Genomic DNA, 235,647 nt, shown 5'->3' with positions numbered 1-235,647 from the left:
GATTTTCACTAAACAAAACTAGTGTTTGTACTTGGGTTCTAAAAGTCTAGATTTGTAATCTATCTCTCTCTCTCTCTCTGTGGCGATAGGATGATTTTATGTAGTCTGTGTCCATGTGAATAGTCTGTGTTTTTACGGAAGCAGACGGTGTCGGTGGATGTAGGGAAATGGGAAAATGTTGATGCTAGTGTTAGGGTTCATTTTACGTGTCCTGAGTGCTATGGTTTAGGGTTCAAGATGTTGGCTGAGACAGCAATGGTCTGAAACTGTTACTGTGTAATTATCAATGTTAAATAAATAAAGTAATTGGTGGATTACCGCTCATTCCATGGTCTGAAACTGTTGTTGGTATAGCCTCTCTTTTTTTCCATGCTTTGTTTTTTTCATCTGCAGCAATAAAATATGTCGGTGATCGATGAAAATGGCAACGTATCGGTTTCAGTGATGATCGGGAGAAGAACTTTTGATGGCTCTATTGAAGAACGTTTATGGAGTTGATGATACTGCCTTTGAGCAGAAGACAGTGATTTCGGAGATTCTGGTTTTCCCCACTACGGATTAGCAGCAAAGCGGAGCAGAGCATGTTCTTACCCAGACCAATGGAGGGGTTTGACTCCATCATCATCTTCACCCTTTTTCTGGTTGGTATTCTTGAGGTATCACAATTATCTACTGCTTCTGCAGACTCGTTCGCCTCTAGTCATATATATATATATATATATATATATATATATATATATAGAGAGAGAGAGAGAGAGAGAGAGAGAGAGAGAGAGAGAGAGAGAGAGAGAGAGAGCTAACTTCACTCCATTTCAACCCTCCGTTAATTCATTCGACTCCTTGTTTTCTTTGTCTTGAAGAAAGCATTTTAATGGGGAAGTGGGTAGTAAGTTGGGAAGAAAGGAATCAAGAATCATTCGCCTTCCGCCACAGTAGAATGGCCCGGTGTCTCAAACTCACCCTTTTTGGTTAGGTGGCGAAGGGGTGGATTTAGTTCATTAGTTGCCCTATTCGTATTGGACTCCCTGATTTTGTCAACAAAATCCTAAAGATCCTAATCGCAATGTGGTGATGAGTAGTGATGAGTAATTCTAAAATGCAGAAGATTGCCGTCTCTCTCTCTCTCTCACACACACACACACACACACGTCCATTGGTGACAAAAACTGGACTGTACGTGATTTAAGCTTTTGCTCTCAATTGTGGCTACGCGAACTTTGCTTGGACCCTTCAATAGGTTTATGCTTTTGCTACGAGTGATACCTGTGGCGTTGTAAGGGTGGTGCCCATGTGGAGGTGGATAAGCCTTGTGTTTGTTAGGCTGTTCTTTCATTCCTTCCTTGATGAGACAAAAACTTTGGCCCCTCTGTGTCAGGAGTCGGGGACATAAAAAAAAAACTAACAAGCATCAATGGCGTGTGCCCACGATAAGACGGCGTGCAAGGATCCAAATGCTTCCAAGCAAGTGGGTCCATGGGACGGGAACGGGATATACAACCCATAGGATTCAGGGACACCCCCTGGAGAAATCGCCCATGGTTTGTTTCTGGCACGCTTTCAAGGGTGTACGTGCACCTAAGCCTAGCCAGCGCAAGCCCTCCAAATGTAATGTTGTCCGTATAATTTTTTTTTCAGGAGACTAGCTTGTTTGAGTTGAAGTTCAAGTTTGGCTTTAACTATGTTCCTTTTACAAGTCTGAACGGCTATTTACCGAGCAGCAACCCTAGACAGATTGCATATGAGCAACATCTGGATGGAGTCTTTGTTTTCATTAAAATGGTGTGCTCAACAAATAGACTTGTACTAGGACAAAGCCAGTTTAGCGTGGAAGCTCAAACGAGCTAAGAACTATGCTTGAATTACTGGTCTTGCGATCCGTACATAGGATCAGTGGATCATTTTCCTTTTATTTTCTATCAGGGTCCTTTATATTTTTCAGTTGAATGATGTATAGGTTCAATAGTATACAGTTTTGTGAAGTCAATTGATTTACCAATTTCGTGGCCATACATCTAGGCAACCTTGGCAGATCACCCTCCGGACTGGCGCTCCTACCGGAGGATTAAATATAGAACGCCTTTAACACAGAAATCTTCCATACAAATGCTGCCAAGAAACGGCCTGTAATTGTTGCGCTACATCAGGGAGCAACAAAGCCTCTCTCTCTCTCTCTCATTTAGAATCTATAACTTCCATCACACATTCCCACAAACTAAAAGACAAGTAATATATGACCCATACATGCTCAAAGTTTAGATAGATTCATTTTGCAATATCCTGGACTTCAAGTCGCGGTGGGAACAGTGGTGGCAATGGCAGAACTAGCTGGACTTAAGCTGCTGGAGGGGAGGTGGTAGGGTCACCGGTGGTGGTAATGGAAGTGAGCATGGCGGTTGCTTAGGAATAGCCGGCAGCGGTGGGGAAGGGTTTGGGAGAAAATGCAGGGTAAGAGAGGTACACAAGGCGGTGGTGGGGAAAGCTAGCGAGATCTCAACCCCTATGTGAGGATAAACTTGAAGAGATTCGTTGGCATACCGAAAATGGCTGGGCGATTACCGAGCGAACTCAAGCTGAGTTGTTTCGGTGAAGGCAAGAGAGTGCCTACAAAACCAGTTACTCGGAGCGCATTGAGAGAGTTGTAGCAGCCCCAAGAGATCGGCTGAACACTCTCTACAAGCGAAGGCATGACATCGACTTGGGTGTTGACTTCAACGGTGGCCAAAAGCGACACCCGATCAAATTGATTTTTGGGGGCCATCACATAAGTTCGCTTGAGGAATGGGTAAGAAACCTAACCTTGAAGTTCTTACTTCAGCTGGTGAGAATGTGCGTGAGTGGATCTTTCAACTCAAGCACTTCTTTACCTATCATAACGTGCTCCCGAATGCACGTATTGCCGAAGTAGTCGCCCATCTTGAAGGTAGCGCTCTCCGATGTTATGAGTGGCTTAATCTTGCACGTGAAAAGCCCATATGTGTTGATTTTGAGGACCGAATCATGAAAAGATTTAGCAAATACGATAGTGGCCTTTAAAGGCCCCAATCTTTGCATGATAGTTTTACGGAGTTGAATACCCCACCGATAGATTTCCACCAGCGGTGATTCTTCCTCCAGCAAAGTCATCACTAATGCCACAATAGTGCACCATGGAGTGAGAGCATGTCCCGTCAGATCGAATGCCCCAGCCCGTTGAGAATGCTTCGATATGCAGTAGGGCAAAATTGAAGTTTTCTCAACTCTCTCTCTAATTGTCCTCTTCTCTCTCTAATGTCTCTTTTTCTCTCTCTTTCCTCTTCTCTCTTTCTCGTTTATCTCTCTATTCTCCCTTCTCTCTCATGATTTCTGGTCCTCTTTGGACCCTGCAGCATATCAGTTACATAAGGGCTGGACGTCCATCCCCTTCACTCAATCTCGAGCTCCCCCAATGCCTGGATCATGCATTTTGCTTTCCCAGCGAGTCAGGTGGTCTCTCCACATTGCAAATTGTGTGTTCAAGTTCTAGAACGTGGGAAACTCTATTTCAACCTTTTATAGACCTCTAAGGTACCTCTACAACCCTTCTTTAGCCTTAGATTAACTTTTATCATCTTGCCAGGTCCATAAAATTCTTGATTTTTTTAAACTGATAACCCCTGACCGTTAGCAACCTTTCTGCGTGTTTAGATCATATCCCATACCCTCACACACATTCTTAGGTATCCGTAAAACCCTTGGACCAAAGCTCTTCAATTCTATACACTTGAAATGCTTGCCAGAACTTAAACCACACTTACTCGATTTAGCCATTTGACCATACTTTTTCTATACCTTTCAAACCACTGAGATGTATCACGACATAGATCCTGGGATTGCATGGCCACAATATATTTTTATGAGTTTGGGTTTTGATTTGTTTTTTTAATGGCTTAAATGTTTGGTTATGGTTTTAGGTTTTTCATGTTTCTTTTTTCAAATAGCATTAGACATGACATCAATTTTTAATTAGGTATTTATGTCTTTTTTTTAATCAACATTACACAGATTCCATGAATGCATGCTTTGTTTTGGTTATTTTTTCAATTAACATATTTACAAATGATATTTGTTAGGGATTTTTTTCTTGGTTTTTTTACCGTGAATTTGTGCCCACTTTAGTTTAGATTACTGGCTTTGCCACTACATTGAACTAATCTGGTAGGGGCAGCTCGTGATTGTCACATGAAGGGATGTCATGAGTTTGAAACCCATGGGTGCACATTCCTTGTGGCAACACTGAAACTGGTGAAACTGGTGTACTCCCTAATGGGCAAGAGGGACCTGGGGTTTTTATACTAATGAGTTTGGGGGGTGAGTGAGATGGTTTTTTCCTGGTTATCCAAAAGAATATGTATATATCCATTATTTAAAATGGAGGCTCACTAAACAATGTTGCCATATGATAGGCAATCTCAAGAGATTAATGGATGCCTCTCATCAATAAGTTTCACAATCTCATGCATGAAGCCAAATCCTATCGTGTTAACCATGCCAATAAGAGGAATTAGGGACTTGTCACGTATGACAAGACACATTGAAGCTTTCTGCTATATTAAACATTAAATATTCATATCTTTTTGTTGGAAGGTGACTGTTAGCCCAATATTTTTGGTGTATGTCAATGTAAATATAATTGTGTGTGACTTTATCTTGCTCTCAAATTTTTTAAAGAAAATAAGTGCATTGTTGTGTCGTGGCTACTTGAGCTACACTCCACCAAAATGCACTAAGTGGTAAACCAATTTTTTTAGAAAAGTTTTTTGTTAAATACTTTATGCAATATCCAACATAACATGTAGAACATGTGTGGAGGATAGCATACTTTAGACCTTCATGCTTATCAGAAATAATTATAAACTCTAATATATCTTTATATTCATCGTAACATATGAGTTCTTCCTTTACATGCTTCAAAAAATCACACCCATGAATCCTTCAACTCCATATAAACATCTACAAATACTATCAGAAATATCTTACCACAATAATCAATACTATAGATCGACAACAATATATCGATGTATCTTCCTTTTAGGATCTATCATAAGAATTAGAGGGCATCTTGTTAAAAACCATCGATGCTTGGCTAAAAGGATAAGAATAGATACTGAAATTGATCTTTTCGATCAATCTTAATATACCTTATGATCCTTGGTTAGCCCTCATTAAATGATCAAAATAGATGAGAAGCATCTTGAAGGACTCTTTGAATAAACTATAAAGTGCCCCTTTAGTAGGACTCTTTTATCGTGACTGATATCATTTATGATTTCTCTTAGAGTTATCTTTAGGTTATCGTATATACGTTTGTGAATAACATTTGAAATTCACTTGGAAGACACTTTTTTTATCACAAGGTTGCCCAGTGATCCACCACATGTATGCTCGCTTTGATACTTTTTCACTTGAAAGAACCTTATTCTGCGCACCTTTATGCAATTGATCTTATAAGACCCTCAAATTTTCTGAGAAAATTATTCATTTTATGCTAGAATTTCAAAGTGTATATATATATATATATATTCATTTGATTCAAACTTTTAAAACATTTTAGGATTTTTATTACCAACAATATTACGTTAAAAAGAGTTTTTCTTTTTAAGAATGATAGAGAATTAGGAAATGTATTCAAACTTTAAGTTCAAAAAAAAAAAGAGAAAAGAAGAGGTTTTTTTAAAGGAGTCAAAACGGAATTTAATAAAACTAAAAAGCTGATGTTTGAATTATTGGAGAGGTTGGCACACAACCAACGTCTCCCTAGGGCATTGGCACACTCTAGGGTGCAGCCCATGTCACTTTGAAAAGATTCAAAAAAAAAAGAGATGAAAAGTCAAAAAGCCTTAAAATGGGCCCAAATTTAAGGAGGAAAGGGGGGGGGGGGTGTTCAACATGGACCGTCTATCCCTCTCTCTTAATCCCAGCCACCCAATAGCTTTATAAGGTTTTGGCTAAGGGGGAAGAGAGAGAAATCCAAAACTGATTTGGTCTCTCTCTCTCTCTTCCCTCCACTCCTCTCTTCTCTCTTCGCTCTCCTCTCTCCCTCTCCCTCTACCAAAATTTCTGAGTGTGTGTGTGTCTGTGTGGTGGAGCTCCATTCCAAGAAGAAGCACAATATCTTCTTCTCATTCCTCATTTCCAAAAGCAAAGAGAGTTTTTTCTTCTCCATACAGTTTTAGTATTTTCTTTCTTCCTTCTTTTGGAAAATGCATGTTGTGTAGATCAAAGTAGGTGGTTGGAACACACCCTTGCTGCTAGAAGCAAGGGGCTGTTGTTCCAGCACCCCCAACTTCCTTGTTGTCTCGTTGGGTGGCAGCCGGCTGGAAGGGGTGAAAGCCGTACCTCCTCTCATCTCCTTTCTTCCCTTCCACCTCGGTTGCAGCCCTATTTTTGAGCGATAGGGGTTCAGACCAAGGTCTAAACCACCCGGTTCAGACCTGATCTGGTTGCAGCAGGTGACCTAGGCTGACAACAAGCGGGTCAGCCTGACCCCCCTCCCCTTCCTTATCTTTTTCTTTTTTCGCCATTTCTTCTTTTCTTTTGCGTGCAGCAGCGCCTGGCTGCATGTCAGGCGGGTGCTTGGGACTGGCCAACACCCTGTGCAGGTGTTGTGTCCGGGTCCCTAGCACCCGGACTCCCTCCTCCCTGTAGCTAAAGCAGCCCCCGTGCCTTGGGTGCCCTATTATAGCTGTGGCAGGCTGGCTGGCCCAACCCAGCCCAGCCCAGCCTGCGCACCCTATGCGTCAGGTTGTGTGCTGGGCATGGCAGCATCACACCTAGTCTGAGCCACCCTGGCTCAGACCAGGGCGTGATCTTTTCTCAGACCTGAGCAGGTCTGGTCCCACCTGGACCAGACCTAGTAGCACCCACCGGTCTCACGGTTGGGTGCCCGGACAGTCACTGTCCAGGGCAATCCTTTGCAGGCCGCAAGGCAACACTCTGTTGGCCCTGCACCTGCCCTACAACCGCGCCCTTTCCACTTCCGGTTGGCGGCCTGTCGGGCTGCTACTATGCAACTTGCAGCAGGCCCAGTTTCCTCATGATTGAGACAATGCTTTGACCTACAAGTGAGGCTATCGCCTCTACCGTTGCGGGTCCGCTTTGGGCAACACCATTTCACAGCACTGCGGACTGCGAGTGTGCGCTGCCTTAGCATCCATTTTTCTGCCGATATGGCAGCGGGTTGCTTGCATCTCGTAGCAGCCCAATGCTGCCCCACTTTCCCCGATTTTGGCAAATGTTTGGTGGCTTCGTTTCCCGCACAAGTGTTGCATGCGCGAGGTACTTTAGTTGGGTTTCGTTCGCACTTGTACGACACGAACCAACACGAAGAATGAATGTGTGATTTTCAAAATTTTTGGCTGCGTATGTTTCAAGCTACCGTGCAGCCACATATGTACTCTCGCATAGATATTAGCGTACGTATGTTGAAACACAATTGCCACTATTCGAGTTCTCACAAGAAAGGCGTGCCAAAGTAATTCCCGTAAATAGGTTGCACAATATTATCGCACATCACTCACACATCATGACACGTGCATGAGAATCCTTAGTTAAATGGCGTATAAATGATGACAACATGAAAGAAATACGTTGCAAGTATGTAAACGGCCTTTGCACTTAATGGCATCAAATGCGATGCAAAAAGGCATGTGATGTGACACAAAATTGTAAATGTTTATTTGGCCACAATTGTAAAATAATAAATAGTTGGCTCACGTATTTGATATTGTTGCCTACTTACACTTTGCACTTGCACATCTTGATACAAATGCAATATGAAATGTGTGGTTAATGCGATTTACATGTATGTGAAATTGATCGAAACATGTTTGAGTAAAGTTAGAAATCTCACACATTTTGGCACATCATGTCACTAAACTAAAATGTGTTGAATTAAGTTTGTTTGTATATCAAGTGTCTGATTTTTGCAAAAGTTCCTATTATGCAATAGAGGTTTAATGGAATTACGTGCATCTATAGTGGACACTCAATGTACACTTGATACTTGGTTCATCCCGAATGATAAGGGGACATGGACATCACAGTAGTGTTATGATACTTGTTTTGCGTATATGAATGCTTGTTTGAAACTTTGTGGCGAGTTGTGTTGGGCATTGGGCCTTGATCGTGAGTAGAGCTCACTTGTGCTCGTTGTAGCATAAACCCCTATGGTCGCCTTCACAGGCGAAGAGCTCTTTTTAGGCCAGGTGAGGCTAGAGCACGTGAATGGGCGGGCTAGACCATGAGTGTTGTTTGTATTGCCCTGCGGGGAACACAAGGCCAAATGGGCCTAAGTACCTCGAAATGAGGAAAAGTTTACTAACTGAAGCCCTAATAAGATAAATCGTCCTATTACCCATTTACAAAACAGTTTACCTTGGAGATGGTGGATGGTACCACCCTGATCGACCGATCGATTTCACAACACGTTTAAGGAGCAAATGCGTCCTTTGACCTTCAGTCACTCAGAGTTAGGGAGGTCGAGATGACCTATTGAGGTGTCTCAGCTACTGCAGTAGTGTGGATTGCAATATGTTACCTGTGTGAGGTTTTCTCTCAGTTGCGAGCCGTTCGCATGAGGTTTACTCGGTTTGTAGGTACTCCGGTTATCACATAACATAGAATAATAAACGCCGACGGTATTTTTTACAGAATATGAGGTTTCTTTACGTACCTGAAAGACTAATCAAGACAGAACAATTAAACTAACTTGCTAACTACTGATTTAGGCATAAATGCTTATGTCGTAATTTAATTCCCTTGTTGGTTAACTGGTGAGTTGTTTAGATACTTAATTCAATGTCTTGCTTATCGTTCTTTACTCGTGACTGTTGCACTTAGTTATTTTAAATATTTTTTTACTGTTCCATCATGCTAAAGTTAATTATGCCATTATGATAGTTAGCCTTGTTGATATCTGCATGCATGTTACTACTGCTTTGTTTTTATAAATGTATGGTGAAGATATTACCTCACCAACTCGCAAGAGTACTGACTCCATTTTATGAGGATACATGTGATGACTGCTAGGGCGCGATCACGATGACTTACGCGGTCTTTGAGAGACCCCTTTTGTAACTAAATTGATGTATATCTTCGGTCTCATTTTGTAAATCAAGTGTGGAATAAAATGTTTCTTTTTGTTGTTCATCCTGTAACCCACTCAAATTGTCCAACTGATTTTCCTTATATTTTTTTTTGCTTGTATAACGTTTTCATAAAACTAAAAATTCCTCTAAAAATCTAAGGATTTTACAAGTTGGGATTTTGGGCGTTACAGATCTTTCATGGGCAAACAATTGTACTATGTGGATTCAATCTCGTGTATACGACAATGACTCTATTATCGCAGCTCTTCAAAAAATTTATTTTATAGTCATTTCTGATGGCATGATCTTTCAAAAACTGACGACAATGTTGTAGATCATTAAACCTTTTGTCGATAACAATTTTTCGATCGTTTGAGTTTGTTGTTAGCCACTGAAATTGTTCACTATCATTAAGTGGTTTGTTACACAATTGCTCATATAAATAAAATGTCTCCACTTTAATGATTTTCAATTGTTTTTCTTTGTATAAAAATCTATTGAACGAGGACCTATTCAACATCTCATTAGTGTAAAAACATAAAACAAATTTTATGTCAACAAATATTCATATAACTTTTACAATATACCAAGGCTTCAACTTCTTAAATGTCATTTGTGCATCGCTTTCATTCACTTTTATTTGTCTCATGTCATCCTTGTCTTTGTCCTCTCTTGTAACGACCCCAACTCATATCCATTGAAAAGGCGGATTTTTTTTTAGTTGCAGAAATCTTCCCAGAGACCTGGGGTCCTTACAGTTCCAATTTCAGCTGGATAACCACAAACGAACTTACATTTATCATTCATAACCAAACAAACCAAACTCTTTATTAATGAATCAATAAGAGTCTCATACTCAAGTCAAGAGTGAAGTAACAACTGCAGGAAATAACAAGAACTAAAAGAAACAAAAAGTAGAGTCACTCTATCCATAAGTGAAGCAGTCTGAAGCAAGTGTAACCCTCGTATACTCTTAGAAATTAGTCGACTTCACTGATTACCTGCGGCTGCAAAAAATCATAGAAGTAGGGTGTCAGAACCGAAATCCTGAGTACAAGTACTTCTAATTAAACAAGTGAGCATAACGAATACAAATAAGATTTCATGCAATCATTTTGAGGAAAACAATTATGATAATTTCATAATATAATTAAGCATTCATGCAATAGGGGACAATTTCTAAGCATGAAGGAACATTTAAGCACTAGCAGGGATCACAATTTAAGTAAGCAAGACATTTAACATGCATTAAAATCTAAGCATTATGCATCCACCAACATATAATAATTAAGCAAAAAGGTAAAATATGCATGTTCTAATATATAGCAGGAATATGCATGATTTATGTACAATGCATGAACATTTCATTATCTTTCATTAAAGTTTTCATTTCCATATGCATGCCCTATTAAATACATACAATTTAAGTTCCTCTTTTTAATTACTGTTGCTCGCGGATACACCAAACGAGTAAAATCTTTGAGGTCAAGTTAGGTTCTTAGGGTAGCTTAACACACAATTTGTATTTTATACTGAGTTCCAAACTTAGCCCTCGACCGATATCAAGAAACAACACCATCCGTCGGAACATTAGAAAACAACATTTAGTGTCGGGAACACTTAGAACATCAGCATCTACAAGTGTCATTTTTCTTGGTATACTAAAACAATAGTTGTGTCTACACACCACCCCCAGGCAAAGTGACAGACTTTCCCTAAAACCGTGGCCAGGAGAAGAACCTCAATATCGGGTTCAGGGACAACAACAACGCACACAGAGTTTTTGTATCCTCACGGTTTCCCCAAAACGGCAATATCCAAGATTCTCACACTAAAGAATGGACATCAAGGAAACATAAATTACACTGTTCTTTACTTTCTTTTTATCTTGTTATTAATTCATCTCTTTTACATTTGCAAATCAATATGCAAAAATTAATAATATAAGTTTGCAAATCAACATGCAACCATAAGCTCACAAATCGGCATGTGCAGCTCTTCACGGTCTACCACCCATGACAACAATAGAACAACGTAATTAAAACCATAATATAAATGTGATTTTTTTGCGATGCATTTAAATAATTAAAGAAAGAGCAACCAAAGCTCAAGGCTCTCCAAGCCTGTGATGATTAATTTAGACCATCGATGCATCATACGCAAAAACCATAACAACTTGCAATCATGCTTCCAAATGCATATTTATATATGTCAATTTAACCATGTGCATGATATGTCACATTCATATGCATGTGTTCATCATTCATGTGCATGTGCCTTTACAAAATCATTCCACATACATGCATTCACTCATGAATCATCTCAATTGGGACAAGTGAACAACTCATGCATTTATGTATATGCGAAACACACATCACTGCATGTATGCATATGCATTTGAAACAAACTTCATATAGTATGATGCTTAAGCATGTCACATCAAGTCAAAGCATATAAATAATTCCAAATCTTGACATGTCTCGAGAACCAAAATACATGCACACCACACATTTTAGAAAGTTATATACACATTCAGAAATGCAAACATGTATCATGTGTATGCCACAAAAATATTCATAAGCATGTCTTTGTTTAATTCGGATGCATACTCAAGTCAAATGCATACTTTTGTTCATGAACCAGTTCCAATTAAAATATGTGAACATGCACACCATGAGGTACGTGCCAAAATACATTAATTCCATGTATGCACATGCATATACAAGCAACCTTGCACTAATGTCTTAATCAAGCATAACATGTCGATTCTAAGCATAAGAGAAACATCATTTTTTCCTTGATTTACCTCTAGCAAAACATGCATACAAGTATATAAGCATGCGAGTGCAATAACAATAAACTTTCATGATCCATGTTTTCAATACATGCACATGTTCATACATTCATATGCGTAGAAAGAAAAACTAAATCTTTAACACATGTAAACCAGGGAATAACATGAACACTTTTCATATGAGAATCTGCATATAGCCATATGCAATTTGCTGAGTCAATGAACTTGAAAACAATTTTCCAAACCTAATCATCACCTAAGCATTGATCTTAATTGTGCCTAAAAAAATCAATTTTATAAGCATCGATCAAGTCGTTCAAACTATGTCCAGCATGAACCAATTCAAGAACAGAAAACGCAGATTAAGGTATATATATACAAGCATAAATCTTGATCATAACAAACAAAAATAAATCTCGATCATAACCCAATATGAGTCCATTTTTGTATAAAAACCCCATACACAATTTTTTTATGTGTAAAGAACCGAAAACACCCATATAAAAGAGGATCTATGGATCCTCATCCATGTAATTTAGATTGAACACATAGAATCACTCTTTAACCATGGATTTGCACTAAATATTGCATGAAAATCGAATCAGTATTCAATTTCTCACATGATTCAAAAGAAAGAACCTGTACCTCAGAATCGACGCTTGGGAACAGCTCAGGAATGCCGATGGCGAGGAACGGCTCAAGCGGGGGTCGTCGGCCGAACACTTCAAAAAATACGCAGTTTTCATTTCATTATAACACATATCTACTTTTGTGTATGCACAATAGTGTGTGTAGCAAAAGTATGAGTACAAATTTTGTTCATATTACTTAATCTCAATACCAAGCAAATCATAGGCCCACATATTATGAAATTTTACTGTCATATGGTTTTCCCACAAACTTTACTTATACCAGAATTTTAACAAAATCTCCAAATGGGCCAGGACATGATCACAAACTAGCAATCGCAACCCGCACAAAACCAAATAGCAGTAACAAGTTCCAATGATGTATGTTGGTGCACGCACACGCTACCTATGGTTGATCAGTCTCACAAAGATGGTGCATAACTGAGAAACTAAATAAATAAACAAAGAGTCTGAACAAGAACTTTAACTTACAATCTTGATATTACCCAAACCACTAAATAACCCTAGAATTGGGTGACAAAAAGAGAAAGAACCATCACAAAAGAAAACAATCTCCTTATTCGTATGTCGTTGGACCCCACTGCATATCTGAGGAGTCCTATAACCTAAAAATAGGTAAATCGAGGGATGTCAGGCCGATATCCCAATTTCCTTTCATGCCAAAACCAAAGTTTCTGTGTATATATGTGCAAAACCTTATTCACGCAGGTTAAACCCATATAAATGGGCTAAGCAATGCTACTAGCATACTTGAGACCTATGCACTGCAAAAAACCCTCGTAACCTGAAACCAAAACCCCTCTTTTTTTTTATTCTTGGCAGTCAAAATCTAAAAGCTCCTGAAATCTGAGCCCCATAGCCTGTAAATATTTTGAATCACCCTCCTTCTGAAATTCTAAAATCCCTCAAATTAGAGATTTGGGGTTTTCGGTAACATAAGCCCCAAAGTACCCCTTACTATTCAAATTAGGGCTTCCCACATCGACTGCTCGAACACACTCAATATCCAAACAAGTAAAAATAGCAGTAAGACCTACCTTTCCGAGCTTTTTCGACATCCTGGAGGATGTTGCTACCGAGAGAGGGTGGTTCACCGGCTCTGGTTGCTCCTACCGCCGTGAAGGGCCCGATCGAGAGACGATGGTCGGTCAGCCCTGTTGTTTCTATTGCCGCGACACCGATCGAGAGGGAGAGAGAGAGAGAGAGAGAGAGAGAGAGAGAGAGAGAGAGAGAGAGCGCAGAAGGAAAAGTGATGTAGAGCATCCAGAGACAGAAGCTGATTTGGATCCCAATCCAAATCTCCAGACCCGTTCCGGACATCACTACCCAAGGTGATCCACATGCTTGCAGGACATCCGTAGTCCTTGTTGATCTCCTAGTTAGCCGATGCTCGTTGTGCTCATTTTTATTGTCTTGATTCCATGGTGGAATCGTATTTTGGACTTTGTTTCAACAATTGTCGTGTCATGTAATCTTTTTTTTTTAGTTTTAGGAGCCAGATTCTACGAATTCGGATAGTTCTGGTACCCTGTAGGATCTTTTTGTGGTAGTAGAGGGTGTATGGGGTCAAATGGTAGTTTTTATTTTTTCGCAAATTCGCTTCTCTAATGTATTTTGGTGCATGATCTATTTCGTTGCTCGATCCGAATCTGAATCGAGATCCGTATTCAATGAGGGATCCTAGTTGGTGCCACATAGGTGTGGTCCATCTTGGACCTCATTCAAATTAATTTGACCAGCCCAAAGTCAAAAAAGTAATTGTTGGAGATTTATTAGCCCTTGGCAAAAATGAGGCCCATGCAAGCTCATTTTTTGCGCAAGGCTTGGGAAGGCCCATTGCCTCTTTAATGTGGCCCTTCCCAAGCACCAAGGCCTTTAATTAGGGGAGGTCGACCAAGGGGTTGGAGTCTTTTTCTTCATTTTGAAAAATCGTGAGTTTTGGTGGCTGAAATTTTTCTTAAGTGTGGATATTTGGTGGAAGGTTGCTTGGAGAAGAAGGTGAAATCATGTATCACCTTGTGAGTGTGGAGAGTGAGCTTTTGAGAAGTCATTCTTGTGGTGGATGTGATAACTTGTTCGTGGTGGCTGAAATTCATTCATACGGTTCGTGGTTCATTTGTGTCATCGGTTGCTTCCCAACGACGGCCATTATCATTTCCAATCTGGATATTATCCTTGGTTTCTTTGTTCCAGTCCTTTGCTACTTTTATTCGCATTTGTTTTGTGATTGTTCTTGATTTATCGTTGTTAAGTTGTATTGGATCATTAAAGAGTTGCGAATGCATGATAGAAGTGTTTTTATGTTATGGATTCTCTATTTTGATCTTGAGTTTTCTTGAAATATTGATGTGTGTGAATGAAACTCGGATCTTGTCAAAAGACCAAACGTTGTTACGAGATAACAGAGGTGTCTCTGATAAAACTGCCGTGTGGGGCTCATTTTTGAACGGATTTTTGCGTTCTTTAGCTTTCTAGAAAGCTAAGACAATTTACTAGAACTTTGTAGTTGAATATTTTTCGAGATTCATTCATTTGAGCCTCTGAATCTGACTGTCAAAATGTTAGACTGACAGAAGTCCACTATCATTTTTCTGTTACAGAACCACAGTAGTTGTGTTCGGTATTCTCTCGTTATTGGAAGATTCCCTGCATGAAATTTGTTTTTTTTTTATTCTGTGAAAAGTTAAGATCTAAACCTACATCTTTTATGGTTGAAGATTTCATTGAATGATTGTCTTTGTTCTCTGAAAATATCATTTTCTGCTAGTTGTTTCGCTTGGAGATTTTGTTTCATGCTCGTTAGATATTATCATTTTATAACTTCAAAAATTTATAGCAGATTGTAGGAATATCAAAAAATTATGATCTTTAGTGTTCTGAAAATGTCTAGATCTGACCTTTATTTTGTCAGTTGTGAGTTTTTGCAAACTTCAATGTTTGAGGGGTCAAAAATCCCTTCGAACAGTCTGTTTGTAGAATCTGATAGTCTGTGTTGGACTTGTTTGGCAGTCCCGGTTCTGAGTTCGTGGAACGGACATTCCTTCTTCGAATCCGGTGTTTCTGGATTCGTTGAAAAGTTGTGTGAGTCACGCACAACTTTCATTTGGATCATTTCTGTCGAAGTACAATGCTTGGGTCCCGAAAACCCGTCTCTTAGGGTTCCGTTCAGGCTCTGTATCGTATAAGCTTCTGCGTGCGTTTGGATCTGTTTGGATCCTGGATCGGTGTGTACCGAGTCCACATTGTACCATTGCATAAAAAAGGGGTGTGGGAGGAGATGGGGTTCGGGAGAACCCCCTATATAGGAGGCTGCCCGAAAAGGGAGGATATTTCCTCCCCCTCCGGGTGGTTGTGCATACCTCCCCTCCCTTTTTACGATTTTGCAAGTGTTAGGGTTCTGAACCCTAACACGCCCCTTTTATCGGGCAGCCCCTTATCGAGCTTCTTTCCTTCTTTTTTTATAACACTTATCAGTAAGGGGGCGCGGCCCAGGTTCGGGTCCCAGCTGTAGCGTGGATCCATGGTTTGCTTGAAATGCAGATCCATAGGTTGGATCCTACTGTGGATTCCTGCACTACCTTATATTTTTATATTCGTTTTTTTTATAATGACATTATCCACTTTATGGGTCCTGGATCCGAGATTTGGATCCCAGGCCCAAATCAAACATATCAAATTAATAAATAATAACAAAAAATTTGTGGTTATTACATCTCTCTTTAGCATGATATAGTCATTATCATTGATAGCATTTGATTCTTCACTAATTGACTATTCGGTTGCACATAGTAAATTAAGATTCATCATATCTATCGCTTTTAACCCATTCATGCATTTAACATTCCTGCATTTTCAACATTCAAGACTAAATATATATGCAAAAATACAATAATTGTACATGTATCTCATGCATTAATTAAACTTATACCTAGCTTTATCACTAACACTGGCTTGCGGACATGGTTCTCCATCCTCTGCAATGATCCTTTGATTGTGCACAACATCAATTGTTTGTTCTTCATTGCATGCACATCGAAGATCAATGTTTTCAAAGGATTGGGCTCGATCGATGGTGCCTGAGATAGATGTACGTTCTCTGAAGGATCTTCATTATTCCATTCATTAACTGCTTCTTGTTCAACTCCCAAAGCAATAACATTTTTTAAAATTTTGTGAGAAATTACGTAAACGTCGCCACTAAATAACATTGATTCTACGTCATCGTCATTCAAAACATCTATCCATAAATGTTGGCCATCTAATTTGGAATCTCTCTTATACCAAAGACTAATTGACTCTTCCACATATCTTGTTCTAATAGACATCAAGGCTATAAATTCTTTATAACTATTGTTTTTAGAGATCAGTATAGATCTTCAAGTAGGGTGATCATTGTTACAATATTATATTTTAACCCTTTTAGAGGTCATCATTATGTGCCTATGACAATCACATAACATATATAATTTATCTTTAGAAACTATCAGTTGAGAAAAAGACATCCATATATATATATATATATATATATGAAAAACCCTAAACAATAAACATAAAGAAACTCACAAAAAAGATCAACAACAACCAAACACAAATAAATATATACATATAAACATCCACAACATGTGATCGTTAAATGATGTTTCAAAAAAATTGGTTTAGCAATTAAATATGTGCTTACCGAAAAAAACATTGTCAAAGATTCTGAAATACTTGAGGATGAAGTCCTGCCAGAATAGTTGTCGAAAAAGTCACTGTCGGGAAGCAGGATGATGACCATTGGTTGGAGACCACAAATAATCGTAAAAAATTTGGATTGCAGAGTTTTATTTTTTATACTCACGAAGTTAGCACATAAATTATTTGCAAACTTTGTGAAGTATGTGCGAGTTGTTTGCAATTTTTCGAAGATTGAGAGTAAAACAAGGTTCGCATAAAATTATTTGCGAACTTCGTGACATATGTGCGATGTTCCAACATTCGAGATTAATAGAAAGTTTGCACATAAATTTTATATGACCTTCGTGATGTTCGTAACTTAAAACGTGTGGATCTCCTTTTAAGTGTTTGTTTCTCTTACCCGATGAGCAAAGCGATATATCACACAAACTTTGCCAATTCCGCATATGCGAGGGTTAAAAAGGTTATAGTGAAGTTGGGTATTTGTGATTTTGGACATATGAAGAATAGCGAAAATTATAAGGCATTTGTGGAAACAAGTCATTTTTCGTGCATTACGGTCATTTTCCGAATAAGTAATGTGGCATCAAGTTCCTGTATGACATAGTGGACACTCAATATTGGTATTGTAATATTAATTTTCGTAACCTATGCTTTAGCTTGTTTTCAAGTATGTATTCTTCTTCTATAAGCTTAATCTGGCTGTTTAATTCCTACTTTATCTCTTTTACTCCTGCAAGTAAGACTAACAGGATTTACAATTACCCATGCCAAAAACATGACTACATGCAAGACCTAAAACGTTCTGCATTTTGTTAGTGTTTCAATCGTAATGGCTAACCGTGGTTGTATTTTATAACTCAGGTGTCAAGCAATTTGGTTTCACTCATCCCCTATGTCATCCTTATCGTAATATATACACCCTCTGGGATCTCATTGATGGAAGTTGCGTTGATCAAATATGAGAAACCGACTCTTGGATTGTGTTTTTTGACAATTTCTTTAAATAAAAGATTCTTACATTTTTACAGCCATTGAAATTTGAATCATCAGAAAATCCTGAACACAGGTTGGATTTTGACAATTCAAATGCTGATATTCACTTAATGGACCATGTAGATCACATGTATGGGTCAGATTTGATTAAAACAACTTGCAACAATAGGATCCCAAGATAGGGTATGACGATAGGGTTGACATAGGGGATGAGTGGAATCGAATTGGGTATTGAGTTCAAGGTTGATCTGATTAAGATCTTGGTCAAGGCGATCAAGGTGGCCCTGTCCAGATGGTGGACCCATATGATGTTATGACCATGCCTAAATAAGATAATGTGGGCTTATCATAAATCAAGATCTTTAATTTTAATTCTCTGAACTGAATTCAATTGATATCAAACATGGCAGTAAGGTGTTCGTTACATTTTGACCGCAAACTAGCTCCAAATCTGCATTTTGTCAATTCTCACAGAAAAACCATGGTACAAAAGTATCGTTTTGTTAAACAAAAAACAAAAGAACAATTCTATTCTATTCTATTAAAAACTTGGGGGATCAAACAGGTCCCTCCAGCTAAAAGCAAGCAAGTTTCCATAAGAGCGTATTATTAAAATCAAAGCATTTTCATACCCTAATAGAAGGGTGGAGGTGGTCCTGGTGGTCCATAAAACGGCGGACAGCATCCACCACAGCATGCCTCAAAAATCCAACAACAGCACAATATTTGTAGCCTGAAGAAAGCAAGAACTCCAAAAGCTTGATCCAATCATTCTACGAAAATAAATAATAATAATAATAATAACAATAATAATAATAAGAAGAATAGTAGTAGTAGTAGTAACAATAATAAAGAGGGCTATGATGATGTTAGACCTTGCAGCAGGGCTCAACACAAAAAGAGACTTTTTCTGTTTAGCTTCATTGATGCATAGCTACATCAACGGTTAGAAACTAAACTTTGATAAAATCTGCTCAATATTGGATCTCTAGCACATTCTTAACAATAGAGTACTTACATCTGCTGAAAACACCCGCCGAAGCCAGAGGGCCCGAAGTAACCCAGGATTGGTGGTGGAGGTCCTCCCCATGGACCAAAAGGATCTTGTGGAAATGGTGGTCCGAAGCCAGGTGACCCAAAGCCAGGTCCAGGAGGTCCAAAACCAGGCCAAGCTCCTCCAGGAGGTCCAAATCCAGGCCAAGCACCTCCAGGAGGTCCAAATCCAGGCCCAGGCCCGCCAGGTCCGAATCCAGGCCCAGGCCCAGGCCCACCAGGTCCAAATCCAGGCCCAGGGCCGCCAGGTCCCATGGTGCTAATGCAGAGATCTCTTTCTTCCCTGTAATCTCTGAAATATGATAAATGTACTCTTAGGCTCACCAGTTGGAGAAGATGGGGGTATCTAAATTGTGGATTGTATGAAGCTACCATTCTTCCTTTGACCAGCTGGTTTAGGTTGAGGTCTCGTGTTTGGTGATTTCAAACACTAATTATAAGTTAATTCATAATTCAACCTAAAAGTCAAGTTCTCATCGTGCCATTCTGCCACTTGTACAAATTGGGAGATCAACTTAAGTGCCTGGGTATGTGACAGCCAATCACATGACAGCATTCCATGTGGGGCTTGCAATCTGTAGTTGTCGGCCCCATGCAATGCTATCATGTGATTGGCTAGTGTCACATAGCGGGTCACTTGGCAGCTTAGATCTCAAGTCATTTGGAGGTTGCAAAGGGGTGGACATTTGAGGGAGCGAAAACTTTGATATCTTTGCAATTGGCAGCCGTGGCAATGGCGGAAAAGGTACATAAGGCGGCGGCAGTGGTGGTGGTAATGCAGGAGGTAATATGAGCACTGCCGGTGGTGGTGATAGAGGAAACTGTGGTGGTGGGTGTGGGCGTGGAGAAGGGAAAGGAAGAAAGGGGATTGAGAAAGGAGGGTGGGGAAGGGCCACAGCCCACAAGTCCCAAACAGGTACTGGAAAAGTGGGCCACGTGTTTGTCCTCTGTTTCGTCGGATCCTTGGTTGTCTACTTTGGCCATCAACACCGCAGCACTCCAGCAGCAAAAACACAATAATCAGTTGGAAGAAGAAAGTACCAAAGCTGATCCCCTTGTTCGTCCCCCTTCCCCCCCCCCATCTCCATGGCAATGCACTTCACTCTTGGCCACTAGCTTCTCAAATAGATGTGCATGCATGCGGATATTATGACGGTGGATTTCCTTTTACCTATGTGGGCAGTTTACTTTTAGTGATTCAGTTGGGATTTAATGGTAATCCCTTGTTAAACGTGCCTCGATGACTCAAGTCGATGCATTTATTTCAGAGTTCCGAGGGGACCTGTTTTTATTATCAATGAAATTATTCCATGGAATAATTGCTCACACATACAGAGGATGGTAAGCTTGAGTTCAGGCGTTTCTTTTCCAGTTTCTGTTTGGAAACTGGTAGCCAGAGGGAGTACATGCATTTGCAAAAGTGGTAGAAGTTACATCTGGGATGTGGTAGTTACCAAAGGAGAGACGGCCACACTTCCTCCCCCAAATGCATTAACTCGTCTTAGCTACCAATTTCCAAATATCCACCACCAAAGTAGTTTGCCATGCTTCTACAGTGTATAAACTCCCATCTGAGCTACCAGTTCCCAAACAGTTATAATAGAAAATGATAAAGTCATGGGGATGTTGTGTAAAACCCGAAATTTTTTGTTACAAAATATTTTAAAATATGCAAATTGGGCCTAGATCCACATTTCGGATCTAGGACTCATAAAGGGGTAATTAGGAATACATAATATCAAACATGATTTAATAACATTAATAATAATAAATAGATAAAATTTTAATTATAAAATTTATTTATTTTTATTAATCCGAGGATCCACAGTTGGATCCATTTGGATCCAACTTGTGGATCCATATTGGTTGGGGTCGGGTCTCGGGTCCGGGCCCGAGCCGCGCCCTGTAGCAGCCCTTTTAAAAGAAAGGGGCAACCCGATAAGGGTTGCCCGATAGTTCAGGAGCCGAAAACAGAAAGGGGGAGGGGGGGGTTACGCAGAGTGTAACCGACCCCACACCCCTCGGCAAGAAAGGGGGGCTTGGGGCCGATAAAGGGGGAGTGGAGAGGGGGTTCCTGCCCTCTTCACTCAGTCCCTCTCTCTCTCTCTGTTAGTGTGCGCACGCCGGAAGGAGGGTCTTGTCGCCGGCGAGCTTTGGCCACCAACAACCACTGAGGGCCGCGGCAAACAGTAGCCACACTCCCTGTCACGGCAGCAGGGAAGGGCGACTCCAGCCAGCTCGATACTTCCGCCACGGCAGCCTTCGATCGTCGGAAAACTAGCGAAAATAGGTACGGTGCTTCTAACGAATTCGGGTGAGGGATCGAACAGGGGTTCGATTCCATGTGGGGGTTTGAGGGTAGGATTTGGGGTTTATGTCAACCCTAAACTTAAAACCCCAAATCTATGATTTGCGGGTTTCGGATTTTTCCTTATGAGTGGTTCGAACACGTGTGTGTGTGTGTGGGGGGGGGGTGTTACCGTGAATAGCAAAACAAAAATTTTGTTATTTCGGTTGTATGGTTGTTGGAAATCCACCGTGAGGGGAGGATCTGGGGTTTAAGTGCTTGGGGAGCCCCAAACCGTGAACCTTTGGTAGTAAGGTGTTTGTGCTTTTACATAAATATCGATTTCAAGTATGCCTTTTGTTGTTGTTCGAAATTCCTTTTTTTGGGATTTTCGATTATAATGTAGGATCTGTTGGGATTTCTATGTAACTTTTATTTTCAGCATGTTGTTATGCTAAAATCTCTATCTCTTGGAAAATTTTGTATCCAAAGGTTTCTCTGTTAGGCTATTGAAAAAAAAAGGGGAATCTTGGCCATGCCCAAGGCTGGTGCAAGACAGTATGAACGACACATTCCTTGTTGCTTAGTATATGATTCACATTTTGTTTTCATTTTATAACACCAAGGGGCTTTAATATGTATATACTGAATATAGGTTTAATATGAAAAACATTGAATCTGCACATTTGAACTTTGTATTATCTGTTTATGCAATTACTCAATAGGTTATAAACTCTTAATGCAAAGGTATGACCATCTGTGACCTAATCATGTATAGTGTTAGGTTCAAAAATTGAGTAATCATTAGAAGTATATTTGCTAAGATAAATATCGGTTAGTGTTAATTGCCTACACTATTATGTTATGAACAATTTGTGTTAATTGAATAGTCTTTTAATGTTAACAGCATGCCTCTATACAATTTGTGTCAACTGACCAGTTAATAGAATTGTATACCCTGTGACATTCTGATTATCATACCCCATTTTCTAGCATGCCATGTTATCCTCTGCAGTTGAACTGTATTGCAACAGTATGGCCTGCTTTCGCCATACTGATTTTTATCGCACCATTATGAATTTCTTTCACAGCTCTGATTTTCTTGAAACAGTAGGAATTGACTTCACTTGATTAAAATAACATTGACTATTGGATTTTGTATTAGGTTACACCAGATCATTTACTTTTCCCTACTTATGAATATTTGACATAGCTCTCTTGAATGTCTTATACTATTAATATGATTTCAAAGTTTGTTTGGTGGAGGTGCATACATGATGTGAATGCGTGCAGCCCTGACATATAAATTTCTAGATCCGGTTTATGTGCTTGTGTGTGGGTGATAACTCATGCAATTAATGGAAGGTTTCATGTATCTACATTATGGGACATGTTTAATTATCATGCATGTATGATTTGGTTTCAAATGCATGTGCATATATGGGATCGAAGTCTATTGGCATGTATAATCATGCATAAATATTCCCATATACTTATGAAACTATGGATGAATGCATGTGTGTTAAGCGATTACATGAAAGCACTTACACAGGAATGGTTACACATGCATATGACTGCGAAAGCTCATGCACATTGTTAAAATGGTATGAATGAATGTGCATGTGGAATTATGTTGGTATGATTGCATACATTGCAAGTTGTTATGATTTTTGCATACGATGCATCGATGGCCTAAATGGACCATCATCGGCCTGGAGAGCCATGGGTTTGGTTTTATTTTACTTATGCTTTTAATTGCATCACTTGAACCACATAAGATGGTTTGGCACATTACTACATTGTTCTAGTGGTTTATACGGGCTGGAGTCCCGAATGGGTCCCCGCAAGGGAGGACGCGGGTTTTCACTTTACTTTTGCATATGGTGTTGCAAACTTAAAGAATTAACTTTAATAAAAAATATAATGAATAAGAACAGTGTAATATACATTCTGGGATATCTCATCTGGAGTATGAGAATCTTAGATATCCGATCTTGGGGAGACTGTGAGGATACAAAAACTATGTGTGTTGTAATTTTGTCCCCTGAACCCGATATTGAGGTTCTTTCTCCTGGCCACGGTTTTAGGGAGAGTCTGTCGCTTTACCCGGGAGTGGTGTGTTTGACACAACTGTTGTTATGGTACCAAGGAAGTGACACATGTGGGCGTGGGGTGTCCCTTGTGTCCTCAACATTAGATGTAAAGGTCTAATATTACGAAGGTGATTCGGTCGAGGGCTAAGTTGGAACCCACTAATAAAATACAAATTGTGTGTTAAGCTACCCTGGGAACCTACTTGACCTCGGGGATTGTACCCGTTTGGTGTATCCGCGGGCAACGATAATTAAAAAGAGGAACTTAATGTTGTGTGCATTTAATAGGGCATGCATATGGAAAGATGAAACTTAAATGAAAGATAACAGAAGAAATCATGCATTGCACATAATCATGCATTTTTTCTGTTATGCATTAGATCATGCATGTTTGAATCATCCTCTATATCATGACATGATTTGGTGGTAGCATAGTATTTATTGAAATCATGCTGCAAGGTTTAATTATTTAGTTCTTGATATATGGTACTGCTTTACTGTTCTTGACTGGTGAGCATATGTAAATGTTGGTAGGTATGGATATTTGAATGTTGTAAATTTTATATCTGCACTCATTCAAATCATTGCATGAAATCTTATCCATGTTTTTTGTCTCACCTGGTTTCTTTAGAAGTAGTTGTGCTCAGAATTTTAGTTCTGACACCCTACTTTGTTGGTTTTTCACACGACATGGTGAACAGTGAGGTTGAACTGGCTACTGGGGATGAATAAGAGTCATACTTGAGCTTGTCAGCTTCAGCAGGGGATATAGTGGCTCTATTTTTGCTTCTTTTAGTTCTTTTTACTTTCTGCAGTTGTTACTTCACTTTTGAGTTGTGTATGAGACTCTTATTGATTCATTAATAAAAGAGTTTTAGTTGGTTGTTATGGATGATGATTGCAACTTCGTTTGTGGTGGTTGGTCTATCCAATGGAAATTGGAACTGTGAGGACCCCGGATCTCTCGGAAGGTTTCTGCACTGTTTTAAAGAAAAAAAAATCTGATTTTTCAAAGGTATGAGTTGGGGTCGTTACATGTTGCCCTTGCCAGAATCTTAATGCTGCAGAATTTAATTTCCACGAGGGGAAGTTTGAGGTGCAAGTTTGTTTTGGTCATAGTTGGGATGAGTAATCACAGCTGACAATTCAAAAGTTGTGATTGTTGGTCACAAGGGTAACCAACTTTCACAGGATTCGAGGGAGAAGCATTCTAAAGTGAATCATAATCACAACTTGTAGCTTCTCCTGTTTCACTAAACCTGAGAAAGTGATGTGATTGTGATTTTTAAGCACAAGAAGCTGATGAAATCCAAAAATCACAATGTGCTGCAACTTGCAAGCATGCCCAAAGTGTTGAGAAAGCGTTGGATATCCCACCTAAACGAGCCAGGATCAGGTGCCATCACATGACACACTTTGAGTGTGCCTCTGCACCTGGCTGCCCTCCATATGCTTTTGGGCCCCACAACTGACAGACTGTCAGACAAAAATGGAGGGCACCAGGTGCAGCGACACACTCAAAGTGTGCCATGTGATGGCACCTGATCCTGGCTCCGCCGAAGCCTTGCTTCCATGGATGAAGGGGCACATATAGTGGCAGAAATGAAGCAACATGTTGTAGAATCTGAACACTTATTGCATCACAAGCTTAACCTAGATACATGGTTGTAGAATGCAGTTGGATTCTTAGTAGGTAAAGGAGGGTTGGATCTCGAGGCCACAGACCAACTTCAAGGGAGAATACAAGCTAGTTTTTACACAGTTTCTCATTCTTGAGGAACTTCCAAATGTGTTATGGGAGACATGATGGTGTTCATGTTGACTGTAATCTACTGTCTACAGCCAAAAGTACGACCCCCATGGGGCCTTCTTTTCAATCAAACCTGAGGATTTGCATCCTGAATTCTACCAGAAAAATCTAATGAAAAACCACCAAAAGATAAGAAACCTACGCCTATGAATTTCAGATGGAGCAACACCAACCTTCCTCTCCAACACCAAGGTATGACAAGAATGTTGGAATTGTGTCTCAAAATTCTGCATTTGCCGAGCTTATACTCTTGATCATGTTTGACTTGTCTTTGACCAAGCCACCTAGTAGGCTAAGCTTATGGTCGCGTTTGATTTGACTTTGACTTTCTAAACTAGATAATAGAGATATTAATTAGCGACTATGTCACAGAGACTCGGCAAAGCAGGTGCCGCACCTGCGTCGGCGTGACATGATGCGGGTGCAGCACCCGGTGTGGTCAACACGACCCTGGGTGTGGTCAATGCACCCAGGGTCATTTTTGTCCACATTTCATACATTAACCCCCCCCCCCCCCATGAAAAGGAGTGATTAGGGCAATTTTTTTTTGCCCAAATCACTCCTCTCCTCTCCCGCGCAGCCCTCTCCTCCAGATGCCCTGACGCCACCTCCGCAACTCCTCCTCTCCCTCGTCGCAAATACGTTCCTCTCGCTCTCTTCTTGTGTTGGCAGGGGAGGGACCGAGCCCCCCCTGCGCCCTCTCTTGCTCTTGTTGGGTCGGCAGGGAAGGGTCGAGCCCCCCTGTGCCCTCTCTTTCTCTTGTTGGGTCAGCAGGGGAGGGGCCCAGCCCCCCCTGCTCCCTTTGTTTTCGACAGGGGAGGGGTCGAGCCCCCCCTCTCGCTCTCTTGTTGGGTTGGCAGGGGAGGGGCTGAGCCCCCCCTGCTCCCTCTGTTTTCGACAGGACCCCCCCCCCCCCCTCTCGCTCTCTTGTTGGGTCTTCATAATATCGCATGCTAGCAAATACATCATTCTTTTCGTAATTCATCTCATGCACCATATGAGTTACATGCATGTGATCATGCGAGTGCAACAACAATATAAATTTCATTATTCACGTTTAGATTATATACACATGCATAAAAGCTAAACCTTTAACATATGTAAACCTAGAGACTGTTAAAATTTATGTACTCATATATATATATATATATATATATATATATGTGTGTGTGTGTGTGTGTGTGTGTGTGTGTGTGTGTGAAATACTCGATAAGGGTATTTTAGTCATTTTACATAGTTGTTTTAGAAACAACTATTTTCATTAAATAAGTTATTTTTTAATTTATTTTTTATTTTTTTTACATTTAACAGTTAACATTGTCATAATATCATTCATCATGCATGCAGTATATCAACCTAAATATCAAATTATCAATCAAATAAGTAAAGCAATTACATAAATCAACCTAAATATCAATCAAGTAAGTAAAGCATAAAAGAACTAAATTACATACCAAAGTATATCCTGATGAAGTAATGGATGTTAATAATTTTCTTCCTCATCATCAAATGCATCATTAGAAGGAATACTGGGCTCAGCTAAATCCATGTTTGTTATGTTGAAATCATGCTCTCCCTCGAAGTCACACTCTTCTAGGTTTACATCCCAAAATTTGGATGTTCCTTGTCTGCGTTACAAACCCAATTTGAAAATGTTAAATACAATACAAGTATACAAGAAATAATCAAATAACTAAGAGAGCAAATTAGTACTTGTATTCATCATTGCTTCGCGAAAATAATCGAAGATTTGAATGAACATATATTAAATCCCCTGCACACTTGCTGGTGAGTTTGTTTCTCTTCATGTTGTTGATTTGAGAATATGTGCTCCAATTTCTTTCACAACAAAATGAACTAGCAGGCTGCGATAGCAATCTTAATGCAAGACGTTGGAGAAGAGGTGTTTCTGATCAAAATGGTGACCACCATGTGATAGGATCTATATTATCTTCTTCTCTCGCGAATAATGTCGGTCCATATAATCTCGAAGATGAAAATTTTCCAAACTCTTATGTGATTTGATGTAGAAGATATGCTTCTGGAAAAAGTCTTGTCATACACATATTTCTATGTATTGATAGCTCTGAGTCTAAATTTGGAGGGACACGACCAATACCACCAGCCCGCCACTTATTTGCATAATATTTTGGATTAAGAGAATGTGTCATGCAATGCAAAGGAGTATTTCTCTTATCCCATCTTCTGACTAAAATTGAATGAATATGATTAAAAAAATCAGAATCATCCAATGTAGGATTTTTTTTCTTCATGCTTGAAAACTATAGCTTGTATTTTTTCAATCATATTATCCCACATTTCATAAACTCTGTGAAGCATGAGCTCATCCTTATCAACTTCTCTTAACATTTCCCAAATAGGTTGCGTAAATTGAAGAAAGTATACCACTATGTCCCAAAACTCATCATCAATAATGATTTTTTTAATTTCTTGAGTCTTGATATCAGCAACAGCACAATAGAATGTCCAATTTTCATCAGTCACCATGTTAATCAAAGCATTCTTCACTCTTTTAATCTTCTTCACCATCACAATGATGGACGCAAAATGTGTTTCAGCGACCTTCAATAATTTCAAGTCAGAATGTCTATTAAATATAGCATTAGCACGATGGTGGTTAACAACAAAATTCCTAATGCTTTTGACATTTCTTTCTAAATCTTCAATCCATGAACATAAAATATATGCTTGTGAATTTTCTTCTTCTTTGGGGTTGCAGATGCTCTTTAGGGCTAGATTTAAGTTGTGTGCTACACAGAGAGTCCAAAAAATATGAGGGTACTCACTCTCCAAACTCAACACTGCACTTTTACAAACTGTAGCGTTGTCTGTAATGATTTGTACAACTTTCTGATCACCCACTTCTTTTATCACTTCTATAAACAATCCCTTCAAATACTCTGCATTTTTATATTCCCTAGATGCATCAACTACTTTCAAGAATATTGGGTCACTAAGCGAACAAGCAATGAAATTGATTAATGGACGTCTTTGAATATCTGTCCATCATCGGACACAATAGAAACTCTATTTTGCTCCCATGAATATTTTTTAATCTCCAGCAACCTCTCCACATTTGCCCTCTCTTCTGCAAGAAGTGTGGTTCGTATTTTTTCTGAACTTGGAAGCACATAACCACTCAAATTACAATTTGCCAAGAATGTTATTAAATCCTTCCAATAAGGATTTCTAGCCGCATTGAATGGGAGTGAACTAGAATAAAAATACCACCCAACTTTTATATCCAATTCTTCTCTTCCATATGTATTGAATGATGCTTGTATCGTTCCTCTACCTCCTACGTTGACTTTTTTTTTTTTCAACATCTTCTTGATGGCTTGCAAATGACACACTAACTGCACAATAATCGGTCATTGCCTTTTTCTTCTCATATTCTTCTTGTATTTTCTTGTATTGTCTTCGCATTGCCTCATCAACTTTTCTGCAAGCTGAAATGCCATGTCTTGGTATCTTCAACAAATGAGTCTTCACTCTTGTGTAAGACCCAACAAAATCTCTTTCGCAGAACTTGCATCAAAATCTCTTGTTTCCACCACCTCCTTCTCCAGTTTTTGCAAGTTTATCTACATGTACCCATAGTGGCCCCACATCATCAATCCCACTGAAACTATCAGCAGAACTCACATGTTGGGATGAGGATGACGCAAGTCCTTTCCCTTTATCTGTCATTTTTATCCTAAAAACACACAAAAAAAATACATTCAAAATTTTAAATCAATTATACAAACTGGCATTATCTTAATATAAAATCACCAAGGAGGGGGGATCTGCCCCTCCCCTGCCAAAAACAAAGAGCAAGGACGGGGGCTCGACCCCCTCCCCTATCGAAAACAGAGGGAGCAGGGGGGGGGGGGTCCTCCCCTACCGAAAACAGAGGGAGCAGGGGGGGCTCAGCCCCTCTCCTGCCGACCCAATAAGAGAGCAAGAGGGGGGGGGCTCAGCCCCTCCCCTGCCGACCCAACAAGAGAGCGAGAGGGGGGGGCTCGGCCCCTCCCCTACCGAAATTAGAGGGAGCAGTGGGGGCTCAGCCCCTCCCCTGTCGACCCAACAAGAGAAAGAGAGGGTGCAGGGGGGGGGGCTCGGCCCCTCCCCTGCCGACCTAACAAGAGAAAGAGAGGGCGCAGGGGGGGGCTCGACCCCTCCCCTGCCGACACAAGCAGAGAGCGAGAGGGACGTACTTGCGACAAGGGAGAGGAGGAGCTTCGAAGGTGGCGTCGGGAGGAGAGGGTTGCGTGGGAGAGGAGAGGAAAGGAGTGATTTGGGCAAAAAAAATGCCCTAATCACTCCTTTTCATCGGGGTTTTTTTTTAATGTCTGAAATGTGGACGAAAATGACCCTGGGTGCGTTGACCGCACCCAAGACCACACCTGGTGCCGCACACACACCCGCGTCGATGCGGGTGCGGCACCTGCTTTGTCGAGTCCCTGTGACATAGGGAAGTATCTAGACAATTTTTGTCTAATGATGAAAAATACTCTAGTACATTTCTTGAAATTTTGAGCAATTAAATTCTTTGCCGGTTGATGGCACTCGTTTAAAGGGTCCTTCAGAGATGATATGTACATCGAGGGGAATGGGCTAAAGCCTATTAAAAGCAAATACTTGTGATGGAAACCCAACCACATGATATGGATCAAACCAAGTCTAGTGGTTCAATGGAAAGAACAAGTCACCAGAATAATTAGATGAGCACTTATATAAATATAAAGAGTATCTTTATCTTATTCATGATGTCAAGTGCTTAAAACATGTGATCTTTAGGATGAGTTTATATGAAACTCTTAATGAGATTCATATGCCTTATGGTTGAGGTATTTCAAACAGGTTTATCACCTTTGGCATAATCACCTATATCACTGTGAAGGTGGGGTCACCTTCAATAATACTTAGGCTTGTCTCTATAGACCCTTAATGTGCAACTTCATATGTGGTAGACACATATCACCTGAAGTGAATGTGTGTATTACGGGGTCTAAAATGTCCATTAGGTCCAGTCTTATAATAACAAAGTAACACTAAGTGAAGGTTCAAACCCAAAAGGTACTCTCATTTATACACAAAAACTTCATGAGTAACTTTACATTTTCTATAATTGTGATCCAAGCAAGGATTGTTGGAATTATGTCTCAAAATTATGCATTTATTGAGCTTATACTATTGATCTTATTTGACTTGTCTTTAACCATGCTACCTAGCTAGGCTAAGCTTATGGTTATACTGGATTTGACTTTGACTTTCTAAACTAGATGATAGAGGTATTGAATAGTGACCATTAGGCTCTTAAATGAGTTAATCGTTACCTGACCATTGACACTTAATTGAGATGGCCACTAACCACAAGCCATTAGACCATTATATATTTATTTGTGACCGTTGAACTTTTATTCGTAACTATTAGACATTTATTCATAACCATTAAAACATTTATTCACTTAAGCTTATATATACCTAGAATCCTTTGTGATTTGCATCTCTCATTCTCTTGTTTCCTCATCCCTTATATTTCCTATCTACAGCTACTCAAAGGTGATTATGTTGTGGTAGGTGGCCTCCATAGTGCAAGTTGGGGCCATGTTTAACGCGAGAAAGCGTAGCTTAGTTGTATCCTGGAAGTAAAGTTGCAATCAACCCTATTGTGCCAAGGACTTGATCCTAGAGGGGCAGTTGTTGCTTTAAAGAGAGTGTTCGTATGCATGCCTCCAAGCAAATTCCTTGTGAGATTGAGAATATGTTTCAGCATTTTTTTCTAACAAGGAATCAAGGGGAGGAAGGAGGAACAAACCGATCCAATCTCCAGCTACAACAAGATACTACTCTCTCTCGCTCTCTCTCTAATCTTGTCAAACGCCCCCTTCTCTCTTTTGTAATAGAAGCATTTATAGTGAGGAAAGTAATTCTTGGGTGTGAGCATTATTATGTTCTAAGTGTTGCATTTTTCTGTTGCAATTTTCTCTTTTGGGTGTCAGTAGAGGATTCGTCTGCATATCTCATTTCAATAAACAACAAAATTCAAAAGGAAAACTGTTTATCTCACAAGTTTCCAAAGAACAAGCATAGAGCAATTACATGCACAAATTCTCAGGTAGAAAAGAAAAAAACGTGTAGCTTACATTTTCCATATTTTACACAAAAGTCCAGACAGGCCCTCCTCATCCATATCATTTCTCAAAAAATACTACTTAGGAATCCCCTGCAATCCAAGAAATATATATCATTTTTTGGCATTCACAATCTAACTTTTATAGCAGAAGTATACTGAGAAAAATAGAAAAAGCAACAGTTTTTTATACCAAAATCCAGAAGTTGACTTTTCAAGGTCTCTGCAAGTTTAAAGAGAAACCATAAGGGTACAATTTTTGAGATAGGAATAAAATGATGACTTGTAGCACTCAAAACACAACCATTCTTTAGGAGTTCACATTTGAACAACGCATGAAACTTACCTAGGTTTTCCCTCAAATGCATCATTAATTTGTTCCGGTGTAGGTCTCTCAGGGAATGTAGAGATAATGACATATCTTTCCTTTCCAAATGACTCATCAACCCTTCTATACAGTTCATATCTGTATGGATATGACATCCTGAAAAAATAAAAGCAAAAAAGCCAAACAAACTTAGATGATTTCAGACCTTACAGAGAGAGAGAGAGAGAGAGAGAGAGAGAGCTTTCAAATAGTCAGGCAAAAAATTTTTACCGCATGTATATCAGGGGATTTTGATGTTCAAAATCCATTCTTCAAAGTTCTATTTAATCTAAAGGATTATTTTTCACTATAAAAACTATACTAAATTACTTGATTTGAAATATATCAACTGACGTAGTTATCCTCATCATCCTCATATTGATCACAAGTTGTCTAAAAAGTAAGATTAGCGGTAGTCACTATAATACACTAAATGCTATGAAGCTATTTTCAGACAGTGTAAGAATCTATATCAATTCAAAAAGTGCTGCAATTATCTTGTTACGCCTCTCAAAATATTCATTTGAAACAATTGGATGCTACAAGTGATTTCTTATGCGGAGAGGTAGATAAATGTACATACAGAGTTCAGCCTAATGGTTTGCAACATAATGCTGTTCACTTGAAAACTCAATTCACTTCATTGCACAGGCTTCTAGGCAATGATATCATAAAAACCTGCTTCACAGATTGTATCTCGTGTTCATGAACCATAACAACTATTTTATTTATTTCAAGCATAGTAGGAGCAATGTAATTTTATTCACCATATATGTTGATCGCATCCCATTAGCAGACAATGAATAGGCAAGACAATTAAAAGAACCACTGTCTGACTTCATACTTCTCCAAGAAAGAATATGAGAAAGTACGTGACAAAAAATTCTTAGACCCCTAGTATTTCTATAACAGAGATGTATATGCTTGAGAAATTTGGCATGCCCAATTCCAAGTTAGATTCATGATGTGTTGGAAAATCTATCAAATTTAGGGGCCGTTTGTTTCAGGGATGTTCTCTGGTGGACAATGATGAAGAAAGGTGTTTCTCTCAAGTACATTAGTATAATTCAAGATATGTATGAAGGAGTAGTAACCAATGTCCGCACTTGTGGAGGGGTGACAACCAATTTTCCTATAATAGTTGGGTTACATTAAGGATATGCTTTAATGATATTGTTTTGATTGATGAGTTTAGAGTTGGGGTTAATGCTAAGTTAGAATTATGGAGACAGACATTGGAAGCAAGAGGTTTTAAGTTGAGTAAGAGTAAGACATAATACATGGAATGTCGGTTTAGTAAACAACGAAGTAGTGATGGAAGTGTAGTGAAGCTTGGTGAGCAAGAAATATCGGTGGATGATTGTTTTAAATATTTGGGATCTATCATTCAAAAGTATGGAGAAATTGGAGATGTAAATCATAGGATAAAGGTTGGGTGGAGGAAATGGAAGAGTGCAACTGGAATGTTGTGCGATCGTAGAATGCCATTGCGGTTGAAGGAAAAGTTTTATAGGACGACTATTAGGCCCGCTTTACTATATGGTACAAAATGTTGGGCTGCCAAGAGACATCATATTCAAAAAATGAGTGTAACTGAGATGGATGTGTGAAAATACAATAAAAGATAAGATTCGGAACAAGGAGATACGTAAGAAGGTAGGCGTTGCGCCCATTGAAAATAAGATGAGAGCGAATCGTTTATGGTGGTTTGGACATATTCGACGAAGGCTTAATGATGCTCCAGTTAGAAGGATGGAGAAATGAGAAAATATATTAGTTAAAAGAGGTCGGGGTAGGCCTAAGAAGACATGGATGGAGGTGATAGGAAAGGATATGAATGCTTTGAATCTTACCGAGGACATGGCATTGGATAGAAATAATTGGAGGAGAAGGATTCATGTGAAAGATCCAGAATGATTTTCTTTTTTGGTTCATATTGCCGACCCCAATTGTTTTGGGATGAAGGCGTAGTTGTTGTTGTTGTTGTTGTTGTTTCAGGGATGAGAAAGAGAAACACAAATCCCATGGAATTTGTGCTTTACATGGTAGAATCCTGTCAAATAATTTTCATAAGAAACAAACTTGTTTTATGTTTGTTTCATGTTAGTGGGAAACTCACAATGTAAGGTGGGCCCCACATGCAAAAGTTAACATTTTTTCATTTATTATGACTTACCGTAAGAGAGATGGTTTCATTTTGAATGAGGGAAAAAATTGTTGGGGCCCACATGCAAAAAGTAGGCTTTTGCATTTATGAAAGGAGCCCATTGTCAAAAAAGTGGTGGGAAGTTTGTTCCCGAATGGGGGGGGGGCATATGGAAAGGATTTCATATGAAACCCATAGTCAACGGTATTTTGGCTTCTCATTGACTGCGGGTCCCACCAAATCCAAAGCTTCAGCATGTTTGTTTCACCCTATGAAAATAGTGTGAAACAAATGCTCCCTTAGTACCAATATAAGACCTTAGAATATTTTTTTTTTTTAAGAAAGTACTTTCAAAATACAATATATTGAAAATAATGCAATACTTGGTGAATATATACAGTGAATGTAACGCCCCAAAATCTAGGATTTATAACTTTTAGAAGAATTTAGAAAGCTTTTGAAATCATTCGTTTATCAGAGTTTTTAAATAATAATTCAGCAAAAAATGGTGTTTGAAATAGCAAGTCTCTGGACCTTGAGCGCATTACAGTGCAAACTTTCTCTCATAAACAAATTTGCAACCCAATATATTTATTGAAATAAAAAGAAAAAACGGAGTTTTGGTAACACAATTTTAATAATTCAGAGTTTAATCAAAAGAAAGATTTCAAAGAAACTTTATACCAAATTTACCAAAATATCTTCAAGAGCAAAACGTCAGGGAAAGAGTCTCATCTTGATCATGTCATTGTGCCATCGCATGTCTTGAACAAATCCAATTATCACCTGTGCCCATAAAATGGGTCAGTTTCACGAAAAACTGGTAGGTGTACAAGTGAGACAATATGAAACTAAATAAGCAATAATCAATGTGCAATACTTTATATCAAGCACAATTGGTTGATTTACTCAAGCAAGTAAGCATGAGCAATAAATTATGCAAATGAACAAGTATCTCTAATATAAACAATTGAGTTAAGCAACAGAGCAATTAATTGTGTAATCAAGTGAGCTATTAACTATCACAAGATAAAGATTCATTCATCACAAGATATACACAACTTCACGACAAGTAGATTAATTATAAGATGCAAGCATATTGCACAACAAGCAATTCTATTAATCACATTATATAAACAGCTTATAATGTAACGACCCCAACTTATCCCCTTTGAAAATGCGGATTTTTTTTTTTAAACAGTGCGGAAAACTTCCCAGAAACCCGGGGTCCTCACAGTTCCAATTCAAACTGGATAGCCACAAACCACAAAAGAACTTGCAATTAAAATCCATAAACTAACCAATACCTTTATTCATGAATTAAGAACTAATCTCAAAATAAAGTGTTTGACTCAACAGAAAGTAATGTAACCCTTAATGACAATAAGCAAATAACAAGAACACTAGACTGAAAAACCAAAATAAAGAGCCACTCTGTCCACAAAGAAGACTATCAAAACTCATTGTGACTCCCGCGCCTTCGCAGTAGCTGTCGACTTCACTGATCACCTGTTCCTGCGAAAAACCAATGAAGTAGGGTGTCAGAATCGAAATCCTGAGCACAGCTACTTCTTAATGAAACAAGTGAGATAAAGAGTTAAGATGAGATATCATGCAACAATTGAGGGAAACACATACAAGACAGTTTTATATCATTTGAGAAACTATTCATGCCACAATCGTAAATGCTAAACATGCAAAGACATTAAGGCAGTAGCATGTACTAAGACTTCAGCATGCAACACGAAATAAACATTAAACACTTATCATCATGTAAGGATTAAGGAAACCATTCAAGTATGCATGCTCTAATGCATAACAGGAAAATGCATGTCTTTTGTGCAATGCATGAATCATTTTATTTTTTTCCATTAAGTCTTTTGTTTCCTTATGCATGCCTTATTAAATGCATACAGCTTTAAGTTTCTCTTTTTAATTACCGTTGCCCGCGGATACACCAAACGGGTACAAACCCCGAGGTTAAGCTAGGTTCCCAGGGTAGCTTAGCACACAATTTGTATTTTATTACTGAGTTCCAACTTAGCCCTCGACCGAATCACCTTCGAAACATTAGACCTCCACATCTAATGTCGGGGACACAAGGGACACCCCACGCCCACAAGTATCACTTCCTTGGTACCAAAAACAACAACTGTGTCAAACACACCACTCCCGGGTAAAGTGGCGGACTCTCCCTAAAACCGTGGCCAGGAGAAGGAACCTTAATATCGGGTTCAAGGGAGCAAATTAAGCACACGGAGTTTTGTATCCTCACAGTCTCCCCAAAACCGGATTTCCAAGATCCCATTCTCCAGATGGGAGATCCCAGAAGGTATATTACAATGTGCTTTATTATTTCCTTTTATTAAAATTTAATTTCTTAAGTTTTGCAACATCATATGCAAAAAGAAAGATAAAAGCTCGCCTCTATCTCGCGAGAGCCATCACAGGACTCCGGCCTGTGGAAACATATAGAACAGTGCAATAAAGCTGAAATATTAATAAAGTATGATCTTTGGAATGCATTGAAATGAATAAGGGAAAACAATTCCATAGCTCGGGTTTATCAAACCCTCGATGATTCATTATGATCACCGAAGCACCAATGCAAGGACCATAATCATATGTGTGCAGTGGTATCAACATGTTTGCAAGGTATAGTCATATATGTACCAATTTAATCCATTGACAATGAACATGAAATATGACATTCCCATATGCAAATTGCACAACCCACGTTATACCCCTTTCCCTGTGCATATGCATGGCATGCGCATGCATGCATCTTCATGCAATTATTACCACATATGGTTCTAACCATGAATTGTATTGAGATGAACAAAAGAGCATTCATGTATTTATGTATATATGCAACAACACATGTTAAGTCCATCAATATGTAAGCACTCAAAACAACTTTATCATGGGATAATGTGTAAGCATGTTCCAACACACATATAAACCACCTCAACTCCTAACATAAAGAGAAATAAAACTGTAGGTACATAATTCATGCTCAAGATTTATCATGCATCAAAAGATTAGAATTTTAACTTTACCAATCACATAGCTAGGCCCTGTTTTCATATGCTAACAACCTATGTTACTAACATGGCATGATTCCCAGCATAAGAGAAGTTTTGTAATTAACAGCACAGCCCATCCGACCCTATCGGCTGGGTGTGACAGCATATACACAGGCCCAAAACAGAGACTGTGTATGCTGTCCGGAAACGTATCACAAAAGGGAAGCCATATGCTAACATCCCTGTTTACATATATACATATATATGTATATATATACATATATATATATATATACAGACCTATATATATGTATGTGAAAAGATTAAACCCAGCCCAGCCGACCCCATTGGCTGGGTCTGGCAGCATATTCACAGGTCTAGTGTGGACCTGTGTATGCTGTCAAAAACGACAGCATAATATATTTCGAAAACCACCATTTAATTACTTTATATATATTTTTTTTTCTAAAAAGGAACACACCCAGCCCAGCCGACCCTGTCGGTTGGGTTTGACAGCACATTCACAGGCCCAGTTGGGCCTGTGTAAGCTGTCAAGAAACCCCCCACCTATGCAGAAAATACATATATAACATTTTTTTTGTTTTTCAATGCCCAAGGCTCCAAGTCAGCACCCAATCGACTGGGTCGACTGGGCCTGCCCTGGTCCTGCCAAAACTAGTACCGCACCCAGCCAATCACTTGGCTGGGCCTGTCGGCTCGGCCAGCAGCTGGCAGTCAGCCGAGTGTCACTCGGCTGGCTGCCAGCCAGCCAACCCATCAGCCGAAACCCCAAAAGCAAAACAGATTTCAAAAATTTTATATTTTTTTTTGTTACAACCCTGCCCAGCCCAGCCGACCTTGTTGGCTGGGGTTAACAACATATACACAGGCCCAGTGTGGGCCTATGTATGCTGTCAACAACAACAGCATAAAAATTTATTTACGCAAAACTGCCTGCAAATGATATTATGTGTTTTTTTTTTTTAAAGAACACACCCCCGCCCCAGCCGACCCTGTCGGCTGGGTCCAACAGCATGTACACAGGTCCAGTTTGGACTTGTGTATGCTGTCAAAAACAGCAGCACCCCTGATCACGCAAAACTGATTTTCTTTTTAAAGAAGATACCCAGCCCAGCCGACCTTGTCGGCTGGGTCCAACAGCATGTACACAGGTCCAAACTGGACCTGTGTAGGCTGTAAAAAACAACAGCACTACAGATTTCAAAGAACTGATTTTTTTATTAATTCATATACCTTTTTTTTTTTTAAAAGAGAATACCCAGCCCAGCCGACAGGGTCGGCTGGGTCCAAAAGCATGTACACAGGTCCAGTTTGGACCTGTGTATGCTGTCAAAAACAACAGCATACCACCGATTTTGCAAAACTGCCCACGAGTATATCATATATATATATATATATATATATATATATATATATATATATATATATATATATATATATATATTTTTCTTAAACAACAACAATACAACATATGCGAAAAGGAATAACGGGGGAAATCGAGGGTCCACTGTTCCTCTATGGATTTCCATCAAAAGATGCATGGAAAATCCAATCTTTACCCTATTTCTCATTCGTTTCAAGGAGTACCCGTACTTTTTTGGAAAAAAAGAGAATAGAGGTTGTGGAGGGCGTTTGGGCTGAGCTTCGATGCCTCCCACCTTCTTCTTCCACCTCCTGCACTCCTCCTCTCTCTCTCTCTCTCCCCTCTTTTTCCTGTTTTTTTTTCTCCAGCCAAAAGAAAGAGAAAGGGCTGCCCCCCCCCCCTTCCTTCTCCTATTAGTAGCTGGAAACTCTTTAGAGAGTTTCCAGATTTGGTTCTCCCACATTAGGGAGTTTCCAAAATTTCTTGGACTCCTCTCTAACAAAATTTTTGTTGACTTTTTGACCTACCTTACTTAAAAGGTATGGAAACCTCTAAACCCCTTTTAATTAGGGAAGAGGGTTAACCCTAAACCCTCTTAACCCAAATCCCGAAATTAATAAAAATCATTAAATTAATAAATTTATTTTTTTGAATTTAATTATTAATAGGTATTCAAAAGTTCCCAAAATTGGTCATGTTGACCATGGAGACTTTTTATATGCTAATAACCCCAATTTAAAGCTCCCAGCTGTCGGATGCGAGAGAATCGTTTACGGTGGTTTGGACATATTCGGCGAAGGCCTAATGATGCTCCAGTTAGAAGGTTGGAGAAATGGGAAAATATATTAGTTAAAAGAGGTCGGGGTAGGCCTAGGAAGACTTGGATGGAGATGATAGGAAAGAATATGAATGCTTTGAACCTCATCGAGGACATGGCATTGGATAGAAATGATTGGAGGAAAAGGATTCATGTGGAAGACCCAAAATGAATTTCTTTTTTGGTTCATATCGCTTACCCCAATTGTTTTGGGATGAAGGCGTAGTTGTTGTTGTTGTTGTTGTTGTTCAACAAACTGCTAAAATTTTAGAAAAATGTGATTTCTGGGCCAACCAGAACTCGGATTTGAAAAAGTAAAATACCATTGCGCTCCGAATTTTGAGGCGCATCCAATGATATATTACATGAATATCAAATTCCGAATTTCGCCCAAAAATAACCCGAATTTCGCTCGAATTTAAAAGTTGAAATTAAAACTCTTTGCCACACTTCGATTGGCTTGCCTAGACCCTGTTGATGAGACTTGGGTCAAACCCAAACTCCGAGACCTCGGTCTACAACTCGAGCCTCAAACGATTTTCTTACCAGACTTAGCCAAATTTCAAAGTTTTCCTGAATTGACTAAAGTCCGAAAACACGAGATCTTACATCCCTACCCCCTTAAAAGAATCTCGTCCTCGAAATTTGAACGTACCAAATAAAAGATGATAGTGTTGACGCATATCTGCCTCAGGCTCCCAAGTGCATTCATCTAGCCCATGATGCTGCCAACGCACCTTTACGAACGGAATCGTCCTACTGCGTAGTACTCTTTCCTGACGTTCCACAATCTCTATCGGCTTCTCGTCCGTAATTAAGTCAGGTTGTACCTCGATCGCCTCATAGTGGATTACGTGTGAGGGTTCAGGTACGTACTTTCTCAACATCGAGACATGAAAAACATCGTGAATCTGCGAAAACTGAGGAGGAAGTGCTACCCGATATGCTGTCTCTCCGACACGTCCAAGGACTTCGAAAGGTCCCACATACCTAGGACTCAACTTTCCTTTCTTTCCAAACCGGAAGATACTTTTCGTGGGCGATATTCGAACAAACACGTGATCGCCTACTTCAAAACTAAGCTCTCTACGCCGCTCATCGGCATAACTCTTTTGCCTACTTTGGGCTGCAATCAACCTTTGCCAAATTAAACGCACCTGATCCGCATAGTGATGGACAATTTCTGGGGACTCCATTGCTCTCACTCCAACCTCATCCCAACAAACCGGAGATCTACACGGTCGGCCATACAGTGCTTCATACGGGGCCATGCCAATACTAGCATGAAAGCTATTGTTATAAGAAAACTCTGCAAGCTTTACATGTTTGTCCCAATCACCTGCCCAATCCAAAGCGCACGCTCTCAACATATCCTCGAGTGTTTGAATCGTCTGTTCTGACTGCCCAATCCAAAGCGCACGCTCTCAACATATCCAAAGCGCACGCTTTCAAAGTTTTCCTGAATTGACTAAAGTCTGAAAACACAAGATCTTACATATAAGGCAAACAGTTATGCTAGTCATAAGTTATAAACAGTTTGTAGATTACGAGCTGTAAACAATTATACAACAAGCAGTTTATAAGTTGCATGTAGTAAGCAATCACACAACAACAGTTATATTACTCACAAGATGTACGCATACATTAGTACTAGTTGTAAACAGTTCGTAGATTACGAGCGTAAAGCAATCACATTAATCATAAGATGTAAACAGTTCATAGATTACGAGTTGTAAGCAGTCACATTTGTCATAAGATGTAAACAGTTCATAGATTACGAGCTGTAAGCATTTACACAACAAGCAATTCTATTACGGAGTCAAAAAGTGATGTGAACAGGATATTTATTGTTTCGATATTAGCTGGACTGTGGGTACGCACAGACGCGAAACATAGAAACAACCGAGAATGATCTGAGGGTTTATTATGCCATGTATTTTTTATAACCCGAATAACTCACTGAATCCGCTCCTAAGGGGACGGTCAGTGACCAAGAGAGGATTCCCCAAAAGTCACTCGTTCAAAGGATGCATCCAACTTCTGCAAAAGTGCTTGAAGCTACCTTTTGTAACCCATTTCTCCTAACTCCGATAACTGGAGAAGGCGAGTCTTTTGCCTGAAATAGTCATTAATGGCTTGTCCATCGGAGTTTTTGTACCATTCATTCTCTCTCTTGATGAACTGTGGTGAACGGGCACGACAGGGGTTTCTTAACCGTCGCCCCATTCTACATGCTCTGGTTCATTAAACTCACTCAAGCATCTTGCCTATGAGAGCGCATAGTCACCATTTTGTGATTTCAACAATGTGGCATTGCACGCTTCGAGGTTACCAGACCTCTCATCCTACTCATCATAGTACGCATCATACATGTTCAAAAGTACAACCACGATGAGAGCGGTCAACTTGTGAAGGTGAAAACATCACCATTATGTGATTTCAATCACATGCCATTGCACGTTCGAGGTAAACATAAACCTCTCATCCTACTTGTCGCAGTACGCAACGTACCTGTTCAAAAGTACAACCACGATGAGAGGGGTCAGGATTTCTACAACGAAATCCCCACAACATTATTTTGTAAAAATACATAGTGTAATCATTCAAGTTTAAATTTGACATGCTCTGATCCTTTAGACCGACACGAGCCTCTTGCCTCTTAGGCGAACAACAACATTACATGATTACAATAATGTGCCAATACATGTATCGAGGTGACCACAGACCTCTCGTCTTACTCATCGTAGTCCAGCCATGATGCACATGCCTAAAAGTACGACTACGAAGAGAGGGGTGTGGGTTTCTCCAAAAAAAAAAAAAACCAATAGCATAATCTTGCAGAAGAAGCATCTTATTTTGATCATGATTTATCTTTCGAACAGTGGGTCATGACTTTTAAAACAAATAAGTGAAACAGTATACGTTCAAAGCTGCACTTAAGTGAGTGCAAGCCAATAAAGAGCAAGCTCGTGCCCATAACAATGCAACGGCGAAACAAGAAGCAAGACTCGATGTGTGAAACTACACATCGAGTGTAAGACACGCTAGCAACGCACGATGTACGAAATTGTACCTTGGCTAAGCAAATGCGTAAGGTGACTCGCGAAGTACGAAGTCGTACCTCGATTAAACCAAAAGAGTAAGCAAGTAAAGTGCAAGAGCAAAGCTTGTGCGCAAAGCGCGACGACAAGATAAGAACAGAACCACATGCAAGAGCAAAACATATGCGTAAAGCACGACAAAAAAGGAAGAAACAATACATGCAAGAGCAAAGCATATGCGCGAAGCGGGGTAACAAGGTAAGGACGAAACGACACATGTAAAAACAAAGCCTGTGTGCGAAGTGTAGCGGCAAAGTAAGAACAAAGCAAAGCATGTACACGAAGTGCGGCAACAAAGTAAGGACGAAATAATACATGCAAAAAGTGTAAAAGCAAGCATGTGCACATAAAGCGCGGCGGCAATAGAAAGCAATAAGGCAAGAAGGTAAAAAAGTAATTTTAATTGCTTAATTTAAGTTCGTCCATTGTCCTTTATCCAACTTTTCCCTACCTTGGGGGGGTTGTGGTTCTGCGTACGACGACGAGCGTAAGTGAGGACAAGCTCGGACCACAAAGTGCGAGCGTGCTCCGTTGCGCAATCTGCGAAGGTACAACATGTTAGTACGAAGAAAAAATGAAAGAAGAGGAAGGGACAGGGGCGCAGCCTCTGCCCGCTGTTCAGCTTGCAAAAGAAACAGGGACAGGGGGCGCACCCCTGCCGGCCTGTCGAAAGCAAAAGGGGCAAGGGCACGGCCCCTGCCTCCGACCGTTGGCCTGACCAGAAAGAAAGGGGAGGGTGCAGCAGCACCTTCCCTCTGCCAGAAGGGACGAAGGGAAGGCAACGTGCCCTCCCTTGCAAAGGAAAACGAAAAAGAGGGAGGGGATCTCCCCTGCCTACCAAAAAAAAAGAAGACAGGAGAAGGCGGGGGGTGAAGCCCCTGCATGACCAAAAAGGAGGCAGGGGGCTCCGCCCTTGCTTGAAAGAGAAGAAAGAGGCAAGGAGTCTCTCCCATGCCTGACGGAACATGAGAAGAGGCAGGGGCCTTGCCCCAGCCAAACGAACCACGACGGTGGCAGGGGCTTCGCCCCTGACTGACAAAACACAGAGAGGCAGGGAAGGGGTGCTCGGCTATAACGCCCCAAAATTTCGAACTTGTAAACCTTTTTTAAAACGGTTTAGAAGACTAGAAAATCTTTTTTCTTTTCAAAGTTTATTTATAAATTCAGCAGAAACATGTCTTTAAAAGAAAAGAGGGCAAGTCGACAATCTTGGGTACGTTAGCTAAAAGCGCATAAATGACAAAGGCATAGCTTGCAAATATCTAGATAAAAACATTCGTATTATAAACAGCTTTAAGTTGTACAAAATTTGGATTTCCTTAAGAAATCCATAACAAAAACCCAAAACGATCAGGACAAGAGTTGCGAGTGGTAACAGTGGATCTTGAAGACATCTCGCAATCGCGTCATCGCCTGCTAAGCATCTAATCATCACCTGTACCCGTAAAATGGGTTAGTTTCGTGAAAAACTAATAGGTGCACAAGTAGACAGAAATGTCTGAAAGAAGCATAAACAATTAATTATGCATGATGAGTAACTAAGCAGTTATTGAATTAACATGAGCAGTTTAATAGCATGTGTGAAAGTCTAACTAGCACATGCTACACATTATATCAAAGCATTTAACAGTGAATTGAAAATTACTGAGCATTAAGCAAAACAACAATTCTATGCTTAATAGGTAGAGTGCACAAGTTACTTTATGTTTCATCATTTACTGGCCTGCGGGTACACGTAGACGCGATTCGTAGAAACAACTTAGTGTAACGACCCCAACTCATCCACTCGAAAATGCGGATTTTTTTTTTTTTTTTTAAATATTCCCAAAGACCTGGGGCCTTTACAGTTCCACTCACCGCTGGATAACCACACACCACGATAGAGCTTACACTTATCTTCCAAACCAACATCAAAACATTATTCATTTATTGAAAAACTGATAAACATGTCTAGAGACACTTGCATAATGAATTACTGAAAGTGCAACATCAATTAATAGAACCAAAAAGGAAAACAAAAGTAAAGCCATGATGTCCCTCTAAGATGTATCCAGCAAGTGCGTAACACCCGTGACTTGCCCAGACACCAGTCGCTTCAATGAGTTTCTGCTCCTGTGAAAACCATAAAAAGGAGGGGTCAGAAATCCAAAGGATTCTGCGTACAGATCCCTCTAATGAAAATAAATGAGCATAAAGAACACAAGTACAATTTTATGCAATTCTCCTTGAGGAAAAGCAATTATTACATCTACTCAATCCAACTTAAGCATCCATGCAACATCATTTAAGTATGCATAAACTTTAATCAATAACAGGTATTCACTTTGAGTAAGCAGGGTATTCTACATACATTAAAGAGTAGCCATCACCCATCAACGACATATATCAGGGAAAAGAAACAGACCATGCCTGATCTAATGCATAGCAAAATTATGCATGATATATGTGTAATGTATGAACACCTTATTTTCTTTTATTTGAGTTCATGTTTCCATATGCATGCCCTATTAAATGCATACAATGTTAAGTTCCTCTTTTTAATTCCATCGCCCGCGGATACACCAAACGGGTAAAATCCCCGAGGTCAAGTTAGGTTCCCAGAGTAGCTTAGCACACAATTTATATTTTATTACTGGGTTCCCACTTAGCTCTCGACCGAATCACCTTCGGAACATTAGACCTTCCACATCTAATGTCGGGGACACAAGGGACACCCCACGCCCACAAGTGTCACTTCCTTGGTACCATAACCTCACAGTTGTGACTAACACACCACTCCCGGGTAAAGTGGTGGATTCTCCCTAAAACCGTGGCCAGGAGAAGAACCTCAATATCGGGTTCAGGGGCAACAACGCACACGGAGTTTTTGTATCCTCACAGTCTCCCCAAGACCGGATAGTTAAGATTCTCATACTCCAGATGAGATATCTCACAAAGTATATTACACTGTTCTTGTTTCATCATATTTTTATTAAAGTCGATTCTTTAAGTTTACAACCCCATATGCAAAAGTAAAGTGAAAACCCGCATCCTCCCTTGCGGGAACCCTTACGGGACTCCAGCCCGTGAGGACAACGGGAACAGTGTAGTAGTGTGCCCTACCAACTTGTGTGGTTTGAGTGATGCTATTAAACATATCATTTTTACATTCTCACTACGTGTATTACCTCCATCACATATGGGTATCCACCAATACATATCTCCTGTGAGTATGTGCACGCGAATAAACCCCGCAATTTCGCATACTTATGTTAAATGAGACATCAATAGTCTAGTAGAAACATGACTATACATTTTACACGCATACTCATAACACTACTCATTCCCATCAAAATGTACATCTATTAAAAACTCATACTCCTCCTGTCAAACCGAACAATATATCACTGAAGAAGAAAAGCAGGAATCATATATTATTTTATTTTTTTTATTTTTATTTTTATTTTATAAACAAATCCAGCCCAGCCGACCTTGTCGGCTGGGTCTGACAGCATATGCACAGGCCCGGTCTGGGCCTGTGTATGCTGTCAAGACCTAAACAGCATAAAGAAAATCCCCTTTATGAAATTCTGTATATATATTATTTCTTTTTAATCCTGCGAAACCCAGCCGACCCTATCGGTCGGGCCCAACAGAATACACACAGACCCAGTTTGGGCATGTGTGTGCTGCGAGTAAACAACATCTTACATGTTTAACAACTATTTATGTATATATTTTCCTATAACATCTGTACCACAAGCCAGCAAAATCAAGTCATTCATCACATGGAATAGACTACAGATTTCTCTCTAATTTAACTGTACCATGAAGACATTATTTCGATAATATTCAATCATATGTAAGAAAAATAAAGAAAGCAAGAGTGTGAATGGATAACATGATTTCAAGCCCATCTCAAGCGAAACTCCATCCTGAAAGAACATGAACTGTACTATCAGCCTAGTGTGATCTCAGCCCACGACAACAAGGTAAAAATAAGCAGGCCAATATACACAGTTGAAGTCTTAAACAAAGCACAAGCTGCATTGTAAAAAGGCAATCCAACATAGGTTCATAAACACCCATTACTTGGTGGAACAACTCAGCGTGAACCCGACACGGATGTGTCCCTAATCATATGTAGAATTCTCCCCCTACTTCCATTTAGACTATTCCAGAATATGCAAGAAGCTACGCAGGGTTTTATCCATGGGTCCTAACATAAAAGGAATCCCACTACCGATACCCAGCCCATAGCCCCTTAAGAAAGTTTCTTAACGTAAGCCCACAATTCCAGATTTTTCCTTTACAGACAAACAAAAATTATCACTATTGAAAAACATGCACAGGCTGATCAAATTTATGAAACATACAAAAAAAGAAATGACTAACGTCACATTCGAGTCAAAGATGTCAATGCACTTATCAATGCCAAGCAAGAACATCAGAATACTGAACCTAAAACCCTTTTTTTTTTCTTTGTTTTTTTTTTCTTTGCTTTACCTGAGATCCCAGGCCAACACCCAGCCGATTGACTGAGTCGGTTGGGCCTGCCCTGGCCTTGCCACAACCAGCACCTGTACCCAACCAACCGGGTCGGTTGGGTCCCTGCCAAAACTAACACCACGCCCAGCCGACTGCGTCGGCTGGGCCTGTCGCCTACCACCATCAACTAAAGTGATGACCCCAAATCCCCTTTATTTTTATTTTTCAAGGTTTCCATCCTAAGGAAAAACACAAAATCGAACCAGGGTTTCGATTTCTCATCCATTTCCATGAGAGGGGATCCGTACCTCTTACGGTGATTTTCCGGTGGCCGGAGACGGCTGTCGCAGAGGGGTGCCGACTGGTGACGCTCCTTCCAACCGCCGTGAAGGGAGATGCTCGAGGGGCCCTTGACGCCTGTGGTTGGCCGGTGATGGGCTCCTTCCTCCGGCGTGCGCACACACAGCGAGAGAGAGAGAGAGAGAGATCTTTGGGGAAACAAAAGCGAGAGGGGGAAACCCACCCGAGAGCCCCCCCTGCTTTTGAAAGGGATAGCCCGACAAGGTCGGGGCCGAACCTCCCGCCGGCGGCTGCGCCTCAAGGCCTCCTCCCCCATGCGATACCGTTAGGGTTCTCTCTCAGAACCCTAACCTCTGAGTCCCTCTTTTGCTCCAGACTTATCGGGCAACCCTTATCGGGTTGCCCCTTCTTCTACTTTTTTTTTTCCAGATTTTATCGGGCAACCCTTATCGGGTTGCCCCTTACACTTATAAGCCCTGTTACACAAGGCTCGGCTCGGGTCCGGACCCGAGACCCGTAAGCCAACCCCAATGATATGGATCCACAGTTGGATCCAAATGGATCCAACTGGGGATCCCCAGATTAACCTTATAAAAAAAAATTATTTTATTATTTTTATTTCCTTTTTTGTTGACACTATTTATAACTGCTTGCCCCTTTATGGGTCCTAGATCCGAAATGTGGATCTAGGCCCAAATTGCATATTTTATTTTTTTGAAATATTTTGTAAGATAAACAAAAATTTAGTAGCAACATTTTTCGGTTTTTACATCCTTTCCCCCTAAAAAGAATTTCGTCCTCGAAATTAGAACGTACCAAATAAATGAGGGTACTGCTGACGCATAGCCGCCTCAGGTTCCCAAGTGCACTCATCCAGCCCGTGATGCTGCCAACGCACTTTTACGAACGAAATCGTCCTATTTCGCAGCGTCTTTTCTTGATGGTCTACAATCTCTGCTGGCTTTTCCTCCGCAGTCAAGTCAGGTTGCACCTCGATCACCTCATAGTGAATCACATGTGAGGGGTCAGGTATATATCTTCTCAACATCGAGACATGAAATACGTCATGGATCTGCAAAAACTGGGGAGGGAGTGCTATTCGGTATGCGGTCTCCCCAACGCGCCCGAGAATCTCGAAAGGTCCAACATATCGAGGACTCAGCTTCCCCTTCTTTCCAAACCTGAAGACACTCTTCGTAGGCGAAATTCGAACAAACACATGATCGCCTACCTCAAACTTGAGCTCCCTGCGTCGCTGATCAGCATAGCTTTTCTGCCTGCTCTGTGCTGCAATCAATCGCTGCCGGATTAAACGCACCTGGTACGGGGCCATGCCAATACTGGCATGAAAACTGTTATTGTACGAAAACTCTGCCAACTTCACATGTTTGTCCCAATCGCCTGCCCAATCTAAAGCACATGCTCTCAGCATATCCTCAAGCGTCTGGATCGTACGTTCTGACTGTCCATCCGTCTGCGGGTGGAACGCAGTGCTAAACTTCAATGTTGTGCCTAAAGCTTTCTGAAGCTGGCGCCAAAATCGAGATGTGAAACGCGGATCTCGATCTGACACTATCGAACGTGGCACCCCATGAAGTCTAACTATCTCATCAACGTAAAGGTTGGCCAAACTTTCCAAACTCTGACTGATTCTAATTGGAAGGAAATGGGCACTCTTTGTCAACCGATCTACTACTACCCATATGGCATCTCGTTGTCGTCGGGTCGTAGGTAACCCTACTATGAAATCCATCGAGATGTCGTCCCACTTCCACTCTGGAATCTCAAGTGGCTGCAGAAGTCCACCAGGTCTTTGGTGCTCAATCTTCACCTGCTGACAGGTAAGACACCGGGACACGAACTCCGCGATGTCCCGTTTCATCCCATTCCACCAATAAGTCCTCTGAAGATCTTTGAACATTTTAGTAGAACCAGGGTGAACGGAAAATCTCGATCTGTGAGCTTCACTCATCAGCTCTTCCCGTAACGCTTTTGGAACCCACCATCTGTCTCCGAACATGATGGTTCCGTCCTCCTCTCGACGAAGCTGCGCTTCTGGCTTTTGGGCACTCTCACAAAGCTTCTCAAAATCCGGGTCGGCTGACTGGAGCTCCTCGATCCGATCTATGATCTCCGGTCTTGCCTGCATCCCCGCACAAATGATGCGTCCAGAATCTCCTGCAAATGGCTGCCATCTGACCAGCTCCTCGACCAAATTCCAACTGCGTCCGATCAGGCTAGCAGTTGTGACCGTCGTCTTTTTGCTAAGTGCGTCTGCCACCACATTCGCCTTGCCCGGATGGTAAGCGATGGAGAAGTCATAATCCTTCAAGAACTCCAACCACCTCCACTGCCTCAAATTCAAATCCCTTTGAGTGAAAATATATTTGAGGCTCTTGTGATCGGACATAACCTCAAATTGTTCCCCATAAAGGTAGTGGCGCCAAATCTTTAATGCGAAGACTACTGCCGCCAACTCCAAATCATGCGTGGGATAATTCTTCTCGTGTACTTTCAATTGTCTAGAAGCATACGCTATAACCTTGCCATGTTGCATGAGGACACAACCCAGTCCGGTCCCGGAAGCATCACTGTACACAACGAAACCACCTGCCCCAGAGGGCAATGTCAAAACGGGAGCAGTGGTCAACCTATTCTTCAACTCTTGAAAACTGTCCTCACATCGAGGTGACCACACGAACTTTACTCCTTTCTGTAACAGTCGAGTCATAGGGGCAGCTATACGTGAGAAGTCTTGAATAAATCGACGGTAGTAGCCCGCCAATCCCAAGAAGCTTCTGATATCAGTCACCGTCTTTGGTTGCTCCCATGACAACACAGCCTCCACCTTGGCTGGGTCAACCTCAACTCCTCTCTCGGAAATTACGTGACCGAGAAACATTACTCTATCAATCCAAAACTCGCACTTTGAGAACTTAGCATAGAGTTGATGTTCCCTCAGTGTTTGTAATACGATTCGTAGATGTTCTCGGTGTTCTTCTACACTCTCTGAGTAAATCAGAATGTCATCTATGAACACGATGACAAACGAGTCCAACCACAAACTAAAAACCCGATTCATCAGGTCCATAAACGCCGCAGGGGCATTTGTAAGTCCAAAGGACATCACTAGAAACTCATAATGCCCATATCTGGACCTAAATGCCGTTTTTGGAATGTCCTCCGTCTTGATTCTCAACTGATGATACCCAGAACGAAGGTCAATCTTCGAGAACACCTTTGCCTTCCTCAGCTGATCAAACAGATCGTCAATCCTCGGCAGTGGGTACTTGTTCTTCACCGTCACTTGGTTTAGCGTACGGTAATCGATACAAAGTCGCATTGAGCCGTCCTTTTTCTTAACAAAGAGGACTGGTGCACCCCAAGGGGACACACTTGGTCTAATAAATCCTTTGTCAAGAAGCTCCTGCAACTGCTTCTTCAATTCTACTAACTCTGCAGGTGCCATGCGATACGGAGCTCGAGAAACAAGTGTTGTTCCAGGCACTAGCTCGATTGAGAACTCGATTTCCCGATATGGCGGTAAGCCCGGCAAATCCTCTGGAAAGACGTCCGGGAACTCACGAACAACATCTAACTGCTCCAAGGGTGTCGCCTGACTATCTTGAGCAGAAACACTGGCCAGAAACATCATGCAACCTTGTTTGTGGTACTTGAGGACCTTCAAAGCTGAGACGACTCTCACCCCGTCGGTCGGTCTCGTTGAATGACGCAATAACGTAGACAAATTGGGACGCTCCAAGATAACCTTCTTACCCCGACACTGGAGGGTCGCATTATGCTTGGGCAACCAGTCCATGCCCAAAATGACATCATAAAATGTCATATCTAAAATGACCAAATCGGCAGACAAATCATGGCCTTCTATAACCACACAAACTGCTGGGAAATATTTCCCGCAGGAGGAGGATGCACCCATGGGTGACCACATCCAGAGCCCTTTCGAGGCTAGAAGGTACCAAATCAAGCAACTTTGCAAACGAAGAAAAAATAAAGCTGTGTGTTGCACCAGAATCAAACATCACACGTGCAAAGTGTTCAGCAACTAAGAATATACCTTCGATCAGATCAGACTGATGGCCCTGAGTAGCTGTTGTAGCCGCGTAGACTCGCCCATTGGTTCTGCGCTGATCTTGTTGTTGTTGTTGCCTCTGTTGTCGCTGTTGTGGTGGTTGCTGTCCTCCCGGAACCGCAGGCTTGTTCGGACAGAAAGGAGCGATGTGCCCAGGTTGCTGACACTGAAAACAGACCCCCTTGAACATAGGGCAAAAGCCAGGTTGATGGTTCTTGCCGCACTTGCGACACACTGGCAGGGCCCTTCCCTGTTGCCTCTGCTGCTGGAATCGATTGTGTTGTCGCCCATCATGGGTCCGTTGTTTCTTGCCACCTTGAACCCTTCCGCCTGCTGGTGGATTCTTCCTTGCCGTGCCCGAAAAACCATCTCCATTGCCACCCCCTTTCTTAATTGTAGCCCTGGACTTCTCCCAATCTTTAGTCAGAACGGTAGCCGACTCAATCGCATCGGCCAAAGTAGTAGGTCGACTCGTCAAGACGCGGGTCCGCAACCCATCCTTCAATCCGTGCACATACTTCCCCGCCCTTGCTTTCTCACTCTTGAAGAGGTTCGGACAGTACCTCTCGAGGTTCCGGAACCTTGTAGTGTAGTCCGCTAGACTCATGGTCCCCTGAGTCAAATCGAGGAACTCTCGTTGCATCTGTTCCTCGGCATAGGAGGGAAAGTATGCATCCAGAAACTCCTCTCTGAACGTCTCCCAGGGAATCTCGTCCCAGTCAGCGAACTTCACCCTTCGCAGGGTGTCCCACCACTTCTTGGCATCGCCCTTCAAACGGTACGTGCCAAAAGATGTCTTTCTGTCCTCAGGGACAGATAGGACGTCGAACGCCCGCTCCACCTCCTCAACCCAGTTCTCCGCTGCCTCTGGGTCTGTCTTTCCTGAAAAAGTTGGCGGATCCAACTTCAGGAACCTTTCGAAGAAAGCGCCGCCCACGTTTGGAACAACATTGACAGGTGGGTCGCGAGTTGTTGCTTGTGCGGCTGCCTGTGCAGCTGCCAAGGCAACCTGTGCCGCTTGAGCAACCTGTGCCGCCTGCGCAGCCTGTGCCGCTTGCGCAGCCTGAGCCGCTTGCACGGCCTGTGCTGTCTGTGCCGCCTGAGCCATCATGGTCTCGGTCAAGGTGTGGATGGCTTCCATCATAAAATCTCTTTGCTCCTGCCAGTTTGCGGGAGCAGCAGTAGAAGACGAGGCACCTCTGTGAGTATACGACATCTACAACACACGTGCATTTCACAAATTAGACCCTCTCTGATTCTACCCCTCTTGGGTTGATACCGAACAACTATATATTTTTAGTGTATTCTATAATAAAGTTTACTCCTACATACAATCAAGCATACTAAATATCAATGCTTAGATAAAAGTACTTAAATAACCTTATCAGTGAAGACGACTGCTCTGGAGTACGAGGCACGACTTGCTGATACTTCAGGACATGGCTCACTTTCAAAAATTAAAATTTATTGCAAAAATGATGATAAAAGTGTAAGATATTGTGGTGGCTCTGATACCAAACCTGTAACGACCCCAACTCATCCACTCGAAAATGCGGATTTTTTTTTTTTTTTTTAAAATATTCCCAAAGACCTGGGGCCTTTACAGTTCCACTCACCGCTGGATAACCACACACCACGATAGAGCTTACACTTATCTTCCAAACCAACATCAAAACATTATTCATTTATTGAAAAACTGATAAACATGTCTAGAGACACTTGCATAATGAATTACTGAAAGTGCAACATCAATTAATAGAACCAAAAAGGAAAACAAAAGTAAAGCCATGATGTCCCTCTAAGATGTATCCAGCAAGTGCGTAACACCCGTGACTTGCCCAGACACCAGTCGCTTCAATGAGTTTCTGCTCCTGTGAAAACCATAAAAAGGAGGGGTCAGAAATCCAAAGGATTCTGCGTACAGATCCCTCTAATGAAAATAAATGAGCATAAAGAACACAAGTACAATTTTATGCAATTCTCCTTGAGGAAAAGCAATTATTACATCTACTCAATCCAACTTAAGCATCCATGCAACATCATTTAAGTATGCATAAACTTTAATCAATAACAGGTATTCACTTTGAGTAAGCAGGGTATTCTACATACATTAAAGAGTAGCCATCACCCATCAACGACATATATCAGGGAAAAGAAACAGACCATGCCTGATCTAATGCATAGCAAAATTATGCATGATATATGTGTAATGTATGAACACCTTATTTTCTTTTATTTGAGTTCATGTTTCCATATGCATGCCCTATTAAATGCATACAATGTTAAGTTCCTCTTTTTAATTCCATCGCCCGCGGATACACCAAACGGGTAAAATCCCCGAGGTCAAGTTAGGTTCCCAGAGTAGCTTAGCACACAATTTATATTTTATTACTGGGTTCCCACTTAGCTCTCGACCGAATCACCTTCGGAACATTAGACCTTCCACATCTAATGTCGGGGACACAAGGGACACCCCACGCCCACAAGTGTCACTTCCTTGGTACCATAACCTCACAGTTGTGACTAACACACCACTCCCGGGTAAAGTGGTGGATTCTCCCTAAAACCGTGGCCAGGAGAAGAACCTCAATATCGGGTTCAGGGGCAACAACGCACACGGAGTTTTTGTATCCTCACAGTCTCCCCAAGACCGGATAGTTAAGATTCTCATACTCCAGATGAGATATCTCACAAAGTATATTACACTGTTCTTGTTTCATTATATTTTTATTAAAGTCGATTCTTTAAGTTTACAACCCCATATGCAAAAGTAAAGTGAAAACCCGCATCCTCCCTTGCGGGAACCCTTACGGGACTCCAGCCCGTGAGGACAACGGGAACAGTGTAGTAGTGTGCCCTACCAACTTGTGTGGTTTGAGTGATGCTATTAAACATATCATTTTTACATTCTCACTACGTGTATTACCTCCATCACATATGGGTATCCACCAATACATATCTCCTGTGAGTATGTGCACGCGAATAAACCCCGCAATTTCGCATACTTATGTTAAATGAGACATCAATAGTCTAGTAGAAACATGACTATACATTTTACACGCATACTCATAACACTACTCATTCCCATCAAAATGTACATCTATTAAAAACTCATACTCCTGTCAAACCGAACAATATATCACTGAAGAAGAAAAGCAGGAATCATATATTATTTTATTTTTTTTATTTTTATTTTTATTTTATAAACAAATCCAGCCCAGCCGACCTTGTCGGCTGGGTCTGACAGCATATGCACAGGCCCGGTCTGGGCCTGTGTATGCTGTCAAGACCTAAACAGCATAAAGAAAATCCCCTTTATGAAATTCTGTATATATATTATTTCTTTTTAATCCTGCGAAACCCAGCCGACCCTATCGGTCGGGCCCAACAGAATACACACAGACCCAGTTTGGGCATGTGTGTGCTGCGAGTAAACAACATCTTACATGTTTAACAACTATTTATGTATATATTTTCCTATAACATCTGTACCACAAGCCAGCAAAATCAAGTCATTCATCACATGGAATAGACTACAGATTTCTCTCTAATTTAACTGTACCATGAAGACATTATTTCGATAATATTCAATCATATGTAAGAAAAATAAAGAAAGCAAGAGTGTGAATGGATAACATGATTTCAAGCCCATCTCAAGCGAAACTCCATCCTGAAAGAACATGAACTGTACTATCAGCCTAGTGTGATCTCAGCCCACGACAACAAGGTAAAAATAAGCAGGCCAATATACACAGTTGAAGTCTTAAACAAAGCACAAGCTGCATTGTAAAAAGGCAATCCAACATAGGTTCATAAACACCCATTACTTGGTGGAACAACTCAGCGTGAACCCGACACGGATGTGTCCCTAATCATATGTAGAATTCTCCCCCTACTTCCATTTAGACTATTCCAGAATATGCAAGAAGCTACGCAGGGTTTTATCCATGGGTCCTAACATAAAAGGAATCCCACTACCGATACCCAGCCCATAGCCCCTTAAGAAAGTTTCTTAACGTAAGCCCACAATTCCAGATTTTTCCTTTACAGACAAACAAAAATTATCACTATTGAAAAACATGCACAGGCTGATCAAATTTATGAAACATACAAAAAAAGAAATGACTAACGTCACATTCGAGTCAAAGATGTCAATGCACTTATCAATGCCAAGCAAGAACATCAGAATACTGAACCTAAAACCCTTTTTTTTTCTTTGTTTTTTTTTTCTTTGCTTTTCCTGAGATCCCAGGCCAACACCCAGCCGATTGACTGAGTCGGTTGGGCCTGCCCTGGCCTTGCCACAACCAGCACCTGTACCCAACCAACCGGGTCGGTTGGGTCCCTGCCAAAACTAACACCACGCCCAGCCGACTGCGTCGGCTGGGCCTGTCGCCTACCACCATCAACTAAAGTGATGACCCCAAATCCCCTTTATTTTTATTTTTCAAGGTTTCCATCCTAAGGAAAAACACAAAATCGAACCAGGGTTTCGATTTCTCATCCATTTCCATGAGAGGGGACCCGTACCTCTTACGGTGATTTTCCGGTGGCCGGAGACGGCTGTCGCAGAGGGGTGCCGACTGGTGACGCTCCTTCCAACCGCCGTGAAGGGAGATGCTCGAGGGGCCCTTGACGCCTGTGGTTGGCCGGTGATGGGCTCCTTCCTCCGGCGTGCGCACACACAGCGAGAGAGAGAGAGAGAGAGAGATCTTTGGGGAAACAAAAGCGAGAGGGGGAAACCCACCCGAGAGCGCCCCCTGCTTTTGAAAGGGATAGCCCGACAAGGTCGGGGCCGAACCTCCCGCCTGCGGCTGCGCCTCAAGGCCTCCTCCCCCATGCGATACCGTTAGGGTTCTCTCTCAGAACCCTAACCTCTGAGTCCCTCTTTTGCTCCAGACTTATCGGGCAACCCTTATCGGGTTGCCCCTTCTTCTACTTTTTTTTTTCCAGATTTTATCGGGCAACCCTTATCGGGTTGCCCCTTACACTTATAAGCCCTGTTACACAAGGCTCGGCTCGGGTCCGGACCCGAGACCCGTAAGCCAACCCCAATGATATGGATCCACAGTTGGATCCAAATGGATCCAACTGGGGATCCCCAGATTAACCTTATAAAAAAAAATTATTTTATTATTTTTATTTCCTTTTTGGTTGACACTATTTATAACTGCTTGCCCCTTTATGGGTCCTAGATCCGAAATGTGGATCTAGGCCCAAATTGCATATTTTATTTTTTTGAAATATTTTGTAAGATAAACAAAAATTTAGTAGCAACATTTTTCGGTTTTTACATCCTTTCCCCCTAAAAAGAATTTCGTCCTCGAAATTAGAACGTACCAAATAAATGAGGGTACTGCTGACGCATAGCCGCCTCAGGTTCCCAAGTGCACTCATCCAGCCCGTGATGCTGCCAACGCACTTTTACGAACGAAATCGTCCTATTTCGCAGCGTCTTTTCTTGATGGTCTACAATCTCTGCTGGCTTTTCCTCCGCAGTCAAGTCAGGTTGCACCTCGATCACCTCATAGTGAATCACATGTGAGGGGTCAGGTATATATCTTCTCAACATCGAGACATGAAATACGTCATGGATCCCCAAAAACTGGGGAGGGAGTGCTATTCGGTATGCGGTCTCCCCAACGCGCCCGAGAATCTCGAAAGGTCCAACATATCGAGGACTCAGCTTCCCCTTCTTTCCAAACCTGAAGACACTCTTCGTAGGCGAAATTCGAACAAACACATGATCGCCTACCTCAAACTTGAGCTCCCTGCGTCGCTGATCAGCATAGCTTTTCTGCCTGCTCTGTGCTGCAATCAATCGCTGCCGGATTAAACGCACCTGGTACGGGGCCATGCCAATACTGGCATGAAAACTGTTATTGTACGAAAACTCTGCCAACTTCACATGTTTGTCCCAATCGCCTGCCCAATCTAAAGCACATGCTCTCAGCATATCCTCAAGCGTCTGGATCGTACGTTCTGACTGTCCATCCGTCTGCGGGTGGAACGCAGTGCTAAACTTCAATGTTGTGCCTAAAGCTTTCTGAAGCTGGCGCCAAAATCGAGATGTGAAACGCGGATCTCGATCTGACACTATCGAACGTGGCACCCCATGAAGTCTAACTATCTCATCAACGTAAAGGTTGGCCAAACTTTCCAAACTCTGACTGATTCTAATTGGAAGGAAATGGGCACTCTTTGTCAACCGATCTACTACTACCCATATGGCATCTCGTTGTCGTCGGGTCGTAGGTAACCCTACTATGAAATCCATCGAGATGTCGTCCCACTTCCACTCTGGAATCTCAAGTGGCTGCAGAAGTCCACCAGGTCTTTGGTGCTCAATCTTCACCTGCTGACAGGTAAGACACCGGGACACGAACTCCGCGATGTCCCGTTTCATCCCATTCCACCAATAAGTCCTCTGAAGATCTTTGAACATTTTAGTAGAACCAGGGTGAACGGAAAATCTCGATCTGTGAGCTTCACTCATCAGCTCTTCCCGTAACGCTTTTGGAACCCACCATCTGTCTCCGAACATGATGGTTCCGTCCTCCTCTCGACGAAGCTGCGCTTCTGGCTTTTGGGCACTCTCACAAAGCTTCTCAAAATCCGGGTCGGCTGACTGGAGCTCCTCGATCCGATCTATGATCTCCGGTCTTGCCTGCATTCCCGCACAAATGATGCGTCCAGAATCTCCTGCAAATGGCTGCCATCTGACCAGCTCCTCGACCAAATTCCAACTGCGTCCGATCAGGCTAGCAGTTGTGACCGTCGTCTTTTTGCTAAGTGCGTCTGCCACCACATTCGCCTTGCCCGGATGGTAAGCGATGGAGAAGTCATAATCCTTCAAGAACTCCAACCACCTCCACTGCCTCAAATTCAAATCCCTTTGAGTGAAAATATATTTGAGGCTCTTGTGATCGGACATAACCTCAAATTGTTCCCCATAAAGGTAGTGGCGCCAAATCTTTAATGCGAAGACTACTGCCGCCAACTCCAAATCATGCGTGGGATAATTCTTCTCGTGTACTTTCAATTGTCTAGAAGCATACGCTATAACCTTGCCATGTTGCATGAGGACACAACCCAGTCCGGTCCCGGAAGCATCACTGTACACAACGAAACCACCTGCCCCAGAGGGCAATGTCAAAACGGGAGCAGTGGTCAACCTATTCTTCAACTCTTGAAAACTGTCCTCACATCGAGGTGACCACACGAACTTTACTCCTTTCTGTAACAGTCGAGTCATAGGGGCAGCTATACGTGAGAAGTCTTGAATAAATCGACGGTAGTAGCCCGCCAATCCCAAGAAGCTTCTGATATCAGTCACCGTCTTTGGTTGCTCCCATGACAACACAGCCTCCACCTTGGCTGGGTCAACCTCAACTCCTCTCTCGGAAATTACGTGACCGAGAAACATTACTCTATCAATCCAAAACTCGCACTTTGAGAACTTAGCATAGAGTTGATGTTCCCTCAGTGTTTGTAATACGATTCGTAGATGTTCTCGGTGTTCTTCTACACTCTCTGAGTAAATCAGAATGTCATCTATGAACACGATGACAAACGAGTCCAACCACAAACTAAAAACCCGATTCATCAGGTCCATAAACGCCGCAGGGGCATTTGTAAGTCCAAAGGACATCACTAGAAACTCATAATGCCCATATCTGGACCTAAATGCCGTTTTTGGAATGTCCTCCGTCTTGATTCTCAACTGATGATACCCAGAACGAAGGTCAATCTTCGAGAACACCTTTGCCTTCCTCAGCTGATCAAACAGATCGTCAATCCTCGGCAGTGGGTACTTGTTCTTCACCGTCACTTGGTTTAGCATACGGTAATCGATACAAAGTCGCATTGAGCCGTCCTTTTTCTTAACAAAGAGGACTGGTGCACCCCAAGGGGACACACTTGGTCTAATAAATCCTTTGTCAAGAAGCTCCTGCAACTGCTTCTTCAATTCTACTAACTCTGCAGGTGCCATGCGATACGGAGCTCGAGAAACAAGTGTTGTTCCAGGCACTAGCTCGATTGAGAACTCGATTTCCCGATATGGCGGTAAGCCCGGCAAATCCTCTGGAAAGACGTCCGGGAACTCACGAACAACATCTAACTGCTCCAAGGGTGTCGCCTGACTATCTTGAGCAGAAACACTGGCCAGAAACATCATGCAACCTTGTTTGTGGTACTTGAGGACCTTCAAAGCTGAGACGACTCTCACCCCGTCGGTCGGTCTCGTTGAATGACGCAATAACGTAGACAAATTGGGACGCTCCAAGATAACCTTCTTACCCCGACACTGGAGGGTCGCATTATGCTTGGGCAACCAGTCCATGCCCAAAATGACATCATAAAATGTCATATCTAAAATGACCAAATCGGCAGACAAATCATGGCCTTCTATAACCACACAAACTGCTGGGAAATATTTCCCGCAGGAGGAGGATGCACCCATGGGTGACCACATCCAGAGCCCTTTCGAGGCTAGAAGGTACCAAATCAAGCAACTTTGCAAACGAAGAAAAAATAAAGCTGTGTGTTGCACCAGAATCAAACATCACACGTGCAAAGTGTTCAGCAACTAAGAATATACCTTCGATCAGATCAGACTGATGGCCCTGAGTAGCTGTTGTAGCCGCGTAGACTCGCCCATTGGTTCTGCGCTGATCTTGTTGTTGTTGTTGCCTCTGTTGTCGCTGTTGTGGTGGTTGCTGTCCTCCCGGAACCGCAGGCTTGTTCGGACAGAAAGGAGCGATGTGCCCAGGTTGCTGACACTGAAAACAGACCCCCTTGAACATAGGGCAAAAGCCAGGTTGATGGTTCTTGCCGCACTTGCGACACACTGGCAGGGCCCTTCCCTGTTGCCTCTGCTGCTGGAATCGATTGTGTTGTCGCCCATCATGGGTCCGTTGTTTCTTGCCACCTTGAACCCTTCCGCCTGCTGGTGGATTCTTCCTTGCCGTGCCCGAAAAACCATCTCCATTGCCACCCCCTTTCTTAATTGTAGCCCTGGACTTCTCCCAATCTTTAGTCAGAACGGTAGCCGACTCAATCGCATCGGCCAAAGTAGTAGGTCGACTCGTCAAGACGCGGGTCCGCAACCCATCCTTCAATCCGTGCACATACTTCCCCGCCCTTGCTTTCTCACTCTTGAAGAGGTTCGGACAGTACCTCTCGAGGTTCCGGAACCTTGTAGTGTAGTCCGCTAGACTCATGGTCCCCTGAGTCAAATCGAGGAACTCTCGTTGCATCTGTTCCTCGGCATAGGAGGGAAAGTATGCATCCAGAAACTCCTCTCTGAACGTCTCCCAGGGAATCTCGTCCCAGTCAGCGAACTTCACCCTTCGCAGGGTGTCCCACCACTTCTTGGCATCGCCCTTCAAACGGTACGTGCCAAAAGATGTCTTTCTGTCCTCAGGGACAGATAGGACGTCGAACGCCCGCTCCACCTCCTCAACCCAGTTCTCCGCTGCCTCTGGGTCTGTCTTTCCTGAAAAAGTTGGCGGATCCAACTTCAGGAACCTTTCGAAGAAAGCGCCGCCCACGTTTGGAACAACATTGACAGGTGGGTCGCGAGTTGTTGCTTGTGCGGCTGCCTGTGCAGCTGCCAAGGCAACCTGTGCCGCTTGAGCAACCTGTGCCGCCTGCGCAGCCTGTGCCGCTTGCGCAGCCTGAGCCGCTTGCACGGCCTGTGCTGTCTGTGCCGCCTGAGCCATCATGGTCTCGGTCAAGGTGTGGATGGCTTCCATCATAAAATCTCTTTGCTCCTGCCAGTTTGCGGGAGCAGCAGTAGAAGACGAGGCACCTCTGTGAGTATACGACATCTACAACACACGTGCATTTCACAAATTAGACCCTCTCTGATTCTACCCCTCTTGGGTTGATACCGAACAACTATATATTTTTAGTGTATTCTATAATAAAGTTTACTCCTACATACAATCAAGCATACTAAATATCAATGCTTAGATAAAAGTACTTAAATAACCTTATCAGTGAAGACGACTGCTCTGGAGTACGAGGCACGACTTGCTGATACTTCAGGACATGGCTCACTTTCAAAAATTAAAATTTATTGCAAAAATGATGATAAAAGTGTAAGATATTGTGGTGGCTCTGATACCAAACCTGTAACGACCCCAACTCATCCACTCGAAAATGCGGATTTTTTTTTTTTTTTTTTAAAATATTCCCAAAGACCTGGGGCCTTTACAGTTCCACTCACCGCTGGATAACCACACACCACGATAGAGCTTACACTTATCTTCCAAACCAACATCAAAACATTATTCATTTATTGAAAAACTGATAAACATGTCTAGAGACACTTGCATAATGAATTACTGAAAGTGCAACATCAATTAATAGAACCAAAAAGGAAAACAAAAGTAAAGCCATGATGTCCCTCTAAGATGTATCCAGCAAGTGCGTAACACCCGTGACTTGCCCAGACACCAGTCGCTTCAATGAGTTTCTGCTCCTGTGAAAACCATAAAAAGGAGGGGTCAGAAATCCAAAGGATTCTGCGTACAGATCCCTCTAATGAAAATAAATGAGCATAAAGAACACAAGTACAATTTTATGCAATTCTCCTTGAGGAAAAGCAATTATTACATTTACTCAATCCAACTTAAGCATCCATGCAACATCATTTAAGTATGCATAAACTTTAATCAATAACAGGTATTCACTTTGAGTAAGCAGGGTATTCTACATACATTAAAGAGTAGCCATCACCCATCAACGACATATATCAGGGAAAAGAAACAGACCATGCCTGATCTAATGCATAGCAAAATTATGCATGATATATGTGTAATGTATGAACACCTTATTTTCTTTTATTTGAGTTCATGTTTCCATATGCATGCCCTATTAAATGCATACAATGTTAAGTTCCTCTTTTTAATTCCATCGCCCGCGGATACACCAAACGGGTAAAATCCCCGAGGTCAAGTTAGGTTCCCAGAGTAGCTTAGCACACAATTTATATTTTATTACTGGGTTCCCACTTAGCTCTCGACCGAATCACCTTCGGAACATTAGACCTTCCACATCTAATGTCGGGGACACAAGGGACACCCCACGCCCACAAGTGTCACTTCCTTGGTACCATAACCTCACAGTTGTGACTAACACACCACTCCCGGGTAAAGTGGTGGATTCTCCCTAAAACCGTGGCCAGGAGAAGAACCTCAATATCGGGTTCAGGGGCAACAACGCACACGGAGTTTTTGTATCCTCACAGTCTCCCCAAGACCGGATAGTTAAGATTCTCATACTCCAGATGAGATATCTCACAAAGTATATTACACTGTTCTTGTTTCATTATATTTTTATTAAAGTCGATTCTTTAAGTTTACAACCCCATATGCAAAAGTAAAGTGAAAACCCGCATCCTCCCTTGCGGGAACCCTTACGGGACTCCAGCCCGTGAGGACAACGGGAACAGTGTAGTAGTGTGCCCTACCAACTTGTGTGGTTTGAGTGATGCTATTAAACATATCATTTTTACATTCTCACTACGTGTATTACCTCCATCACATATGGGTATCCACCAATACATATCTCCTGTGAGTATGTGCACGCGAATAAACCCCGCAATTTCGCATACTTATGTTAAATGAGACATCAATAGTCTAGTAGAAACATGACTATACATTTTACACGCATACTCATAACACTACTCATTCCCATCAAAATGTACATCTATTAAAAACTCATACTCCTCCTGTCAAACCGAACAATATATCACTGAAGAAGAAAAGCAGGAATCATATATTATTTTATTTTTTTTTATTTTTATTTTTATTTTATAAACAAATCCAGCCCAGCCGACCTTGTCGGCTGGGTCTGACAGCATATGCACAGGCCCGGTCTGGGCCTGTGTATGCTGTCAAGACCTAAACAGCATAAAGAAAATCCCCTTTATGAAATTCTGTATATATATTATTTCTTTTTAATCCTGCGAAACCCAGCCGACCCTATCGGCCGGGCCCAACAGAATACACACAGACCCAGTTTGGGCATGTGTGTGCTGCGAGTAAACAACATCTTACATGTTTAACAACTATTTATGTATATATTTTCCTATAACATCTGTACCACAAGCCAGCAAAATCAAGTCATTCATCACATGGAATAGACTACAGATTTCTCTCTAATTTAACTGTACCATGAAGACATTATTTCGATAATATTCAATCATATGTAAGAAAAATAAAGAAAGCAAGAGTGTGAATGGATAACATGATTTCAAGCCCATCTCAAGCGAAACTCCATCCTGAAAGAACATGAACTGTATTATCAGCCTAGTGTGATCTCAGCCCACGACAACAAGGTAAAAATAAGCAGGCCAATATACACAGTTGAAGTCTTAAACAAAGCACAAGCTGCATTGTAAAAAGGCAATCCAACATAGGTTCATAAACACCCATTACTTGGTGGAACAACTCAGCGTGAACCCGACACGAATGTGTCCCTAATCATATGTAGAATTCTCCCCCTACTTCCATTTAGACTATTCCAGAATATGCAAGAAGCTACGCAGGGTTTTATCCATGGGTCCTAACATAAAAGGAATCCCACTACCGATACCCAGCCCATAGCCCCTTAAGAAAGTTTCTTAACGTAAGCCCACAATTCCAGATTTTTCCTTTACAGACAAACAAAAATTATCATTATTGAAAAACATGCACAGGCTGATCAAATTTATGAAACATACAAAAAAAGAAATGACTAACGTCACATTCGAGTCAAAGATGTCAATGCACTTATCAATGCCAAGCAAGAACATCAGAATACTGAACCTAAAACCCCTTTTTTTTTGTTTTTTTTTCTTCTTTGCTTTACCTGAGATCCCAGGCCAACACCCAGCCGATTGACTGAGTCGGTTGGGCCTGCCCTGACCTTGCCACAACCAGCACCTGTACCCAACCAACCGGGTCGGTTGGGTCCCTGCCAAAACTAACACCACGCCCAGCCGACTGCGTCGGCTGGGCCTGTCGCCTACCACCATCAACTAAAGTGATGACCCCAAATCCCCTTTATTTTTATTTTTCAGGGTTTCCATCCTAAGGAAAAACACAAAATCGAACCAGGGTTTCGATTTCTCATCCATTTCCATGAGAGGGGACCCGTACCTCTTACGGTGATTTTCCGGTGGCCGGAGACGGCTGTCGCAGAGGGGTGCCGACTGGTGACGCTCCTTCCAACCGCCGTGAAGGGAGATGCTCGAGGGGCCCTTGACGCCTGTGGTTGGCCGGTGATGGGCTCCTTCCTCCGGCGTGCGCACACACAGCGAGAGAGAGAGAGAGAGAGAGAGAGAGAGAGAGAGATCTTTGGGGAAACAAAAGCGAGAGGGGGAAACCCACCCGAGAGCCCCCCCTGCTTTTGAAAGGGATAGCCCGACAAGGTCGGGGCCGAACCTCCCGCCGGCGGCTGCGCCTCAAGGCCTCCTCCCCCATGCGATACCGTTAGGGTTCTCACTCAGAACCCTAACCTCTGAGTCCCTCTTTTGCTCCAGACTTATCGGGCAACCCTTATCGGGTTGCCCCTTCTTCTACTTTTTTTTTTCCAGATTTTATCGGGCAACCCTTATCGGGTTGCCCCTTACACTTATAAGCCCTGTTACACAAGGCTCGGCTCGGGTCCGGACCCGAGACCCGTAAGCCAACCCCAATGATATGGATCCACAGTTGGATCCAAATGGATCCAACTGGGGATCCCCAGATTAACCTTATAAAAAAAAAATTTATTTTATTATTTTTATTTCCTTTTTGGTTGACACTATTTATAACTGCTTGCCCCTTTATGGGTCCTAGATCCGAAATGTGGATCTAGGCCCAAATTGCCTATTTTATTTTTTTGAAATATTTTGTAAGATAAACAACAATTTAGTAGCAACATTTTTCGGTTTTTACACTTAGACTAGTTCGGGCGTCTGTTATTCTATGTATTTTGAATAACCCGAATAGCTAGTTGAGTCCTCTCTTAAGGGGACGACTGTTAGCCGAGAGAGGATTCCCCAAAGGCGTTCGTGGCTACGGATGCATTCTACTTCTGCAGAAGTCCAAAAGATCTACCACCTAGGATAATGCCTGGTAGTCCCATCCCCTAACTTCGATGACTGGGGACACTGAGTCTTTGCTCGTATAATGGTTGTTAACAACCTGTCCATCGAAGTGTGTGTACCAATCTGTCCTCTCCCTTGACAAACAAGAAACAAATGGGTGTGTCAGGGGTTACTTAACCAACGACACATTCTACATGTTTTGGTCTTTTGACCCAATCGAGCATCTTACCTGTGAAGGCGAAAATCAATCAATCTGTAATGTGGTTTACCAATGTGCTCATAGCACTGGTCGAGGTCGTATGACCGTCTCAAACATCCGTCGTATTACTTGTATGCCATGCATGTCTATGAGCACGTTACGAGGAAGGGTTCTAGGTCCTCAATAGGAGCCTTAACAACATAATTTGCAAAGATATAATGTCATCATTCTAAACTTTTGAAATGACCAATATCATGTGCCAACTTATGGCATGTGATTTTCTCGAATCTCGCATTCGTTATCGTAGTGTCAACATGCAACGCAAATTTTGACACTGATAACGATAAACGGTGAATGCGGATTTCGCATGAGAAAATTACGCTCACAAGCTTGCTCGAGTCCCGGATTTTGGGAAAACTCGAGCTGCGCCAAAAATACTAAACAGAGTAGAAAAACTACTCCTTCCGAACGCTTTGATTCAGGAAAACCATCTGTGATGGCGCAATACCCAAAGCCTCCAGTGTTATTGGTAAAATTGTTCAATCGATGAATCAGGTTTCTTACAAAGGACACTTCCATCATCGAGGTTGCAAAGTTTAAACCTTGCTATTCCTCGGTCGCAGGCGCGAGGGAGGTGCAAGCCTACGCACGTTCCCTGAGTTTGAAACTATGAAACTCCGTACGAAGAAATGCTACAGGATAGTGTGTGCGATGGCAAGGTGAAAACAACAACAGTAATGCAAAAACACAAGAGCATGGGCGCGAAGCGCGACGGCAAATTTAAAGACAGAAAGCAGGAAATGCGAAAGCAAAAGCCTGGGCACAAAGCGCGACGACAGACAGGGAACAAGAAATGTGAAACCAAAGGACAAGGATCGCGAAACCGTGTCCTTGAGCTAAAAGACAGAAAGTAGTAAATGAAGAAACAAAAGCTTGGGCGCAAAGCGCGACGGCAAATTTAAAGTCAAAAAGTAGGAAAATGTGCAAGTAAAGGACAAGGATCACGAAATCGCGTCCTTGAGCTAAGAGCATACTTATATACTTATACGTATATAAATATATATTTTCATTCTTCCGGTCTTTAATTATTTAAGCTTGGTTCAGTTATTTAAGTCCTTGTGCAATTTTCCCTACCTCGGGGTGTTGCGAGAAAGAGGTCGTCTATGAAAGTAAGTGATTGCCAGTTCGGTTCGCGGGGCGCGTATGGGCTTCGTTGCGTAACTGTAAAAACATGATTTTTTAGAAGGCAAATAAACGGGCAAAGGTAGAGAGGAGACTCGGCTTCTTCGCAATATAAGGCAAGGATCAATGGTCCCTGCCGACTTGAAACAGAATGGGGTAGGGTCCAATGACCCATGCTGCCAAAGGAAACAGGTGTAGGGGCCATCGGGCCCTGTCGGATATTTAAAGAAGGGCAGGGGCCATCGGCCCCTGCCGGGTTTATAAAAAGAGGGGCAGGGGCCTTCGGCCCCTGCCAGACAAATAAGAGAGGGGGCAGGGGCCATCGGCCCCTGTTGGGTTTCCAAAAGGAGAGGCAGGAGCCGAAGGCTCCTGCTAGTTTTAAAGGAAGGGTAGGGGCCATCGGCCCCTACCAGAAAAATGGGCAGAGAGAGGGAGGGCAGGGGCCAAAGGCCCCCTGCGGCTTTCAAAAGAGAAGGCAGGGGCCAATGGCCCCTGTCGGTCATTGAGAAAAAGGGCAGGGGCCGGCCCCTGCTGGTCTTAAAAGAGGAGGGGGGGGGGGGGGGGGGGGCAGTGGCCAAAGGCCCCTGTCGACCTCGACAGTTATCGGGGCAGGGGCCCCTGTCGATGCTTTGGAAAAACAAGTAGGGGCCCTTTGGCCCCTGCCTGCAGCTGACGGGAAAGGAAGCAGCGAGAGGGAGGGGACTCACCTGAGGCTGCCGGAGAAGAGGGAGGTCGTCGGGGAGGTGGGAGGTCGTCGAGCGGTGGTTGTCGAGATGGGAGCTGAGAGAGCCGACGGATGAGGGTCGTCGGAATGGGAGCTCGCCGGAGAGGGAGACGTCGCCGGCGGGGCTCGCTGGAGAGGAGAGCGAGGGAACGAGGGAGAGATGCAAAGAGGCGAGAGAGAGAGAGACAGGGATCGGGGGGGAGGGGTTCCAGACCCGACCCGGGTCCCAATTTTTTTATTTTTTTTTCAATTGGGTTTTACATCGGCTACCTGGCCGAGCCCGACCCCATTGGGAGAGAGAGAGAGGTAGCAGGGAGCAGGAAGGGCCTCGCCCTCCCCTGTCCAAAGAGAGGACCAAGAGAGGGAAAGAGGGGGGTGCCCTCCTGACAGAACCAGAGGGGAGCGAGGCCGTCGACGTTGGGCGAGCTCCAACGAACAGAAGAGGACGAGGAAAGGAGGAGAAGAAGAAGAAGACAGAGGACGAAGAAGATGAAGAAGGAAGAGAAGAAGACAACCATGAGGGAGAGGGGGGTTACCTGTCTGAAGGTCGTCGGTGTGCGGCTCCAGCGAGCTGAGGGAGCGATGGACGCCAGTCGGGGCTGCCTGGGGGTCGTCGGGGGTGTCTGTTGGACATGGGGTGGAAGAGGGTGACAGCGGTGGTGAAACCCAGAGGGAGGAGACTGCCGCCGGCGAGGGCTCTGGCAAGCCACAGGCCGGCGGCTGGAGATCGGGCGAGAGAGGAGAGAGGACAAGCGGCGCAGGGAGGCAAAAGAGGGAAGAGGGTTTTGAATGAAACCCTCACCCTTCCCCTGCGTTGCCTTATAAAGGCACGGGGGGTCTCAACCCTAACGGGTTGCGGATCCGGATCGGATCCAGCCTGGGTCCAAGGGGTTTTTTCTGGGTTTTACAGAGAATATATACATAGACATACATGCATGTACATATATACATTTATACATATATATATAGATAGATAGATAAATGTATGTATGCAAACACACTACATACACAAGTGTGTGTGCATGTGACGACAAACAGAGATATATTGACTGCATGAATAATTTGCTTTGTAAGTTTTACAAAAAAATAAAAACTTAAACATTTTTAGTTTTTTACTAAAATACTAAGATTGCTGAAAGGAAAGTTATCCATGTTCTAAGACATTTTCAAGATTAAGGGATGAACAGGAAACATATTAGGTGTCTATAGAATGTACAAAATGTAATATAACATTTAGGTACCTCTTACAGTTGTACATAACAAGTCCAAGCATTATAGTAAAAATAGAAGAGCAATGAGTATATAAATCCCATCTATTTCTATCGGTACACTTTTGGAGCCCTTATGTACTGAAAAAGCAAAAAAAATGTAGAGTAGACCTTCCAAAAATAAAAAAATAAAAAATAAAAGCATGTTCAGATACATAAAAACAAGCAATGATATGCATGTTAGAACTCCTGCAGAAATCAAAGATGAGAGAGAGAGAGAGAGAGCTCTGATATTGTTGGGAATCGGCAACCAGTATCCTTCACACAGGTTGTGCTAATACTTCATTAGCCTTAATAGGGTTACAATAATTTACACATGGACAAAAGTGCCCCTGTATTAGTAACTCATATTACATTAAAATACAAAACCTGGGAATGGATATGGATCCTTTATTGAATGGATCCATATCCAGCCCATATTCTAATATATTCTAATATATTCTAATACCCTCCCTCAAGTTGTGCATGGGAGTGAACCATGTACAACTTGTTCTTCAGATACCAGAAACTGTGACTTGTAAGACCTTTTGTAAACATATCGGCAATTTGGTCTTCTGAAGGCACATAAACTGGTTCAATCTCTTTGTCTGCTATCTTTTGTCTGATGAAATGTTGATCAATCTCGATATGATTAGTTCGACTGTGATGAATGGGATTGAATGCAATTTGTATAGCACTTTTATTATCACACATAAGTGTCAAATTTGAGATATCCTCCCCCATCTCTGTAAGTAGATGCATAATCCAGGTCACTTCTGCAGTGGTGGCTGCCATAGATCTATACTCTGCCTCTGTGCTAGACCCCTTGCCACAGCCTTCTGTTTTCTGCTACTCCATGAGACAAGATTTTTTTCAATGAAAACACGGTATCCTGAAACAAACCTCCTCTCATTTGGATCTCCTGCCTAGTCTGCATCCGTATAGGCCAATATGTTATGTTTTGGTGACTTCCATGAAGATTGAATATATGTAAGTTCATCCCCTACTGTTCCTTTTAGATAGCGAAGGATGTGTTTGACAACATCCATGTGACCAGTCTTTGGTTCATGCATGAACTGAGATATTTGATTAACAGAATATACAATGTCTGGTCTAGTAAAAGTAAGATATTGCAACATACCCACTAAATTGTGATACTTGACTGCATCAGGATATAACTCACCATCACAAATATTGAGCTTTTGGTTGACAACACTAGGTGTAGATAGAGGTTTACAATCTGTCATTCCTGCTTTAGCCAGAAAATCAAGAGTGTATTTGTGTTGAGTTAATGACATTTTGTTATCTTGTCTGTCCACCTCTACACCAAGAAAGTATCTCAGTTCCCCAAGGTCTTTCATTTTGAACTGCATACTCAATAAAACTTTAATTTGTTGAATGTGGTCTGGAGCATTATTAGTGATCACAATATCATCAACATATATGAGTAAGAAAACCAGGGTGGTATCATTCCTGTATATAAACAGAGAATGATCTAGTTGGGAACGAAAGAAACCATGCTTCTGAATTTCTGAGAAACTTTCGAACCATGACCTGGAAGCTTGCTTTAAACCATACAAGGCTCTAGTTAATTTGCATACATACTCTTTTGGGTCTCCCTCTGTATAACCTTGACGTTGCTCCATGTAGACCTCTTCCTTTAAATTTCCATGAAGGAATGCATTTTTAACATCAAGTTGACTAAGGATCCATCCATGTTCAATTGCCAACCCAAGTATGATGCGAATAGTTCCCATTTTCACCACTGGGCTGAATGTCTCATCGTAATCCTGACCATATTCTTGAGTGAAACCCTTGGCTACAAGACGTGCCTTGTACCGTTCAATGCTACCATCCGGTTTATATTTAATTTTATATACCCATTTGGAACCAACAACATTCTTATCTGGAGGACGGCCAACTATCTCCCATGTTTGACACTCATGAAGTGCCTCGATCTCCTCATTCATCGCATCAATCCATTTGTTGGATTGGACAGCTTGATGAAAACCAAGTGGTTCATCATGTTTTCCAATCTTGGATAGAAAATTTTGAAAGTTCATAGAAAAGTTGTCATAACTAACCCATTTTCCAATAGGATGTCTTATCCTGCCTGATCTTCTTGGTGCTTCTCTGTTATCGGGCAATGCAACGTGTTCTTCAGCAGGTACATTTGTTTGCTCTCTGGGTCTCCTGGTATACACATTACCTTTGTATCTCAGACATGTTGTTTGTGATGCATCATCTGAAACCGTCTCACCATGTATGCCTTTAGGGGTCCAAATAGTATCTTCGGCAGTATGTGAAATAAGTTCAGCACTAAGCCAAGGATCATACCAATTACCAGTAGCATCACCATATTCTCGATTGTGATTTGTTTTATTTTCCAGAAAACTATTTTCATCAAAAACAACATTTCTGGAAATTCTAATCTTCTTATTGCAGGGTCATAGCACCTGTAACCCTTATGTTCATCTGCATAACCAACAAATTGGCATATAGAGGCTTTGTCCTGAAATTTAGTTCTCATGGATTTGTCAACGTGTACATAACATGTGCATCCAAAAACTCGTAACTCATCATAATCAGGATGTGCACCAAAGAGAACATAATAGGAAGACTGATTTTCAAGGATAGGCATAGGAAGACGATTTATCACATGAGTGGCAGTGTGAAAAGCTTCTGTCCAAAGACTAATGGGCAAGTTACAACAATGCATCATACTCATTGCACTTTCCACAATATGTCTATATTTACGTTCAGCAATTCCATTTTGTTGTGGAATGTACGGGCAAGAAACTCTACGATGTATCCCATTATCTTGAAGAAAATCTAAAAATTCTTTGGAGGAACACTCACCACCTCCATCACATTGGAGAATTTGAATGTTTTGGGAGAATTGAGTTTTAACATAGGCATGAAAGTGACGGAAGATGAGAAAAACCTCTGATTTGTGTTTCATAAAGAATATCCAGGTAAAATGAGAGAAACTGTCAATAAAAGATACATAATATTTGCTTCTAGAAGAGGAAGGATTGGGGGTTGGGCCCCAAACATCAGAACATATTATTTCAAAGGGCATGGAGGTTCTTTTATTTATTTGATGAAAAGGAAGTACATGACTTTTACAGACCTGACAACTGGGACACATTTTATCCTTCAATGAAGGTAAAACAGACTCTGAAAAAAGACCATTGGACACTAACTTTTCAATAAAGACTTAACTACAACGACCAAGACGAGAATGTCAGAGATCTGGCTTATTACATTTGGATATACTTAAGACGCTTTTGGAGACATGATCAGACTTAGGCTTCAGGACATTGGAGACTGAATCTTCATTGAAGACATACATGTTTTCACGTCGCTCTCCTTTAGCGAACATCTCCTTCGTTTGAAGATCCTTGACAAAGACAGAAGTAGGAGTAAATTCCACAGATGAATTGGTAGAGTCAACAAGCTTAGAAACAGAGATAATATTTTTCTTTATATTTGGCGCATGAACAACATCAAATAAAGGAATAGATGACTCAGACAAAGGAATGAGGACATTGCCTATATTTGAAATAGGGTGGTGAGTCCCATCTCCAGTTACAATATTAGATTTACCAAGATAAGGAGTCAAAGTAGATAACTTACCTGCATTGTCAGTGACATGAGCTACTGCCCCAGAGTCAACATGTCATATTCCATCATCACTCTGTTTTAGATTCAAGTTCGCCATCGCAGATAAGAGAAGATCCTTAGCATCATCACTGACTTGAAATGTACCTACAGTTCCTGATGTAGCAGCATTTCTATTATTTTGTGTTCTATTCTGATTTTGTGAATTGAACCAGCAGTTGACTTTGATGTGACCACGTTTGTTACACTGGTAGCATGTGGGAACATTTTTTGAAAAACTGACATTGGAACTTGGTGTAGGTAGTAACCCACATCTACCCTGGATTGGAGTTCCCCTGTCGCTGCCACGTCCTCCTCGTGAACGATCAGCTATTATCCCTGTGGCAAGAACCTCGTGCGTAGATGATTGTCCTGCTGAAGCATCAGACATGCTTTTTAGAGTCATCTCGTACTGAAAGAGTTTGGCACGTAATTCTTTAAAACTGAGTAGCGTAGGTAGGCACAATAAAGACGTCACAAGAACATGATATTCTGATCCCAGAGCATTTAGTGTTTGTTGCACCTTTTCTTTATCTAACACTAGATATCCAACCATGGCTAACTGATCTGTGATGCTTTTGACTTGATTTAAGAATTCAATGATGCTCATTGCCCCTTTTTTTAACATCTGAAATTCGCGTTTGAGAAACAACACTTTGGCCTCCGATATCTGAGAGTAGGTCTGAGCTAAATCCTCCCACAAAACTTTGGATGCGCAATCATCAGGAATGGAAATCAATACTTCTTGTGATAACATGGAAGTCATGTATGCGACAAGGGCCTGATCGCGCTTCATCCAAGAAACAAATGCAGAATTGCGAACAATATTCGGCAATCCTCCATCCTCTTTGGCTTCGGTTGTGATCAATTCTGGGGGCATTGGAGTGGAGCCATTCAAGTGACCTGAAAGGTCTTGACTTCGAATAAAAGGAGCAATTTGCCTTTTCCAAGTCAGATAGTTGTTTGTAGTTAGCTTTTCTGAAACTAGCTGCCCCAGGAAATTGGAAGAAAGACCCGAATTGGCTGAAGTATCCATTTGTAGGCTTGTTGGCAACTTTCTCCCTTTTTTTTTAATAACACTAGTGGCTGAAACTTGGTTGTTTTATCATAAACTGACACAGTTGACAGAAATCGTCACAATGTCACGACAAGAGAAATGAGAGCTATATATATAGATATATAGATTTTTTTGAGTGTATGGAAAGTTTGACAGAAAAAGAATGAGGAAACGAAAATGAATGAGGATACCACAGGCAGATTCCTGGTTGGAAAACCAGGGAACTTGACTTTACTAATATGAGAATATTAGATGTTAAATATGATGAATCAACAGGAAACTAAAGAATAGATTTTCACGACAGAAACTAGAAAAATAGATATTAGAAGATGATGAAGCAAAACAAATGGAAAACTAAAAACTCGACCAATAAATTTTCACGGTAGAAACTAGAAAATAGATATTAGAAGATGATGAAGCAAAACTGGTTGGAAAACAGGAAACTCGACCTGTTTAGAAGAGGGCTTCAGACTGGGCTGTTGGGTTCGGCTGAAGAAGATGAAGGGGACTCGGCTGAAAAAGATGAAGGATCTTTCTGTTGGGTTCGGCTGAAGAAGATGAAGGGGACTCGCTGAAGGATCTACTGTTGGGTTCGGCTGAAGAAGATAAAGGGGACTCGGTTGAAGGATCTCAGCCTCTGAATGAGAAAGACTCGGCTGACTGAAGAAGAGATAGAAGACGTGCTTTCCACGTTCCTGATGAAGAGATTTTTATGCCCAAACCAGTCGTTGCTCTGATACCATGTCAGAACTCCTGCAGAAATCAAAGACGAGAGAGAGAGAGAGAGAGATGATATTGTTGGGAATCGGCGGCCAGTATCCTTTGTAAAGAAGCGGCTTTGAATATATTGGGTTCAATAATGAACCAATACACATGCACATGAAGTGCGAATATACCCACTAAAGGGAAAACACAAGCACATAATGTGCTAACACATAAACCCACAAAGGGGCAAAAATGCCTATAAGGCATAAGTTAATATCATTGAAGAAAATAAGGGTGTAACACCCATTACATGGAGCAAAAGCTCCTTATTGGAGTGAAGAATACAAAGGGGAAAGCCCCTATTTATAAGCACAAAAATGGACCACCTTTGGGGCTCCCAAAGGAGACGTTACGTCTCTATTGGGAGGCCCCCAATATGGTATGAATACGAAAAACAAAAATAAAAAAACAGAAAATAAAAGAAATATTACAATGCATATTCCAATTGGAATATGTGTAAAATGACAAATTACAAGAATACCCTTGAGGGTATTTTAGGAAGAGAAAATATATATATATATAAATAGAGATACGTATACATATATATATGTATACGTATTTTTATATATATATAAATATATATATGTACATTTAAGGATTATATTTCAACATACATATATGTGTACGAGTACACATATTTTAACATCCTTCACACAGGCTGCGCTAATACTTCATTAGCCGTAATAGGGTTACAATAATTTACACATGGACAAAAGTGCCCCTGTATTAGTAACTCATATTACATTAAAATACAAAACCTGGGAATGGATATGGATCCTTTATTGAATGGATCCATATCCAGCCCATATTCTAATATATTCTAATAATGCATGTACAAGCATGCAGTAGATATCACTTTGAGATTAAGAGTGTAACTCAAACCATCAGTAGCTTCGTCTAGAGTCTTATACAAGCATGAAAACTCTCATCCTATCAGGGAGTTACAATTCTGGCAGAATAAGTTGATCAAACTGCAAACATTGAAAAAGCATATGAACTCAAGCAGTTTTAAGTCAAATATTACCTAAGTGCAGCCATGATTGGATACAGTGTGCCCGCATAGTAAAGAAGTCGGAAGAGATAGCAATTTTGAAATGCCGATGCATATTCCAGTCTCTTATCCCTTCCCATAGCCTTCAAATCAAAATGACTGTAAGTAACTATTAGATTTCCCTTCTGTTCTCTGAAATGCATTTAGCTACTAGGAAAGGTGAGGCACACATACTTGCATTATTCCACTTGAACTTGGTAAATCCTGAGCATAGGCCCCAAAAACATACAAATAAATAAGTGCAAGTGAAAATCAGTAGTCTAAAACTACAATGTGCATTGTAATGTTCAGCTACTACCTACTACAATGATCAAAGAAGTAAACCATAAGACAGGTGAAAAATATAAGGGAAATTGACATGGAAGGCACAGATAACAGGCACAATAGGAAGAAAGATAATGCTGTGGACTACAGTGTATGGAGAATTTCTTATTTAAGTGCATCAATACTGCAGTTAATGAGCATATACAGCACTGCTAGACATGAATTAAGCAGATTCATTCAACCAACCTTCAGAAACTACACAAATAAGGAATAAAATACAGTGACTGGCATATTAACACACAAATACAAGTAGAGAAGAAACAGAGTCTATGGTCCTTTGGGTTTCTTTCCTCTCATTTAAGCAAAGATAAAATGTTTCAATAAACCAAGTCAAAAGGCTACAATAATGAGCCAAATCTTCAGTGACATACTGGTTACAAATGTAACAAAGTTAGCGACCATTAATTGTCTGAATAAATTCAGAATATTATAGAGAACCTTCTTCATCTAAGCACATAACTTTTTTTTTTAATTTCAAGAATTCCATTAAAAAAACTAGACACAAGTTTCCCTTCCACAAACACGATTTCAGCGAGACTGTCCATTTCAGTTTCAAACATCTATATCCAAACTGTAAGGACAGACTAGGTCATCATGGGGTGCTTTGCAGAATGCCCATTGTTAAACACGAACCCACAGTTTACTGAATTCTACAAAAATGAGCATGGAAGGAAAGCAGAAATAGTAAAATCATGTCAAATATGCTACATGAAATGAATTATGTAAACATTCAAGGTTTTGCATGTTTATCTCATATGTGTCCATTTTGTTAAAATGTAATATTAGTTGTAATTACTTTAGTTTTTTAGTTTAGTTGTGTAGTCTAGTTAGAACATAATTAGGTTAGGTTTTTACTTTTTTATTTTTGACTTTTTTGGACCTCTTGCTTTTTGACCAAGTCAAAAAGCAACTTGGAATAGAGAGTCGTTGGACTCCCAACAGCTCTAAATAGAGCCGTTGGGAGTCCAACGACTCTCTCTTTGTAATATCACGAATTTTCATACTTAGTCATTTTATGATTTTTCCGAAATTTGGCCAAAGTATAGAAGAAAAATTGTTTGAAACTCGATTTTTAAGCTAATGCTTTTGAATCTGGGCTTGGCCTAGGTCTCATCAGATAGGTCTAAACGAGCCATTTAAAACGTAAGAAAGAATTTTATTTTTGACCTTTAAATTCAAGCAAAATTTGAGCGAAATTCGGGTTATTTTCGGGTGAAATTCAGAATTTATATTCTTATAATATACTGTTGGATGTGTCTCAAAATGCTGATCGCAACGATATATTACTTTTTAGAATTTGAGTTCCGGTTGGCCCAAAAATTGTATTTTTTCGAAAAAGAAGCAGTTCGTCGGTTTGGATCCGGATTTGGATCGAACTGGATCCAACAGTTTTGATCTGAATTAATATGGATTTGGAATCTATCCAAGACCCATATTAATCTGGATTTGGTTTAGTCCAAATTTCATTTGGATTTTAGAAGATGGATTTGGATCTTAGATTCAGATCCAGATCTAAGTCCATACTCAACGATTTTATAGCTTTAAATTCATTTAAAAGCTTTAATTTGGAGTTAAATAAGGTTAAGAAGTCTCCCAAGTTAATTTGGCTGTTTTTGAAAACTTAGATAATTAATAATTAATTAATTCTCTTTAATTCCGAAATTTTATTTTAGGAATGTTTAGGACTTCTTAAAGGAGTTCTTTTTCATGCCTAAGAAGGCTATAATAGATTTTAAAAAGACTTTTTAAAAAAAATAGAAACTTTGAAAAAGTCAAACATAAGAGAGTTGAAAAAAAAATTGAAAGGGAGAGGGAGAATCCTCAAATGAGGAAACTCCCCATCTCCGGTCCATCTAGAAAGGGCTGGAAAAGGGGGGGGGTGTCACCCCCTCTTTGGCCTACTTAAGATTAAAAAAAAATAAAGAGGAAAGAAAGAAAGAAAAGGGAAAAAGAAAGGCGGAGAGAGGAGAGGAGATCAATCTCTCCAGCCGTCCGGTTTTCCACCATCATTTTCTTATTCTTTTACGATCTATGGTAAAAGGTACGAGTCTCCTCTCTTTTGGTGGAAATCCATGGTTAAAGAGTGAATCTATATGTTTCACTCTAGAAAACATGGATGAGGATTCATGGATCCTCTTCCATGTGTGTATTTTTTATTCTTTTCACTTTTTCAAAAGAGTAAATTTCTTTATATGATAAAGCAAAATTTTTATTTAAGGTAGATGTGTTGTTTAGAGTTTCTTCTTGATGAATATCGATTTTCATGGATGTGTTTTGGTTTTATTCAGCTTTTCACAAGAAAGATTTTGTATATGCTTATTTACACGATAAAACAGAAATTCTAATGAAGTTAAAAGTTGTACAATACGTGCTTTTTCATTGTAAATTGATTCCCATGATTAACCCCATGTAAAGGTAGTTGGATGTATTCATTTATGTTTGCATACTTAGATAAAAGTGCATATGCAAACAAGTTGAGGGTGATCATGGCCATGTGTGCATAGTTGCTTCTTGAATCTGTACATGCATGCTAATTTGAATGGAAAGATGAAAGATAAAAATTCTGCATATACGTGCAACTTGAATGCTTATTATGTTCAGACATGCAAAATCAGAGTTAAGCATGAGTTTCTGTGCATTTTTATAAGCCTGTTATGACCCGGCAGACTTGCACAGGATCAGCCTGTGCAGGGTGGCTGCTGGGCTTGGTTTCAAAAAAAATATTAAGAAAGAGTTTCTAATAAATTTAAAAAAAAAATGAGATGGTTGGGCTGGCTGGCAGCCAGTCGAGGGAGGCTCGGCTGACTGCCAGACCCAGCCAAGTGACTCGGCTGGGTTGGCTTGGCCAGCCTGGACTGGCAGGACTGCCAGGCACAATCCAGCCAAGAGGCTGGACTGGCACAGGCCTGACAACTCACTGCCAGGCCCAGCTGGGTCTGATCAGACCAGACCCAGCCGACCAGGATCGGCTGGGCCTGATTGGGACCCCAGCCGACTGGGTGTTAAGCCTCCTTTTCCAAAAAAAAAGAAGGGAAAACAAGCAGAAGATTTAAAATAATTAAAAAAAAAAACAAGGACATGCTTTGGGATGGCTGGCAGCCAACCGAGTGGACCTCGGTTGACTGCCAGGCCCTGGCAGACTATGGCAGCTGGTGCACAGGCCCAGCCTGTGCCGTGTGTCACCCTGCCAGATTGCTGGCCCATTCGGTATTCTAAGCAACAATATATATATATATATATATATATATATATATATAGCATGGTCTGGCCTGTTTTTACAAACAATTTTAAAAAAAAGGTATAGTAAGATTGAACACCTTGTGTTTGCGCAACTCTGGAATTTGAGATTTTATATGCATGTAAAAAAAAACAGGGTGTTTGTTGCGGTCTGGTCGGCTGACCAGCTGAACTTAGTTTGGCTGGTCAGGCTAGGCCAGACCTGGCCTTGCGCAGCCGGGCCTCGACAGCCCTGCCGATTATATTGGGCCCAGCCGAGCAGTCAATTTAAAAAAAAAAAAACTACCTCAGTTATGCAATTCCATATTTATATTTGAACTAAATTTGGCTTTGTGCATGAAAAGAGAATGGGACTTTCACTTGTCTTCAAAATTTTTATTTGTTTCATGGTGGTAAATAAGTTTTCAGATTTGCTTATTGTAATAACCGCAAATTTTTCTATTAAAAATTTTAAAGTTTTATGCGTAATATAGGCTGATTTGGGCACGGATCCAAGTTTCGGATCCAGAACCCATACTTAAGTAATACCCTTATACATATTGTTGCAGGAAGGATGAGAAGTACCGAACCTTGGGTAGAGTAAAAAAGAGAGAGAGAGAGAGAAAGAGAGAGAGAGAGAGAGAGAGAGAGACGGCTGCATAGAAAGTTCACTTCATAACATATTAGGTCAGCTACTCTCTATGTTAAATAGAGAGAAGCCAAAAACAAGAAATTACATCTAAACCCGTAACTAAATACAATTTCAAATACCCTCTACTTTAATAAAGCTTAAACTTAAAACCACTTATTCTCAACACTCCCCCTCAAGCTGGAGCATAGATATCAATCATGCTCAGCTTGTCACAACAATGGAAGAAACTAGGCCTCGCAAGGGCCTTGTTAAAGACATCGGTAACTTGATCTTCGGAAGATACATGATCTGTGCAAATATAACCAGCCTGAATCAAGTCACGTACATAGTGACAGTCAACTTCAATATGTTTAGTCCTTTCATGAAACACTGGGTTGTTGGCAATATATGTAGCAGCCCTATTGTCACATATCATTAACATAGGTAGGGATACTTTTTCTTGAAGCACGGTCAAGATTGATTTTACCCACATAATCTCAGCTGCAGTCTTGGCCATTGCTCGGTATTCAGATTCAGCACTAGACCTGGCTACAACGGCTTGTTTCTTACTCCTCCAGGTAACAAGATTTCCTCCCACAAACACACAAAATCCAGATGTTGACTTTCTATCTTCAACCGATCCTGCATAATCGGCGTCAGTGTAAGCAACAACGTCCAAAGATGGATTTCGTTTAAACAACAGACCTTTACCAGGAGATGCCTTAAAGTACCGAAGAACCATCATAGCTGCATCCCAGTGAACTTTTGTAGGTTTGTCCATGAACTGACTAATTTTACTCAGCTAATGAAATGTCAGGTCTAGTAACAGTCACATATAGCAACTTACCCACCAAGGATCTAAAGCTGGCACTGTTCACATACTCAGACTTCTCATCGAACATGTGAGTTTTGGGATCCATTGGAATATTAGCTGGCTTGGCTCCTAGCATTCCAGTCTCTTTTAATAAGTCCAACACATACTTTCTTTGAGACAACACTAAGCCCTCTTTGTTTCTTGCAACTTCGATACCCAGAAAATATCGAAGGTGACCAAGATCTTTAGTAACAAAGTGTTTCTGAAGATGATATTTTGTGGCAGAAATATCTTGGGCACTGCTCCCTGTTAATATGATGTCATCGACATATACCACCATAACAACAATTCCAGCACTGGTTTTCTTCATGAACAAGGAGTGATCTGAAGCTGACCTGACAAAGCCAAAACTCAACATTACCTCAAATAATTTGTGAAACCATGCCCTTGGACTCTGCTTCAGGCCATAAATAGCCTTCTTCAACTTGCACACCTTCTTACACTCCCCCTGAACCTCGAAGTCTGGGGGTTGTTGCATATAGACAGTTTCATGCAAATCCCCATACAAAAAGGCATTCTTGACATCCAACTGAAACAAGGGCCATCCATGGTGCACAGCAACAGAAAGAACAAGACGAATAGTGCCAAGACGAGCAACAGGGGAGAAAGTTTCAAAAAAGTCAACACCATAAGTCTGAGTATACCCTTTTGCAACCAACCGGGCTTTGTACCGTTTAATTGACCCATCCGAGTTATATTTAATGGTATATACCCATTTGCAGCCAACAATATCTGCATCAGTTGGAGGATCAACCAAATCCCAAGTGCCTCTAGAACATAGGGCATCCATCTCATCCTGCATATCCTGCTTCCATTTGGGGTCGAATAGAGCCTGACTGTGATGAAGCGGAACAGAGGAGGCAGACAAAGCCGAGATAAAATTCTTCATAGAAGCCCCAAGATTATCTTCAGAAACAAACTGAGAAATGGGATGAAGAGTGCACTGTCGTTTCCCTTTTCGCAGAGCAATAGGAAGATCCTCATCAATAGCAGAAACTTCAGTATGCTCAGAGATACTTGCCTCAGGAGAAGGAGATATTGGTGGCATGGAGGTAGGTGGTAACCTATGAGTATACACTTTAGGAGGGTTTCTGTATCGAGACTCCCCAAAGGATGGAGCCACAGGCTTTGGAGTGAATGATTCTAAAGAAAACGGGGGAATTGGCAGAGGAAAAACATCACCCTGACTCTCTTGTAACATTGGAGTAGTACTCGAAAAATAAGGAATAGACTCAAAGAAGGTAACATCCGCACTGACATACTCTTTATGGGATATAGGGTCATAGCAACGATATCCTTTTTGGTTCTTAGGATACCCAAGGAAAACACATTTAATAGACTGCGCAGCAAGTTTATCTCGATCAGGACCCAGCTTATGCACAAAGCACACACATCCAAACACTTTAGGGGGGATAGGAAAGAGAGGAGCCTCTGGATGGAGAATTTGAATTGGGATCTGGTCTTCTACAGAACTTGACGGCATGCGATTTATAAGAAACCCGGCTGTCAAAACCGCATCTCCCCAGTATGTAGCGGGCATATTGGATTGAATCATAAGGCACCGAGCAACATTAAGGATTTGTCTATGTTTCCTCTCAGCCACCCCATTTTGCTGGGAGGTATGGGGACATGAAAATTGAGGTTGAATCCCATTAACAGAGTAGAATTGAAGTAAGTCTTTGGATTTGAACTCAAGAGCATTATCAGTGCGAACAATTTTAACACATATGTCGAATTGAGTTTTTATCTCTGTAATTAAAGATTTAAGAATAACAGGACCTTGAGACCGATCTTTTAACAAGAACACCCACGATAGTCTCGAGAAGTCATCAACAATAACAAGATAATAGCGACAGTGAGACCTATTCGGAATCCTACTCGGACCCCACACATCTACATGAAGAAGATCAAACAATCCTTGACTTGATGAACTCTGACTGGAGGGAAAAGAGCTTCGACAATGTTTTCCCAATTGACATGTTTCACACTGAAAAGAAACTGAGGGAGGTATATGAGGAATGACGCGACGAAGTTTTGTCACTGGAAGGTGACCCAAACGATGATGCCACAATAGAGGACTTGAGGATGATGTAACAGCAGAATGGGCCGAAACCTCTGGTTGGTGTAGGTAATACAGACCACCTTCCTCATAGCCACCACCAATTCTTCTCCCCGTCAGCAAGTCCTGAAAGGTGCATCCCATAGGATCAAAAATCACTCTACAATTCAACTCTTTTGTCATACGACTGACGGATAGTAAATTCTGTGGAAACGAAGGAGCATGAAGAACATGCGACAATTGAAGAGTAGGGGTTATAGACATGTTTCCCTGCCCTACAATTGGGGAAGAGCTACCATCAGCAAGAAGCACCCCTTTTTGACCTGTCACAGGTTTTAAACTCAAAAAATTGCTCGAGTTTCCGCACAAGTGACCAGAGGCTCCAGAATCAATGATCCACCTACCACCTTGAGCCGATAGGCCATTACCTGCCGAGCACACAACCTCCGCAACAGAAGACTTCGAATTGGATGACCGTAAAGCAAGGAGCTTGTCATATTCAGCCCTGCTAAGAGTGCAGGATCAACCACACGCGCACACCCACAATCACCTACGAGCCCGACTATATCAAGTTTTGACCTCACCAATGAAATCTGAGAAACACACCCTTCGACTGTTCAGATCCAAACTCCAAATATAATTTTAAAAAACTTACCACCTCACCCAGAGATGGCTAATAAAAACCTACCACCTCACCCAGAGATGGCTATAGGTTGCAAATCAAGAGCACACATCCACCACGACTTAGTGTGTGTAACCATCACACATCCGCCACTACGACAACCAGTAGCATTACTCAACTCAGAATCCCACGTCAAAAGACAAGAATCCCACAAACTGAATATTTTTCAACACCACAAGGAATCATGCCTGCTGATTCCAAAAAAAATTATATTAGCAAGCTGCTTTCGTGTTTGGATGTGAAATCAGTCAGATCTGATTCTTTCTCCCTACGCTTGCTGCTTCCACGACATGAGCACAACCAAAACTAACATGTTTCTTAAACAAAAATTACGACAGCATGGTTGGTAGGAGTTGTCAATGCAGTCTCCTTGTGGTGATACATAGCAGGATCAAAACTGACAACAGTAAATCATGACAGTTGCTGCTGAAATCATATAGGTAGATGCTGAAACTCACGACAGCATAAAAGAAATTTATTTCACGACCCTGCAGAAATTACTGTAGATGCTGAAATTACGACAGATGAAGAAGGAAAATCATTTCTTCAAGGGACACAATACAAAATCACGGCAGCAGCACATACAATCTGTTATAAGCTGCCAAACCCAAAAATCACAGCGTGGCTCAAAGGGTTACGGCTGCCAGATCTGAACAGCAAACATCCACGACCAGCAGCATACAAAAAAAAAAATTTAAATCGCTGACAGCGAAGAAGAAACTCAGCAACAAAGAACCACGGCAGCAGGTAGTCAAAAAAAAATTAGAAGAGGCTACCACACCCACAGCAAGCATCCACGACCAGCAGCATATCTGGAAAAAATTTTCTTTTTAAATCGCTGACCTGATTGGAGAAATATTTTCATTAGATAAAATTTTGATCACGATCGAGACACCTTCCACGATCAACTGTGATTTGATCACACTCGATCATGCTCCCACGATCGGCTATCGATCACGCTCCCACGATTTGAATATAGATCACTCGTAGATTGTTCACGATTGATCACGATCCCACGATCGACTGCTTTGATACCATGTTGCAGGAAGGATGAGAAGTACCGAACCTTGGGTAGAGTAAAAAAGAGAGAGAGAGAGAGAAAGAGAGAGAGAGAGAGAGAGAGACGGTTGCACAGAAAGTTCACTTCATAACATATTAGGTCAGCTACTCTCTATGTTAAATAGAGAGAAGCCAAAAACAAGAAATTACATCTAAACCCGTAACTAAATACAATTTCAAATACCCTCTACTTTAATAAAGCTTAAACTTAAAACCACTTATTCTCAACACATATAAACCTATTAAATATCATATATACGTAAATAAGAAAATAAATAATATATATATCATTAGGTGGGGTTTGGACCCAACTATGGGTCCACATCTTTAAATAAGACCCGGATCCAACACATTGTTGGATCCCGAGTGCGGGTCGCGGTTCGGACCCGGACCCGGCCCACACACTGTAAAATGAAAACAGAAGGGGATTAAAAAGGGGGCAACCCGATATGGGTTGCCCGATAGGCAAAAGAAAGGGGAGAACCCTCCCCCGATATATCGGGTGTTAGGGTTCAGTTGAACCCTAACACGTAAGGAGATGGGGAGGTGGGGGAGCACACCGCAGCCGCCGGGAAGGTAGGGTTCCCTTCCTTTTCGGGTGGCCACCCTCCTACAAAGGGGGACCCCCGAACCCCTCTTTCTCCCTCTCTCGCTATCCCATTCTCTCTCTCACTCTCCTCTATCTCTCTAACCTTTGAATCGCCCTCCGATCTCCGGCCTGCAGCTCGGAGCCTTGCCGGGAGAAGCCGACCTCTCTAGTGGTGGTGTTGTCCAGGTCGACCGACCTCCTCTCGTGGCTGCCGCAACATCTTCGCCGGAAAATGGTAGGATGCTGTGATTTCTTTTTGTGGGCTATGGAATGTGATTGGGTATGCGCGTGGGAAACAAAAGAAAAAGAAAACGGGGTTATGATTTTCCATTAGAATGTTCGGTATGTTTGTTTCAAAGGGGGGGTTCCTGATTTCTGCTAAGGGGATGATTTTCGGATGTCTGCTAAGGGGATTTTCAGACCTTTGTTAAAAAGGCTTATACTACTAAAAACCCCAAATTCCTGATTTGGGGGTTTTAAGAATTTCGGATAGGGCCAGATGCCCTGCGTTCGTAAAAAACCGAGAAGTCCCTGTTTTAATTCCCTGAGTCGTTGTCATCTATGCCCAACTAAATACTTGTTTCAAAAATCTCCATTTCTGGCTCGATTCTTTTCCTTTCCGTATATTACCTATGAGAATGGTACATTAGGCTGCAGTTTCATCTAATTGAATTCATGTTGTCATATGTGGAACCAACCCAACTCTGGGTGGCTAGATCCGATAAGTGAAAATCTATATTCATTTCTTTAAAAAAAAAAAAAAAAAAAAAGAAACGAAAATAGAAATAAATAGGGTAGCCACGCCCTTAGCATGATAAGTTTGAATGTCCATTTTATTCTGTTAAATCGTTGCAAAGTTTTCAGTTATTTCCCTGCCTTATGTATCCTTAAATTTAGTTCAGCTAGCTACACCATATTGTCTCCTGCATCTATTGGTCTGTATTGTGGATTGTACATATTGCCTCTTTAGCCCTTTTTATTGATCTTGGTGATGAACAACGCCATTGTCACTGTAATCAAGAATAGTTGTAATGCATATCAATAATGTAAAAGAAATTACAGAGAAATGTTAATATTCCTGATGTCGGTTTCTGTGTTTATGTAACTGTTTCCTTGAAAGAGATTGACACGTTATTTTTTTGGTGCCAGACTTCACTGATCTACTCCATCGAACTTCTTTGTACTGGCTTCGCTGATTTATTCCTTTAAACTTCTTTTTCTTCAGTTTCTATTTGCCTCTAATATGGTTTAGTGTGTACACGACATCAGATTTGTCCTTTATCTATTGCCAATCTATACTAGAATAAATAAGACTTATTGTTCATCATGTTCTCATAAGGATCAAGTATGATAGCTGGATTAGTATGGACATGCTATCTTGACCCGGGGGGGGGGGGCTCAAGTTCAGATCCCACCAAGTCTCTTCCCCTACCTTGCCCATCTTGCATCAAAAGAAAAAGTTTTCATGGACTTGTTCCACATCTGTTGGTGCATTTAATAGTTAGACGTTATCTCTCTCTCTCTCTCTCTCTCTCTCTCTCTCTCTCTCTCTCTCTCTCTCTCTCTCTATATATATATATATATATATATATATATATATATATATACATATATATGTAGATAGATATATAGTGGGCCACTTGTGAATGTCACTAAGTTGATAGGACGTTACAAGTTTTAAACCCACAGGTGACATACCACCCTTGTGTTGGGATGTCACAAGTCAAAACCTAATGTTACGTTGCGACAACTTGCTATTGAAGAATAAATATATAATAATAATAATTGATGAATGATGATCTGATAACTGAACCTAAAGGTCAGTTTGTTGAGGACATATGAATGTCAAGCCAATGTGTTGAGGGTCATGCATAGACCATTGAAGTTATGAGGTGAATCCAAATGAATGTGAAAATATAATAATTCGTGCTTGACTGGTTTAAAGGCACCGGAGCACGCTGAGTGGGTTTGTGCAATATATACAAAAAAAAAAATGGATGTATCTGTACCTTGGCAAAATGATTAAGGTTGAAAACCTACTACTAGGATAGTAGGAGATAGTTTTGGGGAAATGCCCCTTACTTTGAAAAAAGTTTAATTAAATGAAAAGTTTAACCCATTCAGTTCTTGGGCTTACCTTGGAGATGGTAGGTGGTACAAAACTCCGGGGACGTGTTTTGGTTTCGAGCGTAAAGCGACTCGTTGGTCCCAGTCCTCAGAGTTGGGGGACCGGACTACCAATATGACCTAGGTGGTAGTTTTTTGTTCTTCTGCAGAAGTTAGGGATGCATCCTGTATTGGTTTTTGGCCTTTGGGAGTTTCTCTCGGTCACTGGCCGCTCCCTTGGGATTTCAGTCACAGTTAGAATGTTCGGGTTAATGAAACAACTTGAATAATATACCCCTGAACGTTCTCTTCTGTGATGGTTGCCTCGGCCCGTATGTACCTACGAGATAAGAAAAAAAAAACATCAATTAGAATAGTTAGGTATCACTGTGATGGAGTCATTAAAGAGACATTTGCATATTCTTTCAGCATGCTTTATATTCGGTGCTTGTGATGAAACGACATCCTAAAAAGGTGCAGATATGAGATAATTGAATACATATTGTGGATGTTACATAGATGTTATGCATGTTCTTGTTAGTGCTGTTACAAAATATGTTTTAATTGCTTAATACCTTACTTGCCTAATTGTTGTAGTTGCATAAAATGCTTTACTTGCTTAATTATAATTGTTGCAAAATCTACTTCTCTACTTAGATATATGTCTGTTATTGCTATTGCACCGACTTCTTTATGTGCTTACGTATAGGCCGAAAATCACACACGACACCCACATCACATACTTGACACATGATCTACTTGCAAGAAAAATTACAGTTTTTCCTACTTAGACGTGGTAGTCTAATTCCTATAATTTTTATCATTTTCAGGCACAGAGTAGTTCTAGGAGCGAAGCGGGATGAGGCGCTGACCAAGACTTTATATACTTGTTCCTTGGCGGTCCTACTTTCTTTCAGATTGAAATTTTTTTATTGAGACTCATAATGGGATAAACTCTGATGTTGGATTCTATTATTATTGAAATAAAAATAAATGGTGTGGTTTGCTTTTACCTTCCTGTATCGTTCTGAAATGCTTAACCCTAGAATTATTAGTTGTTTCCGCTTTATAAAAAAAAAATCCTCAAAAATCTGGGTTAAAAATTTCGGGGTGTTACACTTATGATGATGGATACAGTTTTAAGTATGTAAACTAATGAATATTCACATGAATGCATTTGGAAGATCATACTTAGTTAAAGTGTTATTTGCACAGTTAATTCACATGCATGTGCATACATAAAGTTGATATGTTTTTGCATGTAAATGATTTGCATTGAGTGTTCACATGTTTTAATTGAAATGATACAGGAATGAGAGCATGCATTGAGCATGAATGTGTATTGGATGAAAGCATGTACCTAACATGAATATGTGAACTCATGCGCATGCATATGAATATTATTATTTCATGCACATCTCTAAATTGGCATTCATGAGTGTGCATCGAAAGGCACGTGATATGAAAAGAATGCATTGGCATGTTCCTTAAGATTTTTGCATATGAATGCATAGATGATCGAGATGGATCATCATAAGTTGTGGAAGCTTTGAGCCGGTGTGCTCTTTACTTTACTTGTTTATGCATTGCGAAAATCTCATCTGATATTGCGATTCTAATTGCACTGTTCTATTGATGTCACGGGTGGACCGTGAAGAGCTTCGCATGTGGATATGCGAACTTATGTTATTAATTTTGCATGGTGAATTGCAAATAATGGAAATCGATATTAATAACAAGATAAATAAAGAGAACAGTGTAATTTGCGTCCTCTTGATGTTCCTTCTGCGAAAAGGTAATCTTGAGCTTAGCAGTTTGGGGACCGTGAGGATACAAAAACTTTGTGTGCGTTGTTGTGCTCCTGAACCCGATATTGAGGTTTTTCTCCTGGTCACGGTTTTAGGGAGTTTTCGTCACTTTGTCTTGGGATGGTATGTAGACACAACTGTTGTTTTGGTATACAAAGAAAAGTGGCACTTGTGGATGGGTAGTCTCTGGTATCCCGACATTAGATGGGTGGTCTAATGTTCCGAAAGTGATTTCGGTCGAAGGCTAAATTTAAAACCCAGTGATAAAATACAACTTGTATGTTAAGTTACTCTAGGAACCCTACATGACCTCGAGAATTCTTACCCGTTTGGTGTATCCGCAGGCAACTGTAATAAAAAGAGAAACTTAAATTGTGTGCATCTTAATAGGGACATGCATACAATTAAGAGAACTGGATAAAGATTATAATTTATTCATGCATGTGCACAGACATCATGCATCTTCTTATTATGCATTAGATCATGCATATTTATTTGTGCTCCTTACTTATGATGCATCATTGAATTTTATGATATTGCATCATTTTGCATGGTGAATGTCTTAACTACTTGTGAAATTATGAAAAGTGTTCTAATAGCACCCCTTCTTAATTATTGTATGAATCCTATTTGTATTTTTTATTCTCATTTGTTTCATTAGAGGGATTCATACGCATAATTTTTTGGATTCTGATACCCTACTTTTGGTATTTTTCGCAATCTCATATGTCCAGTGAGGCGACTTGCTCATGAGAGGAGCTACGAGGGGATCACGTTGTTAAAACAATTGTAACAATATATATATATATATATATATATATATATGTATTTACACCATAATACCCGATAGAGGTATTATGGTCTTTTCACAAGTAACCGATAGGAGTACTTGTTTTTTTTCTTTTTCTTTTTTCTTTATTTCTTTTCTTTTTTATTTTTTTAAAATCCTTTTTTTGAACCACTCAAGGGGCCCCACCATAGAGTCGTTGGGGGCCCCCAACGGTCACAATTGTGACCGTTGAGGGCTCCCAACGACTCTATTGGGAGCCCCTTGAGTACCTCCTTGTGTATAAATAGGGGTGCATCCCCCTTGTATTTCCTTATGCTTTTAGAGAGCTCCTCTCTAATAAACGGAGTATTTATTTTATGTGTAGCCTTGTTGCAAGGCCTTTTATATTGTCCCTTTAGTGGATTTATCCTCTTGTGTCGTTGTGCTAAGTCCATGTGTTGGACATTGTGAATGCATTTGCATTCTTGATTCTTCCTCATACTTCATTACATGGTATTAGAGTCATTCGATTCTTCAAGGTGAAAATCTTGTCTCTCTCTACTTCCTCTTTTTTGCATCTTCATACCAAAGCAATGGAAGCCAAGATCGACCTATCATTCAAGCTCAATGAAAAAAATTACATGATGTGGGCATCCACAATGGAAAATAATCTCAAAGAAAAGAAGCTTTGGGGTTATGTAATGGGGACCGTTCCGGAGCCCCAACTAAAGCTCACAAAGATGGAAGGAGATCAAGAAAAAGCGCTTGAGGGTGATGCTCGCCTCAAAGCAATAGAAGATCATCAACGCCAAGTGGAAGATTGGGAGAGTAACCATGCAAAAATCCTAACATGGTTTATGAATAATGTTGAACTTAAGGTATGTGCTAATATTGTCAAATTTCGCCGAGCTGATGAAGCTTGGTTTTTTATTAAGGGTATGTATACCCAAAAAGATCTTGCAAGAGCTTATTTTTTGCAAGAAAAAGTGAGAACCACAAAACAAGGGGATAGAGAGTCGTTGGACTTTCGGTTATCCAACCGTAAGTTTGAGGAGTGTTAAAATGTAATACTAGTTGTAATTACTTTAGTTTTTTAGTTTAGTTGTGTAATCTAGTTAGAACATAATTAGGTAAGCAACTTGGAATAGAGAGTCGTTGGACTCCCAACGGCTCTAAATAGAGCCGTTGGGAATCCAACGACTCTCTCTTGGCCTCATACTTTATGTATTATAAATATGGGGTGTTACCCCCTTGTAACTCATGCTTTTGTGGGTGTTCTCCCACTTGAATGAAATATATTTTCTTATTTCCTTGCATACCTTTTTTTGGGTATTTTGTGTGAACCCTAGTGGTTGTTGTGGGAGTGTCTTATTTATGAACCATTGTGGTTCGTGTGAGATCTTTTGTGAGTATCATTTGAAGGTTCGATTGTCGACTTCATCTTCTTACACATTTCAATGGAACAGATGACACATCGTATCAGTGAATCATTTCTTATGGATGAAGAAGATTCTGGAACCCCAACCCCCTCCCCTCTTTATAATGGTGGGTTCAGGAGGGAGGGTATTATGGTGTCAGTTGAAGGCAATCAATGCTTCCCAAAACTTTAACTGTGACATTGCAACAGAAATAATTGATCGTATCAGCACTTCTTTGCATCGAAATGATCATTCAACCAGAATCCAAATAAATTAGAGTATCAACCTAAATCAACTCAAAATATAAAGGCAAAATCCAACTTATCACTCGGCTACACCTGTAAAGATACAGAACCTTTAGACGGGGGTTGACCAAAATGACAGGACGATCACCAGCCTCATCAGTCAAAGCTTTTAATTCCTACATGTAAAATTGAAGATTAATGGCAAGTATATAAAAACTGAACATAAAATAGTTTATGCATACATAGGAAACCAGCAGTTTTAGATAATAAGCGATATATTTATATGTACATACATATATACATAAATTCGGCCAGGCACTTTCTCAGAATAGTACAAATCTCAGGAAAATCTCAGGAAATATTTGACATTTTTAAATAATATTATTGTGCAGAAATTATAATAAAAAGATAGGAAAGAATAGATTTTTCTCATATATTTTTCAAAAACATAAATATTTGGTAGGAAACTCTTTAATACATTAGAAGCAATAAGAAATAATAGAATAAACATTTAAATTATAGAAAAACTAAAATAAATAGGAAATAGAACTAATATTTTGATATTTTCAAAATTCCAAACATATTTACATCCATATGTATGTATGCATATACATACATATATGCATATTCATATACAGGGAAAATATTGGCTACACTAGAGTGTGCTATACTCTCTAGCAGAAACACATAGGTGCAACCTTTATACAATCTATCTGACCCCACTGATGTGCTTGTCATGGTATATTGATTAGGAACTGAAAATTGGACTGAGTAGTTCTGACCTAGGAACATAAACTTTTTTAATTTTGAAATTTTGGTGCATTGTGAACCATTGATTTTTAACTGCTTACACAAACACAATTGGATGATCCAAAACATGTTTTTGACTAAACCATGTAGAGCAGAGTTACTGGAAGCTTCTTAGATAGGTGGGAAGTGCGCTTTCTGGAAACTCGCTTCGGAAGCATGATACTCCTCGCTTCTGAAACTTGATGGAAATCTCAATTCTCCCATGCTTCCCACATGCTTCCTACATGTTTCTTATATGCCATCTCGTGCTTCTTTTCATATTTTCTACGTGCTTCGCTCTCACTTTCCATGTACTTTCTCTAAATTAGTAACCATCATTTTTAAATGACAATTTATTTCTTACACTAAAAAAATCATGAAATTGAAGAATAGTCACTTTTATTTTAGTTTTTATTTGCACCCCATTAGAATCCTATTTCGCTTCCCATCCTATTCAAATATCGCTCCCCTTTCAATCTCATTTCGCTATCAAATCCTTTTTCCAGTTTTCTCTTCCTATACATTTAAAAATCCCTCGCTTCTTGCTTCCACTTCCTAGTTTGGCATTCTTCACGTAGAGCATATCCATAGGGCCTAATCTGCAAGAAAATAAGATGTCCAAAAACAAGTATTTCCACATCGAATGCAGTCAATATTTCCTACACACACACACACACACACACACACACACACACACACATATATATATATATATATATATATATATATATATATATATATATATATATATAGGATCACTAGAATATGAGAACTAGAAACATGAGAATTATCGTGTGAACTAGGCATTTCCAATACTTTTTTGCAAATCTGACCCTCCAGATGTGTTTAACATGGTGAGTTTGCTAGGCATAGATTGTTGGAATGTGTATTTTTAACAAAAAAAAAATAGGATTTTGGGATGCTTAAATATTTATAAAAATTCTGAGCCATTGATTTTCAAGCCTTTAAATATCCTGCTTATGCATCACAATCAGATGATTAAGAGCTGGTCCCTATAAAACTAAGCATGTAGATCACATCTGTGCGGTCAAATTTAAGAGAAAAAAACAAAAAACACATGAAAAACTCAATTGACACGGTAGTTCTCATATTTTAGTGGTCTCATTTTTATATATTTATATATGTATATATTATACATTTGAGAGAGAGAGAGAGGGTGTGTTTCAATAAAGCAAGTTTCTCACATCAATTATGCAGTTCCCAACAGCATTTTGAGGAGCCACAATGATAAAAATGTCATCTTGTTTACTCACATCTTTAGCACCTGTCATTTTATGAAAGAGGATTCAGTTGTATATCTAAAACTGATGACCAGACAACTCTTTGAACTCAAATAAGAGCATGTCAACAACATTTGACACAGTTCTACACTCTAAATAATGGACAACATCAAGTATTAAGAACATAAGATAAAGTGGACACACACAGATAGTTATTTTCCATAGACAGAGAAATGAATGCATGACTTTATAATCATGTTGAAAAAAAAAAGGCCAACACATTTCTGCAGCCACATGCAAAGGTGTGTTTTTTTTTTTCAAAATTCTCTTTCATCCTTTTTTGTGTGTCCCTAACGTAGCACATATAACAGCTGCCACATGATCTCCACAGTTCGACTTGTATACAGTCATTGTATCAGTATTCATTGTATGGTCCACCATGAGGATAATCTAAGAGTCAAGTCAAATTGGTTGACTCTCAAACAACATCTCATATCCAAGTCAAATTTCAAATAAACTTGATTAGGAATCCTTATTATTTGAATAGAAGTCATATTCATATATATATATATATATATATAGAGAGAGAGAGAGAGATAAATGCTCAAGATGTACTGAACTAGTTGAAGCAGGGTGGCCATTTCATCTAACGAAATCATACATGATACCAAACAAGCAAATAGAGGTCGACTATTGTTTTAATTAGGGAAGGAATGCTGATGAATTTGAAAAGCATTCATCATAATAAAGGGCCAAGTTACAGAGAGTTCAGCAAAATTTTATTTTCTATGTGAAACAAAACTTCTAATGCATTGTCAGTAAATGTGGCACACGTCATCAATGCACAGACGTGAGTGCACATACATGCACACACACAAATAAATATACATGTATATGTATTTACTTGTGTTAATATGTGTTTGTGTGGTTGGAATATATGTGTATCACCAACATCAGCATCAACATAGTATAAGCAAAGCAACTTCTCAGAAGATTTTTAGAACCAGGTCTCCCCACAAATGTATCAAGAAAGATCTTCGCAAATTTCAAATACAAGAAAAAATGCAATGAATTTATTTTAAAAACGGAATAGCACGGTTTGCATTTGGTTGACTATGTATGACATGTATTTATATTTCATCTTTTGGCTCCTAAATTTATAATTTCTTTGTCATTCATCAAGCCTGAAAGAAATATTAGGAAGCAACTTAAAAAGAAAGACCTAAATGGAAATTTATGTTAAATTTTGTCAGATTACTTCTGTTATCATTTCCAGAAGCTATGCCATGCACCACAATGAACTCAATTTATTGGCCATATTAGTACAGGAGGAATGCATATATAATAAGCAGAAGGTTTTGTTTCTCAGTGGCTCAAAGGGGCCTCCATATGGATTTTCTAGGAGCCAAGTACAGGCTAGTTTAAGGCTTTATCTTGTAGCCAGTCAGTTCATAAATCAACTAGGCTAGGAAAATGTACTGACTAAACCATGTGTCATGCACTAGTGGGCTATGGAACAATACCTAAAAGACATTCTTACACGCATGAAGAAACTATTTTGAAAGGAAATTGTTGTCATACGTCTATTGTGTTCATACAATAGAAATTGTATGGAATGAAAGTTTTTCTCTTCAGTCCAAAAATAAATTCTAGCTGAGTTTGTTTTCAAAAATTAGGATGTTAATGTTATTCTCTGGTTGCTTCAATTAGAAAGGTCTATTAATGCCAATAATATGTTCAGAATCAATTCTGTTTAGGGTTTTCCAATTGTTTTCTAAGTGTGCTCTTTTTTCACCGTAACTCCAGAAAACACTTGGTGAACTTATTAAGTTGGTTTTTGTGAGCCAACATTAACAAGTTGGTTATTTATTGGATGAGATCCAGACAATAACAAGGTTTGTGGAGATTAATGTCATTAGCAATAAAATTACCATTACAGGAATATCATTTGAAGAGGCAAATAAAAGTGGTGTATGCTGTTTCTTCTGGACCAACCTCCCACAATAAGGCAAAAATACATGACTGGGAAGTCATTTTAATCAGAGAAAGGTGCTCATGAAGGATTTAAAACAACAATCATCAAAATAAAGGACCAAGTAGCAGAGAGTTCCCAAAAAAGAGCTTTTAGCACAAAGCACCGTCACTGCTTTAAGGAATAAGTTATCCATTTCACTATGGTGTGAAAGTTGAGGTCAGCTGTGGAATACTGTCCTTATAAATTGCAATTTGATCATATTTTAAATTTTGGGCATGTTTGCTTTGGTCACAGGTGGGGATGCATAATCACAGCTGAAAAAGTAGAAGCTGTGATTGTAGGTCACAAGGTTAATCTTGTGACCAACTTTCACAAGATTCAAGGCAGAAACAATCAAACTTGTACTTTTCTCATGTTTCACTAACCTGCGAAAGTGTTGTGATTGTGATTTACGATCACTGGATCTTGAGAAAATCCAAGAATCACATGGCATTGCAAACATGCCCTTTATTCCATGTCATAACATAGGAATTCCAAGGGTTATCTGGTAATTGCTTGAGTAACTTATGTAGAGGAATTAAGATTGGGACTACTAAGTATACCTTATTTGTCCATTTTTTTCCTAGAATCTTCTTTTGCATGTGAAAAAAAATAAATGGTTTGACTTCAGGCATAAATAATAAGCAAAGTTGATGGATGCATTTCTGGAGTTCAATGTAATATATTGATATTGCTAAAAACATCAAACCTATTGATCCAATGTTAACAAATGTTCCCAGTGCACCATGTTCACCCCAGTCCATAAATTCCAGAATCCTTCTACTTCCAGCTAGCTGTAAAGGCATGCCAGAAAGAGCACCTTCTCCCATAGATCCTTGCACACAAACCTAAAACAGGAAAAAAAAAAGCATAATAGCTCCTTCCAGTGGATGCACACAAACACATACACATACACATACAGAGATATTCAAGCAAAAAAGTGAACACATGCAAACACAAGCACATGCAACCACACTGTCCAAACCCAAACATGTCTCCAACCATTCACACACACTCAAATACACACCCACAGGAACAAACATATACTGTGTATATACATGTGGGTGGCTATGAAAGATCACTCTAAAAGCAGCAGCAGTAGAATGTCATGTTTGCATGTCTGTGGGTTTGCATGTGGTGGAACACACACACACACACACACACACACACACACACACACACACACACACACATGCGAGAGATTCAAGAGCAATTTTGTGTATCTACCTTGACATATTTTCCATCATCTGCAAATGAAAGTGCAAGAACCCGGACTAGTTCCATAAGAGTGCCAATTCGGTAAACATCCTGCCCTTTGTAAAACATTGGTAAATTCCAACTGTAATTTAAAAACAGCTTGTAAAGAGAAAGAGGATCAGAAGAAATGGACGCATACCATCTCTGGATTAAGCTCTGGGATATTAATTTCCACCTGAATCAGTGAAATTGTACAATATTTAGAAGTAGCGACTTACATCATTATCCATAATACAACATGACAGATACAGTACCTGTAGATTTTTTTAATCCATGTCTAGAAGATAGAGCACTTGTGAAAAACATTATTCATTGTCAAATCATAAGGTCAATTTTCAAGTTGTAGCTTTTTATAATTGCACATCTGGCAAGTAGTAAACACAAACTTGATAATACTTGATTCACATGAATCATAATGGCCAAAGTATTTCAAATTTATGAGCTGAGGCAAATGTTTCTCCTCTCTAGAAAATTCACTGAAATAACCTTTTAACCATTCAAAAGAATGGTTCTTCCTGCTAAAGGTGCACTAGTCTAATCCATACTGGAGACTCAACCATCCAGTACCAAGCAGGTTTGCATGCTAAAGAGAAAACTTCACATGAGAAAATTGTTCAATTTCAAATTGGAGAAAAGGAGTTAAAGTTGATCTTTAGGCCCATTTATGTAAAGACTGTCCCCTCATATTCTTCTTATCCAGCAGTTGATTCTTGCAAACAAAATCACTAAAGCATTTAAAAAATGATAAAGCTAAATCAATGTTTCTTTGTTTTCAACCAAAAAGTAGCAGCTTTTCCTGCTAAAGATGCACTAGTTCATTTGCATGGGGATTTTTAGCTACAAAAATGCCACACAAGTTTATATATCGAACAGAAGAACATGTCAAGGGAAACATGTTAAATTTCAATTAGAAGAAGAGACAGAGTCAGGATTGATAGCCCTTAGGCACAAAATCCAGAACAGCATCCTTTTGTATCCTTCCTTAACAAGACAAACTAATTATTTAGTACAGTAACATCAGATATGTAATTACTGTACACCTTTTGAATATCTCATACTAAACAATAATTGGGGTAAACAACATAAGGAAACTATATTTAAGCCATTACTCATTCCTGTTAAGCCCTCTCAAACCATCTAATTCATAGGAGTCTTGCATAGTTTGGATTTAAAACCTACATGACTGTAAGACCTCTGATGAAGATATCATATATTTCGTGTTTGGTGTTGACAAAGTGAGGGTACACTCACAATTGCTGAATTGAGTTCTATCTCCACTAATCCAGAATTTTCTAAAAAATGCTTATTTATCCCAAAGTTTGGATCAATTATGTTGGATAAGACATGATTTGATGGACCACTTTTATTGTCATAATATGTAAAGCACATAAATATCAAGGTATAACACAGTAAGAAGACTCCATATCCATACAAATTCTGTTATAACAGCAGCCATGGCCATATTTTCTGCTTCTACACTTGATAGTTGAAAGAGGAATGGATTTTTTTTTTCTCGGTATATGAAGCCAATGGCTTATTGAGATGTGACGTAATCTGGAACTGGACCAGAATACCCGATCCATGTTTAATTTATATGTGTATTGTCTTTTTTTACATTATTTACCCCTGTTATGTAATTCTGTATGTTTGTATCAGCAGGGGTAACTTAGTCATGTAAATTACTTTAGCTGCAATAAGTAATGGAAAAGCATTGTAATGTCGCGTATTTTTTTTACTTAGTCATTTTATGATTTTGTCGAAAATTTGGCTAAGTCTGGGAGAAAAATCATTTGAGACTCGAATTTAGACTGATGCTTTTGAGTCTGGGCTTGACCCAGGTCGCATCAGCAAGGTCGAGACGAGCCAATCAAAGCGTAAGAAAAAGTTTTATTTTTTGACCTTTAAATTCAAGCGAAATTTGGGTTATTTTCGGGCAAAATTCGGAATTTGATATTCGTGTAATATGTCGTTGGATGCGTCTCGGAATTCTGACTGCAACGATATTTTACTTTTCTGAATTCGAGTTACGGTTGGCCCGAAAATTGCATTTTTTCAAAAAATGAGAAGTTTGTCGAACGGGATCCGAAGTTGGATCCAATGCTTATGATCCGAATTAATATGGATTTGGACCTTATTCAAGACCCATTTTAATCTGGATTTGATCCAGATCATGATCCAAATTCGTTTCGGATTTGGATTTGGATTTTGGATCTGAATCCATGCTCAATAAATATTTAGCTTTAAATTCAGTTTAAAGCTTTAAATTAAAGCTAGCTGGAGTTAGGAAGACTCCTAAAGTAATTAAACTAACTTTGGAATTTCAAAAATACTTAATTAACTATTAAATAATTAATAACTATTTAATTAAATATTATTAATTCTGAACATTTATTTTAGGGTTGATTAGGACTTCTTAAAAGAGTCCTTATTCTTACCTAAGAGGGATTAAGAAAGACTTTTAAAAATATAAAATTTGAAAAAGTCAACTTTTGAGGAATTTCAAAAAATATCGGAAACTTGGAAAGAGAGTCACATAAGGTGAAGGCTCTCTCTCCAGCCCATTTTAGAAGGGGCTTGAGAGAGGGGGGGGGGGGGGGGTTCACCCCATATGCCTATAAATAGGCCTTAAGGCCTAGAAAAAAAATGTCAAGTGTAGAGAGAAAGGAGAAAGAGAGAGAGAAAGGAGAAAGGAGAGGAAAAGAGAAGAAGAGGAAGAAGAAGGTGGTTCCTTCTTCGATTGTCCGGTGTTTTTCACCATCATCCTTGTTCTTTTTTTTCGATTTACAAAAAGGTACGGGTCTCTTCTTTTGGATTCAAGTGAGAAATCGAATGCTGGCTTGATTTCTATGCAATATCTTGGATGAAAATCCATGGAAAAACGTTTATGTGATTGTTTTCTCAAAAAACATGGAGGATGATTCATGGATCTTCCTTCATGGCTGTATTCTTGATTTTCTTTCATCTTTTCCATGAAATAAAATTTTGTCCATGTTATAAGAGAACTTTTATTGGTGATAGGAGGGGTTCTTTTAAAACCCTCTTGGATGAATATCGATTTTCATGGATGGGTCATGATATGGATGGAGTATATGCATGAAAGTATATATGAAACCACATTGTGTGCATGAACTTTTCAGTAACGTGTGTGTAATGATGTGCTTATTGAAAACATTGAATATGCATGCATTCTTGAATAGGTACTCACAAGTAGGCTTAATGTTCATGTCACATTTTTTGAACATGCACATGGTTTAATTTGTTCTTAATCATATGTGAATGTGATTATTGTTTGAACCTGTGTATTTGGGCCATGAATCTGCAAATGCATGTACATATAAATCTGAAAATGTTTTAATACATGTTTTTCATTCATGTAACTATGCATAGTTCTAAAGGGAAAGAACAAAAAGATTTTTAGGGTCACTGTATTAGGACCCTCTTTTTTTTTTTTTGGACCTCGTGGTCTGGCCAGACCCGGCAGTGCCTTGACAGGCCTGCCAGGCTTGGCTGGACTGTGTCCAGCCGGCCTGACACGGCCTTCCAAGCCAGAGGGCTCAGCCGAGTGGCTCGACTGAGGCGGCTCAGGTCAAAAAAAAATTCTGCACTTTTTAAGGGGTATGAGTTGGGGTCGTTACAAGCATAGAGCACGACCCACATTGGGAATTGTGTCTTCATACAACCCTAACTCTCTCTATCGTCTCTCTCTTTGCTGGTGAATAGTTCTAGTTCATCAAATCTCACATGGTATTAAAGAAGGTGAGACTCTGGGATCGGTTGTCATCGATCTGAATGACCATTAAGATCATTGACCGTTTTCTTCTTTCCTAAGGTATTTTCCCTTTTCTTCTTTCTTCTAATATTTCTCTCTTCTTTCTTCTTTCCTGACTGTCTTCTTATTATTCCGTTGTTCTTTTCGTCTTATTTGCAGATAATATAGATTCCCAAACGACACATATTTTTCTTTCTTGAAAACGTTATCCTATCTTGTTTTTTCTAAATCATCCCTTACATCTTGGGTGTTTTTCTTTGGGTTTCTCCCAAAATACTTCTTTCTCATTCAATCTTGTCCTTCTTCCTGATATTCATTGGTTTCTTTGGTAATATTGTCACAAGGATTGACTTAGCTGTGTTGCTCATGGGTATTGTTTTTGTTTATTGGGAATCAGATTCGATTATATTTTAACTTTGATCATCAAAATCAAAGATTGGGTTGTCATTGCCTTTTTTTGAAGTTGTGATCGATCTGCAAAAAAAAATGCAGATCGGGTTGAAAGTTATTTTTCGGATATCTATTTAGTTTTCTTTATCCTTGGGATTTGACATTTAAGGGTTTTGTTCAGTTCCATTTTGTGCCCAAGTTTTCCAGATTCGTGCACGTGCTTTCTAGATTATACCTGTGACTCGTTCAAGTTTCAATTTGTGTTGTTCTCTTTTTCTATTTGTTTTCTCTATTCTCCAATGGATTCAAATTCTTCCCAGTCAGCTCTTTCATCCAATTTCCTTAACCAACTTGTTTCTGAAAATCTGAATACAATTTCCTTATCTGGAAGAGACATATCACTTGCCCACTAACATCCCAGCAACATGTCATGGCCGAAAGGAAGCATCACCATATTGTTGAGAGTGGTCTATCCATGATTCATGCTAGCAATATACCGATTATCCTTGAAAATAATCAATAGGTTGCCTACGAAAATCCTTGAATATGAATCTCCTTTCTTTACATTGATTGGCACACACCCAGATTATGATAGTTTGTGGGCTTTCGGTTGCATTTGCTATGTTCACTTTGATAGCACCCTCAGAAACAAGTTTGATAACAAAGCTTTGGCTTGCAGATTTATTGGGTATGCAGATGATTATAAAGGTTTTAGATTTTATGATCCCAAGACAGGGAAAGTCAAAATTTCAAGAAATGTCATTTGATTAAAGCAATTTTTTGGGTGTTTCTAGTGATTGTTTGTCGCAGGGAAGCAAAGATATTGAAACTTATCAGCCATGGCTGAATGCTGATCTTTTTGCAACCATAAGCCATGAAGATTCAGGTCATGATGACTCGCTGTCAACTATGGAAGGAATTGCACAGAATAGGCAGCGGGAAGAGATTCATGAGCAGAGTGATGCTGGCAACATTCGGGACATACTTGGGAGGTTTAAGTAAGTATGTGTTTACTCTACGACTATGTCACATGGACACTCCATTTTTTCCTCCGTACCTGTGTCGACACGTGTGTCCCTGTGTCGACACACGTCGACACCTAGACACGCTATTTTACCCTCCATACATACAAATTTGTATTCAATTTATAATTTAGAATTATATCTTCAGTTTATAACTTTATATTTTCAGTATATAATATATATTTTATATATAGCATATATATTTTATAAATAGCATATATATTTAGATTATATTCAGTCTATTTTGTATTTATATGATATTTAATAATATATATATAGTTATGTCCCCGTACCTGCATTTTTTGAAATTGCCATGTCGTACACCCATACCTGTACCCTTGTGACATAGCTCTAGGAGAAGCAAAGAGGCTCAAAATGTTAATGATCAGCCACAACAACCACAAACATTGGAAGCAGACCAACATCAGTTATTGCAGCCAAGAAGATCCACTAGAGTGAGACACCCAAATGTAATTGCTAGATCTGAAATTTCTACCCATCTACTATTCATTTGCATTATGATAAGATTAGCCACTATTACTCACAGTACTGTTCATCAGTCTAATCTAGGTTAACAAAGTTGGCTAACATGAGAGCTAGATACAAGTAGATACAAGTACTGAACCTTCAATCTTGTTTGTTTATCTTCAACAGCTCTTCGAGTAGCCTGTAACACATCATCATAAAAATATTCCCTTATGTCTTTAGAATGTGGAATATTGTTCAGCCTTGTTGGAATTCCTCTCCAGTTGTCCTATCAAACAATTTGAAAAAGAGAAGTTAATAGGAATCATCTTAGTTTCAACTTCAGCTGCAACCCATGCAATCTTGAATATCAAGAGTATTAATTGAGAAAGAAAGGAAATTATCTACCTTTCTCAAAGATGCCATGTCTGAATGAATGCTCCTGTCAAGGGTTGCTTTATCTAATAACATATATCAATATTACATGTAAAGAACAAAGCAAATAGTGAAAAGAGGATGTAAATGACTATTTTACACCCCTAGTTTTTACACTGAAGCAATCTTATTAGCACCACAATATAAAGTATACAAGATCAGCAAATGTGAACAAAATCATGCTGAAATCAAAATGCACAAACCTGCAAAAGCATATATTAACAAAATAATACAGTACTTGCAGGATGTGATAACAAAGAAATGCTAGATTTGCTGTTTTTTATTAATTTCCAGCTTTAAGGTTGTATTTGTAATTTCTTTATCAACCTGTGTCATGACGTCCAAGAAACTTATGTTAATATATATATATATATATATATATATATATATATATATATATATATATATATATATATATATTCTTTTATATATACATGAATGTATATATATATGTGTATATATATATATATGTGTGTGTGTGTATATATATATATTCTTCTTTACGTATTTATATCAAAATACCTAATAGTGGTATTTTGGTATTGTACCTTTTATTTTTTAGTTTTTTTGCTTTTTCTTTTTTTGTATTCTTTTTTTCCTTTTTTTCTTTTTTATGTAATTGGAACCATTGGGGGCCCCACCATTATAGTCGTTGGGGTCCCCAACTGTCATTAATATGAGCGTTGGGGCTCCCCAACGACTGGGGCTCCCCAACGACTATAATGGGAGCCCCAATGGCCCCGTGTTTGTTTTTCCTTTCTCTATAAATTGAGAGGCTCTCCCCTCTTGTATGTGTGCTTGTACTCATCTTTTTACCTCGCAATAATATTTCACTTGCCCTTTTGGCATTTGCCCCTTAGTGGGTTTGTGTATTGTGCACATTATGTGCTTGTAATTCTTGGTTCTTTGTTAAACTCTTCTAAGAGTTATCTTGTTATTTGTATTTCCGCATTGTTCATTACATGGTATCATAGCCAATTGGGTTATTTGTGATCTTGAAAGTATTTTTCTAAGTTCTTTATCATCTCTACCTCTCGTTGCCATCATAGAGCACGACACAAGAGTTGAACATTCCTTCAAGCTCAACGGATCAAATTATTTGATGTGGGCATCGGCTATGGAGAATCACCTTCGTGGAAAAAAGCTATGGGGCTTCGTGATGGGGACCACTCTTGAACCAATATTAAAGCTCATCAAGATTGAAGGTGGCGTCGAAAAGGCCCTTGACGGTGAAGATTGCATTAAAGCAATCAATGAGCATCAAACTAAGGTAGAAATTGAGAAAGTAACCACGCCAAAAATTTGGCGTGATTCATGAACAATGTTAACATAAAAATTTGTGCCGACATTGCTAAGTTTAAAAGAGCCAATAAAGATTGGTTTTTTCTTAAGGGTATCTATACCTAAAAAGATTTAGCTAGACAATTTTTTTGTCAAGAAAAAAGTTGATCTACTAAACAAGGGGACATGAGTGTCCGTGATTACTTTAGTGTTTTATCACCACTTTGGGATGAACTTGCTCTTCTTGAGCCCAAATGGGTGGCTCCGGAAGATGTTGAACTAAGAAGAGAACAAGTTGAGAAAGAACATTCCTTTCAATTTCTCCACTGTCTTAACCCAGAATTTGAATAAGGGCATCCCTTCTTCATAGAAGCAAGGCCTTACCTATTGAAGATGCCCTTGCCGAAGTATGCCAAGAGAAAACTCGTCTTGGCATGACTCATAAAAGTGGTGAGATTTTGGTCGTCACTAGGTCGGGATCCAATGTTAAGCCTTATAGGCCTCCCCATTTTGTCAAAAATAATGGCTTTAGAAAGGGTGTCATTTGCCACTATTATAATGAACCAGGTCATATCAAACCGGTTTGTCCTAAGCTCAAAGGAAAAGCGGTCGTGATTGGTGAAAATGTCCAAAATAAAGAAGAGGTGAACAACAATAGAGAAGGCATTAAAGACACTCTAAATCAAATTTCGGAGGCACTTCAACATCTTCTCAAATGTTCCTCTACTTCGGGTGTTGCTATTGTAACCTCCTCATCTCCTCCAAGTATGTAGATTTTGGACTCCGATGCTTCTTTTCACATGACACCTCATAAACACATCCTTTCTAATGTCCATTCCATTCTCATAATATCTTATGTTTCAATGGCCGATGGAAATTCTTTGAAAATTGAAAACATTGGAACACTTGATTTAAAACATTCTCAAAATTTCTTTGTTCCAAAAGTTAGGGTGGTTCCAAAAATCAATTTAAACTTATTTTTTATTTCTCAAATTACCGATCAAGGATGTCAAGTCTCTTTCTCACCTATGGATTGCATCGTGCAGGATGAAAGTATAGATGTTTGGCACAAGAGACTTGGCCATCAGAATTTTTCAAAGACGTCTTTCTTTACCTTTTTGGGAAACGCTTGTAATGAAAAAATTATGACTTGTAAAAACTGCATCTTTGATAAATTAAAAGTCACTCCTTTTCCTCAAAGAAGCTTCGTCTCTACACAACTATTTGAATTAGTTCATTCTGATGTTAGGGGTCATTCTCCTATCATGTTTAAGGGAGGTTTCTCATATTATGTAATCTTTGTGGACGATTTCACTAGATACACATGGATTTTCTTTCTAAGTAGAAAATCCGAAGTGTTTTCCATCTTTAAAGATTTTCATGCAATGATCAAAAATCAATTTCTAAGTAATTTGTTTATTCTAAGATCCGATTCCGGAGGAGAATATATGTCAAATGAATTTCAAACTTATTTGCGAAAAAATGGAATTTGTCATCAAAGATCTTGTTCTAACACACCACAACAAAATGGTCTTGCGGAAAGAAAACATAGGCACATTATAGAAACAACTAGAACCCTTCTAATTTCTAAAAATATTCCAAAGTCATCTTGGGTCGAAGCCACTTTAACTTCAACATACCTTATTAATAGAACCCCTTCGTCATCTTTAAAAAATGCTTCTCCTTTTGAAAAACTTTATAATATGTCTTCGGATTTCAAAAGGTTAAGAATTTTTTTTTGTAAATGTTATGTACTCACTCACAAAAATGATAAGCTCTGCCCGAAGGCTATTGAATGCTTTTTCTTAGGATATGGTGAAAAACAAAAGGGATATCGATGCTTTGATCTATCAAATAATAAACTTTATATATCAAAAGATGTTACTCTCCTTAAAGAAGAATATGGTTTTGCAAATAGTGAGCCAAAGGAAAACAATGATTATTCTTTCTTATTTGATTTGCTAACCCGACAAGATGAATCAAATTCAATTGAGAATATTGAACCTCTCAATGAAGTTGAAAATCAAAATGATCAAATTTTTGACAATGAAAGAAATGAATCTCATGAAAATATAGATGAGCATATAACAAATACTACTCAAGTTTATACTAGAAGAAGTGAAAATACTCATCCATGTGCTTTTGATAAATTTTCTCAAAATATGTCTTTGGAAGAATCATCTCAAAGAAGGTCAAATCGTTTTTCTAAAGCACCCAATAGATTTGTGTCTCATAAGTCTTTTCTACCATATTTTCGAACTTGCCTATTAGCCATTCACTCCTTTTATGAAATATTTGATTCCAATGATGCTAAACAATATGCACATTGGAATGAAGCCATGGAACATGAACTTAATGCTCTTAAGAAAGCCCAAACTTAGAAAATTGTGGATCCTCATTAAGGAAAGAAACTCATAGGAAGTAGATGGGTTTTTAAGGTAAAAACAAAAAGTAATGGATCTTTAGAAAGATATAAAGCTAGATTGGTAGCTAAAGGATATGCACGGGGTAGATTATAATGAGATGTTTGTCACGGTTGCTTGAATGACAAGTGTTCGAGCTCTTATTACAATTGCTTTTATCAAAAAATGGCATATTTATCAACTTGATGTTAAAAATGCTTTTTTAAATGGGCATCTTAGTGAAGAGGTTCATATGGATCCTCCTCCTGGTATGAGCTTAAATGGAAAAGTTTCGAAACTTAAGAAAGCATTGTATGGTCTTAAACAAGCTCCCAAGGCTTGGTAGGACAAGTTTAGTAATGCATTAATTAACTTGAGTTTTGTTTCTTGTTATATTGACACTGCTCTCTTTGTTAAGAAAACAGGTGATTCTATTGTAATTCTTCTCATTTATGTTGATGATATGATCATGATAGGAAGTGACAAAGAGGGAGTAAATGACATTAAATCTATGTTAAAGAAAAAAATTTATATGTCTGACTTAGGTTTTCTGAGATATTTTTTAGGTATTGAGGTGGCCTATTCACAGCGAGGATATATTATATCCCAAATGAAACTGGCAGCAGACATTTGTGCTAAGGCGGGGATTTCTGATGATAAGAAAGTAGAAACTCCTAAAGTTATAAATGCCAAATTAAAATTTAAAGATGGTGTTTTACTTGATGATCCTACTTCTTATCAACAATTAATTGGATCACTTATTTGTCTATCATCGGCCAGATATTGCTCATGTTGTTCATTCTGTAAGCCAATTTCAGCATGCCCCTACGACAGTTCATATGGCAGATGTCATGAGAATTGTGTGATATATCAATAATACTATCTCAAAGGGACTTTTTTTATCCTCTGCTTCTTCTTTTGAATTGATTGCTTATACTGAAGCAGATTTGAGAGGTAATCCCAATGATCGAATCTCAACTACTGGTTTTTGTATTTTCTTAGGGGATTCACTTATTTCTTGGAGACGCAAGAAGCAGCAAAAAGTATCTTTGTTGTCAATTGAAACTGAATATCGTGTCATGGCATCTACAACCATGGAGAATGTATGGCTTAGAAGTCTTCTTTGTGATATGGGGGTCATCATCTCAACTTCTTCCAAAATCTGCTTGGACAACAAGAGTGTGATCTACATTGCAAGCAACCATACTTTTCATGAGTGCACAAAGCATATTGAAATGGATTGTCACTATGTTCGAGATGAATACCTCATGGAAACTATTACATTACCTTTTATTACATCAAAACATCAGTTGGCTAACTTCTTCACCAAGGCGCTTCCGACTCCTTGCTTCTTGTTTCTCCTTAGCAAACTTTCGGTTTTCTCCCCGTAAAGTTTGAGGAGGGGTGTGTTATCGTCGCAAAATTTTTCCCTTCCCGACGGGAGAGAGGGGAAACACTCTTGCGAGTCAAACTTGACCAGAGTTTGAAAATTGCTTTGAAATACTCGCCTCCATTTTGAAAATAGCGGGAAAATCCATAGGATGGGGCTCGACCTGTCGGTATGAGGTTCGACCGTTCCTGCCGCCTTTAACAGGGGTAATCGAACCAAGGACCAAATGTGTGCTTGACTTAGCTAAATTAACAAAATCGTGTTCTATCCTAAATGCACAGAGAATTCAGGCATGTGCTATGAAACTTTGTAAAATGTAGGTTGGAAAAACATGATGTATGCTTAGAAAATGCTTTGGAGTTGGAAAATATTTCTAACGCAAAAGATGGAAATCAATCTCTCAGGAAAACTCTGATAAAAGGATTTAAAATCTTAATAAAGTTTATAAAGGTTTGGGAAAATCATGAAGGAATGAGAATCCTGGGAAAATAGAAAGAATTCTTGAGAAAAGATAAACATTGAAAGGAAAATTGTTTGTCAGGAAAACTTCAACTTTGAGAATTTTCTTTGGAAAATGATTAAAGATTCATAGGAAAATTCTTTTGAGAATGGGGATCAAATCTTAGGAAATGAGAATCTTAGCCTTGAAGCATTGAAAATTGGTTTTTTTTATTCTTGAGAATGATGGAAAACTCTTTTTGAATAATTGAAAATGAATTCTAAGGAAAGAATATTTTTTAGGAAAATTGTGGAAAACTTGGCTTGGGAAAATCCAACTTTGAAAATTTTCAGTCTCTTGAGGAATCAATTTCCTTATGATGAAATTTTCTTGAGAAAAGCATGAGAAATGCATGTAATCTCATGATGCCAATGTTTTGAATGGATGAATGCACTTTGATAAAGATATCCAGAAAATTTTCTGAGGAATTTGTTGGAAAATATGTGTTAAATCAAAGTAAGCTCTTTACATATTCCGACTATGGCCGTGAACATGTTTATAATTTAATTCCACAATATTTTGCAAAATGAAAATATGATGTGATTTTGAAGATAGCCTAATAGTGTAGGCTCAATGTGGCTAATGAGAAGATAGTAGATCTGGGATTCGTCCTTATTCTGACTAGGGCCATAAATACGGAATCCTCCGAGTTTACCAACTCCTTAATAGCGAGTGCACGTGCCATTCGTGTTCATCCATAGTGGTTTTCAAATGAAAATGCATGATTCATACATCAGGATAATTGCAGGAAATAAACTATATGATATGCATCATATTCTAAGCATAAAAATAACTCTTATTCCAGTATTTGTTTTACATTTACATTGCTAAAATAAAAGGAAATAAAAAATAAGAACATAATCATTTTAAATCCTCCTTCTGAATATCCCTGCAAAACTAGAAATGGGATTAGTATAGACATGTAGGTTTTTCCAGAACCTTTCGATAATATCCAGAAATTATCGGATTTATCTAGATATAAACCTAATTTCATACCTCCTTGATATAAATATAATTAAAGTAATGTGGAAGCAAGAAAATATGAAAATAAAGATTTTGAAATTTTGAAATCATGGTGAAATCGACTGAAATACCCCTATAAAGTGATGACTTTGAAAGTAGGGCTTTTAGAAACAAAAAAAAATTGTTCTTTTTTTTTGTTAAAATTCAAAATTTTGAAATTCAAAAATAGAGGTAAATAAGGATAAAATCGATCATGAGGTTTGATGGAATGATGTCATGCATGATAAAGCCCTAAAATCATAAAGGTTTCTAAAAAAAAGCATAAAATGCTAATCAAACACCAAAATTCATGAAAAATTAAGAGAGCATCGTTGATAAATAGAGAAGCGTATTTTCACTTTGAGAGATTCAAGATCCAACCAACCATTACAAAAATATAAATCTGATAATAAAGGCCTAATTCAAATAGACAGGAATCGGCAATAGAAGCATAGGTTTTTCCTAAAATTATTGGAAAAGTATTAAATCTTTTCAAAAAAAATTAGGAAATTTTAGCGCCATACAGCAGACATCCAAACAACTAGATTCCCTTTTTACAGACCCAGCAACAGACCTACAGATCCGAGGCTAAGGTTAACCTAAATCAGTCAATGGCCTCATAAATCTATAATAGGCTCTGCAATAGGTAATACTAGCTCATGTCAGAAATGTCTGATAAAATCATCTTGAAAACTAGACTAACATGTGAAAATGCTGCCTTTTACAGATCTTAAATTGGATTTCCCATGAGGGAAATCTGAAATTTTCAATCTGATGACACTAAGCTAATGAAAAAAAGAAAAAGACTAAAGCACACAAATGAAAAAGAAGAGAACTATGGAATTTAGAAATGAACTGAGATGCAGAACATTAAACTATATAAAATCTGATAGCAAATACAAAAGTAACTAAGAGATATGATGTTCTATTAATAAGGGCTATTGGAATAAGAGGTTCGGTCCATGAGAAGGACGAACCATCTCATCCACTTAGTCTGATTATGAAAGCCCTCCAACTGTCTCATTTGAACTCATTTGTTATGCTAAAATCTGAACTTCTAATGAACCTTCACGACACTGCCGTTCCTTCCAGCAGATGGCAACAAGATCTGAGTTAATAAAACATGAACAAAGGGGTAAAATAACGTAAAATCACATTACCTTGGGGTCTTCTGTGCCAACTGAATCCGTAACCAACAATCAAAGGGGCTGGTTCCTTTCTGTCGGGCTGAAGGAAACAGGAAGAAGAAGAAGTGGGTAGGTAACTGTAACATTTGGGAAAACCGTAGCGATAATGGAGGAGCTGGTTTCTGAGTTTTGGCTGGGGATCTCTTGCACTAATTGAAATTGTAACCAGCAATCAAAGGGACTGATTCTCTTCTGCCTGGCTGAAGGAAACAGGAAGAAGCCCCTTATCACACGTCCAGCCAAGAGGATCAGAGCTTGGAGCCTTGCGATAGAGAAGGAAGAGGAGTGCAGTTCGGAAGACAGGAGGAAAATTAGGAAAAATCAAAAGCCCCCTTTTCAATCACGATGACCCTTGATTTAAATAAACCTAGGTTTTGCTAAAGTAATTGAGGGAAAATAAAAAAAGTTAAGCTACTTTTCCTAAAGTCTAGGGAGAGGGACCATCTTCTTTTTTTGAACTTTTGAAAAGCCTAACTAAGAGATAAAACCTAATTAAATTTTTTTTTTTGAAATCGTGCCACTTTGGAATGGACTATACGTTAGTTCTCAAAAAAGGTAAAACTAGAGCTTTCGGATGTGGCGCCACTCAAGGTGGGCCCACATCCGATTTTGCTTTATATATATATATATATATATATATATATATATATATATATATATATAAGACTAAACTAATTAGAAAATACAAAGCAAAATTTGGTTTAATTGCAAAAAGTTTAGAAGAAAGATGGCCCCTTGGGGCAAAAATAGTAAAAGTGTAGAGATTTTGTAAAGAAATTAAAAGTTTTTTTGCAAAAGTTGAAATAAAATTTCTAAATTTAAAGCTTCGTCCCCTTCTTCAGACAGAGTTGATCCAGTTGATAAAATTTGAAAATCCATATTAAAACTATCCAGATCGTTTTCCTGAGAAAATCTTTTGAGATTCAGAGTCTTGGGGGTAAAATGGGAAGAATTGCAATTTTGAAGACCCAGAGGGTTTGAAATCAATTTTGAAAAAGTTAAAAACTCGAATCTGGATTGAGAATTTTGAAAATCAGGAGTTCTGGACCTCGAAATGACATGTTGTGCCGTGAAGTGATATGAAATACTCATGCGATGATATGCAAAGACATGTCTTATGGAATGCAATTCTGAACCAGGAATTGGAGATTTCAGTCTCCTGTCAAGAGTAAGACTTTGAAAATCTTGCGATTTGAAGATGTTTCTGAGCCTAAATAGAGAAATTTTGAGCATTGAGAATGAATTTTGAACTTTCTGCAAGGTCCAATTTCAGAAGATGACCATTCTGCCCTCCAGTGATCCTAAAGGATGATTCACAATGGTCGGTGGAGATGTTGGGGAGGTGAGTGAAAATTTGGGGTGTTTACAGGGTGTTAAAATATATTTACTTATTTATTTATACATGCATGTATATATATATGTATGTATATAATATATTCTTCTTTATTTATTTATATCAAAATACTTGATAGGGGTATTTTGATAATTTTATTGTACCTTTATTTTTTAGTTTTTATGTAATTGGGACCATTGGGGGCCCCACCATTATAGTCGTTGGGGCTCCCCAACAACTATAATAGGAGCCCCAACGGCCCCCTCTTGTTTGCTGTTCCTTTCTCTATAAATTGAGGGGCTCTCCCCTGTTGTATGTGTGCTTGTAGTCATCTTTTTACCTCTCAATAATATTTCACTTGCCTTTTTGGCATTTGGCCCCTTAGTGGGTTTGTGTATTGTGCACATTATGTGCTCGTAATTCTTGGCTCTTTGTTAAACTTTTATAAGAGTTATCTTGTTATTTGTATTTCCGCATTGTTCATTACAACTTAAGCATTTAATCATACTACTTAAGACTACCTAATTCATTGATAATCCATGAACCAAAATTTGCAGTTTCTAGAAATGTCAGTATTAGTGTCAACCATAGGAACAAAAAAGAATAGCAGGTAGGTTTGACCAGGTGACAGGTTGCTTTAATTAAAATTTTACAAGAAACCATGATAAATAAACCCTCTATAGAAATCTGTGTAGATAAAACCAAGTATCTAATTTTACTGTTTTAAGTTAAAGTTTGCATTTTGAATTTTACTGATGGAAGAACCAATTAGTAAAAAATAGTTAAAATCTATAAAAAGAACCTAAAAGCACTTACCTAACAAAAGGTCCTCACTCAACATCTTTACTTTATCATTCTTCATTTGCTTGAGAAATGAGTCAATGGATTCAAACACTAGCTCTTTAGGGCGGTTCCCATCAATCTGCAATTTCAAACATTTTGAAATAACAAAAAACTGCCTTTTGGCTTCAAACATCACAAAATAAAACAAAGACATAAGTACCTTAATCAGAACATCTGCATATACTGAAGATACAGCTTCAACATTTTTATTATACTCTTCAATATGTGCTTTGACCTATCACCAGAAAAGCAAAAGAGTCATTTTCTATGACATACCAAAAGGAAATAAAATGAAATAGCATTTAGAAAAAGGGATAGATTTTATTGTCCCAAAAGGGAATCTGGGATTTTCACCAGTTGTACCAAGATGTATTTTTAGAATAGATATATAAAATGCTGGTACCTTTTCATCACTTAAACAGCTTGTTATAGCTATTTAGTAACTATCATAAAAGATAAACTTAAACATGATGTGTGCAAACAAGAGAATTTTTTAAAGACAAGTTTGCAACATATACCACATTATCTAAGAAAATCATTTTGATCATTTCTCAAACTTATAATACCACTAATCAGAACAGGAAAGGCCAAACTGTTACCAGTCAACCTATAACGCTCCAAAATTTCAAACTTGCAAACCTTTCAAAAAACATGCAAGAGCCTAGAAGAAAATCTCTTTCCTTTCAAAGTTTGTTTATGTAATCAGCGGAAGATAATTATTTTGTTGAATTTAGAAAGGCAAGCTGACAACTTAGGACATGTTAGAGATTGGTATCAGTGTAAAACCCCCATTTTAAAAAAAAATGTTTTGGACCCGGGCCGGATCGGGTCCGGACCCGACCCGGGCCCCTTCTTCATTAGGGTTTTAAGTAACCCGAGCACTCCCGAGCGCCGCACACACACCCCTGCGATATCGGGCGAATTAGGGAAACCCATCGAGGGTTTCCCCATTCATCACCCCCTGTGCCTTTAAGAGAAACGTTGGAGGGCGAGGGGAGTCACGCCTCCCTCTCGCAGCCCTCGCCCCCCATCGCGTCGGTCTCCTCCCTCGTTGCGCACGCCGCCGACGCCGGCCACCGCCTCCCAAGTTAGTACCTTCCCTCTTCTCTTCCTCACCCCCCCCCCCTCTCTGTCACCTCGTCGAGAGGCCGACAGGCGGCGCACGGCCCCTGCCGCGCCCTCCCGCCTCTCCTGTACTCATCGGAGGGCCGACAGGTGGCCTGCGAGGCCCCTGTCATCCCCTCTTCCCTCTGGGGGGTGCGCCGGAGTGCCGGCAGGGGACCAATGGCCCCTGCGACACTCCCTCACCTCTGTGGGTGATAGGGAAACCGACGGGAGGTCGGTTGCCCTCCCTGTCACCCCCACCCCGGTCTCTCTTTCGGGCTGGGCTCAGTCCCCCTGCCACCTCTCGATCACCTGTAGGCAGGGGCAATGCCCCTGCCGCCTCATGTTTCCCGGCAGGCGGGGGCTCGCCCCGCTGCCTCTAGAGTTTTGGCGCGCAGGGGTAGTGCCCCTGCCGCCTTCATGTCGCCCTTTTGTTTTGTTAGGCTAGCAGGGGCTCACCCCCCTTCCGCCTCTTGGCTTCTGGGAGGGCAGGGGATAACCCCCCTGCTGCCCCTTGATTCTCAACACGCAGGGGCTTGTCACCCCCCCTTGTCCCGAGCTCTCTCCCTCTCTCTGTCGGTAGGGGTTGGCCCCCTGCCGCCTCTCGACTGTCGGCAGGGGCTGGCCCCTGCCTCCTTGTTGCTGTCGGTCGGGGCTAGCCCTGTCGTCTCTTGGCTGTCGGCAGGGGCTCAGCCCCTCCCGCTTCATGGTTATCGGCAGGGGCTACCTCCCCTGCCGCATCGATGCTGCCGGCAAGGGCTGGTCCCCTGCCGTCTCGTGTTTTCGGCAGGGGCTGGCCCCACTGCCGCTTCGTGGTTGTCGGCAGGGGCTCAGCCCCTGCTGTTTCGTTGCGGTTGGCAGGGGCTCAGCCCCTGCCGCCTCATTTCTGTCGGCAGGGGCAAGCCCCCTGTCGCCTCGTTGCTGTCGGCAGGGGCTGGCCCCCCTGTCGCCTCGTTGCTGTCGGCAGGGGCTGGCCCCCCTGCCGCCTCGCTGTTTTTCGACAGAGGGCTCAGCCCCTGTCACCCCGCGGTTGTCTGCAGGCAAGGGCTCGCCCCTTGTCGCTTTTCTGATTTCGGTCAGCAGGGGCACACCCCTGCTGCCTCTCTCTTTTCCGATCGACATGCCTGTTTTTCTATTTCTCCGCATGATAATTAGAGTAGCGCTGAATACTTACACTTTTGCAGACTTCGTATCGAACCCCGCTCTGGCTCCGCGGCCTGAGCCTCGTATCATCTACACGCGTAGACGTACGCAGCTGCACGACATCCCGAGGTAGGGGAAAGTCGCACGAAGGGTTTGTATGAATGAAATAAATTATAAGGATTCTATGATAAAATAGTTTATTTGGCATGCCTTCTTACTCGTAGAATTTCTTAACTGGTGATTGGTTGTGTTGTGTTTCCGCTTCCGTATTCTTTTGAAATTGCATGCTTATTGTGAGCTCTACGAGTAGACTCATTGCTAGAAAGATCTTATTATTGTATTTCCGCCTTGCTCACTGTTATAAGTTACTATAGACGCCTTATTGGTTATTGCCTGATGAATCTTGTATGAGACTTCGTGTTTCTTAGTATTCGAGCATGCCAACTATAATACAAATTTTTATAAAACTTTGTGATGGGTTATCTATCGAGAACCCACAAATTTACTTTCGTATTTAGACCTGAAGACAAGTATGATACAAATAGTACGGGAGGTCATTGAGTACCTCGAAGTGATCAAGCAACTCCTTATTGATATCAATGAGATAATATCGGCCTCCACAGGCCCATTTGCTCAAAGAGCAATACATGTCATGTATGAACCAAAACAATCATAAAACATTATGTTGCCCTCTCATCGTAGTTGTACCTCTAGGAAGGTACGATCGTACTTTTGGACAAGTACGTCTCATGTGGGTTACGATGGTTGGATGATAAGGTTGTAGCAACCTCGATGCGTGCATTTAGCACCATGCTGAGATCACATAAATGGTGACCATTCGCCTTCACAGGCAAGATGCTCGAGTGGATCTAATAGACCAGAGCATGTAGTATGTAGCGGCGGTTAAGAAACCCCCGTCGTACCCATTCGATCTTCACGGTTCATCAAGGGAGAGGATGGATGGTACAAAAACTCTTATGGACAGGTTGTTAACAACCACCCCACGGGCAAAAGACTCGGCTTCCCCAGTCATCGGAGTTAGGGGAATTGGGATTACCATAAATTATCCTAGGTGGTAACTCCCAGACACTTCTGCAGAAGTTGGATGCATCCATGGGCCACGAATGCCTTTGGGGATTTACTCTCTTGGTCACTGACCGTCCCCTTAGGAGCGGACTCAGTCAGCCATCCGGGTTAATGAAAACACCTGACATAATAAACCCCCGGATCGGTCTCGGGTTTTTTTACGTTTCGCGTATGTGCGTACCCACAGGCCAGTTAATATCAGAACTTAAAGAATATCTTCATGAATAGTTGTAGATGATTGAGACTTGCACTGCTGGAAATGCTTCAACTAACAACTCTTTGCACATATTACACTTGTTAGAATAGATTACAATTGTATTGATTGCTTAAATATTATAACTGTTTATCTCATGAATGTCCTGTTTTATTTTCATTCTACTTATCTGTTCGTGCACCTACTGGTTTGTTATGAAACTGACCCATTTCATGGGCAGGTGAGGAGTAGGACTTCACTGGCGGCCGATGGCGTGGTGCAATATGGATCAAGATTTATCTTCTTTCTGCTGGCGGCTTGGCTCTGAGTCTTTTTGGAGTTTTCTTTAGATTTATTGAACTTTGGAACAAAATGCTCATTTTGTAATAAACTGCAGATTTTTAATCTATTGTCTTATTTCTTCAATTCCTTTAAGTTGTTGTACATGTGAATGATGATTTTCAGCTAACGTACCCAGGATTGTTGACTTGTGCTCCTTTCTAAATATCTTCCGCTGTCGTTTTTAAAAGTTAAAACTTTAAATCATTGAAAGGTTTTTCGATAAGGTTTTCGAAATCACAAGTCGAAATTTTGGGGCGTTACAATCAGAGCTAAGGGAAGAAAGGACTCTTGACCATTGAGCATCTGAATCGCGTTGTGAGTATTCAATATCTCTTGCTTGGTAACTGTATTTTGCATTGCTAACCTAAGTGGCTTGACACGTTCTGCTTATGTATCAGCATTGCTAGGTTTTCGTAAACTACTCATGTTACGCATGAATAATACGGATGTTTTTGGCTTCTGTCTCGAGCTTCTTGAAATTTTTGATCTTTGATATTCCTTATTTACTTTAAGGATGGTAAGGAACTCGAACGAAGATTCTGCTGACGAATGGTCAGAACAACGGAGATTCGTAATGGATTCTCTAAGTACCCTGGCAGAGGCTATGCGAGACCAGATTTGTTCCCAAAGGGATCAAGCACCCTTTCTCGAACCAAGGCAGCATACCGCAGTGACATATGAAAAAAAATTGAAGCTTGACCCCCCGACCTTCGCCGGTAAGCCCGACCCAGATATGGCTGAGAACTGGGTGAAGGAGGTGGAACGAGTGTTTGAGGTCTTGTCAGTTTTCGACGACAAGAAGACGTTATACGAGACCTTCAGGTTGAAGGACAATGCCCGCAACTGGTGGGACATGGCCCGGATGTGCAGTTTCTGAGAATTTCACCAATTCCTTGGGAAGCTTTCTTGGAGAACTACTTCCCGCCTCATGCGAGGGAGAAGAAGATGGAGTTCTTGGAGCTCAGCCAAGGTAATTCGAGTTTGACGGATTACCAAATTTCAGAGTTTAGAACCCTATTGCCCCAACCTGTTCGTGGATGATCGCGAGCGGGCAGTAAAGTTTATTCGGGGGCTGAAAGAGGGGCTCATGTATTGGGTCCTAACTAGTATTTCATCGACCTTCTCTACGGCAATTGTTGCCGCCACCCTCCTGAGTGAAACCTGGGAGCACTCTAAGAGTGCACAGAGCAGGAAGCCACCCGCTGCGGGTGGTAAGCCGAAGACATCATCTGGCGGCCTAGGCAAACGGTCGTTCTTTCCCATAAAGATCGAAGGAGGAAAGAAACAGTTTCCTCCTTCGAAGCGTCAGCAGCCTCAAGGCAACCCTCCAGCCAAGCAGCAGGTCGGCATTGTATGCCCCAGATGCCGACGATCTCACATTGGGCAGGCGTGTCCGCTCGAGACAGGCGGATGCCTGTATTGTGGCAAGATGGGACACTACCTCTGCGAATGTCGCAAAAAGGTGACTGATGACCTCAGGCAAAACAACGAAGCACCTCTGCTCCCTCGGCCACCGCAGCAGCAGCATCAGTCGAGCGGTCAGAAGAAGGTGTCGGGACGCGTCTACACCGCCATGGTCGAGCAGTTGACCAAGGGCGACCTAGTGCAAGGTACCCTTTTTGTTGCTAACCAAGCGGCCTTTGTGCTTTTTTATTGCGGTGCCACACACTCTTTTATTTCAGTAAATTTTACCGAGTTTTTACACATACCTGCAAAACCCTTACATAATACTCTTGAAGTGTATAACCCAATTGGGAAAAACACAATTTGTGCGGTCTACGTACCAGAGTTGGATGTAATCTTGGCAGATCGACATTTACTGGCTTGTGCTATCCTACTAGATATGACAGAATTTGACGTCATCCTAGGCATGGATTAGCTGCACAAGTATCATGACAAGATCTTCTGCCAAGATAGCAGGATTATCTTATCTCCACCAGGAATGCCCAAGGTGGAATTCAAGATCCTGAAACCCGTTCGGGCGAGCAAGTTGATTTTGTCGCTAAAGACACAGAACTACCTGAGGAAGGGATGCACTGCCTTCTTGGTCAGTGTCATCCAGTCTGAACCGATGCGAGCCCCGATCGAGGACTTGGAGTTGGTTTGAGATTTTTCAGACGTCTTCCCAGAGGAGCTGTCAGGACTTCCTCCGCCGCGTGAGGTGCAGTTCAGCATCGAGTTGCTACCTGGTACTGTGTCAATTTCAAAGGCTCCATATCGGATGGCGCCAACAGAGCTCGAAAAGCTCAAGAAGCAGTTGCAGGAGTGGATGGATCAGGGATTCATTCGCCCAGCGTCTCGCCCTGGGGAGCTCCTGTCTTGTTCGTGAAAAAGAAAGACGGATCATTGTGGTTGTGCATCGACTATCGGATGCTCAACCAGGCAGCAATAAAGAATAAGTATATGTTGTCACGCATTGAGGACATGTTCAACCAGTTGCAAAGGGCCAAGATTTTTTCAAAGATCGACCTTAGATCTGGTACCAACAGCTCAGAATTAAAGGAGATATCTCCAAGACGGCCTTACAAACCAGATACGGGCATTACGAATTTACAGTCATGCCTTTCAGACTCACTAACGCTCTTGCAGCCTTCATGGACCTCATGAACAGGGTGTTCAAACCCTTCTTGGACACCTTCGTGATCGTGTTCATCGACATCCTGGTATATTCAGACAGTTGGGAGCAACATCGTGAGCACTTGAGAGTTATTCTCGAAACCTTGCGAAAGGAGTGTATGTTCGCTAAGTACTCCAAGTGCGAGTTTTGGCTCGAGGAGATCATGTTTTTAGGGCATGTCATCTCCAAGGAAGGTGTGTATGTGGATCCGGCAAAGGTAGAGGTTGTACTCGGTTGGCAGCAACCGAGGAATATTCGTGACATCAGGAGTTTTCTTAAATTAGTTGGGTATTATCGGAGATTTATCCAGGACTTTTCTAAGATCTCTCTACCCATGACGAGGCTCCTAAAGAAAGAAGCTAAGTTCGTGTGGGACGACAAGTGCGAAAGCAGTTTTCAGATATTGAAGGAACGTCTTACGACTGCTCCTATTTTGGCTTTACCTTCGGGTCAAGGTGGATTCGTGATCTACACCGACGCTTCCGGGACAGGCTTGAGTTGTGTCCTAATGCAGAATGATAGAGTGATCGCATATGCATCGCGCCAACTTAAAATTCATGAGAAGAATTATCTGATTCATGATTTGGAGTTAGCAGCGGTGGTCTTCGCATTGAAGATATGGCGACACTATTTGTACGGAGAGCAATTTGAGGCATTTACAGAACACAAAAGCCTAAAATACGTGTTCTCGCAGAAGGAGCTAAATATGAGGCAGCGACGTTGGCTGGAATTCTTGAAGGATTACGACTCCACCCTGTCCTACCACCCAGGAAAGGCGAACGTCATGACTGATGCTCTAAGCCACAAGTCTCCCAGCGTTTTCATTAACTTGTTATTCGCTGGGTGGAAGCTAATCGAGGATCTGGTATTGTGGGAACCGTTTGCGGTCACTCAAAATTCGATTAGTCTTTCGAGCATGGTAGTTCAAGCTGAGCTATTATCCAAGATCTTTGTCAGACAGAAAATCGATGCGCAGTACGAAAAGTTGAAGGCTCTAGCGCAGCAGGCTGATACCCCCTTCCGTCTGAGAGAGGAAGGAAGTGTATGGCATAAGAATCGTCTCTGGGTGTCAAAAGATCCTATTTTGAGAGATGAGATTCTCGCAGAAGCCCATAAGTCCAAGTACACGATTCACCCTGGTGGCACGAAGATGTTCAAGGATTTGTAGCGCAGATATTGGTGGAGCGGAATGAAGCGAGACGTAGCCGAGTATGTCTCAAAGTGCTTGACTTGCCAACAGATTAAGATCGAGCATCAGCGACCAGGCAGAGTGATGCAGCAGATGGAGATTCCACAATGGAAGTGGGAGGACATCACAATGGACTTCATCGCCAGTTTGCCGAGGACGCGGAGGAAACACGATGCTATTTGGGTGATCGTGGATCCACTCGCTAAATCGGCGCATTTCCTCTCTATCCGCCTTAGTCAGTCACTGAACAGCTTGGCGGACCTCTATGTCCGGGAGATTATGAGATTGCACGGTGTTTCTGTGTCAATCATCTCTGATCGTGACCTGAGGTTCACCACCAGGTTTTGAGAGCAGCTACAGTTGGCCTTGGGCACGAAACTGAAATTCAGCACAGTCTTCCACCGTCAGACCGACGGACAATCTGAACGTACGATTCAGACTTTGGAGGACATGATGCGAGCTTGTATGATGGACTGGAAAGAAGAATGTGACTCTCATACCGGGAGGCCGAGGTAGGGGAAAGTCGCACGATGGGTTTGTAAGAATGAAATAAAATTATAAGGAATTTGTGATAGAATAGTTTATTTGGCATGCATTCTCACTCGTAGAATTTCCTAACTGGTGATTATCTGTGTTGTGTTTCTGCATCTGTATTCTTTTGAAATTTCATGCTTATTGTTGAAGCTCTACGAGTAGACTCATTGCTAGAAAGACCTTATTCTTGTATTTTCGCCTTGCTCACTGTTATAAGTTACTATAAATGCCTTATTGATTATTGCCTGATGAATCTTGGATGCGACTTCTTGATTCTTAGTATTCGAGCATGCCAAGCATAATACAGACATTTATAAAACCTTGTGATAGGGTATCTATCGAGAACCCACAAATTTACTTTCGTAATTAGACATGAAGAAAAGTATAGTACGGGAGGTCATTCAGTACCTCAAAGTGATTAAGAAACTCCTTATTGATATCCATGAGATGATACCGGCCTCCACAGGCCCCTCTACTCAGAGAGCAATTCATGTTATGCACGAACCAAAAGAATCATAAAACATTATGTTGCCCTCTCATCGTAGTTGTACCTCTAGGAAGGTACGGTCGTACTTTTGGACAAGTACGTCCCATGTGGGTTACGATGGTGGGATGATGAGGTTGTAGCAACCTCGATGAGTGCAATTAGTACAATGTTGAGATCACATAAAGGGTGACCATTCGCCTTCACAGGCAAGATGCTCGAGTGGGTCTAATGGACCAGAGCATGTAGGATGGGGCGGCGGTTAAGAAACCCTCGTCGTACCCATCCGATCTTCACGGTTCATCAAGGGAGAGGATGGATGGTACAAAGACTCCGATGGACAGGTTGTTAACAACCACCCCACGGGCAAAAGACCCGGTTTTCCCCAGTCATCGGAGTTAGGGGAATTGGGATTACCATAAATTATCCTAGGTGGTAACTCCCAGGCACTTCTGCAGAAGTTGGATGCATCCATGGGCCACGAATGCCTTTGGGGATTTACTCTCTTGGTCACTGACCGTCCCCTTAGGAGCGGACTCAGTCAGCCATCCGGGTTAATGAAAACACCTAATATAATAAACCCCCGGATCGGTCTCGGCTGTTTCTACGTTTCGCGTCTGTGCGTACCCACAGGCCAGTTAATATCAGAACTTAAAGAATATATTCATGAGTAGATGTAGATGACTGAGACTTACACTGCTTCAACTAACCACTCTTTGCACTTATTACATTTGTTAGAATATACTACAACTGCTTTAATTGCTTAAATATCATAACTGCTTACCTCATGAATATCCTGTTTTATTCTACTTATTTGTTCGTGCACCTACTGGTTTGTTATGAAACTGACCCATTTCATGGGCAGGTGAGGAGTAGGATTTCACTGGCGGCCGATGGCGTGGTGCAACGTGGATCAAGATTCATCTTCTTTCTGCTGGCGGCTTGGCTCTGGGACTTTTTTTTTGGAGTTTTCTTAGATTTATTGAACTTTGCAATAAAATGCTCATTTTGTAATAAACTGCAGATTTTAATCTATTGCCTTATTTCTTAAATTCCTTTAAGTTGTTGTACATGTGAATGACGGTTTTTCAGCTAACGTACCCAGAATTATTGACTTGTGTTACTTTTTAAATGTCTTCCGCTGTCGTTTTTAAAAGTTAAACTTTAAATCTTTGAAAGGTTTTCGATAAGATTTTCGAAATCATAAGTCGAAATTTTGGGGCGTTACACATCACAATGGACTTCATCGTCAGTTTGCCGAGGACGCGGAGGAAACACGATGCTATTTGGGTGATCGTGGATCCACTCGCTAAATCGGCGCATTTCCTCTCTATCCGCCTTAGTCAGTCACTGAACAGCTTGGCGGACCTCTATGTCCGGGAGATTATGAGATTGCACGGTGTTTCTGTGTCAATCATCTCTGATCGTGACCTGAGGTTCACCACCAGGTTTTGAGAGCAGCTACAGTTGGCCTTGGGCACGAAACTGAAATTCAGCACAGTCTTTCACCGTCAGACCGACGGACAATCTGAACGTACGATTCAGACTTTGGAGGACATGATGCGAGCTTGTATGATGGACTGGAAAGAAGAATGTGACTCTCATACCGGATTGACAAAATTTGCGTACAATAACAGTTATCATGCGAGCATCGGAATAGCCCTGTACGAGGCCTTGTACGGGAAGCCTTGCAGATCACCTGTCTACTGGGACGAGGTTGGTGAATGGACGCAGGATTCACCAATAGTGCTACAACACTATACTTAGCCCCAGTTGTTGGCTTGGTAGAAATTTTTTCATAGTTGTTTGAGTACATAAGTTCGGTCATGTACGTATTTAAGATTGATGTATGTATTCCTTTTGAGATGATACATAAACCTGATCCTGATTAGTTGCAATTGTACATATCATACGCATGAATCTGAAATTTATTTAATGGTTGTATGACTGTATGTTTGGTTGATTATGCACGGAATTGATCATTAATGGTGTGTTCTACAAGCATCTATTTGCATGCATATGTGCTTGGTTTAATGTGCATTCATATTTTATGTGTTTTGAATGTGCATTGTGAACATATTGGAAACCGTGTGTTGCATGTTTACTGAAATTTTGCAAGTTACATAAATCATTGTTGATATGTGTTGGTGGTGAAAAAGTCTTTTTGTATTTTACATGTATGCCTTACCCGACCCATATGTATTATGAGTCTGGATATTATACGAGACCTGACCCATATTGTAAAACAAAGTGTATAAATATAAGTTCTAGGTCACGATTTCTACATTGGAAATCATGACAGCCACAACCCCTCTTCTTTTTTTCATCTTCCTTTTCTCGTGAGACAAATTCTGGTGAAATCTGACATGGTATCAGAGCAAAGATCCATCTAGGGTTTTGAAGTTGCTTCCAAAAGGTCTGACCTGAGAGATCGACCTCCTTCCAATCAAGAGGTTCCTTTCTTCTTTCTTTTCTCCTTTTTTGCAAATCTGACCTGAAATCTATCTACCTTCTTGTTTGGAATATTTACATATGACGTGAATCCCTAAAATCAACCTACTTTTCTTCTTGTCTGGAATATTCAGTTCTGGTCATGAATCCGCATCAGATCTAAAGTATTCTAGTTTCTACGTATTCTCGGCTTTACATTATGTCTTAAATATTCAAACCTGATCGTGCATCTGCATCAGATCTGAAGTATTCAATCTCTGCGCATTCTCAATTTTCTTTTAACTTGACTGAAATATTCAGATCTGATCATGAATCTACATCAGATCTGGAATATTAAGTTTCTAATTGACATTAATTCTATATACATCAGACCCAAAGTTGGATTTGTGTTTTGTTTCTGCTTAGACTTGATATTTGACATCAGATCTGAAATCTGAGTCCAACCTATCAAGTATATACAGACTTCTTCTTGTCGTCATATCTAATATTCATATAATATTTTGTTCTTTGCCCGCACAATATCCACCTGCGACTTATCTGAAAACACTTTCAGATTTTAACTCTGTCCAGCGTGTGCTATTCAGAACTTCTTCCTGCATCAATCTCAACTTTAAAGAAAGAAAGGAAGATAGATGGGGAGAAAAAGAGAAAAGAGAAGTGAGGAAGGGAAAAGAACACAATCACGAATTTGCGTAGCCAATCTATCCTCCAAATGTCTTCCTTCTTCAATAAGAGTTGCACAAAAATCACTTGAATTACAAACACGAGAATGAATCGCCCTTTGCTAAGGAAGCACGGAAAACGAGGTAGAAACTATCCTAGATCTAGAAGCTTCCAAACTCTGATACCATGTAATGAAATGGTGATCTTCCACAAAAGCACGAAAGCTTACAATAGGTGTATATTGGAGACGCTACAAGCACAACCCACAAAAAGGGTATAAATGGAAGAATATAATATAAAAATAATAATCTTTATTTCATATGAAAAAAGCTTAAGAAGCATTGATTACAAAGGAGAGGGGATCACCCCTATTTATACAAGAAGAGAGAGGGGGGAGAAGAGCTCTTCTCAAAGAGTCATTGGACTAGGTCCAACGACTATAACTCTAGTCAATATCCAATGTGATCTTGACTAGATAAAAAAAGTCTAGTTCAAAATGAACTAGACAAAAAATAAAATAAAAAGAATAAAGAAAAGAAAATTATAAATATAAATAAATATTATATTATTATATTATATATATTATATTTTTAACATAGTTCACTTTAGAACATTTCTCTCCAAACTTGGAATGATTTTGATAGCATCATCTCAAGTTTGGGGGGCAGTGTTGAAATGTGTTATGTAATATGAGGTTTTTCATTGAGAATCGAACTCAATACCTCCCGCTTACCAAATGGGTGGAAAAGGAAGATGAAAGGAAGAAGATTAAAAAAAGGCAATTGATGTAGTTTTTGACAAACATCAGCCCTTGAAATGCAATCTCTCCTATGTTATGATGCAATAAAAGGAAGCAGAATGAGAAGGCAAGTGGTGACATGGGAGAGGGAAATACAAATGCAAAATATCTTCCACTAGAGCGTAATAAAAAAGTAACAACATTGAGATCACCCAAAGGCATAATAGTTAAATTAACCAAAAAACATACAATAAAGTAGTTCTAAAAGTTTTTATCAAATGAATAAGGTATTATTCAGTGATTTCTCTTGTCATATCTGGAATAAATTTTAAATTTAGTTTCTCCTATTGCTGGAGTGCAATAGGAGAGCAAATCAGCACTCAATGGGGGAGTGTGAAGCAGCAGTAGGTCTATTGTCTGAAGAGATAAATGCAACTACTCCATCTCAATATGCAAGTTTAACTAAAATGATCGCTTATCAATAGGTGCCCACAAGCAATCAAACATTATGGAAAATGTTTCGGTAAATCCAACATAGATATTAAGATGCATCAAAAACTCTCAAATAACACGAAATATAGAAAATAGCATACATCTAACAAGAGAAAGATATCAGGTCTGATATTGCTATTTTCAAGACTTTGTGCCTGTGGCAATGTCCGTGGGTACCCATCAAGAAGCCACCCTCTTTCTTTTGCATCTTGTTGCGACAATCTTGCCTTCACGATCTACAGCAACAAAACAAGATTTCATGGTAGTGAAAGTCACTAAGCAGAAAAATCAGTCGAACCTTAGCAATGGTACATCTGTCACAATGTCATCTGGAACTAGGAGCCCATTCTCCATATACGTTTTCACCATCAGTCCGATTTTTGTTCCAGAAGATACTTCAGCTCTCAAAAGATCACCAGTTGATATATGCACCAAACCATACTGAAAAAAAAACGAACAAACTTGTACTGAATAGCTGCAAAAAAAAATGCATATGTACTACATGCTGGAAAGCTATAACACCAAGGAAAAAAATATATTTTACACATATTGACATACTGATCTTTGTCTTAGGATCTATATGCTCATATAATCAGATTGCCTTAACATATAAAATAGATCAGTAGCATTAGCATGTATACCTGTATCATAACTGTTCTTTTCACTTAGTTCACCTTATTATAAGTACCACCTACAGTGACTAATATAAGGACCATTTTGCAATGCTCGCCATATATTCTTGGATCATACCACCAATTGTGAGAACAACCCATAATAATCCCATATGCATCAAACCAAGCTCTCATTCCTACCCTATACACATTACCTGTTGTCAACAGGTACCTGTGTAGGGTTAAGCCTCTTTTTATTGTATAGATTACTGTCATTCCCTCCCCTTGTATAGGATTTCCATTCCAGAAGCTTCACCCCCTTTAACAATATCTTCAGTCAAAACATTTGTCACTAACGGTTCCACTGATTAAAATGCTTTTCTCTGGACTTTGAGCATCATGATATTGTTGAATTGTCAGGATTTATTCTCTGTTATAATCGATGTCATCTGAATAGTTAATATAGTTCTTAATAAAATGTCTTTTTGTAGAAGGCGTACACCAATTGTGTTTCGTATGTGGCACTTGGTCCTCCCATCATTTGTTTTCACGTTTACTGGGAATCATATCCTGATCAAAGGTTCTATAAAAGAAACCAAGTTAACACTACGCAACCAAATTTGATCTATGTTTGAATTGTTCCTTTCGCTCTATATGTCACAAAACACTAAATTCTACCCACATACATGATCATTCCACTTGATTAATCTCAAACGGTTATAAACAAAAAAAAAATCGATTAATGTGAACGATTATCTCAGAAATGCATCTATCAAATCCATTGATAACTTCCAAAAGGAACACATATCTAAATTGTGCAGATTATATTTACTTATCGTCTCCTTATTCTCAATTTGACATGTTCATCGGATGCCGTGGCTTCTTTTGAATGTATTTAATCTCGATTCGTACTAATTACTCAATAATTTATGAAAAGAAGGGAAAAGAAACAAAGAAGGATAGCTCTGTACCTTCTTAGTGATCAATTCACACTGAGTTCCTTTCCCTGAATCCGGCGCCCCGATGATAATCACTTTGAGAGGCACCTCCCGTGAAGAACTCGCACACAATCTCTGCAAAACGATAGCATAAGCATCGATTCTGCGCGGCAGCAAACCCCATAAACTTCGAAAGCTTAGCGAATTCCTTACCCGAACTCCGCGCCTTCTTCTGCAGAACGCCCCATGCTTGAGGCAAACTCTAGGGTTTCCAAGATCGGCAGCGGAAGAGTAATTGGCACAAGAGGATAACGGAAGGGATAGAGAGGAACAAGGAAGGGGGCGGGAGGAAGAGAGGGCAAGACGAGAAGCGTCGGGGCGAGGAGAAGCGATCGGCCGCTGGTGGAGAGGTAGCGAGGGCACGGAGTACGCCATCGAACGAGCGAAGATGGAGAAGAACCGAGGAATCGCTTCGCGCTTCCTCCTCTAGGGTTCGCGAGCGCGCGCGCGCGCGCGCAGATAAGCCCGTTGGGAACTTGAAAGGTTGGGAGAGATTCGTGGACGCGGTTCGCCCGTTGTATATATATGTTTCTTAGGAAAAAATACAAAATTACGCCTATCGGTTGGCCTATTTATAAATACGCGATAACTTTCAGGATATTACTAATACCCTCCTAACTAAGAAAATAACTCTCACAAGATAGGCGTGTGTTTGTAATATCTCAAAAACTAAAAAAAAAAAAATTGGAATTATCATTTACCGGTTGGATTGGGTTTGTGGCTGGGTTGGATGTGGGTCCGGTGGGCCAAAGCCACTGGATCAGACCTGACCTGGCTGGAACCTTGCATTTGGATCGGTTCCTGTATATAAGGATCCAGTTTGTTATTGGGTCCAGTCAAATGTATGGTAAGTTGGTAACGCTACCTGTGACTAGGAGTGCAATTAATGGATTGACTATGGGCTGGATCATGCTAGGTTTCAATCTGAAATGCACCCAAAGGGATCCAAATCTGAGTTAGGATCCAAATGAGATCCGACGAGGCATGGTTGAGTCGGAATTTGAAGGACTGACTAAAAATGAGTTTTTTAGGTGTAAAAAATGTAAATGGATCAGGTCTGATCTAAATTGAAATGTATTGTCAGTACAAAACATTGATTTGAATCGGACCAAAGTCCAAAAATAGATTGATGAAGCAGATTTGGATCTGATCAGAATTTACATTTGGATCTCAGCCTTGGGATCCATATTAAGATATAATGTGTCGTTTGGATTGAATATCCACCTAAACCCAATCTCCTTGCACCCCTGCCACTAACCACAGTAAAACTCCGCGGAGAACATACCTTTCAATAAAACTTTGAAGTATTCACATTATATGCAGCATCCCAGAATGGTGGGTATGCAGCGATCTGATTAACAGACACCCATCTTGGCATTTCTTGAGATGGGTGTGGTCTCTAGGGGTGACAACAGGTTGGGTTTGGTTCGGACCCTGGTGGAACCAGACTTGGACCAGTTTTGTGGGTATGGTATCGGTCCACTATAAGAAAAACCATACCCGGACCCGATAAGAACTACATGAACCATACCCGGACCTGATAAGAACTACACGAACCATACCCGGTAAAAACCATATTTTTTATCATTTTTACATTGAAAACTTGCGTGTCTTAATCAGAACTCCGGTTGTGACCAAGTCTGGCATAAAATTTCACAAACTATACCCGGGTCTTAGTCAGGTCTTCTTATTTATCACTATACCCGGACCCTATAGGATTTGGTTCAAGTCGGATCCGGGTAAACCAGGCCCGTTGACACCCTTAGTGGTGTCCCTCTCGAAAAATATTGAGATGGGCAGAGCTCCATCCAAGCATGCAGCACCGCTGCATAATAAATGACCTCAACTTTGAAAACCAATAAAACGAGTGATACTTTTTTTTTAAAACTAGCGAGACCTTATCTCTTTGAAACTACGAAAGAACTTTTGATTAAATTGTTTAGGGGACAGAAAAATGTCACCGAAATTTTGGGTTAAGCACCGCCCCGTTCGCAATATCCATCAGTGAAAAACCCTAAACCCTAGATCCCCCCAGCAGCAGCAAGGAGTACACCCTTGCAGCAACATATGTGCACTCAATCCACCACGTGCTATTGTGTTCGCATTCAGCAACACTAGCTCATGATTACAACATTCACTCTAACGCTTCTCACTAAAAAAGAACATGCAAGAAGAAGAAAGGGGGGTTTTGAAAAAAAAAATCATTTAATTTTAGAAATTCACTCTTACTATAATCACTATTACATGAAGCTTAAATAAAAGAAGAAAAAAAGAAAGACATTGGAAACTTTCAACGTCTACCCACTAACAACTAAAATACTTAATAAAAAAATAACTAATATATTTTCTACCCTAGGCGTATAAGACAAACATTAAAAACCTACCTACTTGCATAAAATTTTAAAACTAACATAATGTCTACCAACGTTATTCAAACTTGAAAAGTCGATAAAGGGGAGGAGAGACCAACGTCTCCCTCCTTGAGCTTAAAACCACCACTTCATGTGGTCAATGGAGGGGGTCCTTAGTCCCAATGGGTGAGAAGACCTCAAAATTGACCTTGCTGAATTCAAAGCCACATAAATGTGAGTTCAGCTAGGCTAAGAAAAAAATATACAGAAAATATAAAAATACAAAAATTAAAATTGAAATCCTAAACATAGTCAAAAATTAATTTTTGAATGCCCCAGCTTTGGTAAGAAAATCAAGACAAAATGCATATGATACTTCGAGTTTTATGATGTCAACTTAAGACTATTGGTGTCATGTCAAATGGAACACAAACGACAATAAGCTAATAGTGAGCAAAAAGAGATAACAAGAAAAAACAACCTACCGTCAATAATATCCCCTTGTCATTTTTTACTTTTTTGTAGTCTACCATAAGAAATGTAACGACCCCGATTTATAACTCAGTTTTTTTATAAAAATAAAAAATAAACTCAACAAAAACATGTAAATCGGGATTATCACGGTTGTTGTGCCAAATTATTCACTAACTCAATTGCAGAAATGAAAGTACATCATTATAAATTGAATTGAATAAAAGTTTAAATCATTCATAATAGGCCAGATTCAAAACCACCTCCGAACAAAATGTCCAAGCCACAACTAAATCTTCCTAACACGAGAAACCAAAACCACCACATCGACAAGTACCAAGCAAAGCCCACTGACAGTTGAGCAAGTATAGGATCACTCAGCCTCTTCATAACCTAAAATTTGTTAAAGTAGAGGAGTCAGACAACCCGAGTCTGAGTAGAAAATAATATACTTACAATAAATGCATGATATCATAATACATTAAGTACAGTCTCGTACATCAATCATACAACACATATCTTAGCAGACAATAAAAACGAAGTAATGCTAATTGACAAAATAGCAAGACAATTTAGTGCATACTTATTCATGTTAAGATTTGCAACAATACAACAAATCATGCACATGCACAAATATTTAGAAAAATACATGAGCATATACAAGTTGCATGAACTTACCATCTCAGTGATGTGAGTCTATCATGCATGAGTAGGTTCTTATATTCAATTATCATTTTCTTGCTTAAATAATGCATGCAATGGTCTATCTGCCAGCATTTTACATTCTATTTTCATTTGCCAATTACACATCTGTGAGTACAACACAAAGTTTCTTCTGTTTAAAGGTACGGCCCAGGCTTGTATATTCATTCTCTTATGTTTTATTAGCCTATGTGATGCCTTAACACTAGTTATATCTCTAAAGAGGGACAATAAATTCGAAAGAGTTCTCAAACTCCTGCAACTTGTATCAGTATTTTCTCATGAGTTTTACTTACCACACCGTAGACAAGTCATGATAGTTTTTCCTAACACCAACTATGTGATGAGGGACAATGCAACTATTCAGGTATAAACAACATCCTCACAAAATCAATAGCAGTATCATGCATACTCTCTCAATAAGTCATACGAGAATTAATTTTATTTTAATTTTGTAATTAACTCACTTATTAAGTGTGTCAATGCAAATATGCAAACATATTCTTGGTTCATATGCAATAATATTCATGGCACCATATGCATGCACTTGATTAGTTGCTACCAAAAAAATTATACAAGTAATGTAATCAACATGGATTTAAATAGTCAGAATAGGTTAATTATTCATATGTATGTATGCACATTTCAAACATGACATTGAATTTTAATTCACTTAATGTATGCAACTTATGCATTTTCAGATCATGCTATCACACAAACATATAATGCATCATTACGTGCATACATTCAATTGCAAAGCATTTCAATTGCAAATTTTATATCATAATTCCTTTGCAGGTGACACAAATATATTTGAACATTGCCAATATCATGCCTCATTATGCTTGCTGCATAATCAGATTGCATGCATCCAATATCATAATTTATGTTTCATATAATGCACATCATGAATTGCCAACTGAAAAAGACTTAGGCATTAAAATGAACAAGTGAGGTAAATTCAAACCTCTGTTTACCTATTTTTGTAGAATCAACCAGAAATCATAGAAAATATATCTCGCTTTCATTTTTTTACTAAGTGCACCTTAATATGTTGAAAAACAAACCCAAGAAACATATCTCAAAAACCAACTATACATAAATTATAAAATTCATGTAACTACAAATTATTCTTGAAAATAACATACCAATTCTTGTAATCTCTAAAAAGAACTCCAACTTGAACATTTTTCATAGATTTACTAGTAACTCTTTTTGCAATATCTTCTACTATATGTTGGATCTATCACAGTTTTTTCGGTATTTTAAATGAGTTGTTTTGAATTGGTTTTTGATACTTTCAAAATATCTAGTCAGAACAACTCTCTAACCAGAGCCAGAAAACTATGCTCTGTTACAGCGGACATTTTTGTCTCAAAACAGACTCAAATCAAACAAAATAACATGTTAAAATCAAGTTCTAAATCTGTAGAACATCACAATATTTTTATTTATTTATTGATCTGTATTTTAAAAGAAACAAAATTAGTTTGACAATTGATCGGGTCACAAACAGAAACAACAGTATAGAGTTATCATAACTCTTGATGAAATCATAAACCATAAGCTAAATGTGGCATTAAGGCATGATTCACCATTGTTATAGCATGAATTCATAATTAGTCATTTTTTATGCTGACCCATCATTGAAGATTCATAAATTCAGTTGGTAAAGCACAATACACCATATATCTAATCTTTAATTCATATTTGACACTAATCGCATGAGGAATAAATTAAATCATGATATTCTAGATCATTACAACAATAACAACATCATTATTCACTTTTTTAACATGACATAATCCACTAACATGCTCACAATAATATGATTCAAACCAGAAAACCAATCTTCTAAAATCGATTTTGCCCTTTCTAATCCACAAAATAATTTTTTCATATTTTAAACATAGATATAGATAAGAACTAGATTTGCAGCATTATGATTTACAAAAAACACTCAAACATGTCATCATATGCCCATTATATATGTTCAACAAACCCATAAAATACAAATATAAACATTCACCGTGATTTTTTCTTTTAGAGTTTCAAAACTAGTTTTCTCCAAAAATATTTTCTCAAAACCGATTTACCAAAATATCGTTTTGGGTTTTCAAAAGACTTTTTAATATAGATTCATTAGTCATAGACGATTTTAGGCATAAATCACATGTAGATCCAAGCTCTAGACCAAAAGAGGGTATGCCAATGCATCCCGAAATCGAACACCATGTAAGTAGAAATCCCCTACTTCGAAAACACTTTTCCCGTAATAAAACTTTTATTTTTTTTTTCTTTACACGCACTTCCTTTCCAGATGATTTAGGTTTTATTCAAGGTAGTTGTAGATCTCTAATTAGGGGTGGCAATCAGGTCGGGTCGGCGGGTCAGCATACCTCAACACGAACCCGACCCATTTATTAGATGGGTCGGATGTGGCAAACACGAACCCGACCCATTTATTAAACGGGTAACCGACACGACACGGTTAACCCGTTTAATAAACGGGTCGTGTCGGGTAAGGTTCAGGTAAACGGGTTGACTTGCCCCGCCTAACCCGTTTATTAAACAGGTCAGACGAGTTGAGGGGTTGGCATACCCCTAACACGAACCCGACCCGTTTAATAAATGGGTTAGGTGGGTCAACCCGTTTATGACGCGAACCCATTTAAGCCAAACCCGAACCCGGCTAAGAAGCGGGTTGGCGGGTCGTGTCAGATTTTGCCACCCCTATCTCTAATAGAGGTTTGGACTACCTCTAATGTTGGAAGGAAGAAGGATGTATAAAAAGGGGGGGCGCACGAGAGAGAGAGAGAGAGAGAGAGAGAGAGAGAGAGAGAGAGAGAGAGAGAGATGCAGTTCAATGTGAAGAGCTGGGTTGAATAATCACAAAAGGGAGGGGTGCCCCCTCCTAGTGGGTCTTCCTCTTTCTTCTAAAGATAAAACTATATCTCCAACTACCTATAGGTGGGACGTCCCACCTAGAAGACTCTCTACGTGAATCTTCAAACTATACTCAAACTCCTCCTCTAAAAGAATTCTAACCCTCTAAGTCTCTTAGGAGTTTTGCAAAAATAAAATTTCAATCTTTAACTAAATGTGGGGTGTAACACCTCCCAAAATCTCAGACTTATAACTTTTTAGAAAAATTTTGAAAGCCTTATAATCATTACTTTATCAAAGTTTTAAATAGAAATTCAATGGAATTTGGTATTTTGAAATAACAAGTCAATGAACATTGGGCACATTACTTGCGAACATTTCCTTTACACAACGGATTTGCAACTCTGTATATTCATTGAAAACAAAAAGATTCAAAATGAAGTTTTGAAGTTTTATACGAAAAGTGAGATTTTAAAGAAACCCTTATACCAAGTTACAAAAATGTCATCAAGATCGAAACATCAGGAAAAAAGTCTTATATTGATACCATCATGTCATCGCTTGTCGTACTAATCTAATCATCACATGTACTCATGAAATAGGGTCATATCGATAAAAATTTGGTAGGTGCATGGGAAACAAGATTCAGAACAAAACTAACAAATATGTAGTTCCATTCATAATATGAAGTTCATAATAAGTAAAAATGAGCATGCTAATCTTGTTTCTATATCGTTTTGATGTTATCAGATGTCTCTGAAGAGTGATCAAATGAGCAAATTGAGCTTAATGAGTATGCTAACAAAATTCAGAACCAAACTAATATATACGTTGTTTCTTTCGCAGTGTGTAAGTCAAAATAAGTAAAATAAACATGTTAACTTTGTTTCGATATTAAACTGTCTTGAGGGTACACACAAGAGAGAACATAGAAACAACTAAGATTGCCTGGGGGTTTATTATACTATATATTCCTATGGAGACGATCAATGACCGAAAAAGAATTCCCCATAGACATTTGTGACAAGGGATGCATCCAACTTATTCAGAAATTCATGGGAACTACCACTTAGAATAATTTTTTATAGCCCTATCCCCTAACTCTCGTGAATGAGGACATTGAGTTATTTGCTCGAGGGTAGTTGTTAACAACCTGCAAAAATATCTAAATCAAATATCCATCTTATTTAAAAAAGTCTAAATGTTATTAAAAAAACTATAAAAATCTCTAAAACCTAATTAAATATCTATGATATTTAAAAAACTAAATGAAAACCTTAATTCTAGCAAACAACATTCATAGTTTTCATAATTAAGCTAATTGAAACAAAAATAACAAAATTCTTAAAATTTTAACTAAAATCAAACATGTGGATCATGTATAATGTTAATTAAAAAATACAAAAATACTTAAATTAAATATTTATCTTATTTTAAAAATAAAACAAAATCTAAATGCTATTTAAAAAAACATAAAAAAAACTCAAAAACTTAATTAAATATTCATGTTATTTTTAAAAAATGAAAACCTCAATCCTAGCAAACACCATTGATAGTTTTCATACATAAGCTAATTGAAATAAAAATGAACAAAATCCCCAAATTATTGAAATGCAATTATTTAAGAAAAAGTAAATCAAAAGCCTAATTCCTAATCCTAACAAACAATAATCATAATTTCATGTTCTAATTGAAAAAAAAAACCCACAATAAAACACTATTTAAAAATTATTAATTAAAGCATCAAAGAAGGGGCAAAGAGGGAGAGGACCTCCTCGCTGCTGCGGTGTGAGGTTGTTCCATTGCAGGAAGGTCTGGAGAGTGAGGGAGGGGCAAAGAGAGAGAGGGGTGGGGCCCCTGTGGGCATGGGCATCCTATGCTTGGGGTTGCAGGGAGGGCCAAAGGGTGAGGGCCTGCGGCGCAGCTAGGCAGTAGGGTTAGAGAGAGAGACTAGGGCAAAATCGAGGGATTGGGGAACAAACAACCCCCTTTTGGTCGGGCACAGTGGGCACTGCCGATGTTATACGCAGGTTAGGGTGGGCGTGCCCACCCTGCCCCATATCCCTCTTAAGGGATTTCAGCGGGTCAGGGTGGGCACGTGCCCACCCTCCCGTTAACGTGGCTCCGCAGAGCCACGGCGCTGAAGGCATCCATGACATGAGGTTAGATTGGTCAAAACAACCTCAATGAGTTCCAACTAGGGGGTTCTTTACCCATAATGCTACCAAATTCATCCGTCAACATATTTATTGAATTACAACCAAGCAGAAGACCAGATCAACAGGTACAAGAACGCAGTTAACAATCCAAGTCTAACAGGCCGTTAACAATCCAAGTCTAACAGGCCGCATCTGATACATAAGGGATTATCATATTGTCCCTAAATTGCTACTAATTGCACCCTTTTAACAGATGGGGAATCCACTAGTTGGCTGATAATGTCACTTTCTTAGCTTATTAATTCACATCAAGATTTCATAGATATATTTTCGACATGCTTACATCAATAGCAGGGAGAAAATGTGGACAAAGAGTTTGGCATAATTTCAGGAAGCTTGCAATAAAACATATCCAAGATGGACAAGATCAAACTAGATCAAGTTGTTCATAACACCTGCACCTCTTCCACTTAATGTTTACTCACTTACTGTGACAATCCAGTGTTCAAAGTCTTGAGCAGAAGAAGAAAATGTTGCAAAAACAAAAATGTTGTATTGAGAAATAGACTATATAACATTTTCTCAGCATCAAATTCTTTAAGTCTTCGATAGGATTCAGCAACGCCTCCACATAGAATATTAAATTTCAACACAGCCAATAGCTAGAGACTTGTAACTAAGCCACACAAAGACACACCTGACAGAAGGAAATAGATTGTTATGAATGAGTTCCATCGTACGCCCAACCAAAAGCAAATCAAGCAGGACCTTCAGAGCCAATCTGAAGGTCAGCCTGGTTTCAAGCTGGTTCTTGAGGTCTGGTCCCAAGCTCAGTTCAGTAAACAGCATAAAGCCCGAGATCGCTCCACCCCAGATTATTTGCTGGCTCCCATTCTCCTTCAGAATAGGGAAACTAACCCAGCAACACCATGCACTTTTATGGCTAAGGGTTACTTTCAGTCTACTTTATTTTTTCAAAAGTGGTGCAATTAAACCTTTGATAAAAAGAAAATGCCCATCCATATTCCTTACCTTGGGCACCACCTGTAGTACTATCATGTCTAATTACAGCGGCTGTGGCCCAAAACAAACACAGTTGATAAAAAAGAAGTCAAAGCAACAACCAGAAAGCAGAAAGAAACCAGATATCAATCAAACCAAATCCAGAAAACTCTTTCTATATATTGTCAATATAAGACCTGTTAAAATTTAATCTTCCTAGGATACTGCATCCCCAAAACCTGTTAAAAACGAGAATGACAGCAACCATGCATGTAATTCACAGGTTTGGAGATTATGGTACATGACAAACAATACAAGTTGTAAGATAGGTTCTTCATATTTATTCCCGCCAGTGCATAACTTGCAGATGATGCAACTCACTTCAGTTATACTGTTGTCAAAATCATAATTCATATTATGTGAGGATTTATAATAGTGTCTATCAAGCGTTCCCATCACCTACACAGTCGTTTTAAGGTTAGTCAGCAAAGCAAAATGCAAGGTTAAAACTAAATTTGCAAAGAATTGAACTGAAAACATGTTATTCATATCTGATCAATCAATTACATAATTTTGAAGAAAGAAACAATGCATGGATCGTCCGCAAAACTAGATCTAGCTACTTGATGAAAATGAACTTGAGCCATGGTCCTCTTCTCCTCGGGTGAAGCTTCTTGCTCTGCTGTCCTCAGTCTAGTTTGACGGATGAGAAAAGGAAATGCACAAACCAGAAAGAAGAAAGGAACCCTACAGTCCCAGTAGCAAGCATAATCGCCAAAACCATGACAAGCGAGTACCCAATGTATAGGGTAGCAGAAACTGGGCCGCTTAGATTCTGAAGATAAAAAACAAGGTAGTTGATGGAGTACAGAAAGATGTAAATAGCAACAGAACCAGAAGCAAAGAATGACTTCCACCACCACCTCCAGTCCTCCACACAGAGATGCATGTAAGTGAGAACAAGGGAAACTTCAGCGCAAACAACAACGAGGAGAATCAACACAACAAACAGGAACCCGAAAACATAGTAAACATGGCCCATCCATATGCTTGACATTATAAAGAAGAGCTCAATAAAAAGTGTGCCAAAAGGAAGTGTACCGGCACCAAGAACAAGCAACCATGAGGGGTACTTCTGAGCAGGTATTTCTCTAGGAATCTGATTGGTTCGGACTGGGTACTCGATGTGTGGAGCCTTTGCACCAAGATATCCACCCACAAGAGTAAGCGGCACAGAGATGCAAAACCAAAGCAAAAGCAGGATAATGAACAAGGAGAAGGGGATGGCTCCAGTGCTGTGACTACCCCATAACAGAAAGTTTAGGAATGTGAGAATCAGAAACGCAATGCCAGGAAAGAAGCAAGCAACACGCCAAGAAACTGATATCCACCCAGAGCAATCACCACAGTTTATCGTTCTCCACAGTCTAACAGCAACATAACCAGCCAATATCCCAAGAAAAAGGAAGAAGAACAGCATGCCCGTAATCAGAGTTCCTCGTGAAGCCGGGGACATGAAACCAAGAGAAGCAAAAAGAATTGTCACTACCGCCATACCAAGAATCTGAACTCCATCACCCACCATTACACAAAGCAGGAAAGGATTCTCCGGAGCTCTAAACACATCACCAACAACAAGTTTCCACCCCGAGAGCTCCTCATTCATCTGTGCCTGTGCTTCTTTATCCATCTCTTCATAACGCGTGAGATCACGCCGGACGGTTCTTAGGAAGATCACAAAAACTATACCCGCAAGAAATGTAATGACCATGAGAGAATTGAGGATTGAAAACCAGTGCACTTTGGATCCTTCCATTTTCAAATAAGCATCCCATCTTGACGGCCACTTGATATCACTCTCCACGAACGAAACCTCGTAAGTGAACACTATAGGCTGCCCCTCCTTCACTACCATTGATAGCGCAGATGGATCACAGTTTATGGCAGACAGGTACTTATCATACATTTTCAGATTCTTAACCAGCTTTAGATCATGCTGTTGGCTACAAGGGACGACTTCAAATCCCACAACCATATAACCAGGCGTATCACCTCCCTTCTTCTCCACTGGCGGGATCATCTCCGCCGCATCTCCCGTTCCCATGACCCTAGCCACATTGCTCTCCTCATACTTATGAACCAACACAGTGAACTTTAAGTGATTGAACACATAGTATACATTAGAAGCGTGATAACCGACCGGGAAGCCCGTCCATCTGAGGTAATAATCATCCTTCTTCGTGTATCGGATCGCCGGAAGGTTATCGAGAATCGGGTTCACCTGATACAACTCATCTATCCTACGCTGGAGCAACTTGACTTGGTCTGATGTAAGAGGGTCGGTTTTGCAGAGAAAGATGTCGGCTTCGTTGCGCCGCATCTTGAATTGATACGGGGAATTCTCAATCCTATCGCCCATCAAAATCTCGCCGAGATTCTCAGCGCTGTCTTTGATCCCATCCTGGGGCTTGCAGAAGGGCAAGCTGTAATAGCTAAAGGGCATCTCTGTATCAACTGAAGTTATGGAATTCACCTTGACAGAAAGCGTTTCCCCTTCCAAGTACTTGTGGGGGTAACTACCTGGGAGGTAGAACCCATCTACAGAATTCAAGATCAAACACAGAATCGACACCAAGATTCTGAATCTTGGAAACGAATCCATTGGTAAACCACCCACTTTTTGATGACCACCAAGATTCTACAGTGTATACCAGATCTAAAAGATACCCAATAGAGGGTTACAAGTATGGATGAGTTTTTTCAGATTTTGGTCATGGTGGGATCTACAGATATGGCTTCTTTGTATTGGGTTGGTGACGGTGCATAGTCTATACATTACTTTTCATGAAGGGCAGGAGAGAAAACGAAGGAAAATGGGGAAAGTGATGTACAAGGCTTACCTACCTCTTGAGAAGAGCAGAGATGATGAACCAGGAGCAAGATGAGAGGCAGCTTTGTTACTCAGGGCATGCAGAGAGAGAGAGAGAGAGAGACTTATAGAAGAGGTTTGGCAAGGGTAGGAACGGTACAAAGGGCAACTTAGATGATCAAAATGACTGTAGCTGTCTTTCTTACTGTGGGAATTTTGGAGGTCTTGACGGCATTTCTGTGATGTAAATGACGCATTTGCCTAAACAAGATAACCATGAGGGGTCATTTTTATTAATTTTATCCAAGTAATCGTTATCACCAATCACCAGTCTCAAATCTCATTTTTGGGAAAATATCGGTTTAATAACATTAGGGAAAAGTGTTTTTTTTCCTGTTAATACCGGGTTAAAAATGTGTTGCTTTCAAAACAAGCAATATTTTGCAAATATAGCATTTTTCTTGTTATAACTATGATGTCTTAAAAAATAATCATAATGTCTCCCTCTGAAAATATCATGATAAAAGCGTGATATTCATGACTAGATTATTGTCACAACTCAAATTTCATTTAAGGGAGAGGGTGGTGCGTTCTCTCTCTCTCCTAAATACTCACGGAATGCCATTCGTGGTCCAAATGAGCACCACGTATGTAAGCACATGAGATACGTATTCTCATGTGTGTCAGCATCACTTAGCATTGGAGTCCGATGCAGTTGCAAAGACTTAAGTACCCTTTCTTGTTATTCTTGCTATGAATCAATGATTCAAAAAAATAACAAAAATATCTTTCATTTAAAAAAAACAATTATTCAAAAAACATATAAAAATGTCTTTCATTCATAAAGTTGAGGATGATGTTAACTCTTCAAAGTTTAAACAGCGAAACGAACCTGAAGTGCTCTCTTTTTCTTTTCTGTTTGAACTTTTCGTCATCTTCTTCTACTCCTTCTCCGTGCAACACTGTAAAACCCTGTATCTCTCTAGAGAAAAAATTAAGAGAGGCAAAGAGCCGACGATACGATGGTGATCGTCATCCCCTTTCTACTAGCAGTGGTCAAAATGCTGCCATCGTCCAGCGGGCAACCGACTGCGGCGACCCCTCCTTCGCCTTCGAGGGACACCTACAATGAAATCTTCCTCCAGTACACCTACTACAAAGTCTTTCAAAGTACAATTTGTATACCCCCTACGTCGGCAATACTTTCGATCAAGGTTATGCCTTTTATGCTACCCTGACGTTGCTCAACACGGGTATCGAGAATGGCACGTTCCTCTATGGCTTCCCCATCACGGAGCTCAAGACTGCCATCAGAACGGCTGACGACTACAGCCTGATCACGGCGAAGATCGTGCTCAAGCGAGCGGTGTTCAGCATCACGATTTACGAAAATTGTGTAACGCAAAAAAAATGGCAAATCGCAAAATCGAGTAGCGATTTATGAAAATCGCACAACGAAAAAAAAAAACAAATGGCAAATCGCTATGCGATTTTCGTAAATTGCTATATCAAGTAGCGATTTACGAAAACCGCATAGCAAAAAAATGGCAAATCGCTAAATCGAGTAGCAATTTACGAATATCACATAGCAAAAAAAATAAAAAAACGCTAAATCGAGTAGCGATTTACGAAAATCGCGTAGCAAAAAAAAAACAAAAAATCACGGAAAAGGGTGCTACAAAAACCTCGAGAAAGAAACAATCGAAGGAAACATATGAGTGCCACGATCAAACAAAATACTTTATTGATCTTTTTCGACAATTACAAGAGGAAAAGAAAATAAAGAATTTATACAAGGCACAAAAAAATTTGTTTTGAGGGGCGCTGCCCCCAAAAAAAACCGCGTTGGGGGGAGGGGGAGCCCTTAGACCCCCTCCTGTAAGAGCAAAAACTCTGAATCAGGCTTCACAACTCATCAAGTTGAACCATGCTACAGTCAGTACGCAGGTCAGTCAGTACTTGATGGAGTAGTGTAGGATCGTCTGCTGGATGTATACAGAGGCATAAAGAGAAGGGAGAGAGAGAGTTGATGTTCATGGCCTTCTTCAGAGGGGATTCCTTTCTCGGATAATCGTGCAGTGCAGGGACTGAGTATAACCATCTTCGGAGTACTTAAGTTTTTGCAACCACTTTTTTTCTAGAATCGTCGTTTTTATGGCACCCATGGAAGAAAGAGTACCTAAGTCTTTGCAACCGCACCGGACTCTTGATGCTAATTGATGTTGATAAATATGGGGATACGAGCCACACATGCTTACATACATGGCGCTCACTGGGACTCCGAACACGAGATGTAGCTAACGGTGGGGCATATAACCTGCTTTGCATTAAGGGGAAATATCCTCAATGAAAAATTCTCACGACATTTTCAAAACTTAAGTTTTTCCAAGAAAATGTTGATGTACGTGTGCAGAAAGCGCTTCTCTCAATAAAATGTTGATGTATATCAGTGAAAGAAGTGTTTCTAACGTTAATATCGTGTTGAAAGCTAATATTTTCAAGATGAATGATATTTTGAAAATATCATGTTGTTTTGGTAAAATATGTTTTTTTTTTAAATCCACGATAAATTTTGATAAGTTCGGCAGATTGGTGGTTATGGTTATCACTGGGATGTAAGTGCCGCACTGGGGCATGATGGATCTGAACCTACCCTGGCTGCATGCATTTGCTTTAGGTTCGGGTTAGATTCATGCAAAGACTAAATCCGACCAGTGAGGACAGGGGCAGTCACATCAGATTTAGCCTTTGTATGAAGAGATGGATCTGGGTTTATCTGTGTCAAATTTGATTTCCATACTCGGGTTGGACCCCTAAGCGATCTTAGAAGATCTGCCATTTGTTGAGAAATTCGGTTTTGATGTCACATAATATGATACACTGTCTTATTTGATTTTGTATGATATGATAATATGTTCTCTTGAAATAATGTTATATTATGACTGAATATGTTTTGCCTTAAATCTAACGAGTATTTGATGCAAGGATATCTCACCCAATAAGGATGGAGACTTCCTGTTCAAGTACAACTATGGTGCAATCATACTCCTTGAAGAAAAAGCTTGATGAGCCATGCTTTCCTAAAGCTCAAATGAAGAAATCGGCTACCTCAAGATGAAGATTTTTTTTCTTTTTAAAGTCATATGTAACAGAACCTTCAGGAACTTGCATTTTGCATATTACATACTCATTCATACATACTATATCATAAAAGTATACGATAGTTTCAAAAAGCTTTTTTTTTTGAAAACCAATAAGTGTACCTTCTTACAACCTTTTATGAAAAAGATATTTTGTCATATAATAATTGTACCTTCTTACAACCTTTTATGAAAAAGATATTTTGTCATATAATAATTGTACTTTCTTACAACCTTTTATGAAAAAGACATTTTGTCATTGTACCTTACAAGACAACATGAAAAAGGAATATAGGAAAAAGACAAAAACATAAAATCGACTACATAAGAAAAATAAATTAAAATTTTTAAGGACTCTAGTTACCTTTTTCTCATAACCATAGAATGTCGACTTACTTGAAGTCATCATTCTCTCTACAAAGCATTAAATGCCTTCTGTAACAAATCCCTTCTAAATATCCTTCCCAAAGAATGTCGACCTTCTTTTTGGTCCTCATTCTCTCTGGAGACTTTAAAATACACTACATAAAGAATACACTTGACATGACTATGTAAAAATAAATATCTCAAAGCACTCATAGTACTTACACTCATTTAAAGTAAAGAAGTACTAATGTACCTCAAATCATTAATTAGAATAAAGACAAAACTACAACCCAACGTTCAAATGTACTATTGTAAGAAATAGACTTTCTTACATAAAATATGTATTACCTAAAACACTACAACGACTAGTGTACCCTCTATTTTACTCTTCTGGAAAAAGGCATTCTCGATCTTCTCTAAAAGATATTTTTGAAAAGACATAACATTTCATATTTCAAAAAGTTACAATTCCAAAATGTAACGACTACTTTTTATAAGCTATATAAACACACACACATAAACTATTCAAACAAGAGGAATGAAATAGACGTGTGAGCTTACAAAGAGAAAAATATTCTATTCGTGATTTGAAAAGAGAGCCTTGAAAAAGAAAGAGAAAAAGAAAAAGAAAGAAAAGAGAAAAAAAGTCAAGTCCAGCTCTTTGACAAAGAGTATCCTCTGAGTGACAAACAGAACATTCTTAGAATCCTTCATTCGTGCATTCATATCATTCTGAAGGTTCTATAGGAAGTATTGTAACTCTGTTTATTCACTGTATTCCTTCTTTGTTTAAAGAAGTAGACCTCTGTGGAAGAGGGTGTTGCCCTTCTCTGTTGAGAGAAGAAGACCTCTTCGGAAGAGGGTGTGCCCCTTCTCTGTTGAGAGAAGAAGACCTCTTGGGAAGAGGGTGTTGTACTATTTATCCGGTAACTCGGATGTTATAGTGGAATCTCAAGTGGTTTGCTTGGGGACTGGATGTAGGTCTGGATATTGACCGAACCAGTATAACTTCTGTGTTTTATGTGTTGTGCCTTATTGCTTAATTATTTTATTTTATCGATCATTATCATATTTCACTATTCACCCCCCCTCTAGTGGAATTTCACCATTCACATATAAATGGTTTGGAAATTGTTCAAACTCGGGCTCAAGGCTGGTCCAGGATCAAGACACATTGCTGGAATTTACAGTGTTTTTTTTTCCTTAACTGCCATTTACTTACGGACCATGATTATACGTATTTGCTTATAATATCTAATCTAAGGTCAATCATTTGGTGTCATTAACGGTGCTTTTGATTGCCTTGGATTTCATACCCAAGATGATCTAGGATCTTAGGATTTACGATCTTAATGTCTTGTGCCTAGTCTGTAGAGAGAGATGGATCTTATTATCAAACATTTGTGCTAGTTAAATAGGATACTTGTTTTTTGTTAGGCCGTGAAAAAATCTGAGCACACATTGTTAGACTTCTGATTGGTAAAATAGTTGAGGTCCTGCCTTCTGCTCATCGGTAGGAATGGCAAAACCTGACACGACCCGCCTCTTAGGCGGGTTCGGGTTTGGAAAAAAATGAACCCGTTTAATAGATGGGTCGACCCGCCTAACCCGTTTATTAAACGGGTCAGGTTCGTGTTAGGGGTATGCCAACCCGGCTGACCCGTTTAATAAACGGGTTAGGCGGGTGGGTCAACCCACCAACCCGTCTGTCAACCCGCCAACCCGACACATCAACGCGCCAACCCAACCCGCGAACCCGTTTACCCGACCCAACCCATTTATTAAATGGGTTGGCGGGTCGTGTCGGGTTACTCGTTTATTAAACGGGCCTGGTTCGTGTTTGCCACAGCCGACCTGTTTAATAAACGGGTCGGGTTCGGGTTGAGGTATGCTGACCCGCCAACCCAACATGATTGCCACCCCTACTCATCGAAGAGTAGACCTGGCTTAAGCCTTGCACCAAGGGATTCTTGGTATGAGTTTGGGGCAGTGGTTGTCCCATGTAACTAATAAGACAGAGCCTTCGTTGGCAAGCTAGATGTAGGTAAACGTCAGTCGCAAAAACAAAATTTTAAAAATGACCAACAACAACTACGCCTTCATCCCAAAACAATTGGGGTCGGCGATATGAACCAAAAAAGAAAATCATTCTTGGTCTTCCACATGAATCCTTCTCCTCCAATCATTTCTATCCAATGCCATGTCCTCGTTGAGGTTCAAAACATTCATATCCTTTTCTATCATCTCCATCTAATTCTTCTTAGGCCTGCCCCAACCTCTTTTAACTAATATATTTTCTCATTTCTCTATCCTTCTAATTGGAGCATCATTAGGCCTTCGTCGAATATGTCTAAACCATCATAAACGATTCTCTCTCATCTTATTTTCAATGGGTGCAATGCCTACCTTCTTGCGTATCCTCTCGTTCTGAATCTTATCTTTTATTGTATTTCCACACATCCATCTAAGCATACGCATCTCAACTACACTCATTTTTTGAATATGATGTCTCTTGGCAGCCCAACATTCTGTACCATATAGTAAAGCGGGCCTAATAGTCGTCCTATAAAACTTTTCCTTCAACCGCAATGGCATTTTACGATTGCACAACACCCCAGTTGCACTTTTTCATCTCATTCACCCAACCTTTATCCTATGATTTACATCTCCATTAATTTCTCCATACTTTTAAATGATAGATCCCAAATATTTGAAACAATCATCCACCAATATTTTTTGCTCACCAAGCTTCACTACACTCCCATCACTACTTCATTGTTTACTAAACCGACATTCCATATATTTTGTCTTACTCCTACTTAACTTAAAACTTCTTGCTTCCAATGTCTGTCTTCATAATTCTAACTTAGCATTAACCCTAGCTTTAGACTCATCAATCAAAACAATATCATCAACAAACAACATACACTACGACACATTTTCTTGAATTGATCTCGTAAGCTCATCCATCACTATAGCAAATAGGAAAGAGCTTAAAGCAGATCCTTGATGTAACCCAACCGTTATAGGAAAATTGGTTGTTGCCCCTCCACAAGTGCGGACATTGGTTACTACTCATTCATACATATCTTTAATTATACTAATGTACTTAAGAGAAACACCTTTCTTCATCATTGTCCACCAGAGAACGTCCATAAGTATTCTATCGTATGCCTTCTCCAAATCAATAAAAAACATATGCAAATCTTTGTTCCTCTCTCTATATCTCTCAATAAGTTGTCTAAGAAGATGTATAGCTTCCATAGTTGATCTTCCAAGCATAAAACCAAATTGATTTTCCGATATTATGATAACCTTCCTCAACCTAGACTCAATCACCTCTCCCAAAGTTTCATAGTATGACTCATGAGTTTTATACCATGGTAGTTTGTGCAATCTTGTATATCACCCTTATTCTTATATAGAGGCACCAAAGTACTCTTCCTTCACTCCTTAGGCATATAATTTGTCCGCCAAATCTTGTTAAAAAGATTTGTCAACCATTCTAAACCTTTCTCTCTCAAGCATTTCCAAGCCTCGATAGGTATACCATCTGGGCCAACTGCCCTTCTTGATTTCATTTTCTTCAAAGCCTCTTTAATTTCTTTCTTTTGAATCTTGCGCATGAATTCACAATTCATCTCATGAAAATGAATGGAGAAGTCTCCAAGATCCTGAGCATGACTTCCATTAAATAGCTTATCAAAATAATCTTTCCATCTCTCCTTAATCTTCTCATCTTTAACTAAAACCCTTTGTGTTTCATCTTTGATACATTTAACCATACCCAGAACCCTCAATTTTCTATCTCTCATCTTTGCAAGACTATAAATATTCTTCTCGCCCTCTTTGGTATCTAACTTGTCATAAACCTTTTTATATACCTTATCCCTCGCGTTTCGAACTACTTTTTTTAGCTTCCTTATTTGCTATCATATTCTTCTCCAAATTCTCATTATCACGACTCTTACTTAGATTTCTATAACACTCTCTTTAAACCTTAGTAGCTAATTTGACATCCTCGTTCCACCGTGAGGTATCCTTACCTAGCGGTGCACCGCCTTTAGACTCACCCAATACTTCCTTAGCCACCTTTTTCATGCCACCCGCTATTTTAAAAATGATCATTAAAAAAATTTATACATCAGTTGCCTTGCTTTAATCCAACGAAAAATGATAGTACTATCTTTGCAAAATGGTGTGCTTTTCAAAATACTCGATAATTTGATGAAATTCATCGCATATCGAAAATGTTTAATTCTTGACTTTTGTATAACATTTTTAAATTTCACACATGCAAATCTGCTGAGGTTTGCGTTATATAGGTGCATTGTAGGAACTTCACAACCTTCATTAAAAGAGGGATCACCTATGGAGCTTCGCAAATATAATACGACCTTCGTAAACATACCTTGCAAACCTCCCTTAAGTAAATACTCTTTAAAGAGCTCCACAAATGTATGTCGATGTTTCCAGTCACCTATTGCGAATGTTTTCGATGTTTGCACTCGCATTCAACATTTGTGAAGAAAACTTGCAAAGCTCCTCTAACTAAATACTCCTGGAGGATGGACAATTATGATTGAGCGCGTGACGGATTCTGATAGGATCCATTCTTAACGACCAACACTTGGGGCACATCAGGTTGAGAGTTGTTTATCATTTACATGGTAATCAGAATCACAAAGTGTTTAAGGAAATCAACACGTCTCATGAACTGTCTTCCTCACAGAAACTCTATATAAGGCAACTCAAGTCCCCAAGCAATTGAAGTTAAGTATCTATGAGATTTCCGAAAACACAAGAGTTCTCTATAACCTAACACCAACCTCTTTTGATATACATTTTCGTTATCATGTAACCCATATGTACTTGTATATTCAATTTGTATCTACACTACAAGAAAAACGTTAATTAGCGACAAAAAATTGCGATGAATTTTTTTTTCATCACAAATTTGTGACAGATTTGTTAAAGAAAACTAGCCGTCGTCGTACTTGAAAGTAGCAACAAATTTTGTGACGGAAAAAATTTCATCGCAAATTAGCGATGAAAACATTTTGCCGCAACTTTGCAACGGTTGAGCGACAAAATTTGTCTATGGTTAATTTCATCACTACTAATTAGCGATGAATTTTAGGATGAAATATTTCTGCCGCTACTTTTCAATTTAAACCACAAAATTATTTTCACCCTCTTCGCACTTTTTCCCTCTTTCACTATATGCCCCTGCCCCCTAGCCTTCTCTTCTTCTCCTTTCTCTTCCTCGTCCCCATACCGATCGGAGCAGAGGCGTAGCTGGAGGGGGGGGAGGGCAGGACTGCGCTGTGCCTCCCGAAACAGTTAAATTTGGTTTGTCCTAGCCCATCGCAGCCCTGGCTGCAGCAAATAGTTTGATTTGTCCATATGAAATAGATTTTTATTAATAATTGCAGCCATTTTTTATTTTATCTAAAAAAAAATTTTGGGAGCACTGCCCCCGACCCCCCCCGACTATCACACCAAATATTTTTTTATCCTAGCCACGCCACTGCGTCGGAGCCACGTCGTCGCCGACCCCCGCCGGCCGACTCTTGTCTTCCCGTCCTTCCTCACTCCTTTCCCTTCCCTTCTTCTTTTCCCCTCTTCCTTTTCTTTCTCCTGTGTTTCCCCTTTCGTCCGAGCACCCACGGGTGCATAGTCGCCACGCCATTTTGGCGACCCCCTCTCTTTTTAAACCCTCCACTGCCGACGCCAGAAGCCGGGTGAGCCACCACCGTGAAGTGTCCGTTTGGGCGCCTGCCGAAGACCAACGCGACTGTCACCGCCGTAACCTCCTCCTCTTCTTCCTATTTCCACTGCTATTCTCTATTCAGGCGCCGATCAGAGGCGAACCAACCCCTACTGGGACTCGATGTTGCTACCATGCCGCTCTTCACTATTCAGGCGCCGATCAGAATTGTCTAATCATGTTGTTGTATCCTATGTCTATTTGGGCTGCTACACAGTCCTATGGATATTTGGTCTCATTTCAATTTGGGTGATTGATGCCTTTTTAAAAGATGAATCAACAGATCATAGGATGTAATTCTGTCTCATAGTTTCATCGGAAGTGACTGGGTGAATTCTTCTGTTTTGATTTCTTTCATGTATCAGTTTTCTAACATATAATTTACTAAGATTTGCATCTAGTGCGTGCACACACACACATATGGGGATGTAGATGTACATGCATTTGCCGTAGATCTGAGGGCATGACTTCATATTCATGCACACACAAGCACAAGCACAATGCATATCTGGTTTCAGGGCCTTCACTGGGATTAAGGGGTCATTTGTTGGGTTAAGGTGCTGGGCTTTGGCAACTTGGTGAAGTTCTGTGTAGGATGAAGTCATTATTCACAGATAAGATGATGTGGTTATAGTTGTCAAATTCCATGAGCTGTCCTGTTTTCTTCAGATTTGGGTCTATAGTAGTTCGTTGACTGATGTTTCACATCCTGAAACATGTTATATATTTGCAGCATAATTTGTTTAATTGTTGTCAACTCCATAGCAATTACTGTCTTACTGATTCGTTACTCAGAAAATTTGCTGATGGTTTGGTACAAATGTATTTTTTCTTTTTCCCTTTTTTCTCAATTGGAGTGAGATTTCAATGTACGCTTCTGTCACAAAGGTTATACCACATATGGATGATAAAACAGAGATTTCTGGCTGTATTCTTTTTATTGTTAATCTTGCGTGATTCTCTCCATTGTTCCTGTAAAATCTTCCTATTCTTTCTTTTGCTTTTGAAGCAAAAGCTCTTTCTCAAGGTTGTCTACTTCACAGACTAACTGGATATGGTGCCAAGGTTTAAAAGAAGATCAGATATGCAGGGACTCACTTAGACTGGTCTTGGTCACTATGCATTTTTGTGGGTTGCCCCCCTAATTCATTTGGAGTCCTGAGACTCATCTGACTGTAGACGTGGTTTTTTTTTTTACCGAGCTCAAGCCCTCAAATTGATTGTCTGCTGCTTTTGTTTTGTGCTTCTTTAACTAATGCTTCAGATATAGTTGACCGAGACAAAAAGAAAGTTGAGAACTTCAATTTTGACCTTTCAAAGTCATCCGCTTTTGAGATTTGCAATTCCCTCTGGAAGATGGGAGATCTCGGAAGACCACTTGTTACAGTAAACTGTCTTGAATTCATGTGTACCCCTCTTCTCTGCTTCTTCACTCACTAGTTACTGAGGTTTTGCAGACAGAGCTGGTGCAGGTGACCCAACATTTAGGTTGTCATGCCAACACCTGAGTTGTTACGGCATCTTTGTTACTGCAAGTTGTAAAATTTGCATGACTGTAGTAAAGGAGCTTACTAAGAAGCTGCTTTCTGGAATGCTTAACAATACAGGTGAAGAGTTTGTAGTGTTGGAAATTGTAATAAACTGTGGTTGTCATAAATGCTGGATTCTTTGATGTTTGTATTTCATGAGATGACAAAATGGATGTCTTTATCACGAGTAGTGAATGCAGTGTGCTCAAACCACCAAACTGCAACTGTACACAGAAGATCAGGAAAAATAAAAGAAAATAGGATAAAGTGGAGCAAGACCAGCACCAAGATTACTTGATTGAAAACTACATGGAAAAGTGAACGTTATTAATAGATAAGATTTTTCCAAGGAGGCCAGTGAGCATTTCTTCTTAAAAACACGACATTGTAACAAACACTGTGACACAAAAATGAGATGGGGATGATTTCTTCAGTGGAGCATTTTTTTCCTTCTTTTGCATTAACAAAATCTCACCAAAACCAATAGCAGGCACGTGCATCTCCGCACCAAAACAATTAATGTGACATAGACAGACAGCATTTCAGGTCCATCTCAGCTTTCACCAAGTTTGAACCAAGTGTGTTGTATTTGAAAGTTTTCATGTTCTGGTTTTCTTACTGGTGGTTTCTTTTGAGCAAACAACATTGCCTTTATCTGCCTAATGTGATTTGCTTCATTTTACTCATTTTCTTCATATGCTGGTTGGTTTATTTTCTTACCTTGCATGTGATATTTATTAGTATTGCTTGTAGAATTACCTCAACTCTCAATCTTTCGTTCAACTATTAGTGGCTTGTTCGGTTTAAGAAAATTGCCATTATTATGCTATCAGTTAGTGATTTTAGTTTCTATTGGAAGCTTCTCTGATTATGTGGTCCATGTATTTCAGATTCTTTCTTGCACTTTTTCTTTTCAGTGAGAATTTTAGACTTGGTTGTAGTATATAAAAAAACATTGTTTGTCTTGTTTTCATTAGTGCCTGAAAATCACTCACAGGAAATCAGTAATTGGGCTGAAGGAAAACCTGGGCATGTCAGGTACTTTAGCTATGGATCATGGCTCACAGCTTCATAAGAAAGGGGGGGCAGTTCCTATTTTGGCATCACAAACTCCTCGCTCGAGTGAGAAATCCAGTAGAGATGTCCGATCAGCTGATGGTTTTAATAGCAGGCAAGACAAAGACAGAGGTGTTAATGTTGAAGTTATTCTGAGATGCAGGTGAGAGTTCAATTTTCCTCTGTTTTTTCATTTTGTGTTACAATAGCATGTAACATGTCAATGGGAGTTCATTTTCCTTGTTTATGTAATTATTTCTGATATAATAAAAGCTCTAATAAGCTTGTATTTTGGGGAAATGTTTTAGTTCCATGTTTGATTTATATACATTTTCCTTTTGTTCCCCAATTTGCAGTGCTTGTGATGTGGGGAAGGCTCAATGCTTCTCATGGATCAGAGCCCGTCATGTTTTGCGATGACAACACATCGGGCTTTCCAATTCTGTAAGCAATACAAGCGAACCACTGAGTTTCGTCGATTATGTGAAATTATAAGAAATCATTTGGTAAACCTAAACAAGTACAGAGTTCAAAGGGATAGACCTGATTTGTCAGCCCCCTAAACAAGTACAGTTATCCAAGGCCCTGGAAAGCTCAAGCTTGTTTTTGGTAGGAAAAATCATATGGCTAAAGTCCTTGCTGTATTCTTATATTATGAACCAGCGCGTTACTCTTATATGCATCCATCATCCGGTTTTCTTGATTGAATCAGATTTTATGCTTCAAAATGTGTGTAAAGGTGCACTTGGTTTTTTACTTTTTGCACTGATTCATGGCAAGTGTGCTTGAGCAATGTAGATAGTGTTTGTACTTGGGAGAATGGTGTCCAAAGTTTTTTTTTTCTGGGGTTAATTTAGTATTTATGCAATTGCTGACAACAATTGAGCTCATCTATCCGCAATTAGTAAAAAAAAATGCTTTAAAAGAAACATGCGTAAAAAATACATATACAAACATGTGTGAAGCTAAGTCACATGGACTCGGCTAGGGAGGTACCGACTCGGTCAACGCTGAGTCAGACTTGCTCAACGTCGAGTCGGACTCGGTCAACGTCGAGTCGGACTCGATCAACGTCGAGTCGGACTCGATCAACGTCGAGTCAGACTCGATCAACGAGTCGAGGCCGAGTCCGTTCATATTTTGGACTCGGTCAACTTTGACCAAGTCCAAAAATGTCTATTTGTAGGGTGAAAAAACTAAAAAAATAAAATTTTTATATTTTTATTTAAAAAAAATATATAAAAAGAGACATTGCTGTGCACAGTCACAGACTCTGCTGTGTCTGTGCACTTTAAAAAAAAACAATAAAATAAAATTATATATATTTATATATATATATATATATATATATATATATATATATATATATATATATATATATATATATATATATATATAGCCGAGTCCCCGTGTCCAAAATTTTTAAAATTGTGCTGCACTCGTGTCGCACCCGCACCCATGTAACATAGGTGTGAAGCTATGTCACATGGGTGTGGGTGTGGGGATGTGCAACTTCCAAAAAACCTGGGTGCGAGGGTGCGGCAAGGGCAAAAATGTAAAAAAATTATATATATATATATATATATATATAATTTTGAAGTTTTAACAGTTTAACATTGAATAGTTAGCATTGTCATAATATGATTCATCATGCATGCAATATATTAACCTAAATATCAAATTATCAATCAAATAAGTAAAGCAATTACATAAATTGACCTAAATATCAATCAAATAAGTAAAGTATAAAGAACTAAATTACATACCAAAGTATATCCTGATGAAGTAATGGATGTTAATAATTTTCTTTATCATCATCAAATGCATCATTAGAAGGAATACTGGGCTCAGCTAAATCCATGTTTGTTATGTTGAAATCATGTTCTTCCTCGAAGTCACACTCTTCTCGGTTTACATCCCAAAATTTGGATGTTCCTTGTCTGCATTATAAACCCAATTTGAAAATGATAAATACAATACAAGTATATTTAAATGAAAACTAAGAAATAATCAAATAACTAAGAGAGCAAATTAGTACCTGTATTTATCATTGCTTCACGAAAGTAAGCAAAGATTTGAACGAACATATACTAAATCCTCTGCACGCTTGCTGGTGAGTTTGTTTCTCTTCATGTTGTGGATTTGAGAATATGTGCTCCAATTTCTTTCACAACAAGATGAACTAGCAGTCTGTGATAACAATCTTAATGCAAGACGTTGGAGAAGAGGTATTTCTGATCCAAACTTTGCATTTTTATATTTCCCAGATGCATCAACTTCTTTCAAGAATATTGGGTCACTAAGCGAACAAGCAATGAAATTGATTAATTGACGCATTTGAATATTTGTCCATCCATCAGACACAATAGAAACTCCATTTTGCTCCCATGAATATTTTTAATCTCTAGTAACCTCTTCACATTTGCCCTGTTTTTTGTAAGAAGTGTGATTCATATTTTTTCTGAACTTGGAGACACATAACCAGGGGCGTAGTTAGGATTCATGTGAGGGGGGGGGGCAAACAGGGGTGTAAAAAAAAAAATTATTTGTGCAATAGTCGGGGGTTCGGGGGGCAGCGCCCCCGAAAATTTTTTTTTGAGATAAAATAAAAAATGGCTACAATTATTAATAAAAATCTATTTTATATGGACAAATCAAACTATATGCTGCAGTCAGGGCTGGGCTAGGACTGGACTGAGCTACAAAAATGGATAAAAATCTATTTCATATGGAATCAGGGCTGGGCTAGGACTCGGCTTTTAAAAAAAAAAATTTAACTGTTTTGGGAGGCAGGACTGGGCTACAACTCAGTCCTGCCCCCCCTAGCTACGCCTTTGCACATAACCACTCAAATTACAATTTGCCAAGGATGTTACTAAATCCTTCCAATAAGGATTTCTAGCCGCATTAAATGGGAGTGAATCAGAATAAAAATACCTCATAACTTTTTCTATCCAATTCTTCTCTTCCATATGTATTGAATGCTGCTTGTATCGTTCCTCTATCTCCTACATTGACTTTTCTTTTTTTTTCCAGCATCTTCTTGATGGCTTGCAAATGACACACTGACTGCAGAAGAATCAACCATTGCCTTTCTCTTCTTATATTCTTCTGGTATTTTCTTTGCATTGCTTCATCAACTTTTCTACAAGCTGAAATGCCATGTCCTAGTATCTTCAACAAATGAGCCTTCACTCTTGTGTAAGATCCAACCAAATATCTTTCGCAGACCTTACATCGAAATCTCTTGTTTCTACCACCTACTTCTTCAGTTTTTGCAAGTTTATCTACATGTACCCATAGTGGCCCTACATCATCAATCCCACTGCAACTATCAACAAAACTAGCAGCATAACTCACATGTTGGGATGAGGATGATGTAAGTCCTTTCCCTTTATCCGTCATTTTTATCCTGAAAATACACAACAAAAATACATTAAAATCAACCCAACAAGAGAGCGAGGGGGGCTCGACCCCTCTCTTGCCGAAAACAGAGGGAGCAGGGGGGGCTCAGCCCCTACCCTGCCGACCCAACAAGAGAGCGAGGGGGGGGGGGGGGGGGGCTCAACCCCTCCTGTGCCAAAAACAGAGGGAGCTCAACCCCTCCCCTGCCGACCCAACAAGAGACCGAGAGAGGGGGGGGGGGCTTGGCCCCTTCCTTGTCGACCCAACAAGAGAGCGAGAAGGGAAGGGGGTGCTCGGCCCCTCCCCTGCCGACCCAAGAAGAGAGTGAGAGAGGGTACATACCTGCGAAAGGAGAGGAGGAGCCTGGGAGGTGGAGCTGGGGCGTCGATAGGAGAGAGCTCGAGCTAGAGGGAGAGGAGAGGAGAGATTAGGGCAAAATTTTTTTTTGCCCTAATCCTCCTTTTCATCGGGGATTTTTTTTAACACCAAAACAATGGACAAAAATGACCCTGGGTGCGTTGACCATTCCCAGGGTCGTGTTGACCGCACCCAGTGCCGCACCCGCATGCGCACTCGCGTCGACGCGGGTGCGACACCTGTTTTGCCGAGTCCCTGTGACTTAGGATATATTGTGTTATTTGGACCGCATTAAATTTTTTACAGACTCTCTTGCAACCACTAACCACTCTGTGGGAGACGCGAATCTTGTGCAAATAACCTTAAATGGGTTTCCTCTCGAATACGAGAGCTTCGTGACTTCGATCACCACAGGTTCAGTTCCTTAATCTTTTGCCAATCTTTATGACCTTCTCAATCAAGAAAAATGTATTATTATGCTTTATCCCAATCATATTGAGACACCTAAGACAACTTATACTATCTTTAATAACTCGATAGGAGGTCGTGGGCATGGGTGCAACTTCTATAGAGACGTGGAAGGGGTCAAGGAAAACCCCTCAATTCCAACCAAACTCAGCCCAATTTAACTGTGTATTTGTTGGTACATGATGATATAATCATCACAAGGAGTTAATATCTTTCTATCATGCAGTTAATTCAGTGTTTGTGCCTAGTAGTCTGATCAATCAAAGATCTTGGATGCTTAAATTACTTTTCTGGTATAGAGGTAAATTACTTTTCTCGTCCAGCGGGCAACCGACTGTGGCGGCTCCTCCTCCGTCTTCGAGGGACACCTACAACGGAATCTTCTTCCAGTACACCTACAACGGAGTATAGCCTCCGGATTCCCCATCATGAACCTCAAGACTGCCATCGGGATGGCTGACGACTACAACCTGATCACGACGAAGATCGTGCTCAAGGGGGGCAGTGTTCGGCATCGCGATTTATGAAAATTGTGTCGCGCAAAAAAATGGAAAATCGCAAATTCGAGTAGCGATTTATGAAAATCGCATAGCAAAAAAATAAATAAGTGGCAAATCGCTATATCGAGTAGCGATCATGTAGCACAAAAAAATGGCAAATCACTTTGTGATTTTCGTAAATTGCTATATCGAGTAGCGATTTGCGATTTACGGAAATCACGTAGCGAAAAAAAAATGGTAAATCACAAAATCGAGGAGCGATTTATGAAAATCACATAGCAAAAAAATAAATAAATGGCAAATCACTATATCGAGTAGCGATTTACCAAAATCACGTAGCAAATAAAAAATGGCAAATCACTATGTAATTTTTGTAAATCGCTATATCGAGTAGCGATTTACGAAAATCACGTAGCAAAAAAATGGCAAATCGCTAAACCGAGTAGCGATTTATGAAAATTGCGCAGCGAAAAAAATGGCAAATCGAGTAGCGATTTACGAAAACCGCAAAATGAAAAAAACCCAAAAAAATTGTGGGAAAGGGTGTTAGGAAAACCTTGAGCAAGAAACAACCGAAGGAAACATGAACACCACGATTAAACAAAACACTTTATTGCTCTTTTTCGATAGTTACAAGAGGGAAAGAAAAGAAAAAAATTATACAAGCCCCCCAAAAAATTTGGTCCGGGGGGCGCTGCCCCCCACCAGGGGCACCCCCCTGACCCCCGCCCATTGACCGCGCAGCGGAACTCGTGCCGGGGAGCCCCGGACCCCTCTTTTGTAAGGGCAAAAACTCTGAATCAGGTTTCACTACTCATCAAGTTGAACTATGCTACCCACGCCGGAGGAAACCCCCAGACCCCCCTCCTGTAAGGGCAAAAACTCTGAATCAGACTCCACAACTCATCAAGTTGAACAATGCTACAATCAATGTGCAGGTCAGTCGGTGCTTGATGGAGCAATGTAGGATCGTCTGCTGGATGTGCACAGAAGCATAAAGAGAAGGGAGAGAGAGTGAGATGGTTGATGTTCATGGCCTTCTCCAGGGGGGATTCCTTTCTCGGATAATCCTGCAGTGCAGAGACTGGATCTTAAATAACCATCTTCGGGGTACTTAAGTCTTTACAACCACTCATTTTCTAGAATCTTCATTTTTTTTTTGCACCAATGGAGGAAAGGGTACTTAAGTCTTTGCAATCAAATCAAACTCCAATGCCAAGTGATGATGACGAGCCACACATGCTTACATACGTGGTGCTCTTTGGGACCCCCGAACATGAGATGTAGCTATCTGCCCTGTTGGGGGGGGGGGGGACATATAACCTGCTTCAGAGTAAACCCTCCGGTGAGCTTGCGGAGGCATGTTGCACGTCTCATGAGTTGGGAGACATCTTCCTCACGGAGTCCCTCTATACAAGGCAACTCAAGTCGTCAAGCAAATGAGGGTAAGTATCTGCGAGATTTTTGAAAACACGAGATCTCAAGATATCTCTGTCACCTAACGCCAATCTCTTTTGATATACATTTATGTTATCATGTAATCCATCTGTACGGTGAATATCCAATTTGTATCTATCTGGAAAGTTTCCAGAATTACACTTTGTAATTTCTTATATCAATACAACTACTTGCGACTCTCGGTGAACAAGAGAGAACGTAAGTTTCTAAATCTGTATTGTCGTCTGACCTGAACCTGTATAGATCTCTTTTGACAAAGAGCCATAAGGGGCATAGTGTAATTGTGATTCATATGACTCCAAATCTAATTTGATTTATATTCATACGTGACCTTGTGGATGTCTGAATTTTGCATTGAACAAAACAAGTTTTTTCAAAAGAAAAAAATTAAAATCAACAGAAACCAAATCTGATCACGATTTTTGCGAATCCAAGATCCATGGATTCGAATCCTTTCCAATGTTGACAATGCGAGATTCCATTGGCTAGTGTTTGAATAGGCTTTTTTAATTGGTTAAAGATCCTTTAGCCTAATTTTAGAGGTTGAATAGGCTAGATAGGTTCCAGGTGGTTTAAGATTAGGGCATACTTCATTCTCGTTTTTAGGAGAATAATGATAGGATTTGGGTGGTTCTCCAAATAGCACATGTTTTTCTAATCAAATAAGATGCTGACAAAATACTGCTAACGCACACGTAGTGCTGATGAAGCATTGTTTAACTTGGCTTGTCATGAGCTCAAGCTCGACTCGGCACGGTACAATAATGTGCTGAGCTTGAACACCCTCTATTCAGTTCGTTTGGTTGGTTTACCAGTTCTAATTTATTGGATACCTTGATTTCATCCACAATCACACTTCATACCTATATGCAAGTATGAGGGATCTTAACAGATCAGGTTTGGTTTAAATATGCAACTCTAGTTATCATTCAGTCAGATTCGATCGAACATTCTAGATCTAATTTACTTAAGTGGGTCAGTTCGGTTTTGGGTGAAACTAAATCCAAGAGTTCATGTCTAACTAACATCCGAATCTCAAATACATGTAAAAGGTGTACCCCAATTAACTTATAGCTAACTAGATCTTGATCTAATTTTAGTTTTCCATTATCTGATTAAGCACATTACGCATAAAACATGAAAAATACTGCATGTTTGCTTGGTCACAGGTAGGATGAACCCTTAACACTTTGAGAAAGTTGGTCTGGCTTTGTGATCAACTTTTTCAAGTTTCAAGAAATATGCTTTCTTAGGTGAGAATCACAATCAGAACTTGCACATTCTCATGTTTGTAAACACTTGAGAAAGTATTGTAATTGCTGATTTGCATTTACATGACCTTGAGAAAATCTAGTTTTCATAAGACTTTACAAACAAAGAATCTTCTCGAGCTATTCAAAGCAATTTCACGTTTTTGTTTGAATTCCTGTTTTTATCTATATAATTTTTTTCTCTGCATGGAGAAGGATATGAACGTTGTTGGATGTAGGAAAAAGAGAGGAGGTAATTCAAATAAAGAAAACAGTTGGGGACCACTCTTTTATGAAGTGTGTTTGAACTTTAATGATGTGGAATAGTCTCATATTAAAGAATTTCAAAAGTGTTGTGGGCTTTATAACCTACATGGAGATTCTAACACTTGTTCTAAAGAACAAGGGGATGTGATGACTACCACACACACGCGCCTGCTCGTCGGGCTGGACTTGGGTTTAGGTTTGGGTTTGGGTAATTGGCTCTTTAAGGCCATGTCTAATAGTTCCCCAAGAAAACCATTCCGTTACAAAGACACGTTTGTTCAAAACTGGTGACTCAGATGAGTCCCGTTACAGGGACATGTCTATTCAGAACAGACAACTCATGTCTGTTCGGAAGGGGCATCTCATCAAGAGTCATGTCTCTTTGAACGAATCTCTTCCACGTCCTTTCAATTTCTATAAAACGTGGTTAGAGGGGTTCAACTAGGGATAGACGACTCTGTAGTTCCCTCACCTTCTCTCTCTTGCTTTCTCGCAAAAAGGAGTTATACAACAATAGTTTTCAGAGGTTGTTTTCGAAGAGTGATAGACTATTAGAGTATACCGATACAAATTATTGAGGCTACTGTATCCTGGGGGAAGGACGCCGAACTCTTCTTGCACTGTAGATGAGGACGAATCTTCTCTAAGAAGAGTATTTTGTACGCCTTAGCCTCTAGCAGAATATTAACATGTTGCCTTTGATGAATTAACTATGTTCTATACATATGGTTATTCTGTTGTCTATTTCTGGATTATGGTGTAAAATTGAAACTCGACATGACGATACCCTGATTTCGTTTCAATCAACTGTTAATCATGCTTACTATGATGTTGACATATAATATGTTTCACATGATAACGTTGATTGTGAAACAAAATATTATAAAAACGTCTCATGCTTTTCATATGAAAAATTTCATACAACTATTCATTTTTTTTATGAAAAGTTTTAGCAAAAATTTCTTAAAAAATTAAATCTAGACTCAAATTCCATGGGTGTCACCCCCTGCATAAGCTGAAGCTTGGCGACTCTATGGGATTGAGGGGTAAGCCCTCGGAGTTTTACACCAGGCTGAGCCAACGTGGCTAGGTCTCTGCGGCGGTTTCTTCAAGTAAAAAAAAGTATAGGATGTATGACTATGAATAGTATAAATGAACTTCAAGATAATAGACAAGCAAACCCATAATTACTAAGAAAATGAAATGAATATAAAAGTGATGGGTAAAGTGAAAGTGGGGAAGTGAGTGTTAAAAAGTAGTATGAAGCGGGATAAGGTTACGAAGCATTAATGTAACGACATAAAAATGAAAAAGAAACACGTATAAAGTAATATAAAGCACGGGTAGAAGCAAATAAAAGAAAAATGTAAATACAAATAAAAATAGATATAAAACCAACATTCATGCTTGTTATAAAAAGAATTCAAAATTTCTAGTATGAAAAAGTGAGAAGTGAGGAAGATGCGATAGGAAAACACTAAGAAAACAAAATATGATCTATTTGAGAAACGACGAGAAAACGGGCTTCTCAAGAAAAAGAATCGAGTTTCTCACAGCTTTCTTTCCTTGCGGGGAAGCGATGAGTTTTCCACTTTAACTATGGGCAAACCTTAGAGCTTAGGCATGGTATAGTTGGGGAGGTAACATGGTCCTGAATGGGGATCAAGGTGCACCGTACAAATGGCATCTGGGTCCAAGCCTTGGTCCGAATCCCAAATGATCATGTCACACCCAACTACATCGGATATGGTTATTACCCATATCCGAATGAAATAAGGACCATTTACTCGGCTGCTCTGAAGTCCGTCTGCCCCCCGGATTCTCCTCCCGAACTCCTTCCTTTCGGCGTCCTCTTGGGGGGCTTCTGCAACAATAAGGCCTCCTTTCGATCGTCTTATCTCTAGTGGGTGGCCACCCTTCGTCGTTCTGGAATCATCGAGTTCCTTTCTCTATCGGTTGGTACCATCAATCCTCTCTCTCTCCAACCTCTAAAACCCCCAAATTGGTCTTAAGTTCTTTTGGGTTTGGTGAGGCTTTGTTTTTGTAATATTTTGGAGTAGAACCCCAATTTGTGATCCATTGATCAAATTGACAAAAAAAAAACCGAAACTCCAAATTGGGTTTTGGGTTGTGAGGGTTTTTGGGGATGATTCAACCATATAGAACAGGAATATACGCTCGAGTTTTGTACCATAACAAAATAGCCAAGATTGAATCGTGGCATGGCTCTTCTCCATCACAAAGATGCTAAATGTGTAATTCCGATTCATGTGGGATGTTTTCAAGTTGTTACTGCTTCTGTTTGTTTCCTGCATTTCAATTTGGGCTGGTTTCGTGTATGAAATTGCTTTTAGCATTACATGTGTGTGTGTGCGCCCAATTTTCCCTCGCCTACAATCACCATCATAATCATCGCCACCATCATGATCAGGCCTTTCCACATCCAGATGAAAGCATCTTTATGAGCGGATATTCTTTCAAATTTGAAGTTCGCCATCTATTTGGGTAAATAGTGTATGTGAAGAAAAAAATTTCAGAATCATAGTGCTTCATGGGTTGATTAGTAAAAGTAGGATAGTTAGAACTAGGACAGTTTCGTGAAATTATTCTTTCACCTAGAATTTGCAAGAATAAGAGCTAGATTATTCTGCTTTGTAACACTTGGCGGAAACGTCCTTTCTCAAACTGAAGGGTGCCCTCCACTGCGTCTCAAATCCTGCCGGCAACCTCCTCAATCTTAAACATGTCCACGATCTCTCCCACCAACAGTCATTCAGCTCAAATCTTACCATTGTTTGCTCATCTGATAGCCATTTTTCCAACCTCTGACTGGATTTGTTGGACTCTCTCTCTATCACCTTTACAGCATAATTGTGCTTTGGTGGATGTAAATTTGTGTATGTTTGTGGAGAAATTGATTAAAATATAAATTTTTGTGTACGTTTTTGGAGAAATTGATTAACTGTGATCCAACTAAAAGATATTTCATTTAGGTTCTAATCATGATAGTTCTGGCTCTAACACAACAGATGAGAGTGGCACCGCGGTGTTTGGAACTTGATTTAACAGAGCATGTCCTCTGTTTGATTCTTAAGAAAAAGAGCAATTATAGTGTATTTATGGTAATTTTGCAAGGAAAATTTAATAGGAGCGATGACAACTGCTGGGCATCAAAGGGATCATTGCTAGTATTACTGTGTGTGTGTGGGGGGGGGATGCTAAATTTCCTATTTATAAACGATTCTTCAAATTATATGATTATGGATTTTCTATGATGGAGATGACTGAGTGACTTTCTCTAGTGAAGAACCTAGCCTAGTAGAAGCTGAGGGTGTGGCTATCCTCACTTTAGTAACCACGAGGAAAATATGTTACCCTGCCCTTACCACTCAGTTTTCTCTTGCAAGGTCGTGAAGTGGATTCAAACCTCAGAAAGGCAGTAAAATTCCATTAGGTCTAATCACTCCACCCTCACTTCTACCAAGTGTAATGGACTCTTTATCTGCATTCATGTGCATTTTTTTCTCTTTTCAGCTCTAAAAATAAATCTTTGAAATTAAAGAAAGCATTAGGTGTCTTGGAACTCTACAAATATAGGTACCTCATATAGTTTGTTTAAAGTTGAAACAAAAGTATCATGAATCTTGACCCATAATCTTTTTAGGTCAATGAATAATAGAATATGACATGATCATTGGTGAGGAGATCATAAACATGTATGAATTGTTAGAAATATGAACCAGACCAGGGATATTTCTGTCCATGTAAAAACCGTGTATATTTATTGTAATATACCCATCATCATTAAGGGTATTTCTGTTATGACAAGTGTTTTAATATAAAAACAGAAAAGGGCGTGACCTAACAAAATCATGACCCATTGTGCTCTCTCACCTTCTTTTCTTTTGCCTTCTCCTTGATAGGGCACGGTTCTCGAGGCAGGTTCTGACATGGTATCAGAGCCCAGGCGAGAGTAAGACCATGCAGATCGATTGACACAGCTGATAAGATTCAGGATTGCCGATTCCAATCTTTCTTCATTCTTTCTAAATCCTAATCTCAAAGATCTCCTCTTTAACCTAGAAAATCCTTCTTTCTTGAAATCAAGAATCCTTTCTTTCCTTTATTCTCACTCAAATCAATTTTCTTGTTCCTTTTCTTTCCTTCAAATCAAGAATCAAGAATCGTGTTCTTCTTTAATCAACGTTTTTTGTTTCTTGCTTCCAAATCTTTTCCAATATTCTTTATCATTTTTTTTTCTTCTCAAAAGATCATCAAGACAAGGTTCCTAAAAAAAAAACTCTTCCTGTATTGTCTTGCTAATTTCCTCTATATCAACGAGTAGTTTCAAAAAATAAAGGAAAGAAAAAGAGGATGTCTTTTTATTTAAAAAAAAGGTTTTAGAGACAAAACTTACCGAAGAAGAAGAGGAAAGACTTCTTCCCTCTCACAGTCTGGTTTTAATGATCGTCCCTGCAGCAAAAAAAAAATAAAAAAATGCTTCTGATGTCATATTTATCTGTGCTTCAGTTTCTTCTTCCTGGTTCCGTATTTCAGTCAAACCTCCTTATTCTATTTGCCATGGCTTCCTCTAGCCCTATTAATTCTTCCTTCCTAAGCCAACTAGTCACTGACAAATTAAATGAATCCAATTTTATCACCTGAAAAAGCAAATCATACCCTTTATCAACAGTCATGATCTGATGGGGCATCTCGATGGATCTGAGGTTCCGCCGACTGAATTCGTATATGAGATACAAGTGGAAGCCAAAGAGGGTGAAGCTATCAAATCATCCTCGTCAAAGAACCCAACATATTTTATCTGACAAAAATCATCAAGTTGTGGTTGCATACATCACAACAACATTGTCTCAGGAGGTTCTACTCCACATCCCTATCTGCATGCGATTTATGGAAGATTCTTCACAAGTGATCTATCATCCCAGGACAGAATTTGGCTCGTTGCAGATAGGAGATTAAAGTGCTGTTGAATTCTTAAATAAAGTTAAGTTCATTGCAGATCAGTTAGCAGCAATAGGCAGTCCCTTGGAGGATCTCAACATGTGCACTCAGACTTTAAGAGGTCTAGGTACAGAATACAATACTTTCATTGCCATGTACCTGAGTTAGAAACCTAGACCACCATTTGATGAGCTTAGATCTTCAGTTCTTGAACATGAATCTATGTTGAATATATCTGGGAAGCGTGATAATCAGTCCATGCATCATGAAGTAATGATAGCTACTAATGCTGGTCGTGGCTTCAATAATTCGGTTAGAGATGGCCAAGGCAGAGGACGTGGCGGTTACACAGGCCAAGGAAGAGGCATACTTCCTAATCCAGCGAGTGGGCAACACTAAAATACCACATGTCAAATGTGTGGTAAGAAGGGCCACACATGTACAAATTGTTATTGGCGCTATGTTCTGACTTTTAAACCGCCAACCGTATCATATCCTGCATGTTTCAAGCCTTACCTGCTGTCAGCAAATCCCAGGCCAAGCACCCAACCACCTTACCAAGGCCATTCCTCATTTCAAGGTAGTTATCCAGCCTCTGTGGCTAATGTGCACAATCCCATGCAAGCTGGACATAATACCTTTTCACCAGGGCAACAACGTGATATATACTCTCTCAGTTTAGCATTCAACCAAACAAGACTTCACCATGGTTCAGGCGTAAATACAGTGCATCATCATTCTTTGGGACAAAATATTCAAGTTTGGACAACATCATCAAGTGTGCAAGGAACTCCTCCAAATATATGGCTGATTGACTCAGGGGCAGCACACCATGTCATAGGTGACTCAGGTAAACTCATAAGCATTATACCTTATCATGGGCATGGTAGTATAGTAACGGGTGATAGGAAGCACCATCCCATTACACATATAGGAACCACCATCATTCCTACTAGTCGTGGTAATCTATATCTACCTGATACCTTGTTTCTAACATCCATCGTAATCTCATTTTTGTTTCCGAGTTTATAAATCAAATAAAATCTGATTTTTTTTTGGTCTTTCTGTTTCTGTGAAGGACCCTTTCACGAAGGAGATCCTCGCTGAAGGAGAAAGAGTTGGAGGTCTTTGTATTATTAACGAAGCTGTAACAAGTCCAGTTCATAGTTCGTGTAGAAGTCCTGTTGTGCTTGTGTACGAAGCTGATGGAATCTCTCCTGAGGTCAAACTTTGGCATCATAGACTAGGTCATTGCAATTTGAGTTTTGTCCAAACTTTATGTAATAAAGGTCTTATTCTTTTGAAGAATAAGATATCTAAAGTTCTCATTTCATGTTCTTCTTGTTGTTTACGTAAGATCCATGCTCTACCTTTTGATTTTGCTAATAAAAGAGCTTCGTTTTCATTTGAGTTGATTCGTTCTAATGTTTGGGGGCCTACTCTGTATGTGTCTATGTCTAATTCTCATTACTATGTTTTATTGATGACTTTACTAAGTATACTTGGATCTATTTTTTGAAAAGCAAAGACCAAGTGTTTGAAACTTTTAAAAGATTAAAGACCTATGTTAAAACCCAATTTAGTTGGAAAAATCCTTTATTTCCATAGTGATGGTGGTGGTGAGTATATGTTAGTAGCTTTCACCAAATTGTTGCATGAAAATGGTATCTTGCTTGAGGTATCTTGTCCAAAAACATCTCAACAAAATGCGACAACCGAAAGGAAGCACAAACACTAGTAGAGGCTGCTTTAACTATGTTAACAAAGTCAAAAGTAAGTAAGGACTTTTGGGGAGAAGCTTTTCATATGGCTGTGTATTGCATTAATCTTATGCCTCTCTCTAAAATGGAAGGATGGTCACCATACTACCTATTGTTAGCTCTTTGCGTAATAAGTTGTCTCCAAGAGCATATGAATGTCAATTTATGGGTTATGATGATGAATATTTAGGATACATGTGCTTCAATCCAGTCTCTCAAAAGCTTGTCATATCTAGAGATGTTTTTCACAAGAATGATCCACTATCAGAGGTGGTTCCTTAAACAGATCAAATAAGCAGCCACAAGTTCTTGGCCGACTGCCTAGTCAGTAACATCATATCAAAATCAATTGACAGGCGTTGACCTTGAATCAGCCAAATCATTGCCATCCATTCAGTAGGATCAATCATGGAAGTATCCTGACAATTTTCAGTTTTTTTCACACGTTTATGTCAGGAGAGAAGGAATGAGTGATAAGCAGCCTTGTCTAATCAGGAAATATAGGAGCCCTCTGTATTTTTAGAGTCAAAATCATCTCTAGATCATGTAACAACAAGTGTAACGACTCCAACTTATACCCGTGAAAAAAGTGTTTTTTTTAACAGTTGCGGAAACAAACCCAAAGACCCTTGAGTCTTAAGGTCATAACACAACTACAACCACAAGGGAACTTGCACCATCATCATCCAAATCCAAAATAACTTTATTTATCAATCAATAAAGTTTAATGACGATAAGCAAATGAAAGATAAGTATAACAAAATATGGAGCCACTCCCAAAGTAGAATATTCAGTAGTCCTGTGGTCCTCGTAACTCGTAGTAGCAGCCTGTCTCATCACTCATCTAAGGTTGTGAAAAACATGAGAAATACGGTGTCAAAATTATAGATCCTGCATACAAATTTCTCTAATAAATCAAATAAGCAAGAAGAGTATAAATTAGATTCATGCAACATTTTTAAAGTCATGTAACTATAACAAATTCACACTTCAAATAACCATTCACGCATTAGAGAACATTTATCATGCAACCATCAATATAGCACACGTAAGAGAACATGTAAATATGCATGATCTAATGCAGAACAAGAATATATATGATATCAATGCATATGCATGAGTAAATTATTATCTTTTATCAGAGTTTTTTTTCGTATGCATGTCCATATTAAATGCACACAATTTTAGTTTAATTTTTTATTAAAACCCGCAGATACTAAAAAATGGGTACAACAATTCCCGAGTTCAAGTTAGGTCCCCAGTGATAGCTTAACACACATATTTATATTTTATTACTAGGTTTCACACTTGGCCCTCAATCGATATTAGGAATCAACACCATCCATCGGAACATTAGAAATCAACATCTAATGTCAAGCCATTTGAGAAATCAACATCCACTAATGCCACTTTCTTGGTATACCAATAACAACAATTGTGTTTATACATCACCCCCAGGCAAAGTGGCGAAATCTCCCTAAAACCGTTGCCGGGAGGTGAACCATCTAGTTGGGTTCAGGGACACAAATGTGTGAAAACTTCAATGAGGTGCACAACAGCAGAGAGAGAGGAGAGAGAGAGAGAAGTCGGCAGGGAGAGGAGAAACTCGTTAACCTCTTATTAGGGCTAATCTCCTCTAAGTTAAATAGAGAGAAGCCTAAATGAAAAATTATATACAAGTCCCTCCTTATATATGAAATATCAAATAACCCTCTTTTAAGAAAAATAAAGCTTAAAACCTTTAAAGGTCAACTAATCTTAACACTCCCCCTCAAGCTGGAGTATAGATATTAATCATGCTCAACTTGCCATAACATTTTGAGAAACTGGGTCTAGCAAGAGGTTTTGTAAAAATATCTGTAACTTCGTCCTCCGACTTTAGATATTTGGTAGCGATATGACAAGCTTGAACCATATCTCTTACGTAGTGGCAATCAACCTCAATATGTTTTGTCCTCTCATGAAAAACTGAATTATTCGCTATATATGTAGCTGCCTTGTTATCACACATCATTATCATAGGAGATGAAACCTTCACCTGGAGATCATTTAGTACGGTTCGAACCCACATTAATTCAGCAACTCTTTGGGCCATAGCCCTATAGTCTGATTCAGCACTCGACCTAGCAATCACATTTTGCTTCTTACTTCTCCATGAAATTAGGTTATCTCCCATAAACACACAGAATCCTGTGGTAGATTTTCTATCCACTACAGATCCTGCATAGTCAGCATCAGAGTAAGCCACTATTTTCAGGGTTCCACCTTTCTTGAATAATAACCTTTTTCTAGGAGAAAATTTTAAGTACCTGAGTATCATTATTGCAGTATTCCAGTGTACTTCAGTTGGTTTGTCCATAAATTGACTAACCTTGCTTACTGTTAAAGCAATATCAGGTCTGGTCACAGTTACATATAGTAGCTTCCCTACCAGTGAGCGATAGCTTTTGCTATCAACAAGTTTTGACCCTTCTGCAAACAACTGAACTTTATGATCCATGGGAATATTTGCTGGTTTAGCTCCCAACATTCCAGTCTCTTTTAATAAGTCAAGAACGTACTTCCGTTGAGACAAAACCACCCCTTCACGGCTCCTGGCAACTTCTATACCTAAAAAATATCTAAGTGAACCAAGGTCTTTTGTAACAAAATGTTTTTGAAGATGAGCCTTTGTAGCTTCAATATCTTTCATATCATCTACTGTAAGGATGATGTCATCCACATACCACCATAACAACTAAACCTGAGTTAGTTTTCTTAATAAATAATGTATGGTCTGCCGCCGACTTATTAAAGCCAAAACTTAACATCACTTCAAACAACTTTTGAAACCATGCATGAGGACTTTGTTTCAAACCATATATCGCCTTTCTTAATCTACACACCTTCTGATACTCCCTCTCAACCTCGAACACAGGAGGTTGTTGCATGTATACTGTCTCAGACAGATTCCCATATAGAAATGCATTTTCACATCTAGTTGACACAAACTCCATCCATGGTGAACAACTACGAAGAGAACAAGACGAATGGTATCCATCCGTGCGACAGGAGAAAAGGTTTCAAAGAAATCAATACCATATGTCTGAGTATACCCTTTTGCTACTAATCTGACCTTGTATCTTTCAATTGAACCATCTGATTTATACTTTATGGTATATACCCATTTGCATCCAACAATGTCAGCATCTACTAGGGAATCAACTAGATCCCATGTATGTTGAGACAATAAGGCATCCATTTCTTCTTGCATATCCTGCTTCCACCTGTTATCAAGTTTTGCCTGTTAATAGTTTAGAGGAATAGTTTCAGCAGATAAAGCTGAAATAAATGCTTTCATATGACTTCCAATTCTGGCATCAGACACAAAATGAGATATAGGATATAAGGTACATTGTCGTGTCCCTTTCCGTAGAGCGATTGACCTTTTATCATCAATATGAATGTCACTATTGTCAGTAGCACTTACCTCAGAAGATGAAGACACAGGAGGAGGAGGAGCTCTACGCACATATACCAATGGAGGATTATAAAACCGTGAGGAAGATAGAGTTTGGTTCGGTAATTGGGGCACAGATTTCAAAGGAAAATGAGGTACAAGAAGTGAAAAAGAATCATCTGGATCAACTTGCATCTGAGTACCAGTACTAGAATAATATGGAATGGACTCCAAGAAAGATTCATCCGCACAAACATACTCTCGCCGAGAAATTGGATCATAACATCGATACCCCTTTTGATTTTTTAGATAACCTATAAACACACATTTTGTTGCTTGAGCAACTAATTTATCACGGTTGATTAGATAACAAGCAGTGATAACCGCATCACCCCAATATAAAGCAGGAACATTGGATTGAATCATAAGGGTACGTGCTACATCAAGGATGTGCCTGTGTTTTCGCTCAGCCACACCATTTTGTTGAGAAGAATAGGCACAAGTGGTTTGAGGTTGAATGCCATGGTCTTGATAAAATTGCAACAAGACTTTGGTTTTGAACTCAAGAGCATTATCAGTGTGAACAATCTTGACAACAGATTCAAACAGAGTTTTTATTTCAAGAATTAATGATTTGATAATACTGGGAACTTCAGATCTTTCTTTTATTAAGAACACCCAAGACAACTTAGAAAAATCATCAACAATAACAAGATAATATCGACACTGAGTCCTGGTAGGAATCTTACTAGGACCCTATACATCTGCATGAAGAAGTTCAAAGCAGAGTTACCAGTCGAGGAAGCGGGAACGGGAAGCAATACGGGAAGCGGGAGCGGGAAGCGAGGCACTTTCAAAAATTTAGGAAGCGTAGGACCACTTAGAAGAAAATTCTGAATCGTCTCGGAAGCGACCTAGGAAGCGAACCAGAAGCGACCTAGGAAGTGAACCAGAAGCGAGGAGGAAGCGAAAAAATGAAAAAATGGGGAAGCGTTGGGGAAACGTGGGGGAAGCGCGCTTCCCATAAATGAGAAGCACGTTTCCCATAAAAGGGAAACGCGCTTCCCAAAAAAGGGAAATGCTTCCCCTCACGCTTCGGAAGCGCGATGTTTCGCGCTTCCGAAGCGCGCTTCCTCTTTTGCCTAGGCGCTTCTGGTAACTCTGGTTTAAAGTCCTTATGACTGGACTGACTCTAACTAGAAGGGAACAAACTCCGATGATGCTTGCCTAACTGACATGCTTCACACTGAAATGACGTAGTAGACGGAATTTGAGGAAAGACATAACAAAGCTTTGACAATGAAGGATGACCAAGACGACGATGCCACTTAACAGGACTGGATGAGTGATCTATTGCAGCATAAACATTGCCCACTGGATGATGTAGGTAGTAGACTTCATTTTCTTCATAGCCTCTACCAATCTTCTTCCCCGTCAGCAAATCCTGAAAATGACAACCCACCGGGTCAAATATCACTTTACAGTTTAGTTCTTTGGTAAGACAACTCACAAAGAGTAAACTTTCAGGAAATGAGGGAGCATGAAGAACATTTTTCAACTGCAAGGAAGAAGATATAAAAATATTTCCCTGACCAACAACTGTTGAGGAACTCCCATCTGCTCATGAGACTCCTCGATGAACAATAATATCCTTTAGATCTGAAAAGAAAAGCGAATTTCCACACAGATGTCTGGATGCACCAAAGTCAATAATCCACTTACTATCATTTAGATGAAGATGATCCTCTGTTGAGTAGGCCACACCAGCTACAGGAGAAGAGGAGCTTGAGGGGCGACGAGCTATCAACTCATCATATTCTGCTCGACTAAGAGTGATACTGTCACTTGCAGAAGAATTATCATTTGCATTTGCTATCTCTAGTGTTGTAACATTAGCTTTTGGAACATTAGGCTTTGATGCAGAAGAGGTTGGCCGTCCATGCTTATCCCAACAACAATCTTCTAAATGTCCAGATTTTCCACAGAAAGTACATTGAAGTTTGCCTCTACCTCCCATACCTCTTCCACAACCTTATCCTCTAATATTCTGAATATTTTCACGTCCATAACCAAATGGGACAGCTAAAGCAGATGACTGGGACATAGGATGAGATTGTGGAAGAGAAATCACAAGTCTACTCAAATGATTGTATGCATCAGCAAGAGTAGGTACATTGGATCCAATCAACATTTGGACTTTTGCAACAGAGAATTCTGAAGATAAACTTGTGAGAAACGGAGCAACCATAGTCTGTTCTTGATGATCCTTTTGCTTCGAACAACAAAGAGGCCTGTGAGCATTGAGTCTTTCAAACGCTATTTTGACGGAGGCATAGTACTGAGCCAATGTCTGATCTTCCTGCTGCAAATTATATATCTCATGTTCGACTTTTAGGATACGACTCACATTAGTCTCTTATGAGTACGTATCTCGAAGATTGTCCCACATCTGTTTGGCTATATTATAGTAAATTAGACCATCTGCAATATGAGGTTCGACACTATTCATGATCCATGACATAACAATGTCATTATCTTCGTCCCAAGTAATATATTTTTCCACTTTTTCATTTGGTTCAGTTTTCAACAAAATATGTTTTCTACGATGTCCAGATACTGACATCATAAAAGTTCTGGACTACCTTGCATAGTTTGTTTCATTCAATCTCACAAAAGAACCATACGAGAAGGGATTTGCAAATGCCTTATATTCCTCCATAGTCTCAATTTTGGAATTAAATTTCAGGGCTTCACCCATAATGAATAATACTAACAAGGTATGCGAGATATTTGATGCTAATACTGCTGCAATAAACAAAAAAAAATCAGATTCACTCTCTTAATCACTCAGAATTAAAATCTGGGATGTTCATCAACCACACGCCAGCTGACACAGGAGCAACATATTTCATGATCATGCGTCAGCCAATTTCACGACCACACAAGGCTGTTCAACCCACATCAGAAACAAATTCACGTTCACACAAGGCTGTTCAACCCACATCAGAGATAAAATCACACCAGCAGAGACAAAAATCAGCGTATTTCATTATCACACGACAACCTATTTCACGACTACATAAGGTTATTCAACCCACATCTGAAACGATGATAGATCAGATCAGAAAAATAGATATGAGAAAACCAGAACCACGTCAAACACGACATCCAAGTTCACGATCAAAGATAAGATCATTTTGTTTATGATCTGATATGAGCACAAAAAAATCCCTAGACACAGAAATCACGACAGCTTCATATATAAAAAAAAACAACTGCTCCCCACGACACATGATTTACGGCAAGACAACAAATTTCGACATCCAGATCGATATCTGCTACTGATCAATATAGGTTTTCTTCACTTCCACAAAAAAAAATTCCTTTTTTTTTCTTTGTATCACCCAACTCTACCGTAACCCGATCCTGTTGACAAGTTGTGACCGTGACCTTTAGATTTGATTACAGATCTGTGTCATGACATTAGTCAGACATCAAATCTGTTATCAAATCTATGCAATTAGAAAAAGAACAGAATAAGCACACATGTTTCCAATTTTTTCGAGTCTTTTGGTGTAGATCGATCACGTGCTCACGCTCCCGAGATCTACTGCTTTGATACCATGTAGAAACCTCAATGAGGTGCACAGGAACCGAGGCAGAGAGAGAGAAAGAGAAAGAGAAAGAGAGAGAGAGAGAGGTCGGCAGAGAGAGGAGAAACTTGTTAACCTCTTATTAGGACTAATCTCCTCTAAGTTAAATAGAGAGAAGCCTAAATAAAAAATTACATATAAGTCCCTCCTTATACATGAAATATCAAATAACCCTCTTTTAAGAAAAATAAAGCTTAAAACCTCTAAAGGTCAACTAATCTTAACACTCCCCCTCAAGCTGGAGTATAGATATTAATCATGCTCAGCTTGCCACAACATTTTGAGAAACTGGGTTTAGCAAGAGGTTTTGTAAAAATATCTGCAACTTGGTCCTACGACTTGATATTTGTTAGCGATATGACCAGCTTGAACCATATCTCTTACGCAGTGGCAATCAACCTCAATATTTTTGTGAAAAACATGAGAAATACGGTGTCAGAATCATAGATCCTGCATACAAATTTCTCTAATGAATCAAATAAGCAAAAAGAGTGTAAATTAAATTCATGCAACATTTTTAAAGTCATGTAACTATAACAAATTCACACTTCAAATAACCATTCATGCATTAGAGAACATTTATCATGCAACCATCAATATAACACACGTAAGAGAACAGGTAAATATGCATGATCTAATGCAAAACAAGAATATACATGATATCAATGCACATGCGTGAGTAAATTATTATCTTTTATCAGAGTTTTTTTTCGTATGTATGTCTATATTAAATGCACGCAATTTTAGTTTAATTTTTTATTAAAACCCGCGGATACTAAAAAACGGGTACAACAATTCCCGAGTTTAAGTTAGGTCCCCAGTGATAGCTTAACACACATATTTATATTTTATTACTAGGTTTCACACTTGGCCCTCGATCGATATTAGGAATCAACACCATCCATCGGAACATTAGAAATCAACATCTAATGTCAAGCCATTTGAGAAATCAACATCCACTAATGCAACTTTCTTGGTATACTAATAACAACAGTTGTGTTTATACATCACCCCAGGCAAAGTGGCGAAATCTCCTTAAAATCGTTGTCGGGAGGTGAACCACCTAGTTGGGTTCAGGGGCACAAATACACACACGAAGTTTTAGTATCCTCAGGGTTCTCCAAAACCGCAATTCAGGATTCCTGCACTATAAAAGGGATCTCTAGAAAAAACATTAATTATACTATTTTCTCTTTTTATCTTTTATCAAAAGAATGATCTATTTCACATTACTCGTTTTGCAAATCAACGTGCAAAACACAACAAACATTCGTTTCGCAATTCAACATGCGAAACTCATCACGGAACCTCAGTCCGTTAAAGAATGCAATTTAATTCAAATAATATTAAATTGATTTTTGTGATGCATAAAAACTAAACCTGGAGCAATACCTGCTCGAGGCCCACACGGCCTACAGTGGTCCACTTTTGACCACTGATGCATCTAATGCAAAAACCACACTGAGCATGCCACTTATGCAATCACTCAACATGCTCTCACATGCACATTTACGCAACCACAAAAAGAATGTACATGCATAACACTTTCACATATGCATATGATCACATGATTGCAAAAATGCATCTTTAATTTCATGTTTCATCTCAAGCACACTATGCAAACATGCACGTGATCATATTAGTGCAACTATAACATAGATTCAGGAGTGCACGTGTGCACTACATGCATATGTCTGTAGACCAAATATTATAATCATGCATAACCAACATTTCTTTTTACCATTTCGGCAAGCTCGGGGTGCAATGCTCACCCACTGGGTCCAAGCCATGCTGCCCGCACGCGGGACAACATTGGTAGACACATGAGTACGTTCCAATACTCATATGCAAACATGCATTTCAGTCAATTATAAACATATGAAAATCTGAACATGTATAGACATACAATTGTGCATATTTCGAATGTATCAATCTACCATTTATCATGTATACAATTTGTACTATTAATGCATGAAATTTTGGCCATAAATGTGCTCATTTTAGCATGTAAACTTGAACCCAACTATGATCATTCAACGTATACGAATCTAGACAAAATCATGAGTATCCAACATGGAGTCATCTTGAAAATGTAAATCTGAATATACATGTAAATCTGCAGATGTATGTAAAACTGGACATATATGTAAATCTGCACATTCAACATACATATATCTAAGTATTTAATATGTCAAAATCTAAACATGTAGCAAGTACAAAATCTGAATATTTAGACTGCGTAAATCAACATATTTACCATGAACATGAACATGAACATGAACATGAACATGAACATGAACATGAACATGAACATGAACATGAACATGAACATGAACTTGAACTTGAACTTGAACTTGAACTTGAACTTGTAAATCAGCCAAGAAAATTTTCTTTTACATATATATATTTTTTCTTTGAGCCTGCCTAGCCAAAACAGTCAGCTGGGCTTAGACAGACGTGTGACTGCCCAGCCGACAGTTGGCTGGGCTCACTGCCTTAGGGTCGGCCCAGCCGATGCAGTCGGCTGGTCTTGATCATAAGCCCCAAATACATTTTTTTTCTTTGCTTTAAACCTGCCAGAATTAACCTTTCTTTTTTTCTTTTCTTTTGTTTTACCTCTGCCCAGCCGACCAGCGTTTGGCTGGACTTGACAGACTTTGCATCTGCCTCGCCGAATGCAGGTCGGCTGGGCCTGAACAATAGGTAAATCTGTCCAGTAAATCATTGCCCAGTCTGTTCGCTTATACTTATATTTTATTTTGTCTATATGGTCAAGCCAAATGTTGTCTCTGTATGGCCTTCTTAGTTGCTGACTAGGATATGGCTGTCCTTGGTATTTCATCCGCTCCTTTTTTTCTGACCTAATGTTAGCCACTGGCTGGATGAAGTGAACGCCTCAATGTTATGAAGCTTCTATTTCTGACCAAAAACTTACTGCTAAAGAAAGTAACAATGGATGGTTAAATGTTGCAGAAAGCTTGTCAAAAGATTCTTGCTATCTTAGCATCTAATAGAGAATGGAGCCTTGGCGCAAATATCTTTTATATTAAGAGTTTAACACATCTTCTAGAAAATTCAGCATTATTTTCAAAATTTCTTACAATGTGTATTCTCTTCAGAGATAAACAATCTTTTGCATCAGACTAATATTTATAGTTCAGTTGTCTAACGTGGTGCACTACCAGTTAGTGACAATATGACATAAAAATTGTAGATCCACTGAGTTTTAACCCCACCTAACCAACAACGCCCCTAGAGCAGTTTTGCGTATTATTAGATACTTAAAATCCTCTCTTTCATGAGGTCTCTTCCTGCCTGCTTCATCTTCATTAAATTTAATTGCATATATTGATGCTGATCGAGGAGGTGATCCCAATAATATGCACTCAACTACTGGTTTTTTTGTGTTCCTAGGTGAAACCTTAATTTCGTGGAGGTGCAAGAAGCAGCAAAAGATCTCTCTTTTCTCCACCGAAGCTGAATATAAAGCCATGACAACCACCGCTATAGAGGATGTTTGGCTCAGATGATTGCTAGCAGATATGGGAGCTAGGGATGGCAGTGGACCGGGGGAAAGCGGGGCCCCGCCTCGCCCCGTTTGGACCGAGGATGAAGGGTATGAAACGGGGATGGAGGCGGGGACAAAGGTTAAAAATCCATCCCCGTTCGGGGATGGACTTACACTTTTTCCCGCCCTGCCCCATCCCCGCCTAGCCCCGCCCCATCCCCAGTCCTTCTAAAGGATGACAATAGATTACGGGGAAACGAGGCCCTGCCCCATCCCCGTTTGAACTGAGGATGAAGGACATGAAATGGGGATGAAGGCGGGGTGGAGGTTAAAATCCATCCCCGTGCGGAGATGGAGGCGGGGATGGAGGTTCTAATCTTGAGACGGGGCGGGGGTGGAGACCCTGTCCCCCACCCCCGCCTCGGTCCATTGCCATTCCTAATGGGAGCGGAAGGAAAGCAAGCTTCAAAGATGTGTTGTGACAACAAAAGTGCAATCTATATTGCAAGCAACTGGACGTTCCATGAGCGCACTAAACACATTGAGATTGACTGTCACTATGTTAGAGATGAATACTTACATGGAACCATTGATTTGCCATATATTACATCGGAATATCAATTAGCAGACTTCTTCACCAAGTCTCTCGTTGCTCATAGATTTCACTTCCTCTTAGACAAACTTTCGCTCATTGTACCGTAAGTTTGGGGGGGAGTGTTAAAATGTAAACTGTAATACATATATATTATTTAATATTATTATTATATTTTTCCTTTTTCTATTTTCCTTTATTTTCTTTTTTAGCATCTAGTTCAATAGGAACTAGATATTTGATCCAGTTGAAACTTGACTGTGCAATAGTTGTTGGACTCTAGTCCAACGGCTATAATAAGAGCCGTTGGACTAGAGTCCGTCTCTTTTGGAGAGCTCAAAATGAGCTCTCCTCTCTCTTCCATTTTTTTGTATGTATAGGGGTGAACCCCTTCAATGTAACTAACAATGTTTCTTAAGCATTTTGTGCATGAATAAAGTATTTTTTTTCCAAGTGTTCTTCCTTTTATACCTTTTCAAGGGTCATGCTTGTAGTGTCTCCAATAGACACTTGTTTATTCATGCATTTGTGGAAGACCACCATTTCATTATATAAGCAAAATGTCACTAATGAACCAAATACAATGTGCCACGAAGGGAAAGCACTAAACACACACAAAGTGAGAAGATATAACTAAAAATATAAGTAACAATATATTAAGAAAATGCTTGAAAAAGCATTGAGAATGGAGGGGGTATCCACCATGGTTGCCAGTTGAGGAAGCGGGATTGGGAAGCGATACGGGAGCGCGAAGCGAGGCACTTTCAAAATTTTAGGAAGCGGGAAGCGTGGGACCACTTAGGAGCGAGTCGGGAATCGTCTCGGAAGCGACCTAGGAAGCGAGGGGGAAGCGAAAAAAATACAAAAAATTGAAAAAATGGGGGAAGCATGATGGGAAGCGCGCTTCCCATTTAAAAGTGGCGCTTCCCCACACGCTTCGGAAGCACGACGTTTCGCGCTTCCGAAGCGCGCTTCCCCTTTTACCTAGGCGCTTCCGGTAACTTTGGTATCCACCAATATTTATACAAAGAATGGGACTCAAGTGGGCTCCCATAGAGTCGTTGGGAGCCCCCCAATGGTCACACTTGTGACCGTTGGGGTTTATCCCAATGGCTCTATTGTGGGCCCCTTTACATTGTTTAACTAAATAATAGAAACAAAAAAAAAAGAAAAACAAACAAACTAAAAAAAAACCCTAATGGATATGCTTATTTTACATGGAAGGAAAAGACTAAATTGCCCCTAATGGGGCATTACAAAAGATAAAAGATAAAAGATAAAAGATAAAAGAGAAATGATATATATATATATATATATATATATATATATATATATATAGTGCCTTCAAATTTTTTTCTTGTCTTATAAGCAGGCAGGGTTCCCTCAATGAGATTTGAGCCATGTGTTAAATTATGTATATATATATACATATACTTATATACATATATGTATATATATGTATATAAGTATATATATACATATATGTATATATATACAGTTTTTCCTTTTATTCTCAAAATACCCGATAGGGGTATTTTAGTAAATCCCCATGTAAACCCTTTTTCCTTTTTTATTTTTCTTTTCTTCTCCTTTTCTTTTTTTCCCTTTTCTTTTTTTCTTTTTCTTTTTACCTTTTTGTAAGACCACAAGGGCCCCACTCATGTAGTCGTTGGGGCCCCAACGGTCATATTTATGACCGTTGGGGCTCCCAACGACTACCTGGGAGCCCCTTGTGGTCCCTTCTTCATTGCTTCCTCCTCTATAAATAGAGGAGGTTTCCTCTTGTATTGTAAGGGTTGTTCACCCTCTTCTTTCTTTCTTCAATAATATCCAACTTATGACTTTTGGTCATTTTTCCCTTTAGTGGGTTTTTGTATACGCTTTTAGTGTTTGTGTTCTTGGCTCTTGGAATCACTCTTAAAGAGTGATTTGCTTTATTGGTGCTTCCGCAGCCCCCCTTTTCATTACATGGTATCAGAGCAAGGTTGGTGATCGGGCTTCTACCTTTTTCTTTGTTGTCTTGGGACGCGTGCCTCTCAAGCTTTTTGAAGAAAGAAAGAAGACCATTTGGCTCCTATGGAACGTGATTCTAAAGTTGAGCTTTCTTTCAAGCTCAATGAATCCAATTACCTTATGTGGGCCTCCGCCATGGAAAATCATCTAAGAGGTAAGAAACTTTGGGGTTTTGTTATGGGAACTACTCCCGAACCCTCTCTTGTTCTCACTAAGATTGAAAATAAGGTTGAAAAAGCTTTGGATGGCGATGAACGCATCAAAGCTATCAATGACCATCAATCCAAAATTGAGGATTGAGAAAGTAATCATGCCAAAATTGAGGTATGGTTTATGAACAATGTGGACCTCAAAAATTGTGCAAATATTGCAAAATTTAGAAGAGCCAATGAGGCGTTGTTCTTTCTTAAGGGTATGTATACCCAAAAGGATCTTGCTAGAAATTTTTTTTGTCAAGAGAAAATTCGTTTCACTAGACAAGCGGATATGAGTGTCTGTGACTACTTTAGCTCTTTAACCCCTCTTTGGGATGAGCTCGCTCTTCTTGAGCCTAAATGGGTGGCTCCGGAAGATATTGAGCTAAGAAGAGAACAAATTGAAAATGAACACTTTTTCCAATTTCTTCATGGTCTACGATCGGAATATGAACAAGTTAGGGCATCTCTTCTCCATAGAAGTAAAGCCTTACCCATTGAAGACACCCTTGTCGAAGTATGCCAAGAAAAAACTAGACTTGGCCTAAGTATCAAGAGTGATGAAGTTTTGGCCGTTACTAGGCCCGAATCAAATGTAAAAGCATATAGACCTCCCTACTTTAACAAAAATAATAGATATAGAAAGGGAGTGATTTGCACTATTGTAATGAACCGGGTCACATTAAACCGGTTTGCCCAAAGCTTAAAGGAAAAGTGGCCGCGGTTGGAGAAAATTCTCCAAAGAAGAAAGAAGAAAGTGTCAAAGAGGGAGATATCAAAGAAACTCTTAATCATATCTCCGAAGTTCTCCAACATCTTCTCAAGACTTCTTCATCTTCAACATCTGGAGCTGCCATCGCCTACTCTTCATCACTTCCAGGTATGTGGACACTAGACTCTGGTGCTTCTTTTCACATGACATCACATAAAAACTCGCTTTCTAATGTGCTTTCCGAACACATATCTTCTTATGTTTCAACGGCCGATGGGACATCTTTAAAAATTGAGAGTATTGGAACACTTGATTTTAAAACTTCTCAAACCTTCTTTGTTCCTAAAGTAAGAGTCGTTCCAAAAATTAATCTAAATCTTTTTTTCCGTTTCCCAAATCACCGATCATGGATGCCAAGTCTCTTTCTCACCTAAAGATTGCACCGTGCAAGATCTCCAGTCAGGGAAGCTGATTGGGCAAGGCCATAGAAGGGGTGATCTCTATTTTATGGACTTTTTGACTCTTTCATCTAAGTCATCTTGCAATCTTGTAAAGGACAAAAGTATTGGTATTTGGCATGAGAGACTTGGTCATCCAAATTTTGTAAAAATGTCTTTTTTTTCTTTTTTGAACAATACTTGTAAAGACAATCACATGACTTGTAAAGATTGCATTTTTGGGAAATCTAAAGCTACTCCATTTCCTCAAAGAAATTACTTCACCACTCGGCCTTTTGAACTTGTTCATTCCGATGTATGGACCTTCCCCTATTTTGTCCAAAGGAGGTTTTTTGTACTATGTGGTCTTTATTGATGACTTCACTCGATTTACATGGATTTACTTCTTAAGTCGCAAATCCGAAGTTTTTTCCTTCTTTAAAGAATTCCATGCGATGGTTAAAAATCATTTTTTGGGAAATCTATCAATTCTTAGGTCCGACTCGGGAGGTGAATACATGTCAAATGAATTTCAAAACTATTTAAAAGAAAACGGAATTTGCCATCAACGCTCTTGTCCAAACACTCCGCAACAAAATGGTCTTTCAGAAAGAAAGCATAGGCACATAATAGAAACCATAATAACCTTGTTAATCTTAAACAATATTCCAAAATCCTTTTGGGCCGAAGCGGTTCTAACCTCAACATATCTTATCAATAGAACTCCTTCATCTTCTTTAAAAAATCTTTCTCCATTTGAGAAACTTTACAATATGTCTCTCGATTATAAAAGACTAAGAATTTTCGGATGTAAATGCTTTGTTTTAACTCACAAAAATGATAAACTTTCTTCTAGAGCTATTGAATGCATGTTCTTAGGATATGGCGAAAAACAAAAAGGTTATCGGTGCTTTGACATATTCAATAATAAACTTTATATCTCAAAAGATGTCATATTCTTAGAAGAAGAAAATGGTTTTTCGCATAAACCAAATGAAGCTATTGATTATTCCTTTTTATTTGACTTGTTACCTCAAGAAAAGGTCATCGATGATAATGTTGAATCTAGCGAAACACTTATAGACGATTTTGTTGAATCTCCAAATGATGACCAAAATTTAGAAGAAAATGTAAAAAGGCAAATACAAGTCTACTCTAGAAGAAATGAAAGTAATCCTCCTTGTGCCCTTGACAAATTCTCTCAAAATGAGTCAACTGAAGAATCCTCTCATAAAAGATCAAATCGTATTTCAAAAATACCAAATAGATTTGTATCTTATGATTCTTTTTCTTCAATTTTTCGGGCATGTCTGCTTGCTCTTCACTCAATTCATGAACCAACTCATTATAATGATGCTAGACAATATGCTCATTGGAATGAAGCAATGGAACTGAAACTTAATGCACTTAAGAAGGCTCAAACTTGGGAAATCGTTGATCCACCCAATGGCAAGAAACCCATTGGATGTCGATGGGTTTTTAAAGTAAAAACTAGGAGCGATGAATCTTTATAAAGATATAAGGCCAGGTTAGTGGCCAAGAGATATGCCCAAGAGTATGGGGTAAATTATGATGAAACCTTTGCCCCGGTTGCTCGAATGACTAGTGTTCGAGCTCTTATTGCTATAGCCTCTGCTAAAAAATGGCCAATTTTTCAACTAGATGTCAAAAATGCCTTTTTAAATGGAAATTTAAATGAAGAAGTTTACATGAAACCACCACCGGGTATGAATTTAAATGGTAAAGTTTTGAAATTAAAAAAGGCCTTATATGGACTTAAGCAAGCTCCTAAAGCTTGGTATGATAAGTTTAGTAATGTATTAATCAATTTAAGATTTACTTCTTGCTATACTGACACTGCTCTTTTTGTTAAGAAAACAGGTAATTTCATTGTTATTCTTCTGTTATATGTTGATGATATGATCATCACCGGGAATGACAAAAAGGGGGTAAATGATGTGAAGTCTATGTTAAAAGAAACTTTTGATATGTCTGACCTTGGATTCTTGAGATATTTTTTAGGAATTGAAGTGGCTTACTCCCCACGAGGATACATTTTATCTCAAATGAAATTGGCAGCTGACATTTGTACCAAATCAAGAATATCTGATGTAAAGAAAGTTGAGACTCTCGAAGTTATCAATGCAAAACTGAGACTTGAAGATGGTGTTCTTCTTGAAGATCCAACCCCCTATTGTCAATTAATTGGATCTCTCACCTATTTATCCATCATCCGTCCAGATATAACTCATGCGGTTTATGCTGCAAGCCAGTTTCAGCATGCACCTACTACAGTTCATATGGCGGCTGTGATGAGAATTGTGCGATACATCAAAAATACCATCTCCAAGGGACTCTTCTTATCCTCTTCCTCATCTCTTGAATTAACTGCTTTTACTGATGCTTACTGGGGAGGAAATCCCAATGATCGTATCTCAACTACTGGTCTTTGCATTTTTTTAGGTGAATCTCTCATCTCGTGGAGATGCAAGAAGCAGCAAAAGGTCTCACTATCATCTACTGAAGCTGAATATCGGGCTATGACAATGACAACAATGGAAATCGTGTGGCTCAGAGGGCTCCTTGGTGACATAGGTGTCCTCATTTCCTCTCCCACCAAGCTCTGCTGTGATAACAAAAGTGCGATCTACATTGCAAGCAATCATACGTTTCACGAACGGACCAAGCATATCGAGATGGATTGCCACTACGTTCGAGATGAATACCTCAGAGGAACTATCACATTACCATATGTCACTTCATAATATCAACTGACTGACTTCTTCACCAAAGCGCTCCCCACTTCACGATTTATGTTTTTTCTTAGCAAACTTTCGGTCTTCTCCCCGTAAAGTTTGAGGGGGCGTGTTAAATTATGTATATATATATATACATATACTTATATATATATACATATGTATATATATACAGTTTTTCCTTTTATTCTCAAAATACCCGATAGGGGTATTTTAGTAAATCCCCTTGTAAACCCTTTTTCCTTTTTTATTTTTCTTTTCTTCTCTTTTTCTTTTTTTCCCTTTTCTTTTTACCTTTTTGTAAGACCACAAGGGCCCCCATTCATGTAGTCGTTGGGGCCCCAACGGTCATATTTATGACCGTTGGGGCTCCCAACGACTACCTGGGAGCCCCTTGTGGTCCCTTCTTCATTGCTTCCTCCTCTATAAATAGAGGAGGTTTCCTCTTGTATTGTAAGGGTTGTTCACCCTCTTCTTTCTTTCTTCAATAATATCCAACTTATGACTTTTGGTCATTTTTCCCTTTAGTGGGTTTTTGTATACGCTTTTAGTGTTTGTGTTCTTGGCTCTTGGAATCACTCTTAAAGAGTGATTTGCTTTATTGGTGCTTCCGCAGCCCCCCTTTTCATTACACCATGTAGTGTCTAAAATAGTATTAAAATTATGCCAGCCTGGCCATTGAATTTAATCCTTAGAATTTTTGCACTGTCCAAGAGTATCAGGATCCTCTGTCTAGTTTGTGACTCTTGCTGCTTCTGTCTGTTCAGGCCTGAAGAATAACAGATAACTATGGGTGAGAGGTTTACAATCCAGATCAGCTCCAACTTAGTCGATAAGCTTGCCAGACGAGATGAAAAGGTTAAGAAACCTAAGAAATCTAAACCAAAGATCCAGAGTCCTCGTCCATTGCATAACAAAGATAACAGCAATCAGTCATCCATTGGCTCTAAAACATCAACCACCTCTACTGGAGGATGGCCACTCCATTCACAATTGCCTTTACCATCAATGCAGCCTCCTCCTCCTCCTCCACCCAGTGTCGCAGATCCAGAGATAAATGCAATTCAAGCCATCCTACAAGAGAGTGAAAAGGTGATGGAGAGCATGAAAAAGATGGACGCTAACATGACTGAAGAAGTAAAACAAAGAGCAAAGGAGCTTCATGATAAGGAGTTTAAGCTTCCTTACCAGAAGCCTGTGCCCTGCTTAGCAGAAAAAGACACGTGCTTGCAGTGTTACAAGGAACACATGAAGGACCCTCTTAAATGTGCAACAGTTGCAAGAAACTTTGCAGATTGTGCGAGAAAGGTCAGGCAGCAGGTAATATTTTTCATTAACGGGCACCTTATTCTCCAGAATAAAATTTTTAACTCTACTTTCCAAATGAAAGGATCACTTTATTATTTTACCAGTTCAACTCTTTTAGTATCTCTCGGTTGTTCATTTTCACCAGTACATGTCGTTTTATCATTAATGAACTTGTGATAACATTATTTTTCAGGCATGATTTCATGGTTTCGATTATCAGCGATATGGAAAATATTTGGCTTCAGGTGAGCTAACATGGTTTCCGGAGTGAAGTTTACCTTCAGTTGGAGTTCATTGTTTGTCTGTGACATTGTTCAATTTCTCAATGCTGATCCACTTCTTCCAGCAAGTTTTGTATGATCATCTATAGTGGACTGTGCCAATAAATGGGTGGCATTTATTTTTTCAAGTGCAAGTCAAGTCCATGCTTTTTACCTTTTTTCTCCTCTTATGAGGTTGGTATTTTGTCCTGATTTGAGAGGTATGAGATCCCTCAGCCATTATGAAAGGGACATGAAGCCTACTTGTAATGAGTGGACTCATTTCATTTGTTCTGAAATGAGCACAAAGATACTAGATTTCTTTTTTCAAGAATATACTTTCAAATTTTGTTTATGGTGGCAAATCTGGTTTCCAAATTGAAGGTGTACATGGACATACGGATACCAACCGACTTGCATTCGTTTATAACCAATCTTGTTTCAGGTATCTCGACTGAGTTGATAACTTTGTCATTGTTTTGAAGCCAATTGCACCATTGAGCTGAACAGATACTTGCTTAGCAGTCGCTGACTTATGTCTGGTAATGCTAATAAAACAAGAAAAGAAGTGAAAAAGATGGGGTGTATAGATGCAGTTTTTACGTCGAGCCTCGTAAATGTGTAGAAGGTTGGCAAATTTTGATGTACACCCATAATCTTTCAGATTTTCTGTAGCCCAGTTTAGCTTAGATTTTGGTACAAGGGGTCCTTTCTTCCACTCATCCATGTTATGTTTGAGATTGTATACGAAAATTCCATTGACTCGATCTCAGGTCCATTTCTATAATCATAGTTGTTTAATTGGACAATCATGACCTAGCATGAGCAACATGTTTCATGTATTTGGGGGTGAGCCCACATCCCTGGATAGTGCGTCAAAAGTGTTAGATTGACATAAGCTGGACCAAGCCGGTCTGCTAAAGTCTAGTACTCTCAGGAGATCTAGGTCAAGGTGTAACTGGACCTGGTACAGTTGGGCCTAGGTTCAGGTCTGTTACGGACGATCATCTTTGTGTGTAATGAGACTGCCCTCTTTTTCTACAAGTTTACATGCGGGAGTCCGAGCTTGGTAGATCTTTATTCTTGTTTTTTGAATTCCCAAATCAGATCCGAGTCCAAATATGACTTAAATCAACGTACCCCCTACAGCCTATAGGTACAGGTTAAAGTCTTGTTGGGTCAATATTAGTCAGATGAGATCCATCGTCTGCCCCAAGTGTGAAGTATGAACTCAACCTGTGGATCTACATATTTAGGGTGCAACCAACATTTCATATAGACTAGCAACTGAGGAAGTTATTGGTCTAGGGCATAACATCAAGATCAAACGATACATTATAAGGTTGTCACGGTGCTTAGGTATGTTGGACTAACCGGTGATGTGGGCTATTGATCCTGAAAATCTTATGGTCAAAATTTGTTTTTTCATTATGAAATCATGTTTGTATGTGAGATACGGGCTCTATAGTTGGCAGGACATGGTGGTTTTTAGGGTTCATGGTCCAAATGGTTCAGCCCTCAAGATTTGTTCACTGAAGAAGAAAATATATCATAATCGCTTGTCATGGATTGCTGTTGATATTGGACAATGATTCATTTTGTAGAGGGTTGCCCAAATTAAGGGCACTAGATCAACTTTTTGTGTCTCACCACACAAATTTCATGAACTGTGATCCCCATGAAAACACACAAACTTCACCTACCAACTATGAAAATATCAATATACCACATGTTCATTGTCTAAAATTGCATCCACCACAGGGTCGGTTGTGTTTATACTTAAAATTCTGTGTTTGATTCCCACTGCGATTATATTCATGATTAGCCTGGTGAGCGTGCCTTTGTGGGCTAGACTGTCATCCAGGGTTTACTATCTTGGGGTAAGTAAACTTATTTGTGCTCCGAGCGGGTTGGTGTAGTGGACATGAGCTGAGATGGTCATACGGGTGTTTGAGGTTTGAATCCTGTGGGCATCATATTCCTTTGCTTAAGCCACTAACCAGTATAGGCACTGGAAGCAAGGGTCCTAGCTTGGGAGTTTTACCTTCTAGGGGATCGTTCTATGATCTACCTGCCTCCAGGACCAGGATTTCTTTGTGTACTAAATTAAAATTTGCATTTCATCTTACTTTGTAAGGAGTTTAAATAAAGAGATCTATCCCTCCTCACAAAAATAAAAAAGAAAATCAACTATTGAAAAGTATGGAACCTATCAATTCTCCTCTGTGGAGGAGGCATTGCTATCAAATGTATGAAAATCTTATCCCGGGACAACATTTCCTTTAGGCGTACCAATAATTTTATTTTGGGTAATTTACGTGTAAGTGCGAGTATTGAGCAGCTCTTAAATACTTGATGTTTCAAACCGTCTTAAATGCTTCTGAAAACATAGTTGCACATGTTTTTTGCTTAAACATAACCTGTAGATGAGTTCATTGTTTACTATTCATTAAAAACCATGCTTTGGATCCAATCGATTTGATGAGAAACCTCGATTTATATTTCAGCAAGTTTTAGTGCAACATGAGCGATCAATTTTTTACCATTCTAAATATGCATTTAAACACTAAAGTTGTCTAATCTAATACATGTTTTCTACTAACCTACACAGATAATACGTCTGAGTTCAATAAGTAAACATATGAAACTTTGTTACTTGAAGCTATTTAAAATGATTTAAGAGATAAGGCTGTTCAGGAGCTACTAATTAAAAAATGCCTAATGTATGGTAAATCTATGTTTAACTGCTTTTGGCTTTAGATATTTAAAACAAATGCATAATTTTTTAAGAAGTTGCTTGTATGATTGCCTGGGTTTGTTTGATTTAACCCGTTGAAAACTTTACCCTACTTAGTGGGTCAGGCAACTGGGTTTGAACCAGATACGCTCGGAGGCATGCACTATCTTTCAAAAGACCCACTTAGGATCAAGTCCTCGGAGCAATGGGTACTGGTGCAACTATACTCTCAGGATACAACCGAGCTTTCATCTACTCATGAAAAATCAGTCCACACTCTGCACTCGGTGAGACCGATAACCTCAACACAAACCATCTTGAACAACCACTTGATTTTAAGGAAGATCTAGGCTCGATTTGGGTATGGATCCTCGGTATGAGTATGGATTCTGAATACAAGTGGGTATGGATCCAAACTATAACTAGATCTGAATATGAATATCAATTGGATATGAATCAAAACTGTAGCTGAATCTGAATCTGAACAACAACTAGATCATGATCTGAACTGTAATTGGATCTGAATTTAAATGGTAACTGGATCAGGACTTGAATCACAACTTGATTAAGATTCGAATTGTAATTGGATCAAGATTTCAATAACATATGAATTTGGATCTAAATAACATCTGGACCAAGATTCAAACTATAACTGGATCAGGATCCAAACTATAACTAGATCAGGATCCGAAGAGCAATTGGACTAGGATCCGAACTATAATTGGATCATGATTTGAATAGCACATGGATTTGGATCTGAGCTATAATTGGATCTAGATTTGAATAACATCTAAATCAGGATTCAAACTATAATTGGATCAGGATTTTAATAGAAACTGGGTTTGGATTGTAACCAGGTATGGATCAAGATCCAAACTGTATTTGAATCTGAATCCGAATAGCAACTGGATCTAAATCCAAATTGCAACTAGATCAGGATCCTGAATAAGGATCCGAACAACAACCAAACCTGGATCCTAGATAGGGATTTGAACTGGCATCTCAAAAACCCAAAAGATGAGAGAGAGAGCACAACATAGCTCGTGAGAAAGGGAGAGATAACTCATGAGAGAGGAGAGGAGAGGAGAGAGTTGGGGTTTATATAAACCCCAACTCCCAGCCACCACAAACGCTATAAGGGGCCTTTAAGAGGCTAAAAATTGTCGGTTTAATGCGCCATGACTTTCCAAAATAGCCATCCATAAAGGCTCAATCCGTTGAAAATAGAGGGGCGCCAAAATAGGGTCCAAAAAGTTTGACTAAGACTAAGTCAATAATCAAAAGTCAAACCAATCAAGGATAAGGGCGACTATTGTACTATTTTGAACTTTCAATGCCCCATGCAAAACCATTAGGCAAGGTTCAAATGGATTCAGATATGATCCAGAAGATCCAAAGAGAAATCAATGCAAACTCAATAATAGTTTTAGGGACTAAATCTGTCTCAAATATTAAAAAGATAGCTCAAAGACGTAAGGATTAAATCAATGCAAAGTCAAAGGTCGGTTTTAAACTTAGGGATTAAATTCATCCCAAGTACTAAAAAGATAGCATAAAGACCAAATCTCAAGGTCTAAATCCAAAGTCCAAGGTTAAGGGTCAAGGCCAAGGTCAAGGTCTAAGATTCAAGATCCAAAAATCAAGGGTTAAGGTCAAGGTCCAAGATCCAAGATTCAATGCCCTTGAGGGCCTTGACCTTTAAGGCACCACCCCTCTATATAAGGATAAGAGTTTTTCCAAAAACTTTCAATATGAGACTAAACTTTTGTAGAAAACCCATTACCCATAACTTAGGAAAAAAAATAAAATAAAGAAAATACATAAGGATAGTTTTAAGCCAAATTCCAATAACCCCCCCACGTGAATCAAAACTATAGAAGATGACTCAAGAGGTTGTTCGTAAAGATTCAATGCATAAGTCAAGATACCTTTTAGGTTTGAACCCCTACGTTAGTGTTACTTAGTCTTAGCCAGTCTGGGACCTCAATAATGTTAGCTTTGAATTGAGAATCCTAATTGACCTTCCAGTCATCATAACACACATTTTCACTTCAGGTGGTTATAATATGTCTACCAATATATAAAATCCACATATTAAGGGTCTTGTGTTATATCTCAGTTTCATGAGTGCTTTAAAGGCAAAGTCTAAGTCCCAGAGAAGATGACCCCCACTTTCACACTCACATAGGGAAGTCCATCAAGGGTGTAAATCTGTTTGAAACACCTCAGCCATAAGGCCTATGGATATTATTAAGAGTTCAATTTGAACTCAAACTCCGTACACAGGTTTTGAGCACTTGATATCAGGAATGAAGAACTTATTAAGTGCTCAATCCAATCACTCAGAGACTTGTTCTTCCCATTGAACCACTCAACATGGTTTGACCCTTATCATGTAGTTGAGTTTTTGTCAATAGTGATTGCTTTTATAAACTTTAACTTCATTCCCCTCGATGTCTTAAATTTGATATCTCAAGAAAGTCTCTTTGTCAATGGATCCACAAAGTTTTGTCAATATTTCATATATTCAACTGAGATTACTCCTTGCTTGAGTAAACAATTCACATAATTATGCTTTAGACTGATATGTCTAGATTTTTCACCATAATATTACTTTTTACTTTGTATATAGTTGCTTGACTATTACAACACATAGCTATTGGGGGTAGTGACTTATTTCCTAATAATATTTTTATTAAGAGATTCTTTAGCCACTCATCTTTCACACTAGATGATGCTAGTTCTATCAACTCTGCTTTCATTATACAATGAGTTATCTTAGTTTACTTCTTGGATCTTCAAGCAATTTCTCCTGATCCAAGGGTAAATATCCAATCAGTTGTGGTTAATGACTTATTATAATCAAGATTTCAGTTTATATCATTATACCCTTCAAGTACAATAGGTTCTCTTTCATAAAATATTCTATATTCTAGAATTCCTCTTAAGTACTTCAAGGCTCGATATATTGCATTCCAATGCTCTTACCCTAGATTACTAATAAATTGACTCAACTTGCTTGTGCTGAAAGCTATGATTGGTCTAGTTACATTTATAGCATACATGAGAGTGTCAATAATACATGTATACTCTAATTGGAATATAATTATTCCAGTGTTAGTCTATAGCTTAACACTATAATCAATCATAGTAGCAACTGACTTACAATTATAATGATTATATTTTCTCAATATAGTGTGATTGAGTTAATGCATAACTATTTTCATGTCTCATTAATTTAATACCAAGTATAACATCAGCTAAACCCATATTTTTCATGTCAAATTTAGATGAAGGAAAACTTTTGGTATTATCTATGCATTCTACTTTATTATTCATGATTAACATATCATTCATATATAGACAAATAATTATAACATGACTATTTTCTACTTTGCTATATATGCATTTATCAAAGTCATGAATTCTGAAATCATATGAAATAATTACTTTATCAAATTTATCATGTTATAACTACCTTTATCAAATCTAAAAGACTTTATTTTGCAATTATAAAATCTTTCAACATCAACTTTAAAAATCTTAATTTTTTAAATAATTTCTTTTTTATTTTCATATGCATATTTTGTGAAATCATCAATAAAAGATAAAATAATTGTTACCCCCACGAGTTGGAGCATTTTTTAAATCACATACATCATAGTATATTAAATCTAATAATTTAGACATCACATTATCTAACATGTTCAGATTTGCCTTTAGGAATAAGTACTAAGTTACCCATGCTTCTCAAAAGACTTATAATTAACATATCCTAATCAAGCATGTTATAAATCATATGAGTCAAGCACATGATCTGAAAAAGAATCAACTTTCTTATTCAAATTGAGTTTGAACAACCCATTGGTAGCTTAACTTTTGCCTATAAACTTGTGATTCTTTGATAGTATAATACTGTTAGATTCTAATACAACTTTGAAACCATGAGTTTTAAACAAATAGGCAGATACAAGATTTTTCGTGACGGTAGGTACGCGATACACATTTTGAAGGGTTAAGCATTTTCTGAAGGTGAAATAAAATTTCACATTCTCTTTTTCATGAACGTTAGCTTCATGTTTATGACACTTATAAATCATATGGTCTTCCTCCACAGTTTCATATGTTTTGAACATACTTCTATCATTGCATGAATGAATCATTGATCCAGAATCTATGTACCACCTTTTATCCAAATTAATCATAAATATCTCACTAATTACAACCATCAGGTCATCATCGAGTTTACTGGCTTTATTGCTTTGAAATTTCTTCTTGTGTCAGTATTCTCTCACATAGTTATATGATTTTTTATAAGTATAGCAGAAAATATTATTTTTTTCTTAGTAATGAACTCGGATTTCTTGTTCTTGTTTCTAAGTTCGGGTTTGAATCTTGGTTTGTTTTCAACCATGTTTACCTTAACACAAACTTCAATCTACTAATGATTGCAGATACTTGAAATGATTCAATAAGGTTCATACCCTCAGACTTGATCTGATTAGCCAAGATCTTCATCTCATGGACTTGAGATAGCAGTGACTTATCATCGAAGAATTTGAAATCTATATACTTGTTAAATAAGAACTTAGGATTTTCTGCATCCTCCATTTTGTACTTGCTTTCAAGGGCTTCTCACAGCTTCTTTGCAGTGCTAACTTCATAGTAGAGGTCAAACAGGGTGTTAGAGAGTGCATTTAGTATGTATCCATAACACACAAAGTTGTATAGTTTTCAACAATGGTTTTATCTTTCCGTTCTTCTAGATAGTTCTCCGTGAGCACAAATATCACTTTTGTGACTGTGAGGAAGATGAGCACATTGTGTTGTCATCGTTTGAAATTAGTGTCGTCAAACTGGAACAACTTGGGCAACTCCTGGTTTTTAACGTTCGCAGTCGCCATTTTACATATCTATCGCTTGAAAATTGTTGAAAACTTTACCTTACTTAGTGGGTCAGGCAACTGAGCTTGAACCAGGTATGCTCGGAGGCATGTGTATACATGCACTATCTTTCAAGCGATAGTTGCCCTACTTATGATCAAGTTATCGGTGCAATGGGTACTTGTGCAACTATGCTCGTAGGATTTTGCCTACTCACAAAAATTGGTCCACGCCCTGCACAAGGTGAGACCGATAACCTCATTACAAACTACCTTGATCAACCTTTTGATTAGGATAGGAAGATATAGGCTCAATTTGGATATGGATTCTGAATACAAGTAGGTATGGATCCAAACTGTAACTAGATTTGGATTTGAACTCTATCTAGATATAGTCAAAACTGTAGCTGGATCTGAATCCAAACAACATCTGGATCAGGATCTAAATAGTAATTGGATTTGAATCAGAATAGCAATTGGATCAAGATTTGAATTGTTGTTAAATCAGGATCTAAATAGCATATGGATCTGAATCCAAACTATAATTAGATCAAGATTCGAATAGCAATAGGATCAGGATCCAAATTATAACTAAATCAGGATTTGAATATCAAATGAATCTGGATCTAAACTATAATTGGATCTAGATCCAAATATCAACTGAATTAGGATCAAAACTATAACTTGATGAAGGTCTGAATAGCATCTGGATTAGGATTTGAACTGTAACTAGATTTGGATCTGAATAGCAACTTGATCAGGATCTGAATAGCAGCTGGATCTATATTAGAATTGTAGTTGGATCAGGATCCAAATAATAACCAGACTTGGTTTTTGGATAAGAATTTAAACTGAAATCTCGAAAACCCAAAAGAGGAGAGAGCAAAGCAGAGCTCGTAGGAGAGGGAGAGATAACTCATGAGCGAGGAGAGGAGAGGAGAGAATGAGATGAGAGAAATGAGAGTGATGAGGTTTATATAGGCCCTAGCCTCCCAACCACCATAGAGGCCATAAAGAGCCTTTAAGAAGCTTAAAACTGTCAATTTAATGGGTCATGGCTGACAATCATAAAGGCCCAATCCTTTGAAAATATAGGGATGCCAAGATAGGATCCAAAATGACTTTAGAAGGGTCAAGTATAAAGACTTGATCAACCGTCAAAAATCAAACCAGTCAAGGATAAGGGTAGCTAGCTATTAAACCGTTTTGAACCTTTAATGCTCCATGCAAAACCATTGGGTAATGTTTAAACGGATCCAGATATGATACAAAAGATCTGAAGATAAATCAATGCAAAGTCAATGATAGTTTCAAGCTTTGGTCAAAGGTCGGTTTTAGACTTAAGGATTAAATCTATCCCAAGTACTAAAAAGATAAGTCAAAGACCAAACCCAAGCCCAAAGTTTAAAGTCAAAGTCAAAGGTGAAGGTCCAAGAATAATGTTATGCTCAAAACCTAATGCCTTTGACGGCCTTGTTCTTTAAGACACCACCCGTCTGTCTGTGTAAGAAAAAAAACTCATTACTCCTAAACTTAGGAAAAAATGAAAAACACAGGAAGTAAATAAAAATAACAGTTTTGATCTTTTTTGAGAAAATAAAACGGTTGTTTATGTGAGAATACAGATGGCGGGCTTGTTGATTTTTTGAGAAGCTGGAATTGTGGAAGCATTTGGTTGCAGATGGAATAGCTATATCGTATCACCCATCTCTCGTATCTCTCGTGTCCGTTCAAAAGTGAGGGAGGAGATTATTCAGTTAAAGATAAACAAGTAATTTCTGATGGTAAAAGGTAACAGAAGCCGCCGACTGAGTAGTTTCTAAACAAAGTGATGCGCCTACTTCAAATACTTAATCTGAGGCAGCTAAATAAGAATTCAATAGTAACTTTTTTTTTTCTTTCATGACCAAGGAAAATCCTCACCGGGATCGGGTCACTTAAGGGGCCTGTCTCCCTGCGAGGTTTGATCATGCCCCTTCAGCTTGAAACAGCTCCCCACTGACCACTTAGACTTGGGTAACCACCAAGAATTCACCATAACTTAGGCCCTTATATGTAAATTGCTTTCATGTCTTTACTTGTGGCTCCCATTGTACTTGCTTTAAAATACTTTCCACACAAGGTGGAATCTCTTCACTTCTATGGAAGGAAATCAATAAACAACCTGATAATACACAATTCTTAACCCCCCTTATCTTGGATGGCAATCACATATGCACCTGATCTGCCTTCCATCTTCTGTTGGGTTCTACAACTGATAGGTTGTATTTCAAAGATGAAAGGCTGTCCGCCCAAGGACACATTCAAAGTGTTCAATGTGATTGCACCTGATCCACCTCCTTGTCATCTTTTTCACATGCCCCCCGTTTTACTTAAGTGATAAGTGGTGGCCGTGACACGCAAGTCCCATTTGCACTTTCTTATCTATAAAGATACATGCACATCATAATCCCTTCCCCACAAGCCACGCTACCCTCCACAGATACACAAGGCAACCAAATAGTCAATAATTCACATAACCCCTTACCATACTCCTTGGAGATGTCTACTACTCAGGCCAAAACTCAAAGCAATCAACTGTTGAGGCTCATGGCTTCTTTGATGCTCCAGCTTATGAATTCATCATTTCCATCACCACCACTACCATCATCACTACCATCTGGTATCATAGCGCACGCCCTTAGATGCAGAGAGAGAATCAAGCCGGTGCAACTTGCCTCTCTGCTGCTGGGTGTGGCCTCGACGCTCATGTTGGTTGGATCCATTGCCTTCTTCATCGGATTCATGATGATGCCTCTGGTTGGTATGCTTTCCATGATAGCAATTTCGCTTGGAGTGATGGCGCACATCGATTTTTCGCGTTTCTGGTTCTTCTCCAAGTCTTGATTCATCTGAAATAATTATCATATAGTAGTGGCAAAAATGCCTTTTTTTTTTTCCTTTCTCCTGATATTTTACATAGAGAAACCGGACCTGGCCTAGCCGCACTGGGTTAACCTGTTAAGCTTACAGTCGTGCTCAGGTGTCTAAAAACTCCATGGGCCGAAACCCCATACAAGAGCTCATACTTGCCCTTAAGAATGGCCACCCTTGGGTTTTGAACTTGTGATGTATGGTATGCAAATCTAAGCCAGGAGTATACCCCTGTGAAACAGAAACAACTTTTAATGCACTTTCTCCTTTTTTTCCTCTTTTTATGTTTTAGGTCTTCCATGGCTGTTGTAAATCCTGCAAGTATATAAGAAGAAAAGAGAAAATGGAGAAAGTATATAAGAAAAGAGAAAATGGAGATGGTTTCCATGCCTATGTAAATATTATAAAGTTCTTCGATTTCATGATCTAGATCGACCGTTGTTTCCTTCCTCGATTAATTTTGTATAAACGTTTGTATGTGCGTGAATATGTGGAAAATGGATCATACTCCCCAGGCGACTATTCTTTATTTTTCAATACCCACCAAAACTTTGGGTCTAATTCACAGGCATACAAAATTTTTATGAGTTTTCAATTGCCTACCAAGGTTTTAGCACGGGTTAAACAAATGACACCCAGATTGGTTAGGTTAGGAAACTCCTGTTATTTTTCTATTAAAATGACCAATCTATCCATGCAGTTTTGAGAAATCTTTTTTCTTTATAGGCAAGCTAGGGTTAGACAGCTCTCTACCAGATATCTCTTAATCAAGCCTCATGTGGCAGTGGAACTAGGGATGGCAGTGGACCGGGGGGAAACTGGGCCCCGCTCCACCTCACCCTGTTTGGATAAGGGATGGAGGACATGAAATGGGGATGGACTTACGCTTTCCACCTTTCTGCAATGTCCCCGTCCTCAATCCCTGCCTTGCCCTGCCCCGCCCTGTCATCGATCATTTTTTAGAGATGGCAGTTGATCAAGGGAAAATGGGGCCCCGCCCCGCCCCGCCCCGCCCCGCCCGCCCAGACTTGTTTCGTTTGAATCGGAGATGGACATGAAACGGGGATGGAGGTAGGGATGGAGGTTAAAATCAAAACCCGTGCAGGGATGCAGGGGCGTAGCTAGGATTCATGCAAGGGGGGGGCAAACAGGGGTGTAGAAAAAAATTTGTGTGATAGTTGGGGGTTCAGGGGCAGCGCCCCCGATTTTTTTTTTTTTTGAGATAAAATAAAAAATGGCTACAATTATTAATAAAAATCTATTTCATATGGACAAATCAAACTATTTGCTGCAGTCAGGGCTGGGCCAAAAAATGGATAAAAATCTATTTCATATGGACAAATCAAACTATTTGCTGCAGTCAGGGCGCTGGGCTAAAAAATGGATAAACATCTATTTCATATGGAATCAGGGCTGGGCTAGGACTGGGCTTTTAAAAAAAAAATTAACTGTTTTGGGCAGGGATGAAAGTTAAAATCAAAACTTGTGCAGGAATGGAGGCGGGGATAGAGGGTAGGATTTTGAGAAGGGGCGGGGGTGGAAACCTTATCCCTGCCCCTACCCCGGTCCACTGCCATCCCTAATTCGAACTTGGGAGTTCAGCTTGGCATAGGCCCCGCTTACCACATGGGATGCCACCTCGATGGTTGAGATAAATCTTTCCCAAATGAAAAAACCTGTCAATATCAAACTTGCCCTCATCCAACCTGTGTCTTCCCCATCGTTTTTCTCACAACTCTATCCAACATCTCCATTGGCATCAGGTGAGGCTCTCTCTCTAAAACTTTTGTTATTTTTTCCATTGTTATTAAGGGGTTGCCAAGAAGTAGATCTGTCAACGGGTCGGGTCAGAGTTGACCCGGACCCACCCATATAAGTATTAACCGGCTTTAGGTTTGGGTTCAATCAGGTCACAAAAATAAAATCACATACCCAAATCCGCATAAATTGTAGGAGTTCATGTATACGATGCCCACTCTCAATCAAGAGGCATGATCTATAAAAACCATGAATTTTCTTTTTAAATCTCATATTCTACAGTTCGGCAAATCCTAAAGACAAAATCAATCGACTTTTTTGACCTCCAGGTGGGTTCAGGTTCAGATCTGAACTCCATTAGGTCATATTAGAGTGTTGGGCAGATGTCTACTTTGATCCATATGGTTCGATCCTGTCCTAAAAATTGTCGGATTTAGCTGGACCGATATTGGATCCATAGTGACAAATCTTGCGAAAATGTCACAAGAAATTACCTGAAAGATAAAAACAGCATTTTCTCTCTATATTTTCAATTTCTCATGATTTTTTAGTTAGAAATATAAATATCACGGTTTAAACATGATATTTATGTTTTTATTGGCTGTTTATCATATAAAAAACATGTATTTTTTATTTTTACATAATTTTTATTTATTTATAAAAATATTTTTATTGCTGAGATTTTGCCAAAAACCATGAGATTTACAAAAAAAAAAATAGTTTTTTGCAAGTTTTTCTCCGAGATTTTGCCAATTTTTTACTTTTGTCACTATGATTGGATCCCACTTTCCATGAGTGGGTCCAACTTTGTATTCAAATCCAACTCGGACAAACATGACAGAATTTCGGATCTGGAAGTGATCCGACCCTGATGAGTTGTGATATCCATCTATCAAAACCATGGTCTACATGACTACATGGAGACAACACTGCAATGCATCGACTTGCCTAAACAACGGGTTAGCTCATCCAATTCAGACTGACTTTGAATGGGTTTATAGTCCTTGAATGTTCACACTAAGTGTGGAGTAATTTCAATTAAGCATGAGATAAAACAGATGCATGTAGTTTCATTGATATAAGGGTGATGGTGATACCGCAAATTTAGAATATGAGTTATTGCTAACCCACGGACAAACTAAGGGTAGTTTGGTGGCGGGGAGAACCAAAAAGCTTCATGTTTGGTGTGCATATTGGACCAAAAGGTTTGGTGCCTTTTCCTATTTTTTTATTACCTTTCTGGTCAAAGTGTCCTGTAGGCCCTATGTTTTGTCAGCTGAGGGACCCAACATTGTTTAAGGGGATTACCTGATTAGAACATTGGGGTGATCACATGATCTTTTGTGTGTGTGAGAGAGAGAGAGAGCTAAAAGGTATGCGTCGGTTCAGCTTGTCTGCAAGATTGATCCATCTATCAGATCCTGAATTCTGAGGCATTGCATCAAAAGATATATATATTAATTTAATGTTAGATACATTTAATGTTAATGTTAGATTAACCTATGTATATATTGGCTACCTTAGATTTACAAATCTCCGACTTAAAATTTATAGGAAGATGCTGTTTTGACAAAATCTAACCCTATGGATGTGTAAAGCATGGTTAAAATAGTAAGAATCAGTCATCCGATTGTATTTTTTCTATATAAAGGTATGGTTTTTTGAGGGTTGAAAATTCAATACATTAGTCGCCTGTACGCCAACTACCTTTCTTTTTTTAAACCATTTTGTCTTTGATTTCTGAGAGCTCAACTGAGATAGGTGCCACCCCAAAGGGGTTTGGCATAGTGCGATGGGGCCTAGGCCACTAGATGGGTGGTCAAGGTTCAAATCCTATGGGCAGAGAAGCGACCGTAGGTTTGGCAGGCATAAGTCCAGCACAGCCAGGTCTCTTACTCCGAGGGAGGTTTCTCTGTCCATGAAAAAAAACAAACTAGGATAGGTGTCGTAGCTTGTTTTCTCTAACACTTCTTGCCAGTCAAATATGAGAGAGAGAGAGAGAGAGAGAGAGAGAGAGAGAGAGAGAGAGAGAGAGAGAGAGAGAGGTCTATACAGGACCAGATGAAAATGAAAAAAGAAATTCATGGGTTTAGCAGGATGGTCTATATAGATGTATGCACACAATCCTCTTATGAAGGCATATTTTTCCCATGAATTGCATTATTTTTTTTCGAAAGGCAAGCTGAGGTCAGGCAGACCCCTACCAGTTATACAACTATACCATTGGGTTTTGAGCCTGCAACGTCCCAATACAAGGTGACGAGCACTAGCTGCTCTTACCAGACAAGCAGAGCCCCAGTTGGCCCACGAATTGCATTATTCTTTGGTAGAGTAGAGATATTTTCATGCTATGTTCGCTATCTATTGAGAAGAGAGTGACAGAAAAAGCAAAGGCTGTGTCATTGCTTTCGTCAACCAAACAAACAAATTGCAAGTAGCTATTATAATTAATGGACATACTTAGACTAGAAACATACTTGCCATTGTTACATCACAAGGATGTGAAAGATTAAGCTAATATGACTCATTGCCATCCTCTCAAAGAGAACAGACAAATCAGTTAGAGATAGCACCACTGAACACCAAAGAAACTGATGGGGCCCAATTTGGTGCCTTAAAGCAATTCAAGGTAAACTAGGAAGCCTATAATTGGAACCCAAAATTAAGGCTAGTGAACAAGCTGAATGAAATGAACATGAGGGGTTGAAGCTCAGCTTGCTTTTGTGACTGAGTTTTGCCAAACGTGAGCTCACGGCATATTCGAGCTGGATTGTTTATAAAAAAAGGTGTATTGTTTCAAAACTAGAAGTAAAAGCATTTCAATTCTAGGCCTATTGAGACAAACTCTATCCAACTCTTTCATAGGAAAAATACATTATTTCAAAGCTGAAAGCAGTAGGATTTGAACTCTAAATCTATTCCTTGCAAGTCAACACTTTGACCATTTATTTTACATTATGCTGTTATATAAAATACATTTACACTTAACGAGAGCCAAACTGAGCTGAAAACCCTTTTTTTTTATGTTCAGGAGCCTATTTACAAGTTCAAACGAGCTCTTTACAAGCCGAACCAGCAGCATATTTCGTTTCCCGGCCCTGCCAAAATCTTCTCTAAGATGCTTAGTCTCCAAAAGTCCAGCCAGCAGCCATCACATTTGGAGCTGGCGGTGGTCTCGGTTCAGTCGAAGGGTCTAAAACCTGACCAACTTCGAAAGGTGAACAGGTAGGCATGGCCTGCGTGGCTGATTTGAACAATTTACAAGGTTGCAGCCTGTCAAACCTAGCTCATTGAAAAACTGGGCTTGACCAGGGCTTAAAATTTCAGTACAGAACCGAGCCCACATGTGTGTGTGTATACTTGATATTTGGTGTTATTGCAGACATAAAACTATTGAAATGAAAATCATAGGTTCAGTTTTTTTTTTACTCAATCTGACTACATTGATGTGTTCAACATGGTTTGTTTGCTAAGAACCAAACCTTGGATCATGCTATTTTGATTTAAAAATATGATTTTTGAGTTCTGAAATTTCAACGCATCGTGGGCTGTTGATTTTTGAAACCCTTAAAAAATCTGTTTACATGTCACAATCACATGATTCAAAAGTTATTTTCTACTAAAAAAATCTTGTAAATCACATTCATAAGGTCTGATTTGCAAAAAAAAATCCTGAAAGTAGAGAGAGAGACACCTTTTAACTCATCAACAGTTTCTTATATAAGAATACCGTTGAGAAAGTGTCGTAACTTTTCTTTTTTTTCCCGGAATACTACTGCTGGAGAAGTTTGCACTCGTTCAAAAGAGACTGGAATGACTTATGTAGACAACATTTTTGGTATGGCACTATATGCTCAAACCATGTATAAGCAATACTGAAGTACTATACAAAAGGCAAAGAAAACAAAATGTCTTAAAACATCTAAAGGATACAAGTATGAGCTTTGGGACACTTAACATGATTAAACCATAGTGATGTATATATCATTTGGCATATTTCTGCCCACAATGGCTCAACTTTCCTGGTTAGCTGTGACCATTGTTTATCATCTACATAAAACGACCATTGTTTGAAACCTACAGCAGGTATCCTTCGCCGAAAGGCCAGAGCTGAGTGTGCTCCCCAGCAAGCAAGAGGCACCCCAAGGTTTAAACAACCAGAGGCCTGCGATTGCTGTCATTGCGTGGTAGGTGATAGCAGGTTTCTCCTTTTGGGGAAAAAAGAGAGCCAGCGATACAGAATTCTTAGCATGCCTCTCTGTCTTTTTGTTTTTCGATAGGCAAGGTAGAGGATAATCCACTGTGTGATTTGAACCCAAGACTCCGACCTAACCATCCAGCTATCTCATTCGATCCTGCATGCCTGTTACAGTTAAGCAGGATGCCTTTGCAAAAACGTACCACCCTCAAGATTCTTGTAGTCACGGAAGCAATTAATTGTAACCAACCATGTACAGATTCTGGAAACGGCATTTCAATAGATTTTAAACAATCCCGAGGACAAATTCAAGGGAAGTTCTCTTCTATTTTCATTCTCATGAATTCATGTATAATTGTACAGTGGGGCCTGAGAAGCACAGCAACCTTATGGGAATTGATAAACCTATAATTTACAAGAAAATTACACATTATTACCGTAATAAACATGAATGGTGATGGTAGAATTCCTCAAGCGAGAGAGCATACATTTGGTGCCATGAGGACATTGCTTTCCACAACAAAGTGAAAAGGAGGGTAATCTGGGATCCAAAAATGATCAAAGAAAGCACAAGGGTGGGGGCCGGTTAACTGCTTCAAGTTGACCCAACAACACACACATGGAATGGTGCACCGCTACAAAAAATGGGTTCATCAGGCGAATCCGTTCTCGCACGCACTCTGAGGATCTCATTGGTGTCATCAATGACAGCAGCACCCAGTAGCGTGTACTCACCAGGCACAAGGAAATACAAGGCGAATGAATGGGCTACCTCTTTGAGTGGGGGAACCTCCATGCTGATCCCAGATAAGACACCTTGAGGCATAGCAAAGAAACACAATGTGAGAGAATTAAGCAAAGCATCAAACAGAGAAAAAACAAGATCAGAATAATAACCATGAGAAAATGACCATAGATCATGGTTAATTCAGACCTATGTCACACGGACTCTTCTAACAGGGCACCACACCCGCGTCGCACCCGCACCCAGGCGGGTGCAACACTTGGACACAGCTTCCTTTATGTTAGGTGAAGTCAACCACACTGAGGTCCATTTCTATCCAAAAGTAGATTCAGTTAAACCCTAATCAAGTCCATTTTTATCTATATTATATATATAAATACATAAATGCACACAAATACACATAGTGTTAACTTAAAACTGTTTATATATATATATATATATATATATATATATATATATATATATATATATATATACTTCCCGCACCCAAGTTTTTTTTAAAGTGCCGCACCGCCGCATCTGCACCCGCACCTATGTGACATGGATTCAGACCCATTCATACAAATACTTTGAGCAGGCTAAGTTAACGAAGCTCCCTCTAGAATCAACCACTTACAAAATCAGCTAAAATTAAACACACACACACACAAGACAATAAGACTATGTCCATATACAAGCCGAGGCTAAGCCTGAGAAGAGCAAAATCAAGCCCAAGCTTTTCACAAACTTAGTATGCGTATATTTAAGCTTCACAGTCTATCATCCACCTCACACAAGGACTACAAGACAAAATTTTCAATTTAAAACATTAAAATAAATCTATATATCTTAGTGACAGCTTAAGAGTTACGATTAACATTATTAACATTACTAAGCAGTGTTAGATATACAAAGATATCATAAAAACATATTATTTCAAAAATATTCAAATTTTAAAAAGGAGCCTAGTTTCATGCTCAAATTCAGCTCGCTTATTAAAACAGTGAGTTTGAGTCAAGCTAAAGCTTCTCGTGAGAAACTTGGCTTCCCCTTTCAATCGATCTAGAAAGGAAAAATTGGCACATGTTGCTATGATGAAAAGTTATACCAGCCCAAGGAACGGTAGTCTTTCTTCCCTCAAAGCAATTTTCTCCAGCTACATCTCTGCAACTGATACTGAGTTTCATCCTGATGATCTCCCTTGTGTTATTACGAACAAGAAGTTCCATAGGAATCATAGAGTGTGTCTGTATGGAACCTTTTGGACTTGTATTACTTCTTGTGGTTGCAGATTCGTCAATGTTATCAATATGATTGCTGGCATCAATATCTGCCAAAATGTGTTCCTTCGAAGAAACCCTAAAACTAAATGTTAAAGGGTCAGGTAGTAAGATGTCCATAACTGAAGTCTGCAATGCAGCCTGGATCGCATCCTTAATGTTCAATTCTCCAAAACCATTCCGTCCAGAATGCCATCTTACTTTTATTCTTGAGGTTAGATTCTTGATAGAGGCATTTAATTCAGCCTTGGTATGCCTTTCTGTAATTGATGAACTCTTGCTAAAAGCCTCACCTTGCCTAGGTTCTTTCCCAAAAAATGATCTATCAAGAACAGGTAGTTTGAAGTGTTCAAGTGGTATCAGTATTCTGGCTGAATAGTCCCTGTCTATTCTAGTCTTGTGATAATCAAAGTCGGCACTTTCATTGTCAATAAACTCCAAGGTTTGCCCATTCCTATGACTTTCTAGATTAACACATACACTGACCTCAAACATGACATCAGTTGGATTAGACAGCTCAAGTTCAAGAAGACGAAGACCCCAGCTTCCTCTATAGGGATTAATCTTAACCAAGCTACCAGTTTTGCCTCCTCTTGTGTCGACACCACCATCACTTTTCTCTTCATGAGCAGGTTTAGGAATTGTTTCTGTTACATGGGCAGGAATTTCCATAGATAGTAGGCGAACCATAACAAGAGACAATCCTTGTAAAACACATATATTCAATGGAACAACAAGGCGTCTACCAGGAGGAAGGATGTGCTCATTGGTTTGGCCTTCATTTACAGCTTCCAGTGGCACTGAAATTATAGGTACCAAAACATCACAAGAATGAAAAAAGAAATGAGATCTGAATCAATGATCACCCAAAAATAGATTGCTTAAAATGTGCTGAGTTTGATCAAAATTGACAGCAAAATAAAGCCTTAGCAATACCAGAAGTTGGCCATTACCTAAAATTAGAAAATAGTCTGGTAACAAAAGTTGTAACATGGAAATGCGGCAATACATTCTATTATTTTAACAATCAACATGTTCCTAGCAGTTAAAAGGTACCAGTCTACAGAAACCATTACCTTAGATCACTAAAAGATTACCAGTAGACAGATTAGACATCTCCTGGTGATACAAAAGAGTTATAAAATGGTTTGCTATACAGTTTTTTAATTTCTCAAAGTGAGAAACAAGTACAGAAAATATTAAACAAGATTACAAGACTATCAAATGCCCATGACCAAAAAATTATGATTGAAGACCATAACTTGGAGACCTGTACAGGCAAGTCAAATGATGCAATATAACCCATTCAAGAAGTGAGACATGCAGATTAACTCAAACAAACATGATCAACCATAAGATAATGACTCATCTACCTGCATAATGAATAACCAACAAGGGGCTGCTTCCTTCCTTGGAAATCCTCCCATTGCTTACAGATATATTTTTGTTAGCAACATTATCAGAATCCAGCAAACTAAGTTGCCAAGCTTTTATTGTTACAGGTATTGTGACTTCTGCACCAGGCTTCAAAGGGAGCGCAGATTTGAGAGTTTCATATGAAACTGACAAAATTGAATCTTGATTCTTACCAGAAAAAGAAATATGTGCCTGTTAAACAGGAACAGTCCCTGCATTTGCTATGCTTACACAAACAACATGAATTTCACCTTCATACAACATGGCAGCATCACCACCTCCAACAACATGAGAAACTAATAGTGGCAAGGGAGGTACCAAGGATATATTTGGAGTAAGCACCTTCCTAAACTTTGATGACCCACAGCTGTGAAAAGGATCAGAAAGTACAAGACCTTGTGTGGCACCAAGTAACAAGTTGTCAACATCTTTGAAAAGGTGCTCCGTTATTATACCAAAACAATGAACTATGCACCCTGGAACTGTCAATGAACCAACACAAGTTGGAACACCAGATAATGAAATAAGCTTTGCTGAATTAGGAGGAAGAGAAACACTTGTTGGAAAAGCATCAAAGTTTCCAGAATGAACTGAGAGGTATATGCTATCAACAGTTAAGTCAAATGCACATGGATTTGCCAACTCGACCAACACTTGAACTGGTTCTCCAACTATCCAAATCAGCTCCTGTTTATTTCCATCATTTGGTTCTCCTTTGCTGAAAGGTGTATAGATAAAAGGACCAGTAGGAGCAGACCCTGTCCACCACTCCTCTTTTGCTGGATTCCGCTTTACAATATCCATTTGTGAAGGATGTACAGGAAATGAATGTAAACTGGGAAACAGTTAAACCCATACACAGGAATGTAAGTATAAAAGCAAGCTATTATGCATTAATACAAATACATCCTTCACAATATCACAAATTGCATGACTTGTAGCATAAGATGTATTTTCACATCAGACTGAGGATCACTACATGTCAGGAATCCAAGGAAAGATAGTTTGTCACGTGCCCTAGAATAGCAACGAATTGCAAAATTCATATTAAGTTAACCCAAAAATTTTCTAGATAGAAGAAAAAGCAAGTGCGACATTCATGAAACAGGCCTTCCAAAATTTTCCATCTGTGGTAATCCATCATATAGCACATATGTTTGCATGCACGATCTCTCTTTTGAGAGAAATAATGGATGCATCATCCACACACATATTTTTTATGCAATATAGCATCTTTTAGTTTTAGCCTAAAATATTGTGTGACTACATGTGCCCTTGAACATTTTAGGAGTTCAGACATGAACTAAAAGCAAGAGAGGCTAGTGAGCATGGTGGAACTAGTTGACAAGGATTTGATCATACACCCAATGAATGAAGCAACAGACACCAGACGTAGTCTCTGGATGCTCTGTGTGCATGACGTGTGCACACGCGTGTATTTATGCAATTGTTCTATTTAGACTTTAAATTTTCACCAGAAAGTTCATTAAATAAATGTGATGAGATGGTGAGGTGACGAGACTTCACATAAAGACAATGGGATAGTATATAAAGGGAGAGACCCTATCCCCATAAGGCAAGAACCAACCCAACTGGTCTCAAATCTGTGCCATTCGATGTTGGCCTAAGGTTTGATTGTTCTCCAAATCAAACCATGTAAACAAAAGTAGTTGGAAGATCCTACTGTTTGTTTCCTTCTAAACCTCCAAACAAGCAGTGAAAAGCCACAATTGCCAAATCATCTGCCATTATTTGCCCTAGTCTACATTCATCTATCCAGGATAACCTCTCCATATGTTATTTGCATGAATGTATATGATATGACATGCATAATATTGGAAATTTGGAATCTATGTTGCCTGGATACCCATATGAGTGCCAATCTCGGACATGAGTACAAAGCATCGGACATGTCGAGCCTTGAAAAACTAGATACATGGACATGACCACACACACACACACACAGTATATATATATATATATATATATATATATATATGCATGTATGTATCTATTTGGGAAAACATTTGACACACTTGAGTGTATCACAATGGTGATATACTCTGGCATTTTCCGATAACATTCCGGTGTAGGATTGCTGGAAACTGTCAGGGTGACATCAGCCCCATCTTGATGGTTTCCAGACATTCTGACTCTGAAATGGTACAAGTCAAAGGGATGGTTGGTTTCAAGTCAAACTGAGTTTATATTTGTCTCAATCATTGGAATTAAGGACATCCAGGTAGATAAATGAGTAGATGTCCTAGTGTTTCTAGCCATGATAATGTTAAAATATGTATCTATATAGTTATATATTTATATATATGTATATAACTATATTTCTGTTATGTCATTTGTATTGCCCATCAGGGGCATTTTGGTCATTTTATTCTTGTAATAGGTACTGTCCATTAGAGACAGTTTCGTCTTTTGTATCTATTTTTTTCTTACTTTTTTATTGCCATTTTTGTATTGTGTAAGGGCTATATGGTTAAAAGACCATAGAGTCGTTGGGAGCTCCCATAGACTCTATTGGGATGCTCCCCAAGGCCCATTACTTATATATAAAAGGGTTGTTTTCCCCACCTTGTATTTTATGCTTTTGCTAAGCATATTTGTGATCAATATAATATTAACTTTTATTTCTTGTGTTCTTGTTAAGCTCTTTGAATCTCTTGTATGCACTTTGTGCGTGTGTAGTGCCTTAGTGTCTTTGTATTATCTCTTAGAGGACTAGTGTATGTATTTTTGCTTTCCGCTTGTTTCATTACATGGTATCAGAGACATAGTGATCTAGGACCTTTGAAGTGTGACTGTTACTTGATCGTGTTAGCGAAAAAGCATTCAAAAGTTCTCGTGAGGTCGTGGTGATTGTGGTGACCCAAAAGGACGTGTTCCTCTACATCTCTCTCTCTTTTCTAATCTTCCACATAGAGAACGATTCCACAATTGACCTATCTTTCAAACTAAATGGATCAAACTACATGATGTGGGCCTCCGCCATAGAGAACAACTTTAAAGAAAAAAAACTTTGGGGATATGTGATAGGCATTATTCTTGAACCTCAACTTGTGCTCACAAAAGTAGAAGGATATCGAGAGAAGGCGCTTGAAGAATATGATCATGCCAATACCAATCGCTACTATCAAGCCAAAGTAGAAGATTGGGAGAGTAACCATATCAAGATCCTTGCATGGCTTATGAACAATGTTGACATTAAAATATGTGTCAACATTGCAAAGTTTAGAAAGGCCAATGAAGCTTGGTCATTTATTAAAGAAATATACACTCAAAAGGATCTTGCAAAATAATTTTTTTTGCAAGAGAAAATTAGAACCATTGAACAAGGAGACATGAGTGTCCGCAATTATTTTAGTACACTATCCCCTCTATGAGATGAGTTGACACCTTTTTAACCCAAGTGGGTTGCTAGTGAAGACGTGGAGCTAAGAAGGGAACAAATAGAAAAAGAACACTTTCTAATTTTTATATAGACTTCGCACTAATTTGAACAAGTGAGGTCATCACTTCTTCATAGATCCTTTCTTTTACCTCTTGAGAATGTTGTTGCCAAAGTTTGCCAAGAGAAGACTAGTCTTGGTATGACATAAATTGAAGATGAAGTGTTGGCGGTGTCTAAGCCCGACAACAATGTAAAGACCTACAAGCCTCCATACTATGAGAGGTAAAACAACTATGGTGGAAGAAAAGTTATTACTTGTCACTTTTGCAATGAGCCAGGTCACACCAAATCGGTTTGTCCAAAACTTAATGGCACTTTCAAGAACAAAGTGGCTTCCGTTGGAGAATCCACACTCAAAATGGAAGAGACAAGCAAAAAAAGAGACCTTAAAAATACTTTCTCTCTCTCTCTCTCTCAGCTAGATTAGTTGTCAAGGTTACTCACAAGAATATGAAATTTATTATGAAGAAACCTTTTCACCTATAGCTAGGATTACTAGTGTTAGAACTCTCGTAGTCGTTGCATCCATTAAAAACTAGCCTATTTACCAATTAGATATAAAAAAAGTTTTTCTTAATGGTGATCTTAGTGAAGAAGTATACATGGATCTTCCGTCGAGATTTAATATCGAAAAAGAAAAATCTTTAAAACTGAGAAAGGTGTTATATGGTCATAAACAAGCCCCTATGGCTTGGTAGAAAAGATTTAGTGCTATAATCAGTTTGTGTTTTCGATCTTGTTATACTGATAGTGCTCTCTTTGTTAAGAATACAAGTACAAATATTGTAATATTGTTATTGTATGTAGATGATATGATAATTACAATAAGTGATAAAAATGGAGTTAGTAAAATTAAAAATGTTTTAAAAAACAAATTTTATATGTCTAATCTAGGTTTCTTGAGATATTTTATAGGTATTGTTGTCGCCTATTCTCCTAGAGGTTATATTCTATCACAAATAAAACTGACAACTGACATTTGTGCTAAGTCAAAAATTTCAGGTGATGATAAGAAGGTGGAGAGTCCTGAAGTTGTCAATGCAAAGTTAATGCTTGAAGATGGGACACTGCTAGAAGATCCTACAACATATCAACAGTTGATCGGATTTCTTACATACCTGTCTATTACCAGACCTGACATAGTCCATGTGGTTCATGCAGTCAGTCAGTTCCAGCATGCACCAACCATTGTGCACATGAGTGTGTAATGAAGTGCCGGATGAAGTCTCCAAGAGCAAAACAAGAGAGCACGCACATACACAAATAGCCACTAATGGGCAAAAGAACAACACAACCACTTAAAGTGGTAAGGCACCCAAAAGAAGAGGAAAAATATATATTCCACTCAAAAGGCTTCAAAGAAGCATACATTACAATGGGGAGAAACCCCTTTATTTATAGACAAAAGAGGAGGCCTTGGAAGGGCTCCTAGAGGGACGTTGGAGCCCTTCCAACGACCGTTGGATGCTCCAACGTCCTCCTAGGTGGGGCCCATTCCAAGGTGGAAAAGAAAAAGAATAAAGAAAATAAAAAAAGAAAGAAAAAAAGAAAATAAAAGAAAAGAAGAAAAGTTACAATATGCGATAAGAAGTAAAAAGACTGTTTTACCCCTATATGGGTCTATTTACAAAAGATATAAATATATATATATATTTATATATGTAGATAGACACATAGACATATATATAATTAATATATATATGTGTATGTGTCGTGATCTATATATATAAATATATATATGTACAACATATTTTAACAAAATGCAATACTAAAGATCATTACATATATTAAAAATTCAATACGCAAAGAGTTTTTCTTGTCCTCATCCTCCTCTCTAGATTTACTTGCTTATACTGATGCTGACTGTGGGAAAATCCTACTGATAGGATCTCAACTACTGGTTTCTGTGTTTTTAGGTGATTCATCTCTTGGAAGTGCAAGAAACAACAGAAGGTATCATTATCTTCTAGTGAAGCTGAGTATCGAGCAATGTCTATAACAACAATGAAACTTGTATGATTAAGGAACCTTCTCAAAGACATGGGAATAGTCATCTAAAAACCATCGAAGATATGTTGCGATAATAAAAGTGCAATCTACATTGCGAGCAATCACACATTCCATGAGCATACAAAGCACATAGAGATGGATTATCATTATGTACGTGATAAATATTTACGAGAAACTATCGAATTATCATATATCACCTCTGAGTACTAGCTTGTGAATTTCTTCACCAAAGTTCTGCATGCACCATGGTTCATTTTTTTCTTCAACAATCTTTCGATGATCCCACCATAAGTTTGACAAGGGTGTTAAAATATATAATAGTTATATATATTTATATATGTATATAACTATATTTTTGTTATGTAATTTGTATTGCCCATCAAGGGCATTTTGGTCATTTTACTCTTGTAATAGGTATTGTCCATTACAGACAATTTTATCTTATGTATCTATTTTTTTCTTATTTTTTTATTATGTCATTTTTGTATTGTGTAAGGGCTCTATCGTCAAAAGACATTAGAGTCGTTGGGAGTTCCTCAAGGCCCAGTCCTTGTATATAAAAGGGTTGTTTGCCTCACCTTGTATTTTATGCCTTTGCTAAGCATATTTGTGATCAATATAATATTATTTTTGATTTCTTGTGTTTTTGTTAAGCTCTTGTATGCACTTTGTGCTTGTGTAGTGCCTTAGTACCTTTGTATTGTTCCTTAGAGGACTAAGTGTATGTGCTTGTGCACATTGTATTTTTGTTTTCCGCTTGTTTCATTACAGATAAGACAAATACTGACAGAGGATACGATGCCCTTCAAGATGATGTTCACTTCCCCGGCTTTTGGCATCCAAATCGCCTAGAAATGCTAGAGTCTATAGGGCTGCCTATACAATTGAGCGCATAAATATGTATGTATGTATGCATATATGAAAAAGAGAGCACTGAATCAGCCATGGGATGTACAGAAGACATCAAGTTTAGACTCAAGTATTTTATTTTCTTCATTGACCATTGATGATTTATATGAACATGAACTTGTAAAGATTGAAATGCTTCATAATTCAAGACAAAAAACAACAAAAAATCTTACATATTCTAGATGTCTGCTCCAACTTTTAGTCCCAAGAAGCTAAACCCAAAGAATCCTGAAGGTTCTAACATTAATTGATATCAATACTCTAAAGTGTCCTCATCAAAGATTACATATTCAACTAGGGTTCATCTAGTGTCAGGCTTGTTGGCTACAAGCATATAGTTGCATCATTATTTCTTAGTGAAGGAAAACCTCCTTCGAAGGTAAGAGTGTGTACACATTTCTTTAAGTGTCCAAGACCCAACATGAAGTGTGTCTCAAATGGTATCAGATACTTCTGGTGCCCCAACAGTGCCAAGGGATGATGGTGTCCATATTGATGTACAGCTGTGTCTGACACCACACACTGAAATCCCCGAAGTGTCTAAGTAACAAAGATTAAACTTCTGAATGCTTTTGCCAAGTACAAAAAATAATTCAATCACAACATCAGTTCTTATAAATAAAATGAACATAGGAACAATCTTCATGACATTGATGCTATTGTTTTCCCTGGTTATCCAAAAAAACATCGGAAATAAAATGAAAATAGCAGTAATCTTTCTGACATTGATGTTATTGTTTTGAAGCATACTTCAGCCTTTGAAGAAAATAATCATTTAGAATTCGTCACATGGTACAACTTCAACAACTCGGTTTCCTTCCCTCTTACTACATCATGATTCTGGGAAATCTGAGATGCACATAATCGTAATAAAATAACTAATTGCTTAAAATTCTTGTATATGATATGCATATATTTCATGAAACTCCAGCATTTTAAGAAAATAATTACTGGAAGAAATTAAAATTCTTGTATATGATATGCATATTTCATGAAACTCCAGCATTTTAAGAAAGCATAATTAGTGGAAGAAAAACACGTTCCAGAACATAATAACTAAAAGCAATGCAGATACAGCATCATTTGCATAAAAAAAAACAATAAAAGAGGCTATTTCTGTGGAGGAATTTGAATCCATGATTATTTTCATGTATGAATGAAACGACATACCGGATAAATGGAAGAGCAGGATCAGCACACCGAGTTCCCGAGGAGATTCTCTCTGCTGAATTTGCAAGTGCACTAGCAAGGCCACTTTGACCAAGGGGAGTGATAAGAGGAAAATAAGACCTAAGAAGGCGAGCTGCTGCACTCCATGCAGCAAGAGGATCACCGGCACGAACAGCAGATAGCAATATCTCTCTAAGAACGACCATTTGGATAGTACTCCAGTGTGATTCAAACAATCCAACTACTGATTGAGAATGGCTCTTTCCGCTTTCAGGATTGCATGATTGTATCTCTTTCATGTTAAACAAAGAATAACATAATCCAGTAAGCCAAGACAATCAGACTGGTCATTGCACATCTCAATGCCACTAGAGAACTTCCCTCAGTTGAGACCTTAATAATATTTAGTGTAGGAGACCTTTTGGTTTCGCTATCACTCATTGTCTGTACTGGACCATATTTTGATGGAAAGAGTATGAACACACTCATAGGACTACATATGAAACAATTTAACATATACAAAAGAGATGAGGGCTCAAGAAGCTAGGAAAAAAATCCACTGACTAATTAGTTTAAAAACTGAACATTGAAGAACCAAAAAAAAAGAAAAGAAAAAAATGATAAATTCCTTGGAAAGGTTACAGCAGCAAAAGATATTTCACTACAGTCGGGGAAGCGAGAGCGGGAAGCGTGGGACAACTTAGAAGCAAACCAGAAATTGTCTCGGAAGCGACATAGGAAGCGAGGGGGAAGCGAAAAAGAGAAAAAAGTAAGAAAAATTAAAAAAAACACAAAAAATAAAAAAATAAGGGGAAGAAAACTTCCCTTAAATGGGAAGTGTGCTTCCCAAACTTTTTTGGTGCTTCCCCACACGTTTCGGAAGCACCACGTTTCAAGCTTCCCCATAGGGTATGGCACTTCCGGTAACCCTGGTTTAACACACCTTTTTTCTACTACAAAGTGGTGGAAACAATGCTGAGAAAGGATACTTCGATATCCTATATTGCATTTATGGACATTCTGTATCAAATGTGCTGGGGGATGAACACTCTAACACCATGTCAAGTGTAGATATCCCATACCATACACAATCTTGACTCTTGAGTATGGATGCTTCTGCTCAACACAGTTATGAGTGTAAACACTTTGCGTCAGATAAGGGTCATGTGGATACTTTGCCTCATGCCCCTAACACCTTGAAGTACCAGTTCACCAGACACCAAAGTGTTGGGACATTCTGTGTTACTATTGCACAGTTATATTCCTTTTTGAATGTTTTCTCCTTGCTCTTGGCTTCAACATTGTTTACTCGAGTAGTCCCTCTAGACCTTCCTAACCAGGTATGCTCTGAATTTATCTTGGGCAATCATCAAAACTTGTTGCACTCCAGTATCTGGTAGCCATCCAGAAACTAAATGGATATAAGAGTGGCCCTACTGAATATTCACATGTCATTAGTGATGCATTTGTTGAATGATGTACCAGCGAGCATGACACTGGATGAACTCAACTTCTATCCATTGGTTGTTTCAGCTTTCAAGATGTTCTAGAAGAATGAAGATTCGTTTTAGTTTTTCTACAAGACTTTTTTCTGGATAAGACTGAAACTAGTCGCGGACTTCCCTTTTTGTTTTTATGTTCTTGGTTAGAAACATGTAGTTTGTGGTTGATTATTTCTTTTCTAGACACAACATCTTCGTGCAATGAACAGTTATAAGTTTATTGATGGAGTTGTACCAGATGTGAAATACTAGTCTTTCTATAACATGGCAAAGTACCAGGGAATTATTGCCATTAAGGTTGACAATATGGTTTCACTAATCCATAAATGGATGGCCCCACTCAATTATTAAACAGTTAAACTCTTTGACAAGATTACTTGGCACCATGACTGGAATTATGATATGAAAGTTTCATGTAAGGAAGTCAACGTGCTAATCACATTAGCACAGTATGGACCGTTTTTCATTGAAGACTACCTAAACGTACTTTAGGATTGGTTGTAGTTACTGTGCATGTAAAGCAACCTAGCTCTCAAGAGGCTATACATACAGAACCTAGTTTAGCAGATAATAAGGTGATTTGCCACTAAACCATTCAAAAAGCTAAACAACAGCCTTATATTGTAACTACATGAATGATCAACTATAACACAGCAGGGAAGCCAATAAATTAGCTAAAAAAAAAGGACGAACACTAATTAGATCATACAAAGTGTACCCAAAGCTAGCAACATACCCTCAAAAAAGAGTGAGGTTCCAAGGTGGTTCCTTTACTTTGCACACGGTATGCATTTGATGTCATTGCCAATACTTGAAAAGCACTGCTAGCAGCTAAAGAATTGTCTTGTTGCAGATATAATTGAGCAACCTGCCTCGAGAAAAAAGCAGCCTTGCGAGCATAACCAAGGGTTCCAAATAAACGCGCTATCTCAATGTACAATATTAAACGATCACTCGCATCAATTAACGATTTTGCCCCATCAGCAGCATTAGTTAATAAGTCAACAACCTCTTTTGCCAGTTCTCGCCTGATAATTTTAAATATAAATCCAATGATCAAAGCAAATTTTGAGGCCAATAATTACAATTCCAAACTGAAAAAAAAATCATAAGGAACTCTTAGTTAAGGCTTTTGTTAGATACATTCTCAAAATATTAGATTAAAGGTTCAAGACTTTGACCTACAATGACTACCAAATGTAGAAGAGGACATCCTATGGGTCACCTTAACATCTATGTTCCCATTAATCAAGCATTATCATAGAAATCCAACAATTAAAGTTAATTTTGATTAAACCAATGAATTGTCAAGTATCCATAGCAACAATTTCTAAAAATTCTCGCTATGATGTTCATCATCAAGTAATCACGTACAAAGAATGACATATTTTCTAACAGGAATATATTTGCTAAAACCAATTGTATGTGCAATCGAACTAGCAAACCATTTCTTTTTATTTTTTTGTTTTGTTTCACAAATCTAACCCTATGGATGTGATCTACATGCTTTGTTTAGTGGGGATCAGCATTTAGATCGCCAGAATCCAACACATGGGTTGGTTTTTCCGGCAATGCAAAAATTGACAGCACTAAACACATCAAAATTTGCCAACTTAAAAAAACATTTTTTTGTAGAAAAACATGCTCCAAGTGTTGATCCCTAGTAAATCAACCATGTTGAATGCATCTACAACATCAGATTCAGTTAAAACTTGCCACTATGAGATTCTATGTTGATTGTACACACAATCATTTGTAGCAAATATATTCCCTTTTCAAACACCTTAAAGAGGAGAGGATATACGATCTAAAAATTGTGTCACACAATCATTCAGGATGTTTTCCAAATAATAACAGTGTAAACTTACCGGCAAAGAAACCTAGCCAATTTTAGTGTAGCCTCCAATTCAAAAGTGACAGTTGAAACTCTGCACAAGGAAATTGATATTAAAGGCCAAAATAGGTCTAATTACAAAATCTACAATTTTTCCCTCCAACAAATAAGATAACTCATATACATATATGCACACCTCCATATGAGGGGGTTGGTTGACCAGGCCTTATCCACTGGTTCACAATGGGCAAAGACCTAGTTCAACATGGCTCCAGGTTGGAGTATAACCATGTTAGACTGAAACAGGATCAGACCAGACATAGACTGATGTAAAATTGGAGTCAAACCAACCAGAACTCACACACATGCCAGGCACGCAAACATACACACATGAGCGTGAGTGCACACACACACACACACACACACACACACACACTGACTGGTCATAAGTATTGTCTCACAGTGATATTCAGAAGGGAGCATGACTGAAAAATCTTGACAAATTTAAAATAACAGTAACAGACAATCAGCAGCAAAGCCTTAAAATTTGAACTTCCCAGAAAATATATGTTAACATACAATTATTTAGTGGACATAATAACTTCACCAAATTATTTTTTTCCTCAAAAAAATTAAGAATAACAGGGTGCATGCATTAGTTATATTTGCCAAAGGCATAGAGACAAAACAACTAGAAGGTTTTGAAATCTCAACCGGATAACAAAATATCCACCCCAGTGACTACAAGAAAATATTCTGTATAAAAAATCTATAAGAAAAAAATGTCACACTATTTAAGAGGAAATTTTTTACGTAATGAGATACCATTGTTTCTGGTACAGAAGTTACATTAGGAAATCCACTACCCCTGAGTGCAAGTTAAACTGTTGATTGTGAAAAGGAGTCGTCATATTTATGCAGGACCTGCAACCCGACCCGTTTTGCATATTGGATCGGATCCAGATCCAGTTAGCGTGTAATGTAAAATTAGCGTGTTATTAAGGGGTACTTCTGTACCCTAGTAATTGTATGTTTACATATTAATAGAATGAGATGCGTAGCCACAATCGACTAACGCATTTTCTATGGAATCTCTCTCTCTCTCTTTCCCTCTCTCGTGACAGGCCAATACAGAGATCGGGTACCCCCTTTCTTTCATGGTATCAGAGCACCTAGACCACTAAGCAGAAATGTTGTTTGGTCAAAATGGGTGTACAAGATAAAGTATAAGCCAGATGGGAGCATCGAAAGGTACAAGGCTAGACTTGTAGCCAAGGGATTCACACAAGATGAAAGACAAGCCTTCGATGAAACTTTCACTCCTGTAGTTAAAATGGGGACCATTCGCGTTGTGTTGAGTCTAGCCATTCAACATAGATGGGCATTGAGTCAGCTGGATGTTAAAAATGCATTTCTACACGGGGATTTAAAGGAGGAGGTATACATGGAACAACCCACTGGATATGCAGAACAAGACGCCAAAAAATATGTATGCAAGTTAAAGAGAGCACTTTATGGTTTGAAACAAGCTTCTCGTTCCTGGTTCGACAGTTTTTCGCTAGAGATACAAAGGCATGGCTTCTCTCGGTCCCTTTTAGATCACTCATTATTTATTCACAATGAGCACGGTATCACTACCCTTCTACTAATATATGTAGATGACATCATCATCACAGGGAACTGTAAAAATCACATTGAGCGGGTGAAGAAATTATTAAATCAGAGATTTAAGATGAAAGATTTGAGAGAGCTACGATATTTTCTTGGAGTAGAAGTTGATAAAAGAAATGATACACTCACCCTTACTCAACACAAATACACATTGGACATTCTCAGCAGAGCGGGCATGACAGATTGTAAGCCGTTGACAACTCCAAGTGTCATCAATCAGAAACTGAGTTCAAAGGAAGGGGATATATATGAAGATCCCACCAAGTATCGCAGCTTAGTTGGCATGTTGCAATACCTGACTTTTACTAGACCTGATATAGTATACTCGGTTAACCAGGTATCTGAGTTTATGCATGAACCTCGTATGTCACACATGGAAGCAGTCAAACGTATACTTCGTTACCCGAAGGGTACAGTTGGTGATGGACTAGTATACAAGAAAAGAGAATTAGATCCAGGCGGGGGCCATGAGGTCGTTGTTTATGCTGATGTTGATTGGGCGGGTGATCCAGATGAACGACGATCAGTATCCGGTTATTGCAGCTTTATTGGTCCAAACTTAGTATCCTGGAGCAGTAGAAAACAAAAGGCGGTTGCTAGGTCAAGCACTGAGGCTGAATACAGATCGATGGCTGCTGCCACGACTGAGGCTACGTGGATAAGACATCTCCTGACAGAAATGGGAGAACCGATTGCTCGGTCACTGCTATTGTGTGACAATCAAAGTGCCATCAACATGTCCTTCAATCCCATCCACCACAGTCGAGCAAAGCATATTGAAATAGATCAACACTTTATTCGAAAAAAGGTTGAAGATAAAGAGATTGAACCCATGTATGTGCCTACTGAAGAACAAGTTGCTGACATTCTTACTAAAGGGTTGACAAAGGACAAATTTTGGTTTTTGAAAGACAAGTTGTTCATGGTTCAGGACCATGCACAACTTGAGGGAGGCTGAAAAGGAGTCGTCAACCCGACCCGTTTTGCATATTGGATCAGATCCAGATCCAGTTAGCGTGTAATGTAAAATTAACGTGTTATTAAGGGGTACTTATGTACCCTAGTAATTGTATGTTTACATATTAATAGAATGAGATGCGTAGCCACAATCGACTAACGCATTTTCTATGGAATATCTCTCTCTCTCTCTCTCTCTCTCTCTCTCTCTCTCTCTCTCTTTCTCTCTCTCTCCCTCTCTCGTGACATGCCAATACAGAGATCGGGTACCCCCTTTCTTTCAGATTGATGTAACTGTAAATAACCAATTAGGTTTATGACAAAGCCTATAAAACAAAATCTGATCCAATTTGACCAAAAGAACCTAGTTTTTTAGATAACAAAACAGAACTTACCCGTCAGGCAATAAATTCAAAGAAAATTAGAATATATATAGTATTGCACTCCTTCTGCCCCATTTTCTCGTTCTGCACAGTTAGGCACCTTCAAAAATCATAGTTTTTGGTTTTTTTTCTCACATCTAACACCATAGATGTGATCTATAGGTTTTGTTTAGTGGGAACCGGCTTTTGGATCACCAGAATCTGACCTGTATACAGGTTTTTCCGGTGATAAAAATCAATGACTATGAAGGCAGCATTTTTTCCCGGCTCATAAAAATACATTTTTTTCGTCGAAAAAACATGATCCAAGAGTTGATTCCCACTAAATCGAGCATGCTAAACACATCTAACGGTTCAGATCTATCATAAAGCACTTCAAACTATGGGGCCTAACGGGGCAGAATGAGAAAAGAGAGCCTAATATGTTCAGTTCTCATATATATATATATATATATATATATATATATATATATATATATATATAGCATGTGTGACAATAAGAATGCAACACGGAAAATGACCATCATAAACCAAAATATTCCTTAGAGAAAGGGTCATTAGAAATGGACCTTTGAGCATTGTCTTGTATAAAAGATCTTCGGTAGAGTTGGATCACATCATAATAACGGTATTTCACCTCATCCTCTAAAATTTGATCTTTTTGGCCCATCCGATCTATCTATATACCAAAAGCAACATCAGCCTACCAGGCAAGGCTCAAGCTGGACACAATTAAACTTTGAAGTATAAAAAGGTTGGTCAAATATAAGGAAATGTGCAAGACAACTACATTATACATAGAAAGAGAACACTACCAACAAAGCGCAGACACTACCCTCCACAGCACCAGCATGCCAGAAAACATCGCCTGTCAATCTTGCAAGCTTGATGGCAGTAGAATAGTGTGCATTTGCATCAACTGGAGACCCTGCCAACAGGCAGTAATCCCCTATTGTTTTTTGTGCTCGTCCAAGCCGCCTTTTCTTAGCCTTTATCACCTTCAGTCATTCCAAGAGAGGATGATTACATTGCCAATCTGGACAAAATCTTTTCAGGGGAAAAGTAGATTCATAAGTTTATGACAAAAAAAACTGAATTTTGTCAAGTCAATCAATTGAGTTTAGACCCCAGTGGTTATGGACTCCATCAAACTTGTTGTTGCCTAAATAAACAAGAAAGAAAAGGCAAACCCTTTAGGCAGTAACTCAGTTCAGGGAGAGAGGTGTCAAAAATCACCCAAGAAACAGACCTCCTCTGAGATAAGGCTAGCTTGAGAATCCAGAGGTGTCTTGACAATAGTTCCAGCAGATTCTGCATGAAGAACCCATTTCTCGACTTCCATCAACAACAAGGCAGCAATATCCTGCATCATCGTTTGCAAATGAAACTCCTGAGTGTGCCGATCAGAAGGCGGGAACAATACTATGCTGCCTCCCCTTTTACTACCATCTTCCAACTGTCACAAGAGAAGGGTGAATGAGAGCTGTGAGAAGGATTAAGGTTAACTTTTTGTTGAACTTTTGTTCAAAAAAAGAAATTCAAAAACAATTCTAGAGTTAGACCTGGGACACCTTTATAGTCATCTCAAGCAATGTTCAAAAGAAACTTTATATAAGAAGGTTTCGGAATTCCGGATGCACCCACTTGTGCATAAGCTGAGATATTACATTTTGATGTACAACGCATAAGCAATTGAGTTGAACAGTAGAACGCATAAGAGGCGTTGAGAAAGTACTATATGCAAGAAATTTTTCACTAAGAAGATTAACAGAAGTCATAAAAACTCAAAGGTAGTCGATCACATTGTTCTAGTCTTCCCTCTTGGGGGGAAGGAAAACTGTTTCTATTGCTCTACTCCTCCTTCCGCTTAACACAGTTTTTAATGAAAGGCACAGAATGAAACACTGAAAACAGATCACTTATAGGATTCTGAATTCGTAGATATCTGAATTCTCTAAAAGAAAGATTTCTCCTAATGTGGAAGAAACGAACAACAAGCAAGCAATAACATCGTGAAGTAACACAACAGACGTTATGACTCCTCCTAATTACATCGCGCGAATCACTCGGCAAACTTCTCCTGTTGGCAAAGATCCTCACAGAACGAGATCACACAATTTACCTCCAAAGCCTGTTTGAAAACCTTGCAGCAATTCTCCAGATCACACAATTTACCTCCGAAACAAATTCGAAAACCTCGCAGCATTTCTCCAGTTCATACAATTTACCTCCGACGTCGATTCGAAAACCTTCAATTTACCTCTGAAACCGATTCGAAAACATGCAATTTACCTCTGAAACCGATTTGAAAACCTCGCGGCATTTCTCCAGATCACACAATTTACCTCCGAAACCGATTCAAAAACCTCTTTGCATTTCCACAGATCGCAAACATTCCCTAATTCACGAAATCCCTCGATCTCGCGAAAAGAATAAGAGAGAGAGAGAGAGAGAGAGAGAGAGAGAGAGAGAGAGAGAGAGAGAGAGAGAGAGAGAGAGAGAGAGAGAGAGAGAGAGAGAGAGAGAGAGAGAGGAACCTGGGCGTCGTTGGGGCAGAAAGCGAAGCAGCGCTGGTCGAGGGAGGAGGAGGCGTAGGGAAGGGCGGCGGTGGCGAACAGGTCGGCGACGACGTCGAGGTCGGGGAGGGAAGGGAGGTGGCAGAGGCCGATGACGGCGAGGATCTTGCGGGAGGACTGGAAGTCGTCCCAGGGGGAGGCCGGGGCGCCGCCGAGGAGGAAGCGGAAGCGGAGGCTGCCGGAGTCCCAGGGCTGGTGGGCGAAGGGGCTCTTCTGGTGCTCCGTGTAGAAAGAGCTGATGGCAGAGAGCTCCACCCGCTGGTGGCGCGCCAGCATCGCCGCGTAGTCCCGAAGCCGCGCCCGCGGGACGGGGCCGATCGGCAGCACCGCCACCCGGATCATGCACCCGCCCTCGATGCTCACGTCCGGCTCCATCGGACGGTCCCGGAGCTCGCCGCCCTTTCCCCTCTGTATCTTCCGGCGCCGGAGGACGGCTGATGCTTCGTTGCGGTTGGACGGGATCGGGAGTTATTCCGATCGAGCGCGCTTCTGCTGGACGGAGGAGGAGGTCTGAGTATAGAATCTGAGATCGAACCGAGAGTAGATAAGGTAAAACGGCATTTCACGTGGCTAATGTGAAACACCAACACAAGCCGTCTGTTTGGTATGAAAAAATGATTATTCATTTATCTATTGGATAGGAAAGGGACCCGGCCTAAAAAGAGATACGCCTCACCCTTTCCATAGTGAATCCGTGAATCTCTCACTGTTTGGATAGAACTGGGGGGCTTGCCTCCTCGTTCCCCTTAACCTATGCCATGATGCCAGCTTATCTCTAATTGGATCTTTTTTAAGTGGATTTTATTCCAAAGATGTGATCTTAGACCAGCTTTCACACTTCCTTAGATGATGTTGTTGGACCCTTACTATTGGGGGTATGGATTTTTATCCCATTTTCACGTCTGGGTCATAAGTTTTGGTCATCGGTCTGCCCCCATCAAGCAAGCCAGAGTGGAAGAGGGTATCCCGAACTGGGTGAAAGCCAGTAGCTTAGAAGCAGAATCCAACATTTTTCAACCCAAAAAGAATTTCTTCTGCTTTCGTGCCGAAACGATCGCTAGATATAGAAAGAATGAAAAGCTACGAAAGGTGTCATGTTTATGAACCAAGGATGGTTTTGCTCCCTCGTCGTTCGGTCGCGTTCTACCGATACAGAAAGATTTGATAGGATGATACTTGCTGTCACTCCTTGTGCTCACGACCTATTGTTCTATTGAAAAACTCTGAGTCTCGATGACTCTTCCCTCCCATTGTTTAGGTCCCTCTAGTCCTACACTATGGAATCAATCCATAGAGTAGTTGCCATCTAAAAAACCCTAACATAATTGTAAACAAGAGGAGTATTGGCAAGAATTCACCTTCGGGGATAAGGAGGATACTTTCAGCTGGTAATATGATCTCTTGAGTCTCATGAAAGCCAGAGGTATACTCATGGACAGAGATTCTTAAACTTATTGAAAGAGGCATGCACACCACCACCACTATTATGGTTGTAGTAGTGAAATCTGAGCCAATTCTATAAGCCTTGCTCGGTGTATTGATTGCAGAGGTAAGAGTAATCTTCGTGCAGAACTTCTTGGATTTGATAGAATTTTGTTCGCCAAAGCGTCTTTATTTGAGAACCTGACTGCCAAGAAACTTGATCAAGACTATTAGAAAGGACTCTTTTGGAAGGTTTTTCTAGCATAAGAGACAGATGTATATTACCTGGGATGGGAGTCAAATCAATGTCAAGGAGCCCAATCTGTTTTTTCACAATCAATGTGTGATTAGCCAAGCCGACACCACCAATGCCCAAGTTTCAATCAATCATTTGTGAATGCCACCTGAGCAGAACCTAACTGAGGCACGCTGGCTCTTCTGCACACCCCGCAAGCGAGCCTGTCCCCACCGACATAGCCCTCTCCTCTTTGTTCAATAGTCCCGGCCAAATGCCTAGCCTTGAGGGTGCTTCTTCATCTAGCGAGCAACACGAGGTAAGGGCACAACCCCATATGCCCGCAGAGTCTTAGGAAAGATCCCACCTTCCCTGGATTTTTTATACATAGAGTAAGTATATTTCTCTTTTCTTAGTCTCATGAATCAGTGGGACCCAGTGGCGTAGCTAGGATTCATGTGAGGGGTAGCAAAAAAAAATTGGTGTGATAGTGGGGGGTTAGGAAAAAAAAATTTGAGATAAAATAAAAAATGGCTCAAACTATTTGCTGCAGTCAGGGCTGGGCTAGGATTGGACTGGGATAAAAAAATGGATAAAAATCTATTTCATATGGAATTAGGGCTGGGCTAGGACTGGGCTTTAAAAAAAAATATCAATTTTTAACTGTTTCGGGAGGCAGGACTGGGCCCCCCAACCCCCACCCCAGCTCGGCCTCTGGTGGGACCCACTTACATGAGACACAGGGACAGGTTTGACTTATGTATCTATTCATGTTTTCGCATAAAGCGCTTTGCCTGATCATGCAGAGGCGCACCTGGTGCCCCGAGTTGCTCTGTGTTACGGGTCCCACCTAAGGATGTCAACGGATCGGATGTAACCTGGCATCCAACCCGAATCTGAATCCAATTAGTTGGATTTGGTAGCCATCGGATTTGGGGTTCAGTTTTGAGTTTTGCATTTAAACTCGATCCTGAATCCAACTAAAACCCTAATCTAATTAATATTGGGTTTTAATCTAGTCAGATCCCAATTCAGTTTTATCTGATTTCATCCTGCTCCAAATCTGAATCCTATTAGGTCTGACTCGATAATGCCTAAATCCAACTTGTCTGGCCTGTTTACATCCCTAGTCCCTCCTAAAAGTCCTAATGGGTCTAATCTGGATGCGATCGTGGACTCTAATGAGTTGGTCACAAAGATACGTGGACACGAGGACATGTGACACGGGTTCAACTCTCAAGTTTAAAATTTTGCAGAAAATGAAACAAGAGGACATGTAATATTTTAATTTTTAATCAACAAGAACTATTTTTTGATGTTTTAATAGAAAAAAAATGCATTTTTAAAGGACACACACCCAAAATGGTGCGTCCTTGTGACATAGGCTGGACACATGATGCCATAAATCTGGTTCTTGGGAAAATTTTCGGGGAACAAATTTTTTAAAAAAAATACCTTAAAAATATAGAAAAGATAAAGAATACGTAAAAATATATAGAAAATATAATGATGTGACAAAATTGAAGTAGTGCTTTTATCTTGTTGATTTCATGGTATTCTCAATATATATGATATTTAAGAACATCATGCTTTTATTTTAGAATGACCAGATTTTGGAGCTATCATGATAAAATCACGATATTTTCAAAATATAGCAAATATTTGTTGCGCAGGTTGGATAGTCTTTGCGCATATTCAAGTCCAGATCTGGATCTCGGAGAGTTGGAGGATGAAAATGGATCATGTTCAGTTGCACCTTTGACTCCTTTTTTTGGCCGTACAGGCTCAATAGTGAATTCATCTGATGGTCCATGATTAGGTTTTATGAATCTAAACTTGTAGGACTTGAATTTGGATTTTTTATTTTAAAGTTTTTGTAATGGATTTGAGCATGGAATCAGATTACTCTCTCTCACAGACACGTACTTTTTCCCATGGTTTTCTTAAGAAATCCGGTATTCGGATACAAAAAATCATTTTCTTATTTCTAATCTAGCTTGGATGCATGCGGTCCTAGCCTCGGAGTTTTATGCAGCTGGCATGACGACCGTAGGTATGGCAGGTTGAGCCGGCGTGACCAGGTCTTCGTGCGGGTGCAGTTTTTTCGAGTTATAAAATTAAAAAAAAATCTAGCTTGGATGCATATTGTATACAGTCACGAAAATTGGCAAGAATTTTTTGAATTTTTTATGGTTTTAGTGGGAGAAGTCCATGGGCCATGAAAGACTTGATAAAAATGCATGAAATATGGAATTCTCTTGTTTCTAATATAGTGAGCTTTAATCGCGTTTCATGTTTTTTCATATTTTCAGTTATTTTTAATTGTATATGAGCCAAGATTTTCTCAATGTGATTCCAATATCTCTCTAATGTAAGAAAATACAATATTTCTGACTATGATATTGTAAAGTCCTTTTGGTCTTCCCCTTTCTTTTTGCCTTCATATAGAAATCAGATCTGAACTTAATTCCAGCTCTTCCAGTATAGCTCATGCGGAAGTTGGACGCATATCTAAGACTCTGTTTGGGAACTGGTAGCTGAGATGAGAGTTTATGTATTTGGTAAAAAAAACTGTCACACTACCTTGGTGGTGGATGTTTGGAATAGGGATGCAAATGGATCAGATCGAGGTTGGTGGTTTTGCAATTTTTGGTTGTTCCGGATCAATATCAATAGGTTGATTGTTTTCAAAAGTGAAAAAGATTTATGAGAGTTGTTTCATGGATCCTAAAGGGAGTATTGGGTTCTCCCAATAACTAAAAAGTGTATCATGCTTGACAGAGGTTCGCGGTGGTGGAGGAACTGGATCGGAAAAAAGAGGGATTCTAGTTGTAAGATATCTAATGAAATAATTTCTAGAATTGAGATCTCATTCAAAGAGAAAGATATGTCTGGAGTTTTTTTTGTATCCTATATGGATGATCCAATCCGTAAAGACCATGGTTGGGAATGTTTGATCGTGTTTCTCTGAAGAAGAAGCTAAACATAATCCATTTGAATTTGGGACAACTATTAATCCTACTCCCCACATACGTAGCTGGTCCATATATGATCCATTTGCATTCATAATTTGGAAACTGGCAGCTGGGATGGGAGTCTGCATTTGGTTCTCCTTTATATTTGCACTAAAGAGAGGATTTGGTAACAAGGTTTGGTAGCTACCACTTTTATACAAGCATAAATTCCCTCGGACTGCCAATTTCCAAACAGAGCTTAACATTTGATGGCTTGTCCCGGCGTCACACGGGATGAAAAACACGCTTGGAACGTGTTTTCTAACACTCCCCTGTTATGTTTAGAACTTGGAGGCGGGGAACGGGGGTGTTACTAAAAAAATAAAATCGAGGGAAGGGGTTCTCCAACTCTCTCTCTCTCTCTCTCTCTCTCTCCATTTTCTTCTTTCTTCCCCCTTCTTCTTCATCTCTCTCTCTCTCTCTCTCTCTCTCTCTCTCTCTCTCTTTCTTTCTCGTTTTTCTTTTCATTTTTTCTTTGTTCTTCTTTATTCTTCTTCTTCTTAGTATTGGTTTTTATTATTTAGATTTTTTTTCATTGATTAGGTTTTTTATAGTTAATTTGATTAGAGTTTTTGTTTTATTTTTTTATGATTATGGCTTTGAATCAAAATTTGTTTTCGAAATCGATTTTGAAAAAGATTCGGGGATAACCTGATTGAATCTGTCCATTTGATTTTTTCAATAAAAAAATACAACAAAAAAGGGGCCTATTCAAACTGTTTTTTCTGATTTGGGGTTGAATCTGCCACCAATTTTAAAGCTTGATTCAACCACGAAGTGAATTCATTTGACTGATTCAATTCAATTATTAGATCAAACCATACTCAGGAGCTTTTTAGTACTACTAATCTGTCATGCAGTATCACAAAAAAATGTATATGAATTATGTGTATTCTGCTAACTTCAATCCCCCATAGTGCTGCTTATGTGGCATATTCTGGATTTTCAAAGAGGTCCAGCCCCAACAGGAACAGAATATTTTTTGTTAGTAGCATTCAAATCCTTTTTGCAAGCAAAGGTTGAAAACTCTGTCGATGAATTTGAAGCCAGTAGAAGCTGCACCACCATAATTTGGTACCTGTCAAAAATGTACAAAAAAGATGTAAAAAAAATCAATGATTACACTATAAAAATTAAAACTTTACAAACAAAGGAATACCTATAAGCAGGGTGAGTTAACATTTCCAAAATTTCCAAATTTTCTTTGCTTTCTGTACGTTTGGAATTCACTAGTTCATATCATGCCTTAATATGCTAATAAAACAAACTCTATACATCAAAGATATTCATTGCTAGAGTCAACTATATTTTATCAGTTTCTTAATCTATAAGGTACTTTTTTTATCAAACATATACAACACCATTAAGATAAGCTCAAAGCTCAAAATCAATAAACTATATAGTCATGCATTAATTTTCAAAACATTACATTTGCCACATCAATGTTTCTCCATCCTCTAGAAGGTGAATACCAATAAATCCATTGACTAGAAAGAGAGACAATTTTGGCAAGTGTACAACATCTCCTCTGTATAAGAAAGTTTGAAATCGAAGCAGTAGCATTACCGGGTAGTGCATGATTTTTATAGCAATTTTTATCCAATTAGAAGCATATATGCATCTTAATTCATAAAACATGTCAAACAAAAATAACATAGGGGGTAAAGGTATAGATGCATCATCTATTTGAGATGCATAAGTAGGCAGAGTGAACTCGAAAACCAGAAATATGGCATTTATTCTCCAAGGCACATGACCAACAATTACTCTAATCAGCTACAACCTCCCCCATTTTCCTATCAATAATGATGTTCTAAACTAACCTTCACTTGGTGCAGGTGTTCATGTTTACCAAGTATTAAATCCCATTTCTTTGTTCAATTATCAATTGCAGTTAATACCTATTTGAGACCAAATTCAAGCTTCAATGCTTAAAGAAGCAAACATCTAATCTATTTTTTCTAGAATCTACTGGACCTCCCACCTCATCTCTGCTCAAATCTGTTAATTCTCTAATTTGTCATACTTGTCAGGGAGTGGATGCAATCAATAAAAACTTATTAGCAATTCAAAGTAGAAGAATGCACAATATCAATGTTAAGGACAATTCAGACTGATTGGAATTGCATAAAAGCAATGCCTCTAATAGGTTTAATACAATGCTATGAGGATACAGTTCTGCAACACTGTAAAGCTCTACCTGCTAAGAGCCATTGTTGTGAGACAATGCCTCAAAATTTGAAGATCCAAAATTTGCTGCAATCTCATTCACATTCTTTGATTTGCAGGCTATTGGGGCAGTAAATGTGATTATTAGACGTGATGGCTGCTTGGATACAACACTGATTATATCAGTGACATCTCTGTTATTGAAGATGCACTAAGAGGTTTTTATTTTGAACTCTTTTCACATGATACTTAACAAATGCTAGCTACATTGCCCGATAAATTATGTGCCTGCTGTAATTTATCACAACAGCAAATATTCAAGGTTATATTCCTGGTGGTTCACCCCTTAATAGGAACCTATTTGTTGTCATTGGAGATGGAGGAGCTAGACAACCACTTTGCTCATGGTGCCAAAGAAAAGGGAGCCAGAGTGGTTGTTGCCAATCGCAATTATGGTATGGATTCTCTTCAACCATTGCATGAATTGAAACTTTTGGCATTGGCCATAAGATGTTGACTCTACATCTAAGTTTACCAACTCTTGTTGTTTTCTCTCTTGAGCTTGTTCTCAACGATGCAGTAAAGAACTTACAAGGTAATATATTTGTTTGTTGCAGCATGCTCTGGTGTGGGGATGTTCCTCAAACAGGCAAAGGGACAAAAGCTATTAGTTGATGCAGCACTGGTGGATGTCATGCGGGAAGCTGTCCTAAGCAAGAAGTAGAAGATCCCAAAAGCAGTTAGTAGAAGAAATGTTGTCAGCCATTCTCCTTCCCACTAATATAAATATAAAGAGCTTGTATTTTTATCTAATAAGACTTCCATGTGGAACTCTTCCTTGCTCCGATGATAATTCTTGCTTTTAGTCTTGTTGAATTAATTGACAATTATATTGATGGAATTAGATTATCATTTATTCATGCATTGTCCACTAAAACCCTGAAGTGAGACATTCATGAGTTGTTATAAACTGTATTCCATTCTACGCTCCAAGATACATGCTTATCAACCAAGGTTGGTAAATGAACCAAACAAACTGATTCATGCTTGGCTTGTTTTTACGATGAGTTGAGCTGAGCTTGAGCTTATGGTGAATTCGAGCTAAAAGAGTCGGGTTTCAACTGGCTTGTTCTCTCTCTCTCTCTCTCTCTCTCTCTCTCTCTATATATATATATATATATATATATATATATATATATATATATATATATATATATATATATATATATATATATATATATATATGGAAGTAATAGATTTTGAACTCTAGACCTATCGATTGTAGCTCAGGATGCCTCTTTTATGGAGAAAATACATTGTTTTAGAACTACAAGAATATGATTTTCACTCAAATCGTTTTAGCTAACCTTTAATTTTATTGTATGTTTTACATATGTTTTTTTTATGTTTTGGAATTTGGATCCTATTTGAGATCCATATTCGAAGAAAAAAATCATGATTTTAGACATATTTTGTAATTGGATTCATATCCGATGCCAATTATAACATCGGGATATCAAAAAAGTTGTTGCAACATTTGTTTTACATAAGTTTTTGTATGTTTTAGTATTTGAATCCAATTCGAGATCCATATTCAGAGAAAAAAATCATGATTTTAGACATATATTCGTATTTGAATCTATATCCGATACCAATTATAACGTCAGGATATCAAAAAGTTGTTGCATAGTTGTTTTACACATGTATGTTTTGGTATTTGGATCCAATTCAAGATCCATATTCAGAGAAAAAAAATATGATTTTGGACATATGTTCGTAATTTGATCCATATTCAATACCAATTATAACATTGAAATATCAAAAAGGTTATTGTGTACTTATTTTACATACATTTTTGTATGTTTTGGTATTTGAATTCATTTCAAGATCCATATTCAGGAAAAAAATTATTTTCGGGGCAAATATCCATGATTTTAGATATACTTTTATAATTGGATCCATATCCGGGTCAAAATCCATAATAAACTTGTTAAAACATGTAAAATGGTGGATGGATTGGGTCATACAATTCAAACCGAAGTAATCGGACCCATTATCCATGACTGTCCAAGTTGTTCGCACATCGTCATCAAACAACGGACATTTGGAAAACATCTCAGTACGATCCAAACAAACATTAGACTTGGTACAGTTGTTACTGAAGGAACAAAACAAGTGTTTTATCTTGTCTTTTTTGTTTATTTCGTCTAATCCTGGACAAGCCATCACACATGCTGAACAAATTCCACTACTTGTCAAGGTGGAATTTGTTCATAACTCACCAGTCACACCACAGGGGGTGCGACTGGCCCGTCCCCTAAAATTCAACACAAGAGAACCAGGCGGTCTCCATGGGAACAACTTTCTCCCCCGTTTCAAATGTGGAACAATCCCACGGGGGGGCGCATCGCCCGCATTGTCCCACCGTGCAGGATTGTTCCACGAATCAAACCTGCCATAAAGGTCATACGTGGATCTGAAACAACCATGAGAGGGCGTAACTCTACCCATTTTCATCTCAAGAACCCATTTGTTTCAACAATGAAGGGAAAACCCTCTCGGGATAAAGGGCATTCAGCTAAAAAAAAAATCTATGCGCCTTCTTTCCCATGGAAAAATGCTTCCCAATGTCTCAGAGGGATTTTCATATAAAAAAAACGTGTCCCAGGGGAAATCATTGGGCTAGCCACTTGGACCGAATGTTTGCCCATGGGGCGCACTTGTCTCACATCCCATGGGAAAATGACCCTTTTGGCATGGGAAAGTCGTTCTCCTGGGAATCAAATGGGCCCTAGGAGAAACAATTCCAACCCTAAGACTGGTGTAAAAGGAGCGCGGCATCTTACAAGAGATCCCCGATTGGGTTGCATAAAAAGCTCATTTAGTCTGACAAGCAAACTAAATGGACTGAAATCAAGGCTATATCCAAGCTAGGCAATATAAAAAAGCCAGGTTAGAGCCTTTTCCCATGCTTGGTAATGTCTGCATCACAAACTCGGTATCAATGAAAAGAATCTACCTGTTCATTTTCAAGTATATTTGATTCTATTGTCTACATAGATAGATCTAGCATGGTTCATCTACTATGGAATATGTTTTGAATCAATAAATTCAAATATTAAAATGAGTGGTTCAAATTGTACCAAAATGCAACTAATAAAAAAAAACTTTACATGACTTTGTACTAAATAAACACCATGATAAATCAATACATACGATCCAATTTACTCGAAAATCTACAAGTAGATAGGCTTTACTCGTGGGATAGGGATTTTATAATAAAACAAGCACATTTTTTATTGAAAAGAGTGCCACCTTGAGCATTGCTACATGCCTTATATTGTGCTTGGGGCATATGACAGAGGACGAGACATTTTCTCTACCCTTCTTACTCTGAAGAAAATAATGTTACCTTGCATCCTTGAACTGATAGCCATCTTTTGGCTAACCTAGCCTCCTCTGTCCTTGGATACCAACAAGGGGTAGCATAAAAATATTCACCTGCTCTCCATCAACTATACTTTTTGGCCTAATCTCAAGCAACAATGAAGTAATAGAGCACAAGACCTATTGAGACTGGACTACTTGACCCGATAACATAGGCAGAGGAGCTTATCACCACTTGCCACTTGGAAAGCCTTCTCCTCCCTGAACTGTAATGAAATACGCGAAAATAAACACAATGTCCTATAATAGACATTTACACATAGAATGCAAAGATCAAGTCCACAATGAACATACACAAAAGCCGAAAATGGCTTGCAAACATGAAAATGTTATAAAAGCAAGAAATGAGCTTCAAGAAGCCTTACAATGCAAAGGGGGCTGCCCCTTTATTTATAAACAAGAGAGTGAGAGAGAGAGAGTGTGTGGAAGAAAAAGGGAGGAGTGGGCATTGGGGGGCCCAACAAGGAGTCGTTGGGACCCTCAATGCAACATGCAATTAATGCATGTGAAATAAAAAGAAAAAAAGAAAAAGAAAAGTAATAAAGAAAAAAAAAGACTAAAATACCCTTATTGGGCAGAATTACATAAATACCCTTAGTCGGGTATGTATATATATATATATATATATATATATATATATATATATATATATATATATATATATATATATATATATATATATATATATATATATATATATATATATATATATATATATATATATATATATAGTACATATATTTTAACACCCTCCCTCAAGCTTTATAAAAACATGACCGAAAGCTTGTTGAGAAAGAACATAAAACGAGGAGCAACAAGAGTCTTGGTGAAGAAGTTCGCCAACTGGTACTCAGATGTAACATACGGCAAAGCTATAGTCCCTCTTAGATATTCATCATGAACATAGTGGCAGTCCATCTCAATATGTTTAGTGCGCTCATGAAAGGTGTGGTTGCTTGCGAAGTAAATGACACTTTTATTGTCACAACATATCTTCGAAGGTGTAGAGATGATTATGCCCATATCACTGAGGAGACTTCTAAGCCACATAAGCTCCATGGTTGCAGGAGTCATTGCACGATATTCTGCTTTTGTTGAGGACAACGATACTTTGTGTTGCTTCTTGCATTTTCAGGAAATCATAGTTACCTAAGAATACACAGAAACCAGTAGTTGAGACTCTATCATTGAGATTTCCTTCTCAATCAGTATCAATATAAGCAATTAAATCAAGTGATGAAGAAAATGAAAGAAAAACTCTCTTAGTTACAATATTTTTAATATATCTGATGATTCTTAAGACTACACTCATGTGCACGGTTGTAGGTGCATGTTAAAACTGATTGACTAAATGAACTGCATGAGCTATGTCTGGCCGAGTGATGGATAAGTATGTCAGAGACCCAATGAGTTGGCGGTAGGGAATGAGATCTTCGAGAAGAGTTCCATCTTTCAACCTCAACTTTGCATTGATAACTTCAGGGGTTTCTATTTTCTTGTCATCTGAAATGCCAGACTTTGAACAAATGTCAACAACAAGCTTCATCTGAGAGAGAATGTATCCTCGTAGAGAGTATGCTACTTCAATACCTAAAAAATATCTTAAGAAACCAAGATCAGACATGTCAAAATTTTCTTTTAAAATTTTCTTAATATAATTAATTCATGCTCATCACTTCTAGTGATGATCATATCATCAACATAAAGTAGTAGAATAACTACTGAGGATCCTGCACTTTTCATAAACAAAGCAATATCAGTATAACATGAATGAAAGTTTAAACTTGTCATTACATTGCTAAATATATCATGCCAAGCCATTGGAGCTTGTTTCAATCCATATAATGCTTTGTTAAGTTTGAGATTTTATCTTTATCAATACATACTCCTGGTGGAGGATCCATGTAGACTTCTTTATTTAATTCACCATTTAGAAATGCATTCTTAACATCTAATTGATAAATAGGTCATTTTTTAACTGAAACAATCACAATAAGAGTTCTAACACTAGTCATTCTAACTACGGGAGTGAAAGTTTCTTCATAGTCAATACCGTATTCTTGGGCGTATCCTTTGGCTACCAATCGGGCTTTATAGCGTTCTAATGACCCATCACTTTTAGTTGTGATTTTGAAGACCCATCTACATCCAATAGATTTCTTTTCAGTGAGTAATGAGGTTATTTCCCAAGTTTTTGCCTTTTCAAGGGCACCAAGTTCTAAGTTTATGACTTCAACCCATTGGGGAATATTTTTGGCTTCATTATAATGAGGTGGTTTATGAAAAGAGTGTAACACAATTAGACATGCCCTATATTTTGGTGTTAGAGACTCATAGGAAACAAACCTATTAGGAGGATTAGAGATTCAACCAAATCTTCTTAAAGAGGTTTCTTCTATGTTGGAACCTTGAGAGTATTTTTCTAAGGCACTTATGGAAACTTGACCACGCCTAACATAGGTTTGAATTAGTATACTTTCAATGACATCACTTTCATTTTCAACATTGTTAAGAGGAATATCCTCTTGGTTATTCAACAAATCATTAAAAATTACCTTTTCTTGAGGAGTCACATCTTCTTGAGGAAGAAAATCAAACAAGAAAGCATATTCGCTTTCATCAATATCTTTTATTTTCTCAAAACTATTTTCATTTTCAAGGAAGGTTACATCTTTAAAAACATATAGTTTGTTGCTTTTGAGGTCGAAGTATATAAAACCTTTTTTATTTTCTCTATATCCTAAGAAAACACATTCAATAGCTTTAGGAGATAATTTATCTCTTTTATGTGAAAGAACAAAGCATTTGCACCCAAAAAATCTTAATATATTAAAATCGGGTGTTCTTTCAAATAGTTTTTCATATGGAGATGTATTTTGTAAGGATGAAAATATCATTCTATTTATCAAGTAAGTTGATGTTAAAGCGACTTCAGCCCAATAGCTTTTTGAAATTTCTTTGAAAATAAGAAGTGTCCTAGTGGTTTCCAAAATATGTCTATGCTTTCTTTCGGCTAGACCATTTTGTTGAAGAGTTCTAGGACAAGATTTTTTATGACAAATTCCATTTGATTCTAAATAATTTTAAAATTTATTTGATAGGTACTCTCTACCCAAATCGGATCTAAGAGTAAAAATATTACTTAAAAATTGATTTTTAACTATCATATGAAATTTCTTAAAAAAAACAAAGACATCGGATTTTAGGTTGAGAAAATAAATCCACACATATCTAGTGTAGTCATCAATGAATGTAACATAATAGAAGTATCCTCCTTTCGATATGACCGAAGAAGGGCCCCATACATCCGAATGAACTAACTCAAATGGTCTCTTGGACACAAAGGTTCTATTTGGAAAATGAGTAGATTTCATTTTCCAAAAAATACAACTCTTGGAAACAAAATGTTTCTCATTACAAAATTTCTTTCCAAAGGGAAATGAGTAAATTTTTTAGAAACTTGGATGTCCAAGTCTTTGGTGCCACGTTTCAATATTTTTATCTTGAACATGGTTACAAAAAGAGTTGGTTGGAATTTTTAAGTTGCTCATGTAATAGAGATTTCCCCTATTATGGCCTTGCCCAATCTGCTTTCCGGACCGGAGATCCTATATAGAGCAACCCTTAGTTGAGAAGGAGATTTCACATCCATAATCACATAATTGAGAAACAAAGAGAATATTTAAATTAAGTTGAGGTACCACCTTCACATTTGGCACAAAGAAATCTTTGAAAAAACTTAACGTTCCAAAACTTTTGACTTGTAAAGATGCACTATCGACGATTGAAACATAAGAGGTTTTTTGAGTTATTACATAAGTCGGATAACCCATTCTCAAGAGGTGTCATATAAAAGGATGCTCCGGAATCAAGGATCCAAAGGGACATACCTGGAGGAGAAGAGGAAGCGATGACGACACCCGAAGTTGATGGAGATTTGAGTAGAATTTGAAGTGCCTCCGATAGTTGAGCAAGAGAGAAGGAATCCTTCCCTTTGATGGGCTCCTCCTTTTGAGTAGTTTCTTCAACGGAAGCAACCTTCCTTTTGAGAGCTTCATTTAGCTTAGGGCAATTAGGTCTTATGTGATCTGGTTCTTGGCAATGATGGCAAATGGCTTTTCTATAGTTGCCATTATAGTTATTTTGCCTTCCAAAGTGTGGAGGCTTGTAAGCTCTCATATGATTGTTGGATTTAGACACGGCCAAAACTTCATCTCCTCCTTTAATTATGCCGAGACACGTTTCTTCTTGGCATATCTCGGCTATGGTTTCTTCCAACAGAAGAGACTTAAATCTATGAAGTAGAGAAGATCTCACTTGTTCATATTCGAGCCTAAGCCCATGTAAAAATTGAAA

The 235,647-nt window shown here is 39.2% G+C and overlaps 5 protein-coding genes, 2 long non-coding RNA genes and 1 pseudogene across 11 annotated transcripts; 2 read left to right on the top strand and 6 right to left on the bottom strand.

Moving 5' to 3' along the window:
• Positions 1-9,910: 9,910 nt before the first annotated feature.
• Positions 9,911-31,647, bottom strand: LOC149847965 (uncharacterized). 2 transcript variants are annotated; one of them, XR_016432698.1, is made up of 5 exons: positions 31,617-31,647; positions 19,240-19,566; positions 18,854-18,994; positions 12,544-12,620; positions 9,911-10,111 (listed from the first exon to the last, which is right to left on the bottom strand). It is a non-coding gene; the product is annotated as an uncharacterized LOC149847965 (long non-coding RNA). The 2 variants fall into 2 exon arrangements; XR_016432707.1 differs by lacking the exon at positions 12,544-12,620 and having other exon boundaries at positions 31,617-31,643.
• LOC149847962 (adenylate kinase family protein) lies at positions 31,519-127,517 on the bottom strand. 2 transcript variants are annotated; one of them, XM_090010526.1, is made up of 18 exons: positions 127,174-127,517; positions 126,994-127,095; positions 125,724-125,852; positions 125,513-125,647; positions 112,535-112,609; positions 112,348-112,453; positions 102,411-102,463; positions 102,163-102,291; positions 96,496-96,531; positions 96,327-96,407; positions 95,809-95,947; positions 93,050-93,129; positions 91,166-91,231; positions 75,450-75,479; positions 75,249-75,358; positions 31,950-32,087; positions 31,797-31,826; positions 31,519-31,696 (listed from the first exon to the last, which is right to left on the bottom strand). In XM_090010526.1, exons 1-18 carry the CDS (start codon positions 127,393-127,395, stop codon positions 31,672-31,674), a joined length of 1,686 nt encoding a protein of 561 aa, XP_089866652.1. In that variant the 5' UTR covers positions 127,396-127,517; the 3' UTR covers positions 31,519-31,671. The 2 variants fall into 2 exon arrangements, 1 of the variants encoding a protein (XP_089866652.1); XR_016432634.1 differs by lacking the exons at positions 31,519-31,696; positions 31,797-31,826 and having other exon boundaries at positions 32,058-32,087; positions 91,149-91,231.
• LOC149847964 (uncharacterized) lies at positions 44,540-54,391 on the bottom strand. Its single transcript, XM_090010663.1, has 2 exons — positions 51,290-54,391; positions 44,540-44,556 (listed from the first exon to the last, which is right to left on the bottom strand). The coding sequence occupies exons 1-2, from the start codon at positions 52,518-52,520 to the stop codon at positions 44,540-44,542; spliced, it is 1,248 nt and encodes a 415-aa protein (XP_089866789.1). The 5' UTR covers positions 52,521-54,391.
• LOC149847963 (uncharacterized) lies at positions 53,159-61,775 on the bottom strand. The gene is made up of 2 exons (XM_090010760.1): positions 59,907-61,775; positions 53,159-53,175 (listed from the first exon to the last, which is right to left on the bottom strand). Exons 1-2 carry the CDS (start codon positions 61,135-61,137, stop codon positions 53,159-53,161), a joined length of 1,248 nt encoding a protein of 415 aa, XP_089866886.1. The 5' UTR covers positions 61,138-61,775.
• Positions 127,518-137,116: 9,599 nt separating the features above from the next.
• On the bottom strand, positions 137,117-139,597 carry LOC149847961 (transmembrane 9 superfamily member 11 pseudogene; annotated as a pseudogene). Its single transcript, XR_016432496.1, has one exon. The product of XR_016432496.1 is annotated as a transmembrane 9 superfamily member 11 pseudogene (transcript).
• Positions 139,598-148,284: 8,687 nt separating this feature from the next.
• LOC149847960 (uncharacterized) lies at positions 148,285-152,008 on the top strand. Of its 2 annotated transcripts, none has more exons than XR_016432494.1 (4): positions 148,285-148,922; positions 150,001-150,343; positions 151,304-151,484; positions 151,678-152,008. It is a non-coding gene; the product is annotated as an uncharacterized LOC149847960 (long non-coding RNA). The 2 variants fall into 2 exon arrangements; XR_016432491.1 differs by having other exon boundaries at positions 151,263-151,484.
• An 8,712-nt stretch (positions 152,009-160,720) lies between these two features.
• On the top strand, positions 160,721-184,990 carry LOC149847959 (uncharacterized). The gene is made up of 3 exons (XM_090009903.1): positions 160,721-160,981; positions 183,820-184,372; positions 184,554-184,990. The coding sequence occupies exons 2-3, from the start codon at positions 183,842-183,844 to the stop codon at positions 184,557-184,559; spliced, it is 537 nt and encodes a 178-aa protein (XP_089866029.1). The 5' UTR covers positions 160,721-160,981; positions 183,820-183,841; the 3' UTR covers positions 184,560-184,990.
• A 16,516-nt stretch (positions 184,991-201,506) lies between these two features.
• Positions 201,507-221,428, bottom strand: LOC149847958 (trafficking protein particle complex II-specific subunit 120 homolog). The gene is given in 10 exon segments (XM_090002851.1): positions 201,507-201,925; positions 202,942-203,913; positions 204,487-205,364; positions 212,082-212,371; positions 214,320-214,611; positions 215,452-215,511; positions 218,998-219,107; positions 219,244-219,426; positions 219,678-219,884; positions 220,966-221,428. Coding segments are annotated over 10 exon segments (3,627 nt in total). The 5' UTR covers positions 221,380-221,428; the 3' UTR covers positions 201,507-201,704.
• Positions 221,429-235,647: the final 14,219 nt, after the last annotated feature.

The sequence above is a fragment of the Nuphar pumila genome, chromosome 1 (assembly GCF_984573655.1).
Source record: "Nuphar pumila chromosome 1, dmNupPumi1.hap1.1, whole genome shotgun sequence".
In the NCBI taxonomy this organism is placed as follows: domain Eukaryota; kingdom Viridiplantae; phylum Streptophyta; class Magnoliopsida; order Nymphaeales; family Nymphaeaceae; genus Nuphar; species Nuphar pumila.
This window is presented reverse-complemented; position numbering and strand designations above follow the sequence as displayed.

Coding starts and splice junctions, on each gene's coding strand:
- LOC149847964 (XM_090010663.1), bottom strand. CDS start 52,520: ATGTCGTATACTCACAGAGGTGCCTCGTCTTCTACTGCTGCTCCCGCA.
- LOC149847963 (XM_090010760.1), bottom strand. CDS start 61,137: ATGTCGTATACTCACAGAGGTGCCTCGTCTTCTACTGCTGCTCCCGCA.
- LOC149847962 (XM_090010526.1), bottom strand. CDS start 127,395: ATGGCGTACTCCGTGCCCTCGCTACCTCTCCACCAGCGGCCGATCGCT. Junction 125,648..125,723: donor CAGATGACATTGTGACAGAT/GTACCATTGCTA, acceptor TTGTTGCTGTAG/ATCGTGAAGGCAAGATTGTC. Junction 95,948..96,326: donor ATGATGGAAAATATGTCAAG/GTAGATACACAA, acceptor TTCCTGTTTTAG/GTTTGTGTGCAAGGATCTAT.
- LOC149847959 (XM_090009903.1), top strand. CDS start 183,842: ATGGGTGAGAGGTTTACAATCCAGATCAGCTCCAACTTAGTCGATAAG.